This window comes from Triturus cristatus, chromosome 6 (genome assembly GCF_964204655.1).
Source record: "Triturus cristatus chromosome 6, aTriCri1.1, whole genome shotgun sequence".
Taxonomy (NCBI): domain Eukaryota; kingdom Metazoa; phylum Chordata; class Amphibia; order Caudata; family Salamandridae; genus Triturus; species Triturus cristatus.
Window position 1 is genome coordinate 1,609,927,222 of NC_140589.1, and position 288,358 is coordinate 1,610,215,579.

A 288,358-nucleotide genomic window follows, 5' to 3' on the forward strand; every position below is an offset into this window, starting at 1 on the left:
ATGTATATGTTTATTTTTTTTACATGATATGTATTACTTATAATTTTAAACATATTTTAACTATGCTTCTTTTAATTATATGTATTATGTATGTAATTTGACATTATTTTTAAACATTTAAAAAAAACAATATTTTTAACAACGATATTTTTGACAACGATATTTTTTTGTCTATATTTTTGTACTTACCATAATGTAGATAGGACTTCGATATTTTTGACATCGATATTCCGCCTCCGATATTTTTGACGTCGATATTTTTGACGTTGATATTCTGTCAGACATTCGCTGTGCATAACCATGCTACAGACGGCACCTGTTTCTCCACTGGCTGTGGGTTCAACTTGAGCGGATCGGCTGAGTGAGTGATATGTGTATGAGCTGACAGGTTGTTGGGAAATCTCACAATAGCATGGGAGAGATCTCCAAAACCAGATAGTAGAAATCCATATCTTGCAACCGTTGATCTATTGCAGAACTCTTCAGTGTTCTTTACTACCAAGGAGGCCAAGAAGTGGACAGAGAGGCACAAGCACAAACACTCACCTTCTTCTGGAGTCTCCAGAGACATTCCTCTATCACACAAGGAATTGCTGGAAAGTGTGGCCAAGTGGGTGGCGGCAGCACCACAGTTTTTGGAGATTGTTAAGAGATATAGACTGGAGCTGGATGATGCTGAGGAGGTTGATCATGACTTTTGGAAAAGAATGCTGGTAGAAGGACCACAGATGGAAGAGGTTTTGCAGCTCTTTAGAGATAAATTTACATTTGAATTACACAAGCAGGATTATTAAGATTAATTCTTTTTCACGGTCCTGGCCAGTTTGTTTTCAAATTTAGCATCTGATGACCCTTTCTCATACAATGCAACAGACAAAAGAGGATGACGGGTCATTAAAGAGGTCATATGCAGCTTCAAACGTTGCCTTCAGAAAAGCAACTCATGCTGCACACACCTCTCAAGTGCTACTGAAAGATATCCAGGCACTGAATGATGTTCAAAATGTAGAGGACTGTATTGCATTACTAGGAACTATAGAATAAATAGTTGGTTTCTATCAGACACCACCTTTGCTAACCTATGTGCTGCAGCCACATCAACAGGTGCTACAGCATAAGGACCTAAGCACACCTGGCTCAGACCATGAAAGCTATATAATTGTTAAAATCTATAATTATGTACCTTCTGCTGTTAGCTCAAAATTACTGTTCAGATCTCAACTGGAACATCTTCTTAACCTTTCAGAGGGAGTTTTATTATTTTTTCTATCTTAAGGACAGGGGTATGAACGTCAATTTGTGCAGGGTTTCTCATGTAGGATACAATTTCTTCGACAGGTTTGTGCACATGGGGGTCCTCTGTTGAAAAATCCCAACTGCTCACTGCTAACAGCACCCAGCATCCTCCAATACAATCACTGTGCCAGGAGACAATAGAGCGCGGTTGAAGAGGGATTTCTGCGATTAGCAAAGGTCTGGAGGAAGCAAATCCTACATCAATAGGTTTTACAGATTGTGTTAGAATGGGTGAAACTTGACTTTCATTTGGGTCTTCCAGAGTCTCTTTTTTCCTCAATAATTCCATCCTTTCAGATCAGCAAGGATTGGGAGTATGTTCAATCCTATTTGTGGTTCGGAAGCAGGCAGGAGGAATCATGCTGTCTTAGAGTTAAAGATATCAACTCTCTCATCAATCCAGGGGTTATTTTATTATAACTTTAGTCTTACAAGATGCATAGCTGCATAGACTGATTCATCAGGAGTGTCATAGTGTCTGCAGGTTGTGGGGGCAAGCTACCACTAGCAGTTCATAGTTTTACTATTCGTTTTCATTCAGCTCCCAGAACCTACCGAAGGTATTGGCTCCTTTGATAGATTTTATTGCAAGACAAAGACATTTGGTTCTTTCCTTATATGCTCATCTGCATCTAAAGCTATTGATGTGCCATCTCCTCAAGGTCTGGAATTCAGGTAGCATGTATTTCGGGCTGATTTTTAGCCTGGTGGTTAGTGGAGGACAGCATGTTAAAAGCGGCATCTCTGTCTCCACTTCTCCCATAAATAGTGTCAACAGATGCCAGTGCATTAGGCCGAGGGACAACATTAAAAGACTCAGTTGTTCGAGTTCAGTGGTCCCCAAAGGAAGAAAGTCGCAGTTTCAAATAGAAAAAGTTACAGGTAAATTTCAAGCCCAGCAGGAATTTTCACCTTTAAGGGATAAACTGTTCTCATAAGCACAGACCACCAGATAGCCCGGTCATATTCAGATCACCAGGAGGGCACACGTGTTTTAGAATTAGCCAAGTTAGTTCAATCAATGGGGCTTTGGGCAGAGCAAACCCTGTTATCTCTATAAGCATCGCACATAGCAGAGGAGAATAAAGTACAGGCAGGCCCTCCAAGCAGGACTTTTACATCCTCAAAAGTCTTACATTTGCTTTGAGAAGTATTTCAGACTCTGGTTCTTTGAATGGAGAATCCTTGGTTGAACCTTTTGCATCCCAGAAGGACACTTTTCCATCAAGGTTCTATTCCAGAACTCTATGTTGTGAAGGGTGAGAAGTGGTTGCCCTGTCCCTCAGGTGGCCGAGAGGCCTAATATATGTATTCTTTCCAAACCCCTCATCTCCAGATGGTTCTCAAGAAGATACAGCAGGACAAGGTAGAAGTGTTGAAGACAGCCTCATATTGGCCCAGGAGGCAGTGGTTTCCACTTCTTCTGAACCTGATGAAGAGACTCCTAGAATGCATTTGCCAAATTCTTTAGTGGCCGGATCTTTTCAAGTCAGCTCTAATGAGTCTTCATCTGACGTCTTGTAGCCTGAGAGGTTGATTTGCAAGAAATGGTTGTTCTCTGGAGGTGGATACGGTGATACTGTGGAAATTTAGTTCGTAACTGAACCTTATCTGCGCCACCTTGTCTCTCCCCCAGCGTCACACGCAGAAACACACGACGGCCATTTTAGGCACCATGGCCTCTCTCCCCGCTCATCGCTGATCACCAGCGCGTCCCTCTGACGCAGCGAACATCCCCCACGCCCTGGCCACCCCCGCTCTCTCATACGTGGGCAATAAACCCTCTCCTCCTGCGCGACCCTGCCATGGAACCACATCCCGCGCCTGACCAACACCTCCTTTCATCCCATACATAGTCATACATCCTCTTGATAACCCCCTTCCTCTGCGCCCGATTGTCCGAACCGATCCCAGGCCATCACCTAGCCCTGCGGATGCAGTTTATTGCCCCTACTGTAAGGGAAACGCCTCACATCAAAGGTATTACAGTAGATCAAGGCCCCCACCCCCTGAGACCTGACCAGTCGCACACACCCCTGGGAATTGGCGGAATGTCCACTGTAGTTATGTGTGGGAGCGGATCTGAGCCGGGGATTCCAAAGATGTTCTTTCATGTATCAAAGCAATCTCAAGAATGTGCCACGTATGATAAACCTGCAATAAAGCAATAAACTTGTGTATAAGAGGCCAGGCCTCAGAGATGCGGTTAGAGCACCTCGAGACGATACCCTGCTGTCCGATCTGACGTGTTCTGCTCCGACGGAATAAAACTTTGTTTCCTGCCTTCCAGTCTCCGGCGCCTGCCTCTTTTATTGGTTAATCATCGAATGGTATAAGAGGCGGTTACCGCCGGGCAATACTTGAAAGGTTATCGACTGTACCTGCCGCTACCATTTAACAATTGGCGTCCCAAACGTGGGGCCCATCAGCGACACGTGGATCCAACGGGAGAGGTCCCGACGACAGAGTGAACGACTGCAACGATCGGGAAGAGCTCCTGCCTGATAGACCCTCGTCTGGCAGCTGATCATCCGAACTTCACTGGTTCCGAGCAGACCTCTCTCTAGTGATCTACGGTCCTGACTGGGAACCATCAGGAGTGCCGCGGCAAATACGGAGAGTAGAGGACGATCGGGCGCCGGAGGCGGAAGACGAGAAACTGTCCATGCGGTCCGGGTAAGGTCGTGTAACACGACGAATTGCGAAACGATTGATTGATTGATTGATTGAAAATACTGGTATTGCTTATTTGATTGTTCTTTTTGAGATATTCGCTGCCTACAAACGGGGAAGAGTAGAAATACTCCCTCCCCCTTTGCAGATAGTGAATGGTAGGTAACGCGGACCTTTGTCCCCCTTTGTAATCTGTCGTGCCTATTTTTCTCCCCACTGATTGATTGTCCGAACATTGATTGTCTTTGACAAATAGTGCTTTTGAGATATTCTCTGTTTGCAAATAACGTAGAATAGAAATATTCTGTCTAGTCTTTGCATATAGTGAAGGGTAGGTAACGCGGACTTTTGTCCCCCGTTGTAACCCGTCGTGCCTATCTCTTTCTCACCATTTGATTGTTTGATTGTCCGAACACTGATTGTTCGATATTGGTTCTTTGGAGGTATTCTCTGCTTACAAATAACGTGGAATAGAGATATTCTGTCTAGTCTTTGCAAGCAGTGAAAAGATAGGTAGTGCAGACTTTTGTCCCCGTTGTAACCCGTCATGCCTATCTTCTCCCCACTGATTGGTAGTTGGTTCTGCCCGGACCGCTTATTAGAGATGAACCATCCGGCTCCACTGGAGGGCACCCCTAATAAGGACATGTTTACTAAATATGGACTAGTCGCTGTAGCTTATAGCAAACTATGGCATAAATATACAAAGAAGGACTCCGAAAGTCAGTGGCCACTGATGGGATCCTTTGATGACCATAAAATAGAAACGCTAGAAATAGCCCTACGTAGCAATAAAACGACGCCCACTATGCTCGACAGTATCGGCATGTGGCGCAAAGAAACAACGCAACGGAAAAAGAGAGAAGAAGTAAAGGCAGAAAAAGAACTACGAAAGGCAGCTCACCTTGCCGCTAGAAAGTTAGAGGAAGAAATAAAGGAGAGAAAGGAAGCTAAACAAAAACAAGAATCTGAAACGTCAGGCCAGTGCCCTGTTAGGACCCCCTCTACGCTCTACCCTGAGCTGCCCTCCAAGCAACGGGCGAACGATGAATTGGTATTAGGTCCTCCGATCATCTACATACCCCCTCCATACGCCCCCTCCCGACCTATAGTGCAGCACCCACAACCCCCGAACGCAAGCGAAAGCAGTACCAGGGCCTCGGTCCTCACGGCCTCCGCGCCGGCCGAGCCTCTTGTACTGAACACAACGTTAGCAATAACGTTAGATGACCCCGAGACGAGAAAGAAAGATTCCGCCAGAATGAGTCGGCTAACAAAGGGTGAACGAGCCGGAATCGATAAGGTAGTGAGCACACTAGTAGAACGGAAGGAAAGTGAGGGATATGTGACAGATATGTATAACTCGTATGCCAACAACCACAGACGACACTTTGTCGTACGACTTTGTTATCACACTCTGAATGCCTATGAGGATAGGTACCAGGATAGAGGTCCCGAAGGCGTAGCAACTCTGTATAGAAAGGTTGATATTGGGGAAGGGGAAGAGGGCGATGTGACGGACCTCTTCACACGTACACTCGAAGTCTTCCGACATTTGAAAGAACACAGGCAGACGACCAAGACAGAAACCCCCATAGTGACTGAACCCCAAGCAGAAAGAGCTGATACCATGATGCCCATCAAGGAAGCCGCTCCTTACTGGGTCCCCCCACGAGGTCAGGGAACACACGATGACATCAACCACCAAGATGCGAAGGGAAGGGTTGTATATAACTGGGTCTATCAGCCATGGTACCGACAAGACATCCTGACCTTTAGAAAAACCCTACCCGACTTAAGAAAGAACCCGACTGCCTTTTACACAGAACTAGGTACGGCCTTAGGTTCTACTATAATGACCTTGGCGGATATCGATTTGTTCTTCAGGTTATGTCTGCCGGCTGATGTGTGGAAGCAAATCCGGAAAGTCGACCACGCTGAGCCGTTCGGATATACCTGGGTCCAACTCGATACCATAGACAAGCAGCGAGAACCTGGACAGAAACCTCTAAAGGCCATATTGGAACTCCCAGACAAAATTGTTCAGAAATTAAAGACCCTAATCCCAGAGAGGAAGGTAGACTGGTCGATAGTGACGGCTTGCCGCCAGAAACCCCAGGAGGATGTATCCGAATACTTCTCTCGATTCGAGACAGTGTTTTCTGATTATAGTGGCCAGGACATGACCACTGCAACCGGACATCACCTCTTTGTCCAGAATTATGTGAAGGGTCTGTCACAGGAAGTCTCCCAGAACTTACAGACCAGCGAGAGTAGTTGGGCAGCCTCCAAACACGCGGCTATCCTCCAGATGGCCCAGTACTACGAACACCAAAAGAATGAGAACGAGAGGGCGTCCGAGAGAAAGAAAAAGGAGCTGAAGGAAAGGGTAATGATCGCACAGTTGCAAGGGGTGACCATAGGAAGGGAACCTCCCAAGGAAAACTACCAACCGACTGCTCCTAGAAAACCACCCCCTAGAGACCATGCACCCACACCCTACGCTGGACGCAGGGACTTAGACGGGAATCAGTGTGCGTTCTGTAAAGGGTTCGGACACTGGAAATCCCAGTGCCCGGTCCTTCTGGATATGAACAGGAATAGGGACACAAGAGACATAGCAAACGGCCCCAGAAATAGAGGACAGGGACGAGGGTACACGAACGACACCACCAACGGCAGGCCAGACAGACCAAACACCTTTGACCGCCCCCGACAGAACCAGTGCCAGCAGTCCGACTACGAAAACACCCATGACTTTGCATAGGACCGCCAGGGGCAAGGGAGGGATCCAGTCGAACTCCGTGTTGACCAGCAAGGTCCTTACGTCACTGCTAAGGTCCTGGGCACAAAGTCTCCATTTTTGGTAGATACTGGGGCGACACGTAGTGCGCTATCTAAACGGCTGATCCCAAGGGCACCCTTGTCTGGCTCACATGTAACCTCAATAGGCTTTGATGGAACGCCCTCCACTAATCCCTTGTCCGCACCAATCTCCTTTGACTTGGGAAATAACACCAATGACACGACATTCCTGCTCTCCTCCAACACCCCCGACGCCATTATGGGTCTTGATTTACTAAAAACATTTCCGGGCTACCATCAGATGTTCCCCAGACGGAGTTTGAGTCATATTGCACGATAACCCAGATCTGTTCAGGCCTTGTCTCGCACGACGTATGTTCTCCGTAACCGATGCTGACCTGTCCCTACTTGACACGTTACCCACACATCTATGGGCTAAAACCGACTCAGACGTAGCACGCATGGTGATCGACCCTGTACACATAACTGTCCGACCGAACGCAGTGCTCCCAAAGCTTCCACAGTATCGGATATCGCCCGAAGGCGAGAAGGCGTTGGTGGAAATCATCCAGTCCCTAGTCGATGCAGGAGTGGTAGAAGAAGTAGTTAGTAATGTTTTCAACAGCCCTATCCTACCCATTGTTAAGAAGCAAGGCGAGGGAGATGAGAAAGCATACCGCTTCATTGTCGACCTACGAGAGGTTAACAAAGTAGTCATACCTCAGTACCCCGTAGTCTCAGATATCACCACCATCCTCACCCTGATTCCGTCCACTGCCACTACCTTTACCGTTATTGATCTCAAGAACGCATTCTTTTCCATCCCCATCCACCCAGACAGCCGCTACCTTTTCGGCTTCACCTTAAAAGCCCGTTCGTACAGATTTTGTAGGGCACCACAAGGCTACACTGAGAGTCCCAGCATATATAGCCAAGCCCTTAAGAGACAACTGGATGCAGTTCAACTACCGGACGGAATGGTGTTGATACAGTACGTCGATGATATTCTTTTGGCGGCCGACACCACTCCGCTTGCAGTCACAGCCACCATCCACCTCCTCCACTTCCTCGCGGAGAACGGTCACAAGGTCTCCAGGAAGAAGTTGCAATTCTGCCAACCCCAAGTGACATACCTAGGCCACCTCCTATCCAAAGATGGGAGGAAGCTTACACCTGACCGAATTCAGACCATCCTAGAAACCCCTGTTCCCAAAACTCAGAAGCAAGTGCGGTCTCTGGTAGGCCTCACCTCCTTCTGTCGACAGTGGTTGCCAAACTTCAGTCTTATTGTAAAACCTCTGCTTTCCCTGTTCCTAAAGATGTCCCCTTCCCCCTCCCCTGGACATCCGAATGCCAATCCTCCTTCAAAGAATTACGAGATGCCCTTTGCTCAGCACCAATCCTAGGAACCCCAGACTACACTAAGCCTTTCTCCCTCTTCGCCCACGAAAGGGAGGGATGCGCGTTGTCTGTTCTAACCCAGTCCATAGGTCCCAAGCAACGCCCTTGTGCCTACTTCTCTGCCACTCTTGACCCTGTAGCCAGAGCTTTGCCCGCCTGCCTTCGAGCGGTAGCCGCCGCTGCTGTCTCTATCCGACAAAGTGAGGGGATCGTGCTTTCAAACCCCCTCACCGTGCGAGTACCCCATGCAGTTGACACCCTCCTGAACCAGACTAAGACTCAACACCTGACTAGCGCACGACTGACTGGTTATGAACTGACTCTGCTTGCACCCCACATCACGTTGAAGCGATGCACCACTCTGAACCCAGCCACTCTGCTGCCTCTCCCTGACAATGACACCAATGCGTCTCCTATACATGACTGTGTGACCCTCACCGACGAACAGACCAAGAGTAGAGTTGACCTCCGAGATACTGCCTTCCCAGATCCTGACGGAGAGCTGTGGGTAGATGGCTCATGCATCAAGCTCCCCGACGGAACCACTTCAGCCGCCTATGCAGTCACCACGGCCCAAACAGTTGTTGAGACAGCCCGCATCACACAGCGATCCGCACAGGCGGCTGAACTGATTGCTCTCACACGAGCATGCATCCTAGCAGTGGGGACAACCGCAAACATTTACACCGACAGCCAGTACGCCTTCGGGGTGGTTCACCACTTTGGGCTCCTATGGAAGGAGAGGGGATTCCTGACTTCCCATGGCAAACCCATCCTACATGGAGATCTAGTCTCCGCTCTGACCGAAGCAGTCCCCCTCCCCACACGGCTTGCTGTGATCAAATGCCACGCACACAAAAAGGTGACGGACATTATTGGACAGGGAAATGCGCTGTCTGACATCACTGCCCGAACCACAGCCGAGAATAGGTCAACAACACGCATGTACGTGACCAGGTCACAAACTGAAAAATGGAAGGATGCTAGGGAAACCATTAGAGACATACAATTGGCCAGCTCACCACACGAATTGGCTGAATGGGCACGGGTGGGATTGAAAGACGATGAAGGCTGATGGCGAACTAGAGACACAAACAAATGGTTGCTACCTGACTCATACCTGATTCCCATGCTGACCATGACACACTCCCCCGCACACATAGGGTCTGCCCCCATGATTGAACTCATCTCCAAAGTCTGGCACAACGACAAAATCCCAGACTCAGCTAAACGCTTAGTCCAACCATGTCTGATATGCCTCCAACACAACCCTGGTAAAGGAACTGCCTTACCCCGGGGAGGGTTTGGGGTTCCTAGTCACCCCTTTGAGGTCCTACAGATGGACTACATTCAGTTAGAAAGGTGCCAAACCCTGAAGTACGTGCTTGTCGTTGTGTGCGCCTTCAGCAAATGGGTGGAAGCCTATCCAACCCGCGACAACACTGCTATGACTACCGCAAAAGTACTACTGAAAGAATTCTTCCCCCGTTACGGCCTTTGTCGAATTTTGTGGAGCGACAACGGCCCCCACTTCGTAGCCAAAGTTATCCAACTCATCTTAAAAGGGTTGGGTGTAAAACAGAAGTTTCATGCGGTCTTCCACCCCCAATCTGCAGGCTTGGTTGAGCGACATAATGCCACATTGAAACTCAAACTAGCCAAAATAGTTGCCACCACAGGACTGAAATGGCCAGACGCCCTCCCACTAGCATTGCTATCAATGCGTTCCACTCCTACCAAACACCACTTAACCCCCTACGAGGTCGTCTTCGGGCGACCCATGAACCTTTGGACTGCGCCAAAACCAGCATCCGTTCACGACGTCCCAGACGTCCTCATGTCTGACTATCTGTACAATCTAACTAAAACGTTGTCTGTTATCCATCAGCAGGTGCTGCAAGCCATTCCCGATGCTTCCAGGGGCCCCGGACACGACATCCAACCCGGTGACTTTGTCCTAGTGCGCAACTTCCAGCGCACCAAGAGTCTGGAGCCTCGGTGGACGGGCCCCCTGCAAGTCCTGATCACCACCCGAACAGCTCTTCGACTGGAGGGGAAACGTAATTGGCTGCATGCACACCACTGCAAGAAGGTATCATCGACCCTGACGACCACCGACAACATCACCGCCCAAGAGGAACTTCTGGACAAAGACCGACCGTCCCTAAGCTGTTACCCGAATACAGAGACACTTGAATTGACTGAATATCCCGATCCCACTGTGCCATCCAAAGAAGGGTATAACCTACGACGAAAGGAGGGAACTTCGGCTAAGCAGACCACAAACTAAGTTGAAATCTCAGTGCGGTAGCCTAGTCACCTCAAAGAGCCTCCAGGAGAGAAACTAAACAAAGTCTGTGGTTCTGCCCGCTACCGAGTCCCTTGAAGGTGATGGAAGCGCCCGACATGAAGATGATGGAAGCAACCGGACGTCCGAAGATCCACTACAAAAACCCAAAGACTGACAAAATGCACAGCTCAAAGACTATTGCACTTTTTATTACCCTTCTCCTTTGCCTCCTTCTCATGGTCACTTTCTGGATCATGGAAGAAAACGCACCCGCTCATAAGACATTGCTGACCACTGCTCAACCCACCACCATGAAAGAACACCATCTGATTTCACTTTCACCCCAACTCCGAGAAAGACGTAAGGAGTTCTGGAATAACTCTTTTGTACAACTACTCCACCAACACAATCTTGCCCCCAATGCCACTAACTGCTGGATCTGTGGATTGCTACCACATGCCACTGGACATTCCATCCCTTTCATCCCTTCGCCCTTCTCTGTCCATGGCTCCTGCCTCGCCTGGCTAATCCTCCTGTAAAGAAAGTTACAAGGACGGTGACACTTCATGGGTTCTGGCTGAACCAAACTGGAAAAACCTCTGCCCCCTTTTGTCCTCTGAGATCAAACACCTCTTTCCATATGGACATCCCTGCCAAGGAGCGAGTTGAAATGCAGGTGTTCAACAACCCAGCCAGACCCACCTTCTCTTACCTCCGGAAACGAATGGCCGCCACCCTAACAGTGGCCCTTTCCGTCGTCAACATCACAGGTCTGGTGTGCCTCGAAGGCCTAGGAACACAGCCGGTAGGCCACAGTTCCTGTCTCATCACCCGAACATTGGACTCAGTTGACCCACCCTCCTTTGTTACCTCCCCAAATATGTACTTCGTCTGTGGTACTAAGGCCTACACCTGGCTTCCGAAAGGTTGGGGAGGTACCTGCTACATCGCTTTTATCCTTCCTCCAACATATGTGACTCCAACAAACCATCACCGGCAAAAACGTGCAAAGGACATTGTCCAAGCCGACTCCACTGGAGCACAGTTCATGGATGCAGTAAAGGGACTTGTTCCATTGTGGGGTCCAATGGCAAACAGCCGACCCATCCGGCACTTAACCTAGGCAGTCGAAACAACAATGAACATTACAGCCGGCATCCTCGCCAACAACACCGCCGAGCTTCAGGCCGTCCGCCTGGTGGCTCTCCAGAACCGCCTTGTTCTAGATGTGGTTCTAGCTGACCGTGGAGGAGCATGCCGCATCATTGGATCCAGCTGTTGTACCTACGTACCGGATAACTCACCCTCAGTCTACAAGGCGATCGAACACCTCCACAGACTTTCCTCAGAGGTTCATCAAGAACAAGAAGGATGGTCGCTTGGGAGTTGGGTCTGGGACACACTGAAAGACTGGGGGTGGAGGTTGTTTTCGTTTATCCTAATACCAATTGTGATACTATGTGGATGCTGCCTGGGTATTCAATGCTTGCCCCCTCTTTGTTCACTTTTCTCGAACTGCATTTGCCCTAAGACTCTGAACTTTGAAGCAGAACGAATGAAAGCCCTGTACGAAGTAGAAGTACGTGGTATTATGGGGATAGATCCGAACTAACAAGCTGGCGAGATATGTTAAAAGGGAGGACTGTGGAAATTTAGTTCGTAACTGAACCTTATCTGCGCCACCTTGTCTCTCCCCCAGCGTCACACGCAGAAACACACGATGGCCATTTTAGGCACCATGGCCTCTCTCCCCGCTCATCGCCGATCACCAGCGCGTCCCTCTGACGCAGCGAACATCCCCCACGCGCTGGCCACCCCCGCTCTCTCATACGTGGGCCATAAACCCTCTCCTCCTGCGCGACCCTGCCATGGAACCACATCCCGCACCTGACCAACACCTCCTTTCATCCCATACATAGTCATACATTCTCTTGATAACCCCCTTCCTCTGCGCCCGATTGTCCGAACTGAACCCAGGCCATCACCTAGCCCTGCGGATGCAGTTTATTGCCCCTACTGTAAGGGAAACGCCTCACATCAAAGGATTACAGTAGATCAAGGCCCCCACCCCCTGAGACCCGACCAGTCGCACACACCCCTGGGAATTGGCGGAATGTCCAGCTGTGCGATAGCCATCTCCTGCTGTGGGTGGGGTGGGGACTTCCACTGTAGTTATGTGTGGGAGCGGATCTGAGCCGGGGATTCCGAAGATGTTCTTTCATGTATCAAAGCAATCTCAAGAATGTGCCACGTATGATAAACCTGCAATAAAGCAATAAACTTGTGTATAAGAGGCCAGGCCTCAGAGATGCGGTTAGAGCACCTCGAGACGATACCCTGCTGTCCGATCTGACGTGTTCTGCTCCGACGGAATAAAACTTTGTTTCCTGCCTTCCAGTCTCCGGCGACTGCCTCTTTTATTGGTTAATCATCGAATGGTATAAGAGGCGGTTACCGCCGGGCAATACTTGAAAGGTTATCGACTGAACCTGCCGCTACCATTTAACAGATACAGCAAAGATCTTCTGCTTTAGCTCCACATGGCAAACATTAGAAATCGTTTCCGAAGTGTTGTTTAGAAAATGCTTTGAAGCCCAACACATGAGACCCTTTCAAAGTGTTAGACTTTCTCAGGGATGGCTTTATTTCAGGGTTCTCATGTTCTTTGCTTGAAGTTTATTACGCAGTGGTCAAAGCAATTAAGGATTAATGGTAATTCTGTCTCAAAAGTAGAATCTTTAGTGAGTAAAATACTCTGTATTTTCATTATTATAGGCACATTAATTGTTCCCAATTTCAGCCTGTAATCTCACTTTAGTGCTTGAAGTTTACAGGATCCAACTTTTGAATCATTAAAAACGGTGACATTTCCTTTCTTCTCAGCCAAAGTAGCATTCCTTGCTACCGATGACATCAGCTAGAGGGTTGGATGGAGTTGGGAGCATCAATCGTTGGTGATAAAGATTCTCCTAGATAGCATCATCCTTTGACCAGGGACATTATTTGGACTGAAGGTGTCATCTCGATTTCATGTGGAAGAGGAAATCATTTTGCCAGTCTATTAAAAAATCCTACTACTCATGAAGAGCCCAGATTGCATTTCTTGGATGATAGGAGGGCACTGTTAATTTATTTGAGCTCTAAAAAGTGATTTCAATACTGCAGTTCAGAATTTGTTACTTTTGGTGATGACTCAGAGGTGGCAAACCTACAACCTCCACAATGAGCTGTTGGGTGAAATTAGTAATTGCTACAGCTCTACCGTGGAATGAATGAGAGTATATGGTCTGAGGCCAGAGGGTGTCTGATGTCTGAATTATATAGGGACGCGACAGGTGAATACTTACACATTTGTCCATCTTTATCATTTGCATGTGCCTTCTAGAAATAAGGATGGATTTTCAGAAGCAGTTTTAGGTTCTGATAAACAGGTGTCCTTTTTTAACTAAACATAAACGAGAATAAATGGTGGTGTGCATTCAAGCTGGTATGCATTCTAATGTGTTTTCCAGCTTGGTGTATCCCCATAGAGCATGGGTACTCACAAACTTTCTCTCTGGGCCAAATTTACAGTGTGGTTTGTGGCCGAGGGTTGCACCAGTGGGGGCGGGGTCAGTGGGAGGGTGGGCTAGAGCAAAAAAAACCTGTGACCATGAGGTTGAACACAGGCCCCTGAAGCGGACGCCTTCGTCCACTGAGCCAACAGACCCGGCGTACACACATCTTTCTCTCTCTCTCTTTTCTATCTCTCTCCCTCTCTCTCTCTGTCTCCCTCCCTCTCTCTATCTCCCTCCCTCTTTCTATCTCTACCTCCCTCTCTCTGTCTCCCTCCCTTTCTCTCTCTCCCTCTCTCTCTCCCTCTCTGTCTCCCTCCCTCTGTCCCTCTGTCTCCCTCCCTCTGTCTCCCTCCCTCTCTGTCTCCCTCTGTCTCCCTCCCTCTGGTGCCCTCTGTCTCCCTCTCTGTCTGTCTACCTCTGTCTGTCACCCTCTCCCTCCCTTGGTCTCCCCCTCTCTGTCTCCCTCTCTCTCTGCCTCCCTCTCTCTCTGTCTCCCTCTCTATCTGTCTCCCTCTCCCTCCCTTGGTCTCCCCCTCTGTCTCCCTCTCTGTCTGTATGTCTCCCTCTGTCTGTCACCCTCCCTCTCTCTCTGTCTCCCTCCCTCTCTGGCTCCCTCTCTCTCTGTCTCCCTCTCTCTCTGTCTCCTTCCCTCTGTCTCCCTCCCTCTGTCTCCCTCCCTCTGTCTCCTTCCCTCTGTCTCCCACCTCTGTCTCCCTCCCTCTGTCTCCCTCCCTCCCTCTCTCTCTCTCTCCCTCCATCTATCTGTCTCCCTCATCTGTCTGTCTGTCTCCCTCTGTCTGTCTCTCTCCATCTCTGTCTGTCTCCCTCTCTGTCTGTCTCCCTCTCTGTCGGTCTCCCTCCGTCTGTCTGTCTGTCGCCATCTGTCTCCCTCTCTGTGTCCGTCACTCTGTCTCCGTCCCTCTGTCCCCCTCTCTCTGCACCCCTCCCTCTGCACCCCTTCCTCTGTCCCCCTCTCTCTGTCCCCCTCGCTCTGTCTCCCTCCCTCTGTCCCCTCCCTCTGTCCCCTCCCTCTGTCCCCTCCCTCTGTCTCCCTCTGTCTCTCTGTCCCCCTCCCTCTGTCTCTCTGTCTCCCTCCCTTTGTCTCCCTCCCTCTGCCTCTCTGTCTCTCTGTCTCCCTGTGTCTATCTCCCTCCCTCCCTCTGTCTGTCTCCCTCCCTCCCTCTGTCTGTCCCCTTCCCTCTGTCTGTGTCCCTCTGTCTGTCTCCCTCTGTCTGTCTCCCTCCCGCTGTCTCCCTCCCTCTGTCTGTTTCCCTCCCTCTGTCTGTCTCCCTTCCTCTGTCTGTCTCCCTTCCTCTGTCTCCCTCCCTCTCCCTCCCTCTGTCTGTCTGTCTCCTTCCCTCTCCCTTCCTCTGTCCCCCTCCCTCTGTCTCCCTCCCTCTGTCCCCCTCTCTCTGTCTCCCTCCCTCAGTCGCCCTCCTCCCTCTGTCTCCCTCCCTCTCTGCCTCCCTCTCTGTCTCCCTCTCTGTCTCCCTCCCTCTCTCTCTGTCTCCCTCCCTCTCTCTGTCTCCCTCTCTCTCTCTCCCTCTCTCTGTCTCCCTCTGTCTCTCTGTCGCCATCTGTCTGTCACCATCTGTCTCCCTCCCTGTGTCCGTCCCTCCATCCCTCTGTCTGTCCCCCTCCCTCTGTCTCCCTCCCTCTGTCCCTCTGTCTGTCTCCCTCTCTGTGTCCTTCTGTCTACCTCCCTCCCTCCCTCCCTCCGTCTGTCTCCCTCCCTCTGTCTATCTCCCACTGTCTGTCTCCCTCCTTCTCCCTTCCTCTGTCCCCCTCCCTCGGTCTCCCTCCCTCTATCCCCCTCTGTCTCCCTCCCTCTGTCACCCTCCTCCCTCTGTCTCCCTTCCTCTCCCTCTCTGTCTCTCTCCCTCTCTGTCTCCCTCCCTCTCTCAGTCTCCCTCTGTCTGTCTCTATCCCTCCCTCTGTCTCCCTCCATCTGTCTCCCTCTGTCTGTCACCCTCTGTTACCTCACTCTGCGTGTGTGGCAGCCCGTGCTGAGACAGCTTTACGGGCACACACACAGCCGCTCCAGAGTACTTCACAGGTCTTTAAAAGACCATTTGCATGTTAATGAGGCTTTGTTGGTTTTCACCTCTTCTTAGCGCCCCTGCATCTCCACTCTGACTATCGCCCGGCCCCCATAGAGCAGTGTCTCAGAGTCCGCGCTGCTGCGGCGGTGTTTGCTGACACTCCTAAACATTTTTTTTTTTAAAACACAGGCACGATGTCTGCAAGATCCGCGGGCCGCCAGGGAAGGCTTGCCGGGCCGCTGGCGGCCCGCGGGCCATACTATGAGTACCCGTGCCATAGAGTATGGACTAAGATGAGGATGAGGATGAGGATGAGCTATTGAGGAGTTAACCCTTGAATTACTTACCTCTAAACTTAATCTCTCTAAAATCAAGATCTTATTCACAGTACACGAATCCCACCTCTCCCTCGAAGTAATTAATATGTGTTTTATAAACAGGAAGTCTCAGAGGGGTTCACACTCATGATAGCTATTGAACTATAGACTATTTGGTGTCTTGAATGTTTAAAACTGTATTGAAGGAACTCGCTTGTGGAAATGGGGTCATTGTTACACGTCTTTCTCGTGGGTGTGGACACACCTCACGTGAATAAGGATTGTGATGAGGAATTACATTGTTCATAGCAATGAATATTACTTGTAAGTGATACAATCATAACTTAGCATATGTCTACGCCTTTGCTTGCTTCTCATATAATGAATCGCCAGCTGCCCCTGAGCCCCAAGACCATTTTCTTTCAACGTGTTGGATTCAGAGTGACAAAAAACTTTTGAGCTGCTGATGGCATGAACCCCACTATTGAGGAGTGAGCTGTGCTTTTAACACTTCCTTACATAAAACACCACCGACAGTCACCCAGGACATAAATAATGTGCCTGGTTTTGGGGTGTGCCTCTGTGTATTTCTAGACGTGCAGTTTTCGATCACTCATTGCCCTGGTGAGGGGTGGCGTGCCTCTGTGGAAGCTGGCACTGTGTGCCCGGCACTCACGGTTCCCTGCGCCGACACTGCCTGCCTGTTCCCTCCGACCTGCCTGCTGCATTGCACCACTGATTGAGCGAAGACATCAGTCTCGTAAGGACGCTCTGCAAGCTCCCCTCCCCCTAGGAATTCTGCTTGCTTTTCTCCTCTGACAATGAGGCATAAAACGCACTTCTGCCGAGTGCTCGTGTCAATAACTATTAAAAACAAGCCATTATCCCAGAACGTCTTTCTCGGGTAATTCGGAAAGTGATGTCATGTGTAATGTTAGTAATTTTTACTTTGCAATGTATTTCTATTAATTACGTATGTGAACAGTACATGAAGCAAAAGCATGGGAAGTGTAAGTTAATTGAGGCCATTAAGGCTAAGTTTGGCTAACCCTGCGACAGTAATGCTGATGTATCTGTTAATTAAAATCAATAAAATACTTTGAAATAAAAAAAAAATAACGACAAGCAGAGCATTATTTGTCTGCCTAAATCAGTCTTCGTGTATGTATCACCGATACTGTATGAGTCTTAAATCCAGAACATGCAGATAGATCTCCAGTGCAGGTTGAATATGGGTGAAAGTGACGTTCCGTGGGTGGTGCTGTGGCTGTTCCCACGCAACATCCATGGAACTTGACAGATTCCCAGGTTTACAAAGTTTTGTAAAGCTGGGAATGAGTCAGAATCCTATGACTCCCAAGGGGAAGCGTAGGAGTGGAGCAACAGGGAGAAATACTTTTATTTATCCTCATTTTCCCACCTTTCTATGCGTACTCCATTCTGCAGTATGCGTAGAGAGAGGAAAATCCCATCAATTATTGTTTTTGTGCAGGAAGGTACCCCTTACAATCATAACCCTTGCAACATGACACAAGAGTGCCTGCGATGGTGCATGGCAACAATTGTGTGCCAGTGCAGGGAAAAGCACACAGATGAGTTGTATTGTTAATATGATGCATTCCTGTGCTTTTAAAATGGTACATCTCGGCGCAGAAAAATGGCTTGTGGTGCTTGGTAATTTTTTTGTAAATAAGGCCCTGTGCCTTTAAAACTAACGTTTCTTTTAAAAACGTGAACATGCTGCACATTGACAAATTGAATGCATGCCATTTTCAGTGTTTGTTACAGGCAATGAACCAACCTGTGTCCTATCAACTGTTTCTACATTTACTTCAAGGAAGACTGATTTTTCATTACCGCCAATTTGTCCCAGTCATTGCATACAAGATTATCTACCTCGAAAAAAACAAGACATGCTGCTAACCAAGTTCCACCTATTAATCACTACAGGACCATAAAGGACTTGGTTTACTCAGCATTCTCATTTCTTTACCAAAGCATAATCAATAGGAGGAATGGGTGTGTTGTAATGACTACTAAAAGGACTTCAGGACTAGGAATGAAGATTACCAGCAAGAAATCTGAAACAGTATCTCCATAGCCAATACCCTTATCCTAGTTTTTAGAAATCCCAAGGCTAGAATGGGGCTTCGTTCGGATGGAACAAAGCAAACAATTCCCCATTATGATCTAGTCACCCACAGTGATTTAATCAAATTCAGCCTGTTAAATCATGACAGAATAGAACTAAAAACTCCAACACCAAAGTTCATGTCATCAGAATCAATGGCCTGCAACCTGTAATGCAGAACACAAGTATTATGAGACGTCCATGTAGCTGCTCTGCATATTTTCACAAAGGAAACCCTCTTAGACCTAACCCAGGAACTGGCCAATCATCCCTTTGATCTTCGCTTGGTATCTTCTGGAAGAGGGCAATCGAAAACTGAGTATACCATGGCAAATGATGAAAGTATCCACCTTGTGATTGTAATAGATGAAGCTTTCTTGCCCTGACCTTCAGACCCAAAGTCACAAAACGCTGTCCAATGGTTCTGTAAAAGCTCTTATTACAGACCAATGAGATCTAAGAGCTACCAAAGACAGATAACTAGCAATACAAACACTTCCTGTAAGAAAATGTGCTTGCTGGTTGAGGGGGATGAATCCTACTCAAGCAGCAACCACAATTTTTGTCAGGGAGAAATCACAAGCAAACCCCAAATTAACCTGTGTTTAACACTCTGGTAGCTTGGAAAAAAAGCAGTCAGACTTAACTTAGGTGCATTGTGTAACGCGTTTATGCAGCAATTCATACAGTAACATACTGAAAACACAACTCAAGAAAAATCCCACTTCAACTTAAAAAAGAAACTATAAAATGTAAAGAATTATTTGAGACCTAAACAACAAAAATCCAATCAGTAGAACTGGAAATATACAGTTTTAAATATTTAGGTGAAAACAGTGCTTAGTAACACAAAGCACCAATTGTGGTTATCTGGCCACACCAGAATGGAACAAAGGCCGACTGCGATGGCCGTATATAGGGATCAATTTAGGCCCACTGAAACAAATACCTTAAATCCAGGTCATGGAGCGTTGCAAGATCTCGTGTTGAGGAGGTGTCACACAGCAGTGGCTCGGATGAGCTGCATTAGGCGATGCAAGTTCCTGCATCGAGGCTGAATTGCACATCTGCGGTACCAATGAAGCCGTCAATGAGGCGTGGGATGTGAGGTTTTGCATCATTGTTGAGGATGCCATCGATAGACGCCTGCAAAGCTGTTAGACCTGGCATCATTGGCGTGGGTTTCCCTTCCTCTTGTCACTTCCTATCTTTTATGTTGGGTGGATTTAGATGCTCTAGGCACCGTGCCACTGCTAATCAATGCCACAGCACGAATGCTCCCCGTGTAAAGATGACTGTATGAATTAGGATAACCATAATGCCTAGGTCTGTGTAGCATTTTGTAATAGCAAGTTACCCTTCATTTCACTGTTACTATCGTGAAGCTATCCGTTCTCATAGGCCAGAATGGGCAGGTTTACGATTACCTTCTATATTTCTATCTGACCCCCAGAACCTGATAGGAACTTCGAGTATGATATGTTTATGCTCAGGACATTGAGATACACCTTTTAGTAAGAACCATTTATATATCCCATGTTCCAAAATGGCTCTTCTGGGAACGCGGTATTTTCTTGCCTGAGCTTTCCTGTAGGCTTTGCGAGTATGTGTATTGGCCATCTAGTTTTGGAGCAGCAGGACCAGCTGGATCAGACCTGGCTGGAGAGAGAGAGAGAGATCGGTATTCAGAGCATGGGGAGGAGTGACTCTTTGATCTGAGCAAGGCCGTGCCTGGCAAGGTGAATGATACCTCCACCCTCCCACTGGGCGTCTGATAGCAGAACCCCGCATTCCGAAAGGGCAGGATGTCGCCTCATAAACCAAGAGCTCCCCGACCCCACCGAACTGGTTCTGACTGGATTTAGTGATTTGTGGCTTTAGAGAACAAAGACTTTTTAGGTATAAAATGTTGCGCTGGAACCTCGTCCAAGGGTATTCCTTCTGGATGTCAAGACGAAACTCTGTCTGAGTGAACAGAGGAAAGGACTTTTGAAACTTTCACCAAGCTTGCTGAAGAAACTAACCGAGGGCCTGAATCGAGAGCGCCTCCTGCCGAAGTCTCAAGGACATTAGACTTCACCTCGTCAGCCATTGGAATTACTGAGCGAGGAATTCTGCTTGCAGGTGAGGCCTCCATCGAGCAATCCAAAACCACTAGTTATACTGTGAGGAACGCGGGCTGGGAACCTTTGCTGAATCTGTGTGGGGCGCTGCACCTAAGGGAGAGCTGCCGCCGCTGAGAGCCCGCCTGAATATGAACCTCCGGAACCTTCACTGAATCCGTGTGGGCTGCCGCAGCTAAGAGAGAGCTGCCGCCACTAAGAGCCTGCCTGAATTTGAACCTCCGGAACCTTTGCTGAATCTGTGTGAGCCGCTGCAGCTAAGAGAGAGCTGTCGCCGCTGAGAGCCCACCTGAATTTGAACCTTCGGAACCTTTGCTGAATCTTTGTGGGCCGCTGCAGCTAAGAGAGAGCTGTAGCCACTGAGTGCCCACCATTGTGCCAGCCTGGTCGAGACCATCCCTTGTCCTGGGCGCCGCCGCAGCTAAGAGAGAGCCACTGCCGCTGAGTGCCCACACCTTTGCCAACTTTGCATCATCATGATTCGTCCTGTGGGCCGCCGCAGCTAAAAGAGAACTGCTGCTGCTGAGTGCCCGCATCTTTGCCAACTTTGCATCATCGCGATTCGTACTGTGGGCTGCCGCAGCTAAGAGAGTGCTGCTGCCACTGAGTGCCCGCAACTTTGCCACTTTGCATCATCGCGATTCGTCCTGTGGGCCGCCGCAGCTAAGAGAGACCTTCTGCCGCTGAGTGCCTGCACTTTTGTCAACTTTGCATCGTTGAGATCTGTCCTATGGGCTGCCGCACCTAAGAGAGAGCTGCTGCCTCTGAGCGCCCGCATCTTTGCCAACATTGCCTCATCGTGATTTGTCCTCTGGGACATCGCAGCTAAGGGAGAGCTGCCACCACTGTGTGCCCACATCTTGTTCACCATTGTCGAGGATTGTCGCTATCGTCTCGTGGGCCGCCGCAGCTAAGAGAGAGCTGCTGCCGCTGTGAGCCCACCACGGAGCTGCAAGATGAGAGTCATCACCGCCATCAGCCCGGGCTGTTGCAGCCGCATGCTGCTGTCGCTGAGAGCCCACCTGTCCCCTAGAGCCCGAATCATTGTGGGTGCCCGCTGCAGACCCCTGCAGCCAAGACTTGTAGTCGCTGGGAGTCCGCCTGTCACTGTCTCCACTTCTTTGGAAAGCTGTGTGCTGTGTCCCCTTTCAACGGCAGGTATCTGGTGCGCAACGGGTTGCGTAGGCCCCAGCCTTGAACTCAGTCAGTGTCACGTCTGATGAATACGTTATTGCCTTTTTGAATCCCTACTGGTTTACGTGCATTGTAGCTTGTTAAAACGCTTTGAGAGTCTTGAGTTAAACCTTAGATAAAGATATTATTTTTCTATATCTACTTGAGTTGTGTCCTTTTGTGGTGTTGTTACTGCCTTATTGTGCATGGTCATAAATGCTTCACATACTGCCTCTGAGATAGGCCTATCTGCTCGTGCTACGTTACCACAGGGTTGAGTAGGGGTTGTCAAAGGGGGTAGCCCACTTACCCTGACTTAGGAAGAAGGGTCCCTATTTGGACATTGGCGCCAGCCATTGTCAACTAGAGACCCCCATTTCTAACAAAAGTGACGTTCTGCATCACAGAGCAGCAGTTCCAAAGAACGGTGAGCTGCAATGCTATATCCTGCAACAGGGATTTGCTGTGCAGCAGTGGTTCCATTGCTGCACTGTGAGGAGGTGCGTCATGGATCAGTTATGCCCAAGAGACCACAGCTGGGCTGGAAGAGCACCTTCAGGTCCACTTCCAAGCGTCCAGGACTGGGGTGACACCTCTTGGGGGAAAGACTCACAAAATACAGAGTTGGCCACTGGAGTCACTCTAGTGGTCCTGTGTTCAAGATGCAAGTCATGTCCAGTCCTTGTTTACTCATGCAGCGGGGCAGAAGGCTGCAGGATAGCAGAGTAGCTGACTTTCTTGCATCAGAGCAGGACAGGAGTCCTTCTGAGTCTTCCACAGGTCCAGAGGTGTACTGAAGAATTGGGATTGAGGGACCAATATTTATAGTTGGTGCTAGCTTCGAAGTAGGAGAAGGTTCTGGAGGTTTCCATCCCCAGAGGTATTTGGAATGTCCTGCCTTCCTGCCCTGGAACCAGCTTGTATGGGAGCACGGAGGACTTTTCTGAAACCTTTCATGAGTGTGCGTCAGAGTCTTTGTGATGTGCAAGTGTGATAGGTGATAGTGCCCCATTAAGTCAGAGGTGGCCCATCCTGCCAAAATCTATTCCCTCTTTGTCGCACTGTCTGGGAGCAATACGCAAAGGACAAGTGCCAGCTACCCTACTCATGTGACAGAGGATACAGGCTGCAGGCACCAAGGCCCTAATTTGTATATCAGTCGGTAAGCCTATGAACGCTCGTCGGAGGCTTACCGACTGACATCCTTGGTTTGAATTCCGGATGCCGTATTATGATTACGGCTGTCAGAATTCAATCCGGCTGGTCAATTCAGCTGGCTTCTGATGGGCTCAAGGAGCCCTGCAGCCAGTCGGAACGTGAACATAATACCTTGCAGATGGCATCAGGATTATGATGTCAGTTTCAGACAGGTTTTCCATGTCCGGCTTTCTGACATGGAACGCCTGTCAGAAAGCAACTTTTGATAACCCTAGCAGGGCCCCCTTCTCCTTGTGGCCTCCGGTTGGGGGCCGAGGGGCCTCCTATGGTGCCCCCCTGTAAATCCCTGCACCATGTGGCATGCACCATGAGGTGCCTGCCACACAGTGCAGGTATTTACACTGACTCACATTTCTCTATGGCCAGTTTCCGACCGCCGCACAAGCTCCCACAAGGAGATGGGAGTCTGCGACTGCACCATGTGCAGTCGCATCGTAATTGCGGTTTTGGACCGCCGACCCGAGGTCGCTTGGTTCCTAAACCTCACGGATGTCAGTCAGAGGCAACGCTGACCGACATTCTAAGTAGGGCACAAATGGTTTAAAAAAAGTATTAAATATATTTTATTTTGATTATATTAGTATTATTATTCAATGTAATTAATGTTTATTATCTAAATTTACATGTATTTAAAAATCAAGATTTTAGACTACTATATTAGTGAAAACAATATTTTTTTCAATCTTTTTGTAATTATAATTATAAGTATGGAGAGTCAATATTTTTGACCCAATATTTTTGTATGTATATATTTTGATGGTCAATATTTTGTCAGTGATCCATTAGAGTAGTGAATGATCTATTGGATTTTGTATGGATTTACTTTCTATAAGCTCTTGAATGACCATTCAATGTTTAGTCAAGGGTGACAGTCATGGAAAGCTTGAGAGGGGACCAGTAGATTCTATGAAGTGTAAAGAGGTGATTTTTCCTGAGTGCAGCAGATTTAATCAAGGGGTAAAGAATGTCTAAAGATACTTGCCATAAAGTTTCAAGATCTTCGTTCGGCAAGTCTCTCTCCCAAATTCTGTAGGGTTGATTCATCTTCTTCTCTGTTGCTGCGAGGAGATGGTTATACCATTGTGCCACCTCTCTTTTTCTTGGCGTTAGATCCTGTAACTCGCATTCCATGTTGTTATCCTGCACGATTGGCCAGGATTGAGAGTTACACCAGGAAGAGAGTTGGTAAAACTTGAACCTGGACAGCGTACAATTGGTGAAGTGATTCCAATATTCCCAAGGGTGGCATTTATTGCCCAGAACCAGATGCCTCCAAAGTACAACCCCTGCCTCTTTTAATGGGCGGGCGAGGACATCCATAAGACACTCGGGTGTGCCAGGAGAGTCCCAGACTGGCGCCCATTCGCTATGATACGATAGTCCCAAGCACTTTCGACAGTCTGCCCACTGCCTAGCAGCCAACCGCAGGATCTTTAAACGCACTTTTTTAAAGAATTTTTGAGAGCCAAATTTATACATAAAACCTGACTCCTCCTCCCCTGCTAGCATAGCTTTAAACATGCATCCAATCGGTGAGCTGTCGGGGGAGAGCAATAGCATTCTGCAGTTTTTTAATTGATAAGCCCAGCAATACAACTGGAAGTCTGGAAGGGCCACCCCCCCTCGCTGAAGCTTGCGCCTGAGTTTTTTCCAGGATAGCCGGATCGCTTTATTGGCCCAAATGAAGGAGGAAATCTTGCTCTGAATTTTGAGAATATCTGATTTGAGAAACTCCAGTGGGATGTTGGTAAAGAGATACGTATACTTGGGGAGTACATACATCTTGATTAGGTTAACTCGTCCATACAATGATAGTGGAATACTTTGCCATCTTTTAAGTAAGATTTCCACTTCCTTAGAGACTCTATCTAAGTTAGTCTTGGGGATTTTGGCGAGGTCTTGAGTGATTATGACTCCTAAATATCTGAGTTCTTTAGCAAAAATCCCCGTCGGGTCATTGATGTTCCAGGCCATGACCTCGGTTTTCTCATTATTTACCTCGTAGCCCGACAGATTACCAAAGGTTTGGGCTTCTACCTCAAGTTCTGGGAGTGTAGTGCTAACATTAGATGATAGAAGGATCAAGTCATCCGCATACAGTGCTACCTTTCGAGTATATCCATTGATCTCAAAGGGAACAATCTTCTTGTTTAGCCTTATGCTCTGGGCTAATGGTTCGATATATAAATCGAATAAAATGGGGGAGAGGGGACAGCCCTGCCTAGTTTCCCGCCTGATCTTAACTACGGGGGAAAGAGTTCCATTAATCAGAATCTGAGCTCGTGGGGATTTATATATTTCTTTCAGCACTAGCCTGAAACTATCCGGGAAGCCAAAAACCTTCAGGGCCCTATCTAAAAATAACCAGTTCACCCGATCAAATGCCTTGGCTGCATCAACTGTGATGATTGAAAGGGGAAGGCCTAATGCTGAAGCGAGGTCAATGGACCCAATTAATGTCTGTGTTAGATCTGACATCTGGCGGCCGGGTAGGAAGCCCTTTTGGTCTTGATGTATAATCGACCCTACGACTTTGCTGAGCCGAGCATTTAAAACCCCAGCAAAGACTTTACAGTCCACATTGAGCAACGAGATTGGTCGATATGACTGTCACTGAGCTGGATTCTTCCCTTGCTTTAAAATCAATGCAATAACTGAGTTGCTCCAGGAGTCCGGCAAAGGGGAAGTACCATCTAGGATACTGTTAAACAATTCCAGCCATATCGGCACAATCTCCTCTCTCAAGATTATATAAACCTCAATCGGAATTGCATCCGGACCTGCTGCTTTCCCCTTCCTCCCAGCATCTAAGATAGTTGATATCTCTAGGCTTGTTATTGCTGATGTGAGAATTCCATGGCTACCGGCGGGTAATGTCGGGAGGTGTTTGTCTCTAAGCCAACTATCCATATGATCTTCTGACACCTGGAGGTGATCCTCATAAAGTTCTTGAAAAAATTGCGTGAAAGCAGATGCTATACTACCCTTATCCTCCAAGATTTGAGAGCCACTTTTAATTTTAGTGATGTAGTTATTGGCTCTGTCGACCCTGCTTTTCATTGCCAGGAGTTTGCCACAATTCTCACCCTGTTCAAAATCTCTCATTTTACTTATCTCCCACGTTTGACGTAGAATTTCCTCCGACCTCAGTTTAAACCTCAGCTGCAATTCTTCAACTTTCTTGATTAAGATTGTATTATCCACGCCAGGGAAAACACTAGCTTTTAGCTCGGACTCTACCCCCGCTAAGTTCGTCTCTAGATCGGCTAGATCTTTTTTCTCGGCCCTATCCCAGCCCACTACCGCCCCTTTTAATATCCCCCTCAGGCAGGCCTTAAAAGTGTCCCACACCACATGTAATTTAGTTGAGCCTAAATTCTCCTGGAAGAAACGGGCAGACTCTAACTTTAAAAGGCCCGGCGTTGAGGGCTGTAAGAGGAATCTTCTATTTAAAGTCCACCTTATCGGGAGTACTTCTTTAGGGAGTGCCAATTTCAGAAGTATAGCACCATGATCGGATAGATGTATAGGGAGATATTCCATTGTACTTATTTTTTCCAGGTCGGAATGCTCCATAAACATGTAGTCTATCCTTGAGAAGTGGGAGTTCTTCTTACTATGGAAGGAGTATTCTCTCCTCTCGCCCATTTTATTCCGCCATATATCTATGAGGTTAAAATTTTTCATCATCGTCAAGAGAAGGGATTTGACCCGTGGCAATGCTACTTGGTTTCTGGGGGTAGACCTATCAAGTTTATTATTCAGGAGTATATTAAAGTCACCACCTAAAATCAAGGCTGAGTCAAAATCCGCTAATGCAAGACATAGATTGTTCAGGGGGGTGACGTCGTCATCATCAGGCCCATATAAGCTGACTATTGTATATTTAGCCCCCCAGCATTTGACTGCTACTATGACCCAACGCCCTTCCTTATCAACTTGAGCCTTGACTACTTCTACTCCTGAGTTTTTTTTAAGTATTACAGCAACCCCTTTTGAAAAGCACGATTGGTCAGTCGCTATGATCTTATTGACCCATCTTAATTTCCCAAATAGTGTGAGACATTCTGACTGCAATAAATGCGTCTCCTGTAGCATCAATATATTGGCTGTGCTGTTTTTAAGGTATTGTAGGATCAAGCGCTGCCTGCCTTTTACCCTCAACCCGTTCACATTCAGGTTAAAAGGTTAAGGTGGGATTTCCCACCTGTTATGGGTCTATCCTCCATCACCAATTTGCCTTTCCACACCACAGCAGGTGCAGACGCTGCAGCCTGAGGCTGTTATGTCACTAGAGATTGAGGAATCATTTTTGTTTCCTTTTTTTTCCCAATGCTCCCCACCAAAAAAGAAACTAAATATTAATGAAATCCCCTGCCATCCCCCCCACCCCACCTCCCCCCGGGGGGAACCCTCCCTAACTGCTCGTCGGCAATAAATATTGCCTGTTTCGGGCCGAGGCCCTCCGACCTTAAAAAAAAGAAAAAAGAAAAAAAAGAGAGGATGCAGTGCATAGTGTCGGTAAACTATAAAACAATATGACGGTGTGGGACCCCCATAGAAACCAGCTCAGCTAGTTTTGGTCTGTCTCAGGAAGGTATCCACTTCCTCTGGGAATCTAAAATTATAAGTTTTATTAGCCCAAACAACTTTTAGGAAGGCCGGAAATCGCAGTTGCGTCTGTGCTCCCAACTCCTTCAGGGCATCCATTCTCTTGCCCAGTTCCCACCTTCTATCCTCGGTGACCCGGGAAATGTCTGACCTGACCCTAAAAGTAACATCTTGAACTTGAATAGACTTAAGTTTTAAGGCAGCCCCTAACAATTGCTCCTTTAACAGATAGGATTGAAAATGAATTAAAACTTTTCTGGGCTTTTTCCGGGCCGGATTCAACTTGAATGTATCCCTATGGATAATCTGGATCTCGGACTCCCATATAGCAGGTGTAGCAATTTGCGGGAAGGCTTCACTCAAAAGAATGATGACAAAAGCTTTTAAACTATCTCCTTCTAAACCTTCCCTTAGATCTAAAATTCTTATATTGTTCCGTCTCGAGATATTTTCCAACCTCTCCAACCTTTCTGTCAAGTCCCGTTCTTTGCCCCTCAATCTACTGGTCCCCTCTCAAGCTTTCCAAGATAAAGGGCGGCGGAGAAGCCAGCTGTGCAAGATGTGGTCATCAGAAGGCGGATGATATCCATATATTTGCATCTTGTCCCAGGATACAAGAATTTTGGGTAGACTTGGGTAAGACCATCTCAGGAGCCTTGGGTTGCATTATAGAGGTAAGTCTACCTCTTATATTATTCGGTCTGACTACAGTTTTGGGGGAGTGTCGGCCCGATAGGGCCCAAACAAAGGTTGGTGTTTTATTTGATTCTACTGGCTAGGAGGGAGATTTGTAAGCTGTGGCGCCAGGAGACTCCCCCCACTTGGTCTGCCTGGTGGAGTTCTGTTAGATATTTCAGAGCATTGGACCAAAGAGTAAATGCCCATAGGGAAAGTGTAGAGAAGGGACGGTTCTGGGATATCTTGGATCTTCTGGATAGTGGAGTACCAAGTTGAGTATAGGGAGGGGACAATGAACCAATGATTAAAAACCTCTGGTCAGCTCAAATGGTGTGTTATGGGTTCATTCTTCATAAAGAACACCAGTTGAGAGTAATTTATCAAGCTATCGGCACAAGAAGGGTCTGGATCGAATGGTGCCATAGCTGCAGAGGTCATATGAGATGAGTAAAAAAAAAAAAAATAAAGGGTGACAGTCATATCAGTGTATAGTATCGGTAAAAAATAAAGGTACACAAGAAGGAGGAATATCTCACCTGTACAGTATGAGTATATAGTAGGACACAGAAGTGTTCTCTAACGACAGAGAAGCACAACACCACTTATAAGATATTAAAAATCAAAGGTGGCTAGAAATAACCTGGTAAAAGTAGAGATAATATATAATGAGGGTTAATTATCCATAAAGCTGTTGAATTGTCTAATTTAGACTTGACTACGTTTTCTAGTTCTAGGTTTCTCCATATATTCTTGGACTTGTTTATAAAAGCAGGGCTACAAGTCAAAGAAATACTAAGGACTGAATTGACTATTCTCACAAAATGTGGGACAAATGTATTGCTTCCCACACAAAACACTGTTGCTCACCAGCTAGTCCAAAGTGACCATTTAGCGAGAGAAAACATGTAAAAGCTCAGCTTTCTTCTTTATTACATTCAGTTGCGGGTATATATGAAGAGATGTGTGCTGTGCAGGCTGCAGTAGTTGCAGGCATTGTGTGAGCCAAGAAAGCATGCATGGAAAGGGGGAAGTTAGCACTGCAATAGTGACTAGTCTGCAGCTTTTTTAAGAGGTAGTGAAATGTGGGAACTGGGATGTATTCTCTGTGGGTGAATCGTGGACATCATTCAGGGGTCACCAGGGGTGATAGATGAGACTCATGGCTTGCCTCTTGTGACCACTGGCACTGCCTCTGCCATACCTGGCTAGGCCTTATAGGTGGAAAAGTAAGTGCCAAGAACACAGGGGCTGCCTCCTTATGGTCTGCCCTTGCTATCATTATGCTAATAGTTATTAATACTTTATTATTCACTATTGGTGTAAAAAAGATGAGAGTCTGTATGTGTAAGCATGTGTGTGAGTAAATGTGAGTGAGAGTCAGTGACAGGTAGAGAGATTGAGGCCCAGATCTACCTATTAATTAATGCAAGGCAATTTGGCCAAAAAGTTGCTGTGCTGCCTTATGTCAGAGGGAGAAAGAAATGTCCCATCTTTACTAACATATGGTACATTTTTTCTCGCCTTGTGTGCAGGTGTACTTTTGCCAGCCATGCGCCGTCTGCCATATTTCAAGGATGTGTGCATTCTCAAAACCATAGGTTTTGTACTGGAAGGGACCTTAATGGATTTCCCACTTTGCATGTGTGCTGTACAATAAAGCACACGTGCAAAGTTAGATATGCAAGGAGAAGTGAAAACATTTCTCCTTGTTTGCCTGCTTCAGGAGGCATACAATATTGGCACTAATTCCAGTCTGCTAATGTTTGTAGATATAGATTTGCATCAAAACCCATGGAAACACCTTTGTACCACCAATGGAACGTCCCTTTGACACAAAATGAATCAAGGCAGAGCACATTGCACCTCTGCGCTACTTTGGGATACTATCCAATGCAAGTCCTGCGTGTGTTAGATAGTAAATCCCAACCTAACACTTTTCACAAACTGTTAGCAAACCTGTCACTGTAAGTATGAACGTGTGAGATTAAGTGGCCTATTATGATCTCAGTTGGAAAGCCTCCGACGATGATGTAGGTAAGAGGCAACTCCGACTAAAATCATAACTGGCTCCTAAGAATGAGTTCAAGGGTGTGTAAGAGTATGAGCACGAATGAATGATTGTCAGTGATATGAGTGAGGGAATGAGTATGAGTAAGTGAGCGAGGATGTGATGTAATGATTACAAGTTTGTCGATGACCATGGCATACTGAAAGTCATTATTGTCATAAAGGGCACTGATGGTGAAATATTGATACTGGCTTACTAGAGGCAATTCATGGTATATAGCGCACGCGTGGAAAAATGCTGACCTACTGCCAATTCCATTTTTCCCCATTATAGTTAATAGCTCCATAGGCTATCACTGTAATATTTTATTTAATTGTAAATATTGGAAGGAGCCACATAAATTGTACATCAAGTTATCAATTTAATAGTTAAGATAAATCCAACAAATTGTCATTGTTCAATTTATAATAAATATTACAGATAATACGTTTTTAAACTTTCTTTTCATTGAGCCAAAATCCAGCTACTCTCTCCTGATTGACCAGCCTGAACCCAGGCTTTCTTGGTCAAGAATATGCCACTCTTGGGCAGCACCCTGAACCCCATTAGTCAAGGGTGCCCCCCCCCCGCTTGACACCCAAAAACCATGTATAAATATTGGAGAGCTACATAGCTCCTCAGAACTGCTGCCTGAAACTAAGAGGAGAAGAAGGACTGCCCTGCTGGAATCTGGATGTTGACTCTGAAGGACTGCACCTGCTGCATAATCTGGTACTATAGCCCTAAGGACTTTGCCTTGCTTGAAGAAGGGTTAAGGAGTGGAATCCCTTGAAGCCACAATCTAATAGAGCCCACCTGTATCATCTCCACTAAGAGTCCCTAGTCTAAAGTGCGTCTAGTGGACTTTTAAGGATTCAGCCAGGTGCATTGTGGGAATTGTAGTCCAGACATCCCAGAGACCGCATAAGAGATTCCAAACGTTTAGATTGGTGTTTTCGACACTTTGAACCTACAAGGAGACCTTCTGGAAGAACTTTCAAAAGTTTGGGGAAGTTTTGAGAACTTTTGTGAAAAAGCTCCATAAGGTGAATGACACAACATTGAGAGTCAAAACAGCTACCTTCAACTGCAAATTGGCCTGGAATTCAAGTTTGTCCCGCTGAAAGCAGCGGAGATTTAGACTTCTAAGATTTGACAGGGGCCTTGCCGTAACTCAAGACAGTAAACCTGCATCGAAGCTGGCCAAACAAAGTGGCGTACACGATGTCAAGAGAAAAACTTCAGAAGGTGACATTTTGATTGAGGACTCGCTCTCAGTGTATCTGAGGAGGGCTCCATTGAAGTCGGCCTCAAACTTTGACTTTGTCCTAGTCAACTGCGACCAGCTGAAATAAGTGAGCACTATGGGGCCGATTTTGATGTCTAGTGGAAAGACTCCACCCGACACCGACTCAGAATCGGGACCGACCGACTTGTGAATTACGATGCGACCGAACACTGTTTGGTCGGAGTTCCATTGTTCCATAAGGGAGATTGTGTTCTGCCTGACAACCAGCTGTAACACAGGCTCCTTTGGGGAAATGTGGTGTTTGTGGAAAACCCTGCACCTTGTTGCTGGCACCCCATGCTGCTTGTTACAGAGAGACCCTTAGGAAACCCCCTTGGCCATCAACTGTAGACTGCGGGGCCAAGAGAGCCCTGCCAGGGGCCCCCAAAGTCTCTTTCTGACAGCCTTTCTGTGTTGGACAGGCTGGTGCAGAAAGGCTGCTGGAAATCGACATCGTAATCCCGAGAACGGAAACGCTGTCCATAGGGGTGCACGATGCTGTTCTGACCGACATGAACCAATTCAGAATGACTGTGTGGTTTACATTCCAACTGCCAACATCGTAATCAGGTGCTTAGAATGTAAACCGACCGAGTCGGTTAGAAGGAATCCGACGAAGTCGAGAAGATTCCTACTGTCGAGAAGAGACTTTCTGCTGACATCGTAATCGGCCCCTAAGTTTGTAAGCACTAGGAAGTGCTTATTCTATAAACTTTGATGTCTCTGGTTCCCTAATTTGGGTTTTTGTCGTTTGGTATCTATTTGATCATAAAAATATAATCTATTTTTATAAATTGGTGTTGGATTTTTATTGTGTGTTGTGTCTTACTCAATTGAAGTAATGGTGGTTTTAAATGCGTTACACAACTGTCTCCTAAGTTAAGTCTGCCTGCTTATTGTCAACTACCAAGTGTTGAGCACGGGAATAATTTATTGAGACCCTAACTGAACCTTTTATTGTGTTTGTTGCCTTGTTACTGTAGTAAGTGACTACTTAACACTACTAATAAACCGCTTTCCGACAAAGATCAAATGTATATGATGTATTTTGGTTGACTTTTCTGTAGTTAGGAATTTTTTACATGGTGGGGTAGCTAGCCCCACCATAACCCTCCTCCTTTTGCAGTTGGGCTTGGGTCCTGACATGGCAGAGATCTTTTGGTCTTCCTGCTCATGAAGAGATCATGAAAAGATGCTAGGCAAGATACGTCATACCCTCCGCAAGCACGTATCAAACATCAGCAGACAAGCCCTGACCAGGTACCCTCAGGGGAAAGGAAAAGAGGAAAGCCAAGAAACACCTGCCTCCAAGTCCTCGAGGCTGACTGCAAGGAGATGGGCTACAACTGGAGTCAGATTGAAGAAAAGCCCAGGACAGAGATGGCTGGAGAGTCCTGATTGATGGCCTATACCCTAGGAAGTGTAGTAGGCATAAGGAGGTAAGTAAGGTATGTGATGTCACTTCTGCTACTCCTGGCATTTTGGTGAACCAACGCCCATGAGGCGAGTCCTTCAATACTGCTGCTAATTGCCAGTTTCCTTTTCCAAAACGTGTGGTAAAGGGAGGAGGAATAAAGCTCTCAATGAGCAGGGTGAAGGGGAGATGGCAGAGTAAGGGAGAAATCACGAAATTCCCTAATTGAAGCCATGTCCAGGCATGCGAAATCACCAATAATGATTAAAGCAAGTCCAGGAATTCATATGGAAATAAAAGTTTTCCTCTTACAATGTTGTTATTCACTGACTCAAAGTCATACCTGAAGTCTACAAAACAATATAGTAAATAATCTTCACTACAGTGGATAGGAAGGAGTGGTCTACAAGCAGGATTATCTCAGTTTTCACTGGGTGTGTGTTATTTTCCCAGTGTCGAGTGTTTCTGTCATTTGCAAAAATAAAATGATACCGTACGCATTTTTGTGTAAATGCATATGAGCCAACAAGATCTTGGTATTGAACTGCCCACTCAAAAGCAATGTAAATAGAACCTTGCAGACCTAAGATAAAAAATCAAATGTATTAGCAAGGTCAAATTGGTGCTACACAATAATAAATGCTTATTGCATGAGACCTGTGTCACGATGATTTCTTAAATTGTTATATATCTTGTAGTACATGGAAGTCTGCAACAGTAAAATATACTGTAGTACTGTGTCATGTCTGGATTACTCAATCTCAAAACACCTAAACCTGTATGAAAAGAAGCTACAGTTGATGTAGCCAACTGTGGCGGTTACCACCCAGCAAACACGCTGTCCATTTGAAGTAGCTTCAGTGTTTTTTTAAGAGGAAGTAGATTTGTTTCAATCAAACCATAAATTAAATATTGAATACAATACACATTTCTTCAATATTGCTTTAATACATAACAACATGCAATTACTTTTAAAGCATTTGCTGCTCTTAGGAATCCACCTTATTGAATTGTTCTAGAGGACTGAATTTTACCAATCGCATTGCCCACATTGTCATTAAGTTAAACACAAGCGTCATTTATTCATTTGGAATCATATTGTAGTGATCTATGTGGAACTTAAATGTAGAGCGCAATGGACTTAATTTTCTGTTTTTTCACTAATTTGCACCTTAAGAAATCACAGGCATCGCAACTAGAAAAAAGGTAACATCCCTTTCGGAAAGCAGAAGTTATCTCCCCTCTATGAGTGACTGCATTAGGCATCGCTTGGGGAGGGGGGAAGAAGGGGGGTTAGACAGGGGTCCAGGGGACCACTACATACTCCCTTCAATGTCATTCACTAAATGCCAACTTTCATTTCTGAAAATACCACCCCTCTATTTAAGGGACAGGGATTGTTTGCCTTAAAATGGAGGCATCCAGTGAAGATGAATGAGGGACGGATGTCTGCTGTTACTGGCTGAGGCTGGAAGTGTTTCAAATCCCTATTAATGGGCATTTTGCAATGCAGTGATTAGTACATCAGTTGCATTGCTAAAGAAGGCGGGGCCGCAAAGCAACAGAATGCAAAAACACTGATTTGCAATCCCACCATAGTACATCATGCCCGTAAACGATTACAGACAGTGGCAGTCAATAGCAGAGGAATTTCCTCTAAGTTATTTGTTTTTATTATTACACATTCACTACAAGTGACAGGTGCTGCACTGATCTGATATTTGAAAGGTGAGGTTATCAGGGTATGGCTAAAGCCAAACAGATTATATAATGCCTATGGGGTTGAAAGCATCGCCAGTCCGTTGTGCTCATGTTATTTGTAGAATCGTTTTTTATGAATATTATCTTAAAAAAACACTCAAATATGCACCATAAGAATATAATATTTACCACTCAAATATGTCCTATTGTCATGTTAGTAAGGGAAAGTGTAAATACAAGTAAGTCATAGGGGCAGAATGTGATGCGGCACGGAAAGACTCCCACCGATGGGGAGAGCCTTTCCGGGCTGCATCTTGGTACATCTTTCTGATCGCCGCTTTAAAAAGCTGGTGGTCGGAAACTAAACCTGCCGATCATTTCTGCTGGCTTCTAACGGGCTCAAGGAACCCGTCGGCCAGTCGGAGGCCTGCCCCTAATTCCAAAGGGTGGTCTTTCCGCCCTTGGGATTACGATACTCAGTCTCGGGCAGGCTTTCCAAGCCGGGCTTCCTGACATGGAAAGCCTGTTGGAGAGCGAATATGGGGGCCCCTAGCAGGGCCCCTTTGTGTGCGCAGCCTCTGGTTGGGGGCCAAGAGAGCACCTACGGTGTCCCCACGTGAATCCCTGCACCATGTGCCTGGCAACTTGAGGTGCCTGCCACGGGGTACGAAATTGACACCACCTCCCATTTCCCTATGGGAGCATGTACTACGGCCGGTTTATGGCCGTAATACATGCTTGCTCCCATAGGGAAATGTCAGAATCAGTTTGGTCGCTTCGTAATCAGGAGGTCAGGGACTGCCGACCAGAGGTTGGTCGATTCACAGTTCTGAGACATGTCAGACCTTGTAATAGGCCCCTTATGGTGGGCCCAAGGAGCTTTGGTCCCATAGATTACATTTGTGCCTGAAGCAAAATGTTGACTATTCCTGGACTCACAAATAATCCTTTGAGTACTCCTGGAAAATTAACAAAGATAATTTACAGATGATGCACCTTTTCCTGCTAGTAAATTCAGCATACATAAATATGACCAAATATATGTTTGCTCATTAGAAGCCTGATTTAGCATTTGACAGATAGTACTCTGTCTGTGAAGGTGACGGGGGACATTACCTCTGCCATGCTGATGGACTACTGTGCATCAGGTATTGAGATGACCACCTGCTCATCTCTCGTACCACAGACCAATGGCTTTCAAATGTTATTATTCAAAAATATACCATATTTATAAATCATGTTTTTCTTTTATAGAAGACATACTCCTACACTCTTTACTCTTTAATTATTTCTATCCTCATTGAGATATTAGGGTTCTAGCCTGTTTGGGGGATTGATCAAGTATCTATGCATAGCATTAAAATGTTCGGATTCAGTGATGAGGAGTTCTCCAGACTTTTATGTCAGAGTGCTTCCTCGGACCAGCCAGTCTCGATCAGCAAAGGAAGCAATGACAAATGGTTCAAACTACTTAATTTGAAAAAGAAAGCCAGAAGAACTGAGTCACATGTGGAATTCATGCTTCAATATCTGAAAGCTGGGGTCATACCCAATGTACTAAAAATAAGAAACATCCCTGGTTTATTTGTAGAAATGATGCGGTTCCTGGAAAAATGGTTTGCTCATTGCAAATCGCTGCCCAAGGGACCTTATGATTCTCATCATTGACACAGCAAAGGAGGTAGTAGAAACCCTCTTCAAATAAATTGCAGAAATAGAAATAGAGAAAACTCTTAGGAAAACAATCCCGTTGACGAAGCTATGAGGAAGTTAGAGGAGGTTAATCACCTTTGGTGATTATCTCATCAAGAAAAAAACAGACAAACTCAAAAAGGACATCCGTTATTTCTCTGAAGAGAAAGTATATCCTTACTTAGGAGCTCAATATTCCAAATCATCAAGGGACTATGCCAACCAAGGGGACTATCAACATTGGTTCAATAAAACAATCCTCACATTTTCGGATACCTAGGAAACTGATGGTGAAGGTGCATCAAATCCTTTTGACAGTTACGGGAACAGGAGAACACGTCAAGTCAAAATTATGTTTATTTAGATCATAATCTTTAAACATGTGCAAATGGAAAATTACTGATTTCAAATATTCTACAGCATGCTACAAAATAATTACAGATTAAAATATTCTACAGCAAATTTATAAAATTTCTGTACACTGAATACATGTCTCAAAGGAAGGTACCAATAAAACATCACTTTCTTTGGATGGTCCTTACCCTTTAATAATTATTATCATATTAAAATCAACCTTTTCTCTTAGACAAGCTATATAATTCATTTATTATAAAATGTCTAAAATGTTACTTATTTATTGTTAGAAATCTTTGTACTACCTTTATATAATTCCCTAGAGCAATTGCGATTTCGATAGAGGGCATTTCCATGAGGAAATTGACTGCCTATGCCCATGTTCTTATATCATATTTTAAAAATACTGGGCGCAGACATAGTTTACGCTGTTCTAATATAGTTATGCAATCTAACAGGATGTGCACTATATCCCCTTTTGTGCCCAACCTACATATGCAGCACCCTTTATGATCCAACATTTTCGATTTAGTTTCTTTGATTACCAGCCACGGATTAATCCCAATTCGCATCCTTAATATCTCCTGTCTATACCAATGGTTTGGTAAGATGTCCAAGTAAGGGAACCAGTTTTCCTCAGACCAGGAGCTCATCATAAACTCTACAGATTTTTTCTTAGCCAGGTATTCCAAGTCAGTTCTTCTAGAAACTTCTTGCCCATTAAACTTCAGATCACTTTTTGTGCACTCTATTCGTAGCGATTCTCGGCATATGACCAAATTTATACACTCACAGGCCTGCGCCATTTTCTTCCTACATGTTTTTGCCCATTTTAGATTACTAAATTCAATCTCTTTTCTACACCATTGTGCTACTTTCTGGCCTTTTTCATTTTCCAAACGTTTCCAAAATCTAATCACCGCTATTTGTGATTGTACCCCCCAGGAAATTGTTCCTTGTTCAGTTCTTATTGCTTGGACCATTGATGATGGGGGCAGGGACAGAAGGTTTTTCAGGCATTTTCCTTCCTCTAGGTCCCAGACTCCTTTACCGCTCAAATAAAGGATTTCTGCGCCATAGAGTACTTGTGGAGGTATCATTGCACTGAAGGCCTTTAGTAACGGACGGTGAGACATATTCCCATAATCACGGTTAAACATTTTTAGACCAGAAATTGATGTTTGAGCTTTCGCTTTTTGGGCTTGGGATAGTCAACTTCTTGTGGGATCACTTTTTCTCTGGGTTCCCTCCTTCCCTCGTATAACGTCAATTGCAATGGATTGTGGTTGCTGTTTTCATTTTGGTGTAACTTAAATTCCCGAACCAGTGGGAAATTCCAGGCTAGCATAAAAACATAATAAATTGGGCAATTTTGTAAACCTATTTTAAAGGTCTTCTTTGCCGGGCAGTCTGTATTGAATCTGCCATTTAGGCAAAAGAGACCCTTCCTCCCTAGATAGTTTACCAATTCCATATCCTGTTTCGAGGGATCACATGCTGGGAAACAGGCATAATCGATTCCATATGCATCCAACAGTTCTCTGTGCCAAAGATCAGCCTTTTTTGGGTGCAGCTTATGGTTAAAATCCCCCATGATTAACAACACATCTGAAGCATGGTTTTCTAATAAAGAGTCTATATCCTCTTTAAAATTGCCCATCTCAATTACATACTCTGCCGCATTATCCCACTGCATGTATACATTTATAACAATTATATTTTCATATTTTTTATCCAAGGTCAAGAGGTCTAATCTGCATGCCAATAGCCATTTACATTTTACTTTTAGCAATTTTACATTTCTTATTGCTTTTGTTGATATAAGAGTCATAACTCCCCCTGATGGGCGACCAAATCTTTTTTTCTTGGCCGGTCGGTTTAGTTGAAGGTAGCCCTCGAAGTTAGGGGTTTCGTCGCATACCCAAGTCTCTTGTAGACAGGCAATTTCCACTTTATTTACTAATTTCTTTATATGTTGTTGTTTTATCTCATTGCCTAAGCCATTTATGTTCCATGATAAGAGATTTAGGATATGGGACCCCTCCTCATCCTATTCTACCTCACTTAGACCACCATCTTCAGCCATTCCCTCCATATACCTCTCGGAAGGTTCTCCCAGGTTGCTTCTTTGACTCCAATTACCCCATGAGTCTTCCTTTACTATGTTATTTACCACTATATTCAGGCGGCTACCCTCTTCTTCATTATCTCTCAGTAGCCTCACCTGTCTCCTCCCAAGGCCTGCATGGCACTTTAGGAAACTACTTCCTGATTGTGCATTTCTCTTTAGTTCCCTCTCTGGGATTAACCTTATTCCCACATGGAGTATCTCACTCGCTGCTTTCTCAATGGCCATTTTTACCAGATCAGAGTAGATCAGATCAGGAGAACACCATTCAAAGGTCATAAAGAAACAATCATTTTTTAGGAAATCGACGGGGGAACTCACGAGTGAGGTTCAGAACCCAAAAGAGGGGACGATATGAACACTCAAAACCCCCACCCAGTTTTTACAAACCAGACGAAACCAATATTGGAGAGAGTGATGACTCACTCTCACATTGATCCCATTCCCATTTTTAACTTATCATGATACTGGATGAACATTCTCACGAGGGTTATCATTTGTTCCAAGCACAAACATTAATACATTTGAATTGAGCTGAGACATAACATCCTTCTTTAGGAAGATTAGACTAAAATAAAAATTAACAACAGAGGTATTTTTTTTTTTTTGCAGAGTTTTATATAGCACAAACTTGACCCGAATTCATTCGGGTATCAGAGCGCTTTACATAGCACCAGTTACGTTACATGAGGACACACATTTATTTTTTGTCAGGCACGGGGAGATTAAGTGATTTGCTCACAATCACAGGATTTCAGCGTCATTACCGAGCCTCGAACCCAGTTCCCCCAGGTCCGAGGTCGAGCACCCTAGCCATTAGGCCAACTCCTCTCCCCAAGGTATGTCCAACAATGATAACAGGACTGGACTACAACACAATTCAACCTTCACCCCATCCCTAGATGAGGTGGGCCCTGAAGTGGGCATTTTCGAAAAAATAGAATACTTCAAAATTCAAACCATGATGAGATTTGTTCCTAAACCATCATACAATCTCAATTATGAGGAAAATAATGCCCTTAAGAACCTCTGCTCCAACAATTAAGTCACTATAAAACCCAGTGATAAGGGTAGCGGTATCATGGTGCTGGATGGCATCAATTACAAAGAGAAGATTCTGACAATGTTGGAAGTACCTGAACATTACTCTAAAGTTAACTCCTACCCAGGACAGAGGATCAAAACTGACATTTTCCACATTACACAGAGAGCTCTGAATAGAGGCTCTATCTGTGAACAGGAGTTTGAGTACCTCAATAGGTCTTACACCAACATTCCGGTTCTATAATGGGTACCCAAAACTCCTAAAGATGTCACCAAACCACCATTTAGATCAATTGTATCCACTATTGGATCAATAACTGAGCCATTGTCTGAATATGCAGATATCTTTTTAATGCCTTTGGTGTCTAACCTACCTGCCCATATGAAAGACACTGGCCATTTCATTAGGAAGATTGAAGGCATTTCATTCAATCCCTACACTGATGTTCTAGTCTCAATGGACATTGAGGCGCTTTACAGAATTTGATCCCCCTAAGGGGAGCCCTAGAATCATTTAAAGTGCCCTTGAGAGAAGTGACAGTCAAGACAACCACATGTTCATCCTGGAATGTCTAGTCATAGTACTACAGGAGAACTATTTTGAATGTAATAAATCTATCTTTTAACAAATTCATGGTATGAGTATGGGTGCTGCCTGTGCCCCTAATGTAGCCAACATCTATATAAGTGCGTTTGAGGAACGGTTTATCTTTAATGAGATTACCCCGTTTTCCAAAAACATCCACCATTGGCATCGATTTATTGATGACATCTTTTTCATATAGAGGGGCCCGGAAGAACAACTCTCTGAGTTCATCCTATGGATCAACCTGTGTCACTCTCATTTGAGATTTAGCCCCAACATGAGCAAAGATAGGAGCGAATTTCTTGACATCTGGATTCAAATCATTGATCAGAGGATTGAGGTGTCACTCTACACCAAGCCTACAACGAGGAATACTCTCCTTCAGTATGCCTGTTATCATCTGCGTTGTCAGAAAGACAGCATAGCATTCAGTCAGTTTCTAAGATTGAGTACAACCTGTACTAACATACATGATTCTGACCTACACGTGGAGCAACTGAAAAACAAACTTTTTAATAGGGGATATCCTCATAGACTCATTAGGGATGCATATAAGAGGGCCAAATATTACATCAAAGAGGTCCTGTTGGAAAACAAACCTGTGATGGATGACATGAAGCTGGTGTTTGTCATTCGACACTCCAACTTCAATAATGAACTCCGCCAGATAATTGCCTCTCAGTGGCATATCCTTAACTCAGGCCACCAAGTTACTCCTCTTCCTAGACCAGTATTTGTGTTTCTGTGTAAAAAGAATCTCCGTAACTCATTAGTTATATCCACCTACAAGGAAGAGAGAGAATATACCCAGAGATCCATCACAGGAAGTGATCCCATCTTAGGCACCCACAAATGTGGCAACTGCCATGCGTACAATTTCACCATTGTCTTTGGCAGAACTTGAATGGGGTAAAAGAAAATTCACTTTTAAAGAATGACTAACTGTAGAACTGCCAACATCATTAATCTCATCCTCTGACCTTGCAACAAAGGCTAAGTTGGCGAGACCAGCAGAGAATTTAGAGTGAGATTCAGAAAGCACAAATCTGCTATAACAAATATGCGAGTAGGTGCTCCATTGGTTGATCATTGGCATCAAAATCTCTCCCCACCTGCTTGTTCTTTCTTTTCGGATCTAGTGTCTCTGTGTAGTTCGGTATTTTTCTTCTTATCATTTAGTCTGATATCTAGCCCGTCTGCATCTTCCAGGCCTTGCTAGCTAATCGTATGGAGTTATTCTTCCTGCCGGGCACTCACTATTTTTTATATTTCTATATTTTACTATACATGCTATACCATTGGTCACTTCAATTTTTGTTCATTTGGAATGTACATCCATACCTGCTGGAGCTACTAGTCATGTTTGTTTACATGTACCTTTTTTGCCTATACATCTTGGGTTCCATTTTGGGATCGGCTTTGTCCCTCATGAGGCTAAATATTTTGCGACCAGCTTTGTCCCTCATAGGGCTACTTATTTTATTGTTAGGAAACTGCTCCATTCTGGGTTACCTTTAACAAACAACCCTGTGATACCATTCTTTGTAAGTCCCTTATTTGTCGCCTCCTTTATATATTTATGATGGCCTGGGTCACATGATTATGTAGTTATCTCTATTTAGCTGTTACTCTACTGATACTGGCAGTAGTTATCTGCACGGCTAGTTCCCTTACTCTCATTTTGCATATTTACAAATGGCGGCCATTTTTAGTGCGAGCACCAATCCAATATGGCGACCTAAACGGTACACAGTTCATCTCATTAAGCGTTCCACACGTTACCTTGAGGTCCAGGTGCGACGCATTGGATAATTGCTGCTCGCAGTGTTACACTATACTATATAAAACGCCTTAAGGACACTTACTTTTACTTACCATAGTTGGACGCCGGCACTCCGTGGCTGAGCTGGACCCGGAGGGCACCTTATCAATTTATAATCGTAAGTACTTATCCTGCAGACAGCTTCTTTGTTAGATCTGCTCTGTTCACCTATGGTGTGCCTTTATTTTCAGCTAATATGCTTCATCATTGTTTTATAGATTTTCTACATCATCCGATTATTTAGTTTTTACATTGACTATTACACTGCATGTGGAGCAATTTATTACGGCAGTCTATAGAGATATAGTCCCGGCTGGGACGCCCTTGTAAGTTTCTGCCTATTTTGTAATATACTCTCATTATCCATAGGTTCACGCATGGCTTAATCCTTCCACCTTATCCATTCTATATTTGTTAGTCAAAGCCCATTTTGAAGTGCCTACGGATTTTGGGGGCCAACTCTATGCCATCGTATTCTGTTCAGATTGACCCACGTGTAAGCGTATCTGCTTCCACTATAGCATTGTTTTAGACTTATTTGGGCAATAGGTCTTTATCCTCATTTGCAGTTTCCCCACATGACTGTTCTGGCTAGCTTTACCCAGTTTTGGGTGTATATTCTACCTCTTACATTTTTAAGTAACCTTTTCCTGCCCCAGGGGCTTATCCGAAGGATACCTATTACACCCCATTTCTAGAGGCCTGTTTGGCCTCTCCGTTATTTACCCCTGCTACTACCTAACTGTCGTTGTTAGTTTAGTTCAGTTTATGAATAGTTTTGCAGTATGCACTTCGGTAATTATGATGTTACTGACCTATATATGATAATAATAATAATAAGCAAGTTTATAAAGCGCATGGTTACACTCACTAGTGTGTCCCCGCGCTGCGGCTACTAAAGACTAGTCTGAAGCAGTACTGTAACCCATCTTAAAGGGGAACCTACGGGAGGAAGAGCCATGCTTTCAGTCTTTTGCGAAAGAGCGATTCCGATGGTTCCAACTGGAGATCCAAGTGGAGGTCATTCCAGTTCTTAGCCGCCAGATATCGGAAGGATCAGCCACCCATTCTTGCTCTTTTAATAATCAGGATTGTAGGAGAGTAGGATCTGCTTCACATGGGTACCCCCACTTTTTACTGTTTTTTCACTGTTTTTTTACCTTAGTCTGACGGCGGCCCTGCTAATCAGGACCCCAGCCTAGCTGCTTCCTCTCTAAAATGGTTTCTATGTACATTAGGTACATCTATAATTGGATTCTGGAGTGCCTTATAAGCCCCTAGTATATGGTATACTATGTACCTAGGGCATAGGTCCCTCAGATGCCTACCAGGGGCTGAAGCATGTATTATGCCACCCCTGGGAAGCACTTCAAAATGACAACACAGGTCTGCTACTGCAACCTGGGTAAGGTGGTGCATGCACCCCTTACAGTGGTATAGGCTACCTATATCACTACCATTGCACACACATATAAAACCTATAAGTCATTCCTATGGCAGGCTTTGACAATCCTGAAGGCAGAGTGCTTGGTTTTTATGTCAGAGGATGCCCCTGCATGAGCAGAGCCCCTCTGCAGCATTCAGAGTACCTCCTCTGATGCTGTTTGTGGTGCAGCCTGACCATATACTCTTGCATATGACCTCGCGGTAAATGCTAAATTTGGACTGGCTGCACGGAAACATGTTGTGTTTGGTGTCAAACAGTCAAACAGTCAAACAGTTCTGGTGGTGGTGGTAGCATTCCACCCTTCTAGAGGGAGAGACATGTTCACACTGGTCTACCCGGTAAAGACTTTCTAAAGCCCTGGCATCACAAAATGGATGCCACTGCCACAGACACGGATTTGGCCTCCTGCTGCTGACTGAAACTCCGGCAGGGGAGGCTTGGACAATAGGTTTCCTGTCCCAGGGAGGTGTAACCACCTCCCCAGACAGGCAGATTTGTATTGGGGCTGGGCGGGAGCATTCTCTGGTGCTTTGAAGTCCTGCACTTGGGGCACACTTGGTGTCCCTGTGCATAGTCCAGTTCAAATCGGTTGCAGGGGCTACCTGCCCCTGCTCTGGCATGAAACTGGACAAAGGAAATGGGTGTTACCACCCCTCTTTCCAAACCCTTCCATAGGTGGGTCCCGAGAGTATGTACAACCCCCAAACTTAGTATAAGTATGGGAACCCAGTCCTTGAAACTTTAGATTACCCTGGATGAAACTCTGCAACATATATCCTGGATCTTCGACTTTCTATTTTCGCTAGAAGACTGAATAAATCTCCCTTGGGGTCAAGGAGTGACTTCCCTGCTTGGCAGGCACCAAAGAAGCAACTGTCTGGTCTGCAACTCTGAAGCTCCCACCAGACGCCGAAGTCTTTGCATCACCAGAGGTGGATTTCCAAACTTCCCCGAGGCTATCCTGAGTCCACAGCAAAGCTGAGGCCAGTGGCTATCATGGGTGACGTGGAACCGTGACCCCTGGACACCATGAACTTTTGCAGCTACATCATCTTTCTGGTCCTCCTCGAAGTTGTGCTTTGGGCTTCGAGTAGCCCCAGCCTTGGGCACCTACTGCACCTAAGATCTCTGGCCTCCACTCCACGAGTGACCCGTGGGCCAGTTTCAAGTGCGACCGCTTGAGGCTTCTTCATGATCGCTATCCCTTTGGCTAGTGGGTCCCCACAAAGGAAACTCCTTTATTGCTTGGGCTTTCCTGGTTGCTCCAGATGTGCCCTGACTTACCTTCGCTGGGTGAGTCCCCCTGACCTTGCTGGTCAGCACTGATGTCCTTCTTCTGTTTCCACATGACTTGTCGTAGCCAAGGCTTGTTGGGTCCATCGTGGTCGCAGACACCGCAGCACTCGTCAAACTTTGTGGGACAGCTCGAATCCAGCTCCTGGTTGTCGTCGATGCCTCCTGGACCTCATGGCTGAAGAGTCAAGACACCCATCAACTCACCTGAAGCACCCGACATCTGTGGGCATTGGACTATCATGCCCCTGGTCACTGGTAAGTCCTGTCCCCCCTGCTTTCAGGTTCCTTCCATCCTCAATCCAGGCTTGGATCTCTTCGGACACTACTCCTCTTCACAGCAGCAGCGCTTCTTTGCCAGCATCCATTGAAAACTACGCCGCGACCCGACACCATTTGACACCTATGCACCCGGCTTCCCTGGGTGAGGTAACTCAAGTACTTCGGTGCTCCCATGGGTGTTGGTCCTAGACACCTCTGAGTCCAAAAGGGTTTGCTTGTAGTCGTCCTCTAAGTGTCCTTAAACTCTTAAGTTAATGGCGTTTCGCAACTGTGATCTCACACTGCACGCGTCCCCCGTGGGCCCCTGTGTCACTGCCTTGGGTGGTTCCTTGTGGTCCAAGCACTTCTACAGGCTCTAGTCCTTGTATCTAGTTCAGTCGTGGTTCTTATACCACTTTATTGGTATATGGTTTGGTATGCCCCTAGGGCCCAAACGTGTATTTGTGCTTTTACTGTTGAATACTGACTTGTAAATTAAGTACTTCGAACACTAGCTTCATAAAGAGACTAGAGGGGTGTGTTTTATCCTAAATGCATATATTTTAAATATAGACCTGGTGTGGTTTTCGTTTCATTTGGTCATTCAAGAGATTATAGACTGGTAAAACAAGCTGCTTTACATTCCTTCAAGACTTAGCCTGAAGGCTGCTCTCCATAGCTACCACTAGGATAGCTTTCAATAAAGGTTGTCTTTAACCTATCACCATAAGGGGGTTGTTTGGACTGATACAGGTTGCCCACTATAACTAGTGGACAGCATATATCAGGCCAACTTCTCACAAGGATTTTGACCTTTCCCTTCCCCCAAGATCTCAGATGCCGGGTTGGAGTATAGGGGGACATTAGATTATGCAGATTTCCCTGCAGAATGCGGTGGCTGACACACAGGGCCTTGAAAAGGATTCTTTCCTTAATCGGGAGACAGTGAAGGGCCGCAAGGGCATTTTTGGAGGAAGCTCTCCTGGGCAGCATCAGAACAAGGCAGGCCGTCGCATTCTGTATGCATTGAAGTCTCTTCAGACACTTGCTACGTGCTCCCAGGTATAGAGCGTTTCCGTAATCCAGGTGTGAAGTTACTAGCGCATGGACCAGGGTTTTTCTAGCTGCCATAGGAAGTACATCTAAGGTCTTCCGAAGATAGGTTACTTTCACCCGTATTGGGTGGATACCCGGTGGGTCACTTTACCGAAAGCCTCATTCTGTGCGCACTGCGATCATAAGGCGCCATTTAGTGCACATTACTTTGCTGTTTTTATTCACATTTCTGCCTTCTCCACTTTTAGAACTAAACACGTCATTAGGGACTGCTCCCTAGGCATACATTTGTCATAAGAAGAAGTGACCATTAGAAGATCCCTTCAGCAGAGCCCGTTCAAATTCATGCCCAGAAAGTATTTGCATTTATTTATCTTTGAGTGTTATTTCTCTTTATTTTTCTTTACTTTTCTTTACTTTTAGAATGTTCTTTTTGCTTTACATTTCTTGTGGTGATATTATACTTGGGTCACACTTGGCTTTCATTTTCTATGATCCCTCACATATTTGGATCGTTCTTCACCTTTAAACACTCTATTGGTGACAAATTTCAGATTGCTATTTTGTGTTGCCTAAACTCCGTAGTGCTGAGACATGTTCAATCTCTTTTATTGTTTTTTGATGTTTTGTTGTTCCTACAGACCATTTGGCGACATGTGTTGATACAGAGCCCCCTGCACTATATATTCAGCAACAGTGCATGCTCTACAGATGGCTTTAAGCCACCGATCTAGTTGTACTCCTAGTGCCCTGATGAAGGAATTCTCTGTTTATGTGCCACCTCCGAAACGCCCATCGGCGCTTTTCTTTTTGAAACATGTATGAGCAATGATTTGATTAACTGGACATATATTGAATTCTGTTCTAGTGTGTTTGTGTATTCTCCTTATGTCAATATTGTTTGTTGTCTACTGTTCATTTCCCTTGGCAATGTGTTTTGTCTTTTGTCATGTTTTATAAATTATTCTACGTACAATATGTTATTTGTTCATTGTAGTGTTGGTGGAGCTCCTCAACATTTGATATGTTAAGGATTTATTCTTCAGAGTTTGTTGGTGTATTTTTTATAACGAAACGTATATGTTTTCTATCAAAGAAAAACATGATTTATAAACATGATATATTTTTGAATAATAACATTTGAAAACCATTGGTCTGTTGGACAATTGTAATTTTACCTTCCATGATGCCTTATACTAAATAATTGTTTTTGGAGAAGTGATCTTTGTCATATATCTTGTTGTTTTCCTTCCTCTCCTTTCATATTTATTCCCTCTTGTTTTCTTCACACAGTATTTATCTCTCTACATTGAAAGCAACCAATGTCACAGTAGTTACTTTCAATGCACAGGAAGTTTGGTGGGGAGCCGTTATCGATTTTTACAGCTGTTCACCATACTTTTGAAACATTTTTGTTTTTCTGAAATGATCTCCAAAGCAGGACTTTGCTTCAGGAAATAAAAAAAACTAAAGACTCCCACTCCTATGGTGTGTAGGCCATTATTTTTATTTCTGTCTCTCACTGCCAGGCCAGGAAAAAAAGACATTACTCAGTCCACCTTAAATAGGGGGGGCGGTGTAACGTTCTTCCTACAATGGATCCTACTCCCACTCGCCATCAGCGGACAATTTCCACTGACACAACCATCAGAAGCTCCATTGACAGAAAACTTAAGGCCCACCCATCTCTAAATGAGGCATACAGACTGAGGGTTTGGCAGAGTACTCTGTCATGTTTGTAATGGAGTACTCTGCCTGCTAATCTCTAAATTGGTGCTAAATCTTTTCCTCTAAACCCTATTTCTGACACCTCAATAAATTGTAGTGTTTCCTTTGTAATCTCTACATGGAATCATACTTACTCCTGCCTCTGATGGGGGTACATTTATCAGTGTTTCTATGGTGGCAAACTGTCTGAAAGGGGATACAAACTTACAAGTTTGGCTGTGTTCACCTAGTTTCACAACGAATACACCCAAGGAAACCCACATATCTGCCTTTTAACCCATATTTTACTATTGTAGAAATGCACCAAACTGGTGGAATTTAATATTTGCAAATACTATTTGCAAGGGTAGAATTCCACTATTTTTAATTCTGGAACCAGGAGGGGGAATTTCTGATCGCGCATATATTTTTTGTGCCCCTCAGTTGGATGTAGGTATTCTACTACCTTTGAGATAAGCCTAAAACTGGCAACATAAGGACAAATTTAATTCCAACATTAATTTCCCCAATTATGTGCTTGTTAGACCTGTCCTCCTTAGGGTGGTCTTCCACCAACTTTTTGCCTCCCACTTTTTGCTGTATCTTTTTGTTGGCAACACAGGCTATCGTTGATGCTTAACTTACTTGCCTTGACTAGAGTGGTTGGTTCTCTCTGGCCTAGGTGCATACCCTAGCCACCAGAAACACCATTTCTAACAGTGCTTCGCCATCATAATTTATAACAAGCACATAATTCAGATCAATGTAAACGAAATCTCAGATTTACATTCAAATTAATCTCACAAAATTCTTTCTTACCAAGTCTCTCTTTGGCCTACAAGACAATATAACATATCAATTAATATTTCAGTCATTATGCATGTATTTACATGCTGCTGTTTTAGATAAAAGCCTTCCATACTCTCTGTGTATACAGCATATTTTACAAATAACTGACAAGTGATTTCTTGAGGCAGTTTTTGACTGCCACAAGCGGGGATTTGAAGAAATGCAATATGGACTTGAATATAAGTTTGTTATATATCAAGTGCACACTTCAAATACACACTAGCTAGCCTATTTACAAAGGTAAACTTACACGTGAGTACATCTACACGTTTAATTTACACTTTCATTTTTGAGTACCTTTAATACTTCTGACTAATCAAATGTACAGGTGGAAAGTTTCCACCGCTAGAGCACCACATATAGAAAACAACTGATAGTGCAACACTCTACCATAGATCATAATTGAGAAGGGGCTTAAAAACATAGGAAATAATGTTAAATTAAATTAAGGTACTCTGAATTTTTATAAATGAATATAAATGAACTGAATATTAAAAAAAGACAAATATTTTTAAAATAAGTATCATTTGATGATAACTTATTTGAAGAATAGCTTCTAATGTAAAAATAAATGTATCTTTCTTTTTTTAAATTAAATTAATTTCAATTAATTCCATACATAACATTTGCAGATTTGAATACATACTAAGCACAAACAAACATTTAACCTGAGGTGGGATTTTGTTTGCTATATATATATATAGCTTAAAAATATTTTTAATGTAATTTTATATATCAAAATTACTTTAGCTCAATTAGTAAGCTATGAAAAGTAAGTTCATAGTTTAAAGTTACAGCCAGTCAGTTTTCACATGCAGGCAGAGGTCTCTGACACCTGGTTAGAGATATCCATATGGTAGAGTGTAGGGAAATGTTTAAACATGTATTACATTTAAGATAATAATAAAAATATTGTTGATAATTTTAAATATTTATTTTGATTGTAGAACAGTATTACAAATGTTAAAGTACTATTAATTGAATTGAATTTTAAAATGTGATTGTTTCAACATATTAAAATAAATTACAATCATTTTTTTCTGAAATTTCAATTATGAACAAAAATCCCAGCTAAAGGTAAAGTGTTATGCATTAAAAATGATTAATAGTGATGGAAAGGCTGAATTACATTGATCTGACTATAAAAAATAAGGTTACAATAATTTGTGGATTTGAAAACATTTATTAAAATATGTAAAATGAAAATGCAATTTTTTTTATTTTAGATATTTTAACAATGAAATGTCTTTATGTTTTAACTAGTTTCAATAATTATTTTTAACATGATCTCACTGGTCCTTACCTCCATTATTTTACTTGGAGGGTATTGCAATACCAGTGGTTTGCTATGGTGGTGTTTTGACCTGGAGAACATTTACAACTGTTGTGGGTCCTGTTTTGGTTGTAGTAGTTTTAGAAATGCAGTTTGTGAATAGGAATGTGTTTATTCTTTTGTGGTTTGGTGCACATCCCTCACTGCACCGCTTTTTACTCCTTCGTTAACCCTTCCTTACTACTCCATTAATCCATCTCCTTTAGTAGTAAGCATTCCATGTTTTCCAGCCACCATCTCTGCCACTCTCACATTTACTACTAAAACATATGAGGGCCCATTAGGACAGCGGGCAGACCCCCCCGCCAGGCCAGCGGTAGCCACAGCTGGACCGGCGGGCGTGATCTGCCCACCATCCATTTCTGATTGACCACCCGCCATATTAGTATGGCTGGGGGGTCTGTGGCAGACGGAAAGACCATTTGCCGCTTTTCCGCCGGTCGACTCGTTGGCCGGTCGGAAAAGGGTCATGATATGGTGGCCATATCATGATGCAGGCGGAGAGGAGCCTTTCCATGGCGGCGTTGCCGCCATGGAAAGGAATGCAGTTTCTGCTTTTGTGGGCCCCCAGAGTGTTCGGGGGTGGGGGGTGCATCTCATTGCAATGCACTACGTGGCAGGCACCACGTGGTGCCTGCCATGTAGTGCGTGGCAATTCTGTGCACAGCCCATTTACATTGCGAGTATGTCTGCATTTTTCTGAACCTTTCTTTTGTGCCCTGTTAGGACATGTTAGAAATGGGGTCTCCAGTTGGGAGAGTTATGCACCTTGTCCAAGTAGGGACAACCACTCTAGTCAGGGTAAGTCAGTTACACACTTTGAATCAACCTATGCTTACCCTCTGGTAGCTCGACACAGAGCATGCAGGCTTACCTTAAAAGGTATCTGTGCAACACACACAGTGACACAATGAATGGACAACAACAAAACTGCACACAGGTTTAGAAAAATTGAGAATATTTATCTGAATAAAACAAGACCAAAATAACATGAATTTAAAAAAATCAGGGGTCACATGTACAAACCTGGTTGCCGGTCGCAAATAGACCAATTTGTGGAATCGGCACATTTGCAAATGCAAAAATGCTATTCTGCATGTACAAAGCCCAAATAGCTTTTCGGTACCTTGTTATCAAATTGCACTTTGGGTTTTGGGGTTAGGTATTAGGAAGAGGCGTATTTAAGTTGTCCCTTCCTAATAAATACCGGATCACTGTGATTATTTTACAACTGAAATGCAGCCGCAAAACATTCGCATTTTACTGCCATTTGAAAAATGGTTGTAACCCGTTCGCAAATGGGAAAGGATTCCAGAAGGACCCCTTCCCCTTTTAGAATGCTCACGAAAATATTTTATAAGACAGACAGTGGTCCCCCGGAACACTACCTGCTCTTAAAATATTAAAAGAACACTTTTCATGTATTTTTTTGAAACGCATGCAGTTTTCCTTTGAAAAATTGTTTTATTTAACAGCATTCATAGACATGGTGGTCTGTTGACCCCAGAAGGCCACCATCCCTGGGATTTTAACGATTCCTAATGAGTCGCAAACCAAGGCCTGCCTCATTAATATTCATGAGGTAAGTCTTTTTACAGCCCACTGGGAATCGCAAATGAATGTCTATGTTAAGAACACAATGCAGCGGGATATCTCATGCAGTCTGACTACTGAGTATGTGGCGAACTCAGTTGGCTTGTACACAATGCATCATAGTCGAGCCACCCAGAGCATTGTAATTGAGCCACGTAGGCTGCAATACCGGTGTAATCGAGCAGCCTCTGCGTCATCTTCGAGGGGCGATGAGCCGGAATTTTTCAGGTGGTAGCAGCAATGCATCTGTGTTTGTAGTAAACAGCTGCATAAACCACTTCTGAGGACAGATCTTGGGGAGGGCACCTCAGGCAGGGGCAAGACTTACTTACAGCAGTGTCCAGCAGCACCAGCAGAACTGTAGTAAGTCTTTTGTGTCCCTGAGACTTCAGAAAACAGGAGGCAAGCCAGCAAGCCCTTGGAGATCACATGGAAGGAAGACATAATCCAGATCTCATTCTGCAAAGTTAGGGAGCAGCAGGCTGCAGGGCAAAAAGCAGCAACAGTCCTTCCAGAAAAGCAGTCCAGTTGAATATTTTAGTCCAACTGACAGAGATTGGCTTCAAGATCCAGAAGTGTCTGATTCAGGGGGTGAGAGACACAGGGGCTTATTTGCAAGGCTCTTGCACTGCTGGTGCATCAATTTTAATATGGGGAACAGTGACGCACCTGCGGCGCAAAGGGCTTGTAAATAAGTCCCCCATTAATTATACCCAAAAGTGCCCATAGTATAGGGTGTGACTTCAAAGGAGCTCTTTGAAGTGTACAAGGATCCCTTTCAACCCGGTCCTGTCTGCCAGGTTATCTGTTGGGATTTATCACTCCTTTGTGTGTGAAAAGGACCCTACCTATTGAAATGTAAGTGTTAGCCCCTCACATCCCTCCCTCCTGAGGAAGACCCATCAGAATGCAGATGAGTGCTCAGAATGCAGATGAGCTTCATCTTTCTGTGTTTTTGGCTGTTTAGACGGAATACAGCTGTCACCCAACCCAGACGTGTATTGGAGACAGGCGGCCAGGCTCATAGAGCAAAAGGTGTAGAGAAATGTCCAATTTCTAAAAGTTGCATTTCTAAAACAGTAATGTTAGATCCAACTTCACCAGTAAGGAGGATTTATCATTACCATTCCAAACATATCAAACATGAAAAAGCTCATTCTCTCTGATCAGGAATTACAGCCTAAAAGTGTATTAAGGAATTTCCAATGCTGGCCTATGAAAGGGATAGTGTAGTATCCTGTATATGTAATTATCCTGTCAATTTCTCCCTAGCTGCTCAACCAGTGTGAATGTGTTCCATGGAAGTCCCTTACTGTGTCTAGTGCCAGGAGCAGTGTCATCTCCCACTCCCTGTCTGCTGAGGAATTCAGAGATAGACAGACTGAGAGGGTCTGTGGTTGCAGCTGGTGCAGATGGCTATAAAGGAGAAAAGGCTAGAGGTTGAAAGAGCTCTAGCTGAGGAGTACAAGCGAAAGCTGAAAGGGCCTTTGCAAGGGAAAAGCTTTTTTTTGAGGAAAGGAAACTAACCCATGAGCAGAGGTTTGGAGCTCTGGACTCACCAGTGTTGTAGGTGGATTTCAGTGATGGCAGCAATTGTAAATCTAATATTAGGAACACCACCCACAGACTTTGTTACTAGCATCAAGGGAGGGGTATGAGATACGTCAGTGGCTGCAGGAGGTTTGAGAGGTCTCTGATGGTGTGCAGGATCCCTAAGGAGGATTGCGGGACTAGCCTGGGGAGTTATTTTTCTGGTGATGGGAAGGATGACCTACTGGCCCTAGAACAGAGAGACAAGCAGAGGTACACCCCCACAAAGAAGACCCTGATTGCAAGCTATGCATTTATGCCTGAAGAGTATAGGTTGAGGTTCAGGGGCAGTAGGAAAATCACCAGTCTTGGTGGAGCTTGTGGAGATTTGTTTCCAAGCACTAGATGGATGGGTAAAGTGTAGTATAGCAAAAAGGTTTGAAAGGCTGTACAATCTCATTAGCAAATAACACATGTTCAGTTGTTTTCCGGGGCTATGCCAACCCCTGTTGGAGTGGAAGTTCTCTGACCTCAGAGAACTTGCAAAGGAGGCAGACCTCTGGGTGAGTTCCAAAGGATCTGGAAAGATACCTGGCTGTGAGCCTAAAGTGAGGGGCTCAGGTTCCCCCAACCGAGGGTGAGGGAGGTGCAAAGAAGCCCTGATAATTCCCAGTGTAGTGGAGTGGGTAAAGGGTCCCATGTCTCTTCTAAGAGTAGGAGGAGAGGTGGGGGTGGGCAAAGTCCCAGGGTGCCCTATGCCTAGCCCCAGATCCTGGAGAGTACCCCAAGGCGGCCCCAGAAGTGAAGTTAGTCTGTACCAGAAGACCATCCACTGATGGGCACCCCATAGTGTCAGGGGATCTCTGAGGGGCAACTGATACCAATGTCCCACCAGTTCTGGTGCCTGGCAGTACCACTCCACACAGGAGGGTGCAGAATTCCAGATGGAGAAGTTTGATGGGAGGAAGGGCTCTACTCTAGCTCATGTCCAGCCCAAGGGTTCAAACTCTAGGTTGGAGAACCAGGTGCAGGGTATCACACTGGCCCTGTGGGTGGGGGTGGCTGACACAAGTGTCCCTACCATTCTGTCTTCTGGGGGTACCTCTGGTGGAAGGGTGTGAAATTCTAGAAGGGGGCAGGGGGAGGAATGACTCACTCCTGACCCCAGTTCAACCCAAGCGTGAACCTGGGTTGGGAGACCAGCTGCAGGGTAGTGGTGGGAGAATTGAACAGGATGGCGGCCGCAAGCACCCTGACAATTCTGGATTCTGGTGATACCACTCCTAGGAGGTGAGTGTGGAGCCCCAAAAGGAGGGTGATGGGGTGCAAAGTCTCACCCCGGCTCCTGTCCATCCTGAGGGCACAGACACTGAGCTGGGGGACCAGTCTCAGGATACCACCCCAAAACTGGTGGGAGGAGAAGTGGAGAAAGGATGCAATGAACCTGAGGACACCACCCCCCCACTCTGAGAAAACACAGAGGACAGAGACCCCTGGATGGCCTGAGGCCTGACTCTGAATGCTGACAGCTGTTAGTGGCCGCTCTTGCTTGTCCTTACGGACACAGTTATCCTTGGGTAGAGGACAAAAGTCATACCCAGGGGGTAGAGTGGCACCACATCACCTTGTTGGCCATGGTGGTACTGTTTGCCTACTGGGATGTATCTGTGAACAACTTAAAGTTCGGCACTTCACAGATGGGTTCCACAGATAAGAAGTATTCTCCATGGGTTAGCTTAGTGGGCCCTGAGAGTATAGACAGAGGAATCCAACTGGGTTCAAGGAGGCGTAGAACTTGTACATGCCCCGGCATTAGCGGTCCAGGGTCCATGTTCTATTGCCCTAAGCAGGGAAGCCCATCAAGGTACTGATTAGTCTATCCTGGTTTTAGGATGGAGGGGGATATGTTGGACCTGGCGCTTTTTGCAGGGTTATCCCCAAACCTTTGCTTTTTTCCTCCTATTTTCTGGCCCTATTTGTGTTAGCTTTAGGACTTTGGACACTCTACCACTGCTAAACAGTGCTAAAGTGCATCGGCTCTCTCCCCTGAATCATTGTATGATTGGTTTACACCTGTTTTGCATATTAATTTACTTATACGTCCCTTGTAAAGTAGTACACCATATACCCAGGGCCTGTAAAATAAATGATACCAGTTGGCCTGCAGCGCTGCTTGCACCACCCACAGAACTAGTCTTTCAAACCTGTCTCAAGTCTGCCACTGCACGGCCTGCATGCGCAGTTTACTACCACATTGACATGCCATTTAAAACTATTTGGCAAGCCTTAAACTCTACTAAGGTAGGCCCTAGGCAGCCCCATGGGCAGGGTGCTGTGTAAGTTAAAGGTAGGACATGTGCCTTTATTGCGTGGCATGTCCTGGTAGTGAAAAACACCCTATTTTGCTTCTCAGTACTGTGAGGCCTACTCCTCTCTTAGGCTAGTATTGGAAATTCCCTTATATGTGTTTAGGTGGTAGTTCCTGATCTGAAAGGAGTATCATTGTCATGTTTGGCATGTTTAGAATGGTGGTGATAAATCATGCTTATTGGTGTAGGTGTATTTATTATTACTATTTGGGAAATGCCACTTTTAGAAAGTGAGCATTTTTCTGTGCTAATAACTCTATGGGGGGTATTTACAAAGAAGTGGCGAAGTGAGGCGTTAGCTGTCATGGCTTAACGCTTCACTCCACCACTTCAGAAATGCAAGGCTGCACTAGATTTACAAGGATATGGTGCAGCCTTGCATTTTCCCCTGCGCTGGTGCTTCACTTATCAGTGCAGCGCTAAAGCAGGTAGCCTTGCACCATAGTGCAAGGGTGTCTGCATGCAGGGGAAGATTGTTTATGTGTAGGAAGGTGTCCCTTCCTGCACATAAACAATCTTTAAATGCTGCTTTTGTAACTTCTATGTGTGCTGCTTAATGACATTTAATTTAAAGGATTTTTTTTGTGCAGGAAGGGTCACCTTCCTACACCTAGGCAATCCAAGGCTTTTGTTTTTTCCATGTGTGTGCAGCACACATGGTAAAAGAAAAAAGAGGAGAAATAAAGCATTTCTCCTAGGGGCAGCATCAAAATCAATGGGTGTTGTGGTGGAACACCCACCACAACACCCACTGCCCACCCCTTTCAATTGAAGCATAGCGAGAAAGGGGGCCTTATTTACAAGTCATCGCTAAGCCACGTTAAGTGGATTAAAGCTGCCTTGTAAATAAGGTGAACCTCCTATCACCACGGAAACGTCACAAATAGTGACGTTGCTGTAGCAATAGGGGATTGTACATATTCCCCTATGTGTTTTGCAGCCCCTGACTCCAATTTACGTCTGGGCCTGGTTGACAGCTACGCGTGGTGCATACATTCCAGACAGCCACAACACAGGAAGGGCTGGGTGTGACAAGAGAGGCATCTGCATCCATCTGCATACTGATGAACTTCATGGGCCGGGAGAGAAGGAGGTGAGGCACACTTACATTTGTATTGGCTGTTTCCTGCCCTCACACAAAGGGCTGATTTACCTCCTACTGTGCGTCTAGAGCCAGGGCTGAGTTGAAAGGGGGTTCTAAGGTTTCTTTTGAATTCCCCTCTACATCAAAGGCATTTTTGAGCATAAGTACAGCAGCTCTCACTCCATGATTAACCCCTTCCCCGCTCATGACGGAACCGCTCCGTCATGAGCCACGGTTGCCGTGTGCTCATGACGGAGCGGTTCCGTCATGCCACGACCGTTGGCGGGCGCTCCGCCTACGCGGCGCTGTTTCCCCGCCTGTGCAGGGGGACAACGCAACTCGGCGGAGTCATGACGGAACCGCTCCGTCATGAGCACAGCTCAACCGTGGCTCATGACGGAGTGGCTCCGTCATGAGCACAGCGCCACCGAGCTGCCGTCCCCGCACCCCCCATCGCTGCGGCGGAATTCCCGCCGCAGCGAAGGGGTTAAAGAGCTCTTTTGGAACTGGGACTGAACCTCTGTCAGATGGACTGTCTGCACTGCACAAAGAACTCATCTGTTGCTCTGCTGGCTACTGTTTTCTGGGTAGTACAAAGGACTTACTGGATTGTTTTCCAGCTTGTTGCCCTGAGGCAGACCATCCCTGACTGTGGTCCCCCCAAAGCACTGGGAGGACTGGCAGGAAGAACCATCACTTGATCCATTACCCTTGTTTTGTGCTGGCTTGCATGTCTGTTTCTCCCTGCCCAGTGCCTAGTGTTCTCGAGGGGTTTGCTGGGTCACCCCACCTGTCTCAAGGAATCCAAAGGAAATAAGAAGGTCCCACCTGAGTGCTTCGCCACTCATGATGCCTATTTTCCACTAGTGCGTGTGGATTGCTTTTCTGGCGAGATCCTGTTTTTCAAGTTATCGCAATGGAGCACTTTCCCCCATATAAACGGAGTGACAGCATGTGTGTCCTTCAACCCGGACCCCACTAGGCAGGGGAGCTGCAACATGCCCTAGTCTTGGAGTTCAGAGACATGCTGAAGCACCATCCCTTTGTGCTCACCGGCTGCTGAGAACCACTCTTGTGAGGCTCCCTTCTGGAGGAAGTCACTGTGTCGTTGCCAGGCACTGCCAAAGTGCTGCCTTCACTGACTACAAGACAGCACCTCCCGCCCTGCTGTTTATCTTGTCTCCAGAACAGGAACTGCTTCTGCATACGTCCTGCATCACCACAGATACTGTTTTTGAGGCTGCAGATATGTCTGTGGCCCCACCTGCTCTGTCCCATTCCTAACAAGGGTGTGAAGGATGAGCCGAGCCCTAGGGAAACCACATAGCCCTCCTGGGTTCCCTTTGCGGGTGGTTATACTTAATGTAAACTAAGCATCTCAACCCCTAAGGCTCCCATGGAGCCATCCTGCATTGTTTTTTGGTTGATGTTGGCATTGCGTGGTAAAACCTTGATGGAGGCCCCAGAGGGCTGCCACACTATCTACAACTGGCACAAAGCTGCAATCATGTTAATGGGAGGGTAGAGAGTTGGTGAATATACATTTATGGGATTCCATGACATATGTGTTTAGGATAGACTTGTGTTCATGTACCATGGGTGATACTTGGTGACCTATGGACTTCTTCCTCTAACCTGCTGCAGTTCATGCCCCTATATAATTATGTATGTTGTTTTGGTTCATGCACTGCCAGGATAGTGTCACAGGTTGGCATAAGTAAGCCCAGTAGTTATGATTTATGTGTTTTAGGCATTATCTGTTGCGTTACCAGCACTAAATATTGATGGATGTCATTTTGCCTTGCCTTGTTTAGGACGACGAGTACTATATATTGTGAATGTATAGTATGCACAGTAATGTTGTATTTATTGCACTAATTGTGATATTTGACAATTGACTTTTTGGCAAAGTAATTAGTGGTTCATGTCAAATTGGTCTATGCTTATATACAATAGAGAAACATAGTTTTATATATTCACCTGTGGAGTCTCTTTTGTGGTGTATTTATTTTGTCACTTGCATGAGTGTGTTGCGAAAACACTTTACACATTGCCTCTGGGTATAAGCCTGACTGTTCTATGCCAAGCTACCGGGGTTGAGCACAGGTTATCTCTGGTGTGTAACTTACTTGCCCTGCCTAGAGTGCTGGGTTCTGCCTGGCAGAGATGCACACCTTAGCCAACCAGAAACCCCATTTCTAACAGCTTACATTACACTATAGTTTGCCACAGCCTTACTTTTTTCTGTAGCATTTTTGTTTGGTACTGATCTGAGGTACAGTGTGAGCAAAGATTCATATTTTCGTTGTAAGTAAACTACTCAAAAACAGGTTTGGTAGAATGTCTTATGTAGCACTTTAACTAAGCATATAATTCTGTCAAACACGTCCCTGTCTCTTTTTCTCTGTCTACTGAATCAGTAGATCATTATTAATATCAAATTACCAATTAGGTACAGACATCTGAACTATTAAACTAGCCATAACATTGTAAAGGATTGTATCAATGCGTTTCCACTCTGAGATGCCCTCTGTTGATTAGAGATGTTACACCCATTACATGCCGTGCAGCCACCTAATTACCTGCAAAAATCTCTGCCGTTTCACATAGTAGCACTTATTTGTGCTTTTTGTGCCCTTCCGCCACTCCAGGTGTCTCAATAAGCATCCATTATTCCCATCATTTTGATGAGACTTAGGCAATTTAGGGAAAAAATCCTATTATATTTAAGTCAAACTAATACTTCACTAAGAATACCTCTTTTCTCACAATGGTAGCCGGCAAAACTCAATGAATTAGAGTTAAATGAACAGTATTTTTAATAGCTGGTTTCAGTCTAAAGCCCGGTGATTTATTTAATATAGCAGCCATTTCATGCAAACACCAGCAGTATGCTGGATATATACAAATATTATAACTGCATGAACACACTGATATATTATTTACATTGACAGCCTAACCCAGTAACAGTAAAATATTTTAAGAACCTGCACTGCTGGTTAATGCAATATTTTTCTTAATTCAAGCGTTTGTCCATCGGCCACCTATTCAATACATCTTCATCTCAATGAACAAACTATCTCCTAATCCTTTTGGTTATGGGCTGAGATCACTCAGGCTGCCTAGTTTTCGAAAGCATGAGAGCCATTCTGGTGGTTACTGTCATTACTTTATATAGTAATATGATGATAGCATCAGTAAGTTGCTTAACCATCTACTATTACCAAATTTAGATTAACATACGGTATGAAATTGGGTTTTTAGTAGGAAGGGATGGAAACCCCAATCAAATAATGACCACAAACCTTGTCAAGGCGAACAACAAAAACTCACTAGATTAATATGTGCTTAACCCTCTGGCAGCTTGACACACAAACAGTCACACATAACCTAGAGGCAAAGTGTAAAGTATTTATGTTGCACACAAACAGTAATAAAGTGAAACCCCAACACAAGAGAAATCCCAAAACAATTTAGAAAAATAAAGTATATTTTAATAAATAAAATGACACCAGAACAAAAAAAATCCAATCAGTAGAGGTGGAGATATTCAAGTTTACTCACGGTCATCTGGTCACACTCGTCGCAATATAGCTTGGGTCTGATATCCTGACCAGGTTTGTCCTGCTGAAAAGTTGCCTTCTAAGTCGGGTGGGAAGTGAAATGAAAATGAAACTGATTCTACAATACTGCTAATATTAAAATCGGTGAATTTGATGTTAATGTATGCCAAGATATTTGCACACATAACACTGTTAATACCAGTAAATACAACCAAAGTATGCACAGTGACGATAATGTTGATAAATGCAATCTCTATGATGTTGATGTATGCAATAGCCAAAGTACGTATGTTATATGTACTTGTAATGACAATCACCATGTTACATATACTCGTAATATAGAACTCATATCATTGCTGTTGAATCCACCTGAGATAACCTCCCCATCAACCCCGAGTTAGAAATACATGGTTAGGCAGGCCCTGCAAACCATACCCAGATTTACCTATTGACAAGTCACAGGTGGGGTTACACTTAGCCCGCGTGCTAAGGGAAAACCCAGATCACTTACCCAGATAGGCAGCTGCACCACAATCAGACCCAAAAAGGTTGGCCCCAATAAAACTACCTGACCAGAGGAGTGTATATTCCCAAAATACCACAAATTTAGATGCAACATGCAGTTAGGAACACTCAGCTAAGCAGAGCATAGCACGCACACTCCACACACCATGATCACGCGCTTCCCAAGCCGGACATCCGGACAAACCCACTGGTCCATACAGTGCCCAAGCAAGGGTCGAGAGCCACCTGTTACCCTTATCAGATGGCTGTATTTATAAGATCCTGACTAGGCCCAGATTTATGTTGTTTTCAAGAATGTATAATCGATTTATTGCACTTTAAAAACTGTATAAATAACTGGACCAAACTTCTGCACATCGAGTTAGTCTTCAGCCACAACACTGATCGTTGCCTCTCGGCTGATGTTTCAAATAAGCAAACTATTTCTTTTTTGTCATATGCCTCTTGTCTCTTCAGTTTTTTAAAGTAAAATCTCATCTCATCTCATCTCAGAAAACTTTATTACGGCCTAGAAAGGCCATAAAAGCGCAAATATAAAATTTACATTACATTTGATTAAAATCAGAGTTAAAACATGACATGTAGGACATTGCACTATCACAACCAAGGCCCTCGGAGAATACCAGCAAAGGAGATAAAAACATGTATTATGAACAAAGCCCATTATCAACTCATTTGGCCTTCTAGCTCACCCCCTGGCCCCACATTGTTGTTTAGGTGAGTAAATGGTAAAGTGCTTGTGTAACATGCAGCCACTCTGGCGGATTGTGGCTCCATTTTCCTTCTGCCTCTGGCCGCAGCCCCATGATGTTGGTTAGTTAGGGAGATAGCAAAGTGCTTATGCATCATTCTACAGATAGTTTAAGTGCTTGTGCAACCTACCGGCAATCTTAACAATTACTACTTTGTCCAGAATATTAAGTTCATAAGAGGCCCTTATGTAGGCAGGAGATGTCCCTAATCTAATCTAGCAAAATTAAACAATAGAACAGCGAGGAGATAATCAATTTCCATTGTGAACCTTGTAGTTAAATGGTTTTCTTAAAAAGTTCTAAAATGCTTGCTTACAATTTACAGATACCTATGAGAAACTAGAAACTAGGTTCGTCGTGGGAGGTATAGTACAGTGTGTTAGCCCATACTAGGGTGTTGACTTTAAAATGGCACTGCGCATTCACCACATTGAGAATAAAAAACGTGCGACAGAAAACACAATGGGTGGATGTGTATCATATTTCAATATCCTGTATACCTCTCTACAGTGTTCAACTACCAGAGTTCTACATATATGACGGAGCCAGCGCGTCCTTGTCTTCTTATAACCTTGGCAGATGAAGAATACATGGATATCTGTCTCCTCTAAATTGCTACAAGCTGGGCAACCTTGATCAGGACTGACCGCCCATTTACTAGATGGGCGCAATGGGAGCACCCAGTGTCTGAATTGGAGATATAATTTTTGGGCCAAAAGTGGCTGGATATCATCCAAGACTAGTTCTAGACTGTATTGGTCTTTGATTGGTAGAAACTCTAGTGTTAGGCGACCAGCCATGGAATTCGTTGTGACCTGGGTTTGTTTGTATTTCCTATAGGTCTTCACTAGGGTATTCCTGGGGATAGCAAGGCAGGATTCTTCTGCATTGGTCTGCAGGTTATGTCTCCCTATTGCAGCACAGGTGTTCCTAATATGTACCAGCCAGGTGAGTTTGCCTGTGCCCCGGAGCCTCAGCACTTCACTCAGTTCTTCTATATAAGTTGACAGTTCATGGGTGCTCCACAAGCGGCACCAGAATAAAAGAGGTCTAAGGGCGGCTTCATCAGAAATTGATCTAATCCCCAGGTCAATTCTAAGTGGTATAAGAGGGGAGCTGGGGGAAGACCAAGAAGTTGCCTAGTAAAGGAGTTCCCAGAATTTACCAAGGAGCCTAGCGGGTGATGGCCCAAGATTTCGGCACCATAAAGCGCAGCACCCATAGCTTGAACTTTATAAATTTCAGCTGCCGGGCTTAGGATGTTTTGGGAGCACCTCCTGTAAACCTTAGTTAAGCCCCTCGTTGATTGTGCTAGCTTTAAACTTGCCTTCTGGATTTGCGCTCCCCAGTAAAGTAAAATCAAATCTGAGCAACACTACAACCTACAAAATCTACATTAATGAGAATGCCCTCTGAAAGGGAAAATTGGGAGATTGTCACAGAAACAACCATCAATAGTGAACATAAACTAGTTAGTGACAAATCAATTTTAAAAGCAACCACACTGGGTTTAAACAAAAGTATTTGATTGAGATGCAATTTTTTCTATGTTACCTGGGAACATTGATTTTGTTTAAAAAGTCTTCAGTTAAAGAAGATATAAGAAAGAAGCAATCAACATTTTTTCAGAATATATAATATAATTTAAAAAGTAAGATTTTCTCCACCTGATTCTTGCCTCTTGCCTGATTCTTTGCTTGAAAACTGCCATATTTGCCTGGATGAGTTGATCTCATCTATATTAATCAACAGAAATAGTGGGGAAAGTAGAGATACTCTACCAGCGATGATCTATCAATGGATATGCTTTCCGAAGCTATTGGTAATTCAAAATACATTGGATTCGATCCTGAATTTTCTTGTCAAATGTGTTAATATTTCAAATAAAAAAATGAACTTGTGACAGAATAAAAGCAAAATAATGGAAAAAGGGACAAGAGTATTGTGTGTTGAACCTTACCCCCAAGTGTTTAGCTTTCTGTTGCTGAACCTATTTCAGTTGGCTTTTGGATTCTGGGCACTCTTTCCTGGCTAACCAGTGGTAAAGTGTGTGTGCTCTCTCCTTAATACATGGTACAATTGGCACATACCTGATTGGTACATTTACTATACTACTATGCCCCTAATAAATTGTAGTACATGTACCCAAGGCCTGTAAATGAAATGCTACTAGTGGGCTGCAGCACTCCTTGTACTAAAGTAGCCTTTTAAAACATCACAGGCCTGCCGCTGCAGTTTTAAACTATGCAGCTGAAGTTTTAAACTATCATTTCGACTTGTCAAAATATTCCTTTTGCCATGCTTTAACCTTTCTTTTTAATACTTATGAGTCACCCCCTAAGGTAGGTCCTAGAGGATCATAACGGAGGGTGCAGTGTGTTTAAAAAGAAAGATATGTGTACTTAAGTTTTACAATTCCTGGCAGTGAAAATAGTTTTTCACTGTTGCAAGGCCTAGCTCTTCCTTTCACTAACTCTGGGTTACTGTATTACATTTAAAAGGGGATAGTTTTAGAAAACAATATTTGGCCTCTTTTGAATTTAAATTCCCCTTTAATGGTGAAGTTGGATTTTAAGTTACAACCACAAGAAAAGCCACTTGTAGAAAGTTGGTAATTTTGTGTCCTAACCAACTGTGCCTTTCTGCCAGTGTCCTGGGTCACATGAGTGTGAATGGTACTGCTGTTGGGGTTTTAGTATGCCTTCAAGGCAGTGACATAAAGGGGACTTAGGCGTGGACAGGATGATGCATCCTGAAAGAATGGCTGGGGAGGAGCTGTTCCCAGCCTCACTTACAATTCAAAGGACTTTGCACACACACACAAACACTAGTCCTGCCCTGCCTTTTGTCACCCCCAGACAGTTTAGAGCTTTGACCAGACCAGTGTTGGGAGTAGGACAGGGAGTCCCCCTATACAAAGGCTGTCACCAAGTAGACACATTGGGCCACCAGAGCCATTCTTTATACACTTCTGGGCCTGTGAAAGATTCAAAAGAAGGACTGCCTTGCTGCCAGAGGACTGCCCTGCAGATTGAAGGACTACTTTGCTGATGAGAGGGAAGACTGGACTAGGGTACTTTCATCCCAGGCTACCCAGACTGGCTCCAAGGGTCAGCTGGCTGTTGTTGTGTCCGTGTGTGAGCTGCAGGAATAGAACAAACATCAGAGGCTTCCTTAAAACTACCCAGCGGATTAGCTGTAACTGGATCTCCCTGGACATGCAACTGGACCTGCCTGAGCCGTGTTGGAGTGCGTCCTGATCCCCAAGAGGTGTACCGAGGTCCTGGACCCTTGACTCGCATTAGTGGAAGCTCTTCTAAGAAAAAAAGGTAAAGATCGTACATTTTTAACTCCTGGGGCCGCAACGGGCTTACTCAGGTCAAAATTCTGATCCCCATGATGTCCAGAAAAGTGAAGCGGCGATGAGGCTTGCTCTTCATGCCAACTAATGACTGACTGTGACAATCAGCAATGAAAAAATCATGCTACAGCAACAGCAGCCCACAATGACCACCAACGAATGGCTCAGGTGACAACCAGATCTTCGCACTACAGCAACAACTGACTGCAACACTAGATCTGCTCTTCATGCTGAAAGCCACCTTCTCGTGGCCTTCTCCAGATCAACCATAACTACAAAGAAGGTAACTTTTCAGCGGGAATAACTTGGTCCCTGCTCCGGGCTCACACTCCATCATGGTCAGACTGAACTTGTGACTTTCCCCAGTATAGTGTGACCAGATGACCACTGTTTGTGCTTAAAGTTGCTGTTTTCATGCAAGAAAATGAAAATTGAAAATCTCCAGGTCTCCTGATTGCTAGCATTTTATGTATTGCAACTGGCTCTATTTTTTTCTAAATTTATTTGGGATTTTTCTTGTGTTGTCACTTTATTTCTGCATGTATGCTGAATAAACACTTTACACATTTCCTCTAAGTTCAGCCTGACCTTTTTTCCACAAACTATCAGAAGGGGAAGCATAGGTTAATTTAGTGATTATAGTGGTTCACTCTCACAAGGATTTTGATTGTTGCCCGAGTGGGGTTTCCACTCCCTAAGCCAATAGCCCAATTTCTTACACTGCAATTTAATAGTTTTTAGTAGAGCTTAAACACATTATTAAGGCTTCAAATACATTGCAGTTTCGTCCTCTGGCAAAATAATTCTTACTGGATTTTGAAAGGAATGAGAAGGAGGGTATGGAGCAAAAACTGGTCCTAATTTCTACTAAAGTTGATAATAAAATGAATGAAATGAAGATGGAGACAATAAATCTAGATAATGTATCCATCAATGAAAGCACACAGATGAATGGAGAAATATAGGAAGAGGATAACATCAAGGAGCCAGTGTTAATACCTAATAATGAGATGGAAAGCATAGAAAAACACTTGTCAAAAGAAAGTGACATTAAAGACAAAGCAAAGCTTTCAGTCCACATTCCTGCTAGCTATTACGCCTCTAAAATACCACATTTGGTGGACATAATTACCGAAACTGACAATTGGTATTAAATGAATCACTCTAAAATCCTGTCAATTTTAGATGGTTTTCCAACGCTTATGAAAATAAATTAGTATCCATTCAAAAAGAAGAAGATGACAATGACATTTGGAACATTTCAGTTGTGACCTTTGATTCAACCTTTGGTTCATTTGAGAATAAATGAAATACAGAAGGTAGTGGATGTAATAAGGTGGTTAGGATATGACATTTATGATAAAATAGAAAATATGAAGATAATAAAAACATTTGCAAACATCTGTCCTCCCAAAGAAAATTATAGAGGCAAGATTTGAATAAAGTAACAAATAAGAAGATGAAAATATGATTCAAGACTAAACATAAAAAGACTAAGATCTGTGAGACTTTCTAAAGTGATGAAAAACTGAATTTATTTTTAAAAATCTAGCGGCTTGGGGGTGTGGCTTGAAGCTGCCTGCACTAGCCACACTTCTGTGAAGATCCGGCTTGACTAAAACATAGCCCTAAAATCGATCCTTTAATCTGACCAGGCACGGGGCAAAAAACCTTTATATCCCAAAGGGTGACCCCCTGACCTGCAAAAGGAGCCAACGGGGTCCTGAAACAACAGGAAGAACCAAAAAGAGTGTGGAGTGCGGACCCAAGAAGACCGCGCCCACCGTGCAGTGATTGGCAGAGCTGCGAGTAGAGGGAGGCAGCCGGCGCAATTACCACAGTGGTGGTACCGCTCAGTGGTTCACAGCTGGGCCTGTGGAGTCTGTGATTACAGCAGGTGCGGAGACTAGAGGCACTGCCCGGGGCAAAGCTACAGGAGACAAAAGAGACAATGCAGGAGACGTCAGCAGCTGTGGGGAGAACACCACCCCCAGGGTGAAGAAGTAAAGGTGAGCGACTCCCCTCCGAGCTGGACCCTAGGAATGTATACAGGATGGGCCCGCTGGAGGACACGTCGCGGGATCCGTGGGTCCACGGGAGGAATTTGAGGTGTGGTCAGGCGCAATGCCTGAGGTAGAGGCACAAAGGACAACAGCCAATCCAGATGCCTGATTTTTGCATGGAGGGTGGTAGCCGAGGGGACAGCTCTGCTACCAGGCCTGGAAGCATGAAGGAGAGGGGTGACTAGCCTCTGAACCCAGTGAAGCCAGGTACCAGCAGAAAACAAGGGTAGGGATGTGCCTGAACTGGATGCGGTGAAATGGGGGGAGTGAGCCTTCTGGAGTTATTGCTAACTGCGTAGTCTGGGGCTCAGTGAGAAGCAGCGGCCTAGCGGGGACACTGGGCTCCTGACATAAGGTGGGCCCTACAGGAGACCCAGGAAAAGTGACAAAACTCTAGGACAGCTATGTGAACAAAGGCAGTAACCTGGGGCACACAGGTGGAACAGCGCAGAGGTTCTGGGATCAAAGAGGAGGCAGGGGGGCAAATTGCTTTATTGATCACGGGTGTCTGGGGTAGGGGTGGGCGGAATTTGCATAATCGCGTCACGCAAATCTCCGCGTAACGGTAAAAAATCTCCGCGAACATGCAGAAATTCCGCGAACATGCGGAATTGCTTGTTCGCGATGCTTTTTTCCTGTTCACAGTTGCTGTTTGCGTGCTCGGGGAGAAATATCTCGCGAACACGCATTTTGAGAACACGAACAAGAAAAAATATCGCGAAGTCGCGGAAAGCAGAATTTTGGGCAATTTCGCGTTCTCCGCAGAACGCGAAATTACCGAAATTCCGCAAATTCCGCGAGCGGAACGGAATTTACCGCCCAGGCCTAGTCTGGGGTCCCTTGATATGTAAGCTACCAACAATGGTTGAGGGCCAGGTGATCAATAATATATTGACTGTGTGAGCAAAGACAGACCATACTGTGCCAAAATAGAGATGTTGGTGAGCGACTGGCCACGGCGGTTAAAATCTGTGGGACTAAGAGGAGGTCAAGTAGGGCCCAGAATAGAAGAGAGGAATACAAACAGCCTAGATCATGCAAGGTGCTCCGTACATCATCCACAGGAAGGAAATGGTGAAGCCAAAACCACAGTCCATGACTCAAACAAATATAACGGTCAAATACGCAGTTTCAAAGCAACTGACAGAGTCTCAAGTAGACAGCACGAGGAGATAGGGTCACCGGAACCCTCGCTGACCGCCATCATGGCAGCCATTACTGATCTCAAAAACACACTCGAACATACAATCGACACAGTAACAGTTGAAGTAAATTTATTGAGAGCAGATCTGTGTACAACCACTGAAAAGGTAACGTTGGCGGAAGGCAACATATCGCAGGAACAAACCACCAACAAATCAATAGAAGACCAAATGAAACAACTCCAACAGCGGCAAGGGGAGATGGCGGCGAGGCTTGAAGATCAGGAAGGGCGTGCCAGATGGAACAACATTCGTGTGGTGGGCGTCCCAGAGGTGATGGAGGGGCCAAGCATTGAGCTCTTTCTAGAGGATCTCATACCGAACCATCTACACCCTGTACGTCTCTCAAATTATTTCACAAACGAGAGGGCACACAGAACCCCAATTCCAAAACCGAGACCAGGGGTGCCACCTTGAACAATTATTGGGAGGATTCTCAATTATAGGGCTAGAGATGCAATTTTACAAGCCGCAAGGAATGAAGGGGACCTAATACATGAAAATGGGATGATTCGTTTCTTCCCTAACTTTACATTACAAGTGCAGAGGCTGTGACGAAGCTTTGAATTTGTGAAGCGGGAACTGCTGAATAAGGAATAAATACATGATGCTATATCCTGCCTGGCTGAGAGTGGTAGAGAAAGGAAAGTCCTGGCTCTTCACCACTCCAGAAGAAGAACTAGAGTGGTTGGAGGGGTGGAGAGTGGTAATACAGAAGCCACCCACAATCGAGGACCAGCATCGAATCACCTGCGCTGAGGAGAGGGACAGAGTCAAAAGACCTGGGACGGAAGGGTCAAAAGACAAATGAGACCATTGAGGTGACGTGGACAAATTAGACACAGTATGGTCAGATTTACTAATTTATGCAACGCTTTGTTGCCATGGAGGGGAAGGGCTGCCAGAAGGTATTGTGGCATGGAAGAAGAGAGAGGGACGTTCAGACTAAACCTAGTGCAGGGAAATAATAATACTATAGGAGCTTGGAGGAATAGACAACAGAGGTAAAAAGCCAGCAGGGGGTTCAAGCCTACCCTCGCATGAAGCAAGTTACTATGGGGCGACAGGCTCTCTGCATGTTGAGGTGGCGGTTAATTTTAGATCTGTCAAGCAGGGCAGCAGGGTGGAGGAAGGAGGGATTTAGAGTATTAAGAGTCCATGTTGGGTGGGTTAACTTTATTGCTGTTGTTTTGTATGTACGCTCAGACATGACTAGCATAGTTCGACATGAACACACAGGGAGGCAACCCATCAACCACGTACCCAATCTGAGCCCAGTCACAAATGCCATGAAACCAAGAAAATTGTCTCTCTATGGCACTAAAAGTTTTGTCTTGGAGCGTCAATGGATTGGGCAGTAATGTACAGCGTACCCTGGTTCTGTAATACCTGAGACGGCAGTCCACCGATGTGGTACTGCTCCAGGAGAAACATTTGAAGGGAAACTACTGAAAAGCCTAGGAACGCTGGGGCTATAAACATATGGCACATGCAGGCTTTACGTTCAGTTACAGAGGGGTGGGGATATTAGTGAAGGTGACAATCCCCTTTATTAAGAGTTGGTGTGAAGGCTTATGTAGATATGTTCCTCTCACAGGTACATGGGAGGGAAGGATAATAAATCTATGCTCAGTCTATGTACCTCCAAGACTGCACTCGGAAACCCTCCCTGCACTGGGAGATATACTGCTAGAACTGCCTCCGGGCACGTTTACACTGGAAGGATTCATATAGCGATTGGAATGATTGACCTGTGGCGCACATATAACCCAACAAGCCAACAATGCACGCACACCTCAGCCAAACACAACAGCCACTCTAGAAAAGATTACTTGTTCACAATGAAATATCAGGCAGGGCATTTTCATAATACAAAGCAAAACCAAAGGGAATGATGGACGGGGTTTTGAACAATGCAAGCACTCACCGCCAGTCAACTGATCTAGATTTAATCCATCATCATTCTTTAGCTCACTCTGCCACCCAGTTCTGACATGGCCATATGCAAAACAGTCTGACCCTGTGCCTCATGGGAAATGTCCAGTCTGAACTGCCAAGCCATGTCATCCCTGGACCGGAAACAAGCATCCTGGGACCGGTTTCTGGCTAATCAGCCATCATCAGCCAGGCTAGCTTGAATCCTGTGGCAAAGTGAGCAAGGGACCCACGTCTGGGCATACCCTGCCAACTTAGGGCGAACAAAGCAAAACCAAAGAGGATGATGGACGGAGTGAGGAACAATGAAAGCACTCACCCCCAGTCAACTGATCTGGGTGTAATCCATCATCATTCATTAGCTCACTCTGCCACCCCAGTTCAGACATGGCCATATGCAAATCAGTCTGACCCTGTGCCTCGTGTCAACAGTCCAGCCCGAACTGCCAAGCCATGTCTTCCCTTGACCGGAAACAGGCATCCTGGGACCAGTTTCTGGCTAATGCAAGCACTCAACCCCAGTCATAATACGTCACAACTAGCACAATGTATTTCTGACCACTCCCCACTAGAAGTAAAGATACAGGGTCCAGTTAAAGATAATACCCTGGCCCCAATACTGGAGCCATGGTACTTCAAAAACAAAGACTTCGCAACAAAAATACAGTGAGGAACAGAGCATTATTTTCAAGAAAATGAAGGGTCAGTCGAGATGGTATTGACCCTATGGGAGACATATAAAAGTGTGATAAGGGAATATATCCAAGCACAAATAGGTATTATCAAAAATGAACAAACCAGCGAAATGGTAGAGCTTGAGAAAGAGGTGAAGCAACTGGAGAAACAGGCTTGGGAAGTGAGGGACTTGTATGAGTCCAGAAAGCGTAGCCTTCGACATAAGCAAAAGGAACTGAGAAACCTAGAGGAGCAAAAAGCAAGTGCACAGGCATTGGCGACTAAGCAGAAGTTATATGACATAGGCGACAAAGCGAACAAAATGATTGCATGGTCAGAGAAAAGAGATAGGGAATGATGTTGGGTCCTTGAGATAAACACACTGAAGGTGACAAGGCATCGGACAGGAGAGGAGATCGCCGAGGCATTTGCACAGTATTATGAGACTCTCTATACCTCCTCCAACAAGCAAACAGCTGCTGATTGCGCAGATCTACTTCAAGAAATTAATCTTCCAGCGCCGGAGGAGTAGGATAGAGAGTCACTCGACCAGGATTTCATTGTAGAGGAGATTGCCAGTGCCCTCACGGATCTCCATTCGGGGAAGGCAGCAGGCCACAATGGCTTGCCGGTGGAAATGTATAAAAGTGTTGCGAGTAGAATAGCACAGCATCTGCTAAATAAGTATCAGGAATCCAGAGAGAGAGAGGAACTGCCTGTGGACATCCGTACAGCAACGATAGTGGTAATACGTAAGAAAGGGAATCCCGAGTATGACTGTGGATCCTATAGACCGATATCGCTACTAAACGATAGGGCAACAGTGCTGGTGAGGGTGTTATCAACCAGGCTACAGACAGTCCTCTCCACTCTGGTCCATCTGGAACAGTCGGGATTTATGCCACACAGGGCCATGAGACTTATTTTGAAGAGACTACATTGGACCAAAACGGAATACACCGAAGACGCAGTGCTTCTCTCCCTGGATGTGCACATGGCATTCAATAGTATCTAATGGCAATACATTTTTGAAAATTTAAACCGACTGGGCTTTGGGCCTAAGTTCTGTTCATGGGTAAAGCTGCTATACCAAGACCCAAGGGCAAGAGTGAAAGTGAATGGGGTGGTATCTCGCTCTTTCCCATTGAGGAAAGGTACAAGGCAGTGCAGCCCACTTTAGCCCATGATATTGGCATTAGCATTGGCGCCACTGGCAGCCTGGGTCCACAACGCTCTGATAATAACTGGCATAGAGACAGGAGGCACATGGAAAGATAGAATATCCCTGTACGCTGATGATGTGCTTCTTTATCTGGCGAAGCCCTTTAGATCAGTAAATCGGGTGCTGCACATCTTCCAACCATTCGGCAATTACTCAGGATATAAGATATACCGGAACAAGTCCCTGATTTTTCCATTAACCCCTTCGCTGCCAGGCCTTTTCCCCCTCCTGTGCCACGCCCTTTTTTGGCTATTTGGGGTAGTGCGCGCTGAGGCCCCTGTAACTTTTTGACCACATAAGTTATCCATGCCAAATTTGCGTCCTTTTCTTCCAACATCATGGGGATTCTGAAAGTCCTCAGGGTTTGTGGATTCCCCTGGAGGGGTCACAGAAATGAGCCAAGATACAGCAAAATTTAGTTTTTTGGGGGGAAAATGGGAAACACGGGCTGCAAATGAAAGCATCTGGGGTTTTCCCTGCAAGTGTTATCAAAAAAGAATTTGTGGGGCTGAAATCACCATTTTCCCAGCTTTTAGGGGATACCAGACTTTTGTCAGAAACCCAACATTTTTTACACAGTTTTGGCATTTTTCTGGGACATAGCCTATTTTTGGTCTTTTTTGTGCTTTCGACCTCCTTCCAGTTAATGGTAGAAATGGGTATAAAAGCAATAATGGATCCTGGAAAGCTATACATTTTAGAGAAGTAGACAAAATTCTAAATTCAGCAAGGGGTCATTTGTGTAGATCCATCAAGGTTTCTTTATAGAAACTAACAGTTAAATATAGGATAAATTGAAAATTTGTTGAAAAAAAGCACCTTTTGTGTCAACGTTTTCACCTGTAACTTCTTCTAATTATGACATCTCCTTAAAAGCAATATACCGTTACATCCGCTGGACATTACTGGTTGTGGGGATATATAGGACTTGTAGGTTCACCAAGAACCCGATGAACCCAGAGCCAAAAACTGAGCAGCAACTTGCAATGGTTTTTTATTATGTACCGTGTATATAGTAATTATTCTGTAAAAATGTGTACATGGAAAAATCGGTATGAAAGACACCTATGTATTTCTGAAATGGGAACAAAATATAGAGTTTAGAAACAGTGGATATTTGCACATTTCCGAATTTGGTAATACTCATACTAGCATGAGAATTATCAGTCATTTTTTAGAATGACTTCTTTTTTACACAATGTCTTTCATTTGGAAGGCAGAAATGCATCGAAAGTCAATAGGTAATAACAGTTCCTTTACAAATCTGAATTACCCTAAGTCTCCCAATAAAAATGGTACCTCACTTGTAGGGGTAGGCGTAGTGCCCACGACAGGAAATGGCTCAAAACCCAACGTGAACACACCACATTTTCACAATGCAAAATTACCCTTTTTTAGCAAAGTGCCTAGCTGTAGTTTTTTAACCCTAGTTCTGCCGGCACCTATGGAAACCTAGCAAACCTATACATTTTTTTAAACTAGACACCCAGGGGAATCCAGGATGGGGTGACTTGACTGCCTCCCACCAGGTTCTGTTACCCAGAATCCCTTGCAAACCTAAAAAATTGCCAAAAAAACACTTTTTCCCCACATTTATCTGGTAGAAAGTTCTGGAATCTGCGTGGATCCCCAAATTTCCACCCACCCAGCATCCCCCAAAGTCTTCCGAGAAAAATGGTACCTTACTTGTGTGGGTCAGCCTAGTGCCCGCGACAGGAAACGGCGCAAAACATAACATGGACACACCTCAATTTCGTAGCGAAAAATGACCCTTTTTTGGCAAAGTGCCTAGCTGTAGTTTTTGAACCATAGCTCTGCCGGCACCTAGGGAAACCTAGCAAATCTATACATTTTTGAAAACTAGACACCCAGGGGAATCCAGGATGGGGTGACTTGACTGCGTCCCACCAGGTTCTTTTACCCAGAATCCCTTGCAAACCTCAAAAATTGCCTAAAAAAACACATTTTCCCCATATTTCTGTGGTGGAAAGTTCTGGAATCTCCTTGGATCCCCAAATTTCCACCCACCCAGTGTTCCCCAAAGTCTTCCGAGAAAAATGGTACCTCACTTGTGTGTGTCGGCCTAGTGCACGTGACAGGAAACGGTGCAAAACGCAACGTGGACACACCTCAATTTCGCTGTGAAAAAATAACCTTTTTTGGCAAAGTGCCTAGCTGTAGTTTTTTAACCATAGCTCTGCCGGCACCTAGAGAAACCTAGCAAACCTATACATTTTTGAAAACTAGACACCCAGGGGAATCCAGGATGGGGTGACTTGACTGCCTCCCACCCGGGTCTGTTACCCAGAATCCCTTGCAAACCTAAAAAATTGCCAAAAAACGACATTTCCCCCACATTTCTCTGGTGGAAAGTTCTGGAATCTGCGTGGATCCACAAATTTCCAACCACCCCGCGTTCCCCAAAGTCTTCTGAGAAAAATGGTACCTCACTTGTGTGGGTCGGCCTTGTGCCCGCGACAGGAAACGGCGCAAAACGCAACGTGGACACACCTCAATTTCGCTGTGAAAAATTGCCCTTTTTTGGCAAAGTGCCTAGCTGTTGTTTTTGAACCATAGCTCTGCCGGCACCTAGGGAAACCTAGCAAGCCTATACATTTTTTAAAACTAGACACCCAGGGGAATCCAGGATGGGGTGACTTGACTGCGTCCCACCAGGTTCTGTTACCCAGAATCCCTTGCAAACCTCAAAATTGCCAAAAAACCCAAATTTTCCCCATATTTCTGTGGTGGAAATTTCTGGAATCTACTTGGATCTCCAAATTTCCACCCACCCAGTGTTCCCCTAAGTCTTCCAAGAAAAATGGTACCTCACTTGTGTGGGTCGGCCTAGTGCCCGCGACAGGTAACGGCGCAAAACGCATCGTGGACACACCTCAATTTCGCAGTGAAAAATGAACTTTTTTTGGCAAAGTGCCTAGCTGTAGTTTTTGAGCCCTAGCTCTGCCAGCACCTAGGAAAACCAACTACACCCACACGTTTCTGAAAACTAGACACCCTAGGGATTCCAGGAAGGTATGGCTTGTGTGGATCCCCCAACGTTTCCTTACCCAGAATGCTCTGCAAGCCTCAAATTTAGCTGAAAAAATCACTTTTTTCACACATTTTTGTGTGGGAAAGTTGTGGCATCACCGGCTGTCACAAATTTCCTACCACCCAGCATTCCCCCGGGTCTCCCGATAAAAACGGTGCCTTACTCGTGTGGGAGGCCCAAGTACCCGCGACAGGCAAGGGCCCACAACGTAGTGAGGCGACATGAAAATTGCCTATCTCATATTCGACCTGGTTTTGCAAGGGGGGTCCCTTGGGTTTTTAGCCCGGTGCTCGGCGGCCACCTAGGGAAACCTACCAAACCCACACATTTCTGAAAACTAGACACCCGGGGAATTCCAGGGAGGTATGGCTTGCGTGGATCCCCCAACGTTTCCTTACCCAGAATGCCCTGCAAACCTCAAATTTAGCTGAAAAAATCACCCTTTTCACACATTTTTGTGTGGGAAAGTTGTGGCATCACCGGGCTGACACAAATTTCCTACCACCCAGCGTTCCCCCGGGTCTCCCGATAAAAACGGTGCCTCACTCGTGTGGGAGGCCCAAGTACCCGCGACAGGCAAGGGCCCACAACGTAGTGAGGCAACATGAAAATTGCCGATCTCAAAACGACCTGGTTTTGCAAGGGGGCACTTGGGTTTTTTGCCCGGTCCTCGGCAGCCACCTAGGGAAACCTACCAAACCCACACATTTCTGAAAACTAGACACCCGGGGGATTCCAGGGAGGTATGGCTTGCGTGGATCCCCCAACGTCTCCTTACCCAGAATGCCCTGCAAACATCAAATTTAGCTGAAAAAATCCAATTTTTCACACATTTTTGTGTGGGAAAGTTGTGGCATCACCGGGCTGACACAAATTTCCTACCACCCAGCGTTCTCCCGGGTCCGCCAATAAAAACTGTGCCTCACTCGTGTGGGAGACCCAAGTACCCACGACAGCCAAGGGTCCAAAACGTAGTGCACCTCAACAGGCAAGGGTCCTAAACGTAGTGCGCCTCACTACGTTTTGGACCCTTGCCCTTGGCGGGTCCTTAGGCCTCCCACACAAGTGAGGCACCGTTTTTATCGGGAGACCCGGGGGAACGCTGGGTGGTAGGAAATTTGTGTCAGCCCAGTGATGCCACAACTTTCCCACACAAAAATGTGTGAAAAGATGATTTTTTCAGCTACATTTGAGGTTTGCAGGGCATTCTGGGTAAGGAAACGTTGGGGGATCCACGCAAGCCATACCTCCCTGGAATCCCCCGGGTGTCTAATTTTCAGAAATGTGTGGGTTCGGTAGGTTTCCCTAGGTGGCTGCCAAGCACCGGGCCAAAAACCCAAGTGACCCCCCTTGCAAAACCGGGTCATTTTGAGATAGGCAATTTTCATGTCGCCTCACTACGTTGTGGGCCCTTGCCTGTCACGGGTACTTGGGCCTCCCACACGAGTGAGGCACCGTTCTTATCGGGAGACCCGGAGGAATGCTGGGTGGTAGGAAGTTTGTGTCATCCTGGTGATACCACTACTTTCCCACACAAAAATGTGTGAAAAAGATGATTTTTTCAGCTAAATTTATGTTTGCAGGGCATTCTGGGTAAGGAAACGTTGGGGGATCCACGCAAGCCATACCTCCCTGGAATCTCCCGGGTGTCTTAGTTTTCAGAAATGTGTGGGTTTGGTAGGTTTCCCTAGGCGGCCGCCGAGCACCGGGCCAAAAACTCATGGGACCCCCTTTGCAAAACCAGGTTGTTTTGTGATAGGTAATTTTGATGTCTCCTCAATTGGTTTTGGGCCCTTGCCTGACGCGGGCACTAGGCCTACCCACGCAAGTGAGGTACCATTTTTCTCGGAAGACTTTGGGGAACGCGTGGTGGGTGGAATTTTGTGGACCCACGCAGATTCCAGAACTTTCCACCACAGAAATATGAGGAAAATTTGTTATTTTGGACACATTTTTAGGTTTGCAATGGATTCTGGGTAACATAACCTGGTGAGAGTCAGTCAAGTCACCCCATCCTGGATTCCCCTCGGTGTCTAGTTTTAAAAAATTTACAGGTTGGTTAGGTTTGCCTACGTGCCAACTGCGCTAGGGCCCACAGGTATGCACATTGCTAAAAAAAAGCCGGAGCCCAGTGGGCTTTCTGCAGCCCTGGGGAGAAATCGGGGAAGGGGATTTCATCCCGATATGCCCCTAAAGGGGCAGAAAGACTGTGGCTATTTTTTGTGGGGGTGGGGGCATTGGTATGACCATTTTGGGCAACCCCCACCCCGACGCATAAAAAAGCCTGCGTACTCGCTGGCGCCTAGTGGGCTTTCTGCCCCCCCAGGGGGCAGATCAGGGGCCACTGCTGCCAACTACCCTCCCGGGGGGTGGAAAGACTGGAGTTTCTCTGGGGTGGGGGTATTGTAATGCCCATTTTGGGGAGACCCTACCCCTACACTAATAAAACAAAAAAATCCATGGTTTCTAGTGGGCTTTCTGCGCTCCCCAGGGGAGGCAGATTGGGGGCTACAGCTCCCATCTGCCTCCAGGGGGGCAGAAAGACTGTCATGTTTGTGGGGGGGGGGGTGGGGGCATTGGTGTGCCTGTTTCGGGCAACCCACACCCTAAAATCAATTGCGGATAACAAATCCCTGGTGGATAGTGGGCTTTCTGCCCCTCTGGTGGGGCAGATTGGGGGCTACTGCCCCATCTGCCCCCCAGGTGGGGGGCAGAAAGGCTGTAATGGTGGCGGGGGGTGGGGGCATTGGCGTGCCGGTTTCAGGCAGCCTCCACCCTAAATAAAATCCATCACCCTAAATAAAATTGCGCGAAAAATATCCCAGGCGTCAAGTGGGCTTTACGCCCCCCCCCAGGCGCAGATTAGGGGCCAATGCCCCATCTGCCCCCCAGGGGGGTAGAAAGGCTGTAATGATGGCGGGTGGGCGGGGGCATTGGCGTGTCCGTTTCGGGCAGCCCCCACCCTAAAAAAAATCTAAAAATAAATCCCTGGTGTTTAGTGGGCTTTCTGCCCCACCGAAGGGGCAGATTAGGGGCCAATGCCCCATCTGCCCACGGGGGGGCAGAAAGACTGTAGTAATTGGGTGTGGGGTGGGGGCATGGGCCTGCCCGTTTTGGGCAGCCCCCACCTCTATTTTTTTTTTTTTTAATTCCCTGGTGTCTAGTGGGCTTTTTGCCCCCACGGGGGGGGCAGATTGGGGGCCGATGCCCCATGCTGTAATGGTGGCGGGTGGGTGGGGGCATTGGCGTGCCCGTTTTGGGCAGCCCCCACCCTAAAAAAAATGAAAAGAAATCCCTGGTGTTTAGTGGGCTTTCTGCCTCACCGAAGGGGCAGATTAGGGGCCAATGCCCCATCTGCCCCACAGGGGGGGCCGAAAGACTGTAGTAATTGGGGGGTGGGGTGGGGGCATGGGCCTGCCCGTTTTGGGCAGCCCCCACCTCTATTTTGTTTTATTTTATTCCCTGGTGTCTAGTGGGCTTTTTGCCCCCCCGGGGGGGGCAGATTGGGGGCCGATGCCCCATGCTGTAATGGTGGCGGGTGGGTGGGGGCATTGGCGTGCCCGTTTCAGGCAGCCCTCACCCTAAAAAACATTTTAAAGAAATCCCTGGTGTATACTGGGCTTTCTGCCCCCCCAAAGGGGCAGATTAGGGGCCAATGCCCCATCTGACTCCCGGGGGGTAGAAAGACTGTGATAATTGGGGGTGGGGTGGGGGCATGGGCCTGCCTGTTTTGGGCAGCCCCCACCCCTATTTGTTTTTTTTTTTAATTCCCTGGTGTCTAGTGGGCTTTTTGCCCCCCTGGGGGGGCAGATTGGGGGCTACTGTCCCCATCTTCCCCCCAGGGGGGGCAAAAAGACTAAATTTGGCCAAAATTATTTGGGGGGAGGAAAGGTCCTTGCCAAGGCGCCGCTCCCCCCTCCATGGTGTCTAGTGGGTGGATCCCTGCTTGGGGATCGCCCTCCTGTGGCGATCCCCAAGCAGGGATCCACTGGGGAGGGGTACCATTGGAAAGGGGAGATTCTCCCCTTTCCAACGATACCTCTCCAGTCTTTCTACATGCTCAGGGGGCTGAGATAACCCCCTGAGCAAGTAGAAAGTGAAACTGAAATGAGCCTCTTGGCTCATTTCAGTTTCAATTACAGTGTAATGACGTCGGCGCGACGTGCGCGCCGATCGTCATTACACTGAAAGGGGGGGGGGGGGCCTCGGGAGCTGGGGAAGCTCTTCCCCAGCTCCCGAGGCTATTTTTAATTAATAAGAATCCCTCTGGTGCCTGCAACAGAGGGATACCCCAGGGAATGCCGCATGACGTGCTGGACTCGTCATGGGCACAGCGCGACTGTGCTCCATGACGAGTCCAGCACGTCATGGGCACAGAAGGGGTTAATGGGAGATATCCCACGAAGACTGATTGAAACAACACCATTAGTAGTCAACTATGAGTTCACTTATCTAGGCTTAAAAATATCCATGAAAGAAGAAGATTTCCTGGCGGGAAATCTATATCCTCAAATACAGCGATTGAAGAACAATAATGAATTCTGGAGGAAACTGCCGATATCATTGATAGGCAGGGCCGTGATATTTAATATGATGTCATTACCCAGGCTGCTGATTATCATGCAAAATACCCCATACAAAATACCCAAAAAGGTGTTCCAAGAAATCGACAGCGGAGTGGGATGGAAGCTGCGCCAGAATAGCACTGTGTAAGCTACAAAGAGGGGTGTACGAAGGGGGACCTGCAGATCCAGATATCCAAAAGTACTATTGGGCATCGCAGCCAATTGTGGTAAATGACTGGGCCTATTCGGATCAGACCGATCCAGCATTCAGGAGTGATCACTGGGCAGTGGGAAAAGGGGGTATCCGGCGGCACTGTATGGCAGAAGTAAGGAAAGATTGATCCCACTGTATACACGGACAGTGGTGCGGGCATGGCAGAAGGTGACCAAACATTAAGAATGGAGGCAAAGTTGCCTAAGAAGACTCCCTTAAGGGACAGTAATCAATTGAGAGAGGTGTGGAACCTGACTGGTTTAAAAAAACTGTAACTATTAGGAATTGAAAGCCTGTAGGATATTTGGAGGGGACATGCACTGGCTACGTATGAGACACTGCAATCCGAATATAACTTGGCTGATACAGAAAGGTATACATACCTGCAGTTGGGCCATGATTTGAGTAAATATATCAGGGAAGGGGAAACACTGGTGAAGTACTCACTAATGGAAGATAGACTATTAATTGATCACATGACAATTAAAACCCCCTCAATAACGTACAAGAAAATAGTATATAACTATTCCAACCCAGTTGATCCCCTGAGAGGAGCTTGGGAGTAAGATGTGGGACTCCTTGAAGATGAGGACTGGGAGGAGGCAGTGCAGAGTCCTCGGGAAGTGTAGGTGAGGACCAGGTTCTGTCCAATTCAGTTGCGTATCTTCCACAGGTCATATGCCTCCAGGATACAGCTGCACAGGTGGGGTCGGGGTACTTCTCAATAATGTACAAGGAGATGTGGGGAGATGTACTCCTTCTTCCACATTTTTGGGGATTGCAGGTACATGCACCACTGCTAGAAGGAAGTAACAAGAATAATGGCAGACGTCTCAGAGGAGGAGATCCTATTAAAACCACGATGGTTAATATTATGTCTCACGGGCGAGATAAAGTGGCCAAGTATGTAATGATCTGGCTGAAAATTGCGGCTATAGTGGCAAAGCAGAATACTGCAAGGGGGTGGGGGGCATCCAGACCAACGGATCTTTGGGACTGGGAAGAAGATTTAGACTGGTGCTCAGGGGCCGAAAAGATAACTTATGCAGCTAGAGGGTACCCACAAGAATGGGACAAAATATGGGGTGGTGGAATACGCACAGAGGAAATTAAAATAATATATACATATCAAGGGAATGATAAGGCGGGCAGAGCATGTATATGAAGATAAAGAGTGCTGTCTCTCAGGGGTGCGACAATAACAGCTGATGTTGGGTTGTCAAAATACGAATATTATGCTGCACTTACAAGGTGAAAAGGATGTGTTCGTGTTTACTGTAATAATTGTGTAAGAAATAGTTTTGAGCGTAATTAATAAAAAAGATGTTTAAAAAAAAAAAATCTAGCGGCTTATTTACACTCCCATTGCACCACCGCTCTGTCACTTTTTGTGACACACCGGCAGTTTTACACTATATTTACAAAGTGACTTGTCTAGGGAGATGCATCACGGAAGAGAGCCCTGCATCAGAATCGATCTGCATGAGAACCTGCTGCACCACGTGTAATAAATATATGCAAGGTAGGCGTTTCTACTTAAAATTAATTGCAATACTGACGCATGGATATTTATAACCATTCTGCATGAAAATGCATCTCCAGGCTGCATCACGCAGTTTAAAAAGTGCATAAAAATCCCTGTGCCTCACAAACCCCCTTGTAGGAAATGACACATGTGCTATAGAAATAAAAGAAATGCCTGGTAGAACAGTCTGCCTTCAAATCAGACAACATGAACCTCCAAATTTTGCAGCTGGGAGTTGGACAGTGAAAACAACAACCACCAGCTGACCAAATACCACAACCGACCCCACCACTACAATGGCAGCGCAGGAGAAGGGAGCGCATCCATTGCCATAGGACCACCCTCATTGGGCTCAGGGATAAAGATGTCATAAGGTATTATAGACTCAGGAGGCTGTCCTATGTGACCTTGCTGCATTAGATCTCACCAGGGCTACAGCCACCAACTGACAGGGTATGCAACATCCCACCACAGTCCAAGCTCCTGGCATCCTACACATGTTTGCCTCAGGATCATTCCAGACCACAGCAGAACGAGTGTCAGGTGTCTCCCAGGCATCATTTTCAGACGTCCTTCCATCTCTCCTGGATGCCATTATTCACCTCATACCACAGTACCTCCATTTCCCCAACACACAACATCAGCAGATGGAGATAAACAAGGTTTCTATGGCATTGCAGGCTTTCCATATGTTCTTAGGGCAATAGACTGCACACATGTACAACTGATCCCTCCTGCAGCAACATCTATATCGTAACAGGAAGCACACTTACTCAATCAATGTCAAGGACGTGGACTCTTCATCAATGTGCTGGCCAAATATCCTGGTAGTGTGCATGATGCATATATTTTCAGCAACAGCCTCATCAATTACCACTTCCAAAATGGGCAATATGGCAATGGTCTATTTGTAGGTAAGCAAAATTTAAAGAATTCACATGTCAATAGGTGAACATCTGGCACATCTCCAGGCCTCGTATAATCCTGACCCAATAAGTTATTGTGCAAAGGATCACATACTTTTCCACTATAAGCACAAAACATACAGTAGAAAAATACATACACATGCCTTTGCAAGTAGAATCACAAGAGGGTTATTGCTACTGCTATGTGTGCTGCAGAGTGCAGCATGTGTTTCTGATACATTTCACGGTGCATGAATTCTAAGTAATCTGGGAATGTATCAGATTCCATGAGTGTTGCATGGCAACATCCACAGCAACAACAATGGAACGCCACTGTCATGCAAAGTTTTGTGTTAAATGCAGCACATAATTACAAGTCCAGGAAAACCATGTCAAGTGGCTTTCCATGGCCATGTAAACATGCCGGGCCACATTGTTCCACCGTAACATCAATATTTTTACATTTTGTAGGCTCATGTGACCGCAAGAAAGAATTGCCATGTATGAGGTCTCATGTCAGAGTACTTTTGGATGGGAATGGCTGAGACTTAACATGATCAGTATGTGAGGACAATTCATGTATGTAGCTTTGGCCAGGGCTTAAAGCTGTGTGAGTACCAACCCTAAACCTACTTTGCTTTGCCAAATGCATGTATGAAGTCACCTGTAGCAGTGTGCTGATTTCTGTGCATCTTGCCTCCTGTGTGGACTAACTAAGTCAATGGCTGCTTAGTTAGTATGTCAACCCCAAACCTGTATTGAGATTTAGAGCATTTGCTGCAACAGGATAATTTTGTTTCATCTGTATGTTCATGAATTACCATGAGCTGTCATTGCACTGTATGTGAGCATCCAGGACAGCTTCTGGAAAACCTGTCATCATCACCATCACATTTGAGCAAGTTCACATGGTCAAAAAGATGTTCAAGTACATTCTGGAAATCTCATATGTTAGGTTATATGCCATTGTACCAATCATTCAGTCATGATAGCAACAAAGAAGCCTAGTACAACTAGTACACCACAGGCACCTTTAAATGCCCGACTCCACTTTGGCATGTCATTATCTCATCGGTGTGCATTTATTGCACACATGCAACATGTGTATTGCTGATGTCGCTTTACATCAGGGTTGCCTGCAAAGCCTTCTGAGTCCTGCATGTGAGTAATATGTGATCGTGTAGAGCAAGTGCATGTCATTCTCCATGGAGTACCTAGATGGTTCCTAGATGGACCTTGTACGTACATGTTTCTGCACATAATTTCAACCACTAAATTCAGTTTTTGCGATTATTATGGCTCAGCGTGACATTTTACTGTCACATACATTTCATCTGATCACATTTCTAAATCAAGGCTGTTCATGTGATGCCACAAGATGTGCAAGCTGGATTGATACATTTGTAGTGTGTTTCGCCCACAGAGATCAGATGTTTGGCACTAATTTAGCAGCAGAGACTGTCATCTATGAACACAATGTCTGAAATATGCGACATTCTTCTCCAACAGACAACATGACTGCAGAGGAGGTATGGGTATTCCGAATTTGAAAAAAATAATACCTCCACATCTGCCGCATAGTAAGTGATTCAGGAAAATGTCCAGAAGATATGAAATGGAATAGACAAAACCTGGATTACATCTGCTCCTGCTAAAGTGCCAGCAAATAAAAAGGACACCAGGGACTCCAAGGGAATCTGACACGAAGGAGGGCAGGATCCGCAGGCAGGCCCTTCATTGGCAGCAACAACGGGGGCAGGACAAGCTCCACTATCCAGTGCAGGACAATTGGCTAGTCAGGGTGAACTATCAATGATGTTGGTTTTTTTAATGTTATGTTATGTTATGTTACATCCCTTTATAGCGCACTCAGATACTCTGGAGTGTCCCAGCACGATGCCAAAGGGGTAATGAAAAAGACTATCAAGCAAAGAAGTGAGTCTTTAATTTCCTTTTAAACACCACTGGGTCCTGGATGGAACGCCTGGCAAGAGGGAGGGCATTCCAGGCCACACTGGCCTTCACAGCAAAAGAGCTGCCCCCTAGCCTCTGATACTTGAAACGAGGGACCCGGGCAAAGTGAAGGGACAAAGATCGAAGAGCTCGAGAAGGGACATAAAAGGAGAAGCATTTCTGAAGATAGAGAGGGCCACACCCATGGAGGGCACGATGGGCCAGAACCAAAGACTTAAATTTAACTCTGTCCACCACAGGGAGCCAGTGCAGAGAACGCAATTGATGGTGCACGCTGTTCCTCGCCGAAATGCCCAATAGCAGTCTGGCCGCCGTATTTTGAAACACCTGTAATCTCTTCAGCAGGTAGCCAGGACTGCCAGCATAAAGGGCATTGGCGTAATCCAGATGTACCAAGATCAAAGTGCACGTAATTGTTTCTCTCCCCGCCTGAGGAAGAAGCGGTAAAAAGTTCCTGATAGTCTTAAGAAGGCCGAAAGAGCAGCCGGCCAGTTTCTTAATATGTGTCGAGAAAATGAGACTCTCATCAAGCCATACACCCACATTTTTTACAGGCTCTACCGTAGATGAGGGCAGAGGAAAGTCAGGCAGCCACAGCTGGTCTCGGAAATTTGAAAGGAATTTGCCAAATAGCAAGATCTCAGACTGTTCATTGCACTTTAGATGTGTGTCCGCCAACGATTTAAAAATGGAGGCTAAGCACTGTTGTGCCACTGAAACAGAGTCTGTCACATTATCCCAGGTAAAGAGTTCTGGGTATCGTCCGCATAGGCCATCACCTTAGCCCCAAGCTCCTCTACCAAGTATATCAATGGAGTGACATAGATATTGAAGTGGAGGGGGCTAAGACCAGTTTCTTAATATGTGTTGAGAAAGAGAGACTCTCATCAAGCCATACACCCACATTTTTTACAGGCTCTACGTAGATGAGGGCAGAGGAAAGTCAGGCGGCCACAGCTGCTCTCGGAAATTTGAAAGGAATTTGCCAAATAGGAAGATCTCAGACTTCTGTTCATTGCACTTTAGCTGTGCGTCCACCAACCATTTAAAAATGGAGGCTAAGCACTGTTGTGCCACTGAAACAGAGTCTGTCACTTTATCCGAGGTAAAGAGTTCTGGGTATCGTCCGCATAGGCCATCCATCACCTTAGCCCCAAGCTCCTCTGCCAAGTATATAAATGGAGTGACATAGATATTGAAGAAGAGGGGGCTAAGGGAGGAGCCCTGCGGAACTCCGGTAGTAACCAACTGAGGGGAGGAGGAGAATGGAGGGAGCCAGATCTGCTCAACACGCTCCTCCAAAAAAGACCTGAGCCTACCCCAGACGGCTCCCGATACACCAATCCCTGCTAGTCGGGCCAAAAGAAGTGCATGTGGGACCGTATTGAACACCACCAGGAGATCCAGCAAAATTAATGCCACTCTCCCGCTGGCGTCAAGGCACTCCCGAATGGCCTCCGACACCTCTACTAAGACAGTCTCAGTACTATGAGAGGCTCGAAACCCTGATTGAGCTGGGTTCAGGAGTGCCTCTTTTTCCACATACTCTGTGAGCTGTTTATTGACCACCTTCTCACATACCTTGGCTATAGCCGGAAGGAGAGAATTAGGCCGATAATTCCCTGGATTGAGAGGATCCAGAGAAGGTTTTTTAAGGAGTGGCAAGATCTTTGCCTTCTTCCAAATCTGAGGGACAACAGCTGTCTGGAGAGACATATTGATGATAGAGTTCACTTCTATGTTCATGCTCTCTGCAACTGCTGCCAAAAGCCTGGCTGAACATGAGTCCGAAGGCGAGCCAGACTTAAGCCCCATAAGAATTATAAGAGATTCCGAAAGGTTCAACAGATATAAAAGCTGACAGAGTGCAGAATGAAATAAATTGGCCGGACTTGAGATGCAGATGGCAACAATTCTCATAAAGATGGACACGCTGCATCCTGGATCATCTGTAGGTCACAGTAGTGATAACCATTTTCCTTACTTATTCTTTTAGGCTTAATGATAGTAATTGTGTTAGTATATTTTAGGTTAGATTAGGTTGGTTTAGATAGTTGTAGTTGTTGTTTTAGCAGATAGGTTAATTATGTTATCGTTAAATTTAAGTGTGATTAGATTTTGGGTGGGTGGGCTCTATTTTATACATGTATTAAATATATATATTACCTACTGAAGGTTGCCGGTAGGTAGTTATAGTTAGGACCTATTTTCCATAAAGGAAATTCGCAACATTCTATTCCCAATAACTTTGGCGCTGGTTGCCGAATCTTCGCGGAATTTTTAAAACTCGTGGGGCGCTCCGGTCCACTCCTATCTTGATAGTTTCGGGGAGATTCGGCAAGGAAGGCCAAGAAAAAAGGGGGGTCCCAAAACGTGTTTTTCCCATGCAATTTCCCATAGGAAACTTTAGCCGGGGCTACAACCTGAACTGCTGAACGGAAGTACACCAAAATTTGCATAAAGGTAGCCCTTGGTTCAAAAAGAGACCTTTATTTTAAATGGTGTAAATCCGTTCAGTAGGTCCAGAGAAATTAAAAAAATAGAGGTCAAAAAATCAATTTCCCATAGGAAACTTTAGACACGGTTATAGCAAAAACTGCTGAACGGAATTACACTAAATTAGCCAAAAAGGCACTGCGTGGCTCAGAATGTGACTTTTTAAAAATTGGTGTAAATCTGTACAGTAGTTTTTGAGAAATTAAGAAATAAAGATAGTGATATTTATGGCCGCGGAGGATCAGCGCACCCTCCCGATCACAAGCTTCATGCTAACTGGCTGTCAACACTCCAAACCAGGAAGTGTTGGCAGCCATCTTGATTGAGTGGACACCGTACCCTTGATGACCACGTCTGCCATTGCTGGCTCCCACCTCGAGACAGAAGACGGTGAGCTGGGGGGCATTTTGGTCATCGCCGGAAGCACCGGGAGACTCGTTGGTGTGCCCGGGTGGCGGGAGGCTCCTGATTATTTTCTTTCAAAACCCTCTGGGCATAGCCAGAAATTTTTTATTCCTCGAGTGTCCCTTCTGAAACGCGCCTGACTTCAAAATGGCGCCTGCCACCGATCATCACTGGGGGTCTAAGTTACACCCCAAGGGTTGCCCTGCGTCTGCTTCCTTAGCTTAAAGGCCGCAAAATAGATTGAAACAGCAATAATTGGTTTCAGACCTATAGGGATGAACCCGATCAACCTGAGGATTAAGTGAGAAGAACTTTGGATGCGCACCGCCTGACCCAAAATTAGCATCCGTCTCTCCTACTCTTGGATATTACTTGACTACACTCGCTCACTAGGTGACTTACGGACACTGGCTCCTACCTCATGCCGCACTTCTGCATAACAAGCACCCCCCTTTATGATTCATAGATTATAATTATAACCTAATAGTATTGAAACAGCAAAGACATATCCTCCTTGCCTGACCACAAGATGGGCGCCACTGCTGACCTCATCACAATTTAATTTGACTCCTGGACAATCAAACAACTGGTCATCGACCAGACCTTGATCTTAGTCCTCAACTGACCTGGATCCTGCACACCCTTCAGGACATTTACCCTGTGAACTTTCCCTCGACCGCTGAGACCTTGCTACCTGACCGATGCCTGGTGGAGCTACCCCGATACCTATAGGGGAGATTGACTGTGGATTCCCTCCTCGGCCGTCACCTACCCAGCCGGACATTGGGCAGACCTTCCTTCGTCTCTCCTGCCGTTATCTTCCCCCTTCCCCTACACCCTTCCCTCTTACCCCTATCTGACCTGGATCCTGCACACCCTTCAGGACATTTACCCTGTGAACTTTCTCTCGACCGCTGAGACCTTGCTACCTGACCGTTGCCCAGTGGAGCTACCCTGATAGCTATAGGGGAGATGGGCTGTGAATTCCCTCCTCGGCCGTTACCTACCCAGCCAGACCGTGGGCAGACCTTCCTTCAACTCTCCTGCGGTTATCTCCCTCCTTCCACCAACACCCTTCCCCCTTACCCCTACCCGCCCTATTTATCCTTCCTCTATACTATTTAAATGTGTTTCGTATAACCGATGTAACCTGTAACTGTTTTTAACTGTGTAATAATGTGATTCCTAATGTAAATCGCTCTGATACCCAAGGGTCTAGCCAGTGCTTCTAGTAACTTCTAGTAACTGATGTAATATGTAAGTGATGTAATTTTATAATTTCTGTGGAACCTTATGTAAAATGCTCTGATACCTCCGGGTCTAGCCAGCGCTATATAAAACTCTCAAAAAAACAGAAATAGAAACACGAAAAACAAGAAAAGGGGGCAGGGTAGAAACACCCTGACCCCCTAACCCTGCTCAGGTGGTTCCACAAGGACCCCCAGGGCCAAAAAAAGCATTTTTTTTAAAACAAAATCGGTGAGATTCGCACATCCAGCGCGGATTTTGGCTGATTTGTTTTTTTAATACGAAGCGCAGACTCCCGGGCTTCATTAATATTTAGCCCCCGGATGGGCCAGGTCCAGGGGGGCAGAGAAAAAAGTGTGTGGGGGCCCCAGTCCCCCCATACTGCCCCGGGGATCGCCACCTCCCTGGGGCAAATTTTTAAATGGATGGGGGGACCTCTAAGGCCCTCCCAAGCCCTGGGGACCGCCACCCCCCGGGGCTTTCATTAATTGATTGCGGGGGACACACGGACCCCCACAGCCCCGGGGAGCGACACACCCCGCTGCTTTTAAAAAATAAATAAATAAACCTGTGTGGGGGGCTCGAGCCCCCCCACATGCCCCGGGGACCACCACCTCCCCAGGGCACTTATTAGTCAAATTAGAGGTTCCGTTACAGACCCCGGAGCCCTGGGGACCACCACTTCTGGGACTTTGCATTAAGTGGGGGGGCCACGCGTTCCCCCTCCTGGAGCCAGTGATGGCCCTGGGGACCACCAACCCCAGGGCCAGCTTCTGCAATGTCCCGGGGGGCCCACCCCCAGGACACTGCTGTTTGCAATGACAGGGCGGGAGCCTAGCGGCTCCCGCCCTATCATTGCAAACTGCTTTGCTTCATTGAAGAGAGAGCAGGGAAATCTGGTCTCGCTTCAATGAAGCAAAGCAGATTGCTTTTCCACACAGGGAGCTGCATGTTAGCCGGCCCCAGGGGATGGGGTCCCCGGGGCCATAAATGGCCTGAGGAGAGGGTCCATGCAGCCCCCCTCCATAATAATATAAAAAAATTGGCCATGCCCCGGGGGATGGGGTCTCAGGAGGGGGGCCCTAACGGCCCCCTTCCAGTTAATAAATTATTCCCCCAACTTGAGATGTCATGAGTGATGTCACTGACCATGTCATGAGTGATGCAATATGTGACGTCATCAGCAGTGCATTGAGGGGCGTGAGTTATAGTTAGCTGAACTAACTATAACGGGGGAATTTCTATGGTTTTGTACGAGTGAAATGTCCAACTAACTATAACTTTCCCTAAGACCTATGGTTTTTTCAGTGAATTTCTAAGGTTTTTTTAAATGCTAATTTCTAACTATAACGTGCCTGAAACCTTTGGTTTTTAAGTGAAAAAAATAATATATATATATATATATTCACGCTCCAACTTGCCCTCAAGCACGGCAGCACTCTCCAACAACACCCTCGGATAAAAGCTCAATTCACACTCTGTATTCTTTCTGTTCTCATGTCGACAATTACTGCCTGACGCGTTTCTGGGCATCCGCCCTCATCAGAGGCTTCGACAAACGAGATTGTGCATGTAGACACGCCCACCTTTATTCATAATTAACCACCATGGATGGGCTCACTCAGGTGAGTGAAACGCTTGGACTTGTGGGTCTTGTAGTGTCTATAAATTAGTTCCTTGATGGTTGCACAGATATTGTCCAAAATAAGGTCCTGAATGGGCCCCCAAAGTGTGAGTGAGCCATAGATTCCTGTTGTTGGTCCATAGCCGAGGCCCAGAAGATTCCAAGCCCCGAGGCCCCCAGTCATCACGGGGTGGTGCACGCCGCTACGGCCGGGCCGGCCGCATATAAATTCACGCTCCAACTTGCCCTCAGGCACGGCAGCACTCTCCAACAACACCCTCGGATAAAAGCGTAATTCACACTCTGTATTCTTTCTGCTCTCATGTCGACAATTACTGCCTGAGTGTGAGTGGCGTGCACCACCCCGTGATGACTGGGGGCCTCGGGGCTTGGAATCTTCTGGGCCTCGGCTATGGACCAACAACAGGAATCTATGGCTCACTCACACTTTGGGGGCCCATTCAGGACCTTATTTTGGACAATATCTGTGCAACCATCAAGGAACTAATTTATAGACACTACAAGACCCACAAGTCCAAGCGTTTCACTCACCTGAGTGAGCCCATCCATGGGCGGTTAATTATGAATAAAGGTGGGCGTGTCTACATGCACAATCTCGTTTGTCGAAGCCTCTGATGAGGGCGGATGCCCAGAAACGCGTCAGGCAGTAATTGTCGACATGAGAACAGAAAGAATACAGAGTGTGAATTGAGCTTTTATCCGAGGGTGTTGTTGGAGAGTGCTGCCGTGCCTGAGGGCAAGTTGGAGCGTGAATATATATATATATATATATATATATATATATATATATTGTCCCCAGAGATTCACTTCGTAGTGAAACAAGTAGCACGCACTCACAGTCTGTTGAGTTTCCCAATTATTTTATTTTCAATTTTAGTAATTCTCCAGTCTCCAATTTAACCAACGCGTTTCGCCATCCACCGATGGCTTGGTCACGGTTAACACAGTACATTACATTTGCCCAATAAAAACATTTGTTGTTAGTCATGTGGGTGTTGATGTCACACCTTCCTTGGAAGCATGGAATTCTGGTATATGTCGTTTTTTCGTTTTTTTTGTTTGTTTTTTTTGTGTGTTTTTAACCCAACCATCATCTACACAGTGTTCATAACTTAAACCAATTATCAATCATTGGCACCCTTGCCTTTAATGAATTTCGTGACAGAGAACCGGTTCTCAAAGGGTTCACCAGGAACCCATTTTTTGGTGATTGACATTTCACTAATTATTGTGTACGGTCACCTATTTGATGTTAATTGATTCTCCCAATACCACTGTAAGGTACATTTATTTATCTCCCCTCTAGTGGGGATCAACTCTCATTGGTCTCCCGTATGATCATTCTTACCAACTATGGGAATGTATCCGTAGTTATGACGTTCCATTAATTATGTGCATGATTACCAGTTACGTTAGTCTGGTGTCTTCCAGTGATTTGCTCCTCCCAATGTCAATCTGAAATCACATTTGTTTGTCTTCAGGACCTTTACGCCATGGGGCCTCAATCAATGTGAGGAACTGTACGTCCATTTGTAGAGACATTGACTCAATATGCTATCCCAATGAGTGAGATACCTGTGAACAGGAGAGAAAGCCGCTTTCAAGCACAAATGTTTTTACTGTAAAGGTTTTTAATAATATCTTTTGTTAGTCACATTCACATAGTCACACACAACCCATACACCTGATAGCTAAAAAAATACACATGTAAATAATACACATTAGAATTACCCTTGGCCGACACAAGATAGATATCATTCCAGTGAGTTGAGAACCACCATGTATTAAACTGACGAGAGTCGTGCCCCACTAGAGGGGAGACAAACAAATGTGATTTCAGATTGACATTGGGAGGAGCAAATCACTGGAAGACACCAGACTAACGTAACTGGTAATCATGCACATAATTAATGGAACGTCATAACTACGGATACATTCCCATAGTTGGTAAGAATGATCATACGGGAGACCAATGAGAGTTGATCCCCACTAGAGGGGAGATAAATAAATGTACCTTACAGTGGTATTGGGAGAATCAATTAACATCAAATAGGTGACCGTACACAATAATTAGTGAAATGTCAATCACCAAAAAATGGGTTCCTGGTGAACCCTTTGAGAACCGGTTCTCTGTCACGAAATTCATTAAAGGCAAGGGAGCCAATGATTGATAATTGGTTTAAGTTATGAACACTGTGTAGATGATGGTTGGGTTAAAAACACACAAAAAAACAAACAAAAAAAACGAAAAAACTACATATACCAGAATTCCATGCTTCCAAGGAAGGTGTGACATCAACACCCACATGACTAACAACAAATGTTTTTATTGGGCAAATGTAATGTACTGTGTTAACCGTGACCAAGCCATCGGTGGATGGCGAAACGCGTTGGTTAAATTGGAGACTGGAGAATTACTAAAATTGAAAATAAAATAATTGGGAAACTCAACAGACTGTGAGTGCGTGCTACTTGTTTCACTACGAAGTGAATCTCTGGGGACAATACTAAACGGCATGGCTCTGCCTTAGCACAGCACCGGATTCAGACGCGCCAGGGGTCCTACGAACGGAGCCGATTTGGGTCGATATATATATATATATATATATATATATATATATATATATATATATAACGCATCGACTGCTGCTCATGTCAGTCCGTGATTGCACGGAGGAACCTGGATTACTGCAACTGTGTTCCCAGGCCATGTTGAGAGTGGAGCCATGCGGTTGAAGCGTCTAGGGGACCCGAGAAGGATATTTGTTTCACCAGCCCAGTTCTGCCTCAATACCCCAACCCACGTTCCGGTTTCAATTCAGGGCCCTTTCGAGGATACTTGGACAGACGACAAGCCACTTACTTGCAAGCCGTGAGAGGTGCATGCTGGTACTTGCAGTCCGCCAATGCGGCTGCAGTACTGTTTGGGACTTTGACTCCGCCTGCCTGAATAACCACCTATGGCGGAACTAATGGGATTACAAATGTGAGTGTTTTGGCGGGAGAGCTGTGATGGAGCAGGCATCTGATGAAGGCACAGACCGAAACGCGTCATGCCATTGCTCTTGTGACGAAAATAAAGATCCTTCCGGTATCCCCCATTGTGTTCCTCCGATTCTTTCCAGTTAAGAATCTCCTGTGGCATTTTTGTGCGCCAGTCCTGGGCGTACTGGAGGTATCCCGCTTCATTAAGAGGTCAGAGCATTCAAGGACAGCTTCGGCGTTTGTTTTGTTTATCCAAGGTATTGGACAGCTCAGACACACCGCATCTACTTTCAACGCATCGACTGCTGCTCATGTCAGTCCGTGATTGCACGGAGGAACCTGGATTACTGCAACTGTGTTCCCAGGCCATGTTGAGAGTGGAGCCATGCGGTTGAAGCGTCTAGGGGACCCGAGAAGGATATTTGTTTCACCAGCCCAGTTCTGCCTCAATACCCCAACCCACGTTCCGGTTTCAATTCAGGGCCCTTTCGAGGATACTTGGACAGACGACAAGCCACTTACTTGCAAGCCGTGAGAGGTGCATGCTGGTACTTGCAGTCCGCCAATGCGGCTGCAGTACTGTTTGGGACTTTGACTCCGCCTGCCTGAATAACCACCTATGGCGGAACTAATGGGATTACAAATGTGAGTGTTTTGGCGGGAGAGCTGTGATGGAGCAGGCATCTGATGAAGGCACAGACCGAAACGCGTCATGCCATTGCTCTTGTGACGAAAATAAAGATCCTTCCGGTATCCCCCATTGTGTTCCTCCGATTCTTTCCAGTTAAGAATCTCCTGTGGCATTTTTGTGCGCCAGTCCTGGGCGTACTGGAGGTATCCCGCTTCATTAAGAGGTCAGAGCATTCAAGGACAGCTTCGGCGTTTGTTTTGTTTATCCAAGGTATTGGACAGCTCAGACACACCGCATCTACTTTCAACGCATCGACTGCTGCTCATGTCAGTCCGTGATTGCACGGAGGAACCTGGATTACTGCAACTGTGTTCCCAGGCCATGTTGAGAGTGGAGCCATGCGGTTGAAGCGTCTAGGGGACCCGAGAAGGATATTTGTTTCACCAGCCCAGTTCTGCCTCAATACCCCAACCCACGTTCCGGTTTCAATTCAGGGCCCTTTCGAGGATACTTGGACAGACGACAAGCCACTTACTTGCAAGCCGTGAGAGGTGCATGCTGGTACTTGCAGTCCGCCAATGCGGCTGCAGTACTGTTTGGGACTTTGACTCCGCCTGCCTGAATAACCACCTATGGCGGAACTAATGGGATTACAAATGTGAGTGTTTTGGCGGGAGAGCTGTGATGGAGCAGGCATCTGATGAAGGCACAGACCGAAACGCGTCATGCCATTGCTCTTGTGACGAAAATAAAGATCCTTCCGGTATCCCCCATTGTGTTCCTCCGATTCTTTCCAGTTAAGAATCTCCTGTGGCATTTTTGTGCGCCAGTCCTGGGCGTACTGGAGGTATCCCGCTTCATTAAGAGGTCAGAGCATTCAAGGACAGCTTCGGCGTTTGTTTTGTTTATCCAAGGTATTGGACAGCTCAGACACACCGCATCTACTTTCAACGCATCGACTGCTGCTCATGTCAGTCCGTGATTGCACGGAGGAACCTGGATTACTGCAACTGTGTTCCCAGGCCATGTTGAGAGTGGAGCCATGCGGTTGAAGCGTCTAGGGGACCCGAGAAGGATATTTGTTTCACCAGCCCAGTTCTGCCTCAATACCCCAACCCACGTTCCGGTTTCAATTCAGGGCCCTTTCGAGGATACTTGGACAGACGACAAGCCACTTACTTGCAAGCCGTGAGAGGTGCATGCTGGTACTTGCAGTCCGCCAATGCGGCTGCAGTACTGTTTGGGACTTTGACTCCGCCTGCCTGAATAACCACCTATGGCGGAACTAATGGGATTACAAATGTGAGTGTTTTGGCGGGAGAGCTGTGATGGAGCAGGCATCTGATGAAGGCACAGACCGAAACGCGTCATGCCATTGCTCTTGTGACGAAAATAAAGATCCTTCCGGTATCCCCCATTGTGTTCCTCCGATTCTTTCCAGTTAAGAATCTCCTGTGGCATTTTTGTGCGCCAGTCCTGGGCGTACTGGAGGTATCCCGCTTCATTAAGAGGTCAGAGCATTCAAGGACAGCTTCGGCGTTTGTTTTGTTTATCCAAGGTATTGGACAGCTCAGACACACCGCATCTACTTTCAACGCATCGACTGCTGCTCATGTCAGTCCGTGATTGCACGGAGGAACCTGGATTACTGCAACTGTGTTCCCAGGCCATGTTGAGAGTGGAGCCATGCGGTTGAAGCGTCTAGGGGACCCGAGAAGGATATTTGTTTCACCAGCCCAGTTCTGCCTCAATACCCCAACCCACGTTCCGGTTTCAATTCAGGGCCCTTTCGAGGATACTTGGACAGACGACAAGCCACTTACTTGCAAGCCGTGAGAGGTGCATGCTGGTACTTGCAGTCCGCCAATGCGGCTGCAGTACTGTTTGGGACTTTGACTCCGCCTGCCTGAATAACCACCTATGGCGGAACTAATGGGATTACAAATGTGAGTGTTTTGGCGGGAGAGCTGTGATGGAGCAGGCATCTGATGAAGGCACAGACCGAAACGCGTCATGCCATTGCTCTTGTGACGAAAATAAAGATCCTTCCGGTATCCCCCATTGTGTTCCTCCGATTCTTTCCAGTTAAGAATCTCCTGTGGCATTTTTGTGCGCCAGTCCTGGGCGTACTGGAGGTATCCCGCTTCATTAAGAGGTCAGAGCATTCAAGGACAGCTTCGGCGTTTGTTTTGTTTATCCAAGGTATTGGACAGCTCAGACACACCGCATCTACTTTCAACGCATCGACTGCTGCTCATGTCAGTCCGTGATTGCACGGAGGAACCTGGATTACTGCAACTGTGTTCCCAGGCCATGTTGAGAGTGGAGCCATGCGGTTGAAGCGTCTAGGGGACCCGAGAAGGATATTTGTTTCACCAGCCCAGTTCTGCCTCAATACCCCAACCCACGTTCCGGTTTCAATTCAGGGCCCTTTCGAGGATACTTGGACAGACGACAAGCCACTTACTTGCAAGCCGTGAGAGGTGCATGCTGGTACTTGCAGTCCGCCAATGCGGCTGCAGTACTGTTTGGGACTTTGACTCCGCCTGCCTGAATAACCACCTATGGCGGAACTAATGGGATTACAAATGTGAGTGTTTTGGCGGGAGAGCTGTGATGGAGCAGGCATCTGATGAAGGCACAGACCGAAACGCGTCATGCCATTGCTCTTGTGACGAAAATAAAGATCCTTCCGGTATCCCCCATTGTGTTCCTCCGATTCTTTCCAGTTAAGAATCTCCTGTGGCATTTTTGTGCGCCAGTCCTGGGCGTACTGGAGGTATCCCGCTTCATTAAGAGGTCAGAGCATTCAAGGACAGCTTCGGCGTTTGTTTTGTTTATCCAAGGTATTGGACAGCTCAGACACACCGCATCTACTTTCAACGCATCGACTGCTGCTCATGTCAGTCCGTGATTGCACGGAGGAACCTGGATTACTGCAACTGTGTTCCCAGGCCATGTTGAGAGTGGAGCCATGCGGTTGAAGCGTCTAGGGGACCCGAGAAGGATATTTGTTTCACCAGCCCAGTTCTGCCTCAATACCCCAACCCACGTTCCGGTTTCAATTCAGGGCCCTTTCGAGGATACTTGGACAGACGACAAGCCACTTACTTGCAAGCCGTGAGAGGTGCATGCTGGTACTTGCAGTCCGCCAATGCGGCTGCAGTACTGTTTGGGACTTTGACTCCGCCTGCCTGAATAACCACCTATGGCGGAACTAATGGGATTACAAATGTGAGTGTTTTGGCGGGAGAGCTGTGATGGAGCAGGCATCTGATGAAGGCACAGACCGAAACGCGTCATGCCATTGCTCTTGTGACGAAAATAAAGATCCTTCCGGTATCCCCCATTGTGTTCCTCCGATTCTTTCCAGTTAAGAATCTCCTGTGGCATTTTTGTGCGCCAGTCCTGGGCGTACTGGAGGTATCCCGCTTCATTAAGAGGTCAGAGCATTCAAGGACAGCTTCGGCGTTTGTTTTGTTTATCCAAGGTATTGGACAGCTCAGACACACCGCATCTACTTTCAACGCATCGACTGCTGCTCATGTCAGTCCGTGATTGCACGGAGGAACCTGGATTACTGCAACTGTGTTCCCAGGCCATGTTGAGAGTGGAGCCATGCGGTTGAAGCGTCTAGGGGACCCGAGAAGGATATTTGTTTCACCAGCCCAGTTCTGCCTCAATACCCCAACCCACGTTCCGGTTTCAATTCAGGGCCCTTTCGAGGATACTTGGACAGACGACAAGCCACTTACTTGCAAGCCGTGAGAGGTGCATGCTGGTACTTGCAGTCCGCCAATGCGGCTGCAGTACTGTTTGGGACTTTGACTCCGCCTGCCTGAATAACCACCTATGGCGGAACTAATGGGATTACAAATGTGAGTGTTTTGGCGGGAGAGCTGTGATGGAGCAGGCATCTGATGAAGGCACAGACCGAAACGCGTCATGCCATTGCTCTTGTGACGAAAATAAAGATCCTTCCGGTATCCCCCATTGTGTTCCTCCGATTCTTTCCAGTTAAGAATCTCCTGTGATATATATATATATATATATATATATCTCAAGACCATACTTCTCCTTCCTCCTCAAGAAGTCAAGCCCACACAGGATAATCAGGGAAGTCGCGCTTTAATATCACCTCAGCATGACGCGTTTCGGTGCAATGCCTTTCTCAAATGTCGCATACAGGTGAGTGTTTGTTTGTTTCCTTCATTAAAATAACAGGTGCCTCATTACGATTGGGTGAAGCAAAAGTGGGCGTGGATGATGTTTACCGAACACAGCAATCCAAGTTCGTGCGAAGCAGTCCCACAGAGTCAGTGCATCCCAAGTGGGCGGGGACTGCTTCCTCCCTCCGCCCGCCGGGATCCAAGTAAGGGAAAGCATGATTTCCTTGTTCCTTTCATCCCGTCACAGGAGTCCCTTTGATTCCCCTGAACGCGCCACCTTAGTAAGTGCGCATTCACTTGCAAAGTTGCAGTCCAAATCAGCTTGGCGGGGCATGTCTTGGGAAGCAGCGGTTCAAACCAGTTGCCAGTAGGTAGTTATAGTTAGGACCTATTATCCATAGGAAATCCGCAACATTCTATTATGGAATAACTTTGGCGTCGGTTCACGAATCTTTGCAAAATTTTCAAAACTGGTGGGGCGCTCCGGCCAGCTCCTATCCTAAAAGTCTTGGGGTGATTCGTCAAGCGGGGGCTGAGAAAAAAGGGGTTCCCAAAACATGTTTTACCCATGCAATTTTCCATAGGAACGTTTAATCGCAGCTACAGCCCGAACTGCTGAACGGAATTACACCAAATTTGGCAAAGAGGTAGCCCTTGGTTCACACTCATGCCTTTTGATTAAATGGTGTAAATCCGTTCAGTAGTTGCTGAAGAAATCAAAAGTAAAATCACACAAATATCTATGGCCTCGGAGGATCCGCGCACCCTAAGGACACCCAGCGCGTACCCTCCCAATCACGAGTTGCATGCTAATTGGCTGTCAACTGGCTGTGAACACTCCAAACCAGGAAGTGTTGGCAGCCATTTTGTGAAGCGAGGTTCAAGAAATCAGTGGATCAAGTGTGCAAAACGTATAAAGGGGGCAGGGTAGAAATACCCTGACCCTCTATACCTGCTTAGGGGGTCCCACAAGGACAAGTACATTTTGAAAAAATGGCAAAATGCATGCAGGGTGTGCGGATCCTGTTATAAAAAAAACGAAGCGCAGTCTCCTGCGCTTCTTTAATAATTAGCCCCCGGGGAGGCCAAATCCAGTGGCAAAAATATTACATTTGATGGGGGACCCTGAGGGGCACGTGCTGGTTGCGTGACTCCTACGCGTTGGTTGCACGACTTCTAACGCGTTGGGTGCACGACTCTCATATTCAGTACACGACTCCAAAAATTTTTGGGAAAAAATACAATAAAAATATATTATAAATATATTTAAAAAGAGAAGATATATAAATAAAAAATATTAGAGTTTCAACATTTTTTAAAAGATTTTTTTTCCCAATTTATATTAAAAATATGTAATGTAATTTAAAAAATAAAATATGTAAAAATAAATAGTTTAAAAAATGTAGAAAAACAGTATAAAAAAAACTAAATATAACAATTAATATATTTAAATATTATCATTTAAGAAACCTTTGAAATTCACTGAAAAAACTAGAGGTTTCAGATATGTTATAGTTAGGAATTAGCATTTAAAAAACCTTTGAAATTCACTGAAAAAACCACAGGTTTCAGGCACGTTATAGTTAGAAATTAGCATTTAAAAAACCTTGGAAATTCACTGAAAAAACCATCGATTTTAGGGACATTTCATTCATACAAAACCAGTGAAATTCCCCCGTTATAGTTAGTTCAGCTAACTATAACTCGTGCCCCCGCAATGCACTGCTGATGACGTCACATATTTTGTTGATTGGCTGTCAGCACTTCAACCAAGAAGTGTTGGCAGCCATCTTGGGACCAATATACATGATAGCACCTCATTAAAAAGCATTGCAGTTAATAGAAGGTTTTAAGACTTTAGTTACATTATAAATCATTTGTTGATGGTACCATACTCATTTTAGGAATTGTGGTATGTTCTAAGGTGATTTTACCATGTGAAAAAGCCTCCTGCTGGGGTATCATGTATCATGATTGAGAGAAAAATATGTTCTCATGCTTTTCCCACAAAGGTTTGGAAGGTGATCTATAAGCTAAACTGAGAGCATATTTTCTGTAAATTCACATTAGCTTTCTCAGTCATGTGAGAATGAAGTCTGACATTTTCAGTAAAACATGTACATCCAACAAGGGCAGAGACTGTCAGTTGATTCCTTTGTGTTCTAATACAGCTTCCCAGAGTGTTCCAAGGAACAACTAGATCGCTAACAGTCCTACTTATGATAAACATATGGCACACCTGAAGCCATCTTGATTGGAATAACGTGGAAACTCTTAAAACATTTAATTTAAAAAGGAGCAAAATGAGGGGGTTCATTTTGCCATAGAAAGTATGATTAGTGCTGCAGAAAGAAAAATTAGGGCACATTTTGAGTGACTTCTCAAATCCTCTTCTATTTCATTAAAAAATTCTGACATGCAGACTGAAACATGCACTTTCAATACCAGCAGCAGACTTCCCTGGTGAGCAGTAGCTTTACTACAGTGATCTAATGAGCAACTAGAGTGCAAACATTCTGAATTTAGGGCAAATGTGTGACACATCTGAATGCCTTCTTGATGGAACCAAAGTAAAAAACTGAAAGTATTCCTACTGAGGAGACTGTAGTAAATGAGGATATTAGGAAACTTCATAACAAATAAGTCTCCCAAGATGGACACCAGAGACAAAAGAGACCAAATGTAGCCCAAATATCACCCAGATGTAGCCCAAGTATAGCCCAATGTCAGAAGTGTGAAAACACTTATTTTTTGTGTTTTTGCAGTTTTATATAGTGCAGACTTGTCAGGTATTGGAGTGCTTTACATGAGCATTGGTTACATCACACAAGAACAAATTCATTTTGGTTCCAGACATGGGGAGATTAAGTGATTTGACCAGAATCACAGAATGCCGAGCTGAAGCAGAAATTCCAACCTGGTTCCCCAGTTGCAAAGTCTGCAGCTCTGGAAGTAACACCACATCCTCTTGCCAAGGTGCAACATTTAATCAAGTGGTCAACTGGATAAAAAACATAAAGATAACAAATAATTTAAAAGTGCTTTGTCGCTATTTGAAAACTCAGAAAATATGTCCTCATTTTAGTTTTTTAGAGCACAAACCATAATTTTGATGCAAATAAGACCCTCTCATATATGTAATTTCTAAAGGAAATGCTCTAGGTATTACAGTTTTCATTACATCAAGATGACGTCAGGCGTTCCACACTAATGTAATAAATATAGAATGTTAGCAATCTAGTTGTTCATTAGGATACTGTTGAGAGGCAGAAGCCAGGGGCACGGACTCTGAAAGGTGAAGGCAGGTAAGAGGGTGCAGAGGCAACAATTTGACCACACTAGGCAGGCAGGAAGGGCCGTGGCAGCACAACAGACTATGGAGGGCAGTGGAAAGGGGGACAGGGGCATCAAACCAACAATACAGGACTGGCAAGAGAGGCTGTGGCAATATAATAGACCATTGTGGGCAGAAGGAAGAGGCAGTGGTAGTACAGCCATACATGCCAACAGACCTGATTCAGCCAGGAAACGTCCAATGTTTTTAAGCTCAAATGGGCTTTGTTTGATCTGTCTCCTGTCTACAATCTCCTCTTTTTCAATGTAACTCAAAGGGAAAAATCAATACCCCAGTTTTTTTTCAAAATCTCCCTCTTACCAAGTTCAAAATGTTCACAAGTATGGTACATTGGATCATGGAAGGCAGGAGGAATTGGGGTAGGGACATGGACTTGGATAACAGAGGACAGGAGGGACATGGAGAGGTGCACCAAACTGACCCTGCAGGGCAGGCATCAGGGTTTGCAGCAGCACAATACACCACACAGGGCATGCGGGACGGGAGTGCAGCACAAAAATCCATAGAAAGCAATAGGGAGGGGACAGGACCATGCACATGGACAACAGAGAACAGAGGGGAAAGAGGCAATGGTAGCTAGCTGACCATAATGGACAGACAGGAGAGAAAGCTGCAGCATAACAGACCATAAATGGCAGTAGAACCGGATCAGGAGCATTACAATGGAACAGACAAGCCAGGGGGGAAGGAATAGGGGTCTGCACATGGAAACAGAGGGCTGGGGACAGGGGGCAGGGCAGAAGCAGCAAGATCACCATGGAGAGCAACAGTAAGACTATGATGGCATACACACAGACCATGGAGGGAAGGTGGGAGAGGGTCAGGGGCAGCTAGCTGACCACACAGGGAAGGTGGGAGGGGCCATGGCAGCACAGAAGACCATGCATGGCAAGCGGGAGGGTTAGTGGCAGCACAATGGCTATGATGGGCAAGAAGGAGGGTGCAGGGGCATGCACAAAGGACCATGGAGGATAGAAGGGAGGGTCAGGACCTGGGCACAGACAAGAGAGTTCAGGGGAAGGGGCCTCACAACAGACCACGCGGGGCAGGCAGGAGGAGCAGTTGCAGCACAACAGACCAGGGAGGACAGAAGGGTGTGGCAGTAAAATGGACCATGGAGGACAGGAGGAAGGGGATAGGGGCATGGCATGTGGACAGGCAAGGTGGAGGTGGCAGGGATAGGTTACAGTCATCTGACAATGCTAGGCAGGTGGGAGGGGAGTGGCAGCTCAACAGAACACTCAGAGTAGATAGGAGTGGCAGGTCCATGGAACATGGTGGGCAAAAAGGATGGAGCAAGGGGCATGCACAAAGACATCGGAGGGCAGGGGGAAGGAGAATAGGGGCAGCAAGCTAAACTCAGAGGCTAAGCAGGAGGTCAATGATGGGGCATAGAATTGGGCAATGGAGGGCAGGAGGAGTGGACTGGTACATCATGCTAAATGGAGGGCAGTGGCAACACATCAGACCATGCATGGCAGGAGGGAGGAGGCTAGTCCCAGGATTCAGACAACAGAGGATAGGGAGGAGGGGGATGGGGCAGCAAGCTAACTGTTCAGAGGAGTTGGGTATTAGGAACTTTATTGGTTTTAAAATGTGTGTCTGTGCGAACTCCTTAAAATATGAACAAGTATGCAGCATAATCTCACTTTTATTCAGGAAGAAGAGGACGTTTGTGACTGTGACTCCGGGCTCACTTGGCAGAAACACCCCCTGACCCTCCTTCCCCCATCGCAAAATGTAACGCCCGTGAAAAGGGTAGGTGAATGCAGTGTTATATAGAACATAGTCCTGAGAGCACGATTGAAAATGAAAACTAGATATAGTGTATGGTATAAACTATGCACCTTAAAGTGTGATATAAGATGAACCGGGCATGAAATATAATATGCAATACATTGTGCGCAATGACAGATTCATTGGAGAGCGCGAGATAGCACAGGCACTAGCGCGTGCTATGCGAAATGCTCCTTGGAGTATAATATGCACAGGGCAGTGTTGTATAACCTAACTAGTCTCTAAAGTTGTAATATAAAATATGTGCTGGGGAGTGTAATGTTGCGTATGCACTGTGACAAAGATATGGATCCCAGTTTGTAATATGTATGGCATAGCGCTGTGCGTTATAACATAGGCATCGAGGAAGGCACTTTAGATGGGGCAATATAACCTGTGCGAAGGCAAGTGTGGCATGACATATTCACGGGGTGGTGTTACAGTGCACATGGGCTAGAGGGTGTCATAGCATACGCACTAGCTGGTAGAATACAACACAGAGGTGTGTGGCACTCGACGGGCACTGGTGGGTGTAACACAGCATTGGGCTCTGCCAGGAGCGCGCTGTGACTCTCAAGTGAGGTTTGTCTCCTTTCCAGAGAGTAAAATAAAAAGTATTACACATCCGGCGGTGGATGTGTGTTTTATTAACCATGAGGGGGGTTTCTTGCATAGTTTTGGTCGAATTTTTATCGAATCCCCTTTGAATGGCTTGGTGTGCATGTGTATTAAATGTGCCCGTCAATAGCTACCCATGTTTGTATAAATAAACGACAAGGGTGTCTACTTGGAGAGTACCCATAGGCGGGGCGCCGGGATTAGGCACGGTAGGGCGTCAGACACGTCAGAGCTTCACTAGCGGTGTAAATACATTCCACGTGGATTCATTGTATGTATAGTCGCCTTTTTTTTAATTTCACACAAATCGTCATTGTGATAGGTACGTACGGTTTGTCCAGCATGTACTAGGTGTTTCTATAAATATATATTTTTTTTCAATAATAAAAAAAAATGTCCGGCCCCTGGGGATGGGGTCCCCGGGGCCATAAGTAGCCTGAGGAGGGGGGCAACGCAGCCCCCCTCCTAAAGAATAAAAAAAAAAAGGCCATACCCCGGGGGTTGGGGTCCCTGGGGCCGATTAAGGCCTTGGGAGGGGGGCCACGCGGCCCCCTTCCAAATTAAAAAAAAAAAACAATTAGGAGGTAGGCCCTGGGGGATGGGGTCCCCAGGGCCACTAAATTAGAAAAAGAGGGGGGCCACACAGCCCCCTCCTTGCAGCACTCTGCAAACGTGCCCCCTGGCAAGTTGTAAGTTTGGGAATTAATTCCCCTTCAATACTGAGGGTCCCTGAGGGCCAACTAGCCCAACAGGTATCTCCAGTATGCGCCAGGGAGCTGCGTTGCAGACAGGTGTTCTGAGGCCACGCCCCTTTTTACACCTCTCTGCAATGCAGCTCTGTGGCACTTACTGGAGGTACCTAGCGGGCTAGTTTGACCCTAGGGACCCTTAGGATTCAAGGGGACTTAATCTCTCAACTTAGAACGGCCACAGGTCGCATTTACACAGTGGTGAAGGGAGGGGACGGGGCCTGAGGTGACGCATGCAAACACGCCCTGTGGCGCATTTTAAGTTGGGGAAATAATTCCTTTTCAATCCTGAGGGACCCTGGGGGCCAACTAGCCCACCAGGTGCTTCCAGTAAGCACCACTACGCTGCGTTGCAGAGAGGTAGTGCAGGCCGTGCCCCTTTTTACACCTCTCTGCAATGGCGTTTACTGGACGTATCTAGTGGGCTATTTTGCCCCTAGGGACCCTCAGGATTCAAATGAACTTAATCTCTCAACTTAAAACGGCCACAGGGCATGTTTACACAGTGGGGAAGAGAGGGGACTGGGCCTGAGTTAACGTGTGCAAACACGCCCTGTGGTACATTTTAAGTTGGGGAAATAATTCACCTTCAATCCTGAGGGACCCTGGGAGCCAACTAGCCCACCAGGTGCTTCCAGTAAGCGCCACTGTGCTGCGTTGCAGAGAGGTGGTCTAGGCCGTGCCCCTTTTTACATCTCTCTGCAACGCAGCTCTGTGGCGCTTACTGGAGGTACCTAGTGGTCTAGTTGGACCCTAGGGACCCTCAGGATTCAAGGGGACATAATCTCCCAACTTAAAATGGCCACAGGGCGTGTTTACACAGTGGGGAAGGGAGGGGACGGGGCCTGAGGTGTTGTGTTCAAACACGCCCTGTGACTCATTTTAAGAGGTAGTTTTAATCCCCCTGCCCTATTATATACTAGGGGTTTACAGAGGAGGTCATGCTTATCACAGGGGGACCCCAACGCATAGTGTTCCCTAGTGCATGTAGGTGTTTTCACTGTAATATAAGTGTCTTTTAACATAGCACTGGCTCTAGGACTGGTTAGTCAGACTCAGTTACCACCAGTATCTGTCTGAAAAAGTTGAGGGTACAGGATGATTTTGCAACAAGGCTTCTTTCTGCTCTTCTGTTTGTTCCTTCTGCATGTTATCCTTCTTCCTGCACTTTTCTTCGTCTTTGAGGACTTCTGTTGCTTCTTTCTGCATTTCTTCAACACATACAAACAGTGAGTCACTCATTCATGCACCTATGCACTACGTAGTACCCCCCACCGAACCATACAGACACTCATACTGATACTCAAAAAACCAACTAATAACCTATATAGACACTCATGTAGCTACTCACCAACCCATGCAGCCACTTATACACAAAGTGAGAGACTGATACAGATATTTACATATTTAAACATTACTCACTAAGCCATGTATTCACTAAGATACACTTAATCAGTCAGTTATACAATCAATTTTTCAAAAACAAATCATCCATTTAGACACTTATATACCCATTTATTCTTCCATCGGTCTTGAGATATACATATCTAAAAGATATTTAATTTTCAGAAAAACACACATTCACTGGATGATGTCATCAGTGATGTCATTTGAGATGTCATGAGTGATGTCATGAGTGATGTCACTGGCCGTGTCATGAGTGATGTAATATGTGACGTCATCAGCAGTGCATTACGGGGGCGAGAGTTATAGTTAGCTGAACTAACTATAACAGGGGAATTTCAATGGTTTTGTACGAGTGAAAAGTCCAGCTAACTATAATGCCCCTGAAACCTATGTTTTTTTCAGTGAATATATATATCTATATATATATTATCTACTGGCGGTCGCCAGTAGATAGTTATAGTTAGGACCTATTTTCCATAGGAAATCCGCAACATTTTATTGGGAATACCTTTGGCGCCGGATGATGAATCTTCGCGAAATTTTCCAAACTTTTGGCCAGCTCCGCCCCGCTCCTACCCTGAAAGTTTTGTGGTGATTCGTCAAGCAGGGGCCGAGAAAGAAGGGGGGTCCCAAAACGCGTTTTCCCCATGCAATTTCTCATAGGACCTGTTGTCGCAGCTACAGCCCGAACTGCTGAACGGAATTACACCAAATTTGGCAAGGAGGTAGTCCTCAGTTCAGATTCGTGCCTTTTGCTTAAATGGTGTAAATACGTTCAGTAGTTCCTGAGAGAATTAAAGTTAAAAGTTAGTGATATCTATGGCCGAGGAGGATCCGTGGATCCTCCACGCACCCTCCCCGAACCCTCCCGAGCACGAGCTGAATGCTAATTGGCTGCCAACACTCTGAATCAGAAAGTGTTGGCAGCCATCTTGTGCCTCGGTAGAACCGAGGCACAAGAAAGCACAAAAACAAAGGCACAAAACGCGACAAGGGGGCAGGGTAGAAACACCCTGACCCCCTAGGCCTGCTCAGGGGGTCCCACAAGGACCCCCAGGGCCAAAAATCGGTGAGATTCGCGCACCCAGCGCGAATTTCGGCTGAAAATAATAAAAAAAAGAAGCGCGGGGCACCCAAGCTTCTTTGGTAATTGGCCCCCGGGGGGCCAAATACCCCCAGCCCCGGGGACCGCCACCCCCGGGGCTTGAAAGTATTTACGATGGGGGGCTCTCAGGCGCCCCCAGCCCCGGGGACCACCACCCCCCGGGGCAACTTGTCCGTGTGGGAGGGGGGCCACGCAGACCCCCTCCTGGAGCCAATGAAGGCACTGGGGACTGCCACCCCCCAGGGCCGGCTCCTGCTGTGTCCCGGGGTGCCCACCCCCGGGACACTGTTGTTTGCAATGACAGGGCGGGAGCCTCGCGGCTCCCACCCTGTCATTGCAAACTGCTTTGCTTCATTGAAGCAAAGCTGATTGCTTTTCCACATGGGGAGCAGCATGTTAGCTGCTCCCCATGTCGAAAAGCAATGCCGGCAAAAAAGATCGGGATCGGGAAGGAGGCCACGCCCCCTCCTTACACCACTCGGCAAACACGCCCCCTGGCACGTTTGCAGAGGGGGAACTAATTCCCCTTGAATACTGGGGGTCCCTGGGGGCCAACTAGCCCACCAGGAACCTCCAGTATGTGCCAGGGGGCAGCGTTGCCAGGTTGAGAGGTGTAATGAGGCCACACCCCTTTTTACACCTCTCTGCAACGCAGCTCCGTGGCACTTACTGGAGGTACCTGGTGGCCTAGTTGGCTGCTAGGGGACCTCAGCATTCAAGGGGACTTAATCCCCCAACTTAAAATGCGCCACGGGACGCGTTTGCAAAGTGGTGAAGGTAGGGGGTGGGGCCTGAGGTGATACTGTGCAAACACGCCCTGTGGCGCGTTTTAAGTTGGGGAATTCATTCCTCTTCAATCGAGAGGTCCCCTAGGGGTCAACAAGCCCACCAGGTACCTCCAGTAAGCGCCACGGAGATGCCATGTCATGAGTGATGTCACTGACCATGTCATGAGTGATGTAATATGTGACGTCATCAGCAGTGCATTGCGGGGGCGCGAGTTATAGTTAGCTGAACTAACTATAACAGGGGAATTTCTAGGGTTTTGTACAAGGGAAATGTCCAGTTAACTATAACACCCCTGAAACCTATGGTTTTTTCAATGAATTTCTAAAGTTTTTTGACTGCCAATTCCTAACTATAACGCCCCTGAAACCTATGTTTTGTTCAGTGAATTTCTAAGGTATTTAAATGCCAATTCCTAACTATAACGCCCCTGAAACCCATGGTTTTTTCAGTGAATTTCAAAGGTTTTTTAAATGCTAATTCCTAACTATATCAGGCCTGAAACCTATGTTTTTTTCAGTGAATTTCAAAGGTTTTGTAAATGACAATTTTGAATGTATTAATTGTTATACTGATTTTTTTATACTGATTTACTATATTTTTTAAACTATTTATTTTTAGATATTTTTTTAAAATTACATTATAATTACATTATACATTATAATACAAAATATACTTTCTCAGAATGAATTACTTTAGTTTAAATACTTGGCAAATAGGCAACAGACTTTTAAGTACAGTAGTTACAGTTGTTGCAATGGGCAACACAATTTCAAACACAAAGCAACATTGAGCTCAATGTGAATTTCTAGTGAAATGCAATTAGTTACTTTATGGATTACTTTTCTAACCACAGGACTGGATCCGAGATTCAGTCCTTGGAGATCTCCTGTAAACAGTTGAGTAAAAGCGCTTTGGTTACAGTAGTTATTTTTAAGGAATATTATTGTATTTTAAAAGTTGACACTTAGAAATTTTTTCACATAGAATCACCAATCTTATACTATGGCAGAAAATTCACTAAGCAGGTAAGTAGTGTTATCATTACTTTTTCTTACTCAGTGGTGGATCCTGGATCCAGCACTGGCCAACCTCCTGTAAACAGTTGAAAGAATGTGTTTAAGTCATACAGACGATTTTTTAGGAATATTTTAATTTGTGAAAATAGACACTTAGAAACTTTTCTGGTGAAAACCACACAATGGATACCTATGGAAGGAAATACAAGTTACTGGTGAGTACGCTTAGAATTACTCTTCTGGGTCAGTGCTCGGCTAAAAGATGCAGCCCTGGGTTCTCTCCTGATAACAGGTGAGTAAATCGGAATTCGTAGTTCGGCTGATTTTAGAGGAATATTTGTACGTTTCAAAAATGGACACTGAAAATTTTCTGGTGAAAACCACACAATGGATTCCTATGGAAGGAAATACAAGTTACTGGTAAGTATGCTTAGAATTACTTATCAGGGTCTGTGCTGGGCTAAAAGATGCAGTACTGGGTCCTCTTCTGATTACAGGTGAGTAAATCGGAATCGTAGTTCAGCTGATTTTAGAGGAATATATTTCTACGTTTCAAAAATGGACACAGAAAATTTTCTGGTGAAAACCACACAATGGATTCCTATGGAAGGAAATACAAGTTACTGGTAAGTACGCTTTGAATTACTTTTCTGGGTCAGTTCTCTCCTGATAACAGGTGAGTAAATCGGAATTCGTAGTTCGGCTGATTTTAGAGGAATATTTGTACAATGGTAAAGGAAGGGGTCGGGGCCTGAGGTGACGTGTGCAAGCACGCCCTATGACGCGTTTTAAGTTGGGGAATTAATTCCTCTTCAATCCTGCGGTCCCCTGGGGCCAACTAGCCCACCAGGTACCTCCAGTATGCGTCAGGGAGCTGCGTTGCAGAGCGGTGTTCAGAGGCCACGCCCCTTTTTACAACACTCTGCAACGCAGCTCCGTGGCGCTTCCTGGAGGTACCTGGTGGCCTAGTTGGCCCCCAGAGGACCTCGGGATTGAAGAGGAATTAATTCCCTAAATTAAAACGCGCCACAGGGCGTGTTTGCACACATATCACCTCAGGCCCCACCCCCTACCTTCACCACTGTGCAAACGCGCCCTGTGGCGTGTTTTAAGTTGGGGGAGTGATTTAATGCTAATTCCTATCTATAACTTATCTCTAAAGATATCATGAAAAGCATTCTTTTTTAAAAGTAGGGTGCACATCAGTTTTGTGGAAAAGCATCTTTGTGATTGGTTAAGAAAAAGCAGTTTCAACGTGGAGTACATATTATAGGATAAAATTTGCTCAGCTCATCCACACCTGCTACTTGCATTTGGAAGGCACTGTTCTAACTTAAAACAATCGTCAAATTTTAACCTGCACGTGTCATTAAATGTTCAAGAAAATGTTACAAAAAAATATCGTAAAGTTTGAAAAAATTCATGAACTTTTAACCTGCACGTATTGTAGAATGTTCTAGAAAGTGTGTTGATAGAATATGTTGCACTTCTGACTTCTATGTGTTGTTGAATATTAACAAAACGGTTCATATGGAAAATTAAAAAGAAACCAATAGAGAAGTTTTGAAACCTAAAAAAATCAAGGAACTATTCTAATTTATTCTTTACATGTATTTATGTGTGCAGCAACACAATTATAGACACAACAGCACTAGGAAGAGGAAGAAGCAGATAGTGGGGGAGGGGGTAGATGGGCAGAATGGCACACATGCACAATTAAGTACAACACACATATAGACTAACAATGGCCAAAATGGAACACACCAACAAGGAGCACAAGTCACACAACCCGCCAACATCACACCACTGAACGAGCATAGAAGCGAAAACCACGCTGCATTCATACAGGATGTGTACAAAGGTCAGTCGTTGATGTTGTGGGATGTCTGCGACCGTGGTCATCATGGATGAGATGCCCAGCACGTGGCACATGGGCAAGTTCACTGTCTGTTACGTTGCCAAACAGCTGCTCCTCCCTCACACGAGCCCCCACACTTATGTACGGTGCGCTGTTGTATCTCGTGCACTTGTACGGCACACCATTGTAATGCCTATTCACGCATGTCCTGCTGCATTCCAACTATACCATCACAGTGCCGTTTGGAGGTGGTGCATGCCACTTTACAACATCGACTGCTGCGGCCCTTGTGGCTGGCACACCAGAACACAGAGACACACTTACCACACTTTCTGTACACGGACATGTCCGAGACACCCTGTTCCCCTTGCCGAATAGGCACACCCCTGCACTGACCTGTGTACCCCGGACCAACACACGCCGGTTGTACATGCAGGAGGATGCGTGCGTAGCTACATGTCCAGGCTCACTGCCAAAGCTGAAGTGACAGCACACTGTGATATTGCAGGGCTCGTGCCTATCATGCTAACACAATGACCACAGGGACACACTTGCTCAGATGTGGGTTTGGGGGGCATTGGCAGTCCTGAAGTTGTTGCGATGAGTCTTGTGGCCCTCATGGGTATCCCTGTATCATGCTCATTGACTCTATGGCACCTGTGGGTGTTCTGGTGTGGCTCTTGGCTGTGTTCCCTTTCATGGTGCAGGTAGTTGTCCTGCTTAACACTAGGCCTGGGCGGTAAATCCCGTTCAGTTCGCGGAATTTGCGGAATTTGGGTAATTTCGCGTTCCGCGGAGAACGCGAAATTGCCCAAAAATCTGCGTTTCGCGACTTCGCGAAATTTTTTGCTTGTTCGCGTTCTCAATATGCGTGTTCGCGAGATATTTCACCGCGAGTACGCAAACAGCGATCGCGAACAGGAAAAAAGTATCGCGAACAAGCAATTCCGCGTGTTCGTGGAATTAATGCGTGTTCGCGGAGATTTTTTACCGTTTCGCGGAGATTTGCGTAACGCTATTACGCAAATTCCGACCACCCGTAACACCAGCAGAAAGCAGGTGTAAAATCCCTGGTGCTAACGTGTCTTATCGCCGGAATTTGTTTCGCATTGCAATTGGTGTGAAAGTTGTGATGTGATTTTTTTCGTGTGCAGAACAATATACGAACTGAGCAGTGTATCTCGTCAAGATCCAGCACCTGACGCACCATTCCCAATCAATATAAATACAATGAGATGTTTTAATAGATTTTGTGTGTACACTGTAAGTGCAGCCAATACCTCAGAGCAATTCAATACAGGATTTTAGTATTTAGAATAAATCGGAAAGGTGCACCTTGTGTCTTTTTGCACAGGAACGGCTACTCTCCATTTCATTATCAGCACTTTAACGGAAGTAAAGTTGAGATAAATATAACACACTATTCAGAAGTTGGTGCAAACTGCAGATATCACCAGTATTCCAGCGATAAGTAACCCAAAATATAAAACCATGGTGGACTCCATCAAATAACAGTAATAAGTCACACAGCAGTTAAGAGAACAACCAAAAACGTTATAAATTTTTTTTTCAAACTTTAGTTTTTATAATAATAAATATATAAACGATAAACTATTTTCAAATGTTATTTTTTTATTAACATATATATGAACAATAAACTAATAAACAAAATGTAACAACAATAATACAAAACAACAAGGCGGAACACTCCTGTGGGAATCATGGATGTCGACGACAGACCTGGAAAATCAGAAAGATTGTTAAAAAAAAAACAACATGGTACTCTCAACAAAATACCACAAGAAACAAATCACAGATATATAAAATGCATACAGCTAACACAATTTTATAAGTTTAGCTTACAAAAACTGTAAATATTGCCGCTTTAAAATATTTACCAAATCTGAGGAAAACTTTTTGCAAAAGGCACCACGCCCACAACGTCTTTCTTTAGTGGTGAGGAAATTTTTTACTTTTCCCAAGGGGCAAACAAAGACCAATGCCACCTTCATCACTCACAAGATTTGCCAAAGAGTTCTGCTACGAGGGGATCCTAACAAAAAATACTCGTGCGGCACAGCAAGTATGATGAAACACCTAAGGACCCTTCATCCAAACAATCTTGCACGAGAAGAGTGCAAACAGATGAGAAACACTCCTGTTCTGTATCTGTAAAAAAGAATCACAAATAAATGTATATTAATAACTTTCAAATTTATACTATTCCATTACTGTACAAACACATTTTATATAAAAACTGACTAAGAAACTATAGCCCTGAACCACAAGTTAAAACACTTCATGCATAGTGCATACTACTTTGAAGCAGTTCATGCCCTAAAGTCTACCTCACTTAAAGACTACATGCTAACTGACTAAATGATTACAGTACTATAAGGAGACACACTGGGTGAGTGGCAGGGTGTTTGCTAGAAGAGTATGAATACTAACTGGGGAGTTGAAGATGTGAAACACAACGGTGTAGGTGTTTAGAGGACTGCATCCATACTGCATAGGCATTTAAAGCAGTCCATGTGCTAAGGCCTGGCTCACTGCATCACTACTTGGGTACTGACTTAATGATTAGAGTACAGCAAGGAGAGTGCCTAGCTAAATTTATAAGTGCTAGGCTTTTCTCACAGGGAATGGATTAGTACTTGGTACTGAATGGGTCACTAGAGGAGTGCAAAGTCAGTGACAAGTGCTGGACTGTATGAATACTGACTAGGAAATTGAAAGTGTGAAAGACAAGTGTCTAGGTGGTTAGAAGACTGCATGCATAGTGCATAGGGGTTTGAAGCAGTCCATGTGCTAAGGCCTGGCTCAGTGTATGAATACTTAGGCACTGACTAAATGATTAGAGTACTGCAAAGATAGTATCTTGGTGAATTTATAAGTGTTTGGGTTTTAGCACAGTGAATGGATTAGTACATGGTGCTGAATGGGTTACTAGAGGACTGCAAAGGGAGTGACAGGGTATTTCCTGGAAGTGTATGGATACTGACTAGGGAATTGAAGGTGTGAAAGACAATTGTGTACGTGGTTAGAGGACGGCATGCATAGTGGATACGGGTTTGAAGCAGTCCATATACTAAGGCCTGGGTCACTGGATGAGTACTTGGGTACTGACTGAATGATTAGAGTACAGCAAGGAGAGTGCCTGGGTGAATTTATTAGGGTTTGGCGAGGTGAATGGATTAGTACATGATGCTGAATGGGTCACTAGAGGAGTGCAACGGCAGTGACAGAGTGTTTGCTGGAAGTGAACGGATACTGACTGGGGAATTGAAGGTGTGAAAGACAAGTGTGTAGATGGTTAGAGGACTGCATGTATAGTGGATAGGGGTTTGAAGAAGTCCATGTGCTAAGACCTGGCTCAGTGCATGAATACTTAGGCAGTGACTTAATCATTAGAGTACTGGAAAGAGAGTGTCTTGGTGAATTTATAAGTGTTTGGGTTTTAGCAAAGTGAATGGATTAGTACATGCTGTTGAATGGGTCTCTAGAGGACTGCAAAGGAAGTGACAGGATATTTCCTGGAAGTGTATGGATACTGACTAGGGAATTGAAGGTGTAAAAGACAAGTGTATAGTATGTTAGAACACTACATGCATACTGCATAGACATTTGAAGCAATCTATTTGGTACTTAGAAACTGACTAAATAATAAGACTACTTCTAGGGCAGTGCTTAGGTAAAACATTTAAATTTTCAGTTCTGCCACAGTGAACAGAATAGTACATGGTACTGCACCTTAGTGTCAAACCCTGACTCATTTTACCAATGCATAAGCAAAGACTTGCTTCTAATGCTACTAAAACTTGACAACATGAGAGGTTTTAAATTAGTTATCTGTCAGCAAATACACAATGTTACCAAATGCTTCTCTCACAGTGGTTCCCAAATGCACACAGACTCACAGTGTGATTCTAGACAACAACCACTATACCTAGGAGTTTACCACAAATCATTCACTACTGTGGAAGAGGTAAGGGAACTGCACACAATCTTCATATTTCAGGACTGCACTTTTATGTCAAAGCCTAACTCATATAATCAAAGCATAAGCAAAGACTGGCTTCTAATGCTACTAAAACTTCACAACATGACCGGTTTTAAAACAGGTATCTGTCAGCAAATACACGATGTTACCAAATACTTCGCTCACAATCCTTACCCAAATGCACACAGATTCACAGTGTGATTTTAGACAAGCTACACTATCCTAGGAGTTTACCAAAACTCATTCACGAGTCTGGAAGAGTTAATGGTACTGCACACAATCTACATATTTAAGTACACCACATCAGTGTCAAAGCATGACTCATTTAATCAACGCATACGCAAAGGCTGGATTCTAATGCTACTAAAACTTCACAACATGACAGGTTTTAAAACAGTTATCTGTCAGCAAATACATGATGTTACCAAATGCTTCTCTCACAGTGATCCCAAATACACACTAACTCACACTGTGATTCTAGACAAGCACCACTATCCCTATGAGTTTACCAAAACTCATTCACTACAGTGCAAGTGGTAAGGGAACTGCACACAATATACATATTTCACAACTGCAATTTACTGTCAATGCCTGACTCATATAATAAAAGCATAAGCCATAACTGTCTTCTAATGCTACTAAAACTTGACAACATGACATGTTTTAAAACAGTTATCTGTCAGCAAATACACGATGTTATCAAACACTTCTCTCACAGTGGTTCCCAAATGCACACAGACTCACAGTGTGATTCTAGACAAACAAAACTATCCCTAGCAGATTACCAAAACTCATTCACTACAGTGGAAGTGGTAAGGGAACTGCACACAATCTACATATTTCACGACTGCACTTTAGTGTCAATGGCTGACTCATTTAATCGAAGCATAAGCAAAGACTGCCTTCTAATGCTACTAAAACTGGACAACACGACCGGTTTTAAAACAGTTATCTGTCAGTAAATACACGATGTTACCAAATGCTTCTCTCACAGTGGTTCCCAAATGCACACAGACTCACAGTGTGATTCTAGACAATCAACACTATCCTAGGAGTTTACCAAAACTCATTCACTAGTCTAGAAGAGTTAATGGTACCGAACACAATCTACATATTTAAGTACAGCACATCAGTGTCAAAGCATGACTCATTTAATCAACGCATAAGCAAAGACTGGATTCTAATGCTACTAAAACTTCACAACATGACAGGTTTTAAAACAGTTATCTGTCAGCAAATACATGATGTTACCAAATGCTTGTCTCACACTGATCCCAAATACACAATAACTCACAGTGTCATTCTAGACAAGCACCACTATCCCTAGGAGTTTACCAAAACTCATTCACTACAGTGCAAGTGGTTAGGGCACTCCACACAATCTACGTGTTTCACGACTGCAATTTACTGTCAATGCCTGACTCATTTAATGAAAGCATAAGCCAAAACTGTCTTCTAATGCTACTAAAACTTGACAACATGACCGGTTTTAACCCCTTCCCTGCTCATGACGGAAACACTCCGTCATGAGCCACGGTCGCGCTGTGCTCATGACGGAGTGGTTCCGTCATGCCGTGGCCGTTGGCTGTCGCTCGCCCACGTGGTGCCTTTTCCCTGCCTGTGCGGGCGTCTAACGTAAGTGGCCGGCGCCTTGACGGAACCACTCCGTCATGAGCACAGCTCACCCGTGACTCATGACGGCGTGGTTCCGTCATGAGCATGGCGGCGCCGCGCACACTTAAAACACCCCCAGCGCTGCGGTGGAATTCGCGCCGCAGCGAAGGGGTTAAAACGGTTATCTGTCAGCAAATACACAATGTTATCAAATGCTTCTCTCACAGTGGTTCCCAAATTCACACAGACTCACTGTGTGATTCTAGACAAACAACACTTTCCCTTGCACTATACCAAAACACATTTCTTCATCTAGAAGTAGTACTACATTTTACTATAGAAACATAACATAACTCATTTCACAAATTCATAAACAATGACTGGTTTCTAATTCTACCAAAATATAAAAACAGCACAGTTTTCTGTCTACAAACACATGAAAAACAAAAATGCTTATCACAGAATGGTTTATACATGCACACACATTGTAGAGAAAAAAAGTACTCCCTACACTTTAGCAGGAGAAATACATTAGTCTGAATTAAATCAAAATAGTCTACATACATCCCCTCACAATTAAATAACTCATAACACAATCCTGACAGCTCCTGAGGCGGAAGCCGGGAGAGAAACCTTCATTTTTTAAAAAAATTTGCATTTGTGTCACTAATTTCGCCGAAATACTTTGTACTTTTAACTGAACCTCACTCACCCGTTTTCCTCCTGAAGCGGGCTCTCAGTCACTAGAACAGCGACCCCCTCGCTGCAACGTTAAGGCATCAAACAAACTTCCCTGCCGCCATTCTCGGCGAGGGAGAGAGGCCACGCCCACTTAGGCCACGCCCACCCGCCGCCATCAGTACTTAAACGCTGCCTTCAGCGCAACTTGCTTAGAATCCTGACAGCTCCTGAGGCGGAAGCCGGGAGAGAAACCTTCATTTTTTAAAAAATTTGCATTTGTGTCACTAATTTCGCCGAAATACTTTGTACTTTTAACTGAACCTCACTCACCCGTTTTCCTCCTGAAGCGGGCTCTCAGTCACTAGAACAGCGACCCCCTCGCTGCAACGTTAAGGCATCAACAAACTTCCCTGCCGCCATTCTCGGCGAGGGAGAGAGGCCACGCCCACTTAGGCCACGCCCACCCGCCGCCATCAGTACTTAAACGCTGCCTTCAGCGCAACTTGCTTAGAATCCTGACAGCTCCTGAGGCGGAAGCCGGGAGAGAAACAAACCTTCATTTTTTTTAATAAATTTGCATTTGTGTCACTAATTTCGCCGAAATACTTTGTACTTTTAACTGAACCTCACTCACCCGTTTTCCTCCTGAAGCGGGCTCTCAGTCACTAGAACAGCGACCCCCTCGCTGCAACGTTAAGGCATCAAACAAACTTCCCTGCCGCCATTCTCGGCGAGGGAGAGAGGCCACGCCCACTTAGGCCACGCCCACCCGCCGCCATCAGTACTTAAACGCTGCCTTCAGCGCAACTTGCTTAGAATCCTGACAGCTCCTGAGGCGGAAGCCGGGAGAGAAACCTTCATTTTTTAAAAAATTTGCATTTGTGTCACTAATTTCGCCGAAATACTTTGTACTTTTAACTGAACCTCACTCACCCGTTTTCCTCCTGAAGCGGGCTCTCAGTCACTAGAACAGCGACCCCCTCGCTGCAACGTTAAGGCATCAACAAACTTCCCTGCCGCCATTCTCGGCGAGGGAGAGAGGCCACGCCCACTTAGGCCACGCCCACCCGCCCCTTTTTCTGCAACATTTAAGATGTGCAACTACCGGACGCGCAGCGGACGGGCGCAGCGGGCGCGCCGTCAGCGCGCCGAAGGCGCGCCAAAGGCAAGCCCGTCTGGGCCCGTCCGGGCCAAGACGGCCTTAGGCCTAGCCACTATGCCCAATCGGCAAAATGGCATCTCATACCCCAGAGACTCACTGCTTGCCTGGAACCGTGGAAAACACCCCCAGTGCAAATACATCCACAAGGAGGACACACCCTATGTAGGATGCACCCTCTGTAATAACCTCGAGGAAACGGAATGCCACCCAGGTCTCCAGCTCGGTCTTCTGAACTGCAGATCCCTGGTAAAGCATGCCCATGAAATCAACATCCTTGTCCAGGACTCGCGGCTAGATCTGCTATTTTTGACAGAAACTTGGCTAACCCCGCACAACGACTTCGATGTGGCCAATGCAACTCCCCCCGGCTACCAAATATGCTGCCTAAATAGGCCAATCGGTAGAGGCGGAGGTCTAGCCATACTCTTCAAAGATCACCTCAAATGCAGAATCGAGACCGGATCTGTTAAAGACTGTGAGAACTGCTACTTCACAATCCAGATCTCTCCTTCCACCTCCCTTTCCGGAATACTTGTGTACCGACCCCCAGGATCCCTAGGGGAATTTACTAGCACTCTGATTGACCATATCCTACTCAAGTCCATCTCGGTCTCCAATTTCCTCCTCTTAGGGGACTTTAATATTCATTTCCTGGACCCCACGAATAACACCGCAGGAAACCTGCTTGCTGATCTCACCACAGCTGACCTCCTCCTGCAAAATCCTAAAGCCACCCACGAGAAGGGCCAACTCCTAGACCCCATTTTCTCTAACATTGCGAACCTGCACGCCCAGGACCCCACCCCCCTGCCTTGGACAGACCACATGCTGATTCCCATGCACTGGCCACTCGACACATCTCCAGGGCCTTCTTATAAAACTAGGGTACAAACCAGACGATGGCATAAATTAGTTCCAGAGGAATGGGAAGCCAAACTACGCAATACCATCTCCCCTTTGTCCACGGACCCTAATACCGCGGACAGAGAACTCATGGATTGGCTAGTCCAACCTCTAGACAGCTCCATTCCATTGACGAGCTCGCTAAAACACATGAAAAGAATTAGTCCCTCCCCCTGGTACACACCCGCCCTTGCCTCTCTCAAAAAGCATTGTAAAAAGACAGAACGCCTATGGAGAAAACACAAAACAGCTGAAGAGAAAAGCGTCTACCTCTGCTCCATGAAAGCTTACAAACAAGCCCTTCATGACGCTAAAAGGACTTATTTCGAGGAAAAGATAAAAAACTCTGCCTGCTCATCCAAGGAGATCTTCTCCATTTTTAAAGAACTCCTCCGTGTCCCTGCCCCCCCCCCAGAAACCCCTGGACCCCAAAGAAGCCGAGGAAAAATGCGCCATGTTGGCCTCCTTCTTTGATGAAAAAATAAAAAAAATACTCTCCTCCCTCCCACCTGCCAACTCCAACATCTCAGAAAGAGCCAAGGAGCAGACGCCTCCCGTAGACAAACCCTTTCTAGAGTCGCTTGGCCCGGTCTCGGAAGAAGAAGTAAGAACCACATTGGCCTCAACCAAGAGCGGAGCCCCTAGCGACCCGGTCCCCATACGTTTCGCAAAAATTATCATGCAGACCATAGTCCCTCAACTGACTGCCCTGATCAATATCTCACTGGAACAAGGAGTGGTCCCTTCCACCTGGAAGGAAGCCGTAGTCAAAGCGCTTCTCAAGAAACCGTCGCTTGACCCCACTAACCTCTCCAACTACAGACCCATTTCACTTCTCCCCTGGATAGGCAAAGTCGCCGAAAAATTAGTTAACAAAAAGTTGTCGCAATATCTCGAGTCAAACCATCTTCTCAACGACTCGCAGACTGGCTTCAGACCTGGCCAAGGCACAGACACTGCACTCCTTGTGGCAGTGGAAAGAACCAGGGAAATCATCGACTCAGGAGGATCAGTGGCAGTGGTCCTCCTAGACCTAAGTGCGGCCTTTGATACGGTCAGCCACCAGGTTCTAATCCACCGCCTCGGGACTGTTGGAGTTAAGGGCAAAGCCCTGAAGTGGCTCTCGTCCTTTCTCTCCCGACGCTCCTATCAAGTATGGGAAGGCGAAAGCCGCTCCTCTTCCATCCCCCTCCAGTGCGGTGTGCCACAGGGCTCTTCCCTGAGCCCTAGGTTATTCAACGTTTATATGGCCCCACTGGAGGAACTTGTCTCACCCTTCGGAGTCACCATCGTCAGTTACGCTGACGACACGCAACTGGTGGTCACTCTTTCCCACCCCAAACTCGAGCCCTCCAACCTCCACGATTGCCTTACCAGCGTATACCAGTGGATGAGCGACTCCGCCTTGAAGCTTAATGGCTCCAAGACAGAGATCCTGGTCCTCGGACAAAAAACCACTAACATCCCTTCCAACTTCTGGCCCGCCTGCATGGGCGATCCTCCCACTCCCAAAAAGGAGGTCAAGAGCCTTGGCGTGTGGCTGGAGACCGACCTTACCTTCCGGACCCAGGCCAGAAAGACGGTCGGAACCTGCTACGGGTTACTTAAATCCTGCAGGAAAGCAATCCCTCTCCTACCCTTCCAGTCGCGCCTTATGCTGATCCGGGGCTTAATCCTATCCAGGTTGGATTATAGCAACGCCATCTACCTGGGCGCCCCGGAATCCACCTTCCAAACTCTGCAAAAGGCTCAGAACGCCGCCGCCAGACTCCTAACTAGCACCCCGGCCAGATCATCGGCCAAACCCGCTCTTAGGAAGCTACACTGGCTCCCGATCAAAGAAAGGGTCACTTTCAAGGCCCTCTGCCTGGCCCACAAGGCTCTCCATAACACCGGCCCCCCCATACTAAACAACTGGATCACCCCCTACAGACCCACGAGAGCGCTTCGCTCAGAGCACGGAAACCTTATCACGATCCCCATGGTGAAAAAGGCCCGGATAGGGGGCCGCCGCTTCTCGGTAAACACCGGACTCAAGTGGAACGCACTCCCTCTGAACCTCAGAACAGAGCCCGATCTACTTCGGTTCAGAAAAACTCTCAAAACTCTCCTCTTCCCCTAATCCGGTCTCTTACCTAGCCGCTCCCTCTCCTGAGTAACAAGGTTCTAGCGCTGGGATACCCTCGTGGTGACTACGCGCTCTACAAAACTCTAAATAAATAAATAAATAAATCTTTCAATTTCTTTTGTAGATTAAGAAGTATATCAATCACTCACCATATTTTCTTTTACAGAATCTCTGCACTGTGCACCTCTCAGCAAAAACAAAGAATGGAAAAGTTTCCCTTTCATTTTCCACACATATACATGTAAACATCAAATCACAATCCTTCACACATAAACTCAAAAGCAAATACACATTTCTATTGGTTAAACATTTCAACCCTTTCCAACTGAAATACATTTCAACCCTTCCTCCAATCTGCCTTCTGCCTGTTACCATAGAAACAGGTCATGGAACACTGCACTGAGCTCACAGGTCACAAGTTCAGCACACAATGTTCCTACACAAGACAGGAAGTGTGCTTGACTTTTCAACATATCAGCTTATCATATATAATGTTCCTTACAATCTGTTTTTGTTAACCAATAAGAATCATACCTTTAAAAAACAGAAATATACACCCTACCTTTCAGTGTAGAAAGTAGTCATACAACCAATGATTTCTTGTCTTTTTAAAAAAATCATTGCCGTGGATCCGCGCACCCAAAGCGTGAGAATCCGTGCACCCAACGCGTTAGGATGCGTGCACCGTGCGCGTATTTCGACATTGTTTTTTTAAAAAGGGGGGCTCCAGGGGGTCAGCACCTCTAGAGGGTCAAAGTATTTCCACTCTGCCCCCTTTATATGTTTTACACACTTATTTCCCTTGCTTCTTCAGCCTCCCTTCTACCGAGGCAGAAAATGGCCGCCAACAGTTCCTGGTTTCGAATGTAGAGAGACACTCGACAGCCAATTAGCATTTAGCGCGCGATCAGGAGGGTGCGCGCTCGGTTCGGGGAGGGTGCACTTATGGTGCGGGTACGGTCCACGGATCCTCCGCGGCCATAGATATCACTAACTTTTTTACCCTAATTTTCTCAGGAACTACTGAACGGATTCACACCATATATGCAAAAGGCACAAGTCCGAACTGAGGACTACCTCTTTGCCAAATTTGGTGTCATTCCGTTCAGCGGTTCAGGCTGTAGCTGCGACAACAGATCCTATGGGAAATTGCATGGAGAAAACGCGTTTTAGGACCCCCCTTTTTTCTCGGCCCCCGCTTGATGGATCACCGCAAAACTTTCAGGGTAGGAGCGGAGCGGAGCTGGCCAAAAGTTCGGAAAATTTCGCGAGGATTCATCAACCAGCGACAACGTTATTCCAAATAGAATGTTGCGGATTTCCTATGGAAAATAGGTCCTAACTATAACTATCTACTGGCGACCGTGAGTAGATAATATATATATGTCATGTGAACAAGGCTCTGGGTGAGCCGAAACGTTATGGCCGTCGCTCTGGGCGAATAAAGGAAAAAATGCACCTTAAACTGGTTCGTGTACCGACTTCTTAAGCGTCAGCAAGAGTTTTGAGTCTGGTGGAGCTGGTTGTTCTGATATATATATATATATATATGTATATATATATATTACCTACTGGCGTTCGCCAGTAGGTAGTTATAGTTTAGTTAGGACCCTGTTTCCATAAGAAAACTGCAACATTCTATTTGGAATAACTTTGGCGCCGGTCGACGAGTCCTCGCGAAATTTTCAAAATAGGTGGGGCGCTACGCTCCGCTCCTACCCTGAAAGTCTCGGGGGGATTCGTCAAGCGGGGGCTGAGAAAAAAGGGGGGTCCCAAAACGCGTTTTTCCCATGCATTTTTCCATAGGACCTTTAGACACAGCTACAGCCTGAACGGCTGAACAGAGTTACTTGAAATTTGTCAGAGAGGTAGTCCTCAGGTCAAGGAAGGGCCTTTTGTAGGTCTGGTGTAAATCTGTTCAGTAGTTCCTGAGAAAATAGTATTTAAATCAATATATATATCTGTGGCAGCTTACGGTGCGCTTACGGTGCGCTTACGGTAAGCTTACCGTACGCGTACGGTGCCGTGCGCGAGCGCGAATCTGATTGGCTGTTAGATCTTAGTAAACATTCGAATCGGTCGAAACCAGGAAGCGGCGGCCGCCATTTTCTCTCTCGCACTCTGAGGGGGGGTGGAAAAAGAAAGGCAAAAAACATGTAAAGGGGCTGTTTAGACAGCTCCTAACCACCTAGCCTAATGAAGGTGTCCCCAAAGATCCCCCAAGGACAAAAAGTCAATTTAATTTTTTTTTTAAAAATCGCCGATTTTGCTTACCGTACGCGTATGGTAAAAATTTTATAAAAAAAAAAAATGATCCATACTCTCCCCACCCCGTGTGCAAATAGTGTCCGAAGGTCACCATTTGTGCATGGCATATCTATTTACAGAAAATATAAAAGATTACCTTTCACAACGAAGCGCATAATATGTCCTCCATGTGCGCACGGTGCGCGAAGCGCATCGTGTGTACATGGCCCATCTAGCGTAACGTGGGCACGCGGTGCGCGTAGCGCACCGTGTGCCCACCGTGCGTGCACGGCACTAACTGCGTAAAGTGGGCGCGCGGTGCGCGAAGCGCACCGCGTGCTCACTGTGCGCGCACGGTGAGCGAAGCGCACCGTGCACGCACGGAACGAACTGCGTTAAGTGGGCGCGCACGCCACGAATGGTGTAAAGTAACTTAGCATTTAAAAAACGGTACAAATTCACTGAAAAAACCATAGGTTTCACACACGTTATAGTTAGGAATTAGCATTTAAAAAACCTTGCAAATTCACTGAAAAAACCATAGGTTTCACACATGTTATAGTTAGCTGGACATTTTACTGATAAAAAACCATTGAAATTCCCCCGTTATAGTTAGTGCAGGACACTATAACTCACGCGACCGCAATCCTCTGCTGATGACATATGTGTCTTTATGAAAATTTAATGGAAGACGACATGGGCAAATAAGTGTCTAAATACAGTATTAGCATCAGCAGAGGATTTTTCAGTGAATATATATATATATATATATATATATATATACACATACAAAATTGTGATGACTTAAATGTTTAGTTAGTTCATGTATAGGTTATGTACACGTATGTCCACTGTGCATTGATGAGTTAAGGGGGTTGTGGGGATAGATGGTTTGTGGTCTTATGAGATGCTTTTGTAGCATAGAATAAGTTAAGGTTAGTTAGGTAGTTTATTAGTAATTTAGAATAGGTTATTTTTTTCATAGATATTTTAGGTGCAGATTTATTTTATTACAATAAGTAAGTTTTCCACATGTATTTTAAGGATCATTGTTATACTTTTGTAGTTATTAAAAAATAGATTTGCCATATACACCCTTGTTCAGCGGTGGGCAGCATTACAGATGACATGTATGCTTTTGAAGGATTAGGCCCAAGCGCTGTCTTTTGGAATGTGTGTATGTGTGAATGTGTATGACACATTTGTTTTGGACCAGTGTTACCTGTCTATCATATTACATGTGATTTCCACACTTATGACACAACAGTTTAGCACATACACTGGTGGGAGCTGTCCAAACTGATCACATCATTTGGTACCTTGCAGTTCTAAGTGCATGTAGTGCAAAATGATTTTTGAGGATTAATGTTGGTGATTATTGCATTTGTATCATTAGGTGTTGGTTCATACACAGAAGGCAACCACATACACACTCCACATTAGCACAATATGCATTGTTTACCCTTCGTTTTGGTGCATGGTCACCATGATAGTGTACAACTAATGGTTAATTTATGCTACTGTTCATCACAATAACTGCGAAGAAAACATGTTGCCTAGCAGGAATGGAACCTGGTGTCTAACGGAACTACTTAGCATGCATTTTGGGTTCTGATATGATTGCGTACTCTTACTGTGACTATGTTTCTAAATGAACATGGTAGGATCTTTGATTCAGTTAGCTGTTGTACATGGTGTAGCCACATGCACATTGTAGTCCTTTCATGACACTTGTAGAGTCATTCCACTCACTTGCACAGGTGTTCAGCTTTATTTATATGTCTCACAGAGAGCAAAGGATAAGTACTAGTACTTCAAACAATCATCCATGAATCTGGGAGCAAGACTTTGGATGTGCAGTAATATTTCCAGTGGGGAGATATGTGAAGACACATGTGGCCAAGTAGTGTTCTAGCGAGGTTGTGAACAACAGTGCCACAATGCGATTTACTGAAACAACAATGGAACAACAATGGCGGAGTGTAACATGTGTGCAAAAAAACAAGAGGAGGACAGTATCTTCTGTTTTCACACAGGCACGGTTATGAGCAAAGTTCAAAGGATGAGCATCACATATGACACAGGGGAATGTTAGTGGGCAGTCTTACACTCTAATTGTGTGTCAGACAAATCTTCTTCCTCAGATGTATCTGTTGGCTGCTCTGTGGGAGCTGTAGTATGTGACTGAGTTGGACAAGTGACATCGGCAGCAGTGCCTGAGGATGTTGAAGCCATGGCTGCAGCATCATTTCCCTGAGACAAAAGGTAAGGCATCATGTTCTGCTGGTTTGTCAGGACAGCTCATACATCCAGATGGTAAGCAGCCATTGTAGCGAGGTAGGTATCCTGCCTCCGCTGCATTGTCCTTAGGATAGCATATAGTTCCACAAGATGTTTCCCCACTTCACTGGTGCCACTTTGACAGGGCATTTGTTCATGCCTCTGCCTCTAGAGATGGTAGCCAGGGTTTGAACAAGGCCACAATGTAGGGTTCAGTGACCAAATATCGAGGGACAAAATATCGACTATACAAAAAATAGACACCAAAATATCGAGGGACAGAATATCGACTCCCTATCTACAAACAGGTAAGTACTAAAATATCGATTCCAAAATATAGACTGTCAAAATATAGTTAGCCAAAATATCGAATTTTTTAAATGTATTAAAAATAATATAAAATTAATTAAGTATTAAAAACAATTAAATAAAACATACATAATATAATATAAAAAAGCTTAAAATGTAAACATAATATAAGTAATTCGAGATTTTGTTGGATACTGAGAGCGTAAAAATTACTATTCCCACTCCAGTGAGTGCAACAGTAGGGAAAACGTTGGATAGCGTAGGGGTAAAAATTACTATTCCAACTCCAAACAGTGCAACAGTAGGGAAAGCGTTGGATAGCGTAGAGGTAAAAATTACTATTCCCACTCCAGAGAGTGCAACAGTAGGGAAAGCGTTGGATAGCGGGAGGGTAACAATTACTATTCCCACTCCAGAGAGTGAAACACCAGGGAAAGCGTTGGATAGCGCAGGGGTAAAAATTACTATTCCCACTCCAGTGAGTGCAACAGTAGGGAAAGCGTTGGATAGTGGGAGGGTAACAATTACTATTCCCACTCCAGAGAGTGCAACAGTAGGGAAAGTGTTGGATAGCGGGAGGGTAACAATTACTATTCCCACTGCAGAGAGTGCAACAGCAGGGAAAGGGTTGGATAGCGTAGGGGTAAACATTACTATTCCCACTCCAGAGAGTGCAACAGTAGGGAAAGTGTTGGATAGTGTAGAGTTAAAAATTACTATTGCCACTCCAGAGAGTGCAACAGTAGGGAAAGCGTTGGATAGCGGGAGGGTAACAATTACTATTCCCACTCCAGAGAGTGCAACACTAGGGAAAACGTTGGATAGCGCAGGGGTAAAAATTACTATTCCCACTCCAGTGAGTGCAACAGTAGGGAAAGCGTTGGATAGCGGGAGGGTAAAAATTGCTATTCCCACTCCAAAGAGTGCAACAGTAGGGAAAGCGTTGGATAGCAGGAGGGTAAAAATTACTATTCCCACTCCAATTAGTGCACCAGTAGGGAAAGAGTTGGATAGCAGAGGGTAAAAAATACTATTCCCACTCCTGAGAGTACAAAAGTAGGGAAAGTAATAATTTAAATTAAAAATAAGATGACATTAATTATCAATACCTATAAAAAGTTAATTAAAAATAATTACCAATTAATAACAATTAATTACCATTTAAAAATATTAATTATCAATTGATAAAAATGTATTACCAATTAATAATAATTAATTACCAATTACAAATTAATTATCAATTATCAATACACATAAATAAAAAAAATTATATTTACTTTATTACAATTAATTTACTTCCCACCCAATTCCCCTATAAACCCACAACCCACTCCCAATAAAAAAAATACAATTAACATTATTATCAATTAATCAATTAATAAAAATAGTTTTGCAAATAATAAAAATTATTTAGCAATTCATACAAATTATCTACCCATTAATACAAATTAATTACCAACTATTAATTAATTATCAATTAATTATCAATACACATAAATAAAAATTAATTATTTACTTTATTACAATTAATTTACTTCCCACCCAATTCCCCTACAAACCCACAACCCACTCCTAATAATAACAAATACAATTAACATAATTATCAATTAATCAATTAATATAAATCAATTACCAATTAATAAAAATAAATTACCAATTAATAATTAATTATCAATTAATTAATTATCAAAACATATAAATATAATTAACATTTAATTAACCATAATTAAATTACTTCCCACCCTATTCCCCTATAAACCCACAACCCGCTACGGAATTAAATGACGCAATAATTAAATTGCATAACATTCATTTGTTGAAATAAATTAAACATACATTACAAAAATAATACATCATTTTAACACATATACTACCATACATAACACAAAACCAAAATTCGATATTATGGTAATCTATATTTTAAAATTCGATATTATGGTATTCGATATTATTAAGGTCTATATTTTGGTAATCGATATTTTGTACCCCAATTTCGATATTCTGACCTATCTATATTTTGATGAGTCGATATTCTGTCCACTCTATATTTTAACTTCGATATTCTGGGCAGTCGATATTTTGGAATCGATATTTTGGGTGTTTACCACAGTGGAGAGGGTAGTTGCCTTGTGCATGCTCAAGGTTCTCATCATTTTTTTTTTTTTGTCTTCATTTATGCAATAAACAGGGTTTAAGGGGATATCAGAGGTCTTGCTTCTCTCTGTACCGGCTTGAGTCTGTTTCTGGTTCCGAGTTTGCCCTTTGCTCCGATATACCCCTATCATCCTATCCCATTAATTCCAATGAGTAGACTGCTTTTGGGGGCCACCAGTGCAAGTGCCTTGTTTGTGGATTATTGCTGTATTGCATAATCATTGGACATCACACTTATTCTCTGTCCTGCTAATTTCCTAAATTATATTTCTTCCAGATGTCCCAGAGACTTGTTTCCTTGCTTTGCATCTCCTCTCTGTCCATTTTGTTAATTTTCTGGACTCAGGTTACCCAATCCCCTTGTGTGGATGAGATAGTAAGTACCCATTTGATGCCGTACTCCTACCCAGCCAGTAAGATCAATATAAAGAGTAGACTTCTATGTTTATTGCTTAGTTTTGATTTATCCTCATTACGACTAAATACCCTAAATACTACTAGTTCTGTGCTTTCCTTGGTCCATCACTACCATAAGTGTCTTACCCACGTCTTGCCAGAAACTTTGGAGCTGGGGGCACTGCCAGAAAATTTTCCCTTTCTTCTCTGCATTTAGGGCAGCACTTCACCACTTGTTTGTTCAGCTTTTTCAGTTTTCTGGGTGTCCAGTACCCTCTGTGTGCTGTAAATATATGATTCTTTCTGAGAGGTGCAGATTTAGTGATATACTAACATGTAGACATTGATACTTGCCATAAGGCTGGTAGCTCCAGTGTTGGCAGGTCTTTCCCCAGATCTCCATCGGCAAGGTAAAGTCCCCATCCTCTGCTGATATTAAGATCCAGTACCATCCTGAAACTTCCTTTTTTACCACAGGTTATCTTGCATCCTTTCTCCCAGGTCTCTGTTCCCTGAACCCTCATTTCTTAATGAATTCGACCATCTCTTTAATTGATAGTACTTACATTTTGATGTATAGCCGTTGGTATTTATTGAAAACTGCTCTCATCCTATTAGATTATTTTCCTCAAACAGTTGACCCCTTTTTGTTATCCCTTCTTTCTTTAATGGGATTGCAAGTGTGTGCTTCAGGCAGTCTGGAGTCCCTTGGGAGTCCCTGGTTGTAGCATAGTCACTTTAATATGATATTTTCATGGTTCTCCTGATATGGTGCCATAATTTACAGGCTGACCACAGCATCATCAATCTCACTTTTCTTTTTAAAAAGATTTGTGTGGCCAAACTTGTGTAGGAAAAAGCTCCCTTCCGGCTGCATCATGGCTAGCAGGTATGGGGATAGGCTTAGTATTCCTTTAATAGCACTCTTACATTCTTGAACTGAAAGGCTCTTCGGTATTGATAAAAGTCTGGGGTTGCTATCCCTCCATATCCTTCAAAGCTTTTCCAGGCTATTCTAACTCCCTTTGAGGCCCATATAAAGGTGCTTAGCTCTCCTTGTAGTTTTTAAAAACACGTTCCCCCAAACTCCAAAGGCATAGTATTAAAAAGGTACGTACATTTTAGGAGGACTGACATTTTTTAGATGATTGATCTGACTATAAAAGTTAAAGGGAGATCTCCCCCCAACTTTGTATTAGCTTCTTAGTTTCAGAGAAAAGTTTGTTAAAGTTCAACTAAGCTATTTTATCTATGTCTTGTACTATTAGGATGCCTAGGTATTTTATCCTATCTTTTACAAGGGGGTTGTTACTTTGGGAGTTCTACTCCATGATTTCTGTTTTCTGGTGGTTTACTTGGTATCCAGAGACTTTCCCAAACTTCTCCAGGGTCTTTACTATTATTGCAAATGTGTGCTGGGAGATTGTTTGTGACGACCATAGATCATCACCATATAGGGTTTCTTTCTTTTCCCATCCCTGATAGTAAAAAGGGGTGATTTTATGAATGATTATAAGAGCATAGGCTAAGGGTTCTATATATAAGTTAAAAAGCAGAGGGGAGAGTTGACATCCTTGTCTGGTGCCCCTTTTTATGCCTATCTTCTCTGTAACTCTACCATAACTAGAACCTTTGCTGTTGGGTTTTTGTACAGAATTTTTACCGCCCTGAGAATACACCCACTAGATTGTGCTGATCGATCACTTTAAACAAGAAGGGCCAGCTGACCCTAATGAAGGCTTTTGCGGAGTCAAAGGTGAGGACCGACAAGGGAATCGTCTTTTGGGAAGCCACATCTATTGCCTCAACCAATTTTTGTATCAGTTCTTGAATTTGTCTTCCCTTAACAAAACCCTTCTGATCTTGATGTATCGGGTGCCCAGCAACTTCCCCTTGCCTTCTGGCTAGTCTTTTGGTATATATTTTGTAGTTACAATCTTGTAGGTATGGTTCTGTATTTCTCACACCATTTAGGGTCTTTCCCTGGTTTCAGTATTAGGCATATAGTTGTCTCCTCCAATGATTTTGGCATATCTTGCCCTTGTGAATAAACGGCGTTGAACAGCTCTGTCAAGAAAGGGGCCAGATCTTATTTTAGGGCACAGTAGATTTCGCTTGGTAGCGCCTCTGGCACAGTGCTTTCCCCTTTTTTAATTTTTCTATCACGCTGGCCACTTCTTCAATTGTTATCTCTGAATTGGGATTGTCTCTCTGTTCTTGTGTCAGTGTAGGAGTTGTTACCTTTGTAAGATTATCATCTATCTGTTCCTCTGCGGCTACGGTGTACTCTGAGTATAGGTTCTGGAAAAACTTCATAAAGGCTCTCCCAATTTCTATCTCTTCTGTACTGAGGCTTATCCGATCTTCTAGTTGTATGGCAGCGATCTTATTCTGAGTTTGCTCTGTTTTAAGTTTCCAGGCTAGTAATTTACCGCAGCCTTCCCCATATAATGTGAGAGCTTACTTGCCTACCACTTGTTTCTAAATGTGAACTGCAGAATATTGGCTAATTACTCTTTTTTCCTTCCTATCTCTTTCTCTGTTTTATCTGTTTCTTGAGGCTGTTTAGTTTGCTCTAGTACCCTAACCAGGCATTGTAGTTCGCTTTGTATATGATAAAGTTCTTTCTTCGTATTTTTGTGTTTGAGAGCTGATAAGCTAATCAGGTTCTCCCTAAGAACGGCTTTATATGCATCCTTTGTGGTCTGTATAGAAGTTCCAGTTTTACGTATTAAGAAATATTCTTTTGTCTCTAGTCTTGATTTTTCCTTGATCTGTTGGTCTAAAAGCAGTGTTCTATCTGCTGTTCATCTTGAAGGGGGTTGTGTCTTACCTACTAGTAACTCCATTCGAACTGAGGAATGTTCAGACAGGTGCGCCGGTAGATGTTCAATTTTCCCGACATTTTTGCCTAAGCCTTTTTTCTATTAAAAGAAATCTAATCTGGAAGAGTGGCTGTATTTTTCATTTTTAAAGGTGTATTTATGTTCTTTGACCCTTTTAGTTTTCCAGACATCCTCTAGGCCAAGATCTTCCATATCACACTTCAGCCAGTCTCTCATTTTAGGCATATTAAATACCTTTTACTTTGGTAGTCTATTTTCCCTTGTATTTACTATCAAATTAAATTCTCCACCTAAAATTTATCTGTACCGAGAAGTCAAAGAGATGAAGATATAGAGATTGCAGGGGGGTAGGGTCCCGTAATATCCTGCCAAGTCATATGCTTTGCCAGATAATCTGACTTTTGCACTGACCCTTCTCTCTTTAGTGTCAGACCTCGTTTCCTCCACTGTTGCTTTAAATGACTTTTTAAACAATATAGCCACTCCCTTGCCACAACAGGCTTGATTGGTGCAGACATGCATATCAATACACTTTGTTTTCTCACTATCTCTGCCCATTCTTCTGTTGCAGGGATTCTGCAGTTGATATGTGTCTCCCGACACTCTCAGTTTAATAACAAACTCCGCCAGATTATCAATTTTCAGTGGCATATTTTGAACTCAGGTCACCAAGCTAATTACCTACCCAGACCGATTTTCGCTTTCTGGCGGAATAAAAAGCTTTGGAATTCATTAGTCAAATCTGTTCTCCATGGAGAAAGAGAATACACTCAGAAATCTATCACAGGAAAAGCCCCATCTGTAGCACACACAAATGTGGCAATTGCCATGCATGCAACTTTACTATTGTATCATCAGAACAAGAATGGGGTAAAAGGAAATTCCCTTTTAAAGAAATGAGCAATTGCAGAACTTCCAACGTTGTGTATCTCATTCTATGTCCCTGCCAACTGGGTTACATCGGTGAAACAAGCAGAGAATTTAGAGTGAGGTTCAGTGAGTACAAATCCGCAATAAAAAACAAGTGCATAGGTGTTCCACTGGTCGCACATTGGCATAAACTACAGCATTCAGAAAAAGATCTCAAATGGATTATTTTAAGGAGAATATATAATCCTAAAGATGGCAACAATGATTGCTGGAGATGCAAGAGAGATGCGTTCTGGATATATACCCTCCAGCTTCCGGCCTTAATGAATATTTACCATGGTAAAATGCCAAAATGTAAATATTTATTTTCCCATTATTCCTATGTATGCGAAGTTTGCTCAGCATGTTCATGATGTCGTTCGGTATAGGAGGACTACTCTTTGACACCTTTGTATCCATTCTGTTTTAAATCTTCTTCTATTTATTCTGAATCATTGGTCCTGTTTAGCACTATCCGTGGTCTCAACTGTAGGCAGTGTGTGGTTGACAGAGCACTTCTTGCTCCTTTTCACTCTCATATATTCAGGGTTATATATGATTTTGTGTTTTTAGACTCTGCCTCCTATTACGGTAGGATGTGGGTTTCCCTTATGTTTTATCCACACTATGAGCGCCTGTTACTTGATAGCTGGAACATTGTACTTTCCGCATACGGTCGAGTTTCTCGCAGGTTAGAGACTTGCTTGTTCCTGAAATATGCCCACCGTGTTTTTATGCTTATAGTTGGGTTTCTGTACCAGAACGACCTATCTGGCCATTGCACAGCAAGGAATCTGTATTCTTATGAATTCACCATATAGACAGTATATGTATCACTTTTAGTAGGATGTATACCTTCTTTTTTCAATACATTTCCGAGGCCGTTTATCATCACGTCTCTTCACCAGGACCGTTTTCCACCTGATCTCAAGATGGCAGCAATAACGGCACATACAGTAATCTATGTGCCACTCTAGGCACTCTCACACCATGTGCATCCAGTTTCCTCTATAATTGATTAGAGTGGAGGGAGTTTTTGATCTATATAAATCCACCCATCTGTGTTCTCAAGTTCATATGCTTAAACCGAACACCATAGATCGGAGCCTGCGGAACTGCTGTTCCTGGATGATTACGAGGATACAGTGTAAGTACGTAAATCCCGGAGTGTTTGTAATATCCTTAGGCCACCTAACCTAACAGTCACGCTTAGGACATCATGGGCATTCTGCTTTTTGTATTTATTTATTAGATCCAACTTATATTTCCTTAATGGATTGGTGACGTTAAAACCAATTGGCCTATTTTTCTTACATCTGCGGGCTGCCCACACTATTTGTATCCCGACCGGGCCCTACATGTACATCATTCTATGGCTACTTGAGATATATATATATATACCCAGCAGTAACAGTTAGGACATTATGGCCATTTTGTTTTTTTGTTATTTCGTTAGATTCAACACATATCCCCTTCTTGGATCTAAGATATCAGACCTAGTAGCCTATTTAATCTAACGTCTGCTGGCTTTCCATTCTAGTTTTAGCCCCGTCCAAGATATATTTGTAAGTCAGTCCACGGTCCCATGATACATATATATTCGTTACATTGGCTTAGAGTAACTTCAGCACTTGGTACTTATTTGTACACTATCCATTCTTCTAGAATTGTCTGCAGTTCGGACCGAGAAATCTTTTTTCTATTCTGGGAGCAGACATGATTGGAGTATTTGGTAAGATCTTGTCACATACCGGTTGGTATTTGCTGGGGCCACACTGAGACTAGTATAATTATTCTTTCCGTGTTTAGGACCAATTTCGGAGCAGATCATGTAATTCTTAGTAAATTTCATTTAGGGGGGTCAAACCCCCATATCGGCCTGGCATTAATGTTAATACCCACTAATCAGCAGCGACTGGGGCAACCCTTTATAGGACGTTACTTCTTTACTACTAGCACCTTAACATATGTTACGGTTCCATCTCTTTTAAGTACCTACTATACTCGGGAGGATACATACACTTACGCATGGGCCCTATATTGTCTCATTCTGTATATAGGCCTGCACCCCATTGCAATTTAATCATAATCATCTGCTAACATGGAAAGATACATGGATGTCAACTGCAGCCAACTAAGGTGGTGTCTTATGTGTGACTCTTTTTATATCATAGTAATCTGCCATACTGTGCCGCGTACTTTGGACAACAGGAACCTTTTACTTTATCGTGATGCTTCACTTTTGTTAACCAGCATCCCACACTATTGAACAGGTAGGTAGATCTTAAATTGTACTGAATTCTTCCTGCCTTATTCCTTAGCTGTGCTTTAATGTTTTCTTCCTCTATGGGTCAGACCATATGGATGTGTTTAACACACGGTGTTCACATTTCTTTCAATATTTTCACGGACGGTTATGGTTCTTTTCTACAACTCACTTCTTTGGCAAAACCCTGTTGGGCTATCTTTACTTCACCATGCTCCATTTTTAATTACTCATAAATATTCATATTGTGTTGATATTTACATTATATCTGTTTGTCCCTACAGACCTGTGCCTAATATTTACTGTAAAGAACCCACTGCACTATATATCCAGTTACAGTGCATGATATACAGATGGCTTTTGGCTACTAAATAATTTGTTCTCTCAGTGCCCTGATGAAGGATTCTTTATGTACATCATATTTACGAAACGCAATCCTGCGCATTTCTTGTGTCTTTTTGTGTTTTTTGTATTCTATTTAATGTGTCTGTATTTAAATTGTATATCTTTATATTTTTTGTCATTTCTGTGTATGTGTATTGATGAAATTTTAGTTGTCCTTTGTCAGTTTGCTTTTCAATGTGTTCATTACAATCATTGTTCTTCATCATGTTTAAGGGGCTAAGTATTTCTTTATAATGGGGTTTTGTGAACTAGGAAGTGTGGCGCTCTGGCCAGTTTGTGTATAGTGTGTGGGATATCTGTTACAAATGGTGCTGACAGGTTGAGGGAAAAAACACAATAACTCCTGAGTGTATGTAGGAAAGGATCCTTTACGATGCTATGAAACAAAGTCCTGTGCACGTGTTACAATTCTTTGATGAAAGTTCATCTAATCATGGGTGTTCCAAAAGGATTGCAAATGTCTTAAATGATGAGTGTCGGTAAAAATGACCTAATTGAAGGTGATTATGCGTGGGGCCGTGCCTATAGAACAGAAGAGGGTGAGTAGACCGCTCTGTTTGTTTAAAGATAGCGAGTGTGCTAAACTTGACCGTGGCATCGGCAGGGTTCTCCGTTCATAATGAATGAACTGTGTGAACATCCCAGTCATCTGAGTGGATGCAGGCAAAACCGCTTCTCCAAAGGAAAGGTGGGAAACATATGGAATGTTTAAAATTTCAGTCGGGCCATGGAAATCATTTGGTACTGTATCCTAAACAATGCCATCATTGCTGAAATATTAACTAGGGCTTAATCTCATTTCATTTTGTGAGATGACATGTGACGTGCCAGAAATTCGTCACAAACCCAATCCGCATGAAGAGGAAAGTTATAATTAGCACCATCCAGACATATGCCCAGGGTGGGACTAGGTAAGATGAAAAGACTGGTATGTGTAGGGGGCATTGCCACAGATGATGACGAGGAAGATGTTTTAGAAGAAAAACTATTACCGTCCCTGTAATAACCACTGGATCCAAACTGAAACAACGGGAGTTGTGCTGCATTGGAAGGTTCAGGTATGTCAATTATAACCTCAACTGGAGGAGAAGTATGCTTAATATCTGCAGTTGTTGATGTAGAATGTAAAACAAGCAATAAATCAACTGATCTGTTCATCTCCCCGTCCATCTGTTGGGGAGTAGTTGAAGAAGCAGAAGCCATCAGATTAAGTGAAGTAAGGTATTGGTGTTGAATACTTGGAGGCATACTATTCAGTATCAGCCAAATAGTGTAGCTTGATATGTTTGATAGAAATGTAATGATTCTTCTTACGACCAGGTAGTAGAGGAAGGATCACAGGATGGGTGCCTTTTAAGTCAAGGACTCTGACTGGTGCACGGTATGATGGACCTAATTCTTTTTTGTTCTCTACTTTTTCTTGGAGCAGGTCTCCATCTTTAGGAACCCAGCCAGAAACCAGAATCAGCACCGCTGGATCAGTGGAAGAGGGCAAATGTGCTTTTGCTTGTGAATCATGATACTCTTGTAGATCCTGGAACACGTAACAATGATTATCTACGTCAAAGGCTGAGGCAGCCACCACGACTTCTAGACCATCAAGGTCTGGCACAAACATTTTAATGTCAAAGAGCATTTCGTATGGGGTCCGCCCACCCAGAAATCTTCATGGGAGATTATTAAGTGCATGTTGGTCTCCATAGAGATGAGTCAGCCAGCCCATGCCAGTTCCTAAGACTTTTGCTGTCAAAGATTACTTTAAGTCACTGTTCATCCGCTCGACAACAGAGTTGTCCAGAGGCCGATATGGAGATGAGAATTGCACCTGCAACCCAAGAGACTTCATCACATCTTGGTAAGCCTTAGAGGCAAATGCAAGATCTTGGTCAGAATGACAAGTGCCATAGGCAAATGTTCCGACAAAGACATGCAAATCTTTTTTTTTTTTTTTCAAAAACTTTTAATGAAGTTTTTCTGAGCATCACATTGATACAAACATGGCAAGTGTAATCACACCATAATCAGGTCAAACCCTTTAGAAATCTTACAGGAAGACACAGCTTGTGAACGAGGGTTCGTCCCAGTATTCATTTATGCTCCCACGCCCCTGCTCGTTCCTACAACCTGCAGTAGTGTAACTTTTGGGTATCAGCCCATTTGCAGGGGCATGCAGCAAGAGTGCGAATGCTTACTGTCCATATTGTGTTCTTTAGTGAATAAACATGAACTGGGAAATACAGAAGTAGAGAAAAACGAAGGGAGAAAAAAAAGAAAGCAATGTAAACAAGGTATCATGGTGTAAGTGGTATGGGGTGAAGCGCCGTGACGAGTGAGCGGTGGGCTGAGTCCTGGAGCAACTCGAGGTAGGATGATATCTTCCCTGGGGCCCTCCTTACGTAGTCAGATATGAAAGAGGTGGAGGGCCCTTAGTCTAGGGCTACATACAAGCAAGGGAAGGCCCTCTGAGAGGTATGCCACTAACGGGGACCAAATGTTGTCAAAGCCTTTCCGGGTGTCCTCCATAATGTCTGTTAGTTGTTCGAGCACCAGCGCTCGCCACAACCTCGCATGCCACTGTGTGATAGATGGGGCCTCAGACTTTTTCCATGCTGCTACGATCGCTATTTTAACTGCACCTAGGCATTACCACATAATGGCCCGGTCGCTATTTGTTTGTCTTTTCAGGAGAGGATCTCTTAAGCACAGAAGGGTGTGTTCCATGGTCTCTGGAATGGGATACCCTAAAATCAGCTTTATTTGTGATAACATTTTCTTCCAAAATGGTTTGATGGAAGGGCAGTCCCACCTGATGTGTCTAAAATCTCCCAACAAACCACAGCCCCTCCAGCATCTATCAGAAATATTTTACGTAGTTTTTGCAGGTACATGTACCAGTCATACATTGTTTTGTAATGAGCTTCCCGGAGGTACATTGAATGATTAAGAGGCATATAATCAAGCACAACGTTAAAATTATCGCCGCTTTAGCTGCACCCAGTGTTTGAGTTGCGTGTAGTGGAAACCCTCATTTGCTTCTAACTGAAACTCTTTGACGCATTCCACAAACGTCATTAGTTCCCCCATCTTATATAGGTGAGAGATCATTAGACAGCCCCCCTGTTTCCACTGAGTAAAAGGCCCCTCCTGCATGGCCGGAGGAAAGTCAGGATGAAAATGGATGGGGGTGAAGGGCGAGGGAAAGGTAGATAGAGATAGAGTTTTAGTAAGCAGATCCCAGACTCTCAGGGTAGTGGACGTAGGGGTGCTGATGTAGGCGTTTGGTGACCTGTGCTGTTTTTTTAACCACAAAAGATCCCAAATGGTCTTCCCTGTTAACTGGTGGTCCATATGAAACCAGTGTATTTCCGACTCTCTAAGCGACCATTCCGTGATGACCCGGAGCTAGGCCGCTCGATAATAGCTTCTAAAATCCGGGAGGGCCAAGCACCCTACTGTCTGGGCCTGGCCAGAATCCGGTGCAAGAGTCGGGCCCTTTGGTCCTGCCAGATAAACTTGGTGACTGCTTTTTTGAGGTCAACATAAAATTCCCTGTCTACAGTGATCGGAAGGCCTTGAAATAGATAGTCTAGGGAGAATATTCATTTTTACCGCATTTATTCTACCAATCCAGGAGGTGTAGACCGCTCTCCAACCTTTGAGATCTTCCTTTATCTACCGCAATAACGGAGGGTAATTGGCCTTATACAGGCTCGATAGTTTGGGAGTGAGCTTGACCCCCAGGTAAGTGAGATTTTTGTGAGTGCAGCAGAAAGGCACGATCCCCTTAATATGCTCCCATTCGACCGCAGGGAGAGTCAGGTTTAAAAGAAACGATTTAGAACTATTCACCCGGAACCCCGCCACTCTCTCGAAGCTCTCAAGCTCAACTAATAATGTCGGGAGCGTGGTCTGTGGGTCAGTTACGGGTAGGAGCACGTCGTCGGCAAAGAGAGAAATCTTGTGAGTGTCAGGGCCAAAGGGCACCCCCTTGATGTCCCTGTTGGCCCTTATCCTTTCCACCAGAGGCACAATACTGAGCGTGAGCAGCAAGGGGGACAGAGGGCAACCCTGTCTGATTCCCCTCGTGAGTGTGAAAGCCTCAGATGCCGCTCCATTCACAAGGACTCTAGATGTGGGAGAGTGATAATTAGCCAGCACCATATTTATAAATTCTGCACAAAATCCATATCGTTGCATGGTTTAACTAAGAAGGCCCAATTGACATGATCAAAGGCCTTCTCCGCGTCCAGCGAGACAACGACCGCGGGGATGCCTTTCCTCTGGACCTTCTCAATGATATGTGTCATTCTACGGAGGTTGTCATGGGTCTGACGTCCTTTGACAAACCCAGATTGGTCGGGGTCTATGAGCGCCTGGAGGAGACTATCAAGAAGTGTAGCAAAGATTTTGGAGTATAGCTTAGCATCTAGGTTCAAAAGAGCAATTGGTCTCCATAAGAAGCACACAGTGTTGGATCTTTACCCGCTTTAGGAAGAACTGTAATCAAGGCCTCCCCCATGGTGTCCGTGACTTTACGCGTCTTCGCTATCTCGATAAATAGGGTCACGAGGTGGCAAGTGAATTCAGGCGCAAAGGTCCAATAGAAGTGGGCATTAAGCCTGCAATTTCAGTGCATCTATTGCCTTTTAGACCTCCTCCTTAGTGAATGGTTAACTCAATTCTTCGTTGCTGTGAGCTGAAACTTGGGGCAGGGTGACGGACTGCATGTAGTGCTCCTGGGCTTGGCTGTCTACTGAGTCTGCAGAGTATAGAGCATCGTGGAAGCAGTGAAACGCATACGCCTTGTCCTCCTCCGTGGAGTGGGAGACGTCCGTGTAATCCACTATCTGTCTAATGGAGGTGTGAGACCGGCCTCGTGGTGTGGGCCCTCCCGACCAGCAAGCCACCCTGCAACCGCATCGATCCCCGATGTCACAGACTTCCGGCCACCATGGCCCAACATCCCGATGGCCAGCCAGACCCCAACACGCATGCCCGGCCGAGGGAGAGAGAAACCCCCCCCCCCCAAGCCAGACCGGGAGGCGCCGTCCCTGTCACACCTCTGGTCTCTTCCCCAAGCAAGGTTTCAATCGCCACCAGGCCCCCGGTGAGCGGGCGCCTCACCTGCTGGGTGTCTGGAGTCCCTCCCAGACCCACCTGAACAGATCAAAGGGCCGAGCGACAGGAAGTCCCGACCCACCGCCCCCAGGCACCAAGACCCCTCTCGGCGAGGACTCCGGACTTCAAAGAGGAGGGGGAATATAACAAGGGGTGCTGAAGGGACGGGAGGCAGAGAAGGCCTGGACCGATGAGAGCCTGCTGACCTGGTCGCGGCTCGATCGCTCCCCGAACTCTGAACCATCTGAGCCCTGCTGACGCTGTCGCGGCTCCCCGAACTCTGAACCATCTGAGCCCTGCTGACGCTGTCGCAGCTCCCCAAACTCTGAACCATCTGAGCCCTGCTGACGCTGTTGCGGCTCCCCAAACTCTGAACCATCTGAGCCCTGCTGACGCTGTCACGGCTCCCCGAACTCTGAACCATCTGAGCCCTGCTGATGCTGTCGCGGCTCCCCGAACTCCGAACCACCTGTGCCTGCTGAGTGACTTGCGGCACTCTCCTCCAAGGGAATCGGCAGAGATTGCCGAGAGAAGCAACATCTCCCAGCTCGAGGATTGAGAGCTGTGCGCAGGATACTCCGCAGAGACACTGAAATCAAAGACTGTCCCGCTACCCCCTTACCCCATCACGAGATCGCCGTTGCTTGTGGCACTGATTCCCTACCTGCATTTCGGATCATAAAGATCCCTTACGTCTACGATAAAGTATACTGTCTTACAAAGAACTACTGTGTGGTGTCCCTCTGTCAGAGAGTGCAAGCGCAGTGTGTGCGATCCTAGGTACGAGACCCTTCCAGGAAGGGCCTCCCCGCCCTTGCTCGGCCTAACTCCGGGAGAGGTGGGTCAACGGGTGGTCAGGAACGTATTCCGAAGCCCCCCGGAGAACGCCTTCCAACAGTAGGTTTTTTCTTCTTTTGGCCGGAGTTGGCACACTAAGAGCGACCCTGTCTTGTTGCCACTTTCGTACCCTCTGGCCTTCAGCCTTAACAGTGTACGCTCTGCCCTGTTAGTGTATATGGCTTTCAGCTTTTTCTTAAGGGCAGTGACTTTGCGGAGTGATTGGATGGATGGGGATTTTTGATGTTGCTTTTCCGCCCTGTGTAAGTCAGATTCTAACCGAAGCCTCTCCTCCTTTTGTTGGTTTCTGAGGTCCGTGACCCATTCTAAACATTTGCCAAGCCAGGTACTGCCTGGACTGGAATCAAGAATCCCATGATCGGTGTCAGGGTTTCACTCTTCTTCAGCCAGGATAGCTTGAATCCAGTGGCATGGAGAGCAGGGGACCCACGTCTGGGCAAAACCCGTCCCACTCTGGGTGACAATGCAAAAACAACAATTGATGGACAGAATGCAGAACAATGTCATACATTCAACCCAGTACAGAGATCTGGGCCTAAATCCATTGTTTTTTTGCTCACCATGCTTTTCCAGTTTGAACGCAGCCATATGCAAATCAGTCTTGACCTTTTGCCCAATGGGAACAGTCCAGCCTGAGCTGCCAAGACAGGTCCTTCCTGAACAGGAAACAAGCACCCTAGGACCAGTTTCAGGGTTTTACCCTTCTTCAGCCAGGATAGCTGTACTACAGTCGCATGGAGAGCACAGGACGCACGTCTGGGCAAAACCCATCCCACTCGGGGTGACACATGCAAAAACAACAATTGATGGACACAATGCAGAACATTGTCATACATTCACCCCAGTACAGAGATCTGGGCCTAAATCCATCATTTTTTTGGCTCACCATGCTATTCCAGCTTGAACGCAGCCATATGCAAATCAGTCTTGACCCTGTGCCCAATGAGAACAGTCCAGCCCGAACTGACAAGCCAACTCCTCCCTGGACTGGAAACAAGCATACTAGGACCGGTTTCACCCTTTTTCAGCCAGGATAGCTTGACTCCAGTGGCATGTAGAGCACGGGACCCACGTCTGGGCAAAACCCGTCCCACTCGGGGTGACAAATGCAAAAACAACAATTGATGGACAGAATGAAGAACAATGTCATATATTCACCCCAGGACATACATCTGGGCCTAAAACCATCATTTTTTTGCTCACCATGCCATTCCAGTTTGGACCCAGCCATATGCAAATCAGTCTTGACCCTGTGCTCAATGGGAACAGTCCAGCCCGAACTGCTAAGACAGGTCCTCCCTGGACTGGAACCAAACATCCATTGACCGGTTTCAGGGTTTCACCCTTCTTTAGCCAGGATAGCTTGACTCCATTGGCATGGAGAGCATGGGACTAACGTCTGGGCAAAACCCATCCCACTCAGTGTGACAAATGGAAAAACAACAATTGATGGGCAGAATGCAGAACAATGTGATACATTCACCCAGTACAGAGAGCTGGGCCTAAGACCATCGGTTTTTTGCTCACCATGCCATTCCAGTTTGAACCCAGCCATATGCAAATCAGTCTTCACCCTGTGCCCAATGAGAACAGTCCAGCCCAAACTGCCAAAAAAGTTCCTCCCTCAAATGGAAACAAGCATCCTAGGACCAGTTTCAGGGTTTTACCCTTCTTCAGCCACGATAGCTTGACTCCAGTGGTATGGAGAGCACGGAACCCATGACTGGGAAAAACCCGTCCCACTCTGGGTGACAAATGCAAAAACAGCAATTGATGGACAGAATGCAGAAGAATGTCATACAATCACACCAGTACAGAGATCGGGGCCTAAAACCATCATTTTTGTGCTCACCATGCCATTCCAGTTTGGACCCAGCCATATGCAAATCAGTCTTGACCCTGTGCCCAGTGGGAACAGCCCAAACTGCCAAGCCAGGTTTTCCCTGGACTGGAAACAAGCATATTAGGACCGGTTTCAGGGTTTCACCCTTCTTCAGCCAGGATAGCTTGACTCCAGTGGCATGGAGAGCACGGGACTTACGTCTGGGCAAAATCCATCCCACTCGGGGTGAGAAATTAAAAAACAACAATTGATGGACAGAATGCAGAACAATGTCATACATTCACCCAAGTACAGAGAGCTGGCCCTAAGTCCATCGTTTTTTTGCTCACCATGCCATTTCAATTTGAACCCAGCCATATGCAAATCAGTCTTGACCCTGTGCCCAATGAGAAGAGTCCAGACCAAACTGCCAAGCCAGGTCCTCCCTGGACTGAAAAAAAGCATCCTATGACCGTTTTCAGGGTTTCACCTTTCTTCAGCCAGGATAGATTGACTCCAGTGGCATGGAGAGCACGGGACCAACGTCTGGGAAAAATCCGTCCCACTCGTGGTGACAAATGCAAAAACAACAATTGATGGACAGAAGGCAGAACAATGTCATACATTCTCACCCCAATACAGAGATCTAGGCATAAATCCATCGTTTTTTTGCTCATAATGCCATTCAAGTTTGAACCCAGCCATATGCAAATCAGTCTTGACCCTGTGCCCAATGGGAACAGTCCAGCCTGAACTGCCAAGCCAGGTCCTCCCTGGACTGGAAACAAGAATCCTAAGACTGGTTTCAGGGTTTCACCCTTCTTCAGCCTCGATAGCTTGACTCCAGTGGCATGGAGAGCACGGGACCCACGTCTGGGCAAAACCCGTCACACTCGGGGTCACAAATGCAAAAACAACAATTGATGGACAGAATGCAGAACAAATACATACATTTACCCCAATACAGGGATCTGGGCCTAAATCCATCGTTATTTTGCTTACCATGCAATTCTAGTTTGAAACCCAGCCAAATGCAAATCAGTCTTAACCCTGTGCCCAATGGGAACAGTCCAGCCCGAACTGCCAAGCCAGGTCCTCCCTGGACTGGAAACAAGCATCCTAGGACCGGTTTCAGGGTGTCACCATTCTTCAGCCAGGATGCCTTGACTCCAGTGGTATGGAGAGCACGGGACCCACGTCTGTGCAAAACCAGTCCCACTAGGGGTGACAAATGCAAACACAATTGATGGATACAATGCAGAACACTGTCATACATTCACCCCAGTACAGGGATCTGGACCTAAATCCATCGTTTTTTTGCTCAACATGCCATGCCAGTTTGAACCCAGCCATATGCAAATCAGTCTTGACCCTGTGCCAAATGGGAACAGTCCAGCCAGAACTACCAAGCCAGGTCCTCCCTGGACTGGAAACGAGCATCCTAGTATCAGTTTCAGGGTTTCACCCTTCTTCAGCCAGGATAGCTTGACTCCAGAGGCATGGAGAGCACCGGACGCACGTGTGTGCAAAACCTGTCCAATTCGGGGTGACTAATGCAAAAACAACATTTGATGGACAGAATGCAGAACACTGTCCTACATTCACCCCAGTACAGACATCTGGGCCTAAATCCATTGTTTTTTTTGCTCACCATGCCATTCCAGTTTGACCGCAGCCATGTGCAAATCAGTCTTGACCATGTGCCCTAATGGAAACAGTCCAGCCCGCACAGCCAAGCCAGTTCCTCCCTGGACTCGAAATGAGCCTCCTAGGACCGGTTTCAGGGTTTCACCCTTCTTCAGCCAGGATAGGTTGACTTCAGTGGCATGGAGAGCACGGGACCAACATCTGGGCAAACTCCGTCCCACTTGTGGTGACAAATGCAAAATTAACAATTGATGGACAGAATGCACAATAATGTCATACTCTCACCCCTGTACAGAGATCTGGGACTAAGTCCTTTGTTTTTTTGCTCACCATGCCATTCCAGATTGAACCCAACCATATGCAGATTAGTCTTGACCCTGTGCCCAATGGGAACAGTCCAGCCCGAACTGCTAATGTCAGGTCCTCCCTGGATTGGAAACAAGCATCCCAGAACGGGTCTCAGGGTTTCACCCTTCTTCAATAAATACAAAACGATCTGCTATACCTGTAATCTTTTAAATGTTGCATATAAGTCAATTTTTGAAAAGAGAAGAACCACTCTATCTAGACCATGCATAAATCAAGATGAAAAACAATTAACGATATTTATCTTTTTTTATTTTGTTTTGATTTCTGAATTAATTGAAAAAAACTTATTTAATAAGTGTGCATATTAATATTGCAAAGACATTTTAACGAACAAAGGCCAAAATGGTCCTACAAAACAATAATGCCCATGGAAAGCCTAAGACATAAAATCATTCAGTACTCTCATTCATACTCAATCACACCATAATCACATATAAAGCATACATCCTAAGGGGTAAAAAAGTGAACAATTTAGAGGCCCAACGTGGTAGGCTAGTCTATTAAGGCGTGAAGACACACAAATAGAAAATAGGACATGAATATTAATACAATCAAAAATATCCAATAATGGAAAGTAATGAATCTGTGTGAGGAACTATTCAGTTCAAGACGCCGACGCGCGTTTCGGTGTGACACCCCCTTTCCTGGGGTAACACCTTCTTCAGGGCATGACATTATTCAAATTCGGTTTCCATGGGACCTATCAGGTAATAGACACAAGATATGAACATAGTATACAAATTTTGAATTGTTACATTGAGGGATCTAACATTTTCAACACTTAGACATTTCAATCATCAAATTGGATGGGCACTGGTCTAGGCAATTGAGTGGTTGAGAACATGATACATTGTTTATATTAAAACGTTGCACACATCGAACAAATAAGTGGAAAAAATAAGAAATAGAACAAATATAGTGAGGTTTGTAAAAGAAACAATATGAGGACAGTTTATGACAGGAGCCCAAGAGTTGTTTAGGGGTTGCTGCTAACATTCCTATTTCTAAACGCCAACAGATGGCTAAGAGATAAGGTACACATGCGTGCTTACCAATAAACATAGGGGAAATATCCTCAGGTTCAGTAAGACAAGTTCAAAATTTCTTACAGGGGACGTGAATAGCAGTAGAAAAGAGCTCGTCCTCTAAGGGAGTTAATGAATCTGAGAGCAAGTAAGGAAAGAGATTTTGGTTAAGTTATGGAGACTGAAATGAATGAATACTAAATAACAAAAGCCACAAAACATGGGATTGATCTACCTGGGGTTCAGTGAGTCCCACAATATCTTTAGTGGTTGCTAACAGACAAGTCAGTTGAAATTCTGAGTCTGGAAAGAGAAGTACAAAACACTATCATTGAGTCGTTCTACAAAAGACTCCAGATGACGATCAATAAACTTAATTGTCGAGGTGAGCTACCTACTTGATTAAAAAGGAAAGAACTTGATTCCGCTGCTTGGCCCAAAACGTGAGGGCGACTCCGAGGAAGTGAGGTAGGTGATGAGTGATATGGCAATTCCTCCAGATCTGAGAGTCAAGAAACACTCGGTGTTAGAAAGTAATAAAAAAGAAGAAAAAACGAGAGGTTTGTGAGCACCTTTACTAACATAGTTCCGCCGTTTTTAACAATTCGCTCACCGTAGAGAAATATCCAGACTGGATAGTTAGAAAGGAGAAAACCACGTAACTCGGATTGGATATGTAAATTAGGCAATAACGCGGACTTGACGCGAACTCTAAAAATAATCAAAGAACAATAGGTGTTAGCGTTAATGAAGAGCGTGGGGGATTTAAAAGGGTTCCAACTAGCCTAGTTGCACCAATTATTAAAGCCGCTTACCGTGAGGATGTGTCTCGGCAAAGTGAAACACCCGTCTAAGCTCACTCGAGCCGAGCAGATAATGGGAGGCGCTTCTTCCTCAGGAGGGTCTTTCTATACTGAAGAGGCCACGTAGCTCCGATAAGATGGCTGGGTAATGAAGTATGTTTGCCGCGAGTTCTAAACATAAACAGAAAGCAGATGTTGTTAGCGCTCACCGGGAGCGCAGGGAGTTTGGGAAAGCTTCACCTTGAAATATGATGACGATTTTTGAGGCTGCTAACCGTGGAACCGTTTCTTAGCTGGATAGAAATTCGTCTGAGCTCGCTCGGGCAGCACGGACTGTTGAAAAATACTCCTCCCTCAATGAGGCTCTCTCCGAGGAAAGAGGAACGAACAGTTTGACGGCACTCAGCTGTTTAAATATCGTTAGGGGAAGTGCACAAACTACGTCAAAAAGCGGCGTGTAAGAGGTGGCTAAGGATCACACCAGGAATATCGGACCGGATTTTTCAGAACTGGTAACAGGAGCTGGTCATTAAGAAGTGCATAAACTGCACTATTGTTGCGCGGAGGCCCAGTGTGGAACGTGTTGAGTCGCACAATTTGTAGGAAAGAATTCAAAAGATCAAAATAAACATAGCTCCGGTGAGAAATATCGGACCGGATTTTTCAGAACTGGTAACAGGGGCTGGTCATTAAGAAGTGCATTAACTGCACTATTATTGCGCGGAGGCCCAGTGTGGAACGTGTTGAGTCGCACAGTTTGTAGGAAAGAATTCAAAAGATCAAAATAAACATAGCTCCGGTGAGAGATATATGGGGACAATCCAAATGAGATTAGTAAGTGTCATATAACGTTACAGGAATATGAGGTTAATGAATCAAAGTCCGAAACAGATTTAGCGTGGGAACTGCGATCGAGGAAGAACAAAATGATGGAGGTAGTCTTAGAAGGCAGGTAACTCGCTGTATTAAGGGGATTATATAATTGCGTTTTCCCAAGGTAATTCCTCGTTTAATCCCTGTGTTTTGGAGTCCAGAAGAAAAATCCAAAAAACTTCTCGCTTCTTTCGAATGCGAGCGCTGTCGATGCCCTTTTGTGTTCTGACCTTCTCTAAGATGGTCCAACGCAGTTCTTTCTCTGTATGTTTGGACTCCATCCAGTGTTTAACCAATGGGGCTGCGAGATTGTTGCGCCTGATGTTGGACTCATGTTCCCCTATGCGTGTTTTGCATTCTCTGCCAGTCTCCCCCACATAGGGGATGTCACAGGGGCATAAGATGACGTATATGCAGTTCGATGTTTTGCAGTTAGTCATTTCTTTGAGATTGATTGTCCTACCATTGATTACGAAATTGTCACCAATAATGGCATTAGGACATGCCTGGCAGCTTCCACATTGATAGTGACCCACAACGGGGGTGCTGCCAGTTATGGATCTCTGTGTCGCAATGTTTCGTTCTGGCAGTTTAGCCCTTACCAACATGTTTTTGAGGTTTTTATTCCGTCGGAATGCGAAAAGAGGTTTCGGGATCCTAGTTGTCTGGTTGTCCAGATTGAGTAGACGCCATTGTGAGTTGACAATTTGACGTATTTTGTGGTTTATGGGGGAGTGTTTGATGACACAAACCAGTTTTTCCATCTCATTTTCTTTCTCTTTGGGGATGAACAGCGCATCCCTATTGTAATATCTCGCTCTCTTGAGAGCATCCCTAACAAGTCTGTTGGGGTACCCTCTGAGTATGAATTTTTGTTTCATAAGCTCTGAATGAAAGAGATAATCTTTGACCGAAGTGCAGTTTCTACGAAGTCGTAGAAACTGGCTGAATGGAATGCTTGATTTCTGGCTGTTGGGGTGAAAGCTCTTGAAGTGGAGCAGGGTATTCCTAGCGGTAGGTTTCGTGAAGAGTGATACCTGAAGTTGATGGTCTTCATGTTTGACATAAACATCCAGGAATTCTAATTTCTCCACACTTCTTTGTGCTGTAAAACGGAGATTGGAGTCTGCTGAATTAATCCAAGAGATGAATTCATTAAGAGAACCTTGGTCACCGCTCCAGATGAAAAATATATCGTCGATGAAGCGTGACCAGTGACGGATGTTCTCGTAGAAGGGGGCCACCTCGTTATAGATGTTTCGATCTTCGAAGTGCCCCATATATAGACAGGCGACACTGGGCGCACAGGCCGCCCCCATGCTTACTCCCTGAATTTGATGATAAAAATCACCGTCAAACTCAAAAAAGTTTTCTTCTAGAACAATTTCCAAGCATTGGATCAGAAATGTTTTGTTGTGTAGTGAGGTTTCTGATTCGATTTTGTCTTTAACTGTTCTCAGGGCATCTCCTTGTGGGATATTCGAGTATAAGGACTCGATATCCATGGTGACTAAAATTTCTCGTTCAGGATCGAACTGCAGACCCTCTATTTTGGAGATAAAATGTCCTGTATCCTTGACATAGGATTGGAGCATGGTAACCAAAGGTTGCAGAAACCGATCAATATATTTTGAAAGTGGTTCTGTCGCCGATCCTATAGTGGATACAATGGGTCTCATTGGGGGGTCTTTTTGATTTTTATGAGTTTTAGGAACTCCATAAATAATCTTTCAAACTTAAAGAAAAAAACTAAACGTACCGAGTCACATGCCAACTTTATGTTGGAGTATCTGAAAGCGGGTACTATCCCCATTGGCCTTAGAGTTAGGAACATACCAGGCCTATTCGTTGAGATTAGGCAATTCCTTGAAAAATGGGCCCTGATATCTAATAGATGCTCTAGGGACTGGATGATTCTGATTGTCGAAACTGCCAGGGAGGTAATTCAGCTATTAAATAAGGAGATCCAGGACCTAGAAGACAAACTTAAAGCATCAAGTGGCCTCGAGGAAGGCAAGAAGAAATTAGAAGAGATTGTGATAGAGTTAGATTCATTCAGTGAATATCTACTTAAAAGGAAAACAGACAAGTTAAGAAAGGATATTAGACTGTTCTCCCAGGAAAAAGCCTATCCTTATCTATCCGAAAACTTCTATTCTTCAACAAATGACAATCTGACTGGTAACCCCAACCCCCAGTGGAGCAACAAACGCATTATAACATTCTCAGATACAACTGACTCAGACAGTGAGGGGCCATCTTATCAAACCCCCCAATACAGATCAGACACGGAGAGACATCAGAGTGAGAATCGTTTTTTTAGGGAATCGAAGGGGCGGATTCCGCCCACGATTTCAAAACCAATACCGAAATCAGTACCAGGGTACACATCAGAGGAGTCAATATCAGGAACCAGTCCAACAACAGAGATACCAGGAACCAGCTCAACCACAAAGATACATCAGGACTCGCCAGAACCAATACTGGCGAACATAGAGAAAATTCCAGTGTTTAACTTATCAACATACACAATGGATGACCCCACTGAAGCTTTACTCACCAAAGGCTTATCCTTTGTTCCTTCAGTTAAGATGAATAAATTCGAACTCATGACAGACATGCATGCTTTCTTCCGTAAAATCAGACTCAAGAAATTTTTCCAGAACAGAGAGGCATATAATGATAATGAGAACCGTTCCGGTTTTAAACCACCATCGAACTTTACCCCCACTATTGATCAAATTGGTAAAGAAGTAGACCTCTTTGAGAAAGCTGTCCTGAACAAGATTGAAAAAATAACCTCATTTGTCCCCTTTCCCACCAACAATATCACTAGGGAAGAAAATAATGCCCTTTCCATCATGAAAAACAACAAAGATATCACATTGAAACCATGTGATAAAGGGGGAGGCATAGTAATTTTTGACACTTGTGACTATAAGGATAGAATGCATGCACTCTTGGGGGCACCTAGACATTATTCAAAAATCAACATCAATCCGGAACCTAGACTGAAACGTAGAATCCTTCAGGTGGTGACATCAGCCGTAGAGAGGGGGGAAATATGCGAAAAAGAAGCAGAGTATCTTACCCCCACTCATACCCGGATCCCGATTATTTATGGAGTTCCTAAAACTCATAAAAATCAAAAAGACCCCCCAATGAGACCCATTGTATCCACTATAGGATCGGCGACAGAACCACTTTCAAAATATATTGATCGGTTTCTGCAACCTTTGGTTACCATGCTCCAATCCTATGTCAAGGATACAGGACATTTTATCTCCAAAATAGAGGGTCTGCAGTTCGATCCTGAACGAGAAATTTTAGTCACCATGGATATCGAGTCCTTATACTCGAATATCCCACAAGGAGATGCCCTGAGAACAGTTAAAGACAAAATCGAATCAGAAACCTCACTACACAACAAAACATTTCTGATCCAATGCTTGGAAATTGTTCTAGAAGAAAACTTTTTTGAGTTTGACGGTGATTTTTATCATCAAATTCAGGGAGTAAGCATGGGGGCGGCCTGTGCGCCCAGTGTCGCCTGTCTATATATGGGGCACTTCGAAGATCGAAACATCTATAACGAGGTGGCCCCCTTCTACGAGAACATCCGTCACTGGTCACGCTTCATCGACGATATATTTTTCATCCGGAGCGGTGACCAAGGTTCTCTTAATGAATTCATCTCTTGGATTAATTCAGCAGACTCCAATCTCCGTTTTACAGCACAAAGAAGTGTGGAGAAATTAGAATTCCTGGATGTTTATGTCAAACATGAAGACCATCAACTTCAGGTATCACTCTTCACGAAACCTACCGCTAGGAATACCCTGCTCCACTTCAAGAGCTTTCACCCCAACAGCCAGAAATCAAGCATTCCATTCAGCCAGTTTCTACGACTTCGTAGAAACTGCACTTCGGTCAAAGATTATCTCTTTCATTCAGAGCTTATGAAACAAAAATTCATACTCAGAGGGTACCCCAACAGACTTGTTAGGGATGCTCTCAAGAGAGCGAGATATTACAATAGGGATGCGCTGTTCATCCCCAAAGAGAAAGAAAATGAGATGGAAAAACTGGTTTGTGTCATCAAACACTCCCCCATAAACCACAAAATACGTCAAATTGTCAACTCACAATGGCATCTACTCAATCTGGACAACCAGACAACTAGGATCCCGAAACCTCTTTTCGCATTCCGACGGAATAAAAACCTCAAAAACATGTTGGTAAGGGATAAACTGCCAGAACGAAACATTGCGACACAGAGATCCATAACTGGCAGCACCCCCGTTGTGGGTCACTATCAATGTGGAAGCTGCCAGGCATGTCCTAATGCCATTATTGGTGACAATTTCGTAATCAATGGTAGGACAATCAATCTCAAAGAAATGACTAACTGCAAAACATCGAACTGCATATACGTCATCTTATGCCCCTGTGACATCCCTTATGTGGGGGAGACTGGCAGAGAATGCAAATCACACATAGGGGAACATAAGTCCAACATCAGGCGCAACAATCTCGCAGCCCCATTGGTTAAACACTGGATGGAGTCCAAACATACAGAGAAAGAACTGCGTTGGACCATCTTAGAGAAGGTCAGAACACAAAAGGGCATCGACAGCGCTCGCATTCGAAAGAAGCGAGAAGTTTTTTGGATTTTTCTTCTGGACTCCAAAACACAGGGATTAAACGAGGAATTACCTTGGGAAAACGCAATTATATAATCCCCTTAATACAGCGAGTTACCTGCCTTCTAAGACTACCTCCATCATTTTGTTCTTCCTCGATCGCAGTTCCCACGCTAAATCTGTTTCGGACTTTGATTCATTAACCTCATATTCCTGTAACGTTATATGACACTTACTAATCTCATTTGGATTGTCCCCATATATCTCTCACCGGAGCTATGTTTATTTTGATCTTTTGAATTCTTTCCTACAAACTGTGCGACTCAACATGTTCCACACTGGGCCTCCGCGCAATAATAGTGCAGTTAATGCACTTCTTAATGACCAGCCCCTGTTACCAGTTCTGAAAAATCCGGTCCGATATTTCTCACCGGAGCTATGTTTATTTTGATCTTTTGAATTCTTTCCTACAAATTGTGCGACTCAACACGTTCCACACTGGGCCTCCGCGCAACAATAGTGCAGTTTATGCACTTCTTAATGACCAGCTCCTGTTACCAGTTCTGAAAAATCCGGTCCGATATTCCTGGTGTGATCCTTAGCCACCTCTTACACGCCGCTTTTTGACGTAGTTTGTGCACTCCCCCTAACGATATTTAAACAGCTGAGTGCCGTCAAACTGTTCGTTCCTCTTTCCTCGGAGAGAGCCTCATTGAGGGAGGAGTATTTTTCAACAGTCCGTGCTGCCCGAGCGAGCTCAGACAAATTTCTATCCAGCTAAGAAACGGTTCCACGGTTAGCAGCCTCAAAAATCGTTATCATATTTCAAGGTGAAGCTTTCCCAAACTCCCTGCGCTCCCGGTGAGCGCTAACAACATCTGCTTTCTGTTTATGTTTAGAACTCGCGGCAAACATACTTCATTACCCAGCCATCTTATCGGAGCTACGTGGCCTCTTCAGTATAGAAAGACCCTCTTGAGGAAGAAGCGCCTCCCATTATCTGCTCGGCTCGAGTGAGCTTAGACGGGTGTTTCACTTTGCCGAGACACATCCTCATGGTAAGCGGCTTTAATAATTGGTGCAACTAGGCTAGTTGGAACCCTTTTAAATCCCCCACGCTCTTCATTAACGCTAACACCTATTGTTCTTTGATTATTTTTAGAGTTCGCGTCAAGTCCGCGTTATTGCCTAATTTACATATCCAATCCGAGTTACGTGGTTTTCTCCTTTCTAACTATCCAGTCTGGATATTTCTCTACGGTGAGCGAATTGTTAAAAACGGCGGAACTATGTTAGTAAAGGTGCTCACAAACCTCTCGTTTTTTCTTCTTTTTTATTACTTTCTAACACCGAGTGTTTCTTGACTCTCAGATCTGGAGGAATTGCCATATCACTCATCACCTACCTCACTTCCTCGGAGTCGCCCTCACGTTTTGGGCCAAGCAGCGGAATCAAGTTCTTTCCTTTTTAATCAAGTAGGTAGCTCACCTCGACAATTAAGTTTATTGATCGTCATCTGGAGTCTTTTGTAGAACGACTCAATGATAGTGTTTTGTACTTCTCTTTCCAGACTCAGAATTTCAACTGACTTGTCTGTTAGCAACCACTAAAGATATTGTGGGACTCACTGAACCCCAGGTAGATCAATCCCATGTTTTGTGGCTTTTGTTATTTAGTATTCATTCATTTCAGTCTCCATAACTTAACCAAAATCTCTTTCCTTACTTGCTCTCAGATTCATTAACTCCCTTAGAGGACGAGCTCTTTTCTACTGCTATTCACGTCCCCTGTAAGAAATTTTGAACTTGTCTTACTGAACCTGAGGATATTTCCCCTATGTTTATTGGTAAGCACGCATGTGTACCTTATCTCTTAGCCATCTGTTGGCGTTTAGAAATAGGAATGTTAGCAGCAACCCCTAAACAACTCTTGGGCTCCTGTCATAAACTGTCCTCATATTGTTTCTTTTACAAACCTCACTATATTTGTTCTATTTCTTATTTTTTCCACTTATTTGTTCGATGTGTGCAACGTTTTAATATAAACAATGTATCATGTTCTCAACCACTCAATTGCCTAGACCAGTGCCCATCCAATTTGATGATTGAAATGTCTAAGTGTTGAAAATGTTAGATCCCTCAATGTAACAATTCAAAATTTGTATACTATGTTCATATCTTGTGTCTATTACCTGATAGGTCCCATGGAAACCGAATTTGAATAATGTCATGCCCTGAAGAAGGTGTTACCCCAGGAAAGGGGGTGTCACACCGAAACGCGCGTCGGCGTCTTGAACTGAATAGTTCCTCACACAGATTCATTACTTTCCATTATTGGATATTTTTGATTGTATTAATATTCATGTCCTATTTTCTATTTGTGTGTCTTCACGCCTTAATAGACTAGCCTACCACGTTGGGCCTCTAAATTGTTCACTTTTTTACCCCTTAGGATGTATGCTTTATATGTGATTATGGTGTGATTGAGTATGAATGAGAGTACTGAATGATTTTATGTCTTAGGCTTTCCATGGGCATTATTGTTTTGTAGGACCATTTTGGCCTTTGTTCGTTAAAATGTCTTTGCAATATTAATATGCACACTTATTAAATAAGTTTTTTTCAATTAATTCAGAAATCAAAACAAAATAAAAAAAGATAAATATCGTTAATTGTTTTTCATCTTGATTTATGCATGGTCTAGATAGAGTGGTTCTTCTCTTTTCAAAAATTGACTTATATGCAACATTTAAAAGATTACAGGTATAGCAGATCGTTTTGTATTTATTTGTGATTTATCCCCTGCTGCTCTACCTTCATTCTCTTAGGGGTCCCCCTTTTGTAGTGGTTTTTCACCCTTCTTCAGCCAAGATAGCTTGATTCCAGTGGCATGGAGAGCACGGGACCCACGTCTGGGCAAAACCCGTCCCACTCGGGTGACATATGCAAAAACAATAATTGATGGACAGAATGCAGAACAATGTCATACATTCAGCCTAGGAAAGAGATCTGGGCCTAAATCCATCGTTTTTTTGCTCACTCACCATGCCATTCCAGCTTGAACCCAGCCATATGCAAATCAGTCTTGAACCTGTGCCCAGTGGGAACAGTCCAGCCTGAACTGCCAATCCAGGTCTTCCCTGGAATGGAAACAAGCATCCTAGGACTGGCTTCAGGGTTTCACCCTTCTTCAGCCAGGATAGCTTGACTCCAGTGGCATGGAGAGCATCAGAACCACGTCTGGGCAAAACCCGTCCCACTCCGGGTGACAAATGAAAAAACAACAATTGATGGACACAATGCAGAACACTGTCATACATTCACCCCAGTACAGGGATCTGGACCTAAATCCATCGTTTTTTTGCTCAACATGCCATGCCAGTTTGAAACCAACCATATGCAAATCAGTCTTGACCCTGTGCCAAATGGGAACAGTCCAGCCTGAACTGCCAAGCCAGGTCCTCCCTGGACTGGAAACAAGCATCCTAGTATCAGTTTCAGGGTTTCACCCTTCTTCAGCCAGGATAGCTTGACTCCAGTGGCATGGAGAGCACCGGACCCACGTCTGTGCAAAACCTGTCCCATTCGGGGTGACAAATTCAAAAACAACATTTGATGGACAGAATGCAGAACACTATCATACAATCACCCAAGTACAGAGATCTGGGCCTAAATCCATTGTTTTTTTTGCTCACCATGCCATTCCAGTTTGAATGCAGCCATATGCAAATCAGTCTTGACCATGTGCCCTAATGGGAGCAGTCCAGCCTGAACTGCCAAGCCAGTTCCTCCCTGGACTGGAAATGAGCCTCCTAGGACCGGTTTCATGGTTTCACCCTACTTCTGCCAGGATAGGTTGACTCCAGTGGCATGGAGAGCACGGGACCAACGTCTGGGCAAAATCCGTCCCACTTGTGGTGACAAATGCAAAATTAACAATTGATGGGCAGAATGCACAATAATGTCATACTCTCACCCCTGTACAGAGACCTGGGCCTAAATCCATCTTTCTTTTGTTCACCATGCCATTCCAGTTTTGACCAAGCCATATGCAAATCAGTTTCGACCCTGTGCCCAATGGGAACAGTCCAGCCCGATCTGCCAAGACAGGTCCTGCCTGCACTGGAATCAAGCATCCTATGACCGGTTTCAGGGCTTCACCCTTCTCCAGCCAGGATAGCTTGACTCCAGTGGTATGGAGAGCACGGGACCCAAATCTGGGCAAAACCTGTCCCACTCGGAGTGACAAATGCAACAACAACAATTGATGGACAGAATGCAGAACAATGTCATAGACTCACCCCTTTACAGAGACCTGGGCCTAAATCCATCTTTTTTTTGCTCACCATGCCATTCCAGTTTTGACCCAGCCATATACAAATCAGTCTTGACTCTGTGTCCAATAAGAACAGTCCAGCCCTAATTGCCAAGCCAGGTCCTCCCTGGACTGGAAACAAGCATCATAGGACCAGTTTCAGGTTTTAACCCTTCTTCAGCCGGGATAGGTTGACTCCAGTGGCATGGAGAGCACAGGACCAACGTCTGGGCAAACTCCGTCCCACTTGTAGTGACAAATGCAAAATTAACAATTGATGGACAGAATGCACAATAATGTCATACTCTCACCCCTGTACAGAGATCTGGGACTAAGTCCTTTGTTTTTTTGCTCAATATGCCATTCCAGATTGAACCCAACCATATGCAGATTAGTCTTGACCCTGTGCCCAATGGGAACAGTCCAGCCCGAACTGCTAAAGTCTGGTCCTCCCTGGATTGGAAACAAGCATCCCAGAACGGGTCTCAGGGTTTCACCCTTCTTCAGCCAAGATAGCTTGATTCCAGTGGCATGGAGAGCACGGGACCCACGTCTGGGCAAAACCCGTCCCACTCGGGGTGACATATGCAAAAACAATAATTGATGGACAGAATGCAGAACAATGTCATACATTCAGCCTAGGAAAGAGATCTGGGCCTAAATCCATCGATTTTTTGCTCACTCACCATGCCATTCCAGCTTGAACCCAGCCATATGCAAATCAGTCTTGAACCTGTGCCCAGTTGGAACAGTCCAGCCCGATCTGCCAATCCAGGTCTTCCCTGGAATGGAAACAAGCATCCTAGGACTGGCTTCAGGGTTTCACCCTTCTTCAGCCAGGATAGCTTGACTCCAGTGGCATGGAGAGCATGGGACCCACGTCTGGGCAAAACCCGTCCCACTCCGGGTGACAAATGACAAAACAACAATTGATGGACACAATGCAGAACACTGTCATACATTCACCCCAGTACAGGGATCTGGACCTAAATCCATCGTTTTATTGCTCAACATGCCATGCCAGTTTGAACCCAGCCATATGCAAATCAGTCTTGACCCTGTGCCAAATGGGAACAGTCCAGCCTGAACTGCTAAACCAGGTCCTCCCTGGACTGGAAACAAGCATCCTAGTATCAGTTTCAGGGTTTCACCCTTCTTCAGCCAGGATAGCTTGACTCCAGTGGCATGGAGAGCACCGGACCCACCTCTGTGCAAAACCTGTCCCATTCGGGGTGACAAATCCAAAAACAACATTTGATGGACAGAATGCAGAACACTATCATACAATCACCCCAGTACAGAGATCTGGGCCTAAATCCATTGTTTTTTTTTGCTCACCATGCCATTCCAGTTTGTGCAGCCATATGCAAATCAGTCTTGACCATGTGCCCTAATGGGAACAGTCCAGCCCGAACTGCCAAGCCAGTTCCTCCCTGGACTGGAAATGAGCCTCCTAGGACCGGTTTCATGGTTTCACCCTTCTTCAGCCAGGATAGGTTGACTCCAGTGGCATGGAGAGCACAGGACCAACGTCTGGGCAAACTCCGTCCCACTTGTGGTGACAAATGCAAAATTAACAATTGATGGACAGAATGCACAATAATGTCATACTCTCACCCCTGTACAGAGATCTGGGACAAAGTCCTTTGTTTTTTTGCTCAATATGCCATTCCAGATTGAACCCAACCATATGCAGATTAGTCTTGACCCTGTGTCCAATGGGAACAGTCCAGCCCGAACTGCTAAAGTCAGGTCCTCCCTGGATTGGAAACAAGCATCCCAGAACGGGTCTCAGGGTTTCACCCTTCTTCAGCCAGCATAGGTTGACTTCAGTGGCATGGAGAGCACGGGACCAACGTCTGGGCAACCTCCGCCCCACTTGTGGTGACAAATGCAAAATTAACAATTGATGGACAGAATGCACAATAATGTCATACTCTCACCCCTATACAGAGATCTGGGACTAAGTCCTTTGTTTTTTTGCTCACCATGCCATTCCAGATTGAACCCAACCATATGCAGATTAGTCTTGAACCGTGCCCAATGGGAACAGTCCAGCCCGAACTGCTAAAGTCAGGTCCTCCCTGGATTGGAAACAAGCATCCCAGAACGGGTCTCAGGGTTTCACCCTTCTTCAGCCAAGATAGCTTGATTCCAGTGGCATGGAGAGCACGGGACCCACGTCTGGGCAAAACCCGTCCCACTCGGGGTGACATATACAAAAACAATAATTGATGGACAGAATGCAGAACAATGTCATACATTCAGCCTAGGAAAGAGATCTGGGCCTAAATCCATCATTTTTTTGCTCACTCACCATGCCATTCCAGCTTGTACCCAGCCATATGCAAATCAGTCTTGAACCTGTGCCCAGTGGGAACAGTCCAGCCCGATCTGCCAATCCAGGTCTTCCCTGGAATGGAAACAAGCATCCTAGGACTGGCTTCAGGGTTTCACCCTTCTTCAGCCAGGATAGCTTGACTCCAGTGGCATGGAGAGCATGGGACCCACGTCTGGGCAAAACCCGTCCCACTCCGGGTGACAAATGACAAAACAACAATTGATGGACACAATGCAGTACACTGTCATACATTCACCCCAGTACAGGGATCTGGACCTAAATCCATCGTTTTATTGCTCAACATGCCATGCCAGTTTGAACCCAGCCATATGCAAATCAGTCTTGACCCTGTGCCAAATGGGAACAGTCCAGCCTGAACTGCTAAACCAGGTCCTCCCTGGACTGGAAACAAGCATCCTAGTATCAGTTTCAGGGTTTCACCCTTCTTCAGCCAGGATAGCTTGACTCCAGTGGCATGGAGAGCACCGAACCCACCTCTGTGCAAAACCTGTCCCATTCGGGGTGACAAATCCAAAATTAACATTTGATGGACAGAATGCAGAACACTATCATACAATCACCCCAGTACAGAGATCTGGGCCTAAATCCATTGTTTTTTTTTGCTCACCATGCCATTCCAGTTTGTGCAGCCATATGCAAATCAGTCTTGACCATGTGCCCTAATGGGAACAGTCCAGCCCGAACTGCCAAGCCAGTTCCTCCCTGGACTGGAAATGAGCCTCCTAGGACCGGTTTCATGGTTTCACCCTTCTTCAGCCAGGATAGGTTGACTCCAGTGGCATGGAGAGCACGGGACCAACGTCTGGGCAAAATCCGTCCCACTTGTGGTGACAAATGCAAAATTAACAATTGATGGAAAGAATGCACAATAATGTCATACTCTCACCCCTGTACAGAGACCTGGGCCTAAATCCATCTTTTTTTTTTCACCATGCCATTCCAGTTTTGACCCAGCCATATGCAAATCAGTTTCGACCCTGTGGCCAATGGGAACAGTCCAGCCCGATCTGCCAAGACAGGTCCTGCCTGCACTGGAATCAAGCATCCTATGACCGGTTTCGGGGCTTCACCCTTCTCCAGCCAGGATAGCTTGACTCCAGTGGTATGGAGAGCACGGGACCCAAATCTGGGCAAAACCTGTCCCACTCGGGGTGACATGCAAAAACAACAATTGATGGACAGAATGCAGAACAATGTCATAGACTCACCCCTTTACAGAGACCTGGGCCTAAATCCATCTTTTTTTTTGCTCACCATGCCATTCCAGTTTTGACCCAGCCATATACAAATCAGTCTTGACTCTGTGCCCAATAAGAACAGTCCAGCCCTAATTGCCAAGCCAGGTCCTCCCTGGACTGGAAACAAGCATCATAGGACCAGTTTCCGGTTTTAACCCTTCTTCAGCCAGGATAGGTTGACTCCAGTGGCATGGAGAGCACGGGACCCACGTCTGGGCAAAACCCGTCCCACTTTGGGTGACAAATTCAAAAACAACAATTGGTGGACAGAATGCAGATCAATATCATGCATTCCCCCCAATACAGAGATCTGGGCATAAATCCATAGTTTTTTTGCTCACCATGCCATTCCAGTTTGAACCCAGCCATATTTAAATCAGTCTTGACCCTGTGCCAAAGGGGAACAGTCCAGCCCTAACTGCCAAGCCAGGTCCTCCCTGGGCTGAAAACAAGCATCCTAGGACCGGTTTCAGGGTCTCACCCTTCTTCAGCCAGGATAGCTTGACTCCAGTGGCATGGAGAGCACGGTTCCCACGCCAGGGTATAACCAGTCCTACTCAGGGTAACAAATGCAAAAACAACAATTGATGGACAGAATGCAGAACAATGTCATACATTCACCCCAGTACAGAGATCTGGGACTAAGTCCATTGTTTTTTTGCTCACCATGCCATTCCAGATTGAACCCAACCATAGGCAGATTTGTCTTGAACCTGTGCCCAATGAGAACAGTCCAGTCTGAACTGCTAAAGTCAGGTCCTCCCTGAATGGGAAACAAGCATCCTAGGACCGATCTCAGGGTTTAACCCTTCTTCAGCCAAGATAGCTTGATTCCAGTGTCATGGAGAGCACGGGACCCACGTCTGTGCAAAACCTGTCCCACTCGGGGTGACAAATGCAAAAACAACTATTGAAGTACAGAATGCAGAACAATGTCATACATTCACCCCAGTACAGAGATCTGGGCCTAAATCCATCTTTTTTTGCTCACTCACCATGCCATTCCAGCTTGAACCCAGCCATATGCAAATCAGTCTTGAACCTGTGCCCAGTGGGAACAGTCCAGCCCGATCTTCCAATCCAGGTCTTCCCTGGAATGGAAACAAGCATCCTAGGACTGGCTTCAGGATTTCACCCTTCTTCAGCCAGGATAGCTTGACTCCAGTGGCATGGAGAGCATGGGACCCACGTCTGGGCAAAACCCGTCCCACTCCGGGTGACAAATGAAAAAACAACAATTGATGGACACAATGCAGAACACTGTCATACATTCACCCCAGTACAGGGATCTGGACCTAAATCCATCGTTTTTTTGCTCAATATGCCATGCCAGTTTGAACCCAGCCATATGCAAATCAGTCTTGACCCTGTGCCAAATGGGAACAGATCAGCCTGAACTGCCAAGCCAGGTCCTCCCTGGACTGGAAACAAGCATCCTAGTATCAGTTTCAGGGTTTCACCCTTCTTCAGCCAGGATAGCTTGACTCCAGTTGCATGGAGAGCACCGGACCCATGTCTGTGCAAAACCTGTCCCATTCGGGGTGACAAATTCAAAAACAACATTTGATGGACAGAATGCAGAACACTATCATACAATCACCCCAGTACAGAGATCTGGGCCTAAATCCATTGTTTTTTTTTGCTCACCATGCCATTCCAGTTTGTGCAGCCATATGCAAATCAGTCTTGACCATGTGCCCTAATGGGAACAGTCCAGCCCGAACTGCCAAGCCAGTTCCTCCCTGGACTGGATATGAGCCTCCTAGGACCGGTTTCATGGTTTCACCCTTCTTCAGCCAGGATAGGTTGACTCCAGTGGCATGGAGAGCACGGGACCAATGTCTGGGCAAAATCCGTCCCACTTGTGGTGACAAATGCTAAATTAACAATTGATGGACAGAATGCAAAATAATGTCATACTCTCACCCCTGTACAGAGACCTGGGCCTAAATCCATCTTTTTTTTGTTCACCATGCCATTCCAGTTTTGACCCAGCCATATGCAAATCAGTTTCGACCCTGTGCCCAATGGGAACAGTCCAGCCCGATCTGCCAAGACAGGTCCTGCCAGCACTGGAATCAAGCATCCTATGACCGGTTTCAGGGCTTCACCCTTCTCCAGCCAGGATAGCTTGACTCCAGTGGTATGGAGAGCACGGGATCCAAATCTGGGCAAAACCTGTCCCACTCGGGGTGACATGCAAAAACAACAATTGATGGACAGAATGCAGAACAATGTCATAGACTCACCCCTTTACAGAGACCTGGGCCTAAATCCATCTTTTTTTTGCTCACTATGCCATTCCAGTTTTGACCCAGCCATATACAAATCAGTCTTGACTCTGTGCCCAATAAGAACAGTCCAGCCCTAATTGCCAAACCAGGTCCTCCCTGGACTGGAAACAAGCATCATAGGACCAGTTTCAGGTTTTAACCCTTCTTCAGCCAGGATAGGTTGACTACAGTGGCATGGAGAGCACGGGACCCACGTCTGGGCAAAACCCGTCCCACTCGGGGTGACAAATTCAAAAACAACAATTGGTGGACAGAATGCAGATCAATGTCATGCATTCCCCCCAATACAGAGATCTGGGCATAAATCCATCGTTTTTTTGCTCACCATGCCATTCCAGTTTGAACCCAGCCATATGCAAATCAGTCTTGACCCTGTGCCAAAGGGGAACAGTCCAGCCCTAACTGCCAAGCCAGGTCCGCCTTGGGCTGAAAACAAGCATCCTAGGACCGGTTTCAGGGTCTCACCCTTCTTCAGCCAGGATAGCTTGACTCCAGTGGCATGGAGAGCACGGTTCCCACGCCTGGGTATAACCAGTCCCACTCAGGGTGACAAATGCAAAAACAACAATTGATGGACAGAATGCAGAACAATGTCATACATTCACCCCAGTACAGAGATCTGGGACTAAGTCCATTGTTTTTTTGCTCACCATGCCATTCCAGATTGAACCCAACCATATGCAGATTTGTCTTGAACCTGTGCCCAATGAGAACAGTCCAGTCTGAACGGCTAAAGTCAGGTCCTCCCTGGATGGGAAACAAGCATCCTAGGACCGATCTCAGGGTTTAACCCTTCTTCAGCCAAGATAGCTTGATTCCAGTGGCATGGAGAGCACGGGACCCACGTCTGTGCAAAACTTGTCTCACTCGGGGTGACAAATGCAAAAACAACTATTGAAGTACAGAATGCAGAACAATGTCATACATTCACCCCAGTACAGAGATCTGGGCCTAAATCCATCATTTTTTTGCTCGCCATTCCAGTTTGAACACAGCCATAGGCAAATCAGTCTTGACCCCGGGCCCAATGGGAACAGTCCAGCCCGAGCTGGCAAGCCATGTCCTCCCTGGACTGGAAACAAGCATTCTATGACCAGTTTCCGGGTTTCACCCTTCATCAGCCAGGATAGCTTGACTCCAGTGGTATGGAGAGCACGGGACCCACGTCTGGACAAAACTCGTCCCACTCGGGGTGACAAATGCAAAAACAACAATTGATGGACAGAATGCAGAACAATGTCATACATTCACCCCAGTACAGAGATCTGGGCCTAAATCCATTGTTTTTTTGCTCACCATGCCATTCGAGTTTGACCCCAGCCATATGCAAATCAGTCTTGACCCTGTGCCCAAATGGAACAGTCCAGCCCGACCTGCGAAGCCAGGTCCTCCCCGGACTGGAAACCAGTATCTTAGGACCAGTTTCAGGGTTTCTTCTGCTTTCTTGCACTGAGTGTAATTTTGTACATCATTTCCTGTTGCCTTAAACAAGAGTTTAATTAATCTATCATGGATTAGCCAATTTCAACATGTATTAAGGGTCAGAACTCAAACATTTGGCAATGGATGGCAGTGCCCCACTATGCAAAGTCTAAAAACCAGCATTGCAATCTGGGCAAATAAGGATCACCACACAAAAGGCGCCATTTTCTCACACGCAATAATGTACTGTTTTTCAGCCATAACTCAATTCATTACCAGTAGGTGGTAACGGTCCAAACAGTTTTGTGTTTTCTGGGCATGTATAGGGGCCATCATAGTTTTGATCCATGCATGTTTTAATTCGAGTGCCTCATTCTGGGTTCCCCTTATTGTGAGATAGCTTTTTTCTGCAACGAAAATATCAAAACTAGGATGAATGTTTTTCGGAAATACGTTATTCAACTATCAGACAATAGCACTTTGTGCAGCTTTATCATATTTCTTCTAATCCAACAACTTTTAGGGCAAAACTTAGAGTTTTATGACCTAAGCTTGAATAGTAAACTACCAGTTTATATTAAATTGTTTCTCGATCTCCTGTACTTTCTCAAATGTATAGGTTTTGTGTTAACAATATTTCTATCTTTATAAATCATATTTTTCTAATGCACTATGATGTGGAAGTATACTTTTGTCAATACTGACATAATCTCCTGATCAACATGTACACTGAAATTTCTTTTTTTTTTCTATTAAATTGCATGGATTGCCTATAAGTACTAAACTAAACTTTGGAAAGTTGCCCTTTCTGTATGGCTTTAGAGTTCCAGCAATAGCCAAGATGCACATTTCTGAAGCAGGGTGGGTTTATACACCGACATATTATAATGAAATGCTACTATCTAGTCTTTGACATTACTTTCCCCTCTCGATCTTAGAATTCTGTGATGGTAAGAACAGATTTGGATTAATTCCCTGTCGCACAAAAGCGTGTGTTAGGCTGCCGCCAAATGTCTGTTTTAAATTGCATTTTTAAAGTTTGATTCGTGATTTGTTTTTTTCATAAGCCATTGCGTTACAAAAAAATAGTGAGTCACTGTCACCCACACAATATTATAGATACAAAACACCATGGCACATTCAAAATCTCAGACTGGTGATTGTAGTGTGTTTGCTTTTAAATTGTTGATGGAGCGAAACATGGATAATAGGACCAGAAACAGCCAATGCATTACTTAATAAATTTCAATAGATTTGCAGGTGCATACCTTTACTATCAGTAAAGCTTGGGGTAACAATAAATGCTGAAGTCAACTGAGAATTTCTTGCTCCATACCTTAATGGAGAAAGACGTTCCCCACACCTAAATGGTACAAGTGCAAACTCCTTTCCAATTACCAATTTTGCTTTAGTTCCAGATTCTGTATGACCTCAGTGATTTTTGATCCTGGGCTCTCAAAAAGGAAACCTAACAGCAACTTTCTAGCAATGTGTACTGGTAGTTATGCATCTACAGTCGAAGCAGAATGGACTCTAAGGAGAGTTGATCGGATTGGGCCTGGGTGGAAGAATGATGGAAAGGATTGCACAATGGTGAATTTCAATTCAGCGTCTTTTGCTGAGAATGCCCTCAAAGCACTGATGGATTACTCAGGGGGAGAGTAAGATGATTCCTCACTCAATGTGGCAGGGAGGATGCTTTTGGCTAGACTAGACCAGAAGCTGGGCATGTGGGAACAATAAGGCCATCATGACTATTCAATATGGGTTTAGGAAGGGGATCCGAATGACAGAACAATGCCTCAAATTGGCCTTCATAACTGACGTGTACAGTAGCCAAACCAGAGACCCTGAATACGTCTTTTATGGACCTTTCGTTTCTTTTGATTTGGTCAGTTGTTTGTTGTTATGGAATTTATTACTCCATCTTTGGATGGAGCCAGATATAATTAATTGTATTCATCAGTTTAATTCAGAGCCTTTAGCCATAGTACTGTATGGCCATAAAAGAGAATTCACAGAGCACTTTAGAGAAGGCAAGGTGGTCAGACAAGGGTGCCTATTATCCTCCTTTCCTTTTATGCATTATATTTATAGTATTGATAAATTTCTGGGGCCAATTGTACAAAGCCCTTTTCTGATCGAAAATGGCCAATCAGGCTTTTTACAACTGCAGCAATAGTTTTACATTTGCACAAAACATAAATTGTGATTCAAGAACATGTTATCGAATCACAATTTGTGTTTACGATTCGTTATTTGGAATATGCGTGTTTAGGGGGGTCCTCCCAAATACTAAATCCTAATGGAATGAATGAATGTTTTGCGACTGATCTACCATTGCAAGCCACATATATTTTACCAGTTCACAACTGGTCAGGGGTCCCCAGTGAAAGAATGGAAAATACATTTGTTTAAGAGCAGGCAGTGGTCCCACTGCCTAGTCTAAAAAAACTGCACAAATACGTTTTTTCTATTTAAATGCATCCATTTTCCTTTAAGGAAAATGGGCTGCATCTAAAAAAAATGTTGCTTTATTTAAAAGCAATCACAGACATAGTGGTCTGCTAATCCCAGCATGCCACCATCCCTGTGAGGGTGGCGATTCCAAATGGGATGCATAAGTGACCACCCTCATTAATATGCATGAGGTTGGACTGTTTGCGACCCTATCGAAATCACTAATGAAACTCAAAAGAGTTTCATACATTAGACATACAGATTTCCTAATTGCAATTAGCTGAGCCAATCGGAAGTTGTACTTTGAAAGGACACTACATGCGGTGGATAGGTTTTTTTCAAGACTGGGACGCAAACTTCTCAAAGAAATTTTGAGTCACTTTAAGAGTAAGGTAGTACCGGGTGTTTGTTACGGGACAGGTGTATGGGGCCATGTTTGTTTGTCTCCACTCCAGGTAGAGGAAAATACATTTTTAAAGAGATTACTCGTTATTCCTCTCGGTAGCACAGATTATATCTGTTACAGAGAGTTAGGAATGCCTTTTATTGATGATTGAATCTCAATTGCCCCTCTTTTATTGTCGCAAATTGTCTGGTCTAAACCAGAAACTAAGTTAAACCTGAATTTAGAGATAGTTTGTCTCTGGATGATGTTAACCACAACCCTTCGATTTAACTACATTAAGATTCTCTGTATGAAGTTGGGCAAGCAAAATTATTTTACTGACTCCCAAGGTATGTAGAAAATAGGGAATAAAGATCTGCAGCCAACTTTGCTTGATTTCAGGGAGAATGATCGTGTGAAGGTTAAAAGGAATAAAGTAAGTGTTCGTCCACATAATTTGTTGTTGATACATCCTGAAACCCAAATATATCTTTGTTGGGTGACTAACACATTTCACTGATTCCTGTTGATTAGGCTTTTCAAATGTATATAGCTTTTATGGATGGGGCAAATTCACTTTTTAACTTACCAGATTTCTCCTTGCCTCAAAGAAGAAGTATATTTTCCCATTTTTGAAAGGCCAGTGTAGGCTGTCATTGTTACATCTAAAGCAGCTCCATTGAGCCCCCCTCCAGGGTATGGTCCTGAAATATGCGGAAAGCCTCTTAGAGCTAGACAATCTAGCTCAACAGTGGGCAGGTAGTGCACACCACCTTGTGGTGGAATAAGCCAAAAAGATAGCCTTTAAGATGTGCAAAGAGGAGGAGGCTCCTGACAAGCACACATACATGCCTACTGAATCCCCCAAGGCTACCTGTGGATTCACCTAAAGGTGCAAAGGAATTATGGCAGTAACGATCTTGTGCAACCCCCTGGGCCACAGAATCCAGCATCTGGCACCCTCTGACACCTCCACAAGAGAGGAAGTGACGCAGACAGTGCTACACATGCCATTTGGTGCATTCCCCACACCAAGAGCCTCCCAAATTTTACCAAATGTGATACCCCAACAAGTGAGCACTGTGGGAACATTGACAAGTCCCAAAACTAGAACAGCACAACGTGCCACACAGAAAGAGTCCCAAGGCCTAAGGGGGAGGGGACGGTTGACTTCCAAACCCCCTGTGCAGTGGACCCCTTGGAAAGACCAAGAGCGGGAGCAAGTCCGAAGGACCAAGGATGGCAGAACCACCCTCAAGAAGGCCACAGTTTTCAGAAGCATGGAACCTGCACCCGGCCTGAAGAGAACTCAAAAATGGAACATGGTACCCCAGAGGCCACAAAATCTGGGAAAATGCTACCTCTGCCAACCACCCATTCCTAGCTGCAGAGGCCAGGAAATTACCCACAAGCCCTAAAATCACTGCACATCCCTTTAAGTCCACACACATAGGTCAAAGACACTGCCCTATCCAGAGACAACACGCAGGCACATAAGTCAAAAGATACCTGTTAGACCTGGCACCTTAGGCTGGGTCTCCCTTCCATTTTTTTCTGTTGCCTCATGTGTTTTTGCTGGTGTTAGATGCTTTGGGCACTGTGCCACTGCTCCCTATTGTAAATTGATGTATGAATTAGTGGATCCATGATTGGTTGGTTTGGTTTACCTGTCAGATCCTAGTACAGTGCACCAGGAGTGCCCAGGGCTTGTGGGCCCTCCTGGTGCACTCCTGGTGCAAATACTGCTGGTGGGCTTGCAGCACTGGTTGTGCCACCACAGAAGCAGCCTGTAAAAGTGTGTCTAAGGCCTGCCATTGCAGAGCCTGCATGCAGTCTGGTAATGTCATGCTGACTGGGCAAGTGCACCCACTTGCCAGTCCCTAAACCTTCCCTTTTCTTCATATCAGACACTCCTATGGTAGGCCTAAGGGCAGGGTGCATTGTACGTATAAGGTAGGACATGCCCTGGTGTGCATGGCATGTTCTAATAGTGAATTACAGCAATTTCCGTTTTTTACTATTGCAAGGCTACCTGTTCTCCATAGGCCAGAATGGGCAGTTTGATTATTACATCTTATAATCCTAACTGACTCAGGGAACATGTTAGAAATTCGAGATTAGTATGCCTGAACTCAGAATGATAAAATGCATCTTTTAGTGAAGTTGGTTTTAACATTCTGTGTTTGAAAATACCACTTTTAGGAAGTAGGTATTTTCTTGTCTAAGCATCCAAACCTGCCTCTGCTAGGCTGTGTATTTCTTGTCTGGAGTTTGAGTGATAGGGGCTGGGGGAATTCCAGGAGACAGGGTGAGTCAGCACTGGGCTGAATAGAGCGATCTGCATCTAGATGGGTGGGAGGAGTTGCACCTGAGACCTGAATCGGGCTGAGCCGTCCCTCCACTATGCTGGCTTCACCTCCTGTGGTGCGTCTGATGTCTCTGCCCTGCACTCTGAAAGGAAAGAAGGAGTCTTGTCAACAAAGTGCTCCAGGACTGACCAGAACTGGTTTGGACTAGGCAAAGGCCTCTCTGCCTTCAGAGAACAAAGAGAAACTGGGTATAAATATTGGGTCCCAAACCCAAAAACTTTAGATCACTCACTGAGGCATGGGTGAGTGCCCTTGCCAATTTCTTCACATCTAAGATTAAATTGATCCAGGACTCCTTTCCCTTGTTGGGGGCTGAAGTGCCCCAGCATTATGAGGGTGTGTCTGATTTAATAGCTAGTGCCGCCCCGGTTCTGGCAGACTTTCCGCCACTTTCAGTATCCTCGTCCCTGGACTTGATGGCCGGCCTTAAATCGGGATCACCTCTTGACGTCTGCCCTGCCAAATTTTTGGCAAAAATGGCCCAAGTCATTAATCCCATCGTGAATCCTATTCTAAACCGCTCTTTGAGTGAGGGCATGGTCCCTCAGGCCTGGAAGCAGGCGATGATCATTCCACTGCTTAAAAAGCCAGGCCTAGACCCGGAGGTGCTGGCTAATTATAGGCCTATTTCACTTCTGCCCGCTTTTGCTAAGATTCTGGAGAAACACGCACATATGGTGCTCTCCGACTATCTGGAATCTTATGATCTGCTGCACTCCACTCAATCCGGCTTCTGTACCAACCTGAGCACCGAGACAGCGCTCCTGGAAGTTTCGGAGGTAATTAAGGAGGTGATGGATTCAGGAGGCAAAGCGATGCTTGTGATGCTTGATTTGTCGGCGGCCTTTGACACCGTCCCCCACGAGGGTCTCCTTGCCAGGCTCTATGAGATCGGTTTGAGAGGAACGGTGTTCAGCTGGTTTCGATCTTTCTTGGCTGGCCGTCGACAAACGGTCTGGGCCTCCTTCGGCTCCGCCGAGATGCCGTCACTTGGTGTCGGAGTCCCCCAGGGCTCAGTGTTGAGTCCGACTCTCTGTAACATCTTCATGACCCCTCTGGCGGCACTGGCGGAGTCTTTCGGGGCCCAGATCGTGTCCTATGCTGATGATACCCAGCTCCTTTTTACTTGCGGGAAGGGAGTAGACTTTGATGGAGAGAGTATCCGGGGTTGCCTTGGGGCTGTTTTTAACTGGTTCCAGCTTAACAGCCTTAAGTGCAACTCGGATAAATCGGAGGTCCTCTTTTTTGGCTGCAGATCGGACCCTGACTGGCAGGAATGGTGGCCTGCCGGTATGTTTCCCCCTGCAGGCTCTTCCCAGCTGGCTAAGAACCTGGGAATTAAGATTGATAATGGCTTGACGCTGAGATCCCAGGTTCTTGGGCTAACTGGTATCTGTTTTGGACTTCTCCGTATGCTCCGCAAGTTTCTCCCTATGCTTCCGTTGGATCACAGGAAGATAACGGTTCAGGCTATAATCGGCTCGAGAATGGATTATTCGAGTATCCTGTATCTTGGCCTGCCGGAGTATTTGTTGCAGCAACTGCAGGTGGTCCAGAATGCGGCAGCACGGGCTATTTTTGGATTACCCGGCCGTGCCAGAACTTCGGGCCTTCTGCAGTCACTCCATTGGCTGCCCATCCAGAAGCGGATAGTCTTTAAAGCCTTGACTTTGGCTCACAAGGCTTTACATGGCTTAGGAGCCAAATATCTTCAAAAAGGTTAGCTTTCTACCACCCTGCAAGATCCCTGAGGTTGGAGTCTCTGTTTCTTGCTGCGGTCCCTCGTATAAAAAGGGCTCGTATAGGAGGCCGTTCCTTCAGACTGTTGGCTCCGCAGCTCTGGAATACTCTACCATTGACATTGCGTAGTACTTCCAATTTGCTGGCGTTCAGGAGGGGCCTAAAAACATGGCTTTTTACTCTCTAGATATTTCCCTGTTTGTTAGGGTAGGGATTTCTCCTGTTTTGCCTTTCTTTTTTGTGCTGCGATACAGGTTTATATAAAGCGCCGGGACACTCTTTTGAGTAGCCGCGCGCTATACAAGACTATTGTAACATAACATAACAAGAAGAAACCTTTGCTGAGGAGTGGAACCAGAAGAAACTGAGGAGAGACTATCCCTAAGCTGAAGTGCTGCTTGGGGGATTGGCCTGCAGTGGTTGCCTGACTGCCAAAGAAAGGAGAAAGGACTTTGTGTGCACTTTATTCAACTTGTGAAGGATCTCCAAGGGCTTGGAAAAGAGCTTGCCTCCTGCTGAAGTCTCAGGGCCAACAGATTTCACCCACCAGCTCCCCAAGAGTTCTTTTGAAGTGCCTGCAGTTGTGCTGGTCTTTTTGAGGACTTGCGTGTCACAAGGAGCTGGAAGCACGACTCAAGAACAGGAAGCGTGTTGCCGAACTGCCGCTTCACAATATGAAGCACCTCGCATCACTGGAGAAGAGGATCAATGTTGCAGCAGATGCCGCTGCATCACCGGGAAGCGTTTTGCAGAAGAATCGTTGTGTCATCGCAGGTCCACTGAAGCGCCTTGCATCGCCAGGAGAAGAGGATCGACGTCGCAGCAGACGACGGCGCATCACTGGGAAGTGTGTCGCAGGGCCTGTCACTGCTCATCGCAGGAGACGAGGATCGATGTCACATCAGATGCCGCCGCATCTCCGAGAAGCGTGTCGCAGGGCCTGTTGCGGCTCATCACCGGAGAAGAGGATTGACGTCGCAGCAGATGCCGCCGCATCACGGGGAAGAGTGTCGCAGGGCCTGTCGCGGCTCGCATCGTTGTGGAAGCAACTCGCATCACAAGGAGAGAGGATCGACGTCGCAGCAGATGCCGCCGCATCACTGGGAAGCGCGTCGCAGGGCCTGTCGTGGCTCGCATCTGTTAAAGTATCTTGCATCACTGGAAAAGAGAATCAACATCGCATCAGGTGCCGCCGCATCACCGGGAAGCGTGTCGCATCAAGAAGAAAGCGCCATCATTGTTTCTTTGCACTGGATCTTCAACGCATCACCGTCCTTGCAACACTTTTGCTGCCCTGCGTGTCGCATCTTAAGGTACATTGAACTCTGAGTGTTGCATTTACCATCTTAAGAGAACTAAGCTAAATTCTACCATTTTAAAGTAACAGTATTGTGGATTTGTGTTGTTTATGGTCTTGTGTTAAATCTATTTAAATAATGCTTATTTTTTATATTAAACTTGTGTGGTGTCCATCTGTAGTGCTGTCACTTGATTACTGTATGTGTTCACAAATGCTGTACACACTGCCTCTGAGATAAGCTTGTCTGCTCGTGCCAAGCTACCAAGGGGGTGAGCCGCACTCCCTTGCCGACATTCTATTTGGCATTAAAGAGGAAATGTCGAATAGGTTCAAGGTGTCCGAGATGAACCAAGCAGAGTTATCCAAAAGATTTACTATTTCTGAGACTAATCAGGCAGCCATTCAAGCTTCCTGCGAGGTCCTCTCCAACAGATTGGATGAGGTCTCATTAAGAACTGACGCAATAGAGATGGAGATACCGAAAATTAAGGACTCTATTGATTCAACAGCTGGGGAGCTGGCTAAAATATCAGCTCAGAATAAGGTCCTCAGAGAGGACTTAGAACGCTTGGAAAATTATTCCCGGCGGAATAATTTAAGAATCCTGAATGTCCCGGAAGCTCTGGAGGGCGCTGACTTAAAGGGATTTATCATTTCTCTCTTAAAAGAAACAGTCCTGATAGGTGCCCCAGAGATTGATCTCGTTCACGACATTCAGAGAATACACAGAGATCCCTTTAGGAGGAACCCAGCCAAGTCAAAGCCGAGGAAAATATTGATCAATTTTTTTACTTACTCAGTAACGGAATTGATTTTGTCCTCCGCTCTTAAGGAGGGCTCCATTAATTTTAGGGGGTCTACTCCTTTTTCCTTCCAAATAAGATCTGACATATCTCATGCGACGGCTTCAAGGCAGTGGGAGTTGGGGAAAAGAATGGAGGAGCTGAAAGGCATTGGAGCTAAGGTTCAACTGAAGTTTCCCGCTCTTCTCCGTGTAATGTGGAATAACCAGATGCACCAAATCAAAACCGGAGAAGAAGCGGATGCTTTAATAGAGAGGATTAAAAGTAGCATAGGAAAGTAGGTCTTCTGTAAGTAACTTCGGAAGAAGTAGAGTATGAGGGTTAAAAAAAAATAATAATCTTTAATGTGACTTAATGTGGCCCAAGTCAGGTCCATTAAGCAGATATATATATACATATATTTTTTTTCAGTCCGGGGGGGGGGGGGCAGGGGTCGAATAGGCTCGCCTATTGGAAGGGAGGGTTCCTCAAGGTGGAGAGAGGCACAGGGGGGGTTGGGAAAAGGGTGGTGGGGTGGGCACGGGTGGGGAGCAGTGGGTAAAAAATAAAAAAAATGAACCTCATCTCACATTAAATATTGGTCTTGGGAACTGTTGGTCGGTAGATTGGATCCGATGTAATGGCTTTAAATCGTAATACGGGGGGGAGAAGGGTCATCTTCACTTCCTGGAACGTCAATGGGTTAAGGTGCCCCCGTAGGCAAAGGTTGATTTTAAAATATCTTGAGCTTTCTTCAGCCCAGGTCTGCATCTTACAGGAAACTCACCTGAGTCAAAAAGAAAGTTCCCTCCTCTTCTCCAGGTCCCCCTGGATAGATTGTTTTTGTACTTCTCAGCAGTCATCCCACAATAGAGGGATGGCAATTTTGGTCAAAAAGGGCCTACACTGCTCTATAACAAATTACCAGACTGATGTCTCCGGGAGGTGGCTAGTGGCTAACCTGTCCGTTGACGATACCAATTTAATCTGTGTGTCATACTACGGACCAAACACTGACGACCCTTCTTACATCGGTAAACTTCAGTCGATTTTAACTCTGGCAACACCTCCTTTTGTTATTGGTGGCGACTTTAACTTTCTCCTCGACCCAGTCAGGGATAGATCCAACCTGAGCTATTACATCGGTGCCCCAAAATCCCGTCGAGCCTTTATTAACTTGTTAAAGGATTTAGATTTGGCAGACGTCTGGAGGGCAAAGAAAGGTGATCTACAAGAATTTACGTTCTATAGCAAAAAGTATGGTCATTCCTCCTGAATTGATTATGTTCTGGCAGATTCACCATCCCTCAATAACATCGAGGATATTTTAGTTAAACCTAGTCACCTTTCTGATCATGCGCCAATTCAGATTGTCTACAGAACCAAGGGGACGGCATTACAGCCAAGATGGACACTAAACAGAGCGATGCTGTCCGATCTCGAGATTATTAAGGCTGTTAAGCTTTCCTCTATTGACTTTTTTGAGTCAAATGGGGAATCAACGTCATGGGATTTTATTTGGGACGCATACAAGGCTAACTTGAGAGGTAATTTCCATAGTCTCATCTGTTTTAAATACAGAATTGAAGCTAGTGCCCTAAAATCTGCTGAGGCGAAAATAAGTCAGTTGGAGAGGGATAGGAACAGACTACCCCCGAGAGACTTGGAGCAACTACCACAAGTCTTAAATGATCTGGAAGATGTAAGACGGGAATACAGAGGGAAGTTAGAATCAAAGTGCAGGGCCTAATGGCATGCAAGGAATATGCAGAACTTTGAGTACGGGGAAAAAGCAGGGGCTCTACTTGCTTGGAAGGCTAGAACAGATAGAGCGAAAAATAACATCAATAGACTGACAATAAACACCACGGGGTGACTTCAAGCAGATTTGAAGATCTCCAATCCTGCTTACTTTCCCTCTTTTCAGATCTGTATAAAGAGGATTTGGAGCCCTCCCCACGCTCAGTTCAAGCCTGGTTAAGCACTAAATCTCTTCCCTCCATAACAGAGGAATGTAGAAAGGAATTAGAGGCCCCCATTAGGATGGAAGAGATAAGTGGGCAAATCAATAAAAGCAAGAATAAAAAAGCTGCTGGTACAGACTCACTCCCAAATGAAGTTTATAAACTTCTGGCGGAAGAACTGACCCCCGCTTTGTGCTCCCTGTTTAATTCGGTCTATAGCTCCGCTGGTAGGGTCCCAGAGTCTTGGAAAGAGGCAACTATAGTCTTGATCCTTAAACCTGGTAAAGACCCATTGAGTGCCGATTCTTATCGTCCTATCTCCCTGCTTAACGCCGATTATAAGATCTTTATGGGCGTGTTGGCAGGGAGATTGGCGAAGTTGGTTCCTAAGTTGGTCCACCCAGACCAAAAGGGATTCGTAGTAGGCAGGCAGATTCAAGAGCAAACTCAGTTAATGATAGGTAACATTGATTTGGCCACTACAAGATCTGATCCTTTGGCTATAATAGCCTTGGATGCGGCCAAAGCATTTGACAGAGTTTGCTGGGTCTACTTATGGGAGGTATTGGCAACACTAGGGTTTGGTCCAATTTTCATCCAAACTCTGAGAAATTGCTACCAAGGCTCATCTGCCCGTATCCTACTGAACGGGATACTCACACCAGGTTTTAGCATTCAGAGAGGGACTCGGCAGGGTTGCCCGATCTCTCCACTTTTGTTCAATTTCTACATTGAACCACTAGCCCAAGCCATCAGGCTAGATAACGATATTCATCCCTTCAAATCTCAATCTTACAGTTGCAAACTAGCACTGTATGCTGATGACCTGACTGTATTTACGAACAATCCTGGTGTTGCTCTTTCCTGTTTAGAGTCCATTACTGAGGAATTTGGGGCTTTGTCAGGCTACCTGGTAAACAAATCTAAGACGGAAGTGATGAGCTGGAATGTCGAACAATGGGGAGGAGTTGACTCATTAGAACTAAGATACTTGGGTATCTACATAGTTAAAGATCTAGCTAGAGTCCCCTCTGTAAATCTGTCTAGAGTAACCAAGGAAATCGATCGCCTCTTCTCTAGATGGAGGAACCTCCCTTTGACCATATATGGGAAAGTTAATCTGGTGAAGATGATCATTCTCCCCAAGCTCTCCTATGTCTTCTCTGCTATCCCTCTCTCTTTTCCCCAAAACGTAATAAGTAAAGTTCAGAGTAAGATTGGGAGTTTTATTTGGGGAGATAAGGGTACCAGATTATCGTGGAAAAAGCTTAGGCGTAGACTTGCTAAGGGGGGTTTGGCACTCCCGGATATATGCTGGTATGCAGTGACCTTCCAGTTTAAAGCTATCCGTTCGCTACTGATGAGACCTGAAGATTCGGAGTGGTGAAAACTGCTGTATGAAATGACAAGAATGGTAGAAGAGGGAGGAAGAGTAGAGGCATTTCTGCATAAGTTTGGTGCTACAAAGTACTTAAAAAAAGTACGCTTGAAGGTTCTAAGGGCAGCTTTAGTTCTTTGGCTTAAAGTAAGAACCACATTGGGGATAGGGTATCATTCACACCATGCTCCCATTTGGGACTCCCCGGGAACACCTCATTGTCTAAAGGACGGGCTAGCCTTACCTATAAAGAGGGCTGGAATTACAATCTGGTTGGAACTGGTAGACACTGAGGGGATCCTTCCATGGGAGGTTTTGAGGGCCAGGATAGGCATAGGTTTCTCCAGGTTTAAATACTTACAGCTTGCCTCGTGGTATGAGGCAGAGAAAGAGCAAGTAAAAGGAAACTGGGAGGTAGAAAACTTGTGCCACTCTGCCCAGGTCTTAAAAAAAGAAGTATCAGTGTGGTACAACTTAGCCCTTGAAGCCGTTGACCCGGAAACACCCTCATCGATTAAAATATGGGAGCAGTCGCCCTTTGAGCCAACAATAGAAGCACTGTTTGAGCCATCACTGAAGCTGCTGTATAAATTTATCAAACCCGCAGCTTTAAAAAAGAACCATTTTTTTGTTATCAATAGACTTTACTACACTCCAGCTAAAATTGCGAAATTTGCTCCGGCACCAACTCCGAAATGCTATAGGTGTAAGCTTCCCCTAGCAAATGATCTACATATATTCTTTGAGTGCTCAGAAATTAAGACCTTCTGGAAGGAAATCGGAGACATTCTTGAAGATGTGTTTAACTCTATTATTGAGGTCAACATGTCACTGATTTTCTTTGGGGACGATGGCCTATTCTGTATTAAGGCATCACAACAGCAACGAGGTCTATTGTTATACTTGTTTCTGCTTGCACAAAGGGAAATATGTAAGAGATGGAAGGACCCTCAACCACCCAACAGAGAAGACTGGCTCAAGGTCTCCTTTGCCATGGCTCATCTGGAATATGATGGAGCAGGGGATGCGTCTGCCAATCTTTGGCATCCCTTTATGAACTGGGGTCACAATCTACGACTAAACACCTTTGTCCAATGATTACACCAGTTGCCCACACAAAATAAGGGACTGGTCGACCAATGGAAACATATGTGGTAAGCCGTGTGCCTCCTCCCCCACAGATCGTTTAAGCGGCTTCATAAGACCCACAAATGTTTACTGGTGAGATGAGGACAAAAAATAAATAAATAAATAAATAAATTTAAAAAAAACAAGGGGGTGAGCAAAGGTTATTTTAGGAGTGTACCCCCTTACCCTGAAGGGTCCGTATTTGTCAAAGATACCTACCTCTGCCAACTAGAGACCCCCAAATCTAACAATACCGCTAAATAGCGAACATGCAAGCACATAGGTACGAAGCAGGAGCAACACACACACACACTTGTTGCTTAAAAAGCACTGCCTGTAGCAATAAATGGCACACCCTCACATATACACAAAAGGTAACATAGGGGCCTGACTTATGAACCCACAAAAACCCATAGTTAAGCAACGGCTATAATCCCCGTGCCTAAATTCATTTTTCCACAAATGCTCTCCTCTGCTATGAGAGGGGGATGAGCCTAAATGTCCACCAAATTAGAAAATCAAGGCGTTCTGCAAACAAAATGACCCCTAAATTAGAAAAACTAAGGCAAGCTTTGAGAAAAAGTCCCCATTCTGTGAATCACAGCACTAAATAGGACCCCCCTCCAGTACTCCACTAAATTAGTTCTACACAAAATAAAAACTACAGAGTAGCTTTCTACAATAGGAAGCACAAAAATCCCCTGGACATTGAATAACAATGTGTTTTTTTCCCATCTAACCTACAAAACCCAGCTCTTATCCAACAGTTCAATGATCGACCCATATGTCCACCATCCTACGGCAGGCCACCAATTCTTAAACTGAGGCTCACAAAAGACTCCAAAGAGGCCTAATGGCCTCAAGAACAAAGACTTTAAAACAACCGAACAAACATTTTTCGATTGACAGTGCTTTTATACCCATAGCAGATACACCTCTGGGCGACCAGACAACCCCTTGCCAAGACCATCCCAAACAACAGACCTTTCCAAGTCCCTCCCAGATGATGGACAACATCCAAAAATCATCCCAAGATCATCCCAGCACCTACAAATGTTTTTAAAGTTAGGTATTTTCACATGTTTGTACACCCTCTGCCTAGCATTAGCGTTGTCACGTCCTTCCAAAGTCAAATGCAGGGTTAGTCCTTTGGAACCTATCTCGCCCTTTTTACATCACTTGCGTAGGGACCTCTCCCACCTCATATACACATACACTGAACCGAACGGTAGAATCTTGCATACATTACATAGGGCACTCCTACACACCACATGGTATCAGCACATGACCTCCATGGGCACCCATACAACTAACAGGTCATGCCATATTTGCTTGCTGATACCTCATGTCATAGGGGCAGACAGGCTTTACTTATTGCAGGAGTTAGCCTCCGAAAAAAAACAAAAAGTCTCATCCACCTATACCTATGTAGGTTTAGGGCCAAGATACAATTAAATAGAATAGCACCCCATAAAGTATTGGTAAACATCACCCAGTATGAGACTAACCCCACAGCGCAGCACCTCTTTACCAAACCTAGCAGCATTGAAGCAAAGCTAGACAAGATGCCCTGAAGGGGCACCGCAAGGGGGGATACCGTTTGGCCCTGAGACTTCGTAGAATAGAGGTTCTTGGAGGTAGCAAAACCACTGCACCTGTGTGCAAATGTATCCACTCCCATCACTGTCTGTGGTTTTAGGTCAGCCCTTAACATCTTTGGTGCAGTGGTTCTTAATGACAAACGGACCTCAGATATAGAAATACATTGCAGGGCCATTCACCTTAATAACACTAGGGGAAAGAATTCCCATAGGAGGGGAGCAAACTCCAGCAAAGACACCCCATGCCAGGATATATGAGATACCAAAATAGATAGGTATGCCTGGTAAGAAGGAAAGAGGCAACCGTTAATTGTACTGAAACTTACACTGTACTGTTTGTACTTCGGGGCACCGCAACGGGGGATATCGTTTGGCCCTGAGACTTCGTAGAATAGAGGTTCTTGGAGGTAGCAAAACCACTGCACCTGTGTGCAAATGTATCCACTCCCATCACTGTCTGTGGTTTTAGGTCAGCCCTTAACATCTTTGGTGCAGTGGTTCTTAATGACAAACGGACCTCTGATATAGAAATACATTGCAGGGCCATTCACCTTAATAACACTAGGGGAAAGAATTCCCATAGGAGGGGAGCACACTCCAGCAAAGACACCCCATGCCAGGATATATGAGATACCAAAATAGATAGGTATGCCTGGTAAGAAGGAAAGAGGCAACCGTTAATTGTACTGAAACTTACACTGTACTGTCTGTACTTCGGAGGCAGAGGAGCAATCTTTTTGGGCATCAATGATCACTGTGAAGTTGTACTGCATGTTCCAGAGCTGCAACGGAGCACCTCCATGCTGATTTATTTTAACTGGCAATGTGGGGATGCTGCCTATGCACAATTCGATCCAGTATGGCGGAGCATCTGTACCCATACACATCCATACTGTTAGACCAGGCATGTTGGATGTTATTTTTGCTGGTTTAGGTACTCTGGGCACTTTGCCAATGCTGATCATTGCCAATGTGCAAGGGCTCACCGTGTAATTTATGATTTTGATTGGTTCTCCATGATTGGCCTATTTGATTTACTGGTAAGTCCCTAGGAAAGTGCACTGTGTGTGCTCAGATCCTGTAAATCAAATACTGGCAGTGTGATTCAGTACAGTCTGGGTGGAAGGTACACATTCCAAATGATCTGATGCAAAGTTTCAGGATGGGAGATGGCATACAGGCTTGCTTTTTAGCTTATGAGGCAGCACTCCACATGAATGAGATCCCTAGTGCCCAGTGGGAGGGTGGTCTGTGGACACACTTTGAGACAGAGGGGAGGGACACTATGACAACACAATAAAACTACTCAACCCTGACCTACACTATCATGAAGGATGCCTTATGCACCAGGTATGGGCTCACCCCAGAGCAGTATAGATAGAAGATTAGGTCTTTTAAGAACAGTGATTCTCATAATTGGTTAGAATGTGTTAATTCTTTTTGAAGAGCACTGGATGGTTGAATGAAGGGCAGAAAGGTAACTGACTATCAGGCGGTTGTATAATCTGATTGCTTGGGAGCACTTATATAGTCTTTGTTTGCCAGAGTTGCACCAGCATCTAATTGACAGCAAGGTGACTGACCACAGGAAGCTTGCTCTGGAGGCGTACTGCTGGATGAGTATCAGGGCCCACCACGGATAAGTAGGAGACTCAGCCAAGGGGGGGGGCAGGCACCCCAGCAGAAGAGTGGGGGGGACAAGGGTAAACAGAAGGAGTTCTCTAAAGGTCCTCAAAATAGTTCCCAAGTTCCCAGGGTAGAGGTTCCCATCCCCAAAGTGGTAAGAAACCTTGGATGTTTATAGGGCAGCCTGCAGAGAAGGGCCCCGTGAGTATTTTGCATGTGGTCAGGAGGATCATCTGATGAGGGACCCCAAGTAGGGTGACCAACTGTCTGTAAATGTAACAGACAGTCCTTAATTTGGACCTCACGTCCGTTGTCCCTGAGGATATTTTTTACGGGTGCCTTTTGTCCATAATTGTGGGCCTTTCAGGGAGCAGAGCTGCCTCACAATCATCCTGGGAGCACAAGAGCAGCCCCAGCCTCCCATTGTCTTTTTGTATACGGCTGATTGCCACATACAGAATGACAATGGGCCAGTCTGGGCTGTTAAAGCCTGTGGTGGCCCTCCTCCTGCCACGGTCTACAGCAGGGTATTCTGTTAGATGGAAGTAATGTACAAAAACAAATGTATAAAAAGCCCATGCTGCTATGTGCCAGGTCATGAAATGAAACTGGCGAAGGAAGTTAAAAAGAAGACGTTATAGGTCTTACACAGTCTAATCATTTCAAAGCTGAAGCATTTTTAATATAATATACAATGAAGCCTTAGTTGCTGCTTTTTTATTTATTTTATGCAACTAACATCCATTGACAAAGCCAATAGTCATGGCTTGTTGTAGTTCTAATGTTACTGGATGTAATGAGAGAAACAGCAAAATACCAGTGGGTCGGCACATTATGCTCAGCACATATTTTCAGCTTAGGTGTTTTAAGCCACACCCATAATTACTTCAGACACGGTCCTTGGAGAGACCCACTTGAAGCCCTGGAAACAACACCATGTCACAGTCACCTCACGTCCTGGCACTGTGCATCATGCATGACTCATGACATCCAGGTTTTTAGATTGCATCTGTGGAGGGGCATAGTGAACCCTCCCCACCACACCACACCCCTTGCTTTAGGAACTACATCGAGGGTGAAGTTCTTTAAGGGCCTCTTCTCTCTGCAACTCAGTAGACAAAGGCTTAGCTCATAATTAATGTGTAAAGGTGTGTTAGTGAATAAGTGAAGGAATGGGTAAATGGCTGAATGGATTAGTGAAAGATGAATGGATGAGTGAAAAGGTGAATGGATGGATAATGAGAGAACGGATGGATGCGTGAGTGGAAGGATGGATGATGATAAATAGATGGATGGATGGGTGGTAGGTTAGATGATGGGTAAAAGGGTGGATGAATCAGTAAAAGTGTGGATGGATGGATTAGTGAAAGGGTGGATGATGGGTGAGTGAATGGCTGGATGGATGAGAGCAACGATGGCTGGATTGATGAATTGATAAGTGAAATGGTGAATGGATGGATGGATGAGTGAAAGGGTGGATATAAGGATGGACGAGTGAGTGAAAGGGAGGGTAGATGGACAAAAGGACGGATAGATGAGTTGAAGGGGTGGGTGGATGAGAGAAAGGATAGATCGATGAGTGAAAGGATGGGTGAATGATATGGTCAAGGGATGGATTCATGAATGGCTGAGTAAATGGATGAGTGGGTAGATGGGTGAAGGGCGGATAGAAGGATGAGTTGTGAAGTGAAAAGGGAATGGAGAGAGAAAAGCAGGATGGATAGATGGATGGATGGATGGATGGATGGATGGATGGATGGATGGATGGATGGATGGATGGATGGATGGATGGAAGCATGGATGAATGATTGGCAGAATGGATGGGCGAATGGGTGCATGGATGAGTCAAAAGAAGAATGTAAAGATGGATGAGTGTTAGAATGCATACATGAGTGAAAGAAAGTGTAGAAAGCTGGAAGAAAGGATGGATAGATGTCTGGATGATTGAAAGGTTGAATGGGTGAACGAATGAGTGACTAAGTGGATGGATGAGTAAGTGAAAGGATGGCTGGATGGGTGAAAGGGTGAATGGTTGGATGGATGAGTGAATGGATGGATGGATGGAAGAGTGGATAGATGAGTGAGCGAAAGGGAGAGTAGATGGACAAAAGGGTGGATAGATGAGTGAAAGTGTAGATGGATGAGAAAAAAGAAGGATGGATGGATGAGTGACAGGATGGATGAGTGATAGGGTTAATGGATGGATTTATGAGTGGATGAGTAAATAGATGAGTGGGTAGATGGTTGAAGGGTGGATGGAAGGATTGGTGGATAAGTGAAAGGGGAATGGAGAGAGAAAGGGAAGATTAATGGATGGATGAAGGAGTGAAACCATGGATGTATGATTAGCAGAATGTATGGGCAAATGGGTACCTGGAAGAGTGAGAAGAAGAATGTAAAGATGGATGAGTGAAAGATTGCATACATGAGTGAAATGGGGGGTGGCGAGCTGGAAAAAAGGATGGAGGTATGGATGAGTGAGTGAAAAATTGAATGGATGGATGGATGAGTGACTGGGTGGATGGATGAGTGAGCGAAAGGATGACTGGATAGCTGAAAGGGTAAATGGTTGGATAGATGAGGGAATGGCTGGATGGGTGGAAGAGTGGATGGATGAGTGAAAGTATGGCTTGGGTGAAAGGGTAAATGGTGGAAGGATGCATGAATAGATGGATGGGTGGAAGAGTGGATGGATGAATAAAAAGGATAGATTGGGTGAAAAGGTGGATGGATGATGGATGGATGAGTGATGGGGTGGATTTAGGGATGGATGAGTGAACAGATGGATGGAAGGATAGATGATGGATAGGTTTGCAAATTATTGAAAAGATTTGTATATTGATGGGCACAGAGATGGAAGGACAGAAGAAAAGGTGAAAGACTGAATGATGGATGAAAGAGTACATAGATGACAGAATGTTAATTTGAAATGGTGGATATCAGGGGTTTGATAGAAGGATGAATTGCTAAATGCTTTTTCAATAGAGCTCTTCTGGGGAGGGTTGTGATGACTTACTTTGCTTTGTTGGTGCCATAAGAGCTTTAGTTCAAAGAGGGAGGTATTTAAATGTTCTGGCTATTCCCTTGCCTATTTGTTACTATCCTGTATTTGCTGTGTGCTTATGTGTGGGATCTATACATCATGCATGTGACATTTTGAGTGACAACCAACCGCTACTTGAATATTACACTAGTAATTGTAAATTTGTCATGTTTTGTTTTAGGTGTAAGGTTTTAGGGTGAGCCTCATAGTGGCATGAGTTGTCCTTGCGATGTGTATTGTTTTTGTATCAATGGCAAGGCATAAAAAATAAGCTATGTATTAGTGTATCGACTGTGCCTTCTTTAAGAAAGCTGCAGGGAAAAGTACCTTTGTGACTTCCCTCAGCTAGTGCAAATCTCTGCAAAGCCCCCATAAGCAAAGTCAGATTCCATATATTAAGTTCCACATGTTGAAACACCCATAATGCGTTCCCTATACTGTGTTCAGCACAGTTCACCTATGCGTGCAGCATTACATTTCACAATGACACTCAGATATGAGATGCTAGTAACAAAGTCTATCCGAGCAGATCTTCCTGACCACTTCTCTCACCAAACATGCCTGCTCAGGACCATGAGTTGTAAACAAAATATCAGACTGGACAACCCAGTGCAGTAACCATATAAATAGATAATTATCATATGAAATACCACAAAAAGACCTGCACAGTTGCTCAAAGCTGCTCGCATACTGAAAATATGTGATGTGCTCAATTGTCTAAATCTAATATAAACCTATTTTGACTTGTCCTTAAGTGGCTGTCCATTTACTTACTTTTATACTATTGCGCAACTTCCTCTGATGTGTCTGTAAAACTCGCCTTTTCCCCCGAAGTTTTGTCCTGAATTATGACCCTTTGTCCTGAACTTTTACACTTACCGTCCTGAATTTGCATCCATGCCAGTTGGTCACCCTAACCCCAAGTGTCCCAAGTATACACCAGCACCCACTGGTACGCATGTGGGTTGGTCAGTATAGCACATGGGGAAGAGTTGGTCCCAGGGAAAGGGTAGGAGCCAGAGGAGATGACCCATGTCTCACTAGGGGTCAGTAAGATGGTCCAGAGGACCCTTATGCCTTAAAATACTAAGAAATACATGCAGTGGGTGATCATCAATGGATGGAGAATGGAAGCTCAGAGAGACACAGGAGCCAGTGTAACATCTATCAGGTGTCAATTGGTGTCTGGAGAGCAGGTGGTCCCCAATGTACTTCACCCTGTAGGTGTAGCAGACAACTCTGAGTGCCTGTGTAAGGTGGTGTAGGTTCCTTTTGAATGGGGGTAGACTCGGGTACCTTAAGAGAAGCTATGAGTCTAACCATGCCTGCCTGTTGATTATCTGCTTGGCAATAACCTAGAGAGTTCCCTTTGGGAGAAGGTGGAACGCCGGTCTCATCTGGAGATGTTGGGTCTGCCTGAGTATGCACCTGTGGCACCTCAGTCAATAGTAGCCAGTTGGGGTGATCAAGAGGACCTGGAGCCTGAAAGAGTGGCCCAGGTGCCTGCCAGAAAGAGGAAGGGCAGAGGTCGTGGGAGACATGCTCCTGAAGTTCCCACAGTCCGGGAGGAGGCTGATATTGAGAGGGAATGCCCCAGAACCAACAGGGGAGCAAGTGGCTGAACTGGGAGACTTACCTGAGTTGACCCATTGGCAGCAGGAAGGGGTTTCCACCAGGGAGGAATTCTGCATGAAGCAGATCTAATGCCACATTCTTATTGGTTTGCATCAACAAGCTGCAAACCAGGCAGCTGGTGATGAGTCTGGATCACAATGGATCTACTGAGAGAAAAGCCTCCGGTATAGTGAGTCTAAGGTTAATGAGACTGGGTTAGCCCATGTGCTGGTGGTGCCCCAGTGTTTCAGAGTCTTCCTACTGAGTTTGGCTCATGAAGTGCCTTTGGCAGTGAGGTTCTGTAGCGATCCGAACCCGTGAATTCGGTACCATAGTACTGACACGATTTTGGTACCAATGAACCGCAAATGATCCATTGTATACGTGACAGTGTTTTCGCTGCGCAACTAGCACGAATTCACTGGAAACTAGGGCATTCTCTCTAAAAAGTCACGGCATCCATTTTAGTTACGGCATCCATCTTGTTTCTTGCCCTCACATAGTCAATGAACGGACGATGACCCCGGCAGAGTCACCTTGTTAAGGACACGTAAGCTCGAGCCCGAGAAAGGCTGACGCTGCATGACTAGGCAGAATCAAGCTGCCTCCCTTGCCTGAGGCCAGTCCTGCTATACTGGTTCTCGTGTCCGTTGTCCTGATTGAAAGGCCGAAGACGATTGCCCTGCCCGTTTATGATCCATAAACACCTCTTATCCTACATTTCAATCCTTTGCACCTGGCACTGCTCCTTTCCTTCTGGGCTTTTACAATGGGGAGGTTACGATTTTTATGATGGGGAGGATCGGGCGAAGAATGAAAAACTGTCGAGAGGACCTGATTGAATACCGAAAACCCACAACTAATCATTGTTTGATATTTATTTATTTGTTTGGGATACCGGGTTGGGCATGAGAAATATTTGTTGCCCCGAGACATTTTTCTTGTATTTAAGAAGCGACCCACTTAATGCAATTTGAACAGTCTCGTAGATTCTGCCTCTGTGTGGTTCCTATGATTTCTGTGTCCCTGCAGTAAATAAACCTTGATCTTTGACGCCGCCATCGAGAAGCCTGTGTCTCTGTTATTTGTGCACCGAGACAGGAGGAACTCAGGGGTCTTCGGGTGTTGTTTCCCTGACACCTCTGGACTCTTAAAAGTCCAGAACCTCAAATTGGCGCCCAACGTTGGGCGACGTCATCCGGTACCGGTCCAAAGCCTGAAAAGTTCGAGAAGTTTCGTGTGAAGATTCCGGAGGGAGGTACCCCGCTTCATCGATCCCTGCATGTCGTAAAAGTGGCCTGACGATCTCTTCCACGAGGGTTCCCGTTCCCAGACGGCTACAGAGGACCGCTGCCTTGACTGTCGCCCTGTCTTGGACCCGAGGTGTAGACCTTAGTACGGCGAGACGTAGACGGGTTCTCCTTGGTGACGTCTTCCACATTTCAGTTAAGTATTAAGTGGGCTACGCTCAGTTTGGTTGTTATACGTTTGTTTTGGATTTGTAGATTATCATTGGTTGCTCTTGTTAGGATAATCTTTGCATTTGGTATTGGTTCATTTTGGTAGGCCTAAGTTCTCTGCGCATTTTGGTTGGAATTTGTCTTTGTAGTCATGACTAAGGGTAAAAATTGTTTCTTGTCCTTATTACGTTGCAACGGGGATTCCCGGTTGGAGGATTCGTGTTCGGTTCCTCCGATTGGAACTCCTACATATGAGCTCTATTGTAAACATGGTGTGGGTCCTATTACGTATAATGAAGTATGGGTCCGTTATACCAAAAAAGATGGTGTCCTTAGTTGGCCACCGCATGGTAGCTTCGAAACGGAAATACTAGACAATCTAGAAATGAAGTTGTTCAAGAAAAAAGCCCGGCCGGCAATGTTTGATTCTTTTTGCGTATGGCGCAAAGAAGCCAAACAGAGAGAAATTAGGACAATGAAGAAAGAACAGAAAGAGAAAGGGTTGACCTTAATGGAGTCTGCTAGGCAGCTGCATGTCAACGAGACCGAAAAAGCAATGGAGATAGAGAATAGAAAACATAATTTGGCGATTGATAAATGCTACCCTGTCTTGCCATCTTGTCCTGCTAAGCCGATAGAGGACCCTGAAAAGGATCCTCTGTTGTCTTATCTGTTGAGTTCACCTCCACCGTATGCACAGGGTATTACAGCACCACAGTTACTACCTGTTGTACAGCCAGCTGCTGGTCATCATGGAATAGGTGCTCCACTTCCTTTGAATCCAGTTCCTGTCTTTCCCGTGATCAATGATCCTACGGCACCCCCTCTCCCTGGGTCGCCCATTCCGCCTTTGCCTATCGTTTCGCAAACTGCTTTACCTACTACTCCTACCCTTACTACTTCATCTGCTTCAGCTGCCCTGTCCCCAAGCCCTGTCATTCTGACTCCGCTTTCCGTTCGTCGGAAGATAACCGACTCTGTAACTAATATCTTAACTCCTCTCTACAGGTCTTTAATTGGGACCCCCGTTTCTGACTCTATACAGAGACGTAGCCAGCTTCCTGGTCCCGAGGAACGAGACACGTTAGATTCGACAGCTCTTAGGTGGATGTCGAAAGCTGCGAAGTATGATGCACGAAGAGTGTTAGACACATTTATGCAATGGAATGAACCGACTCAACGTTATGTTTTTGACGTGATGTGTTCCCTTGTGCGTGAAGAATGGGAAGATGATGACCTAGATACAGTCCCCTCTGATTTAATAAATATTTAGCAGAAATTCGCCGCAGGAATGGTGATAGGTTCAGAAGTAGGGAGAGCGATAGAATTGATTTTAGCTTATCGGGATGAGTCCCCTCTTAGGGCAACAAGAGACCCTGATGGTACACCGATAACTAGGAAAAGACGAGGTCAGTATCCAATGAGGGAAGTTCCGCCCATATGGCGCGAAGCAGTCGCTGCTGATGGGGCTAATAATATTGTAGCTGCTCCAGCACAATTCCAGAGAGTGTGGATACACATCCCTTGGAAGCGAGCTGAAGTACTAGCAGTAAAACAAGCATTACCAGATCCTCGTAAGAATCCTGCTGGTTATTACAAAGAATTAACGCAGACAGTCCAAGCATGCATCATGAATTTGGCAGACATTGAAATGTTATTTGGTAATGTAGTACCACAGCCTATATGGGCTAAGATTCGGCAAGAGAACCACCCAGTCGCCTTAGGAGGTGATTGGCCAGCTATCGTAGCGGCAGACGCACAGCAGGTTGCCGGAGCTAAACCCGAACCTCTAATTGCTGACTTACCTGGCAGAATAATTAATCTGATGAAAACGCTGATGCCAGCGTTGCGAGTAAATTGGGATAAACTATCAGCATGTAAGCAAAAGAAGGACGAAAGCGTCTCTGACTTCTTCACTAGATTTGAAGAGACTTTCGTAGACCACAGTGGGCAAGATATGAGTACCGAGGGAGGTCAGAGGTTGTTTGTTGACAAGTTCGTGTTTAATTTATTACCTGAGCTTAGTAACAAGTTAAAGGATTCAGAAAGTGCATGGGCGGTGTCGACGACAGCACAGATACTTGCAACTGCACAGTATTACGAGAATAGAGAGAAAGAAGAGAAGGAAAAATCAGAAAAGAAAACGAAAGATTTAAAAACCAAAGTCCTTTTGCAACAGGCATATCCACCTCGTTCAAATCAGTCAGATTCACAGCAGCGACCCCAGTTTCAACAGCAGCCACAATTCCAGCAAGGGACGACACAAAGATTTAATTATAATTTTCCCCGGCAACAGTTAGCATGGAATCAGTGTGCCTATTGTAAAAAAGAGGGTCATTATAAGAATGAGTGTCCAGTACTACACCCACAAACTAGTGGTATCCCAGCTCAGAGAGGTAATGTTGGGTTTATGCAAGCTCCTAGAGGTAGAGGGCGTGGTATGATGACACCACAGGCTGATCACCAATCAAATTATTTCGATCAGCGAAATGCACAATCTGCGCAAACAGGTAGATCTCCACAGTACCATGTTGAAGATTACTACGATCATAATGAAGAGATTCATAGAAGCGAGCAATAGGACAGCCGCAGGCAGAGAGAGGGAGTAGTATCAGTTCCAGTTGATCAGAGTGGACCTTATGTCGCACTAGCTACCTCAGGCGTGGTCGAACCGTTTCTGTTAGATACTGGTGCGGCAAAAAGTTCAATCATGCATGCGAAACTCCCTGGCGCACCTTTGTCCCGCTTAACGAACACTTCAGTAGGTTTCTCAGGCGCCCCTGTTCACAATCCTGTGTCCAATCCTTTATCTATCTCTGTTGGGCCATGCGAGCTAGAAGCACCCCTTATCCTAACTACTGGTTGTAATGAGAATCTCCTTGGTTTAGACCTGTTGAAAACGCCTGCATGCGACACTGTACTGTTCCCCTTCGGGAGTACAGCTCACATTAGGCAAAAGAGTCATCTCTCCGATGTACATGTCGATGGACAAGCTCCCACCGGAGCTACGTTCTCTCCCTGATACTCTTTGGGCGACTGGTCCAAACGAGGTAGGCCTCTTGGAAATTCCCCCTTATGTGGTAAGTCTGAAAGCTAATGTTAAATTTCCACGAATCCCACAGTATCGGATTTCGAATGAGGGTGAACGAGCACTCTTGCTGATTGTGAAAGACTTGATACAGAAAGATGTGATTGAGGAAACTAGAGGAAACGTCTGCAATAGTCCTGTCCTGCCGATTTTGAAACGCACTGACCCTTCCAAACCTCCAATCTGCAGATTTGTGATTGACCTCAGAGAGGTTAACAAAATTGTGATTCCACAGTTTCCAGTGGTACCAGATATCACTGCATTACTGACGTTGATTCCTGCATCGGCATCATGGTTTACGGTGATCGATTTGAAGAATGCCTTTTTCAGCATTCCCATAGCAGAAGAAAGTAGAGACATTTTTGGTTTCTCCTTAGGAGGACGCAGTTTCAGATTCAAACGCGCTCCACAAGGTTATTGCGAAAGCCCTTCAATTTATAGCCAAGCATTAAAAAGTCAATTAGATGCTCTTGTACTTCCTCATGGTGTTGCTCTGATCCAATACGTTGTGGAAATGTGGATTTTCCTGATCAGTTATGTCCCCTATCTTGGACCCCAACGGATCTATATGCATGTTACAAGTACATGTATGTTCCCTCCAGTTCCAGTTTCTAAGACGCAAACATATGTGTGTCTACCGTCGACATGTTCTCTGTCAGATCCGCCATCGATGGGCTGGATATTCGATTCCTAGGTATGAAAGGCCACCGACTTTATATGGCTAAGTTATCACATTTTTACAGTTCAGGCAAGTAGGCCTGATTCTGTCCTCAAAGCCTTTCCCTGCTCTCTGTCTCTGACAGCTTCAGCTTGAGCTTGCATCTGTATCCATGAACTTTGTCCTACTCCCTGTGCAGCTAACGGTGCCTGCCTCGGCCAGTTTTCGCCTGTCTGCCAAGAAGTTGTATTTCACCTTCGAATTATCTATTTTACTCTCCAGCCGATGCATTCCTGTCTAGTGATTTAGGTAAACATTTCCTTTAGCTCACAAGCAAAGGACTCAGCCTTTCCGTCCTCCTGCAAGTGATTCATAGCCCTATTGCCATGGAAAGTTTTCTGCCCCTCGCATCTCATATAGACACTTAGACGCTTGTACACGCACACAGTCAGTATAGAATAGATTCTGTCCGAGAGTCCTTCCTTGTGGATAACATAGTTCTTTAAACATAGGATGTTAGATATGATTTGGGATTAGGTTGACTTGACCCCCCAGACTTCTCGTCTCCACATGTAGAGTTAAATGTCAAGTCCCCTCCACCCCCTAGTTGCACGTCAAACACACGTCATACTGCTGCGCGCGCATCTATGCCAAGTATTATCTTATAGATCCACCTATGTCCGATAATCCTATCCAATCATGTTTCTTTTATTCCTTATTACGCCTCGTTTCAATTACGTACCTGTTATGTCATTTTTTCTTATCAAATGTTACGCCTTCTACATTCGTTTCATTGTAATGCACTTATTATAAAAATGCATGTCTGTCAACAAAATATTGTACTTCACTTCCTGAACCCTCGTGGTGACGGAACCTGAAGGCCGCGACTCGAGTCGGCCATTTTGAATGGAATAAAGCCCATTAGAAAACCTCTTATACCACGGATTCTGCCTCTTGTTATTTTGAGCTATTTTACTTTATTTTAAGATTCCGTATGAAATTCAGTCCGGTAATATTTATTTTATTTACCACATAGTGGCGCCCGAACAGGGACACTTTCTCATCTCACGCGCCGGCGGTGCGTTGCAGGCCCGGTCTCCTGCCACAGCTGGACGGACCATAAACGCGTACCAGCAGGATTTCCTGTAAGCTCCCTCCGGTCAAGCGGGGGCGACTGAGGCTGCGATCAACCCAGACGAGGCGGTGAGAAGTGCGAAGTATCCCGACCAGAGCCTAGCTGAGAGAGCAAGATCCGAGGTATACAGAGGCCCACCAGGTTTTCCGAAATCCCGATGTGCAGAGGGTCCGATGTCCGCAGTCGTCGAGTCCTGTCCATTCTCTGAGGCCTTCCGTTTCAAGGAGCTACTCGGTGAGTACCATCGCCGGGGAGGCGTGTTGACGTGCACATAGGTTGTGCCGGTCAAGACGGATTTGGGTACACAAATCCGGTCTGCACTGTTTAGCAGTGTATATGTACTGTTTAGCAGTATATCAAGTATTCCGAAGTATTCAGTTATTGTCAAGAATTCAGCGTGGTGATTAGTTAAGCAGACTGTCATTATTGTCGACTATTATTAAATGTTTAATGTTTAATGTTTAAAGTATTCAGAAAATGTCTTGCATATTGTGGTATGAATGACTGTTCATTGTTCACTGTTCATTATTGTGTTTTTTTCGTATTAAGTAAGTTCAAGAAGTAAGTATCAGATCAGTTGTCAATATGCCGCTCTTCTCGAAGTTAAGACAGATTACTACCAGAAAAGGGGTGCTTGAAGAAGCAGTTCCTATTCCTCTTAGAGACACTCCAGGACATTTCATGTACCATAAGCATGGCATAGATGCCATATTGTTTCTTGATCTATGGGTAGATTATACCAAGGGATTACCGGAAAGTCAAAGGTGGCCCGCAGCGGGAACCTGGGATGCAGAGTGCATCATGAAAGTGGAGGAAGAGTTATGGAAAAGAAAGGTCAGACAGTCACAGAAAGACGCTGTCGAGTTATGGCGTAAAGAATCTCATAGACGAACAGAAAAAGCACGTAGACAAGAAGAGAGGAGTAAAGAAAGTTCAAATAAAGTTCAAGAAAATCTATTAATTGAGGAAGGTATCCGAGTGAAATCAGAACAAGTAAATAGACAAAGTAATGCTCTTATGAATGGTATGTATCCCCTTCTAGCCGAAGGACTACCTAAGGCTGCTCCAGAGATGCCAAAAGACTTGCCACCCCCATTATTTCCAATTAAGGTACGTCCAAAAGGGCATCCCAGAACCGCAGAAGATGTTTTTCTTTCCTCATATCTAGACGATGCAGCCCCCGAGTATGCTAACGCCACACCACATAGACCGTCTGGCGGAGGGGTTCCACGTCAGGATCAGGTATCTGTACCCGTGCAACAGCAAGTCCCGACGCAAGCTTCGGCAAGCACATCTGTTTCCGCATCTGTCTCCGCAGTCGACTCTACAGGGGTATCAACACCCATAGTTGCTGTGTCACGTTCAACGAACCCATTCACACCCGACGCCCCAGATGGGGCCACGGGAGGTGCTAGCAGTACTTTTACACCACCTAGAATAAATAAACTTGTTTTTCAAGAGTCAGCACATTCACGTACACCTAAGTTCGTAAGTGAACGTACGCTTAAGGAACTCCTTGTAAATTGTAGATATGACCCGGTGGTTGGTAAAGAGGATGAAATGGTTCTGGCATCATTACGTATCAGGCGAGCCGCAGAGTATTTAGCGAGGTTACCAGGGATGATTACGCATCTGGATAACATATATCATTTTGTTCAAACAGGACGAGATCCAGGATGTATTAACAGAGCTATGGAATTCCAGAAAGTAGAGATACAGGGGGAACTGTTACGTTTCCTCATAAACTGTGTGATCAGAAATCAAGATCGTCCGGGGGTAGACCCGAATGCAATGCTTACTCTTACAAGATGGAGTCAGAATATATCAGAAGGGAGACACGATAAGCAAAATTGTATAATAGCCATGTGCCGAAAAATCCGTAAAGAAATAGAACGTATTCATGAAGAGAGATTGGGAACAGACGAATTTGAGCAAGATGAAGTGTCCGAATCAGGGAATTCCGCAAGACAGTCAGAGACCATAGCCTATGTAGGCAGAGGAAGATCCTGTGAAAATACTAGATGTTTTTCTGATCCCATATACTCTGTATGCCCAAATGATAACAGAACGTATCCGACGCCTGTAATAAATCTGAAGTCTCCTGAACATTTGTTTCAAGCCACAGATAAAATACTACGAGAACGAAGGGGTTACCACCTCCTCGATTCCATGGATGAGCAAGAATTAGCCAGATCAGCTGTTCACTGGATCGTTAGTCCTGAAAAATACGGTGATGAGACCGTAGCACACACGTTTCTCAATCTCAGTACAGAAGAACAACGTTTAGCTGGAATCTATATGATTCAGCAACTCCTCATATTATATAAGAGCCAACATGCTGACCCTGGTCCTTTACCTGATATATTAACGGAACTACTCACAAACAGATGGAGAGGTTCTAGTAACAAGCTAATTAAAGAGATATTAGTGTCACGTAAACAGTATGTCCTTTTTGTAAGTCCGGATTCTCTCTCGCTGCCCCACAGAGAAAGAACGCCGTACTATATGGATAGACAAAATCCGTTACGAGAAGTGCACCCAATAAAAGGCGAAGACAATGAGTTTCACCGAGTATTTGTTTACACACCCATATCAAAAATGGAATTATTAGAAATGAAGAAAGTGGTACCCAGCCATGATAAAGACCCAGCGGGTTTCCACCGAGAAATTAAAGACATGTTACTAATGGGAGAGTACACCTTTCCTGATATTATGACGATATTAAAGGTGCTTTTGCCTGCTGGCATTTATGAAAAACTGAAAGAAAAAGAGTGGGAAGTGGGAGACCAAAAGATAGACTGGACAGCATTGGCAGAGGAAGAAAGGGGCCGAACTGCAGGTTCAGGGCTCGGGGATAAAGTTAAACTGTTACCAGGTTTACTAGTACAGGTACTGCCACGTTTATTAACTACAAAAAAGGAAGATTGGGGTGCAATCACAGCCTGCAAACAAAAGCAAGATGAAGACACAAGCGATTATTATGCTCGATTTGAAAAATGTTTTGGTATAAATAGTGGTATAAAAGCAAGTAGTGATTCATATCCACATTTATTTGTGACAAAATTAGTGGAAAATGCATTACCTCCAGTAAAGAATAGAATATTGAAATTCGAGAGTACCTGGCAAAGTAACACTCCGTCGCAAATGCTACAAATGTTACAGTATCATCACAATAGAATTAGGGATGAACAAGAACACGAGCATAGACGCATGAAGGATACAAAAATGAAAATGCTAGTTTCTCAGACAGTACCAGCAGATGGTCACAAAAAGGGTGTGACACACTCTGGTGATTCTGCTGTTCCTGTAAAGGGAACCTGCAATTATTGTAAACAACTAGGCCATTATGTACACGATTGTCCAGTCCTGAAACGTAATATAGCTACAGGTATTGCAAAGGAGAGACCACGATTAGTTAGACAAGATCAGAATGAACAAGGAGCTATGCAGCATGGACAGTCCATGCCAGTTCAGCAACAGCCCATGCCAGCCTCACAGCAACCCATACAGTTTGTGCCAGCTGCACCACCGTTGCCTGCTACTGCCACACAAACTACAACACGACAAATGTATCAGACTGCACAGTATGAATACCCTGAATATCAGCGCTACGCATGAACCAGCCTAGAGAGGGAAGTTGACTTACCGCTTATCGAGATTCCTGTAGATCAAGAAGGACCTTATGTACATAGTGAATTATTAGGTCAAGATAGAAAATTCTTACTCGATACAGGGGCAAGTCGAACAACTATAAAACGAAGTGAAGTTCCAGGGGCACCCCTCTCAGGCTCTCAAAATGTTTCCCTTGGTTTTTCGGGAAAACCTATTGTTAATGAAGTATCACAGCCTCTACCACTTACGATAGGACCTTTGACACGAACTACAGATTTATTGCTTACTAAATCATGCCCAGAAAATCTGTTAGGAATTAAAACTCTGAAAGCACTAGGAGCCATAATATGTTGTTCTCCGGAAGGAGTAAGGTTGTTTTTGCGTGATTTTAAAGGTCACTATGTGTCTAGAGACATGGATCCCCGACTACAGACTTTACCAGTACATCTATGGGCACAAGGCCCTACGGATGTTGGCTGCATGAACATTACACCCTATCGAGTCACACTGAAAGCAGGAGTGGTACTACCACGTATGCGACAATACAAGTTACCGCATGATGCTGTAGTGGCTTTGCTGAAAATCATTGATGAACTGATTGCCCAGGGAGTAGTTGTAGAAACAGACTCCAATGTATGTAATTCACCGATAATTCCGATTCTTAAACGAACTGATCCTACTGCCCCACCAGTGTACCGATTGGTTATTGATTTGCGTGAACTAAACAAGTGCATTGTACCACAATTTCCCGTGGTCCCTGATATATCATCATTATTGACAGCAATTGATTCCGAAGCAACATTCTTTACTGTAATTGATCTCAAGAATGCCTTTTTCAGCGTCCCAATAGATCCGGAAAGCCAATACTTGTTCGGATTCAGTTTAAATGGGCGCAGTTTTAAATTCTCACGCGCTCCCCAAGGATTCACAGAAAGCCCCAGCATCTACAGTCAAGCACTGAAACGAGAACTCGACAGTATCCACATGCCAGTCAATACTGCACTGCTTCAATATGTCGATGACCTGCTGATCACCGCGAGAAGCGAGCCAGAATGTGAAAAAGCTTCTCTGACAGTTTTACATTTCCTAGCCGACAAGGGGCACAAGGTGTCCCCTTCTAAGCTGCAATTCTGTGTTCAGCGAGTTATTTATCTTGGTCACTCGCTGTCCAAGGAGGGAAGGCAGCTTACACCAGATCGCATCCAGTTAATTGCTAACATGTCAATACCCAAGTCACAAAAGGAGGTGCGGGCTTTCATAGGCCTCACTTCATATTGTAGGCAGTGGATCCCTCAGTACGCATTTCTAGCAAAACCACTCATTCAGTTAACCACACAGGAGGCAGCCACATCGATTGTTCTCCCTTGGACTCAGGAACATACACAAGCTTTTGAAAGCCTAAAGGAAGCTTTATGTCAAGCACCTGTTTTAGCAACACCATGTTATAGCAAACATTTTACACTCTTTGTTACAGAACGCGAAGGTACTGCCTTGTCAGTACTCACTCAGGATCAAGCAGGATCACGCAAGCCATGTGCTTATTTTTCCAGTACATTAGATCCCGTAGCTCAGGCTTTGCCTGCATGCCTGAAATCAGTGGCAGCGACAGCTTTAGCAATAAGACAAAGCGATGCCATAGTATTAGGACACCCATTGACAGTACAAGTACCACATGCAGTAGAGGTTCTTGTGAACCGAACACAAACACAACACTTGACCATAGCAAGACTTACCGGTTATGAACTGACATTGTTTCAACCACACATAGAGATCCGACGGTGTAATACATTGAATCCTGCTACACTATTACCTGTAATTGGAACAGACCCACTAGCTCATGATTGTGTTGAAATCATTGAAATAAAGACGAAACCTAGACAAGACTTGACAGACGTTCCATTGTTAGATCCAGACCTGACGTTGTATGTAGACGGATCGTGCATGAGAACAAATACAGGAGATTTAGTGGCCGCGTATGCAGTCACAACAGACACTGACGTTATTGAGACACATTGTATAGATACTCTGTCAGCCCAAGCAGCGGAACTTATTGCTCTAACGCAAGCCTGTATTCAAGCCACAAATAAGAAAGTTAATGTATACACTGACTCACGTTATGCATTCGGAGTTGTACACGACTTCGGCGTGCTGTGGCGAGAGAGAGGTTATTTAACCTCCCATGGTGCCCACATTCAGCACGGACCCCTCATTCATGCCTTGTTAGACGCAATACATCTACCCACTGCTATATCGATTATGAAATGTAAAGCACATACGAAGGTTACTGATACCATTTCTCAAGGCAATGACTTAGCTGACAGAACAGCTAAACAGACTGCTCAGAATCGCACATTAGACATGACAAAGCCAATAGTTCAGACACCAACACAGTGTATGACAATCAAGGATCCCGCACTTGACGTAATTGACATACAGACACATGCCACAGCAGAAGAAATAAAGAAGTGGACTGAACTAGGAGGGATCCAGACAGATCAAGGATGGATGACGAAGGAGAAATCTGTATGGTTTCTCCCTGATTCCATGGTTCAAGCCATTATAGCTACAGTTCACAGTCCAGCACATTTAGGAGAGAAGGCTATGCTAGACAGCATTCAGCACATTTGGTTCAACAAACATTTACGAGCAGCAGCTAAACAAAAGGTTCGTACCTGTATGATATGTTGTCAGTTTAATCCAGGAAAGAGTGTTCCCGTAGAGCAGGGTGGATTTCAGCCTCCTGACCATCCTTTTGAAGTCCTCCAGATGGATTATATTCAGATGGAACGTTGTCGAGGATTCAAATATGTTCTCGTAGTTGTCTGCGCTCTCTCCCGTTGGACAGAGGCGTATCCCGTATCAGATTACACTGCCCCGACTACTGCCAAACAGCTAGTTCGAGAATTCTTCCCACGGTACGGTTTACCCCGTGTTGTATATTCAGATAACGGTCAGCCTTTCTCATCCGAATTAATGAAACATGTCTCACTCTTGTTGGGATACCAGTGGAAATTCCACTGTGTCCGACACCCCGAGGCAGCAGGTCTCGTGGAACGACATAATCAACTTTTAAAAATCAGACTGTCTAAAATATGTCAGGAAAAAGGTGTGGACTGGATAGTAGCCTTACCAGTTGCGCTATTTTACATGAGAATGGTAGCACACTCTCGAACAGGGCTATCCCCGTATGAGGTGATCTTTGGTAGGCCACCGAATATGTGGGGGACGCCTATACCCCGTAAAATAACTGATGTTGACTGTAATATGCTGACAGATTACCTGGCTTCCTTGATGTCTGCACTACAATCTTGTCGTTCACAGGTAATCGCAGCTTTTCCCGACAACACCGAGGTGAAACCTCATGATGTAATTCCTGGCGATTATGTCCTCGTCAGGAATTTTGATCGGAAAACCCAACTGGAGCCAAGGTGGAGACTTCCTAAGTTGGTCCTGCTGACGACCAGAACAGCTGTGAAGATCGAAGGAAGGAAAGGCTGGGTGCATACCAGCCATATCAAAAAATTTCATGGACTTCCTCCTGACACAAACAGTATTCCCCGTGTGTCTTCCCCCATTGACTCAAAGCTACCTTTGGCTGAGGCCAGTAGCACCGAACTCTATAAACAGAAACTCAGGTCCAGATCTAAACTGTCGGACGATTTGATTGTTTAAGTCCTCTCCAAGGTGAAGCGGTTGAATCTGTCCCGACATGTATCCCTTAGGTCTGAATCATGTAAAGTCCAGAATCATAATGAAACGACATGCTTATTGTAAATCACTGCGTAGCCACTGTGTTGTGACTTTATTAATTTTGTTTTCCTTGAGTTTTTTTATAGTTACTGCAAGTATATTGTTGCATATGTATTATCCTGTTTCTAAACGTGCTCTCAATATAACTGATGAACATTCTTTTAGTGACCTACCCCCACATGAGTTGTCCTATAGACTTGCGCTGCGCAATAACACATTCATTAGTATGTTACATCATTCCCATCAGACTAGTAATGCCACCAATTGTTGGGTGTGTGGCCGGCTCCCTCCCTATCAGAATAACAAAGGAGTTCTGCCTTTCTTTCCACATCCATTTACACACAATGGCTCCTGTGGAGCATGGTTTAGTTTATTAAATTCCATAGACCCAGACACAGCAGTTTATCAACAACATTGGATATGGGGAAATCTGAATCTAGTTTTATTAAAAATCTGTCACCCTAATAAGGAGGGTCACCCCAGTAGAACAGGAACTGATTTAGAAAATGAAGTGTATAAATTAGGTAATTTTACGCCTAATCTTATGATTTTGAATGTCAAATCCGAAGTTGAATTAATTCTGCCCACTATGTCAGTATTTCCAGTTAAGGGTGAATTATGTGTGAGAAAAGTTGGTTCCATACATATGGGCCATAGCCAATGCGTTACTACAGTAGAATATAGTGATCAAGGTAAATCTTCATTTAGAGCTTCTCGCCATTCTTACTTTATATGTGGTCAGACGGCATATATGCGTCTGCCTCTAGATTGGGATGGTACCTGTTACATAGCATTCCTTTTTGCCACCTGTTTTCTTAGCTCCCCCTGATTATTATCGAAATGTTCATTTAGTACACAATAGAGAGCGGAGAGATCTCCCAGTTGTCGATTATACTGAGACGGCATGGGACAAGTATGTAGATTTCAATAAAGGTATCTTTCCCTATATAGGTACAATATCAAATAGTAAGCTGATACGCAGACTCACCAAGACTCTTGAAGCTGTAGTAAACGAGACTATAGCCGCCCTAGGCAATCTGACAGAGGAACAATCAGTGATGAGAATTGTTGTTCTCCAGAATCGTCTTGTCCTTGACGTCATCCTGGCCGATAGGGGCGGGGCTTGCAGGGTCATCGGATCCAGCTGCTGCATATTCATACCAGAAAATTCGCCATCTGTATATAAAGCTATAACACGCCTTCATAAGATTGTAAGCCAGATACACGAAAATCCAGGCACTTGGACGTGGTCCGGGTGGTTTTGGAGTGTGATATCAGCCTGGGGATGGAGAGTTCTATCCTTCCTAGGTATTGGCCTTCTTATGCTCTTCAGTTGTTGTTTATGCCTACAATGTGGACCAGCGATTTGTGGTCTGTGTGCCACATCATGCATTCCATATCACAGTTCTCGTTCAAAATACCGGAAGAAGAAGGAAGAAGAAATGATGCTCCATGAGCAAATCGATGGAATGATGAAGATTGATATCTCTTGAAGGGCAAGTAGGGGACAAGGAGGGAATGTGGAAATGTGGATTTTCCTGATCAGTTATGTCCCCTATCTTGGACCCCAACGGATCTATATGAATGTTACAAGTACATGTATGTTCCCTCCAGTTCCAGTTTCTAAGACGCAAACATATGTGTGTCTACCGTCGACATGTTCTCTGTCAGATCCGCCATCGATGGGCTGGATATTCGATTCCTAGGTATGAAAGGCCACCGACTTTATATGGCTAAGTTATCACATTTTTACAGTTCAGGCAAGTAGGCCTGATTCTGTCCTCAAAGCCTTTCCCTGCTCTCTGTCTCTGACAGCTTCAGCTTGAGCTTGCATCTGTATCCATGAACTTTGTCCTACTCCCTGTGCAGCTAACGGTGCCTGCCTCGGCCAGTTTTCGCCTGTCTGCCAAGAAGTTGTATTTCACCTTCGAATTATCTATTTTACTCTCCAGCCGATGCATTCCTGTCTAGTGATTTAGGTAAACATTTCCTTTAGCTCACAAGCAAAGGACTCAGCCTTTCCGTCCTCCTGCAAGTGATTCATAGCCCTATTGCCATGGAAAGTTTTCTGCCCCTCGCATCTCATATAGACACTTAGACGCTTGTACACGCACACAGTCAGTATAGAATAGATTCTGTCCGAGAGTCCTTCCTTGTGGATAACATAGTTCTTTAAACATAGGATGTTAGATATGATTTGGGATTAGGTTGACTTGACCCCCCAGACTTCTCGTCTCCACATGTAGAGTTAAATGTCAAGTCCCCTCCACCCCCTAGTTGCACGTCAAACACACGTCATACTGCTGCGCGCGCATCTATGCCAAGTATTATCTTATAGATCCACCTATGTCCGATAATCCTATCCAATCATGTTTCTTTTATTCCTTATTACGCCTCGTTTCAATTACGTACCTGTTATGTCATTTTTTCTTATCAAATGTTACGCCTTCTACATTCGTTTCATTGTAATGCACTTATTATAAAAATGCATGTCTGTCAACAAAATATTGTACTTCACTTCCTGAACCCTCGTGGTGACGGAACCTGAAGGCCGCGACTCGAGTCGGCCATTTTGAATGGAATAAAGCCCATTAGAAAACCTCTTATACCACGGATTCTGCCTCTTGTTATTTTGAGCTATTTTACTTTATTTTAAGATTCCGTATGAAATTCAGTCCGGTAATATTTATTTTATTTACCACGATCTTTTGCTAGCCGCTGACGACAAGGAAACTTGCAAAGCAGCTACTATTTCTTTATTACGTCATTTGTCCGACTTACATCACAAGGTGTCACCTTCTAAACTACAATATTGTTGCCAAGAAGTGACCTACTTAGGTCATCTTTTGTCAAAGGAGGGAAGAAGGTTGACCCCAGAGAGAATCAAAGCAATTTCGCAGATGACTGTACCAAGCACACAGAGAGAAGTGCGTGCGTTTTTGGGTATTACGTCATACTGTAGGCAATGGATCCCAAATTTTTCTCTCATGGCGAAACCATTGGTAGCTCTGACTGGAAAAGGTGTTCCGATCCCTTTGCCATGGTCTGATGAATGTCAACAGAGTTTCTGTGACTTACGTGATGCGCTGTGTTCAGCTCCTGTGTTGGGTACTCCTGACTACAGTAAGCCGTTTACACTATATGTCCATGAAAGAGAAGGTTGTGCATTGAGCGTATTAACGCAACAATTTGGCGACAAACAGCGGCCTTGTGCATATTTTTCATCCACGTTAGATCCGGTAGCCAGAGCATTGCCAAGTTGTTTGAGAGCCACAGCAGCAGCCGCAGTGTCTATTCGACAGTCTGCCGGATTAGTCATGAACAACATGCTAGTAGTCATGGTTCCACATGCTGTGGATACACTCATGAATCGAACGAAAACTCAGCACCTCACCAGTGCTAGATTATCAGGCTACGAGCTGACACTTTTGGCAAGTCACATTCAGATTAAGCGATGCAACATATTGAATCCAGCAACGCTGTTGCCGACTGCTCAGAAGTCGAGTGATTCAGAGCCCCATGATTGTTGTTTCAGAACTGAAGAAGAGACAAAAGGTAGAATTGATTTAAAGGATACTCCGTTATCAGACCCAGACGGCACGTTATATGTCGATGGGTCCTGCTTTAAACTCCAGAATGGTGACGTGACGGCCGCGTATGCAGTTACGACTTTGAGTACGATTGTTGAGGCTGCAAGAGTGAGTCAGAATTCTGCCCAAGCAGCAGAATTAATTGCATTGACAAGAGCGTGCGTTTTAGCTGAGGGAAAGAGAGTGAATGTGTTTACTGACAGCCAGTACGCCTTCGGCGTTGCACATAGTTTTGGACATCTCTGGAAAGAAAGAGGTTTTCTCACGTCCCATGGAACTAAGATCCAACATGGACAGTTAGTCAGCGATCTATTAGACTCCCTGACCCTACCGAATGAAGTTGCGATTGTGAAGTGCAGTGCACATCGAAAAATCACGGATGATGTTGGCCGAGGGAATGCATTTGCTGATGAGGTCGCCAAAGAGACGGCCAAGAACATGACGAGCCGAATGTACGTTGCAACGTCTGCAAGATGGATTGCTGAATCAGGAATGTGTGAGAATACGATTGACAGTGTGAAAGCAATCCAGAATGAGGCAACTGAAAATGAGAAGAATGAATGGAAGGAGAAAACGGGTAAAATGGATTCAAGTGGATGTTGGGTCGATTTGTCTGAGCAGCAGCGTTGGATGTTACCTGATGCGTATGTACTTGCAGTAGTCACGATGGCGCATGGACCGGCGCACATCAGTTCAAAACGGATCTGTAAAATGTTAGCTCCAGTATGGAAGAACGATGGAATTACTAAGTGTGCAGAAAGAGTGGTGAAAAATTGTATGGTATGCCTGATGCATAACCCTGGCAAGGGAACCCCAACCCCAACTGGCCATTTTGCTCCCCCTTCTTGTCCCTTTGAAGTGATTCAGTTGGATTATATCCACATGGATAGATGTAACAATCTCAAATACGTCCTAGTGGTAGTCTGTGCCTTCTCAAGATGGATTGAGGCATATCCGTTAAAGGATAACACTGCTATGTCCACTGCCAAAATCCTCCTCAAAGAATACTTCCCCAGGTATGGTATGCCACGGATTGTTTGGTCGGACAATGGAAGTGAGTTCGTAGGGAAAGTTATGAAGAGTATGTGTGTGGGTCTGGGTATTTCCCAAAAATATCACAGTGCGAATCACCCACAATCAGCGGGTTTGGTTGAAGGGTACAATGGCACCCTGAAACTGAAACTTGCGAAAATTCAAGCTTCCACTGGTCTCTCTTGGCCAGACGCACTGCCTCTAGCTTTACTGTCCACCAGAGCGACTGTACACTCTCGAGTAGGGCTTAGCCCATATGAGATTGTGTTCGGCCGCCCTGCTAATGTTTGGGGAGTCTCTAGGCCGAAGGAATTCAAACTAGAATACCCAATGTTGATTGATTACCTTCATGATCTGACTGCTAAACTGAGCTTTATTCATCAACAGGTATTCGAATCCTTGCCTAAACTGCCGGAGAGTCCAGGTCATACGTTGAAACCCGGCGACCAGGTTGTAGTGCGGAATTTTGAACGCACTCGAAACCTTCAGCCAAGATTCGTGGGCCCGTTCCAGGTCCTCCTCGTAACCAGAACTGCAGTACGGCTAGCTGGAAGGAAGAATTGGGTGCACGCCAGCCACACAAAGCGTGTCCCTCTTCCACTCCCCTATGACAACTGGGTTAGACGAGGAATTGGTGTGTCCGAGAGAGAACCTGTTCCTAGGCACATCCCTTTCAGTGATGCAGAGTACCTAACGGACCATCCACGAACCGAAACGCAGAACTTTGACACCTCAGCAGAAACCGCTCCTTTGAATCCTGAACCAAGTATTGCACAAAGTGAACACTTGTCACCTGTGGAGTCGAACATTTCTGCACCTGTAGACCAGCTATTTCAAGACCAAACAAGACCCGGAAAGTACAGATATAATCTACGTTCTCATGTTATGAACTAATGACATTGCATTATTGCCCTTCTGTTTAAAGACTGTAAAACTGTTTTGATCATACTGCATTCCAGTCAATCAGGAAGTTTGCTAGAATTTTTATTTTTTTTATTTTTATGTTTCTTTCACCTTGCCATCTGGGTTACCGTAGGGTCGTAACGTGTGCCTTGTTTTAATTTACAGGGAATCAGACATTAGGTTGGTTTCTTCTGTTTATCTTGGGAACCCCCAGGATAGACAGAGGTAAGTTTCTAACAGGTACAAACCATCCGTTGCGAACGGTTGTAGAAGATGGAGCTTCCTGAATTACGACAGGTTAAAGTCATAAATGTGCACAAGACAAAATTATATGACATATTGTACAGTAAATGTTTCCTAATGCAATGTGCTCTGACACTTCTGATTGTTTTTATAACTCTAGTAGGCGGAATTATTTTTGGTATTCAATTGATCTTTGCACCTGTTATGTCCACAGTATCTCCCCATATTTCTGTTTCCCCAACTATTGGTACTATTCACTCTTTCCACCCTTTTCCTGCTCACGAGCAAGCTCGACGCTCTGAGTTTATAAATAACACTTTCATTCAGCTCTTGCACCAACATCAACTAGTGGTTAACACAACAAACTGCTGGGTATGTGGCTTGATACCACATACCATGGACAAGGGCATCCCTTATTTGGTTCTGCCTTTCAGTTATAATGGATCATTCTGGGCATTTCAGACCATGTTCGCCTATGTTCTAGAGACCTACCCTCCACGACCTCCATGTTCCACCCGGTATAACTCTGCTAATAGAGCCTTGGTAAAAGGAATCACTGACATGGTGAGAGATGTCAATAATACTCCGTACATTCCCAAGGATGAGTTGCGAGTTTACATGGGGTGGAACATTACAGAATATGGCATTACTCTGGGCGAGAACAAACGTAAGAGCTCAACTCCGATCTGGGTCGTACCCCACCAAGGTCAGGTCTGTTTGCAAGGGAATGGGAGGAATCCGAAAGCTCGACTGGGGAAGAGTGACTGTATTGAAACATACGTGTTCCCGTCACAATCTTCCCCTGCATTCTTAGCCGCTAAGGGTACCTATTTTGTTTGTCAAGACAGAGCATATACATGGCTGCCCGCTGACTTCTCAGGTTCATGTTATATCGCTCAACTGTTACCTCCGACATACACTGCTGCACCGGACTATCACAAAACGAGAGTTGTGAGAGGTGTATTCAGTAAAGAGGATACTGCTGGCCAAGAAGCAGGAGACTTTTTCAAAGGTTTCCTCCCGTTCTGGGGGCCTATGGTCAACAGTAGAAACCTGCGTCAACTAACACGAGTAGTTGAATCCACCATTATTGAAACTACAGGTTCCCTTAGTAACCTGACAGCTGAGCTTCAAGCGGATCGCCTCATGACGTTACAGAACCGTATGGTTCTTGACGTGTTACTTGCAGATCGAGGTGGGGTATACAAAATGATCCAATCAAGTTGCTGCGTTTTTATCCCAGATAATGCGCCAACAGTATACAAGGCCATCTCTAAGCTACACAAAATCTCCGACTCCATTCATGTAGAAGAAGGTGACTGGTCACTTATGGGATGGTTCTGGAATCTGTTATCTGCATGGGGGTGGAAGGTTCTAATGGTCATAGGTGTTACGTTAGTATTTTTATTCTCGTGCTGTCTCATTATTCAGTGTGGCCCTGCCTTATGTAGCGTTTGTGTTTCATCATGTTAGCTCCAGTATGGAAGAACGATGGAATTACTAAGTGTGCAGAAAGAGTGGTGAAAAATTGTATGGTATGCCTGATGCATAACCCTGGCAAGGGAACCCCAACCCCAACTGGTCATTTTGCTCCCCCTTCTTGTCCCTTTGAAGTGATTCAGTTGGATTATATCCACATGGATAGATGTAACAATCTCAAATACGTCCTAGTGGTAGTCTGTGCCTTCTCAAGATGGATTGAGGCATATCCGTTAAAGGATAACACTGCTATGTCCACTGCCAAAATCCTCCTCAAAGAATACTTCCCCAGGTATGGTATGCCACGGATTGTTTGGTCGGACAATGGAAGTGAGTTCGTAGGGAAAGTTATGAAGAGTATGTGTGTGGGTCTGGGTATTTCCCAAAAATATCACAGTGCGAATCACCCACAATCAGCGGGTTTGGTTGAAGGGTACAATGGCACCCTGAAACTGAAACTTGCGAAAATTCAAGCTTCCACTGGTCTCTCTTGGCCAGACGCACTGCCTCTAGCTTTACTGTCCACCAGAGCGACTGTACACTCTCGAGTAGGGCTTAGCCCATATGAGATTGTGTTCGGCCGCCCTGCTAATGTTTGGGGAGTCTCTAGGCCGAAGGAATTCAAACTAGAATACCCAATGTTGATTGATTACCTTCATGATCTGACTGCTAAACTGAGCTTTATTCATCAACAGGTATTCGAATCCTTGCCTAAACTGCCGGAGAGTCCAGGTCATACGTTGAAACCCGGCGACCAGGTTGTAGTGCGGAATTTTGAACGCACTCGAAACCTTCAGCCAAGATTCGTGGGCCCGTTCCAGGTCCTCCTCGTAACCAGAACTGCAGTACGGCTAGCTGGAAGGAAGAATTGGGTGCACGCCAGCCACACAAAGCGTGTCCCTCTTCCACTCCCCTATGACAACTGGGTTAGACGAGGAATTGGTGTGTCCGAGAGAGAACCTGTTCCTAGGCACATCCCTTTCAGTGATGCAGAGTACCTAACGGACCATCCACGAACCGAAACGCAGAACTTTGACACCTCAGCAGAAACCGCTCCTTTGAATCCTGAACCAAGTATTGCACAAAGTGAACACTTGTCACCTGTGGAGTCGAACATTTCTGCACCTGTAGACCAGCTATTTCAAGACCAAACAAGACCCGGAAAGTACAGATATAATCTACGTTCTCATGTTATGAACTAATGACATTGCATTATTGCCCTTCTGTTTAAAGACTGTAAAACTGTTTTGATCATACTGCATTCCAGTCAATCAGGAAGTTTGCTAGAATTTTTATTTTTTTTATTTTTATGTTTCTTTCACCTTGCCATCTGGGTTACCGTAGGGTCGTAACGTGTGCCTTGTTTTAATTTACAGGGAATCAGACATTAGGTTGGTTTCTTCTGTTTATCTTGGGAACCCCCAGGATAGACAGAGGTAAGTTTCTAACAGGTACAAACCATCCGTTGCGAACGGTTGTAGAAGATGGAGCTTCCTGAATTACGACGGGTTAAAGTCATAAATGTGCACAAGACAAAATTATATGACATATTGTACAGTAAATGTTTCCTAATGCAATGTGCTCTGACACTTCTGATTGTTTTTATAACTCTAGTAGGCGGAATTATTTTTGGTATTCAATTGATCTTTGCACCTGTTATGTCCACAGTATCTCCCCATATTTCTGTTTCCCCAACTATTGGTACTATTCACTCTTTCCACCCTTTTCCTGCTCACGAGCAAGCTCGACGCTCTGAGTTTATAAATAACACTTTCATTCAGCTCTTGCACCAACATCAACTAGTGGTTAACACAACAAACTGCTGGGTATGTGGCTTGATACCACATACCATGGACAAGGGCATCCCTTATTTGGTTCTGCCTTTCAGTTATAATGGATCATTCTGGGCATTTCAGACCATGTTCGCCTATGTTCTAGAGACCTACCCTCCACGACCTCCATGTTCCACCCGGTATAACTCTGCTAATAGAGCCTTGGTAAAAGGAATCACTGACATGGTGAGAGATGTCAATAATACTCCGTACATTCCCAAGGATGAGTTGCGAGTTTACATGGGGTGGAACATTACAGAATATGGCATTACTCTGGGCGAGAACAAACGTAAGAGCTCAACTCCGATCTGGGTCGTACCCCACCAAGGTCAGGTCTGTTTGCAAGGGAATGGGAGGAATCCGAAAGCTCGACTGGGGAAGAGTGACTGTATTGAAACATACGTGTTCCCGTCACAATCTTCCCCTGCATTCTTAGCCGCTAAGGGTACCTATTTTGTTTGTCAAGACAGAGCATATACATGGCTGCCCGCTGACTTCTCAGGTTCATGTTATATCGCTCAACTGTTACCTCCGACATACACTGCTGCACCGGACTATCACAAAACGAGAGTTGTGAGAGGTGTATTCAGTAAAGAGGATACTGCTGGCCAAGAAGCAGGAGACTTTTTCAAAGGTTTCCTCCCGTTCTGGGGGCCTATGGTCAACAGTAGAAACCTGCGTCAACTAACACGAGTAGTTGAATCCACCATTATTGAAACTACAGGTTCCCTTAGTAACCTGACAGCTGAGCTTCAAGCGGATCGCCTCATGACGTTACAGAACCGTATGGTTCTTGACGTGTTACTTGCAGATCGAGGTGGGGTATACAAAATGATCCAATCAAGTTGCTGCGTTTTTATCCCAGATAATGCGCCAACAGTATACAAGGCCATCTCTAAGCTACACAAAATCTCCGACTCCATTCATGTAGAAGAAGGTGACTGGTCACTTATGGGATGGTTCTGGAATCTGTTATCTGCATGGGGGTGGAAGGTTCTAATGGTCATAGGTGTTACGTTAGTATTTTTATTCTCGTGCTGTCTCATTATTCAGTGTGGCCCTGCCTTATGTAGCGTTTGTGTTTCATCATGCGTAAGAAGACCACCTGTTTTCAGAGATACGCCACGGGATAGAGTAATGCTACAACAACATATCAGTGACCTGATGAACATAGAACTGGACTCTGACATAGAGTGAGTCGTTGCCTATGTAAGGGCAAAAGGACGGTCTGAGGTTCTGTAGCGATCCGAACCCGTGAATTCGGTACCATAGTACTGACACGATTTTGGTACCAATGAACCGCAAATGATCCATTGTATACGTGACAGTGTTTTCGCTGCGCAACTAGCACGAATTCACTGGAAACTAGGGCATTCTCTCTAAAAAGTCACGGCATCCATTTTAGTTACGGCATCCATCTTGTTTCTTGCCCTCACATAGTCAATGAACGGACGATGACCTCGGCAGAGTCACCTTGTTAAGGACACGTAAGCTCAAGCCCGAGAAAGGCTGACGCTGCATGACTAGGCAGAATCAAGCTGCCTCCCTTGCCTGAGGCCAGTCCTGCTATACTGGTTCTCGTGTCCTTTGTCCTGACTGAAAGGCCGAAGACGATTGCCCTGCCCGTTTATGATCCATAAACACCTCTTATCCTACATTTCAATCCTTTGCACCTGGCACTGCTCCTTTCCTTCTGGGCTTTTACAATGGGGAGGTTACGATTTTTATGATGGGGAGGATCGGGCAAAGAATGAAAAACTGTCGAGAGGACCTGATTGAATACCGAAAACCCACAACTAATCATTGTTTGATATTTATTTATTTGTTTGGGATACCGGGTTGGGCATGAGAAATATTTGTTGCCCCGAGACATTTTTCTTGTATTTAAGAAGCGACCCACTTAATGCAATTTGAACAGTCTCGTAGATTCTGCCTCTGTGTGGTTCCTATGATTTCTGTGTCCCTGCAGTAAATAAACCTTGGTCTTTGACGCCGCCATCGAGAAGCCCGTGTCTCTGTTATTTGTGCACCGAGACAGGAGGAACTCAGGGGTCTTCGGGTGTTGTTTCCCTGACACCTCTGGACTCTTAAAAGTCCAGAACCTCAGCAGGACATTTGGGGCAGGACAAATCCTTTTACAGGATTGTCTCCTACTTATTTTGGCCCCAAAACTGGACACTGGGGACAGTCCTCATGTAAAACATGACATTTACATATTGACTCACAGGGTCAAAGCCAGCATCAGAAAAGAAGTTTCTAGGATGTTGACATTAGGGGTGATAGAGCCCTCCAACAGTCCGTGGGCCAGCCCAGTGGTATTGGTCCCAAAAGGCTGCTGCACCCGGTGCCACACCTAAACTACTGTTCTATGTGCACTACCTTGGGCTCAATGCTGTCACCAAGATTGGTGTGCACCACTTCCCCAGAACTGATGAGCTCATAGATTGGCTGGGAGTTGTCAAGTTCCTCAGTACGTTTCACTTAACGTCTTCGTACTGGCAGATTACCATGACTGATTGGGCCAAGGAAAGTTCCACGTTCTCATTGCCCGAGGGGCACTACCATTTCCCGGTGATGCCCTTTGGGTTGAACCATGCCCCTTCCGCTATTTAGAGGTTGGTCAAACAGGTGTTGGCTGGACTGGTGGATTTCAGTGTTGCCCACCTGGAAGACATCGCAGGGCTCAGTTCCAGCTGGGAAGAGCACTTGCACCACGACTGGGTAGTGTTGAAAGGTCTGCTGAAGGCAGACTTCACTATCAATGCCAGTAAGTGCCAGATAGGACAGGGATCTGTGGTGTATTTAGGGCACCAGGAAGTAAGCTTCCAGGTGGCACCCCTATAACCTAAGATTAATACCAATCTGGCTTTGGAGCCCCCCAAGATCCTGACTGAGATGAGAGGCTTTTTAGGTCTCACAGGGTATTACAGGAGATTTGTCAAGGGTTATGGCATCATTGTCAACCCCTTGACTGGGCTAATATCCATCAAGCAACCAAGGGAAGGGATTTGGACTAATACCTATCAGACCGCTTTTGGTGCCCTGAAATCTGCCATGTGCACAGCACCCATGGTCAAGGCACCCATCTTCTCCCAAGAATTTGTTTTGTAGACAAATGCTTCATGTGGGGGCGGTACTCTCATAACTGAATGATAAGGGCCTGGACCAACCTGTAACCTTCATTAGCCAGAGGTTTTTTTCCCAGGGAGGGAATAGAGGTGGAGTGCAATTGAGCATGAAGCTTTTGCTGTATGAAATTGGGGGAAATAACATATTTTACTGACCCCCAAGGTATGCATAAAATAGGGAATAAAGATCTGCAACAATCTTTGCTTGATTTCAGGGAGAATGATCGTGTGAAGGTTAAAATGAATAAAGTAAGTGTTCTTTCACATAATTTTTTGTTGATACATCCTGAAACTCAACTATATCTTTGTTAGGTGACTAATGCATTTCCTCGATTTCTGTTCACTCGGCTTTTCATAAGTATGTAGTTTTATGGATGGGGTAAATTAACTTTTAACTTACCAGCGTGTCTATGTGACAATTATTCTGAACAACCAGTTTTACTTCTTGTATTCTTTCTTAGCTTTACCTTGCCTCAAGGAAGAATTATATTTTGCCATTTTTGAAGGGCCTATCTTTTGTCCAGTGCAGGCTGGCATTGTTCTATCTAAAGCAGCTCCATTGATCCCCCTCCAGGGGATTGTCCTAGAATATATGGAAAGCCTCTTAGAGCTATGCAATCTAGCTCAAAAGTGGGCAGTTAGTGCACACCACCTTGTGGTGGAAACAGGCAAAAAGAAAGCCTTTAAGATGCGAAAAGAGGAGGCGGTTCCTGACCATGACATACACATGCCTACTGAATCCCCCCAGGTTACGTGGGGATTCACCCCATGGTGCATAGGGATGATGGCAGTAGCGATCTTGTGCACCCCCAAGGGCCACAGAATACAGTCTCTGTCACTCAGTGTGAACCTCCATAAGATAGGAAGTGATGCAGACAAGGCCGCACATGCCATGTAGTGGATTCTCCATGCCAAGAACCCCCCAAATGTTACGAAATGTGACCACTGTGGGAACTTCGACAAGTCCCACAAATAGATCAGCACCACATGTCACACAGAAGGAGTCCCAAAGCCTAAGGTAGGGGTCGGTCAACCTCCAAACCCTCTGTGCAGTGTCCCCCTTGGAAAGAACAAGAGCGGGAGCAAGTCCAAATGAGCAAGCAAGGCAGGAGCACCCTCAAGAAGGCCACGGTGTTCAGAAGCATGCAAGCTACACCCAGCCTGAAGAGAACTCAAATATGGAACCCCAGAGGGCTCAAACAGAGTCCTGGCACCAAAGGTCAGGGAGGCTATCAGAAACAAGTCCTGGGAAGATGCTACCTCTTTCAAATGCCCAGAAATAGCTGGAGAGGTCAGGCAAACTGGCTGCAGCCATATCTCATAGAATGCTACTATTGCCACAGAAACGGCCGCAAGGCCAACCACTACTACCTAAAAACAGATCGCAAGCAGAAAGGAATAGTCTCTGGACAGTTCCCATAGAATGCTCATCCCCAACACCAATCCCTGAACAACGCAAATGCATCATACAATAAGCCTCAGGGAACTCAGATGGCCACCACCCAGCTCCAGAAGGGGCTGGGTGTTAGGTAGAGCAACAGCTGGAACCAACATTAAGCCCAGCCCATGAACCATTCCCTGACTACCCCAGTATATCATGTTAAAAGCAGCTATGCCAAAAGTCCCTTAAACAAATGTCTAACAGACCATGAACAAAAAGAACTCAAAACCCTTAAGTTTCTGGAAAAAGGGCATGATCAAAACACCCAAACCCATTAGATAGAACCTCGTTGCACACCACGCGCATGTACCTACCTGCACATGACAACAAAAACGTACTGCCTGTATCAATAAATTGCACACCCTCACATACACACATAAGGTAGAGTAGGGGACTGACTTATGTGCCAACAAAAACCAACTGCAATAATCCCTCTGTCTGAATTCATTTTTCCACAAATTTTCTCCACTGTTCTGTGGGGGGAGGAACAAAAATGACCCCCCAAATTTGAAAACCAAGGCAACCTGCTAACAAAATGACCCCCAAAATAGAAAAACTAATGCAAGCTGTAAAAAAAAGTCTTCATTCTGTGAATCACAGCACTTAGGGGCTGATTCCGGAGCCCTTCCGACCGATTCGGATCATGTCGGCCAGATTCCTTTCTGACCGAGCCATTCCGATGGGCTCGGTCAGAAAGGAATCCGACACGGAATTCCGTATTGCGGATGACAGGCTTGGAGACCCCGTCCGCCGTCCAGAAATCTCCCAGTACTTCCCCCGGCCACCTCTTTGCGACTGAGGGAGTACGAAGGCAGTTTTTCACTGCCTTTTCGTGCTGGTTTTTCCGGCACGAAAAGGCAGTCGGAAACTGTCTTTGGGGGCCCCCAGTAGGGCCCCCATGGGTGTGAGGCTGCCGGATGGCAGCCTGGGGGCACCTATGGTGCCCCACTCTGGATCCCTGCACCTTGGGGTGCCACCCACAGGGTGCCGGGTATGAACTGCACCCCTGCTTTCAAGGATGCAGGCATGCATTCTGCTCGGAATGCATGCCTGCATTGTCTTGTATATGAGTGCGACCTAACCCTGTTCGGTCGCATCGTACTAGCAGGGCCGTAACCGATGACAACAGGTCGGTCGGTTACGGCTCCTGACCGATATCCGACGGACCTGAGTCCGTCCGACATCTGAATCGGCCCCTAAATAGGATCCCCCTCCAGTACTCCACTAAATTAGTTCCACACAAAATAAAAACTACAGAGTAGATCTCTAAAATAGGAAGCGCAGACATTTTCTGGACATTGTATAACAATGTGTTTTTCACCAGCTAACCTACAAAACCCAGCTCTTATCCAACAGGCCTGTGATCGGCTCATATGTCCACCATCCTACGGCGGACCACCAACTCTTATGCCAAGGCTCATAAAAGACTACAGAGAGGCTCCATGGCTCAAGAACAAAGACTTTAAAACAACCTTACAAACATTTTTGGGCGGACAATCCGCTTTTACCCTAAGCAAAGACACCTCTGGGCACACAGACAACACCTTCCCAAGACCATACCAAACAACAGACCTTCTGAAGGCCCTCCCAGATGGTGGACACCATCCAAAAACCATACCAAGATCATCCCAGCACCCACAAAAGTTTTTTAAGTTAGGTATTGTCATATTTTTGTACAGCCTGTGCCTAGCATTGGCATTCTCACATCCTTCCAATGTCAAAAGCAGTCCTAGTCCTTTGGAACCTATCCCGACCTTCTTACATCGCTTGCGTAGGGACCTATCCCACCTCACATACACATACACTGAACTGAACAGTAGAATCCCACATGCACTACAGAGGGCACTCCTACACACGACATGGCATAAGCACATGACCTCCGTGGGCACCCAAACAACTAAGTGGTCATGCCATATTTCAATGCTGATACCTCACATTGCAGGGGTAGACAAACTTTACTTATTGCAGGAACTAGCCCCCGAAAAAATCAAAAGCCTCATCCACCTGTACCTATGTAGGATTAGGGCCAAGATGCAATCAAATAGAATAGCACCCCATAAAGCATTAGTAACGCTCACCTGGTATGACACCAGCCCCACAGCTTTGTACCTCTTTACCAAACCTAGCAGCATTGAAGCAGAGCTAGACAGGATGCGCAGAAGGGGCACCATAAGGAGGGGGGGTACTGTTTGGCCCTGAGACTTTGTAGAATAGAGGTTCTTGGAGGTAGCAAAACCACCCCACCTGTTGCCATATGTGTCCACTCCATTCTCCGTCTGTGGTCCTAGGTCAACCCTTAAACACCTTTGGGGCAGTATTCCTTAATGACAAATGGACCTCTGACATAGAAATACAGTGTGGGGCCATTCACCTCGATAACACTAGGAGCATCAAGTCCCATAGGAGGGGGTCAAACTCTGGCAAAGACACCCCATGCCGGTAAATCTGGGACACCAAAATAGATGGGTATGCATGATAAGAAGGAAAGAGACAACCATTAATTGTACTGAAACTTACACTGTACTCTTTGTATTTCAGAGGCAAAGGAACAATCTTGTTGGGCTCAATGAGCACTGTGAAGTTGTACTGCATATTCCAGACCTGCAATGGAGCACTTCCATGCTGATTTATTTTTACTGGTAGTGTGGGGACACTGCCTGTGCAAAATTCATCCCTGGATGGCGGGGCCTCTGTACCCATACACACCCCTACTGTTAGACCTGGCATACTGGATTTCATTTTCGCTGGTTTAGGTACTCTGGGCACTTTACCAAAGCTGATCATTGCCAAAGTGGGAATGCTCCTTGTGTGGTGGGCAGACAAAATATCAAGTATTTAATGTCGATTGACAGAAATATCGAGTTCAAAATATCGTGAGTGAGAAATATCGACAGCAAGAATATCGTGGTCAAGAATATCGATTTAGGGCAAGAAATATTGATTTTAAAAATATCGAAGTGTTTAATACCGTTTGCAAAAATATAGTTGTTCAAAATATCAATTGTTTAATTAGTGTTGTATATTTTAGTATATATTTGAAATGTATATAATGTATTTCTTTGCATTATTGTTTATATTTTTTTATATAAATGTTACATTTTTAATATTTATTTTATTTTAATTGAATTTTGCGTATTTTAGTTCTGTAGTGGGTTGTGGGTTTATAGGGTAATAGGGTGGGAAGTCATTTAATTAAATTAAATTAACGATTATTTTTTATTTATTCATATTCATTTAATCGAGTTGTTATAATGTTAATTGTATGAAGTAATTTATTAATAATTAATTAATACTTGGTTGTTAATTAATTAATTGGTAATTAATTATGGGAATTGTGTAATAAAGTTGGGCTATAGGGTTCATAGTGGTAAAGGGTGGTAAGTAATTTAGCTTTGATTCATTAATAATTATTTGTTAATAGATATGAATTTATTTATTTAAAATTAATTATGGTAATTGTGTATTTAATTTTAGGTGTGTGTTGTGGGGTTTATAGCGGTAAAGGGCAGGAAGCCATTTAAGTTTAATTAATTAATTGTAAGTTGTTAATTAATTTAATAATTGTAAATATGGAAACTTTGCAATTACTTTTTGGTTTTTGTTGTGGGGTTTGTAGTGGTAAAGGCTGGAACGTAATTTGTGTTTAATTATTTAATAAATAGTTGTCAATTAATTAATTAATTAATAGATTTTTTGTGTGTAGTTTTTAGTTTAAAAGGGTGAAGGGTAGGTTTTAAATACATTTTACCTACTTTATAATTTGCTGTTTAATAGTAATAGTTTGTAATTTTAAAATACGTTTTAAATGTGTAATTCATAATTTTACATTTTAATTTAGGTGCGTGTGAAGTTAATTAATTTTTATTTGCTTCTCTTTCATTGGTAATTAATTATATTATTCATGGAAGTACATAATTTTTAAATTTAGAAGTGTGTTGTGATTTTTGTGGTGTTATACCGTAGGAAATAAAAATGAATACAATTATGTAATAATTAAGTTTTTGTTTGTAAATATTTCCTAGTTAAAGATATTTGTTTCTTTGAAGTTTATGTTTTACTTTATTTTCTATATTATTTTTAGGTATTTATCATACGCAATTAACATTATAATATGTTTTTGTTTTTTTATATTTAATATTAAATATAGTTGTATTTACATTTTTTACATATTTATATATTTATTCATTCATTTATTTATTTAATATTTTTTTTAAATACTTTTTTGTTTTAATTTTTTAACTGACTGGAGTGTGTATAGTACATTTTATCCCTGCACTATCCAACACTTTCCCTATTGTTGCACTCATTGGAGTGAGAATAGTAATTTGTACCCCTCCACTTTCCAACAATTTCCCTACAGTTCCCCTCACTGGAGTGGCAATAGTAAATGTTATCCCTCTGTTATCCAACACTTTCCCTACTGTTGCACTAACTGTAGTGGTAACACAATTTTTTTTTTGACAAACGTGTATTTATTGGCATTTTTTTCTGTTTTTTTGCATACACTTCGTACAGTACAGCAAAAGCAGTTGCAAAATCAAAATACAAAGCATTGCATCATGAGGGGTAGTGAGGTTGTAGTTGCATGTTCAGTCATATCCAAGCCTTCATATATAGAAAATCTATAATGTCACACCTCCCTGGCACTCCTCTTCACCAAAAGGCAGATCGCTTGTAGATGGGGAAGGGGGAGGGCGCCTAAATTCAAAGACTGGTTAAAAGATCTCATCTACTGCCAAAAACAATTACACATTAACGCGGAACTTCTGCCCCACTCCTCTCGCCCATGTGACATATGGGCTCCCCTCCAAATGTTTTTATCAGAACACACCGCCGCCACAGATCCAGATGTTACCCCATGATCCACTGCAACAGAATCACACCCCAGGGAGTTAAATTGAAGCATAGAGGTCCCCACCTAGGCTGAAAGTCACAGCCCAGGAGGGGTGACAGGTCACCAGGTGACGTTACTCCATTTCTTACTGCTCAGAATCTGTTCATATACACAGGCCTCTTTCCCCTGAAAATGTATACAAGTGGCACCGTTAATTTCCTGTCTATTTGTTTTTGAGACAAAATGCTTACGTTTTTATTCTGCAACTACTTCTAAGTCACCCTACGTAACGCAGCCGGCCCGAAGTGGTTGTAGGCGGCTTGCTGTTTGACCCTTCCCTGTCTACACTACTTTAATGCATATCTCTAATTGAAGGCAGACAAACCGCCAGTGGTAAACCTCGTGTAAGGAAGGCCACTGACGGTCCCCACCTATATTCAAAGCTCTTATAATCGCCGCGGAAGTTGTCTGCCAATCTCTCTAGACATAGTAGTTTCCAGAGTTGCGAGTGCCATAATGAAAGAGTGGGAGCTGTCTTTTTCTTCCAAGAAGCTGCGATTGCTACTTTTGCGGTTCCTATGCATGTCCACATAATGGCTTTATCTGCTTTTGTTTGGTGTTCGAGGGAAGGATCACAAATGCCCAAGAGGACCCCCTCCATGGTGGTTGGTATGGGGTAGCCTAGCATGGTCTTAATTTGTGCTAGAATTTCCTCCCAGAATGGTCTTATGGTGGGGCAGTCCCACCAGATGTGTTAGAAATCACCGAGCAATCAACAGTCCCTCCAGCACCTTTCTGATGTGTTTGGGATGATTCATTTGAGTTTGGCAGGGTACAGGTACCAGTCCATTAATGCTTTTAAATGAGCTTCCCTAAGCTCGAGAGAGTGATTACATTTTGTGATGTAGGACCATAGCGCAGCCCACTCCTTATCTCAGATGTGTCTTAGTATGACCCCCTCCCACATAGACATGTATCGGGATGAGTGAAGTGTGTGGAGGAGAGTAGAAAGTTATATAGGAAGGAAATCACCCCCTCAAGGATCCCACTGTCCTCATGAATTTTTCAAAACCTGTTTTCTCCCTTGTAGCTGTATTGTGAACGTGAGAGATGAGGGCCCAGTGTCTAAGCTGGAGGTAGTGGAAGTGTTCATTCAGGTCTAAGTGGAATTCCCTTCTGCTGTTGTCGAAAGTCAGAATATCATGATTATGAAATAAGTGGTCCAGCATAAGGCAGCCACCTTCTCTCTAGGCGTCAAAGGGGCCTTCCTGCAGGGCCGGTGGAAAGGCTGGATTGAAATAAATCGGTGTCGGGGGGAACATGGTCCAATGTTCATTCCATGACACTGAGTCCAACACTTTCAAGATGATGCGAGTGGGAGTGCTGATATATGCATTCGCGGGTCTCTCTTTCTAGGGTTTCCATATGAGCACCCAAATCGTCCTTCCCGCAATGGCTCTATCCATATGGAGCCAGTGTTTCTCTGACTCTCTTCTAAACCACTCCGTCACTATCTGCAACTGAGCGGCTATATAATAAAGGCCTAGGTCTGGTAGACCCACTCCACCCTCCGCTCTGGGACACCTCAATATTGAAAAAGATAATCGGGCCATCCCTCCTTGCCATATGAACCGTGTAAGCATGGACTTAATTTTAGGTAGGAAATTTGTAACCAGATCAATAGGCAAAGCCTGAAAAAGATATAACAGTTTGTGAAGCACCGTCATTTTGACCGCATGTATTCGGCCGAGACAGGAAATAAATAGGGGTTTCCAGCGTTTTAAGATCGTTCTGGAGTTGGAGAAGAGCGGCCGGGAAGTTGGCTTCATAAAGCCCTTTCACACGTGATGTCAACTGGATTCCCAAGTATTGAAGGAAGTGGTTAGCCCATTGTAATGGAGAGTGGGACTGTAGATCGCCGGCCTTGTCATCTGGAACCGTGAGAATAAGTATGTGTGATTTATCGAGGTTAACCTTAAAGCCCGCTACCGCCTCAAACTTGGCCAGTTCAGATTGCAGTGTGGGGAACGTGAGTGACGGGTCTGCGAGGAGCACATCGTCTGCAAAAATGATATTTTGTGGGTGTCTCCACCAAAGGGTATACCCATAATCGCCAGTGTCGCCCGAATGGTCATTGCCAGCGGTTCAATTCCGAGAGCGAACATTAGGGGCGACAAAGGGCACCCTTGTCTTGCGCCTCTAGTAAAGAAAAAGGGGGCCAAGAGTACTCCATTAACCTGCACCCTATACCGGGGATGAGTGTAGTTGGCCTAAATCATATGAATACATTTGTCTGCAAAGCCAAAGCGCATGAGTGTGCGGAAGAGAAATGACCAATCCACCCGATCAAAGGCCTTCTCGGAGTCCAGACCAACGAGCACCGCTGGGATCTTTTGTTTGGTGACTTTTTCAATGAGATGTATCGTGCGTCTGATATTATCATGTGTCTGACATCCTTTTATGAAGCCGGATTGATGAGGGTGAATTAGGTCTGGCATCAGGTCATTCAGCCGGGCTGCTAAAATGGCTGAGTAAAGCATTGCATCTAAATTTAAGAGAGCAATTGGGCGGTAGGAGGCACATAGATGCACATTTTTCCCGGGTTTAGGGATGACCGTAACAATAGCCTCGGCCATTGAGGGGGGTCACCTCTCCGGCCTCCGCCATTTGATTAAAACGTATTGTGAGGTGAGGAATGAGATCGGGTGCAAAGGTTTTAGAGAAGTGGGCTGTCAATACATCGGGGCGGAGGCCTTGTGAGGTTTAAGAGAATTGATGGCCGCGCTCACTTCCTCTGCTTTTATGGGAGCAGTGAGTCTGTCATTCGAGTCTTGTGATACCCGGGGTAACTTTGAAGCACGGAGATACTTATCCTGTAGCTCGACATCTCTTGTTTCCCCAGTGTAAAGCGCCCTGTAGAAGGATCCGAAGATATCTACCTTATCTTTATCCGTGTGGACTAGCCCATTATTCCTATCCTGTATGCCTCCAATATATTTCCTTTTGCGCTTCTCTTTCAGTTGCCTGGCTAAATGTTTGCCTATTTGGTTCCCCTGGGTGTATGAGATTTGGCATAGTTACAAAAGTGTGTGCTCTGCCCGGTTATTGTAGATGGCCTTCAGTTTACCCCGGAGTGTGGTAAGGGTGCGCAGGGAGGCTCTAGTGGGAGTGTTCTTGTGTGCCTTTTCTGCCATTTCCGACTACGTCTCTAGGTTTTCCCTCTCTTTAGCTCATTGTCTATTTAGGGTTGAATTGAGTTCTATGCACTTCCCCCTTATAACCGCTTTGAAAGCATCCCAGTTATTGACCATGAAGGTGTCCTCAGGCGTATTTAATTTTAAAAATTCCATGATCGCTTCTCATAGTTCGGATCGCAGCACTTTATCTCATGTAAGCGAGATCAGGAAATACCATTTAGGTGGTCAGAAAGGGAAAGGGGGAAGATCTTGGCCTCCTTGAGGGTACCCAGCAGGCTTTGACTGAGAAAGATATAATCCAATCTGGAGTAGGTGTGGTGTACATGAGAGTAAAATATATAATCTCTAGACTGAGGATATAGGGTACACCAGGCATCGCGAAGGCCAGAATCGTGTATTCTTTGCTTAGTGTCTGCAGAGAATGAGCTAGTTTCAGATCTGTGTGGGTGGGTATTGTTTACGTCTGCTTGCCAGGTAAGATTAAAATCTCCCAATAAGATCATTGGCCCTTCCGCAAAATCATCTATTTTGTCTAGTAGGGTAGTTAGAAAGCCTGTTTAGCCAGCATTAGGAGTGTAGGCCGCTATAAAGGTGCACAGTTTACCCTTCAGTGTACCCTTGACCATAACCATTCTACCCTCCTTGTCTGATTGGACAGCCATCGGTTGAAACTTCGTTGAGGTGTGGAATAGGAGAGCAACCCCACGGTGCTTGGTGAGTGGGGAGAATCTGTAAATAAGGGGGGATTGTTTGTGTTTAAGCCTCGATTCTTCGGCCCTCCGGACATGTGTCTCCTGAAGCGCCACTATGTCAAAGTGGTGGTCAGTGAGATATTTCCAGATTTTTGTCTCTTTTGTGGCGAGTTTAGGCCTTTAACGTTCCACGATCCTATAGAAAGTGCCATTTTCCCAAGGGAAACTCCTCTCTCTGTCTCACATCTCCCTTTTGCAAGACACTGTGCTCAGTTTCAGCAGCTGGCAAGAGTGGGTTACCCAGGTGAGCCCGACTTGTTGGATGTAACCTGGCAAGAGGATTGGTGTGCTGAATGCCTAAGTGAATCTGCCACCACTCCCTTAACCATCCCCCTCCCAAAAACCTATGAAAAGAAACAGAAAAAAATCCCAACTCCAACTTTACCAACAATAACATATGTCAGATTGATGTGGAGTCACCGACTGTAGGTGTAACTATCTGTTCGGACGAGTTGGTGGATGGCGTGACTGATGTCCCCATCCGCACCCACCTCGGAAGGCCAAAAGTAGCAAAGTTTGCCATGAATGTCGGGTCTCTGATGCAGAGCAACTCAAGACTGTCCTCGACCCTGGGTCCGTCGCCGCATGTGAGTTAACGGTGGCCTCCGACTAGGCAGAAATGTCTGTCTTGGTAAAGAGCGTAGCTCCTTAATCCTTGCAACATCGTACCATGTAGTCTCTTGACTCAAGCATCACTTGTGATTCCCCCTTGAGCTTGTGGACCATTGCGAGGTAGGTGAGCCATTTCGGATTGACCCTTGTGTTTTACTTTGTGAGGGCTCAAGTTCGTCCACAGGAAGACCCAGCAAATCTAACCCCTCCTTCAGTTCTGTAATATGACGTTGCTTGTTTGTATACCCAAAACTCAGGCCAAACGGGTATGTCCAGTGGTATCTGACTTTGTCATCTCGTAGTTTTGACGTGATGAATCTAAACTGCTGCCATCTCGCTAAGGTTGCGGGCGCCAAATCCTGGTATATGCTGCAGGTATGACTCTGGAAGGAGATCGCACTTTTTTTCCTGGTCGAGCAGTAAGACCACTTCATTCACCTGGTAAGAGTGAAATTTTGCGAGCATGTCACAAGTTTGCCTCTGTTCTCCAGCCAGGAAAGCTTCAAGATCTGGGCCTTTCACCCCTTCCTCCAGGTCACGGATCCGTGGGTTGTCTCACTGAGCCCTGTTTTCTAGATCTTCAGCTTTCAGTTGGGTTTGGTGTAGTTGGTCTTGGAGAGCGTGCATTTTGTCTTGCATGTCAGAGGTTTGTTTGTCGACTTCCTGAGTCTGCATCTCCAAGTCTACCACTCTGACTCCCACATCCTGTTGGAGCGTGGCCATTCTCTCGTTGAGGTCGGTCTTCAGTTGGTCAATGGAAGCCTTAATGTCTTGGCTAAGTTCCTTCCTGAGTTCCGTTTTGAAATCAAGTAAGGATGCCATGAGGTCGGCGGCGCTAGAGGGTGCCAAGCAAGATGGCTGCACCTCTGTGAGGCCCCTGCTGCTCGGGACAAGATCCGACAACAATCCGCTTCTGATCCAGCCCCACAAGCCTAAAAAGGCAATGCCGTGACAGCCCTTACCTTCTGCTGCCTCTGCAATCGATTTTCTTGCTGCCACTGAGCTGAAAACTCCTGCAACTGTCTCCTGCCTTGCCGCGCCAGGTGGCCGCGATGGTCACGACTACCTAAGCACCTCTTCACCGCACTGCGGTTTCCATCTCCTGCTTGTACTTCTGGCTCGTGAGGGTGAACGGCTACTATCGACTCGGGAGCCTGTACGCGACACCTACACAGTTGGCTGCGGCGTGTCAAGAACCCCGACGCTGGTGCTCCGCCCGGCTCTCACCACGGCCTGGTGGAGCTGATCCGTTGCAGCCCAGCGGGACGACTACAGTCCACATCGCTGCCGAGGTGCCCCCCTCGCCCCAGGAGTTCCAAAGGGCAGACGGAGAGGAGTATGGGCTCTGGCGCTGTTCCCAGGTCTGGGGACGGGCGCTCTTTCCCAGACCTGCGCGGCCCTGTGAGGGCCCTGTGAGACCGCGCCATGTGACTGGGCACCTCCGGGTCTGGAGAGCATCGTCATTGGTGAGTTGATCACGCTGCCCCCGCAGACTCTGCCTGCTGCCTTGCGCCTCTTAGGCAATTCCCACGAGGGAGGCGGGATCTGATAAAATCCTAGGCAGACAACCTAAGAACCCTGGGCCCCCCATGGATTTCTGCCTGCCGGCTTGCAGCGTGGCCCCAAACAGCACCTCACTCCATCTTTGTGGCTCCTAATATGCACACCACTGAACCCAAGCACTGAAGTGCACAGGACTCATTGCCTCCTGCCTGTTGATACCTCTGGACCCCTTGAAACGCTGGGGGCAATATCTGCTGATAGCATTGCGTGCTGCCGAAATAAATCTCACACTGCTGCATAACCTCCCTACTTGCCCATAACTCAGCTGCCAGCACTGTGTGCTTTTCCCACCAGCCTGCCCTGCCGCGCCTGCCAGAACACCACGCCAAGAAGAGTAGTGGACTGACCCCGCTGGCCTGAATCACTGCAAGCCCCACTATACTGCGCACGGTTACATTGCTGGACCCCACTGGGACAGGGGAAAACACTAATCGTGGCAACCGACACGCCCTCTCTGGTGCCACCTACGGCTACCTCCTCAGCCCAGTCTGAAGCTTCTGCCCATCCAGCAGAGTCACCATCCTGACATGGGCTGCACAGATGCCAAACAGCCCAAACTGAACTTTGATGCCCGGAAGACTTCCCGAACCCAGACAGAGATGAGGGTGAACAGTCCACAGCTCCTGAACAACCGACATCTACAGAAGATCTGAAGGCCCTCCTCATTGCCATACAATCAAGCCTCACCTCCATCGAAACAAAAATGGATACTTTGAACGTGCGCATTGACTCCTTAACGCACAAAAGTGACCAACACGAAGAGAGGCTCAAAGAAACCGAACAGCGCATTTCCGATTTAGATGATGCCTCCGCCACCACCATCACTAAAACACTGGATATGGAGAAAGTGCTGAAACTTATAGCGGCAAAAAATGAGGACTTGGAATCGCGCTCGAGGGACAACAACCTGCGCAATTTAGGGGTACCAGAATCTACCCCCACTGGCAAGATGGAGGACTATGTGAAACGCATGCTGGTGGCCGACTTTGGCAGGGCGGCTCTCTCCTCAGTGTTTATCACAGAAAGAGCACACCGGTCACTGCCCCCTGCCCGGTGCCGGCAGCCCCTCCTCGTCCCATAGTCGCGAGGATTCTCAAGTACCGGGACCGGGATGTTGCACTCTGTCTCACCAGGGAACGCAAAAGGTAATGTTCAACGGTACAGAAGTCTCTCTATACCCTGACTTCACATTGGCCGTTCAAGAAAACCGTCGAAAATTCCTCCCAGTAAAGAAAAAACTCCAACAACTGAACATCGAGTATGCCATGCTCTTCCCTGCACGCCTCAAGATCAACCACCAGGGAAAGCAGCACTTTTGTACGAACCCGCAACACGTCTATGACTTCTTGAAAACTCTGCCAGAACTGACGAAAGACCGATCCTCCTAATCCAGGCATAACCATGACGATGGAGACACGTCAGATGTGGAATGACGCCTCGACCCAAGCGCACGGCACTCACATACACCCCGGCGGAACAGGTTCAAGGACGGCAAAACTCTCCCCTTGATTTCTCCATATTGACAGCGAGCTCGCACAACCTACACTGAACTGTGACGCAAAACACCCCCTCTTGCGGAGACATCCGCCATGGACTGGAAAGACCTCCTCTAATACCCCCCGAGCACCCTTGCTAACAGAAGGAGGTACTGGTTGCCCTCTCTCTACCACCCACTCAGGTGATCGCTAAGCAAACGTAGTCTGAAATGGTTAATATGTTTGACTCAATCTTCCCTGTTGGGAGTGGGACACAAAGGGACTTGGGGAAGGGGGGAGAGCCACACCACAGCAGGCTTGGGCTGCTGATGTGGGAGGGGGGAGGATATTGGGAATGTTTTTTACCACTTGATACTGCTTTATTTGCTCGTATAGGCCCGTACCACCTGTTCAGATTCTATTACACACGCTCTACGCCACTACCACTATGCACAACAACCATGGATACTTGACATAGTCCCCCCTAATATAACTTTATGACATGGAATGTGCATGGCCTGGGTGATCCCCGCAAGCGCAGACACATTCTGTCCTACCTGGACCAGCACAATATCCACTGCGTCATGCTTCAAGAAACACACCTCGCTCCCACTACAACCGCCACATTTGCATCCCATTGGGCGACCTGCAGATGTTTCTCATCCTATTCCTCTTACTCCAGGGGCACGGTTATCCTAGTCAAACGAACACTTCCCTACACTCCCATTTGCTCCTGCGGTGACCCGCAAGGCCGGTACAGTACCCTATGGGGGCGACTAGCCGCCCAATCCATAACCCTGGTCTCTTGCTATGGGCCTAACACCGATGATCCGGAATTCTTTCGGATACTTTGGGGCAAAATACTTGATGTTGGATCCACACACCTGGTATGGGGGAGACTTTAACCTCACTGTAGACCCGACGATAGACACATGCCTATCACCTCTCGCGTACATATTCCGATCACTCGCCTGTCCTCCTCACCCTCACACCACCTCATGAGGAATCACCCTATATCTCCAGGCGCCTCGCCCCTAAGGCCCCCTTAGATTCTGATTACAAAGAAGAACTGGAACAGGACATAACTGATTTCTTCCCCCAAAATGATGGCTCAATCCCACAATACTCCACGATACGGGACGCCTTTAAGGTCACCATACGTGGCATCTGCATTGCTAAAAGTGGCAGTGTCCTGAAAGATATACACGCCACGCTATGAAAACTAGAGATTGAGCTTAAACAAACTTAATTCTTAATACAAGATATGCCCACCTCGGAACTAAAGGCACACCTACGTGATCTCCTTACAGATTACCAGGAGACGGCCGAACGGGAAGGTAAATTTAGAGGAAAATACCACCAAGTGCGCCGCTACAGAGAGGGGGAAAGGCCAGGCAAAGCGCTAGCCTCCGTCATCCCGCCCCATAGATTCTCCAATTCCGTTCTAGAAATTGAAGGAGACGATGGCCAACTACATAGAAATGCCCCAGACATAGTAAACATTTTCAAACGCTTTTATACAACTTTATACAAATTGCACAGAACACAAGCCAGTAGACTTTACTCCTTTCTTCGAGGACACTGCCATCGCTTGGCTGGGAGACAATCAATGTGAATTCCTACTTGCGCACCATGAAGACGAGGAGATTATATCTGCTATAATGCAACTGCAATCTGGTAAGGCCCCAGGGCCCGACGTCCTCCTGGCCGAATTTTACAAAACATACCATCATCTTCTTATCCCTGTGCTACGGCATGTCTTTGAAGAAGCCCGTGAAACGGACATACTACCCCAAACAATGCGTGAAGTGCTTATTATTTCTCTACTTAAACCGGGTAAACCACCATCGCAATGTGATTCGTATAGGCACATGTCCCTTGTTAATGTTGACGACCAAAGATCCTAGCCAAACTAATCGCAAATCAAATCAGCCCCCTCATGCCCGTATTGGTACTCCCGGACCAGTTGGGGTTCGTACCCAGCCGAGGCACGTCTCACCATTTGCGCACCCTGTTTGCGGTTCTCCATTATATTGACCCTGACGCGAACACAGCGGCCATATTCCTGGACACCACTAAGGCGTTTGATTCCCTAGAATGGGACTATCTTGCCTTTGTACTTCACCGCATGGGATTCCCCACTCCTTTCCCGGCTTGGAATAATCTGCTATACACGGGCCTGCAAGCCACAGTGCTGATCAATGGTGCTCGTTCTTCCCCCTTCACGATAGCCAGGGCCACTCGACAGGGGTGCCCCCTCTCACCCCTTCTCTTCACCCTGGCTATTGAACCCCTCACCGCTAAAGTCCGTCAACACTTCCGTGAGCATGCCCTCATATACCCAGAGAGACAAATACTAATCTCCCTCTATGCGGATGACCTCACCCTATACTTATGGAACCCAGACGAAAGTCTTAACCCCATTCTAAGGCTACTCATACTATTTGGCCATCTCTCTGGTGTCAATATAAACTTGGGGAAATCCCAGATATATCCCCTCACTGCTGCCATGCCGTGCTTTGTGCCTGACTATCCCCTTACATGGTGTGCCGATACACTTACTTACTTGGGCATTGTCATCTCTCGCGACCGGGAAGAACTAATGAGGTCCAATTATGGCCGCGCACTAGATCTAATAACGGAGAAAATTACCAGATGGATCGCATTACCCCTTTCCCTGGCTGGGAGAACCGCCCTTATCAAAATGGTAGTCCTTCCTAAGCTGCTTTATCTGTTTACTAATATCTCCTATGCCCCCAGCTGCCATTTTTTTTAAATCGTTCAAAACTCAACTCATACGTCTCATCTGGGGCGGAAAACAGGGACGTCTAGGTTGGGACACCCTCACGCAACCCTTTGAAGCCAGTGGCTTTGAAGTACCGGATTTGGAATTATACTTCACATGCGCTAAAGCTCACTTTGCTTCATATTGGATAAACCTTCCCCCCTACATGCCTCATCTTGCGATAGAGGATGGATACATGACTCTGAACCCGAGCACTGCCTATTTAACCACCCCACGGTCCCTTGGCGCTCAGCCTGCACCACTGTACAATGCACTACCAGTGCTTGACATGATCTAGCCAAACTTCTACAATGCACACTGATGTACTCCCCCCTCCTTCCTATCCCTGGTAGACATGACCTCCCGGTCACACAAGAGGGGGGATACCGCCGACTCCTCCGCAAACTAGCCGATCAGACCTGGGGACAGCTTTTCATTGGGGGAAGTTCCGCACCAGCGAAGAATTTTTGGGCTCCACATCTCCTACCCCATTGGAGCGTTTCTATTATGTTAGACTGCATCAGGATGTGAGGGCCCTCACTCCCTACTTCCCATAAGAGCCCCCCACCATGTCTCCCCTACAGGCTATTCTACAACAAACTGCTCCCACACACGTTGTGTCACTGCTATATTGTACTGTACAGAGAGACAGAAAATATGAACCTCCCCTTAGCCAGGCGCAGATGGGAGGAGAAACTGGTCTCCCCCCTCACCGATGAACAGTGGTCCTTTTGCTGCAGACAAACTGGAAGCATCTCTGCTAGCAGCAGACTGCATATCATCCATTATAAATACGTTCATCGTCTTCACTACACACCTGCACGCTTACACCGCCAGCGTCTCCGAGACAGTGATCGATGCAATCCCTGCGGGAACGCAGGAGCAGATTTCAGACACATTGCCTGGGACTGCCTGCCCATCCATGGATTTTGGACGGAGGTGCTGTAGGAAGGTGGAATCTGACTAATGGTTGCCCCCAACTTTTTGCCTGGTATTTGAGTGGTTTTTGACTAGTCTGGCTGGGATCCTGCTATCCAGGACCCCAGCCTATCTGCTTTCTCCCTAAAACTAATGTGAAGTACCCTAGGTACGAACCAATTGGATGCTGAGGATGCCCTGACAGTCCCTTATAGATGGTACCCTAGGTACCCAGGGCATGGGTCCCTCAGAAGGCCTACCAGGGCTGCAGCACTTATTGTGCCACCCTGGGACAGCCATACAAACTGACACCACCAGACCACTACTGTAGTCTAGGTAAGGTGGTGCTAGCACCCCTTACAGGGATATAGGTACCCTATATCCCACCCCATTACAACACATATACTCTCATTGGTCACCCCTATGGCAGGCCTTGGTAATCCTACAAGGCAGGGTGCTGAGGTAAGTGTGAGGGGGGACCCCTACGTGAGTAGGGCCTCCCTGCAACCTTCGTAAAATCATTGCTGGGTTGTTTGTAGTGCAGCCAAACCATATACTCTTAACCGCATTATAAGTCTATCGCGATAAAGCGATAACTTGAGAATGGCTACACAGAACCATATCGTGTTTGGTGTCAAACATGTAGGAATCATACCCCCAGTCCAGCCATGGGCATGAGGGTATGATTCCCCCCTGCTAGAGGGGCGATATGGGAAAAGCGGCAGAATTTAGACACCAATTTAAAAGTGCACAAGTAGTACAAAATGGCTACTGCCCTGTCCTGGCTGGCTGTTGCTGGGGAAAATCCCAGCCTCGCCAGCTGGACAATAGGGCTCCTGTGGCAGGGAGGTGCTAGCATCTCCCCAGACAGGATAATGTGGATTGCAACAGGGTGGGTGCACCAAATGTCCTTTCAGAGTTGCACGTAGGCAGCTGCATTGCCTTCATTCTGCATACACCGCTTGGAACCGGTTCAGGGGCATCCTGCCCCTCACCCAGGCTGGAAACACACAAAGGGGAGAGGGTGTAGCCACCCTTTCCCGCCTCACCACTCATTGGTGGACACTACTCTGGACACTCCCCTAATCTTGGGGATAAATGTGAATAACGTGGCCCCAGAGCCTCAGATTAATCTTGAACTTTACAGTCTTGATCTTCGACTTGCTGCTACTCAGCTGACGGAAATCTCCCTTGGGATAAAGGAGTTATCCCCCTGCTTGGCAGGCACCTGAAACACTGCAAGTGACCCGGTTGGAGCCTCGCTGCTCCTACGGACTTCGACGACTTCCAGCAGCCTTGAGGTGGGTTTCCAGCGCATCCCAGAGGCCAGTGAGTGTGCTCAACGAGTTTGGGCACCGTGGACCGCGTGGGTGCCGAGATCCCCAATACCCCAGGACACTGGCCATCTCTTGCGTAGCACACGACCCTGACTAGTGGGTAAGTTGTGCTTTGGCCTGTTTATGAGCCAACCACTGTACAGCAATTGTGCCAAAGACCAGCGCCCTAGCCCCCTCCGGTGGCCCGTGGGTGTCCTTTTACACACTCCAAATTGCTGCCTCCTGCGGTCCCTTGTCTCTCGACTTGTGGGCTCCAGCGGAGGTCTATTTCAACAATCAAGAGTTCACCTGGTTGCTCCAGGCCTGCTCTACAGTCTCCCCAAAGGAGACCTCTCCCAGACTTTGTGGGTCTGTACCGTAGCAGATTTGTTCATCTTGCATGGGTTGCGGTTGCCAAGGCTTAGTGGATCCAATCCGGACACTAACACCGCAGCGACCCTCATCCGACGTGGGACAGTTGCCCTCCAGAAGCTGGCCTTCCTTGAATCCTCCCGGAGCCCGTGGCTGCAGATCCAAGCTACACCACTTCCCACCTGAAGCACCCGACATCGAAGAGCTCTTTGCTTTGAACCTCCTGGTCACTTTGCCGTGGCCCAGACTCTGTCCCCTCTGCTTTCAGGTTCTTCTATACAATCTTCACATCTTTGATCTTCACGGCATCATCAACGCTTTTGGCTAGCAGCACTTATGAACATTTTCCTATAGAAAATCAGCCCGCGACCCGACATCGAAAACGACCTATGCACCCGGCTTCCCTGGGGCAGGTAACAGTGGTACCTCGGTACTCTCGTGGTAGTGGGCTCCTCAAAAGCTTAAGTCTAAAGTTTTAACTTTGTACTCCTGCTAGAAGTGACTTTAATCTGTGTAATTTCAACCGCGACATTCTCCATAGGCTATAATTGATATCCCGATGGCAGCTATTTCCACTGCACGCGCCTCCCGTGGGTCCCCTTCCTCATAACCTGGGGTGGATTCTTAAGGGGCCAGCGATATTAAATGCCCTAGGCATTGTCTGTAGAATTGTCGTGGTTCTTATACCACTTTTTTGATATATGGTTTGGTCCCCCCCGGGGCCCTGTGATTCCTGTGCTATTTATTGTGTTTATAAATGCTTGTTTGAATTGTAACTTTGCCACAGCTTCATAAAGAGACTGTGGGATTCTGAGCAGAATAAATACATATATTTTATATATATACCTGTGTGGGCTACTCTTTCATTTGGTTATTCAAGAGGTTATCTATGGTAAAACAATAAGCTTAACACTCCTTCAAGACTTGCCTGAAGGCTGCTCTCCACAGCTACCACTAGGATAGCTTTCTTTAAAGGTTGTCTTAAACCTATCATCAATAAGAGTCGAATTGGACTGGTGCAAGGTGTCCCTATAACTAGGAGACAGCATATGCCAGGCCAACTTCTCACAGGTGCTGACAGCGCTGGACCACATGACAGGGCTACATATCCCTGACGACCCTCTAACCGCACTCTTAGGGTACACTGAGACACTGGCCATTAAGATACGGAGGTACACCTCCCTGGCACTCCTCCTCGCCAAAAGGCAGATCGCTTGTAGATGGGGAAGGGCGCCTAAATTCAAAGACTGGTTAAAAGATGTCATCTACTGCCAAGAACAATTACACATTTATGCAGAACTTCTGACCCCCTCCTCTCGCCCACGTGACATATGGGCCCCCCTCCAAATGTATTTATTAGAACACACCACCGCCACAGATCCAGATGTTACCCCATGCTCCACTGCAACAGAATCACACCCCAGGGAGTTAAATTGAAGCATAGAGGTCCCCACCCAGGCCAAGAGTCCAGCCCAGAAGGGGCAACTGGTCACCAGGTGACATTATTGCACATCTTACTGATCAGAATCTGTTCATATACACGGACATCTTTCCCCTGAAAATGTATACAAGTGTCACTGTTAATTTCCTGTCTGTTTTTAAGACAAAATGCTTACGTTTTTATGCTGCAACTACTTCTAAGTCACCCTACTTGACGCTTGTAAGCGGATGCTGTTTAACCCTTCCCCGTCTACACTACTTTAAGATACATTGCTTTTCGCTGCCGGCCTGCTCAGGGTTGTAGGCATCACGCTGTGTTCCATTCTTATTGCTTCTAATAAAGGTTTTGAAAAATGTTTACAAATTTTTTAAAAAAAGGATGCTATAAGGTCGTCTTTCGTGAGGGCCTCGGTGTCTGCGCCGTCATCACGTTCTGATGGTAGGTGTTTGTCTGCTGGATGAAAGTAGTTAGAGACTCTATTCATGGCTTTGGTCAGCACCTTCTTTGGCGGCATAGAGGTGGACCCAGTGATATCTCCACTACTACCTTACAGGTGGTCCTCCACCACACCCTCTTTTTCTGCTGTAGGTTGGTGCCGCGAGTTGCTGGTGGTTTTCAGCTCTCTCCCTCCCAGTAAGCCGCTGGTCTCGTGGAGCATTGTTACCAGCTCGTTAGAACAAAGGCCTTGGCATGGGTGCCTGTCTGTCGGATGCTGTCCTCAGCCTCGACACGCCTTAGGTCCTGAGTCGCTGTGTAGAGGTTCGCCTCATGTTCTGGCCAGAGCCTGCTCCTATTAGTCACTCCCACAGCGATGGGGGGCAATCTCACTGTCTGGGGCCCGGGTCTGCATCCATCACCATCGCATCCGCCGGCTCAGACTGTGGAGAAATTGTGGTGGCCGAGCCCTTCTCCCGACCCGAGAGTGACTCGCCAGAGAGCGCAAGTTCTCACCGTTTCATGGTAGAGCGCTGTAGCTTGGAGCGATTTAAGTCCTCCTAGAGTTACCGGACCCTATGATGTGCTTCCGTCACAGTGTCTTACCTTTGCCACAGAAGGCCAGAGTGGAGGGTGTGTGTGAGCCTTATGCAGCGCAGATCATATCCCCCACGATGTTGCCTTATCTCGTCTTGTCCGCCATCTTAGAGTCAGGCATGGCGTGTGTGCTTTTCCCAGGGATCAACAGGCCTCACATTCCTTAAGGTCAAGGCAGGATTACTCATGCTCAGATTGCTCCACTTGTGTGGCTCACCATTACTTAAATGCACGTGGGGCCCACAACGCACCTGATTGCACCACCGGTGAAGCGTGCAGCGGCCGGGCCGACTGCGGTGTGTACACTTCCGCTTTACTTCTTCCCTTCGGTAGCTACTTTGTCAGTATCCAGTAACGTGTGCTTTGAGCTTGGATGAACAGGGCTCCGATGAAGACTGGGCCTCGCGAGCACCACCGCATCAGTTGGAAGCCGTATCAGCTTAGAGGGAGGCGGCCACCATCTTTGGGAGCTCCGCGGCCAATCTGGCGAGGCTCCAATGTGGCCTTCAGTGGAGAGCCTGCATCAGATTTTGGAGCTCCTTACATGCACCAGTCATAGGGCTATCAGTCGCTAATCATGGCATCATTGGCGGCGTGGCGCTCCAGCAGTTATTCACCCGAGATGCGAGCGTGGACCGGGAGCCGAGACGAATTACGTCCGCTCAGCCATCTTGCCCGGCCCCGCCCCCGGAATACAAATTTTTACCCCCCCCGCTGTCCAACACTTTCCCTACTGTTGCACTGAGTGGATTGGGAATAGTAATGTTTACCCCTTCGCTATCCAACACTTTCCCCACTGTTGCACTGACTGGAGTGGGAATAGTAATTTTTACCTCGCCGCTATCCAACACTTTCCCTAATGTTGCACTCACTGGAGTGGTATCTGATATTTTTACCCCCCTGCTACCCAACACTTTCCCTACTGTTGCAATCACTGGAGTGGGAATTGCAATCTTTACCCCTCCGCTATCCAACACTTTCCCTACTGTTGCACTGACTGTATTGGGAAATTAAAGTTTAAATATTTTTAAATAGTTTAATGATTTAATTTATAATATAATGTTTTTATTATATTTTTAATTAATGATATATATATAATTTTTACATTTTTAAACTTATAAAATAACTTAAAATAAGTAGTTTTTTAATTGTTTTAAAGTAAATATATTTTTATATGTATAAATTAATATGTGCGTTTAACTTTTTTTAATTAAGTTTATTTGTTACATTTTGTTAAAATGTGTAGTAAATGTAAGAATAAGGAGATGATGTATTTGTAGTCTATATTTTTTCAGCAATATTTTTTAAATCGATATTTGTGACATCGATGTTGTAACAGGGAACCCCCTGTGTAACTTGTGATTTTGATTGGTTATCCATGATTAGCCTATTAGATTTACTGGTAGGTCCCTAGTATAGTGCACTGTGTGTGCCCAGAGCCTGTAAATCAAATGCTGGCAGTTTGATTCAGTGCAATGTGCGTAGAAGGTACAAATTCCAAAGGACCTGGTGCAAAGTTTCAGGAAGGGGGATGGCATACATGCTTGCTGTGTAGCCTTTGAGTCAGCACTCCATATGAATGAGATCCCTAATGCCCAGTGGGAGTGAGGTCTGTGGAAACACTTTGAGATAGAGGGGAATGATACTTTGATAGCCCTATAAGTCTCCTTAACCCAGACTTACACTATCATGAAGGATGCCTTGTGCACCAGGTATGGGCTCACTCCAGAGCAGTATAAGGAGATGTTTAGGACTTTAAAGAAAAGTGATTCTCATACTTGGTTGGAATGTGTTAATTCTTTTTTCAGAGCATTGGATGGTTGGATAAAGCGCGGCAAGGTAATTGACTATCAGGGGGTTTTACAATCTGATTGCTTGGAAGCACTTATATAGTCTTTGTTTTCCAGAGTTGTGCCAGCATCTAATGGACAGCAAGGTGACTGACCACAGGTAGCTTGCACGGGAGGCAGACCGCTGGATGAGGACCAGGGTCCACAAGGGAAAAGTGGGAGACTCAGACAAGGGTAGCAGGCACCCCAGCAGAAGAGTCAGGGGGGCAGGGGTAAACAGAAGGAGTTCTCAAAAGCACCCTAAAAGGTAAAGGTTCCCATCCCCCTAGTGGTAAGAAACCTTGGCTGTCTGCAGGGCAGCCTGCAGAGAAGGGCCCCCGCAAGTGTTTTTTATGTGGTCAGGAGGATCATATGAGGAGTGACCCTTTAATGAATGTGCTTTTCGCTAAACGGATACACCCAAACCCTGAACTCCCACTTTGGAGGCAAATATACCACTACACCTTTAAATATTGCACTATGAGCAGAACTCCCTAAAGATGAGGAAAAGACGCAGCAATCCCTTTAGGTGAAGCAAGAAAACAAATTCAGTTGCATTTAAAATAACACACACTAGTTTATTAATGCAATGTTTAAAAAGGCAGGCTGAATATATCAGTAATTGCAGACTCCCAAATATCAAGTGAACAATTAATTGAACAATTGAAATAAAATGCAGTATATACAAATAGCAAAGAGTAGAAAATATATACAAAATGGTTAGGAACACCTCAGCGATTGAATTTGCATCATCATTGCCAACTTAAGCTGGGGAAGCCCTTCAAAAGGCCAGGAAGGAGTCAATCAGGACTCAGGTTCCGACACCTCCACAGCAATACGTCTATTCTGTGGTTAACTTCCACCTGGCCCCCGAAGGCTCCCAGCTTTAATACCATTACTCAACGTGAGGCGGAGCTTCTAGAAAACCTTGCCCCCTTCTCATGAGAAAGAACCGAGCTGGCTGTACCAGTCTACGTCAAGGCCAAGACGGAGGCTGGACAAGTCCCCGTATTTTGACTTCGAGGCAGAGTTGCACGTTCCACAGATAATATCCAGTTCACGCTGGTCAGTGAGAAGCAAAAAACCAGTGAAGAGCAGAAACCTACCCTCCCCACTTTTTTAGCTACGTGCGAGCAGCAAGACAACACCAGAAAACAAGATGACATGAGGCCATGTTATAGCCAATTGTAAGCACTTATAATTCTCATAACCCAAACAACTCACAAGCACTGCTGTGCACGCAGAAACAAGGCAAAGTCAGAAAACAAGATGACATTAGGCCATGTCAAAGCCAATAGTACTGTTCTACACCGTGACAGCTCCCACTAAAAGACAGCAAGATTACAAGACAGAATAGATGCAGGCATATGCAGGACCGTCCTACATTAAGGATAGGGTAAAATAACACACTAAAATCAATGAAAATGGTGGTAGTCGAAGGTCATCATAGGGTGCCAAACCACACGAGTGGCTCTTTCATTACATTACACCCCATGACCCTCGACTATCATCACTTACATATAGCAAAAAGTGAACCTCTTAACTAAAAAGGCACAACTATTTTTGAAAAACACTGAAATCATAAAAGCATGTAATAATCATTTCAACGCATATAGAAATAGCTCAGAATGGAGTTAGTTATGTAAAATGGAGTTACTGGTCAATACATCATTCCCTCACTTATAACATTTCATCTCTTGACCAATGACTCCTATAATATATCGGTCTAAAATCAACTACTTGGGGATGAAGCATAGACAAGAAACTAGGCACACACTGAATGCAACAACATAAAGATACCAGGATACATATCGTTAATGCTATCCCACCTAGAACAGAGTGAAGTTTACCCAAATCTGGCAACCACCTAAACAACCAATCCCACCAACCCTTTTCAATATCCTGATTGACATCTTTAGCTAACTTGTGTAAAGCATCAATGTGGGATTGAATTGACTTAGAATGATCTGAAAGATTAAAGCAACACATTCCCTCAAAGTCTGAACATCCATGATCCTGCTTCAGGAGCAAATAATCAATAGCGGCTCTGTTCTGTAATATAGCTCTTCTAGCCCCCGTACATCTAGTAATAATTCTGCTAAAGCAATTGATGTATGATTAATATTTTTCACCATGAAACATGCTAATTCACTAACATCTCTAGAATTATAAATGGCTAGGCCTGGAATTCCTACTATTGAAGCAGCTAAATGAATATATTCAGATTTCGATTATAAATGCACTTCAGAATCACAATATTCACTAAGCTCAACAGCTTTTCTCGTATACCGAACATGTGATGATGGATCTAACGGGAACATCATGAGACCTAATCTAGTAAAGGCACAAGGTCCACCTGTAATATTTGCTGGAATATACGTATAAGTAATATTTCCACAAGAGAATAACCACCTTACAGGCAGTTTGACATGACTGAAATGACTGGCAGCATATACTATATTCTTACACACCATGTGATTGTGCACATTTGCACAAACGTTGTCACGTCTGGTTTAACATAAAACTGTTTCTTGGTAAGACATAGTGGGTTGACTTCCGTCAAGTCGTATTTGAGCACATTTACCAATGGTAGTTGGATTGCAAGTTAAATTGTAACAAATGTTAGCTTCAGTAATATTAAACGTGATCACTTATGTCATGTTCTTCCAATCAGTATCGGTAGATTCAGGACAAAATCTGCAAAATTCATAAGGTGAGAAGTGAGACTGTACATCATGTTCCTCCACTGCCCCATCTGCGTTTGTGTCATTAAAGATTTGCAAAAGCACTTCAACGGGGTAGTTATAGCTACGAGGCATGTGGAAACGATATCCATGCTACTATTCCTGTTTGTCATGCAGAAGTACGATCTGTTGAGGACCGTTTGTGCAAAATAAGACCACACGTTGTCATCTCGAGTCAGCAGCACTGTCAATATGCGCGGTCGGCTAGCCACTTCAGGGTAAGGGGCTCCTCGTCCCCCCAACCCCACACGAACACGACCACACCAGCACCAGTGAGCGCAAGCAGAGCACCGACATGCCATACTGTGATCTAAAAGAACAGAAACAAAACAGGTATTATTCATTCTCGTAAATACCATTTATCAGCAGGCACATGTTCCCATTTTTCCTGCCCTTATTTCATGAACAATAGGACATTGTCCCTTCCAGTTGCAATGATTTCTGCCAGCTCGTGGGGACTATTTGGAGACTCTACCCACACTTTGGTTTCTGGGTTCTTATCAGTTGAGCCAAACCCTCCTTCTCCATGTATGGTGAGGAGGGCTGGGGCAGTCCCCTTCGTAACTACCCCTCCCTACACTGGCATGATCACTATTTGAGCAACCCTGTCTCCAGATTGTATCATCAAATCTGAATCTCCACTATTAAGTAGGATGACTTTGATTTCACCTTGACAGTCTGCATCAATGACTCCTCCCAGCACTTGGATGGCCTTTAGAGCCAATCCAGATCAAGGGGCAATTAAACCAAAGTGCTCCGGGGGAATGTAAATTCCCACTCCTGTCTCAATGAGTGTAATATCTCTTGGTTTCAGTCTGTACAGTTTCAAAGCATGCAGGTCAAGACCTGCAGCCTCCGTTGTCGCCCGGTACGGGGCCAAAGCTCCAGGAGCTGTCTACCAATAGTATTGGTGGCCACATGAGGTTGAATCTGCAAAGCTGGAGTTAACATTCACATTAAAGGTGTTTCTGCATTTGCTAAAGGTCTATTATTCAATATCTGCAATGCTTCACTCAAATGATCTCTCCAATTTGCCAAAGAGCCATCAGACAACTTTCTCAATTGATCTTTCAACAATCCATTCATGCGCTCAATCAAACCCGCAGCCTGTGGGTAGTATGGGATATGAAAAATCCACTCAATGTTGTGTTGTTCACAATATTCCTGCACCAATCTGCCTTTAAAATGAGACCTGTTGTCACTTTGGATTTGTAAATGGAATTTCATAGAGAAAATCAGCAAGTCTAACGTTTTCAATGAATTCACCTGAGTAGCATGTTTACATGGAAATGCTATCAAATATCCAGAGAATGTATCCACACCCGTGCACACATATTGACATCCTCGACTGGTTGGCAGGGGCCCAATATAATCAATCTGCAAAATCTGTGCTGGTAATTTTCCTCTACCTAGCTGGCAACTCACTATCTGTGGGACTGATCTATGTTGGGCATGCTGACAAACAGGACACTGCAAAATCACTGTTTTAATCAAATCTATGGGAATGTGTATCCCTCTATTCTTTTCCCACCTGGTAGTAATCTGTTCTCCAAAGTGTCCGTATTTTTGATGTTCCCCCTTCGCGATCCCAACCAGGTCAGAATCCTGCGTTGCCACCTCAGCCTCTGAAATCTTAGCTTTTTCATCTGTGAGAGAACTAAACCAGCGGTCAAGTGAGTCGGTGGAGCAATGAGCATCTACATGATACACGGTAACTGTACTTTGTGTCAACATGGTCCAGATCTCTTTCCACAATTCCTTACACCACACTTCCTTTGCATTTATCATCTAGCTATGCGCATGCCATGTGGGAAGCCAAGTTGCTAGCCCATTGGCCGTAGACCACGAATCAGTGTAAATATGACATTTTCCTGGCAATTCTTGATTCAAAGCTTGGCACACAGCATATAGTTCTGCAAACGACTACTCTTTCCTTCTCCAGTAGTGAGCAACAATTTCTGGGTCACAGGATTGTATGACACTGCCTTCCAGTGCCTCTTAGCCCCTACATACCTGGCTGCACCATCAGTAAACCACACATGCTTCTTGTCCTCCACGGACAATTTGCTAAATGGCTTACCCCACTTTACAGGAGACTCCTGTATTTCAGGTCCATCATGCAACACCTGTCTTTTCCTTTGGCGCCTGCGCCACCTGCTCATGCAACACCAATGTGCCTTTGGAACCTACTCGAGCCCTATTCTGTATATACCACTTCCATTTGATTATGCTGGCTTCCTGCGCATGTCCAATTCTGTGAGTGTTGGGGGAACTCATCACCCACTGCATTATTGGAATTTCAGGTCTCAAAATTACATTAGGGTCAATTGCTCAGTATCCACCAGAGCCCAATAGCATGCAAGCAACTGTTTTTCAAAGGGGGTGCACCTCCCTCCAGCGTCTGGCAATTTCTTTGTCCAAAACCCTAAAGGTACTCTCATTCTTCCCTGCTTCTGCACAAACTCCAATTTGCATATAGTCCTTCTACTTTCACATTCAGCTCAACATCCCCCTCCTGTACTAGCCACAAATCCAAAGCGTGCTGTATAGCTTCTTTTGCTAATTCAAATGCAATCTGCTGTTGCTCTTCCCATTCAAATGCATTTTTCTTTCACGTAATTTTGTACAAAGGGACCAAAATCTGACTCAAGTGAGGGATGTGCTGTCTCCAAAAACCAATGCAAAAACAACAGTTGATGGACAGAATGCAGAACAATGTCATACGTTCACCCCAGTACAGAGATTTGGGCCTAAATCCATCGTTTTTTTGCTCACCATGCCATTCCAGTTTGAACTAGGGGTGGGCGGAATTTGCGAAAGTGACTTTCGCAAATTATCGCGAAAATGTTAAAAATCTCCGCAAACACGCGGAAATATCGCGAAGATGCGGAAGTTTTTTTCCCGCCCGTTTGCGGTATTTTCTGCGTGGTCGCGGCTCGCCAACTTACCCATGCGGTTGCTCGCGGGTGTGGCCATCTTGTTTTCACTCTTCGCGCGGTGCATGATCATACATTCACCCCAGTACAGAGATCTGGGCCTAAATCCATCGTTTTTTTGCTCACCATGCCATTCCAGTTTGAACCCAGCCATATGCAAATCAGTCTTGACCCTGTGCCTCATGGGAACAGTGCAGCCCGAACTGCCAAGACCGGTCCTCCCTGGACTGGAACCAAGCATCCTAGGACCAGTTTCGGGGTTTCACCCCTCCTCAGCCAGGATAGCTTGATTGTCTCCAAAAACCAAACAAACCATTGAACCTCTGGGCTTCCTTTCTGTTTCAGGGCACTGCAAATTCTCTGATCTTTTGTTTTACTTGGGGCATCACCTCTCTGTGTCTCTGATGCCACTGAATACCCCAAAACTTCACACTTTCAGAGGGTCCATTTAATTTGTCGGGATTTATCTCCTATCCCTTGCTCAGCAAAATGCTTCACAATCCTGTCTAACTGAGTCTGCACTTGTTCTCGTGTCTCTCCCAGTATCATCACATCATCAATGTAATGGCAAAGCTGTACCCCAGGGATAACTGGCACCCCATCCAAATGCTCTGCCACGAGTCAGTGACAGACCTTGGGACTATGTAAGTACCCTTGTGGCAAATATTTGAATGTCATTTATCTACCATCCCATCAGAAACTGAATTGCTCTTGACATTCAGGGGCAATTGGTATTGAAAAGAAAGCATTGGCAATATTAACAGTCACATTCCAATTCCCAGGGTGCTTCTTTATTTTCTCAATTAAAGTAACAGTATCTGGGACTGTTGTGTTTCTATTTAGATGCCCGTACATAGGTCTTCCTAAATCATGTCCCTATATAGGCAAAATTCACATTGCCCTTATTTAGGCATAGAATCCCAATCCTTATGTAGGCATAAGCCATGCTATCCAAATACAGGCATGGTCACCTACATCCGTCCATCCCACGTCAAAACGAGTTCTTAGAAACCAGACCCTTAAGCCATCGGGACTTTCCCTAGCTAGGATTATTGATTTCTCCAAGAACTCATCTATTATGCATGAACATTCCTTAGGGGTTCATTCATGACGTCTTCCTCTACCCGACTTTACGTCAATGCTAACATTACTAAGCACCTTCCAGGTATAAATATACCTTCCCTTACCACGACACGGCACGGCTCTGCTGCACAGCTCGATACAGCTCGCCACGGCAAGTTCGGAAGGAATTTGAGTTCTCGCCTGACACACTGAACAGACGCTGTCATCCCTGCTCGCAGAGAATCCAGCTTCCACTGTTCTCACTCCCTTCGCGGGGTGTTGCAGTTTGAGATTCAGAAAGAGATTCCCACCTCTCTCATTCTAAGGTATGGAGCTAACTAGAACCTAGAGGGACTCTTGGCATATACATATAAACTTAGAATATACCATACTATAGAAAACAGCACCTACTTTTTACCTTTTACTACACTTAGGTTAGGTACTCTGGGGTAGAACTATTTAGAAGCATCAGACGAGTAATCACTTGTTAGCCTTTGTTATTTATGTATGTCTATATGAATATATGTCATAGCTAAATGACAATGCTATTGCAGTATCATTTCTTCTTCCTGCTTACGCTGTGCGTATTATATCTTGCTTACTGTCTAATGATTGTAACACCTCATATCTCTTACACGAGAAACAAGACTGTTCAATTAATCCTTTTATTGAAATGCTTGTCTATCTATTTCTGTATAACTCTGGAGAAACTAAGCATGCATGATTGACTGAGTGAAACTGTTATCTATTGGTTCCACGATTCTGAGACACGTTCCGATTCTAAGGGAAAAAAAGTTGTCATGTTTATGCGGTTGTCAGAAACTACTCCCTTCTTGTATATTCAGAAGTTTCTAGTGACCTCTGAGTTAGCTGGCACACAAAGTAATTAACTTTAATGTACTCGATAGAGACATACTGACCTTAGTCCTATGCAAAAACTATTGTGTATGTTATTCCAATGAGCAGAGCCTATAAGGGAAATAGGCACTACACTACAGGACAGCAGCAGTCAAAGGAGGTGTATGCTTGTTCAATTCCCGATAATCAACTGTCATGCGCCAAGTATTAGCACTTTTGGGCACAGGCCACACAGGGTAATTCCAAGCGGTAGTGACCGGAGTCATCACCCCTGCCTCTATCAAGTCCTGTATGGTTGCACTGATTTCTTGATGCCCTCCTGGAATTTTGTACTGTTTCAAATGAATTACCTTAGTGGTCTGAGGCACCTTCACTGGGGGAATTTTCAAGTGACCCACCCTTACAGCGCCAACTGAAATGTACTTCTTTGATCCAAATTGATAGTACCCATCCTCCAAGTACAAAGTCATTCCCTTCAAGATATCAATTCCAATAATATATTCAGATTGGGGCACAATCAATTCAGTATACTGTCTCTTTGGTATTCTCCCTATTTTCATTTGGACCTTTGTCTGTACTGCTGGTGTCTCTTTACCATCTAAGCCTGTAATTGTAACTGTCCTTTAAACTTTATGGGATTTCCATATATCAAAGTGGCCTCCGCTCCGGTATCCACCAGGGCTCGGGCCTTCTGAACATTACGATGTTTCCAATGAATTTCTATGTCAACATAAGGTCTATTGTCTTTGCGAGTCCATCTCTGTACCGGAGCTTGACCTATTTCCTAATCTGCTTTGTATCTGTGAACGTTTGCGAAAGTCAAATCCAGGTACAATTTTTCATATCCTTAAGGGAGAAAATCCTCCTCCCTCGGGTTTTCAGTGAGCCAATCACTTTCTAAATCTCTCCCTTCCTGCCTGCTCGAGTGGGCAGGTCTCTCTCCTTCCTTTTCCTGCTCCATGCTCTCACCCTCATCTGACTGTCTTTGTGTTTTATTTTGTTTATTCATTCTCGTGCTTTCTTCCTTCTTATCCAAACCTCTTTTCCGGTACATCTCCCACAGCCTTTTAGTCTCTATTCCATCTATCTTCTCCATTTCCACTCCATCATTCAACAAAGCCATAAACATGTCTCTTCTAGAAAGCCTGTTATTGTCTGTACGAGTCTCTGGCCTAGAAGCTCTTTCAGTCTTTATCCAGTCTCCCAACTTTCCTAACTCACGGACTGCCTCAACCACCTGTGGCAAAGTATTACCAGTCTGATTGATTAGCAAAGTCATCATCACTTGTTTGTATGTGAGGGGAGCTGTATGAATTATTCTATTTCGCACAGACGCATTCAACGGCCCATCCATCAACCTATGAGCATTATCCAGAAAAATAGCAGTTTTTATCACCTCCTCCTTAAGCCTCTGTATAGCATCTCTCAATGTATACCAAGGTTTGTCATTCACTGGCCAGTGTGACTCTGTCGGGTATTTATGACTACATCCAATCACAGCCAACTGATTATTGTCACAGTAATTCCTAAACTGCTCCTGCATTGTAGAATCAGAACTAAGTGTACAGAGTTTCACTGCATCTCCATGATATAACATTACTCCAGCAGCGCCTAGATCAAACAACCACACCATCCACGTAAGCAGAGATTCTCTGGGTCTCTGTCTGAATCTGTCTGAAATGTCATTAATCACCTGCTGAGTAAAATCCTCCATACAGTCCATCGAAACTAAGCCTGGGCAAAGCACTACGCTACGCTCGCGTAGTTTGCGAAGTTTGCGAAGTTTGTGCTACTTCGCACTACGCGAATTGCACGTAGCATAGTGCAAACACGCGTAGCATTACGTAGTGCAGCTGTAATTTTTTGCTGTTGGGGGAACTCATCACCCACTGCATTATTGGAATTTCAGGTCTCAAAATTACATTAGGGTCAATTGCTCAGTATCCACCAGAGCCCAATAGCATGCAAGCAACTGTTTTTCAAAGGGGGTGCACCTCCCTCCAGCGTCTGGCAATTTCTTTGTCCAAAACCCTAAAGGTACTCTCATTCTTCCCTGCTTCTGCACAAACTCCGATTTGCATATAGTCCTTCTACTTTCACATTCAGCTCAACATCCCCCTCCTGTACTAGCCACAAATCCAAAGCGTGCTGTATAGCTTCTTTTGCTAATTCAAATGCAATCTGCTGTTGCTCTTCCCATTCAAATGCATTTTTCTTTCACGTAATTTTGTACAAAGGGACCAAAATCTGACTCAAGTGAGGGATGTGCTGTCTCCAAAAACCAATGCAAAAACAACAGTTGATGGACAGAATGCAGAACAATGTCATACGTTCACCCCAGTACAGAGATTTGGGCCTAAATCCATCGTTTTTTTGCTCACCATGCCATTCCAGTTTGAACTAGGGGTGGGCGGAATTTGCGAAAGTGACTTTCGCAAATTATCGCGAAAATGTTAAAAATCTCCGCAAACACGCGGAAATATCGCGAAGATGCGGAAGTTTTTTTCCCGCCCGTTTGCGGTATTTTCTGCGTGGTCGCGGCTCGCCAACTTACCCATGCGGTTGCTCGCGGGTGTGGCCATCTTGTTTTCACTCTTCGCGCGGTGCATGATCATACATTCACCCCAGTACAGAGATCTGGGCCTAAATCCATCGTTTTTTTGCTCACCATGCCATTCCAGTTTGAACCCAGCCATATGCAAATCAGTCTTGACCCTGTGCCTCATGGGAACAGTGCAGCCCGAACTGCCAAGACTGGTCCTCCCTGGACTGGAACCAAGCATCCTAGGACCAGTTTCGGGGTTTCACCCCTCCTCAGCCAGGATAGCTTGATTGTCTCCAAAAACCAAACAAACCATTGAACCTCTGGGCTTCCTTTCTGTTTCAGGGCACTGCAAATTCTCTGATCTTTTGTTTTACTTGGGGCATCACCTCTCTGTGTCTCTGATGCCACTGAATAGCCCAAAACTTCACACTTTCAGAGGGTCCATTTAATTTGTCGGGATTTATCTCCTATCCCTTGCTCTGCAAAATGCTTCACAATCCTGTCTAACTGAGTCTGCACTTGTTCTCGTGTCTCTCCCTGTATCATCACATCATCAATGTAATGGCAAAGCTGTACCCCAGGGATAACTGGCACCCCATCCAAATGCTCTGCCACGAGTCAGTGACAGACCTTGGGACTATGTAAGTACCCTTGTGGCAAATATTTGAATGTCATTTGTCTACCATCCCATCAGAAACTGAATTGCTCTTGACATTCAGGGGCAATTGGTATTGAAAAGAAAGCATTGGCAATATTAACAGTCACATTCCAATTCCCAGGGTGCTTCTTTATTTTCTCAATTAAAGTAACAGTATCTGGGACTGTTGTGTTTCTATTTAGATGCCCGTACATAGGTCTTCCTAAATCATGTCCCTATATAGGCAAAATTCACATTGCCCTTATTTAGGCATAGAATCCCAATCCTTATGTAGGCATAAGCCATGCTATCCAAATACAGGCATGGTCACCTACATCCGTCCATCCCACGTCAAAACGAGTTCTTAGAAACCAGACCCTTAAGCCATCGGGACTTTCCCTAGCTAGGATTATTGATTTCTCCAAGAACTCATCTATTATGCATGAACATTCCTTAGGGGTTCATTCATGACGTCTTCCTCTACCCGACTTTACGTCAAGGCTAACATTACTAAGCACCTTCCAGGTATAAATATACCTTCCCTTACCACGACACGGCACGGCTCTGCTGCACAGCTCGATACAGCTCGCCACGGCAAGTTCGGAAGGAATTTGAGTTCTCGCCTGACACACTGAACAGACGCTGTCATCCCTGCTCGCAGAGAATCCAGCTTCCACTGTTCTCACTCCCTTCGCGGGGTGTTGCAGTTTGAGATTCAGAAAGAGATTCCCACCTCTCTCATTCTAAGGTATGGAGCTAACTAGAACCTAGAGGGACTCTTGGCATATACATATAAACTTAGTATATACCATACTATAGAAAACAGCACCTACTTTTTACCTTTTACTACACTTAGGTTAGGTACTCTGGGGTAGAACTATTTAGAAGCATCAGACGAGTAATCACTTTTTAGCCTTTGTTATTTATGTATGTCTATATGAATATATGTCATAGCTAAATGACAATGCTATTGCAGTATCATTTCTTCTTCCTGCTTACGCTGTGCGTATTATATCTTGCTTACTGTCTAATGATTGTAACACCTCATATCTTTTACACGAGAAACAAGACTGTTCAATTAATACTTTTATTGAAATGCTTGTCTATCTATTTCTGTATAACTCTGGAGAAACTAAGCATGCATGATTGACTGAGTGAAACTGTTATCTATTGGTTCCACGATTCTGAGACACGTTCCGATTCTAAGGGAAAAAAAGTTGTCATGTTTATGCGGTTGTCAGAAACTACTCCCTTCTTGTATATTCAGAAGTTTCTAGTGACCTCTGAGTTAGCTGGCACACAAAGTAATTAACTTTAATGTACTCGATAGAGGCATACTGACCTTAGTCCTATGCAAAAACTATTGTGTATGTTATTCCAATGAGCAGAGCCTATAAGGGAAATAGGCACTACACTACAGGACAGCAGCAGTCAAAGGAGGTGTATGCTTGTTCAATTCCCGATAATCAACTGTCATGCGCCAAGTATTAGCACTTTTGGGCACAGGCCACACAGGGTAATTCCAAGCGGTAGTGACCGGAGTCATCACCCCTGCCTCTATCAAGTCCTGTATGGTTGCACTGATTTCTTGATGCCCTCCTGGAATTTTGTACTGTTTCAAATGAATTACCTTAGTGGTCTGAGGCACCTTCACTGGGGGAATTTTCAAGTGACCCACCCTTACAGCGCCAACTGAAATGTACTTCTTTGATCCAAATTGATAGTACCCATCCTCCAAGTACAAAGTCATTCCCTTCAAGATATCAATTCCAATAATATATTCAGATTGGGGCACAATCAATTCAGTATACTGTCTCTTTGGTATTCTCCCTATTTTCATTTGGACCTTTGTCTGTACTGCTGGTGTCTCTTTACCATCTAAGCCTGTAATTGTAACTGTCCTTTAAACTTTATGGGATTTCCATATATCAAAGTGGCCTCCGCTCCGGTATCCACCAGGGCTCGGGCCTTCTGAACATTACGATGTTTCCAATGAATTTCTATGTCAACATAAGGTCTATTGTCTTTGCGAGTCCATCTCTGTACCGGAGCTTGACCTATTTCCTAATCTGCTTTGTATCTGTGAACGTTTGCCAAAGTCAAATCCAGGTACAATTTTTCATATCCTTAAGGGAGAAAATCCTCCTCCCTCGGGTTTTCAGTGAGCCAATCACTTTCTAAATCTCTCCCTTCCTGCCTGCTCGAGTGGGCAGGTCTCTCTCCTTCCTTTTCCTGCTCCATGCTCTCACCCTCATCTGACTGTCTTTGTGTTTTATTTTGTTTATTCATTCTCGTGCTTTCTTCCTTCTTATCCAAACCTCTTTTCCGGTACATCTCCCACAGCCTTTTAGTCTCTATTCCATCTATCTTCTCCATTTCCACTCCATCATTCAACAAAGCCATAAACATGTCTCTTCTAGAAAGCCTGTTATTGTCTGTACGAGTCTCTGGCCTAGAAGCTCTTTCAGTCTTTATCCAGTCTCCCAACTTTCCTAACTCACGGACTGCCTCAACCACCTGTGGCAAAGTATTACCAGTCTGATTGATTAGCAAAGTCATCATCACTTGTTTGTATGTGAGGGGAGCTGTATGAATTATTCTATTTCGCACAGACGCATTCAACGGCCCATCCATCAACCTATGAGCATTATCCAGAAAAATAGCAGTTTTTATCACCTCCTCCTTAAGCCTCTGTATAGCATCTCTCAATGTATACCAAGGTTTGTCATTCACTGGCCAGTGTGACTCTGTCGGGTATTTATGACTACATCCAATCACAGCCAACTGATTATTGTCACAGTAATTCCTAAACTGCTCCTGCATTGTAGAATCAGAACTAAGTGTACAGAGTTTCACTGCATCTCCATGATATAACATTACTCCAGCAGCGCCTAGATCAAACAACCGCACCATCCACGTAAGCAGAGATTCTCTGGGTCTCTGTCTGAATCTGTCTGAAATGTCATTAATCACCTGCTGAGTAAAATCCTCCATACAGTCCATCGAAACTAAGCCTGGGCAAAGCACTACGCTACGCTCGCGTAGTTTGCGAAGTTTGCGAAGTTTGTGCTACTTCGCACTACGCGAATTGCACGTAGCATAGTGCAAACACGCGTAGCATTACGTAGTGCAGCTGTAATTTTTTGCTTGCTCGCGGTCCTCAATGTAAAGTTGGCGACCGCGAGCAAGCAAAATGACATCCCGGCGAGACTTTTTCCTCGTACGCGATCAGCAACATCAAGTTGGTGATCACGAGCATGGAAAATAAACCTCCCGGCAAGATTCTCAACACGGGGAGGTCAGGTTTCTAATTGCGAGTGGTCGCGTATGCTCGTGACCACTCGCGATGAGAAACTACCAGTCCGCGTTGAGAAAGCTGCCGCTCGAGTAAAAATCTACTCAAGCGGCAGAAAACTACAGCTCGCACTGTGCAAGATGCCGTTTTCAATGATTGCACAGTGCCGGATGCTTGTCTGCACTGTGCAATAATTGAAAACGGCATCTTGCACAGTGCGAACAGGGTACTACGCAGTTCGCGAAGTGCTACGCGTAGCTCGCGTAGTGCGAAGTGCACTTTGCATAGCTACACGTAGCACTACTTCGCGAACTACGCCCAGGGGTAATCGAAACCCCCTGTTGGTAATTTGGACCACCCTGCATCTTCCGACGATATGTGGGTTGCGCCTGAATCACTTAGCGTTCCATTGACTCACCCTGCCTGCCAGCCTGATCCTGCTCGCCAGCTTTATTACACTCTCCTCCAGAGTCTGAGAACTCCAAGGAATCCCAAATATTTCCATCCCATGTTTCAGGGTCCCAGTCAATTCCAACCTTTGCAATAGCTAAAGGTACATTTCTCTTGTTAACCCTTCCTCTCCTTTTCCTATACTTGTATTGCGCAATAAGAACTGTGACCTTTTCTGCCACAGTCTGGTAGGTTTCCAACTTATCTTGCAATAACTTATTCTGACAGGAACATCGTAGAGGCATTTTTGGCTTCAACAAACTATTTTTCTAATTTTTCAAATTCACTCTGCAGCTGAACATATTTTTCATGCATGTTTCGATAAGCACTTAAGAGGATCCAGGCCCTTCTTCCTGACGTAGCAAGCTCCTCTCCTTTCTTCACAGGCACTTTTTGCAAACACGCGACCACTTGTGCTGGCTCAGCATCAGCTAAACACACTCTCCAATTCTCACTCAGCCCAGCACAATTAGCCCACTCATGAGCTAATGCACTATATGGGAGTACTTCCCATGCAGGTATATCAATTGGTATCTGGGAATCCGCTTTCAATGTTCTAGAAAACATGTTTTTCCCCTTTTAATTTAAACGTTCGAATCTTGTGAGAATGACACCAATATGTAATGAATGTGCTTCTCACTAAAAGGACACACACAAATCCTGCAATCCCATTTTGGAGGCAAATATACCACTGCACCTTTAAATAATACACATTGAGCAGCACTCTCTAATGATGAGGAAAAGATGCATCACTCCCTTTCGGCGAGGCAAGAAAACAAATTCAGGTGCATTTAGAATAACATATACTTTGAGCAGCACTCCCTAAAGATGAGGAAAAGACGCAGCACTCGCTTTAGGTGAGGCAAGAAAACAAATTCAGGTGCATTTAAAATAACACAAACTGGTTTATTAATGCAGTGTTTAAAAAGGCAGGCTGAATATATCAGTAATTGCAGACTTCCAAATATCAAGTGAACAATTAATTGAACAATTGAAATAAAATGCAGTATATACAAATAGCAAAGAGTAGAAAATATATACAAAATGGTTAGGAACACCTCACCGATTGAATTTGCCTCATCCTTGCCAACTCAAGCTGGGGAAGCCCTTGAACAGCCCAGGAAGGAGATCAATAAGGACTCTTGTTACATCACCTCGACAGCAATATGTCTATTCTGTGGTGAACTTCCATTTAACCCCCAAAGGCTCCCAGCTTTAATACCATTACTCAACGTGAGGCGAAGCTTCTAGAAAACCTCCCCCCCTTCTCATGAGAAAGAACCGAGCTGGCTGTACCAGTCTGCATCAAGGCCAAGACGGAGGCTGGCCAAGCTCCTGTATTTTGGCTTCGAGGCAGAGTTGCACATTCCACAGATAATATCCAGTTCACTCTGGTCAGTGAAGAGCGAAAACCAAGTGAAGAGCAGAAACCTGCCCTCCCCACTGTGCAGCTAAGTGCGAGCAGCAAGGCAAAGCCAGAAAACAAGATGACATGAGGCCATGTGAAAGCCAATAGTAAGCACTTATAATTCTCATAACCCAAACAACTTGCAAGCACTGCTGTGCACGCAGAAGCAAGACAAAGTCAGAAAACAAGATGACATGATGCCATGTCAAAGCCAATAGTACTGTTCTACTCCGTGACAGCTCCTACTAAAAGACAGCAAGATTACAAGACAGAAGAGAAGCAGGCATATGCAGGACCGTCCTACATTAAGCCTAGTGTAAAATAACACATTAAAATCAATTAAATGGTGGTAGTCGAAGGTCATCATAGGGTGCCAAACCACAAGAGTGGCTCTTTCATTACAGACATGAAGTGTCCCAAGTACACACCTGCACCCACTGGTTTGGTCAGTGTAGCACTTGGGGATGATTTAGTCCTGGGGAAAGAATGGGAGCCAGCTGAGATGACCCTTGTCTCATTAAGGGACAGCAAGATGATCCAGAGGACCCTTGTGCCTGAAAACACTAAGAAATACAGACAGTGGGTGATCATCAATGGACGGAGAGTGGAAGCTCGGAGAGACACAGGAGATAGTGTGACATCTGTCAGGTGTAAATGGGTTACTGGGGAGCTGGTGGCCCTTAATGAAATGTAGGGAAGAGGTGTGGCACAGCAGCCAGGGCAGCTGCCTCCAGAACCCAAGGGCTCATGGTTCAATCCCAGGTGCCGGCAGCAGATCAGCCCAGCACCATGTGACTCTGGCCATTAGCTCGCTTAATCTTCCCGCCGGCCCCCAGAGCCTTGACACCCTTGGGCAATTGTTCACACTTTACAAATACTGGTCATTTACATTTACTGCACCCTGTAGCTGCAGCAGGCAACTCTGAGCACCTGGGTAAGTTGGTATAGGTTCCCTTTTAAATGGGGGGGTCTCAGGTATCTTTAGAGTATCTGTGAGTCTAACCATGCCTGCATATTGATTATCTACTAGGCAATGACATAGAGAGTTACCCTTGGGAGAGGGCGAAATGCCGTCTCATCTGGAGATATTGGGTGTGCCTGAGTGGGTGCCTGTGACCACTCGGTCAATGGCCGCCAGTTGGGGTGATCAAGAGGACCTGGAGCATGAAACAGTGGCCCAGGTGCCTGCCAAAAAGAGGAAGGGCAGGGGGTGTGAGAGACATGCTCCTGAAGTTCCCACAGTCCAGGAGGAGGCTGACCTTGAGGGGGAATGCCCCAGAACCTAAAGGGCAGCAGGTGGCCAAACTGGGAGACTTACATGAGCTGACACATTGGCAGCAGGAAGCGGGTTCCACCATGGAGGACTTCTGCAAGAAGCAGATTTAATGCCCCACTCTTGTTGGTTTGCATCAACAGGCTGCAAACCAGGCAGCTGGTGATGAGTCTGGATCACAGTGGATCTACAGAGCAAAGGGTCTCCTGTACAGTGAGCCTAAGGTTGAGGAGACAGGGTCAGTCCATGTGCTGGTGGTACCCCAGTGTTTCAGAGTCTTCCTACTGAGTCTGACTCAAGATGTGCCTTTGGCAGGACATTTGGGGCAGGACAAAACCTTTGACAGGATTGTCTCCTACTTCTTTTTGGCCCCAAAACTGGATACTGGGGACAGTCCTCATGTAAAACACAACATTTACTGATTGACTCACAGGGTCAAAACCAGCATCAGAAAATAAGTTTCTAAGATGTTGACATTAGGGTTGATAGAGCCCTCCAACAGTCCTTGGGTCATCATTGTGGTCTTGGCCCCAAAGGCTGCTGCACCCAGTACCACACCTGAACTGCTGTTCTGTGTGCACTACTGTGGACTCAATGCTGTCACCAGATCTGGTGTGCACCCCTTCCCCAGAACTGATGAGCTCATAGATCGGCTGGGAGCTTCCAAGTTCCTCAGTGCATTTGACTTAATGTCTTGGTACTAGCAGATTGCCTTGACTGATGGGGCCAAGGAAAGGTCTACATTCTCATTGCCAGAGAGGCACTACCAGTTCCCGGTGATGCCCTTTGGGTTGAACCATGCCCCTTCTGCCATTAAGAGGTTGGTCAAACAGGTATTAGCTGGACTGTTGGATTTCAGGGTTTCCTACCTGGATGACATTGCAGTTCCCAGTTCCAGCTGGGAAGAGCACTTGCAACACCTCTTGGAAAGGTCTGCAGAAGGCAAGCCTCACTATCAAGAACAGTAAGTGCCAGATAGTGCCAGTGGTATATTTAGGGCACCAGGTAGGAAGCGGCGAGGTGGCTTGATACCATTCTGGCTTTGAAGCCCCCCAAGATCCAGACTGAGATGAGAGTCTTTTTAGGTCTCACTGATTATTACAGGAGATTTATCAAGGGGTGTGGTGCCATTGTGGCCCCCTTGACTGGGCTGACATCCATGAAGCAGCCAAGGAAAGTGATCTGGACTAATACCTATCAGACTGCTTTTGATGCCCTGAAATCTGCCATGTGCTCAAGGCACCCAACTTCTCCCAAGAATTTGTTTTACAGACAGATGCTTTCAGAGCATTATGTGGGGGCTGTACTCTCACAACTGAATGATGAGGGCCTGGACTAACCTATGGCCTTCATTAGCCAGAGGTTACTTTCCAGGGAAGAGAGGTGAAATGCAATTGAGCGAGAAGCTTTTGCTGTGGTCTGGGTACTGGAGAAGCTAATGCCATACTTGTTTGGAACTCACTTCCGGGTTCATACAGACCACAGGCCCCGTAGATCGCTGATTCTGATGAGGAGTGAGAACCTAAACTTGTTGAGGTAGTCTATTTCCATACAGGGGAAAGACTTTATGGTGGAACACTGCCCTGGAACAGAACACACCAGTGCGTATGGTCTGTCCAGATTCTTCAGGCTCAGTGATGAAAATTCCCAGGAGGCAGGGGTGGTTCTCTCAACCTTTCAGCTGGAAGGGAAATATGTTAGACCTGGCATATTTGGCATGGTTTCTCTGTCTTTTTGCCTCTACCTTCTATAGTTGTTTACTGTGTGCTGGATTTTGTTTTGCTCGTCTAGGTACTCTCGGCACTTTGCCACTGCTGATAAATGGCAAAGTGCAAGTTCTCCATGTGTAAATTATGATTATGATTGGTTAGCCATGATTGGGCTATTTGATTAACTGGAAAGTCCCTAGTAAAGTGCATTGTGTGTGCCCAGGGCCTGTAAATCAAATGCTACTAGTGGGTCCTGCAGCACTGATTGTGCCACCCATGCAAGTAGCCTTTCAAATGTATCTCAGAACTGCCACTGCAGTGTCTTATCACACAGTTTTTTAGTGCTGTGTTGACCTGGCAAGGGCACCCCCTTTCCAGGTCCTAACCTTCCCTTTTCTTACAGTTAAGTCACCTCTGAGAGAGGCCCAAGGTACCCCTATGGGCAGGGTGCAGTGTATATGAAAGGTAGTACATGTACTGATGTGTTTTACAGGTCCTGATAGTGAAATATTGCCAATTTAGTTTTTCAGTTTTGCAAGGACTAGCTCTCCCCTAGGCTATCATTGGAGCTGCTTGTAACATTTATTTTATGAATGTAACTTTCAATTGGGGACAGCTAGAGGTTTGGGGTTTGGGTTTGCTCAGCTCAGAATTGATTTACACATCTTTTAGTGAAGGTGGTTTCTAAATTGTGTGTTTGGAAATTGCGCTTTTAGAAAGGGAGCATTTCCTGTGTTTCTGCCTGCTTGTGGAATCAACATCTCGTTAAGACTGACAAGGGCTTGTTTATGCATTAACTCTAGACACTCACACAAAGGGATTTGAGGTTTGCCCTGCATATGCTGACAAGTCTTCCAATGCTAGAGTGGTGGGAGGCATTGTTACTAACACCTGAATAGGCTGTGGCTGCCTTTCACAGTGCACAGTGCTGTCTTCACACCCTATAATTTGGCTGGACTAGGGAGGACTGAACTGGTTTTACTGAGCAAGAGAAACTTTCTTACAAAGACTTTAAATTAAAAAAGGGGTACAAGTATCAGACCTAAAACCCCTAGAATTGTATAACACTTTTGAATGAAGTGGACCATGCCAAGAAGAAGAGCCAAAGATCTGCGAGGGGGAGTACTGCTCCCTTACTGTGTGCTACTTTGTTGAGCTGGCCTGCAGTTGCTGCTTCTGACTGTGGGTAGTGGAAAGAACTGGACTTTTGTCTTGCTCTGGTATCCTGCTTAACAAGAATCTCTAAGGGGTTGAAGTAGAGCTTGCCTCCTGTTAAGGAGCCTCAGGGACAGAAAGACTTCATGAGCAGCATCCGTGAACACCACTGCTGGGAGTTCTGACCTGCTTTGTGGTGCCAAATCCAGTTCTGGGCCCCTGGAGGTTGTCCTCCTGCAAAGAGCTGAAGAAACCTACAAAATCACCCTTCTTCAGTTGTATTTTCCTATGCAGCACCGCAGTTTGGGAGAAAGTTATGAGGGACTGCCCGTGCAGCTAAAGGAATCGGTGCAGCACCTGTCAGCAGCCTGAAGAACTGCTGCACGCTGAGTGCTGCTATTCAGTCTACAAAGTCCGAGACCACTGGACCGACTCCAACGCAGGCCCTGCTGTGCTGCTAAAAGAAATGATGCATCATCGGTCTGCAGCTGAAGAACTCAATGCATTAATTGTTTGCCTCCGCTGCATTGACCTGCAGTGCATCCCGGATTTGTGTGCATCACACTGGTGTGACACGCATCTCCAACGCAGAAACCACCGACCAGAACCTTGGAATCGATGCATCATTTCCCCCTACAGTCCAGACTCAATGCATCATTTCTCCTGCATACAGCAGAACTGTTGCATCGCCTCCCCAAGGACTCAGGAATGGATACATTGCTGTGTTTTCCGTTGCTTCTCTCCTCTGTGGCTGTTATGCCTTGTGGATGTGGATGCATTTGAGATACTTTGTGTAAAAATCAAGCATCCACATATTTCTGTGGACAGAATTGCTTTAAACCTTTTAAAATTCATATTTTGATTTATGCATGTAGGATTTTTGTCATGTTGGTCTTGTTTGGTTTAGATAAAGAAACGTTATGTTTCTAAACTGGTGTGGTCTCCATTTGTAGTGTTTTTACTGTGTTAATGTGTGTATTTTGTACAAATGCTTTACAGATTGCCTCTGAGATCGGCCTGACTGCTTGTGCCAAGCTACTAAGGTGGTGAGCAGGGGATATCTTAGGTGTGTAATCCCCGTGTCCTGATTCGATGGAAGGGTCCTTACTTGGACATGGGGTACACTATTGCCAACTGGAGACCCCCATTTCAAATACCTACCCTGGACATTCCTGGAGAAGATCTATCTGAATTGTTCTGACTGCTAAAGAAGGGAGCAACTCTGCTGCATCAGACTCAAAGAAGAAGAAATGCTGATCATTTGGCTGGGATCAGTGCAAGGACAATCTGGAAGAATTTAGAATATTCTCTAATGCTCAGTTGAACGCAGGAGGGTTCTTACCTTTCTTCACTTTATAAACAAAAGAGAATTCCCTATGGCTCCAAATACCCAGATAAGAGATTCTCAGGATGGTGACTGACACTGAGCTTGGCCTGGATGCTATCAAAAAGAACTAGGCGCCATCCACCTTATCAGAATGCATGGTAATCCTACATCGGTATGTATTGGACTTGATGACCACAATGGAGAGTGGGATGTGTGCCAAGATTGGTGCCTCCTGGTGTATCTTCAGCCCTGAAAATGATCTCCAAAATGTAACACTTGATTATGACATCCAAGAACTGCATCTACCGCAAGCCGACATGAAGAAGAAGGTAGGTTTCATAATGTTTTTTCCTGGCTCTCCTTATGGGTGACCAGACTGTGCATGTCGCTTCTTTAGGTACTCATTGACTTACTATTATTGTGTTGTTTCCTACAAGTGGGGGTTTAATGCTGAAAAAATGCAGTCATCAAGTTAGGAAAAATACAAACAGCTAGGGAAAGGATAGCCAACACAACGCACACAGACCCAACATTGAATTATATAAATAATTTAGTTGAAAAATTACCTAGAGGGGGGAATGTTAAAATCACATCCCAGCAACAAATTTGAACTGGAAGTTTATTTATAATGGAAGTTTATATTCTGCATCAACAGGAGGCCTAAGGCTCTTATGTCCTCTGACCATTACCCAAACTCTCTAGCTTTTCCTTAAGACATTTGTCAGTGACTTGCGTGAATGTCTTCCCTTTTGTGACTGTCCTGCCATCATGGAGGCTCATTCATGTTGGTTGGGCAGTCATCAGATTCAATATCAGTCTTTGCAAGATAGGTCCAACCAAGACTTGAGTTTTTTTGATTGACCACTCTCTCTCTTGGGTCACGTAGAAGCTGTCAAATCTATGCTCTCATCTACAATGTCAAGTTGCTCAGCAGGGTCTAATTCTTCTAGCTCACTACCATCCCTTATTGTCTCTGGTCTTTTCTTACTCATCAATAGTCTCTTTCAGCTTGTCTCAGTCTTTGGCCAGCCTTTCTTAGTCAAGCCACGATCCTTGGTAGTGCTTGTGATTTTTGGCTCTGATGAGGCTGACTCAGTCTCAGAGGTGGGATTTTCCTAAACTTTCAGGTTCCTGTGATTTTGAATAAGGCATGTTTGATTCAGCCTTCCATACGTTTTGGCAGTCTCTGTGAATACATAGTCTCAACCCTGTGTTTGGTATCGCGGTTGTTGCTGAAATGACAACACCACCACCTAGCTCTCATTCTTGTTGATGCTCTGCTGTGAGTGACTGTGTCACATGGCCCATGGGGACATTGTCATCTTCACTAAGTTAGCATGAGCATGCAGCAGATTGTTCGCTGCTGTGCACACGTTAATACACAAGTTTATTTTGCAAGTGCATCTTTTTCAGTTTTCACATGAGAACCTATTGCTGAGTTCAAACGCTGCAGGTTCCTGGGATTTAGTCTGAGTATTGTGAGCAAGGCAGATCAACAAAGTCCCTTGTTATTCTGTTCTGGTCCGGCCCTAGAACCTAGACAAAACATACCGATGCAGCTTTTGTTTGGGAATACATATTTTTGTCTTATGGGAATACACTAATAGGTAGGACACACTTGGAGAGGGACCTTTCCAGGGAGAAGAACAAGACAGCGCCTATGATGTAGACCTGCCATCTATAGACTGAGGTAAGGGGTCTGCAGATAACACCCAGAGATCTTCTGATATATAATCATTTTACTTCTAAACAAGGGGAGGGAGATTAGGCTATACTGTCATTTTATAATGACAACTCCTTTCATGTTTTACAGACTAATTGCTATGCTTGCCTTATTGTGTTATGCATTTTTCTGCTTATTGTGGCAAGTATACTGCTTATTAGAGTACGTTAGTTAAAATAAATATTGTTAAAATAAACTTGTTTGTGTCTTTGTCTGATCCTATTGTGGACAAGTACAAGAGTGCAAGCAAAAGGGTGTATCTTGCAACCGCCATTCCTGAGAGAGTCGGGAGTGTTGTGTTCTGAGGTGTCTAATCATTTGTCTCTCTGAGAGTGAGTAGGAGAGCAAGTGACACTATAGCTAGTCAGTCCTGGGCTCATGGGTACTAAGGTTGTAGGATGACTCTGTCCCTATGCACTAAGGTCCCATAATCCTACGTATAGTACTGTGTTTGCTCAGAATCTCTGCAACATGGCGCTGCCAACGTTTGATCTGGTGCTTATTCACAAGACCCCTGAGTAGCACTTGTGCTTGTCCACAATACCCTCTCACTGGTTTCTGGAGATATCCGTGGTGGTGGGTATTAGCCTCCTGCATTTGTAGGGTACACCTATTTCTGGAGGTTATTCAAGCTTGAAGTATAAATGGTTTTTTGACCCGTTTGCACTACCATTTCTTTTACTCTTTTCATTTCTACATGGCGCTATTCCAGCACATAGCCGAATGGCGGTTGCGGCTAACTTGACTCAGCACGGAGTCCCTAATGTGGCAAGTAACTTTATTTTCGTGGTTGAAGCGGATCCAACATACCGCTTTGAAGTTTTTTATTCTTGGGTTACTTTTCCCGCTGTAAATACAAATGATGATGTGTTTCACATTTGCACAGCCGCTGCCCCTCCAGCAGAGTTTCATCCTTATGCATTAATTTGTTCGTTGACATCCTTGGTTTAATGGCACCCTCCCTCACACTGTCTCCTTTTTCCAAATGTCTATCAATGGGACTACTTGGCCTGTTTTGCTTGGTTTTACAACACATCCTAATTATCTCAATATTACTATTGTGGAGCTACGTTTGCTATAAATACAGTTAGTTCATCTTCAAAGATGAGTCATACAGTTTATGTTTCGTGCACTTCAGGCATCTCTAGCTGAAGCTGGTCCTCTGGCACTGGGTCAGGGTGGAGGACTTGTGATTAGTCCCATCATGATGAACTCTGTGATGGGAAAACATTCTCAAAATAGTGAAGACTTACAGTTTTGGATCGCACAAAAAATCGAGCAGCTTGAGACTGCACTTCTACATGAGTCTCCTGTTGAGAAACACCAGGATCCTTACAATGAGTTTGCCAAGTGGTCTGATTCCTCCTTTAGCGGACTGCAGCACCTGGGGGACGGTGTTTGCTTCAGTGTATACACTGTGCTTTGGCACCCCCTTCATGAGCATTCTGCCAAGCATTCTGAAAAAGGTACAGGATGAACATGGGACTGGTCCAGCCCTGGATTTGGGGATGAAGTTAGTGGGCATGTTCCTTATTGTCTCCAATATAATTCTGGCCAACATTAAAGGTGAAGCAGTTTGCTTACAAGTGCGCCAACGCCTGTGAGTGGTGGCGGACGTCGATCGGGAGCGACAGTTGCCGATTACTTTTCTTGATGCAACCTCGAACTGGTTGTCTTTTTCTTTGGAAGAGTTGGAAATCTTGAACTGAGGGTGACTCAAGGAATTAGTAGATATTGACACAGCTTTACCCTTTTCCCATCTTACCCTTGGGGTATGGGAAGTGTGTATCCAGTTTGGTAGAACAGCACACATCACAGCAATGTTGGTGACCAGGATTACCTGACAAGGGCATTTCCAAGGCTCCTCCAGACAAGACGTGCTTTTTTATGTGAACCTAATCGCTGGGATTCAAATCATATCCTGGAGGCTCTCAAACAGCAGCATCAACCTGATGGTAGATAGGACGCACCACATCAGCCAATCCCTTGCGGTACTTGAGAACCAGATCATCTGTGATATTTACAGGAACAGCTGCTGGAACGGAGGGAATTAGCATGGCTCTTTCCATCAATACCTCATGAGGAGATAATCCTTTTCATCTAGAGGGTGTATGAATTAATACCAAAGAAAGGGCGCCTGGCCATTAAGGAGAAGTAGATACACAGGCTTTGGCCAATACTGTTTTGATCGTCCCATTGAGCCTCTCTATCATGCCTGATGCCTCAAGCCTCTGGATACAATTAAATCTCCGGTCAATCCCTCATGCAGTGCACAATAACTGCATCACCTCCTTCTTAAAGTGGCCTCCTTGATCTAATTCAAGATGAACCGGCATCCTGAATTGCTGTATTAACTCTTGCAACAAAAGTTTGGTGACCGTTAGTCTGTCATAACTCTGAGTATGATAAGCTTTGACTCATCTAAAAAAGAAAAACACAATGCAGGGGATAGACCTCGATTGGCTACTTCCAGGCATTTCCAGAAAATCAATCTGTAGTTGGTTAAAGGGACCATCAGACTTTCCAAAGTGACTCATGGTCACCACAACCTTTTTGCCCACATTCTGTATTTGACAAGTGACACAATGTTGACACACACCTTCTGCCATTGAATGAAAAGGGGGATTTAACCAGTAAAAACAAAAGGTAGACACTATCCCATCTCTGCCTACATGTGTTGGATTATTCATTTGTTAGACCATAGCAGATAGGTTTTAATCGGGAAGCACTGGTGTCCCATCACTAGAAATCCAAATGTCACTGGTGTCCTTGATAAATCCCATCTTTTCCCATTTGGGTTTCTGGGGCAGGATGCTAAAATTCCCTCAGCTCATTGAAAGTGTGTGCAGCGTTCAACAACATATTTGCCACAGTTTATCTTTCCACATTACAGGAATAATTTATGTGACAGGTCATGGACTCCAGAGCACATATTGAGTGATTTCATCCTCAGAGCAGTTGCCTTGGCATACAAAAATGCTGCTGCTCTTTTCACCACTAAAATATCTTTTGACAATTGCAAAGCTTCCAATAGATTTGAGACACATAACCATTCCGGATGGTGGACCCAGCAGAGGTCATGAAACTTCACTGTGACCATTACTGCCCAAAATCATGCACAGGCCTAAATCCATACTGGCTGTCAGTATACATGGGAACTTTTGAGCCTTCTGATGTACAGTAGGCTCTAGAAAGGGCAATCAATTTGGCTGCTTATGCACATGGCACAAGGAGTGCACTTCCACAACCCCACTGAATGTGCACAAAGCATACGCAACTCTTAAAATACCATGTTAGTCTCTCAGACAAGGCCCATCCACTAAAAGGGTATGATGGGATTCAGGAAGAGATACATTCATAGGTCAGTGTTAAAAATAGGGTTTCTGGTTGGCTAGGGTATGCACCTAAGCCAGGCTGAACCCACCACTCTAGTCAGGGTTAGAGAGTTACTCACTCAAGATAACCCCTGCTCACCCGCTTGGTTGCTTGGCAGAGAAGCCAGGCCAGAGGCAATGTGTAACGACCCATTAAACACATCGCAAAAGTGACTCCACACAATATTATATGAAAATATCTCATATATTGTATATAATACATAGACCAAAAGCACATAAATCATAAATCACTTTGCCAATTAGGCAACTGTCAAAACATCACAGTTAGTGCATGGCCTAGTTTGGCAGGGGAGACCATACTGGGTACACTGCACTAACCAGTGCAAGGCAGCTACGGATGCTACGGGCTCTCCCACTAGGGGAGTTACAGCACTGGAAAACAAGTCCTCCTATTCTGGGGCTCCACACAGACAACCAGGAGTGTCAGACTTGGTCCCTCTGGAACAGAACGGCAAGTGGGGCACTTGCGGGCAACTAGGGCAACTCAAAGTTGGGGTGCAGGGAGAACACCACCATCTAAGTAGAGCCTTCTGCTATTTTACCCCAGGCTCTCCTCAGGGTCAGGATCAGCTGCAATGGAAAGCAAAGCTGCCATTGGTTACCACTCCTGCAGCTCCGTGGATGTCTCGTCCTTGGGTGCAGAACTTCCCCCCCTGTCAGTCCTGCCAGGATCAAGTTGACTTTGGGAGTTCCAGCCCACTGGGAAAATGCCTGCACACACAATGGTCCAATGGAGCCAGGCGAACAAGCCTCAGGAGCCTGGCTCCTCCCTGACAGCAAACAATCAGCAATAGGTGGGCAGTGCCCACATGCTGTGAGAGACCCTAATGACACCGGCAGCTACAGCTCAGCCTGAAATATATGATGCAGGCTGCCACAGCATCAGCAAACACAGGGTTACCTTGCTGGCCCATGTACAGGAGTGAGGCACAGAGCACTCAGACCCCCTCTTGAGCAAAGAGCACCAATCTGTAGCAGTCAACCCCGGGCTTCACTTCACCGAACAGGGAGCACCTCACCAGGAGCTAAGTATTCCCATCACACCGGCCACGCTGGAACTTTCAAAGGAGTTCCTCCAGAGCCCCTCACAGAACAAGCCCCTGGAGAATACTTGGGCACAGAGCAGGGCACAGACAGATTGGCCAGCACAAAGATCCTGTTAGCAAATTGGCAGTCTCTCAAGCAGTTCAGTTAATGACAAGTCAAGGAACTTGTATATGCTGCGCACTGTTCACCTGGTGTTAAAACACCCCAAATTTTTTAACAGAAATTCAAACACTAATTAGACTGTATTCTCAAAAGAACTACTTTAATCCATGTGAGTCTTATTTTGCTGTGTAATTTATACAACACATTTTTCATTGAAACATTTTTGTTTACACAAACAAACTTTTTACAACAGGCATCTATTATTTGTAGATGCTAATTTCCAAACAGATATTTCACATGAACAATTAGATATGCCATTGTTTGATAAGCCCAATGCATTTCGGAACCATACTGTTCCTTCCTCAGGGGAAATTCTGAAAAACATGAATGAAACAATATATTGTCATGTATATTTCTTATAAATGGGGGCTCAAAAATCACTGTGTACCTTGATGAATGTTGTGTCATGTTTATACTAAATACGTCAACGTAATATGATTGAGACAATATGTATGTAGAAAATTCATACCTTCAATGGAAGTGATGGTGATTAATGCATAACCAACCTATAGATTAAAGAGCAGGACATATCAGCCAATAATCTTAGCGAAAAAACGGGTGGTAAAAATATTACAAATAGACCAAAGGTTTGTTAACTGCATTTATATGCATTTACCGAAGCTTACCTCCTATGTGAAAACCCACGTTCTACAACAAAAACATCAATATAGCCACATTAGTCTGTGCTAAAAACACAACTGTAGAATATATGGTATGAGCTGAGATCTGTCTCACAATGTTTATTGAAATATACAAAGCGCCTTACCTTTAAGGCGCTGAATATGTCAGTAAGCTATAAACAAAAATGCGAAAAGAATTGTGGATGAGTCAGCCACCAGATGTAGAATATATCGATAAAACAACATGCTGCCCGCATAAGATTCGTACCTGAACGTTACAATCTTCCGTCGATTAAGTTTGCTGCAAGAATTTGTTTGATGAAAATGACCGTGGACGCTAGCATTTTTGACTGAACGGATGTGGTGTTCGCCATAAACATAAATGAAGGACTGCATCTTCATGTATTGAGTCTAAAGAGAGCATTACTTAGGCGCCATGTTGGTATGGAGCTGTAGCTCTGAATGTTATCAATGGGAAATGCGTAATGAAATTCGGAAATATCTTCAGAAAACAAAGAATAAGTAATCAGAATCTACTATTCATACGAGATGGAAATTATAATTGTATGTGCGATAATGACCTGATAACTAACTGATATTCACCACATGGTGAGTTTATAAGAAGGTCCAAGACGGTACGTGAAATCCTACCAAGCATGTGTAAGGCTGAACCGAAAACTTGGAAGACGGACTAAATCTGCACTTGTGGGTGTGAGAGCGTATAATACTGTGTGAAGATCTCTAATCAAGATGATAGTAAAAAATGGAATACGGAAACGACATCGTGGATGAACCCTAAAGTGGTTAAGTTCACACAAAATATTAATATGTGCGTAGTGTGTGAGCTGGTGAAATGATAAAAAATAACCAGTGAAGTAAGCTAAGTAAATGTACAAGCTGCTGGATGCTATTATAAAATCTAAACCGTCCTACTATCTGCCGTGTAAAATGTACGCTGGATCTTCATACATACAAACCATATTCATATGGGAACCCATATAACAATGACAGAATACATTCAATAATCACAAGGTATGCAGCTGCTTCCTAAAGCTCTTACTATGTGGCTTGCTGGTAAAACGCTCTTACTAGTATGTTTGTACTCTCCCCTACTTGGGTCGGGTATTATATAAAGCATGACATGTCTAATCTGTCATTCATCCCTTTTGGGGTCATGGTATCCAAAAATTTGATCCAGTATACTTCTCGTTGAAGTAATTTAATGTTATTATCTACTCCTGGTTGTTTTTTAACTTGCTCTATGATCTGAAATCTGAGTTGAGAAATTGAATGATTTTCTTCAACCCAATGTGCTGCCAATGCGGAATTAAGGTTTTTGGTTCTTATTCGACTCTTATGTTCTGTAAGTCGGATTTAAATTTTGCGCTCTGTTTTTCCACATGGACATTTTATGCCGTATATAACATTGTTTGTATTACAATCACTCGTATGCCTTAATGGTATAGTTTTACCTGTAGATGGATGAGTTAACTCCTGCCCCACTATTACATTATTACAGTGAGAGCAGTTAGAACATTTACGGGTTCCTTTAGGCAATGTAGGTGTATCTTGATTGTTCGTTTGAGACAATAATTCTCGCAGGTTTTTCCCTCTTGTGTAAGCATGTAACAGTGGTGCTTGAAATATCCTGTTGAAATCTGGCTCATCAGCTAATAGTTCCCATCTCTTGTTAATTATTCTTTTGATGGCTGGAGAGCTTGTCGTGTATTTAGATACAAATACAATGCTGTTAGTTTTGGTCTTTGGATTACTGGTGAAGAGATCCTGACGGTCTTTATTGGATGCTCTTTGTAAACAATCTTGTAGTGTTTTCTCAGGATAACCTCTTTGTTCATATTTCTTTTTATGTTCTGCTATTTTTTCAGAACATACCTGAGAATTAGAACAGATTTGTTTGATTCTGATGAATTGAGAATATGGGAGATTTCTGATGAGACTTCCAGGATGGAAACTAGAATGTTCTAAAGCGTTGTTTCGATCCGTCGGTTTTGTGTAGATTTGAGTCTCTAATCGTTTGCCATCATGTTGTTTAGTGATTGTGACATCAAGATATTCAATCGTATGCTCATGAATTTTATGAGTAACTTGAATCCTAGGTTCAATAGAGTTGATCATAAATATAATTTCTTCTAATGTGTCACGAGTGTCCATCCAAATCAAAAAGATATCGTCTATGAATCGACAATATAATTTGATTTTAGACCACCAATTGGCATTGCTCATGATGCGCTGATGTTCAAATTGAGCCATAAAGATGTTGGCATACGTTGGGGCCCCTGAAAATCCCATAGATGTTCCTGAAAGTTGAGCGTAGTAAGTTCCATCCCATTTGAAGTAACTGTGATGTAGGCAAAAGTGCAGTAATTGTAGGAGGAATACTTTTTCAGCGTTTGTGTCTTCAAGTTGAAGCAGTGCCCACTCAACTGCTTCTAGTCCTGCCGTATGTGGTATTGACGTATATAAAGCTACTACATCAATAGTACAGTAGCCAGGTCGCTTGTATGTCGGATTGTGTTCTCTCCAATTTTATTAGGAAATCAGTTGTATCTTTAATGTATGATGTCCAATTTTGCACAAATTTTTGTAAGTAGTAATCAAGATATCTTCCAATTGGGTCGAATAGTGAACCGCATCCCGAGACTATTGGTCTAAAAGGAGGGTCATTAAGATTTTTGTGAATCTTCGGTATCATATACAAAAGTGGTCTGCGCGAATTGGAGGTTGTGAGGAATTGTCTGGTAGGTGCATCAATCCATTCCATATCTAGTGCATTCTGTAAGATTTTATCCAGAAGGCCTAGTAGTTCCACTGTGGGGTCGGTCAGTAATGGTAAATATATGTCTGGGTCCATGATATGTGAGTTGACCTTACGTTGATAAAAAGCTGTGTCCATAATGACTATGGCTCCCCCCTTGTCCGCCGGTTGAATGGTAATCTCGGGGTTATTGGCTATTGCTTTGATGGTAGATCTGTCATGTTTAGACAAGTTAGGAGGTGCAATCTTTTGCAGATCCAGGGAGGATATGTCTTTCTTAACCATTATCTCAAAATTGTCCAGCATTTTATGCGAAATGGGTGCTTGAAAAGTGCTCTTGGGCTTAAACTTCACATTCTCCTCTGAACGTTGAGATGGTTCATTGTTGTATTTAGTATAAACATGACACAACATTCATCAAGGTACACAGTGATTTTTGAGCCCCCATTTATAAGAAGTATACATGACAATATATTGTTTCATTCATGTTTTTCAGAATTTTCCCTGAGGAAGGAACAGTATGGTTCCGAAATGCATTGGGCTTATCAAACAATGGCATATCTAATTGTTCATGTGAAATATCTGTTTGGAAATTAGCATCTAAAAATAATAAATGCCTGTTGTAAAAAGTTTGTTTGTGTAAACAAAAATGTTTCAATGAAAAATGCGTTGTATAAATTACACAGCAAAATAAGACTTACATGGTTTAAAGTAGTTCTTTTGAGAATTCAGTCTAATTAGTGTTTGAATTTATGTTAAAAAAAATTTGGTGTTTTAACACCAGGTGAACAGTGCGCAGCATATACAAGTTCCTTGACTTGTCATTAACTGAAGTATTTACAGCATTAGCGGACAACTCTTGCTTGCTGCAGCACCAAAAAGAGTCTGATTAATTTTGATGCATCCAGGAGTGCACCCCCTCTTCTCATAACTTCCAGTCTCTCAAGCAGGTCAGATTAACAAAGCAAATAGTCCAAATAACGGTTTCTCCTGGCAGCACAATAGCCTCTGGCAATGTGCAGCATGTGGAGCCAACAGAATCTGGGTACAAGTCCCAACAGTAATCATGGGGTCACATCCCCGGTATTTATACTCCAAATGTTTTTGTTTTGGGAGTAACTTCAAACAAACTTTAGAAGTGCACAACACCCCCATTCAATCCCCAGCCCAGGCTCCAGACACACTACAGGGGGGCAGAGATAGAATTGGGAAAGGCAAGCACACCCCTATTCAGGTGCAGGTGACAACTCCTCCCATTACTCTAGCCCAGGAAGACTCACCAGGATATCCGGGGCACACATCAGCTCCCTCTGTGATTGTCTAGAGTGAATGCACAAAAGAGGCCCCTGTCAGTCAGATGTTGATTGGACCTAGGCTGCAAATCACAAAGGGGCTTATTTACAAGCCCCTTGCACTGCAGGTGCATAATTTTTTCACATACACAAGTGAGGCCCCAATGGGTTATTAGCACACCGAAATGCCCACTTCTAGGAGTGGCATTTCAAAAATAGTAATGAAAAATCAGTTTTCACTAATAAGCAGGATTTATCACCACTATTCCCAACATACCAAACATGGCAACACTATCCCTTTCTTATCAGAAATTGCCACTGAAACACATACCAGGGAATTCCCAATGCAAACCATTTGCAAGGAGCAGCCTCACAGCAGTGAGAAACCAAATAGGCTGTTTGTCAGTAGCAAGGCATGCTACACAACAAGGGCACATGTCCTACCTTTTACCTTCACAGCACCCTGCCTGTAGTGCTACTTAGGGCCTACCTTAGTTGTGATTTATGTGCAGTAAGGTTCAGATTTGGCAAGCACTTAATGCTGTCACTGTGGCAGTAAACTGCACAAGCAGGCCCTGCAGTGGTGGAGGCCTGAAACAGGGTTCAAAGGCTACTTCTGTGGGTGGCACAAGCAGCTGTGCAGGCCCACTTACAGCATTTAATTTACAGGGCCCTCAGTATATGGGGTACCACTGTACAAGGGACCTATCAGTATATTAAATACGCCAAACTGGTGTAGACCAATGTTACCAAGTTTACAGGAGATAGCACATGCACTTTAGCACTGATCAGCAATGGTAAAGGGCCCAGAGTCAGAAAACCAACAAAAAACAAGTCAGAAAAAATACAAGAGGAAGACAAAAGGTTTTGGGATACCCCTGCTAAAAGGGCCAGGTCCAACAGTCAGGCCTTGGTTTTGGGCATTAATCATTAACACTAACAGAGAACCAGGGTTTGGGGCATTGCATCTCCTGATAGATGTTTGCAGCAGCCAGAAGTACTTTCCCACCATGGGCTTATTATCAAGTTCTGCATGCATGTGCATCGTCATGAGGATTTAAATTGAATAAGGGGCCATTACAATTAGCGGGAAGCCCATCATTATTCCTTCTGTTGCTGAATGCTGAGGTTCACCTCTGCAACCACTATGAGAGAATAAGGGGATGCTGCAGCTACAGGATTAAAAGTCGCTGAGAAATGCCCGATAAGACACTAGGTCTCTTTGTGGGCCTGTGTTAGCACTGATAAAGCACCTCTATTTATCTTGTGGCAAAAAAGCATACATTCTTTTGTATTGTCTGCCATTCCAAGACCCAGTGTACTGCAAAGTAATTTTTTGAGCCTCTGGAAGGCTTCCATGCCATCGTCAGTGTACGTAATACTCAGTAAAGGCTTTGCCACAAAGGAACATTTCAGGATCCATTGTCTTCAATAGCCAACCATGTCCAAGAACATTCACACTTCTCTGTGTGTGGTTGGGAACTTCTTTTTAATTACTGTGTAAATGTGTTTGAAGAATACTTGTTTGACTCCCTTCTGATGTCCTTAGTTCATGACTTCATTTTGGCAGTACTGTAATTTCTCAGGGGAAACCTTAGGCCCATTCTTAGCTAAATAGTTGAGCAATGCAAGGGAGGCTTGTTGTCTACAACTTCCTTGGTCTTTGATGCAATCAGGAGATCGTCAATGTACTGAATTAGGGTTGAGCTACATGGTAACTGCAGAGACTGTAGATTTTTCTCAATTGTCTGATTGAAATAGGATGGATTTTCGGAGTACCCCTGGGGAGCACAACACCACATGAGAGTCTTATGGAACTGAAATGCAAAGAGAAATTGTCTCTCTCTTTGAACTGAGAAGAAACCATGACAGAAGTCAATGACTATGAATCCTTCAGCTTTTGATGGAATCTGAAGCAATATCACAGGTGGGTGTGGTACCAAAGGATAGTATGGAATGTCAATCTGATTAATTTTCTGGAGATCCTGAACTATCGTCTGCTTTTTGTTTGTCATTTGTAAGGCCATAATCAGAGAGTTACAATGACTTCTTATAGAATGTCCTGTTTTATCATGCTCTCAATTATGGGAGTGATTCCTGAAATTGCTTCTGGGGTCATTTTGTAAGGGCATGTTTGACAAAACCCTGTTTTAGGTTGAATGGTTATGAATGAATGAATGAAACAGCATTTTTAAAGCGCAAAGCAACTCTGTAGAGTTTCCCTGTGCTGTCAGGCACCTCCCCACTTAACACCCAGGAGACACTTAGTTGCAGAATAGCCACATTTTTAGTTGCTTCCTGAAAGAAGACAATTTCGCCGTGGCTCTAAGAGCCAGTGGGAGTTGGTTCCAGACTTGGGCCCCCAAGAACGCAATGTATCTGCCCCTGGTTCTAGCCCGGTGGATCTTGGGAATGATAGCCAGGTGTCTGGATAAACACTGCGAAGTTCTGGAAGGGGTGTAGTACGACATCCTCCTCCTAATGTAGCTGGCACCATTACCATCTACGGCTTTATCTACCAAAACCAGTGTCATGAATTTTCACTGGAGGCCGGCAGAGCAGGAGAATGAGCGTGAGGGCAAGCTTACCGGTAGTGGTGGTAGTAATCCAAAACGGAGAGAGAGGATCTGCCGGTAGCGGTCTAGAGCCTCAATTGGTCCAGGTGTGGGTATGGAAGGTGAGCCCTGGGGTAACAAGGGGGAGAGTCAGTATGGGACTAAGGGACAACCCGAGGGAGAAATTGTTGTGGGGTCGGGCTTACCATAACAATGGAGTCAATCCAAGTTGTAGGGTGACACTCGGATCAGCGTGGGACCGCCACTATCGTGTGCGGTTCAGGAATAATGGGCGCCAGTAGCTGTGTGAGTTAAGAGCATTTCCGGGTGCTGTGATGTCACAAGGTCACGTGACCAGGATGGGGGGCATGCCGGCGATGATGCGGCGGATCATGGAGGGGTGGCTGGGTGGGGGAAGACGTGGTTAAGGGTAGTCTCACACGGGGGCAGCTTCCATGAAATGGATAGATTTGCTGAAGTGAAATTGGCATGCACTGATATTGATCGGATGCAGAGAGGCCATTGGAACGTTAAAGATGAATGCTCTCAAAAGGAGTCTAAGCTATACCGTACAGGCTAGGTTTGGTCATGCATGTGCATGAGTGAACCCAGTGTATACAATTATAAGGCAAGGGTTCCACGATAGCATTTAGATGGTACATAACAACAATTGCATACAAAATCAGCAATAGTACCTAGATGGTACAAGTTGGAACACAAGTTAATCCGGGAACAAGGCGGTGTGGGGCATAGCAGATGTGACGGGGGTATTTTTAACAAAGGAGTTCCATGATTACATATCGATGGGACCTGACAAAAGGAATATAATTTCAAATGATGTGCACCAGTTGGTGCCTAGTGTGTACAGGTAGGGACGTGATGATGTTCGGGAACGAGGCTAGGTGAGGCATGGCAGAGGCGTCAGGACAGGGGAAGGGGGTTTTGGGAGGGTTGGGCAGTCTCGGCTTGGGTGCGGAAACAGCAAAATATAGGCCCAACGATGCATGGTTACAACAGAATTGTGCTATTCCATTCATCAATAGTGTTTAGGCCCAGGTAGACTGAGTTGCAGATGGTGATCCATTTGCATTCACTTTTATTCAGAAGTGCTTTGATGTTGCCACCCGTGATGGGTAGTGTGGGCTGGTCAATCGTCTGCCAGGTGATATCTGTCTCACAATGGTTTTTCTCAATGTAGTGGGCAACCAGGGGGGAAGTCAAAACTACAGTGGATCCTACTCTTCTATTGGATTATTCTTTGCTTGACCATCTGAGTGGTCTTACCAATGTATACAAGGTCACAGGGTCAGCAGATGGCGTAGACAACATTCTGTGAGCTGCAGTTGGTCAGAGTGTTGAGTTTGTAGGATTTGTTGTTGGTTTTAAACTCTTTCATGTTAAATGTGAGATCACATACTTTGCAACCCTGGCACTTGTAATGTCCAAAGGTCGGGGGTAGGCCCCAGGTAGCAGTGATGGTGTTCTGTCATGTGGGCGGGTGGGCCATGTGATAGCATGTACTAGGTGGGTGGATAGGTTGGCCCCACGTTGGTATGAGAAGAGAGGGGATCCTTGAAAGCATCATAGGTGCGCAGTAGTGGCCAATTCCGTTTGATGATCTTGCTCACTTGGTTGCTGCAGGGACTGAATTTGGAGACAAATGGTATGCGGGTCATGGCTTGCTTGGGTTGAGGTGTAAGGAGAAGATCAAGGTGACAATACCAGGCCCGTTTGCATGCTCTGGAAACCAAACATTTAGGGTATCCCCTGTCAAGTAGCTTTTGGATAAGGATGTCTGATTCGCGGAAGAAATCTTTTCGCCATTTACAATCCCTGCGGATGCGCAGGAATTGGCAATAAGGGAGGCAATCCCGGAGGCCTCGAGGATGGTAGCTTGAGTATTGAGAAGTGTGTTTCTTTCAGTAGGCTTGCTGTATAGGCAAGTGCCTATTTTCCCATCCTCTGCATGTATGGTTACGTCCAGAAAAGAGAGGTCATTGGGTTTGGAATTGCAAGTGAATTTGAGATGGGTTTGGGAGTGATTGAGCCACTGGATGAATGGGTTGAGGGTATCTGTGGTGCCTTTCCAAAGTAGAAGGATGTCATCAATGTAACTTCGTCAGAGTGAAATCTGTGGGAGGAATGGGTTGAGGGGGATTAGTATGTGGGTCATTTCCAGGTTGTGAACGAATAAAATGGCAAAGTTCGGGGCGAAGCAAGCTCCCATGGAGACACCCTTGATTTGGAGATAAAAGGTGTTCCGGTACAGGAAATAATTGTTTTCTAGTGCAACGTAGAGCAGATCCTTGATGAATTCAGTCGGGATCAGGATGGGTCTTGGTCTTGTCTCAAGTAAATCCTTAATGACTTTGATTCCTTCAGTGTGTGGGATATTGGTAAAGTGATTTGATGTCTAGTCCTTCCATAAGATTAGTTTGGGTGTCAAAGGGTCTGTCCTCAATGGTTTGCATGAGGTCCGTAGTGTCTCTGATGAAGGTCTCATTGGAAGGAACGAACTCTTTAATAATCGCATTGATGTATTTTCCCAGGGGTTCAAGGATGGAACCACAACCCGAGACAATGGGGTGTCCCGGTGGGTTTGTGCTATCTTTATGGACCTTGTGAAGTACATAAATGACCTGTTTGCACGGATGTTTATTGAAGTTGAAGTTGAATTCCTTCTGGGAGATCAGATAATGTTGAGAGATCTGGCTCATTCTGTGATTTGCTGTATTTTGGTTCTGAGGTCAGGTAACTGGTCTTTGGTGAGGGGGCGGTAGTAACTAACGTTGTTCAATTATCTCTTGATCATAGTTGTCCAAATTCATTACCACAATTCCACCACCTTTATCTGCTGGTTTGATAATTAAGTCAGTCTTTGTTTTGAGACTTTTAACGGCTTGTTTTTCAGATAGGGGGAGGTTGTAGAGGACATATTCAAATTGGGCCTGGAGGTCAGTGACTTCGCATAGAACCAGGTTTTCGAAGGCGAGTATTTTGGGGGGCATGGAGGATGAATTTTCACTGGCAGCTAATGCAGAGCCCTGAGATGTGAGGGCACATAAGTTTGGGGTGCCAGATTGTGGATTAGTCTCGCCACTGCGTCTTGAAGTACTTGCAAATGGTTCAGAAGTTAGTCCGGCAGACCCAAGTATAGGACATTTCCATAGTCAAGTCTGGAGGTGATTAGGGCGGGAAATGTCGTTTACCCTGTATTTTTTACTCCACATGGATTTACCCCGCATTTTTTACTCCCCAATAACTTTTACAACACAGGGCTTTACTCTGTAAAACTGTTACAACGCATTCCCCAAAGTAACGCCCCCCCCCGGAGTTAGAATTGTAATTGGGTTGGAATAGGGAATGCGTTGTAATGAATTGCGTTGTAAAGCCCTGTGTTGTAAAAGATTTTGCAAAGTAAAAACTGCAGGGTAAAAGCATGTTGGGTGAATGCATGCAGGGTAACGTCACATAACTGATTAGGGCCTAGATCACTGTGTTCCCTCTGTCAATAGACAAAAGGGGGAGAGATTTTCTCAGGGTTCGTAGAAGCCCAAAACAGGTGCCTTCCACCGCTTGAATTAGGGGTTTTTATGGATAAAGTGTAATCAATTTGAATACCCAAATTTATTACTGAATTTTGAAGAGCAGCCAGCTGAGCTGTTTCCTGGGGCCACCATGACCTTCAGTCCTTGTCAGGAGGAATTTCTAAAAAGGAAATCTCTGATTTGTCAGGATTACATTTAAGTTGGTTTATTTCCAAGCAATTAAACATCTTGGTAAGGCATGTTCTGATATTCTCACCCTCAAAGTCTGCACCTTTTTCGCACATAAAGCGAAGCTGGGTGTCGTTCGCATTTGATATCACTTTGGCCCCACATGATCCGGCCAAATCTGCGAGAGGAGTCAAATAGACATTAAGGTGTATGGTTCAGAGCTGAGCCCTGTGGGACACCCACCTTCAGATTCTGAATGGCAGAAGTATACAGGGGAATCCATACTTGCTGACTTCTATTATCCAGAAACGAGGTCAGACACTTTAGAGCCATGCCGCTAATTATAATACTCTTTAATAGACTATCATAGGGGACAGTATTGAAGGCCACCGAGGGATCCAACTTAAACAAGACGGCTCATCCCCATGATCCAACTTCTCTTTAATTTGCTTAGTGACTTTTAGCAATGCTGTGTCTGTGCTGCAGCTAGCTCTAAAACCAGATTGACTGGAATGCAACAAATTGTTGTTTTTAAGGTAGCCTGATACGATGGAATTGACATGTTTTTCCAGCACTTCAGAAAAGGCAGGAAGTAGAGAAATAGGTCGGTATTTGGCTAGAACTTTATGATCGGCTGATGGCTTTTTGAGTAGCATAAGAATTTCAGCATGCTTCCATACAGAGGTCAAAGAGGCATTTAGAACTTTATTGAACGCTGAATTAATTACCAAAGCCACCTTGGCCGGAAGCTGAGCTTTACAGCGATCAGCAGAGGAGCCTCGCTTCAAATGCTTGATGGCAGGTAGGGACTCCTCTGGCCACATAGGTGGTAAGTGAAGAAGTTCGGGGGCTAGGCCATTAATCATTCTCGGGTCCAGTGACGTCATGCCATGATTATCACTTTGGGACATATTTGCCAGGGTTTTACCATAGAAAAACTCTGCCAATTGGTTGGTCCATTCCGCCGAAGGTTGAAAATATCTAGTAGTTGCCTCAGGAATAAGGAAGGATTTAACAATTTTAAAACTCTGCTTCGATTTGTTCTCAGATTCCTCTATTTTTTCCACAAAAAAGGCTCTTTTCACTGTGTTGACTTTTACGTAGTGAGCCGTCAAAGCCATTTAATAATTCCATTTATCCTCTGAGTTATAGTTTGTCCGCCATCTCTTTTCCAGTCGCTATTATGCTTTTGTACTTGTTTTTAATGTCTCAGTAAACCAGGGGGTAGGTTGCTTCACTTTATAAGAGTGTCATGCCACAGTAGAATCTAGCTCATTTACACCCCCTGAGAGATCCAGGCATCTAACTGGGAGGCATCTGTCTCTGGATTACCTGAGATTGAGGGAATAGAAGATTCAAGGGCTTTGCCCAAATCAGTAGGAAAAATTCTTTGGAAAGCTCTAGACATTGTTTGAGTGTCTATCGGTTGCATCTGCCTTCTTTTTAAGAATCTGGGCAAGCTAAAACTCACTAAATAATGGTCAGACCAAGTTTGTGGTAATGAATCATCTACTTTAAGTGTGACATTGGAGAAAATTTGGTCTAAAATATGTCCTGCCCTGTGCGTCGGTTGGGCACATATGAGGTTAGGCTAGGAGCTGACAAAGTGTCTGTAAGAGAAATCACTTCAGTCTTCAGAGGCTTGTCCATGTGGAGATACAGGTCACCCAGAACCAAAATGTAAGAATAGTTAAGAGACCAGGGTGCCAGAATGTGGTTTAAATAATTCAAAAAGGCCCCCGCAGTGCCTGGCGGCACCTGCTAGGGATTGATGGGGCGATAAGGAGCAGCAGAAATTCAAACATTCTGCTGTTATCTTTAGAGGCTTTGCTCTTTTGATCAATCCAATCACTGTAAATCTCAAACATCCTCTTTAACTGTCTCTTTTAAATTAACGGGTAAGTCCTCATTGGTAATAACTGGATACAGTCTAATGACATGCTGCTTGCTTCTCAATTCTGCCTACAGTAAATGATGCAATTAAGTTTGCAAATGAGATCCTTTCATGGCAATTTTACAGGCTGAATCACACTCTACAAGCTGATGTCATATTAGATGTCCCCTACATTTATTGGGACAGGGGCTAAATTATGATTGGTACTATGCTGATTTGTAATTTCCACAACTTGGCTTGATTTGCTAAGAGGGTAGGTTCGAGACCTTAACTGTCCTAACAGGTGAGCAGGAAGCTCCTGTGTCCATCTGTCTATCAGGAAAGATACGGGATGTATGTTAAAATCTCCTTCTGCATACTGTTCATTCTAGTCCACTTCCCGGACTGTGCCAAGTACCCATTCCTCCTCTTCTCTCAGGCACCATCATTGGACTTGTGGAACTCTCAAATACCATTGAAACCAGGCCATTCTGAGGCCTGGGATTTGGGGAACTCAGTTACTCCATGGGAAGTACGACTTTCCTCCCTCCATATTGGCCAGAGGAACTCTGTTATATGCCAGATTTCGGGATCTTTGGGATTGATATAGGTGGTCAGGGAATCAGAGGCAGCTCTACCTGCAATGCGAGTTTCATGCTTTGGCATCAATCATAACTTGATAAGGGCTATAACAACACTCCTGCTTCCAATGCCCGCCTTTGTTGCAAATGTGGCATGGGGGAACATTCTTTAGGGCACATATGGTGGCTCCTGTCAAAGTGCCACAACCTCATCCTACTCCTGGGGCATTTCCTCCATATGCCATGGAAATTCCTTGCATGATCATGCCAATACTGGGATTCATTTTTGGTCCCAGTGAGGGTACATTATGTCCCTTCATTTTTCCATTTTATGCCAATTGGGTCTGCGCTATCATGTACATCTCCTTTAACCCCTTTCACTTTGCTGCTAGCATATCACTACAATATTTTGGAAACTGCAGGATCTCAAAGAGAGGCTTACTCAGGCAACAAAGAACACCTTGTACTATCTGAATGCTAATTTCAGGGCTTAGTCCTTGCACAAAGGAGGCAAGGAACCCCCCATGTTCTACCCAATAGAGTCACTTAGTCCGCTATGCTCCCTGTACACCTGCATAAACTGCTCACAATAAGTTTGCACAGATTCTTTGGGTTCATAAAAGGTTTGAAAAATCCTATGCCAATTTATTTCTATCTCATTAAACTTAGTATTTAAATGTTGTATGACTTACTCATTTTTGGTCTTAACCAGGAGGGAAGGTGCATTTGTTGTTTGTACCCTAGGAGGCTCCTGACTCAACCATTCATTGGCCCTCTTACATTCTACCCACAGGTCTTTTGGGACCGCTGAATGAACCAACACATCCAGATCCTCCCACAAGACTTTGAAAATAGTCACAATCTGGTCAATCTATATGTAAAACTTATCAGGATTTTCCCTTAACTTAGGAAGAAAATTTGTAAAGTGGAAAAGATATGTCCTGGACCATGGGACATGTACGTATGCTCCCCTCTGTACCTGCCTTAAAGGATATTCCCTTACTGCCTCTCCTGTGGCCTCACCCTAATTTTGCTTGGCAGCCTCTTTCCATTTTTTAGTCTTAATCTTTCCTTCTTGGACCACAATTCCCTCAACTTCTAGGCATTGCTGCAATCCTAATGTTGTCAATCAATTCCCTTACAAGGTTCTCAATCCCCTCAGAATTAGCAGCTTCAAGTCCTTTTTGCCCATCATCATTCTAACATTCTTCCGCAACTTCTTTCTCTCTGTTATATCAACTCGGCATTAATCCACCACCTTCTCCTTTCCCTCATGCTTCCCTTGTGCCACACTCGCAGCTTTATTACTCATGTAGAGCAATTCACCCTTGCTGTAGTGTTCAAAGAAATCCATCTCTATGGTCCCTTTGAACATTTCTTCAAATGCGGCTTTCATCTGAATGACATTGAGTCTTTGTGGGGTGGAATTTATACATTAAGGGTCAACTGGTAGGGTCACAAGACCAATTCTCTTTTTTTCCATGGAACTGGCCGAAACCTCTCCTTGCAGAGGGTTTAATGCTATTATACTGGGTGCTGGTGCGGGGTCCTGCAAGATGTTTGGAAGGGTCCGACTCGGGAGGAACTAGCAACTGCCTCAGAAGAGGAGTTTTTTGAGGTACCCAATAAAATTGAATTGCTTTTTGAGGGCGGAGCAGGGTAGAAATGGCAGTTTCTGTATAGCTTGGGGGTGCACTGACTATTCTAGGGGTTTTGGTATCTGCACTAGTCTCAGTTGTCATTGGAGTGATAGCTCTTTCTGATTCTGATTTGGTTTTGGATTTCCCCTTCTCCCCAAGCTTCTCCTTTGCTGTTTCCTTACCCTCTATCAATAGATAAATTCCAATAATCTGAATTACTAATTTCTTCAATTTTTTCTGTCTTTCATCATCCGACTCATGTATCCATGAGTAAGCCCTATTGTGTTTTATTAATGCAAACTTCTTCCTTCTCTTTTCATTTGCCATCTTTTCCTAAAGAATTAAAGCCTCAAACTGCATAAATGTGGGCTGAGGTTTCAAACTGTACATTCTCAGTCTCAAATTTTCTATTCTGGGAATATGGAAACTTCTGCTCAGTGGTAAATATAGCTCTCCATCATTGGATTTGTATTTGTGTCATTGGCTAATCCACTCTTTGCTGCCATTTCCTAAGCTGGTGTACCTTCGGGTGGACATTCCTCTTCCTTATTCACATCTTTCTCCGTATTTGAAAAGGGATTCCCCAGGCTGACAAACTTACAATCACTCCCTGTTCCAATTTCACATACTCCTAGTTTGGGTTCTCAACATACAGACAAATACCAGTGCATCTCTGTCAAAAGTCACCTTCTTGCAGAACCGCTATGGCATAAGCCAGCCAGTCCCTACCCAGCACCAAATGAACCAAGACCTGCATACTGGCAGGACTTCCTAAATCACTTTCTACTACAATTCTTCATTTGTCTTCTTTGCCTAAACAGAAATCTCTACAATGGCAAGAAGACAACCTACCCTCACACAATGGTAGAACCTCGACCTGAGGGAGTCACCATTCCCAGGGCTCTCATTCATGTGAACCAAGGAATAAACTGCCACTAAGCTTGATTAAAACACTTGTACAATGGAAAAGTTACATCCCTACCTCTTTGTGACTGATAGCGCCTCACAGTATACCTTACCTTATCAGACAAGTTCAACAATTCAGTAATCCAACTTAAGGTGCCTTTCTCCACTTTATACCGTACATGTAACAATCCACATTTACCAACTTAAAAACTCAATGAATATAATCAAGAACACAATAACTACCATCCCCACAAATGCAAGAGCTAAAGCCACATAATAATCATTTCAAAATACGTCCACCACATTTTACCACTGTAGGCCTACATATTGTGCCTCACATCTCAATTCTTATTAATCATTTGCATGCGTACAAATCCCTATTAATACTCATGTCCTCCTTCTTCTGTTACCTTGTCTTCCAGATCCAGGATCAGGTTGGGACTGGCTCAATTTGAATCTTGGAGAAAAACCAGATGAACTATGAATATACAGTAATAGGTTCTATAGACAATTGGATTTAATTTGTATTGATTGGATCCAGTTAGAACCATCAGCTCTGCTACCAGATCTGTCAGCATCAAACCATTTTTCTCATAGCCTTACCAAGGTCACACCAACGGCTTGGACTGGGAGCAGTGTAGTCCCTATAGTGACTTTTGTGCTCCCCAACCAGACCTGTCTCTAATATTATAGTGCCCAGAACCAGAAAGGTAGCATTCTATGTAAGAATGACAGGCATGGGGCAAGAGTCAAGGAGTTTCATATAACGTATTGTTATGTAGAATGCATGAAGTATCTCACAAGCATGATTAGCAGTAATGAGTACAAATCATAAATACAAAGAATGCAAAATCCAGCATAGATGCACCTTACTAAGTGGAGAATGGTGTATCCAAGTTATAAATGAAAAGTATGTCCTGTTATGGGACTGTAGACAAAGGATTTCATACATTACCAATCATATCCATGGTTCTCAGGCTATGCACCAATAAAGAACAATCAAAAATAAACATTTTGCTACAGAATACATTTGAACACTACCTAATTGAACATAGTTACTCTCACAGTTTATTCAAGCACATGAGTTGACACACTCTTTTAACAATATCATGGGATTGGTTGAGTAAAACCTGATGAGAAGCTCCTGGGAGCACTCACTGTCTTTTGTTTAAAGAATGTAAATTTTATCTAGCTGAGAAATTACAACAATGATCACATGGTGGGGTACAGTGGCACTTCAAAATGGAAGACAGTACATATTAGGATATGTTAGCGCAAGTTCAATTTCAGGCTTTTTAGATGCACAAAAATGAAAGAAACTTCTCCCAATTGACTGAAAATACAGAGAGGGAATCAAACCCATCAACTGTAAGGGAAATGAAAATGTTTAAGCGCTAAAAAATTGAAATACCAGTTGATAAAGACAAAAGCTTTCACAGCAGCTAAGAGAAAGACCCTGGCAGGAATTTAAAGTTGTGTGTAATCATCTACTGTCTTTGCCAGAAAGTGTGCATTATGTTGAAGAGATGTACCTAGCATGAGCACATTTTAATCTTTAGAAATGAATCTATGAGTTATAGTTGATATTTGATTTCAAATTATTCAAGCTAATAGCTCATAATTAATTTGAAGGAAGGTAATAGGAAATAGGACTGAGGAATGGTTGATCAGGATCAAGATAAACAACTCAGATAGTAAAGGGAATACCTGAAATGGAAACAGCTTGTGGAAATCAGAGAGTAAGCCATCCTTACGAGCAACCTTGCAGGTGAGAAACTAAATTGGCTTGTGGTTAATGCATTTTCTCCTTCTGTAAATTGAGATGCTCCAAATACCTATTTGAGGCATCTCCAATGTGTTTAAATAATCTTCAATCTAATTGGCATCTACCTGACTGTCAAAACTGTAATTTTTGGTGTAGTGCAACCAGATGGTCTTTGCTATTTCCAGAAATTCCTCAGCCAGTGTACTTTTTACGGGAACACTGATAGCCTTCACCAAAGTTTAGTTCTTCCTATTTTTTACATACCACCCCTAAATGTCCTCCATGATCAGCCTCCTCAAGCACTGTCTGATCAACTGTACAGTCATTAACTGTTGAGAAGTAACAATCTTTTCAAAGTTAATTTCTTTACATTAAAATACATAGGGCCTGATTACGATGTTGGTTGGAAAGCCTCTGAACTGCATTCAGTTTTCCAAATCAGCTTTGGAATTCACGTTTCCGAATGACTCTGAAACATTTGCGACCGACCGATTACAATGGCTGGAAACCGTTCGGACTTTCCGACTCGGGTCTGACTAACAGCATTCAGAGACTCCGAGTAAGTAGGAGCCGATTTGCACAGGTCTATGGACAGCGTTTCCGACCAACGAATTACGATGATGGATATGGACAGCCTTTCTGAATTGGTTGTTCCGATATGGATCGGTTATTGGAATCAGACTTTGAGGCTCGTAGCAGGCCCTGCTTCAACGGGAGGCCTCTGAATGGAGCCCGTGGGAGCACCCATAAGACCCCTCTTCCCAACCATGCACAGTGTGAATGCACCATGTGGTGCCTGACACAGGGTGCTTGGTTTTCCGCAACCAACCCTTTATTCAATGGGAGCCTGTGTTGTTGGTCAGAACACAGGCTTCCATTGACGTGTTCGAAACCATCGTAATCGGTCGGTCGGACTCCCCGTATCCGATTCAGTTGGGAACTATTCTGACATTGAGTCGTGAGAATGCTTTCTGACCGACATTGTAATCAGGCCCCTAGTATTTTTTAGTCATACCAAGAGCTTCTGTACTAAATTGTGAGCAGTAGGTTAGTGAGGGTTATGAGTGATGGCAGGAGGTACAATATCATGGCAACATACTCGCTAAGGGGGCTTCTATCGAGCATGGTTGGGTGCTGAGCTTAAAGGAGGACAGGGAAGATTGGGTCACACCATGAAGTGGGTTCATGAGGGACTAAACTGAACTGTGTGAACGTCAAGCTTCACAAATCTTATTCGAGCTATTTAAGGTACTCTTACAGCAAAGTGCTCAACTTTCTTTTGAGCATTTCATAGGATGCATTTCATATAATGGCTGGTCGAACAGAAATCCATTCACTGGGAGTCACTTCCAGAGAAGGATTGTTTAAGTGTTTTTGCTTTTTTAAAGTAGAATTGTGTGACAGCTTCAAAGGTGATGCTGGCTTAATGAGATTTCCAGTTTCTGGGTAATAGTACAGGGTCCCACAGTTGAGTGCATTCTCTCCAATGCAAGGTAGGTTGAATATACTCCTTAAATTAAGGAGAGCCACTTGAGTTGAACCAGGATTTGAAGATCAATCTGCACATTCTAAGTGGCCTGTCCGACATGAAGTGCTGTCTTCGGAGGAACCGCTTGTGAAATCCTAAGATCAGTGTATTAACATAGATGGACCACAAGAGGAGGCAGAATTTAAATACTTGTTTAGAATTCTGGTCCGATATAAAAGGTTCAATCAAATGAGAGTTTGAATTAGAGGTGTGCTTCTTTCTGCATTGAATTCAGATGTCATTCTACGTTTAAGATTCTCCTCTAGATGAAGCCAGGATATATGAAAAATTCAATCATGTAGGAACTGCGGTTTACCACTGTTGATCAGCAAGTTAGAAGTGGGAAATCAGCAGGAATTATATAATGAGTGAGTGAGTTATGTCTAAGATGATGGACTATTCATTAATATTTGATTATCATCATGGACTTTGGCCATCAATCCTTCATCTTTAAGTTTCCCTAAACCTTATGACAGGGAGCTTTCCTGTGGTAAAGTATAAGCTTATGCTTTACCATAGGAGAGACTACTTGTGGTAAAGTATAGTGAACATGAAAATTGAGCATTTTATTAAACTCAAAAAAATGATTGAAAATATTTTTATGTAATATTAAGGCAAATCAAGGTTATATGTTTACTGTAAATGTAGAACAAAAGAGAAAAATGCTGCAGTGCTATTAACTTTATTTCAAATGTGTCCTATTAATTAAATAAAATATATTAAATACAAATTATTTTTCTGGTGCTTAAATTAAATAATGAAGTCAGACCAAAGGAAAAACATGCAATTGTTATTATTAGTCTTGAATAAATAGTAAAAGTGATGTACTGAATTTATTAAAAGCAATTTAATAATTTTTTGTTAAAATCAATGGTATATTGATGTTTAAATCCTAAAACTTGTTAAAATATTTTATGATAAATAGTAAATATGAACTATTTTTAGATTTTCTTTTAACATTATATTAAATATATTCATAATTTGAACTATTTGAACTATTTTAATTTAAGTGAACATTATCCGCTGTGGAGTTTTATTTAAAATCCCTTCCTCAATTAATTTATTTGGGAAGGTGTTGCAGCACTAGATGTTGGCCATGTTTAGTATTGGACTCACTAATGTTTTGCAGTAGTGCTTTAGTAGTGTATTTTGTAAATAGCATGTTGCCGTTCATTTGTAGTACAACTTTAGTACTACAGATGTACTACAAAATGCAATTGGTGAATCGGCCCCTATGTCTTTATATTTATGTCCTTTACTTTGCAGTTGTACCTGACATTTTAATGAATCACATTTATACCTAACTTGTTCAGGGGCTTTGAGAAATGAACTTTTTTCAGTTCATTTTTTTGAGTACTATTGTTCTGATCATTTGGTTTACAACATTTAGAGGTTTTAATAAGGTTATAATGCCTATGATCCCTACTGTGAACTTCAGCAATTGGGTGGTTGGACATATTGTTATCCTGCTTTCATGAGATGGATTGCAAGGTGTAGGTTACTCTCTGGCCATTGACAAAGAGTCAATATTGTACAGATCTCTGTCCCACAGTTTAGACATTTCAGTATTGTCTGTGGGTACTACTTCAGGGGAGTGAAGTGAGAAGGGAACTAAGAAATGATCAGGCCAATCTACTGGGACTGGAGCACTGGTCTCAATGAATCCTTGTTCATAGTTAGGAAGTCAAAGATTGAGGCTTGTGTGTGCAAATGAGCTATGCATAATAGATTGAGTATATTATTGAGTATGATTGTGTGAGCTCCGCATACCAGGTATTGTTAATATGTGCTATACAAAACTCCACAACCTGCACTGTCTTTAAGGATGTTCAACAAAAGCTGACAATAATTAAATATTATCTGGTGAAAAGTAAATCTTTAAGCTACCTTATAAATCTCAGTTTCAAAGATCAGGGGTCATGGGATGGATTCCATGAAACGAGAGGAGATGACTAGCCATGTGAGGTTAGCTAATACGTATGCACTTTTGGAGGCAGTGTTTTATATAGATGGGTGTGCTTCATGCTAATCAATGGTATCCTTTGAAATGACAGAGTTACTCTGGGACAACAATCACAAAGGATGAGATTGTTTTTAATTTCACATTCACCTGCCCATCACATCAATCTTAGAAATTAGAAACTTTTTGATGTGGTGCCGTCGTGAAGCCAACCTTGATGTTGTCTGTCCTCTTACCTCTACTTCTAGGAACAATTTCTGTTCTAACCTATGGAAGGAATAAATGATCTACCAAACACTGCCAGAACTAAAGCCTGCACATACAGGAGAGACTGAAGACGTGCGCTCAATTATGGTGTGGGTAAATATGAAGTCATTCCCTGTACCGGGTCTTGCATAAAACTGCTTCACCTGGAAGAACACCAATGATAGGCAGCTTGGCACCAGCAAGTATGTACAGAGGCCTCCAAAAGAAGGCCAGAAAATGTATTAACAATAGACCTAAACTTTGATCAAAAAATATTTCAAGGCTGAAACCGCTTCATATATTTGTTCTTGTTCATCTTTCTATTTTTGCACTACAGTTCTCAGTAGTTTCTATGAAGAAAATAAACAGTGAAGAAGCCAATCATTTAGGTTTTTGTATCTTATTTTGAATGCTTGGGAATTACACCAAATACATATATTGAGAGAATTACCCTGTTAAATGTATAGCTGCCACACTGAATAGTGTAAATTTCTGTCCTATTAAAAGTACGGAAGCCTTGTTTAGCTTCAGCACCATGTTGGATTTCAGGAGGAAGCTGAGCAATGAAGATATATTTAAATTTAGTTTTTATATTGTCACATTTGATGTGCCTTCAAAGACAGGCAAATGCCAAGCTCTGTCTTCTATCAAATTGATTCTTATTCTTTAAACATGGAGTTCGCCATTTACTTGTAATGTGACAATCTTCCCGCAGAACATGAAGTGTGGACGAAAAAAGCTGTAGGATATCATGTTTTTCTAACACACAACAACATTTAAGTAACTGTAAATGAACAGTACAATTTAAACAAAATACATCAGCAGTTAGGAAAGCACAAATGAAGCACATCTTCTTTGCAATTCTGAAGTGTGATGAAAACAAAGATTTTAATTTGATCAAAGCAAATCAAGGATCTTTACTTGCGGAAGCACAAATGATAAATGCTTAGGAAACCCAATTTCCATGCATTATCATTTGGGTGCTATTTGGTTAAGCATTAAAACTGCATGTCTGTGCAAATTAATTACTATTTCAATGGAAAATGTGCTCTCTGTAAATGACAGCATCGTACCACATCATGCTTTAGTAATATATGTGTGTGACAGATTATACCAAAATGTACCATTGGCTAAATACTAAACCCTTACCGTTCTCCTGCTAAATGGGTGTGCTACACTTGTTGTTTGTGTTAAGCTTGGATTTTTCAAATACATATTACTTCATTGATGTAACATTGATGCCAGTACCCATACTCTGAAAATTGTTCCAGCACCACTGCAACCTTACTAAGTAGTGCTCATGAAATCACATTTGGAATGCGTCAGTCTTTCTGAATAGTGTTGTTTCTGCGCATTAATTGTACAGCAGCTTCGCTGATCAGCAGGGGAAGTGTTTCACTAAAATGTATAGAAGCCTTACTGAAAACTGCTGGGACAATCCCAATAAAAATATGGCAGACTTACTGTAGTTTCTTTACTGCCTGCACAAACTGTAGAAACCCATTAACCCCTTGCATGCCCGCCCCTTTCCCCGCCCAGTGCCGCGCCTTGCATTAGCGGGCGGAGTTCATGACGAGCTGGACTCGTCATGGGCACAGCGCCACCGCAGCCCATGACGAGTCCAGCTCGTCATGGGCACTGAAGGGGTTAAACTAAAGATTTCTAACATATGTTATTTGAAGACTTTTCAATTACAAGTGACCCAGTATTTAAAGCAGTCTTAACACTCTCTTATTAAATGTATAGCACTCTTGTTCAGCAGCTTACGATGCTATGACGATCCAGGATGATTTGAATGGGAGGTGTTTGGGCTGATTGCTCAGGTCGGAAGAAATTTTAGCTACATAGAGATAAGTGGTAAGTATGAGTCTTTATTCTTCTGTTGTCATGCCGAACAGAAAACCTTTTCTATTTGTCTCTAAATCATTTTCTCACCAGCAGTAAATGTAGTATCACATTATCCAAGCCAATGTTTGCTAATAGGGTGAATCTCATGACTGTCTGTCCACCAGTGTGCATCACTTGAGCATAGATACTTCAAATTTAGTTCAAGCTGAATACCCATTCAATCCATGCTCTCTGTGCCAAGATTCTTACAGCTCCCTAAAACATCACATTTTCTTTTTCACTAAACTGAAGTAATTTTGATTCAGTTTACCTTTGCTATGGTTGCAAGACATATTTTTCATTTTATTAAAATCTTGCATTTTTTTATTTTAAAGTGAATTTGCATGTGCACTTATTTAATTACTCTGATGCTCTTGAACCACAGTTATGCAGCTCGGGGGCTGTTGTTGCTTATTTAATTAAGAAGTCTCTTGAAACTGAGCCATCCTGAACATTTCACAAGTACTAGGTTTGGTGCAGGTTTTCATAGAGAAGACAGTATGGGGCCGATTCCGATCCGTTAAAAACTTCCCCCGTACGAATCGTATCCGTTTTTTTTACCGTACGAATCGTACAAGTCCCGTGCAAACTGGCAAGTACGATTCGTATGTGAAAAAATCCATACGAATCGCATTGGGAAAATACCCCGACACGTCCTCAGGTCGGAAAAAGTGTCCGACACGTCCCCGGACAGTTTTACCTACGAATCGGGAAACTGAAGTCCAAGCGCGCAAGTACGATCCGTCCCATCCGTCCGAATGCACAACCGTATGGAAAAAACACCGTACGGTGCGAACTCCCATAGCAACTATGGAGACGTCCAATTAGTTGCCAGCATACGCGCCGAATGCCCCCCAGCACACACCCCCATGTACGCGCCGTACCCCAGCACCCCCCCATGTCCGTGCCGTACCCCCCACCCCACCCCGTAGGTACAGAGCGTACCACCACCCCGTAGGTACGGAGCGTACCACCACCCCGTAAGTATGGAGCATACCCCCACCCCATAGGTACGAGGCGTACCCCCCCTATGTACGGTGCGTTACACACTGGGGGTCCACAGCGTACCCAGGGGGTGGTGGTACGCTCCGTACCTAGGGGGGGAGGTGGGGGTACGCTCCGTCCATAGAGGGGGCTGGGGGTACGGCGCGTACATACGGGGGTGGGTGTACGGTGCGTACATAAGGAGGCTGGGGGTACTGCGCGTACATATGGGGGTGGGGGTATGTGCTGGGGGACGGTGCTTACATATGGAGGCTGGTGGTACCCACTGTCCATACGGGGTTGGGGGCACACACCGTACCCCCAGCACCCCGTATGTACGCACCATACCCCCTGCCCCCCCATGTACGCATCATACCCTGGGTTCTCGTATGTACGGCATGTACCCCCAGGCCCCCACACCCTGCCCGTGCCTGTACGCACCCTACCCAAGGCCCCTACACCAGCACCCTCACCCAGCCGTGCGCATGTACGAGTCGTACCAAGCCATAGCAAATGTGAGCACTGTACAACAACATGGCCGATGTACGCACCGCACAGACGCGAAAAACACACGTCCTGAACCAGGACACTGCAAAACACCACAAGGAGAGTCAATTCGAATCACACAACACCACAAAACACGTCCAACAAGCCCAAATACACCAAATACACTGACCTGCAACAGCCAAACAGGTAAACAGAGGCCCAAAACACAACCACCCCTTATAACACACCCACCCAAAGTTCAAACACAGCCACACCCACAAATGGACCAATAAAAAGGGCCCACAAACCATGAGCCATTGCAACAGACCCACTGCTGCCAGACCCCACAGACAACCCACAGCACCAGACTTGAACCTTTACTACACCTTACACTTGCACACCTTCACACAACCACCTTCACAAACACCCCCTCATCGCATTCACACACACACCTTCACAACCACACACACACACCCACAACCATCCACACCCACACCCCACACCATGCCCACAGACAGGAATCCAAAGTTCACAACAGCGGAGCTGGAGATCCTTGTCAACGAAGTCATCAGAGTCGAGCCACAGCTCTTTGGAACATTGGTCAGACAGACCAGCGTATCAGAAAAATCAGACATGTGGCAGAGGATCATCGAGAGGGTGAATGCTGTTGCGCCCATCCGAAGGAGCAGGCATGAATGCCAAGCCAGGTGGTACGATCTGCGGAGGACGGTCTGCCGCAAAATGACCGACGAACACAACCAGGGGAATATCACTAGAGGTGGGCCGCCCCGCAGACTGGTACACTACCATCCCTGGGAGGAGAAGGTGATGCGCACGCTGCCGCCGGTGGGAGTACACGGACTAGAAGGACTCGCTGAGCCTGGTGAGTACACAAACAAATCACCCCTGTAAGACCTGGGGTCACCGGGCCCTAAGGGGGTAACGTGACTCGAGCGGTTGGGCACCCGAAGGCTTAAGTGTAAAGCGACCATACAACACACTCATCCCCTGAAGCAGGAAACGCACACAATAATGGACGACACACAGTAGGTTCAATGAAAACCAATCAAGTTTATCTAAGGAGTTAGATGCAAATGCAGTTCATGAGATGGCTATGGGCAGTACTTGAATACATTAGCATTAGATGCACCAGCATTTCAT